The following is a 288,358-nucleotide window of genomic DNA, read 5'->3' as shown; positions in this document are numbered from 1 at the left end:
ATAAATAAAATAAATAAAAAAAATAAAAAAAAATAAAAAAAACACTGACAGAGTCAGAATACAACCTGATACCCTGTCAGTCAGGGTGCTGGTGCAGTTTTCCTCCTAAAGGTCCAGCAATGATGTGGAGGAAAAAAAAAGCCTGGTTCTTCCTCTGGAATCCAGTGGAAAAAGGCTGCCTTTGGTGTTCTAAACCTCAGTTTTTATCTAGGTAGGAAAGGCTTGGCTCGTCCTCCTGGCTGGAGCATCTCCCAATGGGATGATGTAATCTTATCAGTTATACAATAGGACTCAATGGCCCATTAACAGAAGATACTTCCCACAGAGATAAGGATGATCACCCTTCTCAGATGCTAATAGAATATGTATCTTGTATTGTAAACCAGGACACAGCTGCAGGAGGGTTCCCAGCTGCAGGAGGGTTCCATCTGCAAGATGGTTCCATCTGCAGGAGGATTCCAGCTGCAGGAGGGTCCCAGCTGCAGAACCCTGAGCCCACGAGGGAGGCCCTCACAACAAACCCAGACAAAATCTCTGCCAGTGTTCCAGGTCTGACACATTCTACTCATGAGAAGCAGCATTTTGTGTCTAGATTGCTTATCAGCAATAAATTTTGACCATTTCTCAGGTTGGAACGCTCTTATTGTATACATATCCTAGTTAGAAATATTATTACACATATGTATTGTCAAACATCTATAAAATACAACAAAACAATAATTACCTTCCCTGTCCTTACCTCTTGTTTGGACTGGTGCATAATTATGTGTTGTGGTTTACAGACATTGACTCTAATTTCAGAACTGAAATGAAATGTGAATTCATGCCAAATGGAAGCCAAAGAAAGGTCAAATGTACTTTATTAAAAAGCATGTATTTCCAAAAGGCCTGGCAAAAGTGAATGCACATCTAGCTGCTCACTACCTCTGCAATTGAGTACCCTACCCTGATGGCTTCACTAATTCCCATTAAGAACTCCACAAGATTTCAGGCAAACAAATATGGAATGTCATTATTATTAAAACTGGAATTTTCAGGTACATAGCTGAACATCAACTTCCAGAAATTTTTAAACAACTGACAGAAGTTTTAACACTATTACCTTTTTCAGCAACCTCTGCCTGTGGTAGCCAGGCCCTAAGGAATCTGCTTTCCCAACACCTCAGGACTCAAATGTTTACAGCCCTTGCTCTTGCAAATATCCAGCTAAACAGAACTGGCAGAACCAACATGTTCCTACCTTATTAAAATATGGAAGTTACCACATTTTGCTGTAATATTCTAAGAACTCTAGAAGAGAAGAATCAAATATTGATGAAAGATGCCACAGACAGCACACATTTGGAAGGGTGTGAGGGTTTGGATCCTGCTGAGGAGACAAGTAAAAGGATGAAGGATGTTGACACCTTTGTCACCATAACAGACCATTATGACTTTTTCTCATTCAGAAGACATCTCTAAAATCTTTCAGGAGGATGAAGAGATGCTTCTCTCTGTGAATGTCTCATTGTCAGAAGCCCTAAGTTCAATTTTCCAATATACATTTTTTTTGTAACTGAAGAAAGAGTACCTTGAATATATCCTGTGCATACTGGTGTTGTACTTTAAAGCCCCTGCTGCTGTCACAAGAGATTGTTAAATTCCCCAAGCTGAAATCCAGTGTGTCCTTTGATCTCTTAAAATGAAGGTACCATAAATCCTTTCACTATAGCTCCCAAACTTTCGAATGTGTACTTTTCCTCTCTGTGTTTGGAGAGCTTATATCACATTGAACAGCTGACATGTGCTGATGCAGTTTTCCTTCTCTGCCTCTGTCCAGCACAAACCCAAGGAGTGCAGAGCCATGACCGTGCTCTCCCCATGCCAGCACCTCTCCCCCAGAGCTGTAAATCCACTCTGGAGCTCAAAGGGACAGTGCAGTTCCTGTATTTTTAATGCTTAAAACTAAAATAAGACCTATGCGGAACACAAAAAGTATATGATTCATGAAATAAGGAAACAGTAACTCGATCATAACAAATATATTTGACCTTTAAAGCAGTAACAACAAACATTAAAAACACTCAAGCTTTCCTTTGCTGCCAAGTTTATTTTCCTCATAAGTTGTGCCCCATTATGCTACAATAATCCTTCATTACTCCAGCCCAATAATGCACAGTCTATCGTCTACCTATAGTTGTCTGGTGTCTATTTAGTTTTATAGCAAGCAAGCAATTTGAGGATATGGTAATAAAGCCTCAATCACAATAATGATGTATGATGGGCTGTAATTTCTGTGTGCTAATGGTTTACAAACAGTATCCCAATGATGACGGGAATCTCATTGATTCATTACATGAGTGCAATAATACCAAAATAACTTAGTATAGATCACTGTTCACTCATGCACACACTGATAACAACCTCTATATATTTCTATATACAGATACACAGAAATAAAATTAGTATTAGTCTTTCCACATAAAAGTTCACACAGCACAAAACATTTTGTGTTGAGTTCCCTAAATCAATGTTTAAAGTTGAAATTACTGCATTGAACAGGTTCTTTGAAAAGCAACCCATTGATTTTAATCTGTTTGAAGCAATCAATTACTCCCTGTCCTCTTTATTCCAAACTGTAATGAAAACTAAACTGTGTTGTCTTGAAAACTAAATGTGAAGATGATCATAAACAGAATTTAAACTCCATGGATTATTCATATCTACCCATTTAGATTTGCCATTTCCATTATGAGTACATTTGCCATGAGCATTTAATGGACATCTAAAAGGGAATTCATTAAAGCAGGAGCTGTTGGCAGCACTTATGGGCTTCAGACTGCTTTATGTTTGCCTTTAATAGCTCACTATTATAAAAGTGATATATTGTGTTCATCCCATTAGTAGTTTGCAGAAAGGTCTGTAAGACATAACAAATCCTTTTGAGTATTCTCAGAACCAAAACTAAATCACAGGGTATTTTTTTTCAAGCTGCATATTATGACCCCCAACAAGGTACCATTTTAGGTCATCTAAATTTTGATGATCTTAGCTTAGTAGGAATTTAACAGCCCTATAGTCAGTCCAGTTCTTTTTCTCAATGAAACATGTGAATTATTAATGCCATCTCAAATGCATGTATTTTAAAAATTTTTCATAACTGTTAAGGTTAAGCATGCTTAAAAATTAAACATGTATTTCTCAAAAATATAATTTCCCTTGCTTTGGGCCAAGTAGTGCCAAGGCAAGCAGGAAGCTTAGTGCCACCAAGGTATGTGTGGAAACTGCAGCACAAGCAGCCTGCACCCTCCTGCTCCCCCTTCCCCAGCCCTCCAGAGGTGAGCACGAGGGATGCACTTGCACTAGTATTCACTTAGAGAGAAAAAGGAAAACTAAGCCAAACTGCCCGATCCTACTTAATTAAAAAAAAGCCACAAAAACCAGGAGTATTTGTAATATACTCCTGTATAATTTGTAATTCCCATTGCAATATTTGTAATTGATATCAGAATAAAAGGTAAAAGGAGGAACAGTATGTCCTTTGCAGTTCTGGATTAACCCAGAGTTTACAACCATAACAAAATGCTCCAAATGATGGAACTTTCCCATGCTGTGTTGAACACTCACTTTTTTTGTAATGTCAAAACCAACTGACCTTGAGGTCACAAAGGGTGGAAATCTGCACTTTATCTACTCAATTTCACCTTTGTTTCACATGTAAGAATAGAAATCATCAGTCCATAAAGGTACCTGGGAAGGCTGCTACTTGGGTTAAGTATTTTCTCAGAGAAAAAAAATTCAGTGCACTGAAGTTAGTGCTGTGGGACAAATCCTGTTTTGGAGCACAGCCAGACAAATACAGATTCCCATTTGTAAACCTAAGCCAACAGTACTGCTCTAAAGGAAAATCTAGAAGATCATCCAGAGGGCTATTTTTGTAATACACTTATTGCTGGTAACTAAATTAAATTAATAAGTAATTCTGAAGGCGAGGTTAACAACTGCTCAGATAGAATCACACAGCCCCCCTTTCAGCAGTGCTGGACAGTGCACACACCATCCCAGGACTCAAACAGAATGGTGGATAACTCACCCAGTACCAACAAGATTTTTTTAACCTCCTGGGTTTTTACTGGATGGTTCTTTTTTTGACAGATATGTTTATGATGTGTCCTTTTGCATATTCTTTTCTTTTTGAATTACAAATATGCAGTAAGCAATTTCATAATTAAGTTTAACTTGAATCATAAACAATTGCTGTAGTTTAATATTAAAGAATTATTCACTCTGCTCTGAACTCTGATGGTTAATTTACTCACGGCAAGGTTTGTTTAATTAATTCATTTAGTTACTTAAATAATGGGGATACAAGGCCAACGTACAGCAACAGAACTGAGATATTTTAGGTAAGTAAGTCATAAGTTAGCCTGCATTGCTGGGTTGTTTTTTTCCCCAAGATGCCCTATTTGCTACTTATTCCTTCTTGCTAGGTTGGTTTGGGAAATGCAGCACAAGTGAAAAGGTCCAGCAGTTACAGGTTACTTAGAGAAGAGAATCTGCTTGAGGTGAAATACGTGCATTTTGAAGCAAAGGACATAGCCAACATAAAAATTACAATCAATCTCATAAATACAAAGTCCTATTTAGTGATGTGGGCAGCAAACATAAACAGTCTGGCCATCAAAGACAGAGAAGAGGCTGGAGACCCACAAAGCGGGCACACAGGAGACCTGAATCCAAACCAGGTGTTGTAAAGCAGAAAGACAAATGGTTAGGTATCTATTAGGTAAATCTGTCCCAGAAAAAAAAATCACTAAGCAATGTAATAGTTCTTCAGTCCTAGGAAAACCTGAAACAAACTTGCATTCAAAATAAGATGCAAAATGCTGAAAGACTGATTCTCTTAACATTTACTGCCAAGCAGTATTCCCTAACTATCCAATACTGAGACAGGTAATTAACCAAAGGGGTGGCTATCACTCACATGCCAAGGAAATGCAACAGGAAATAAATTTACACAAGTACTTAAAAGCCCATTACTACTATGTATATTTTTCATATACAACAAAATGTAGCGAAAAGTCACTTTGTTACAGATGCAAACATCTGCACATTACTGGCAGGTGACTTAGACTAGTTTTGCAAATGAACTATCCACTGATTTCACAGGCAGTTTTGCATTCTGCCAGCAGAAACACTAGGATTTTTCCAAAAGCCAATCAACACACAAACTCAGCCTCATTCCTCTTCAAAACGCAATTGTGATATTATTAGGAAAGTATTTTTCTTCTTGTCCTCTAAGCATGCAACAGGTTTTTATGTGGTTCAATTGCTGAACTAAATTGTCTGAAATATAACTCTGAGAAAAAGTCATCCTATTTGCAGCATTTTGTGACATACTGTACCACTATTTTATCAGCATTTTGTTGTCACCACAGCTTCTCTCTCTTCCAGCCACCAGCTCAGTTTGTTCTGGGCACTTCCTATTAGAAAAACAGTATTCTCTCTCACATCAAAAATTGTTCTCACATCCAAATAACTCAATGATATATTTGCCAAACACTTAAATAATCAATAATTTGGAGTGGAAGTAGGATTAGATTTTAAGTCGGCAAGTGATGGAATCAATTCTGAAATGTTTAGATATTATTTTACAAATATTGCTTATAGCTTAATAGCATCATAGACATAACTTCACACAGATATTGGCTCTAGACAGTAATTATATCCTCAGCCTAATGTTGCAGTTAATGGACATACACATTTCAGTTATAATTGCAATCCCTGAACATGATAATATGCCTTTATTAGCAGCTACAAAATAAAGCTCAGCTACAGCCAAGTGAAGAACTGAACTGTGCTTATTATTTATTTTTAGTATTGCCTGATTGGCATTATAAAATTCTAAAATAAAATAGCATGGGACTTAAACCAGTGCTGTAATTGCAAGCATTTGAGTAAGGAATATCTGTGTGTCTCTGTCCTGATGGGGTGTTTGCTGTACAGAATTCCCAGGTAATGGAGAAACTCAATAAAGAAATTTCCAAAAGCAGTTAAAGCACAGACATAATGATTTAAAGTTTGCCAAGGTTTCATTCCTAAGAACTACTTATTTTGACTTCTGTACTAGCACTTCCCTTGTATTTAATTCAGCATGGGTTGTTAAGTGCATTTGGATTTTTCATCACCAGCCCTAGTGAGTGCTCCCCTGCCATCGTGTAGCTGGGAAAGCACAAAGCTCTGTGTCTGCTGAAGCACAGCAGCTGTGCTGCGCTGTTCCTCCCTGCACACACCCACGGGAGCCTCGGGGTTCCCACAGGAGGGGAATTGTGCAGCAGCCACTGGAGATTTCCACCAGCAATAGAGCGTCCCAGAGTCAGCAAAGCCAATCCCCAGTTACTTCTCCTATGCAGAAGAGAGTGGATGAGAACAGTGTGGGAGCTCTGAAACAGAGTAAAAAGGAGATTTGGCCCAGTGAAGGGAAAAACATCAGTGACAGTATTTTTCTTCTGAAACAACGTTTTTTTATTCTTCTTAGAGTATGCCACGGAAATAAGTTGTATCCAATTCTCACTGTGATATTTCCTTAACAAACTCTAAATGTTAAACTTAAATGAGAGGCATTTCATGCAATCTGAAATATATTCAGTTCAATTAAAAATAATTGATGCATAGTGAAATAATTCCTCCCAAAGCTGCTGTAAGGTCTTCAAAAAATAAAGCTACTTAATAATTTTCATCTCCTACAGGCTAGAGAGAAGCATTATTGCATATTAAAAATTGGAGTGTGGTTTCCCAGAGGTAAAAGAAACTTATTAAAACAACCTATTTATTGTTGATATAACTATCCATTTGTGCTACACAAAAAGTAACAATTTCAGTACATTAAAAGAAAAGCTAATTAAGGCATAATTAGTATTTTCTATGTTTTGATAATTAAGGGTTAGTTGGCTATTTCTTTTCAAATTTCTATTTGAGGTAGCCCCAACCATGTCTTTAATGAGCAGCTAACACTATTGAATCCCTGATGGCTGAGGAGTTTAGTGACCACTACTACATTACTTTCATTTATCACTGCCTCTTTACGTATAAATTAAAGTAGCCCTGTAGCTATGTTGATCTACTTTATATCAATTTCTTCATCCATATCAGCTGAATATGTATGGCATTAACCTCATTTGCTAGTTTGGAAAAGCTGAATTAAAATGAGATCTAATTTCTAGTGCACAGAACAATTTCAAAACTGCCTGCTAATTCCCAGCACCTGTCAGTGCTGGATTTTCACCTCGTGGTAATGAAATAAAACAGTGTATGTATTTTACAGCCAGGAGAGGATAATCATTCATAAGGCTTAAGATATCATTAATCGTGGAGATGCCAGGGCCCAGAGCTTTTGCTGAGCCACTTACAGCTTAAGCCCTGAACCCACAAGGATCCCTCTGAAGGCAGTGGGGCTGCTGCAGAGCTCTGCTCTCTATTGCACAGGGGACAAGTAGGTACACACTGCACAATAAATGCATTTCTCTTTTTTGCTAGGTCATGCTTTGTGTCTGCAGGCAATGTAATCAAAGAGATATACACATACTGAAGAAATCCCCAAATAACAAGTCAAGAGAACACTTCCAGGTGAGAGGACCAGCCTGTGTTCAGTGCTTAGGTGACACCTGGCTATACACACTCCTGGCTTTCAGCTTCTGCAAACACAGTCAGCAAGAAAAGTATTTTCTTCCTCCTCTCTAAATGTACTGCAGTCTAAATTCTAACCCTTTGAGATCCTTATTTAGGATAATGCAGATGTGCCAAGTGTAAAAGCCCAGGTTCCCAGCTGGTGTGACCGACACCCCTCTGGTGCCAGGGGGTGGCTGCATGTCTCTGTGTGTACATGAGGCTGTTCCCCAGAAACCTTGGGCCAGGATTTCCATCCCTGTTCTCCCACTGTGCTCCCCCATCACTGCTGTTTAAAGCTGGGGCAGAATAAAAGCACTACTTGCTGGAGCACCCCATTGCCAGGGATCTTCACTTTCAGGGGGTTCCCTCAAACTACAGCACCTGGGATGGATTAACCACCCCAGGACTTCTCTGAACTCATCCCGGGCTGCTGCTGGCTGAGGAACATCCAGCAGGGAACTGCTAATCCAGGAGAGAGCTTGTCTGAGTGCATTTTAATTAAAAAAACTCCTTGGAACAGGCAGAACAAACACAGCCCCTGCACATGCAGCTGTCTCATGGGATGGTGGTGACATGCACAGACGTGTACAGACAGACGTGTACAGATAGAGATGTACAAACATTTACAGACAGACATGTACAGACAGACATACAGACATGTACAGACAGACATTTACAGACATCCACAGACACACACAATCACAGATATGTACATACACTCACAGACATACATACATGTCCATACATGTCCATACACTCACAAACACGTACATACATGTCCATACATGTACATACACTCACATATAGTCCCAGACACATACATACATGTACATATATGTACATACATGTCCATACACTCACAGACATTCCCATCTCACCCCGCCCAGCTCCAGTCCAGCAGCGCCGCGCTCTGAGCTCAGCCCGGCAGCACCAGGCGCACAACGGGAGCATCACCGAGCCACCCCCTTGGAAACCACGGCAACCTCCTCGTGGGCTCCTTCCTCACTGGACTGCTCACCGAACGGTTCTGTTTTCAATCACAACAGATTTAAGGACTAAAAGCATTCCCCCAGAAAAATAAGGTGCAGAGGAACTAACAATTTCTGTCTCTACGTCTGTATTTTTCAAGAACACGCTTCCAGAATAACTCTTAATGCAAACTTGCAAGAAAAATCTTCAACCAAAGCAACCCCTTTTTTTACAATCACTGTGCCAGCGTACACGTGGAAACGGAGCTGTTACAAGTGTCAGAACTCCCGAGTATGAAGTCACCTTGAACTTGTTTCAAATTAACGATTCTAAGTGCACTGAAGAAATTTCAGTAGCTACCTCCACTCAGTTGCATTTCCCTTGATACATTAATCGGAGAGTTACCAGTTTTACTGACCCTTGGCAATGTCTTGTGGCCAGTTAGGGGCAGTCACAGCCAAGCACTGCCCATCCCACGGGCTGCTGATCCAGCCCGTGCCAGAAAAATGGGGAATAGCTGCGCAGTGAGCTGCTCCAGGGAAGGCTACAGACCTCTCCTGTTGCTGTTTCCCCATCCAAGGGCAAATGTCTGCATAACAGCACTGCTTTTCCAGACAGCTTTTCTCTTCCTTCTACCCTGCCAGCATCCAAACCAGGAACACACCGCAAAGCAGTGGAACTATGAAAACTAAGGCATGTGAGAATTAAAACAAAATATGTACTGATAGACCAGTATTAACAGTGTACAGCACCAGAGAGTTGCATGCAGTATTTAACAGAAATTTAATATGCCTATACTCACTCAAAGGTTTGTCTGTTCCAAAGACACTACCTTGGTGCATTATTTTTGTACTGGAATGGTTATGGCACTAAAAGTGTATTACAGCATCGTGGACGGAATCGCCAAGGTTTTGCTCTCCTTCCTCAGAGAGCAAGCCCCAGTGGGCTGGTTAATAAGAATGCATTCATTTACCTAGCCAGTTCTCTTTTTCTATAATGAGTTTGTTTTTATTACATGCACATCTTTAAGAATATGAATTAATTTATGAACAAAATTTGTATATTTATATAGAAGACTTGTTCTACATTTTCATTAGACTCTTTAACCATTTTCTGTTTGTATGCGAGCATATTAGCAAACAAAATCATTACAACATGGCTGAAGCATGCAAAATTTCCATTATCCATTCTGTAAATAAAACAGTCCAAGCAATCCTGAATATTTATATAAATGTGTATTAACTTAGTCAGTTGATGTATGTCTGACTTTCCTGCTTCCAAGTGTGAGCGTGTTTATTGCCAGTGTGCAGAGAGCTGCCAGCAGGACCTGTATGTGAGGATTTACAGCCGTGGGAGCAGCGTGCCATCTGCTGCTCTCCGAGCTGCTACAGCAGCAGAGGCACAGCAGCCACCCAGTGCTGCCTTCTGCTGCCTCTGAGCTGCAGAGAGCACAGCAGCAGCTCAGACTGCCCGGCTGGAAATGTTTACAAAGGCACCAAAACAGGGAGCTCACATGCCTTTGCACACAGCTTTTGTTAGAGGAGCTGACACATGCTGTGCTCCAGACCATGGGCATCTATCCACAAAGAGGAGGGGCTACTCTACCAGACCTGCTAGAACAAAACAAAAACTTGACTGCAAACTAAAGGATACTGGTAGATAATGTAATCAAACCTCTGGGAAAAAAAAAAAAAAAAAACACCCAACAAACAATAAAAAAAAAGAAAGTGCATTTGCAATGAACTCTAGGGGTCAAGAGTGGGGCTGGAATTCGGGAACATCCCTTGAGTGGTTACACACCAGGAGAGCCTTGGAGAACTCCTCCTGTCACAGCCTGGTTCCATAGGGCACATGCCATGGGCAAAGGCAGTGTATGAAATATGATTTATCACCAGTTTGACTCATGTCCACTGATGGAGTAGAGGAAAAACAGAAACAGTGAACCATCACAAAACTGTTTTCTTAAATTTATCCTACAGTTTTTCATCACATCCTTTCAGTGTATAGGTTATTTCTTTTCATTCAAAGTGCCCTCCAATAAATCATTTGGAAACATTAGCCAGCGTTTCCCTCATTAATTAACCATTTAACCCTCCCCATACAGCGCAGTGGCAGAACCAGGCTTGTGGTCACTCACAGCACATGGCTGAACTGGCGAAGCGTCAGCTTGGACAATTTTCCTACTGATGACAGAGCTCCAGGTGATTAAATATAAATAACACACTGCCCATTTTTGCCTGCTGCTCCACCCATACACAAATGCTTCCTCCGGCCCTCTGTAAGGATGGATAGAAAAATCTGGGGTACAATCTCCTACCCAAGCCCTGATAGCACACAGAGCATGGATAGGGCCTCTCCAGGCAGTTACAGCCCCAGCAGGCGGGATAGCAGGTGAAAGAGAAATCCTCAACATCAGACAAAGGGAGAAGAGTAATTATAGTGGTATAATAAAAATAACACTCGGAATAAAGGAATAAAAGTAAAAATAATATTATAATAATAAAGAAAAATTACAGATCAGAATGACACATTGACTTTGAAGTGCCATCAGCAGGAGTTCTGCTCATGAATAGACCTGGAGCACCAGTACACTTTTACTGGGTACCTCCTGTTCCTTAGCATTCGAGAAGTCCACCAGATTTCAAAATAACAAATCAGCTCCGACAACTGAAAGGAACACATTGCTTTAATGGAAAAGTAATTCAGTATAGTGTAGAACCTTCTTTTTAATAATAACTGAGAAAGTTGAAGTACATTTCAAATCTGAAGAGGTAAAAATATTGTGGAGATTGGGACTGTCCACCAGAAAGCAAGGAAGGAGTGTTACACAAGTGAAGCCAAACCTCAGTCACTTTCACAGTTCTTGCTAAAGATTTGCTTGAGGCTCCAACAGAATTCTTTCTCAAGATCAATTGATCTCATCTTACTGACATTCTCTTTATAACATCTACATTATGACTGTCCCCTACAGTTAAGGTGAATTAACTGCTGCTTCTTCAAAAATGCATCTTACTTTTCCCTCTTCAGCATTTAAAATGCAGAAAAGCCAAGTAATGTGAGAAATACAGTGGAAACCACATAAATGAATAACTGTCAAAAGAACAGAACTATTAAAAGAATAAATCTTGAGTACCCAGCTGTGAAATATAACACAATATAGCAGAACACGGCTAAATGTTTGAAATGAAAAATTGAAATGCAAAGTAACCTAAAATTGTTTAATGAACATAGCTGTTAAAATATTAACCCCTTGCATGCCAAAACTCCGAAGCATCTATAGCAGGAAGGCTGATCAGAAGAACATCACATTAAGTGGTTCCCTCCCTCTCCATCCAGTCATTTTCTCTCAGCTGCGCTCAAGAGCCTTTATGGTTGGGATGTATTGGCAGGTTCATTTCAGCACAGACTGTTGGAGTTCAAGTGTTGTGGTTTACAACAAATATTTACCTTTGGGCTGTGCTGTAGCTGGGCTCTCACACTCTGATCCAAGAACAGCAGAACTACCAGTTCTACTTCTTCATTTTTATCCTGGGGTAACCGGGCATCCATCAAAGGGGTCTTCAGGAATACTCCCGTCCTGGTTTACAATACAAGATATATATTCTATTACCATCTGAGAAGGGTGATCATCCTTATCTCTGTGGGAAATGTCTTCTGTTGATGGGCCATTGAGTCCTATTGTATAACGGAGAACGGTGATCATCCTTATCTCTGTGGGAAGTATCTTCTGTTAATGGGCCATTGAGTCCTACTGTATAACTGATAAGATTACATCATCCCATTGGGAGATGCTCCAGCCAGGAGGACGAGCCAAGCCTTTCCTACCTAGATAAAAACTGAGGTTTAGAACACCAAAGGCAGCCTTTTTCCACTGGATTCCAGAGGAAGAACCAGGCTTTTTTTCCCCCACATCACTGCTGGACCTTTAGGAGGAAAACTGTACCTTCTACAATACCACTGCTTCAACTGAACCACATCTGTAATCCAGGAGGACTACAGCCACCATTTAATCGCACTGCACCAACACCCTGACTGACAGGTTACCAGGTTGTATTCAGACTCTGTCATTGGTTTTATTTTTATTATTGCATGTATTTTGTTTTTCCTTTTTTCTCTTCCCTATTAAAAAAATGTATTACTGACTTGAAGTCTCACTGGTTTTGCTTTTCAAACCAATACAACTCCTAATGAAACAAAGAAACATTTTCAGGGAGAATTCTCAAATGAAAGTGTATTGTCACAGCCAATCTCCTTAGGAACCCATCAGCTATTTCTGTTTACCCAAGTTTAGGGTTCTTCTAAGATTTTGTTTTGTTTAGATGCCAATTATGTTAATTGACCATGATTAAACAGAAACACCAACATAATGTTTTCCTAATTACTTTGTCATTTGAAATTTCCTCAGATGTGTGTTACACAGTGGTGAATTTGTAAAAGTGTTCTGTTGTTTTTTTTTTCCTTAGAGCATCCCTTCCATATTGAAAGATAGAGAAATTTGGGAATTTTGGGGGGGTCTCATATTGCAAATGCAGAGGAGCAGTTTGGGTTCTCTGGACAATGAAGCTCCAGTACTTAGAAACCAATTTACATATGCACCATATAATGCAGCGTCAGCCTCACCCCCCCCTTCTGTCTGTCCTAAAACAGCTGAACCAATGCTTTTTCTGACCTAAATGCTTACCTGGTAAGTATCTCCGTATTATCAAGATAGAGTTCAAAGACACAATTTCAGTCTGTGTCAGCCAAGAAAGTTTAATTAATTTTATAAAAGGAAAATCCCTTTATTTAACCTCATGAGTTTTTCTGCTATCTCTTCATTGAAATCCAAATTCCCTAGCAGGTGAAAAAATTAATTCACACTTTTTGTCACGTCTGATATATACAGTCACTGGATTAGAAGTCAGTAGCTACTTCATCTGTAAACCTGTATATTAAAACCTTTCGCTTCTAATAAAAACATAGTGGAAGATTGGTAACACCACAGAGCCCTAGGGTAGATTAGGAAGGAAAGAAACAAAGGAGAAAATGTAAAGCTTTTTATCCACTTGTAAGTTGCATGTCCTTTTTCATGTGTTAGCTAGTGGATGGAAAAGAACGGGATCAAACATGCACAAGGATTAAGAAAGTTTTTGCAACAAGAAATTGGTAATTTACAATAATCCCCAGATCACTGCAAAAGGAGGACTTTAGTAAGCACGTTTTTAAATCTAGAGCCTTCTTTTTTATTCCAAGCTCTAGTCTAAATATAAGGCTAAATTTTCAGTTGCTGACCAGCAGCTCCTCTGCACTTCTGCACCCACAGTAATTAATGTAAAGAACTGCAGAAAACAGCAGCAGAACTCACAAGTAATGACATTTGCCCTTGTGGAGCACACAAATGAAAGCCCTTCACCCCCTCCTGCCAAGGCTCTGGAGAATTTACAGACTTAATTATCCCAAAATACAAGAGAGGATGAGGGAACTGCTCAAGGAGAAAACACCTGGGCCTGATTTGACAGTGCTCCCTTGCCATAAGAATTTGTCTTTCTTCTTGGTTGCTCCTAGTTCAATAAAATAATTCTTTTATCAAATACTGAAATGGTAAGGCCCAGCAAAACTGAGATACATTTAAATTAAGAAAACACAAAAAAAGGAGACAAGCTCAGACTCTAGACTGTCCAACCTTTATGGCAAGACACAGATGGCAGAGAGATGGAGAGACAGCAAGTAAGATGTGGAAGAGAGAAGACTGGAATTTTTGCCTTTGAAACTTTTTTGGTCATTGGAGATTAATTGGGTACCATGTAATCAATTCAAGCACAGAATTCATCAAGTCAGAAAAAATTAAGGGGCAAGTATGTGAGCAATTTAGGTTCAAAAATGAAAAGCCTCACCTCCTTCAAAAGAGCACACAAGCAGCAGAATGTCCTTCAGAGAAGTGTCACAAAATGAGGCAGCTCTTTTACAAGACTTTGCTGAAGGTCTTGAATAATCAACCTAAGAAAAGTAAGGACAGAATAAACAATGTTCCTTCCTTTCTAAAACTAGATGGATATTTGGCAGATTAATTATCTGACACCAGAAATTAAAATTATAGCCCAGCACTGAATGCAGGTCTCATCAAGTTCCTGACTTGCCTCATTTTTTTCCTTCAAGATTGTTCCTCTTTCTGGATGGAGAGCTCTGAGCACTTCCTCAGGTTAAGATGTAGGCAAAAGAAAGTCATGAGCAGAAATACAAGTGGTTTTTCACTTTGCTTTCTGAGTTCTGGTGACCATGATGAGAGAAATGTGTGTGATACTGGTGAGTCCCTCCACTAGGAGTTTCCAGTATCTATATGTATTTTTGTCAGAGAAGAAAGGAATTTCAATCCCTTCATGGCTAAGAAATATTTCTCATGAAAGGCTTTACCAGCATCCCTTGCAGAAAGGAGAAACAAGCCACGCTTACCAGCTCCATGTCCTGAGTCAGGTCTGAGAGAACCGTTCCTGCTACACAATGGTCCACAGTGCCCTAGGGGGGAAAAACAGGATTGCTGAAACATCAGGCCTTGTAGTTACCGTTTTCCAGCATTACTAGAATCAGATAGTAATATCAGTAATAATCAGTATTTAATATTTTCCAACGTTTCTAGAAGGAAGAGGAATTGTTAGGCTGAGACTTCCTGAGGTGTTTAGAAGGCTTTCATGCCAAATTCTATGAACATGGATGGAACTAGATCTTCAGCCTTCCTAATAATCTCTGAAAAAACCTCTCATCATGAATTTTAAGATTTGTCTGATAACAAAAACCCATCTGAAAACAGACTCCAAGGAACTGCATCCTAGAAATTCACTCCTACACTATTCTCGGAGGTCTCAGAAGTATTCTAGCACTTGACAGGCATGCTGCATGAAATTCAAACTGTAAGAAAAAATTGAGATGTGCATTGATGAAAAAGGTCAGAGGGTACTCTCAAAAATACATGCTATCTATCAAATAAATTCATTTTCTTCCCTCCACAGTAGTTTACAAAGCATTGGTTTGAACTGAGTGATACATTCCAGTGCTGAGAACTTAGGTCTAAAAAGTGATGCAGAGGTTGTTCAATATTCCATGTGAGGAGACAATCTCATCATCAGGGCTTAAGATCCAGATACAATGCAGAATTGTGCAATTAATTTTAAAAAAATTAACTGTCTTCATTCAGCCATGCTAAAGTTTTTATAGAACAATTAGATCTGCTCATTTTTGAAACAACTAAAATCAACTGCCTCAAAATCAATTATGCCTTGCCATTTAATCTGGGGAAGATCTCTGTGTACTTTTACTGTTGCAGTCTGCAGCCTCAGCTCCCTTGATGTCCAAAACACCAAGTCATCTTTGTCAATATTTCCCTGATATTTGTTGCAATTACTCTCCTTTTTACAATTTTGATGAGCGCCCAGAGTTCAACTAATAAAAGCTCTGGCTCTCTACCAAGGGCCTGACTTCTCCCTGTCCCCTATTCTGTCCCTAAAACCAAAGCAGGTGAGGAGGGACAGTTTAGGGGAGATCTCAGGCAAAGGTTACATTGCTGCCCTGTCTGCCTTCCACATTCCACATTCTGTGAACAGTCCATTGGAATATTCTTTAGATCACACAAAAATGCAGGAAAGGGAAATGCACCCTCCCCTTCCCCAGGTGTGAAATGCTGTGTGCTGAATTAAGAAGGAGCTTGGAAAAGAACTGCAGACCTGGCTGCTAATCCCTTTCCCAATATTAAATCACACTCAAATTCACACTGGATGATCCTCAATCTGGAATGCTAATATATATATATTTGAAACTATCATATACTAATTATTACCTATATTAGTTCTGTTTAAGGATTATTTCTTCAATTTTTATATAAAATTTAATTCACTAGATCTATGGTTTAATTTTCTTTTCTGCAGAAATTCTTAATTTAACTAAAGAAATCTCTTAAGAAACCATATTTTGTATTTAAATCACTGTTTTTAATGAACTGCAAGCTGAAGAGTCACACTGCAATCATTTTAATAATAAATGCAAACTCCAATTACAGTACATTCATAAAAATAACTGCAAAATTGGTGGAGAAGTGTACTTGAGTTTGTTTTTCATAAACAGGTTATTGCAACTTATCTTTTATTAGACATTCCCAAAGTAATTCAAAAAGTACATTAACTTCAACAGTATTACAAACAAAGTAAGACTGAAAAGCAAATGGCAAGAAGCAAGAACTGTTAACTTTGTACTTCCTTGCTGAGTTACCAGGATCACCAACACATACACAAAAAATAGATCATCCTGCAAGTAAATTGTCAAACAGCTTAAATTTTCCCACTGCTGTTTCTCATCAAAAGTTGAGAAAGGTTTTGCCTTCACACACACATGTGTCAGAAATGTGTTTCTATAGGAGCTGAAGAAAAATGAAGGCATTAGACAGAATGGTTTGACAACAAAAACTGCTATTTCACAACCACACTGTAAAGGAGTGCTCCAAAAAAAGAAAACCAAGAAAAAGCCATGCCAGCACTGTGAATTCTGTGAGGCACCAAACCCACCCTGGACCTTATCCATGGGACAATCTGTTTCAAACAATGCACTTCACACTTTTGCCACCTCAGTATCAAACCAAGGAACACAACATGCCAATAACTATAAATTAAGAGGTCCAAACAAAAAAATGGCACAAGTGAAGACTTGTTTCTTACCTCCAAAACTTTTTTATTTTACACCAGCAATAATACCTCTGAAGATGAGGTGCTTTTTCAATGCATCAAACCATCCTAATTTTGTAATTTTAGAAATGACACAAACAAGAGCTTGACAAAAAGAACCAGTTTGGGTCAAGAAACTGCATAGTTCAGAATGTAAATTCCTGTAATGAAGCATTTTAAGATTAGCAACAAAAGTTTTCTATAAAGAATATGAGCTAAACAGTTCCAATAGAAACTTCAGCCATGGAATTTTTTTTTTTTTTAAGAATTCTGATGGTTAGTATGATAATTAGCATTAAATCATTAGGGGTAAACATTTAGTAACACAAAGTGTATTTCATACACAGTCGTTATTCCAGGACATATGACAGCAGTTTTTGAATTCCCAGAACAGTGGCAGGTAAAAGAGTAATTAATTCTGGTCCCATACATTGGGTACTGATTATTTCATTATGGAACAGCAGCTCTGACATCCAACTATATTCAAATTTTTACAGGCAAGAGTCCCTATGAAAGTCCTCAGTTCAATCTTCATCATCCCACGGGGCAATGGACTTTGCTGTGATAGAAATTCTGCTCTATCTAGCTTCAGACACCGCCTTTGCTCAAACCCTTATTAACAGCTGAAAGGTGATTCCTAAGAAAACAATTGTATCAGCAGAGATGGTCCAGTAGTCAGACAGGTGCTGGCTGCTTTAACTGAATTGGGAGTAGAAACACACCTGAACAAGAAGTGGTGTTTTTGATCACAAAGAATGGGAACTTTTTCTAAGAAATAGATTTATGTCCTAATGGAAAATAATATATACTATTTTTGTTTTCCCCACGCTTGCCATGTTTTCATAACACTCAGGAATAAGGAGAACAAAATTCTGTGGGTAGTTCTAGTCCCACCTCTCCAGCTCCCTGAAGCCCCGGGCATCTCACCTAGCAGCCTGTCAAAGTACCAAGAACCAGAAATGCTGGAGCCCACCAGGCAGGCAGCCACGGAGCCAAGAAGGCAGGAAACCAGGGAGGTTGCTAGTCTAAGCTTTGCTGACACGGAAAAATTCCAATGCTTTGATTTTAATCAACACTTGCTGACGGAAAATATTCTATTAAGAAAACTCAACCAGCTCGACCCAAAAGCAACTTGATAGGCATAACTCCTGAATTGTCACAGTTGAAGGAAAAAAACCATAAAATTTAGTGGTCCTTTAATGTGCCATGCCTTGTACACAAGTATTTAAATAAATTCCAAAAATGGCCTCTCTCAGGCTGGCAGAGCCTTGCTGCCATCAGAGGAGCACAGCCACGAGGGATGCCGGGCACATGCCAATAGCTCGGTGGGTGTCTCCCGAAGCCCTTTCTACCCCTCCATTCCTTCCCCCTTTGTTCGAGGCCGTTCCAGGGACTCATGTTCCTCTCGAGCAGGTTCTGCAGCGCGGCTGCCTGTGCTTTTCAGGGAAGAAGTGCCGCAGCAGCCACTCAGAGAGCAGCGGCACGGAGGAGCAGCTGCAGCTGCTATCCCCCGACGTGGAGCGGCAGTGGTCCCAGAGAGGGTGCGGGGAGCAGAGAGATGGGAGCAAAGATGGGAGCACAGACATGGGAACCGAGAGATGGGAACAGAAAGATGGGAGCAGAGATGGGAACAGAGAGATGGGAACAGAAAGATGGGAGCGGGGCCGTGGGAGCACGGGAGTCCCGCCGGTCCCGGCTCCGCACAACATCTCCAGCCCCGCACAGCATCCCGGCCCCACGCGTGTCCCGCCCCGCAGCACAGCCGGGGCCTCCGCCGGGGCTCGGCTCCGCTGGCCCCGGCCCCACCGCAGCCCCTCGGCCAGGGCGGTTCCCGGGCATCTCCGGCCCCTCTGCCGGGCCGGCCCTGCCCATCCCTCGGCCCCCGCCCCGCAGCACCCGAGCACCGCGGAGCCAGCACCTCCCTCCCTCCTCCTCCTCCCGAGCTCCGGCCTGTCCCCACGGGCGGCCCCGCGGCGGCCACGTCCCCGCACCGCCCGGCGAGCCCAGCCACCTGTCGAGGTCCGGCCGGACGCACCCACCTGGACTCGCAGCGCTGCATCCTGCCGAGCGCTGCATCCTCCCGAGCGCTGCATCCTGCCGAGCGCTGCATCCTCCCGAGCGCTGCATCCTCCCGTGCGCTGCATCCTCCCGAGCGCTGCATCCTCCCGTGCGCTGCATCCTGCCGAGCGCTGCATCCTCCCGTGCGCTGCATCCTCCCGAGCGCTGCATCCTCCCGAACGCTGCATCCTCCCGTGCGCTGCATCCTCCCGAGCGCTGCATCCTCCCGAGCGCTGCATCCTCCCGTGCGCTGCATCCTCCCGAGCGCTGCATCCTCCCGTGCGCTGCATCCTCCCGAACGCTGCATCCTCCCGTGCGCTGCATCCTCCCGAGCGCTGCATCCTCCCGAGCGCTGCATCCTCCCCGGTGGGCCCTGCGGGGGCAGCGGCAGCGCCGGGACCGGCCGGGGGTGCGGGGGCTGCGGACGAGGCGGGTCGTGGCGAGCACGGGCGGGGGCAGTGCGGACACAGGAGGACACAGGAGGACACGGGCGGGGACGAGAGGACACTGGAGGACACGGCAGGACAGACACGGACGGGAGGACACGGCAGGACAGACACAGGAGGACACTGGAGGACAGACGGGAGGACACGGGCTGTGCCAGCTCCGCTTGGGCCAGCCCGGCGACCTCCTCACGATGATAAAAGGCCTGAGCAGTTGGTGTAAAATTATTAATGTTTCCCTGATGCTTTATTGCCCACATTGCAAAGATTCCCATTGCCGAAGGACTTTCTGCATTAAGCGGTGTAATTTCTTTAGCAACTTCTATGCAATTTCTTTACCATCGGTGATGACACAGTGAAGATGCTCGTGTGACAGGAGGAAACTGTGCCATGAAGTTCACACTTGCATGTAACAAAGTCTAACAGTCTTCAGTGGAAGCTCAATTAAAGAAGGGTCTAGGTCTGCTTGCAAAGTACAGTACCAGGACTAATACATCTTTTTCAGCTCAAGCCTGGCTCATTTCTCGCTGGGTGGAATAAATCTCACTTCTTGAACTTGCAATTCCTTTGGGTTACGTGAATAGATCTGCTGCTATAGGTAATGCATTCACAGTCTACTGCTTAGAGAGGACCAAACCTTCTTCATGCTTTTTCAAATTTAATAATAAATTACTTATTAAAGCACATAAATAAAACCAGCCATTTGTGTCCCCTACCACAAAAAAGGAAACTAAGAATTGTACAAGATATCGCTATTCCTTTTTTTTTGCATCATACTGATATTTTTCTTAAAATGCAATTTCCTTGCTGAAAGAAATGGCTGATAATTTACAAGAATGTATTCAATATAAATAATACATATAGAGAAAAATGCAACGTATTTAATTTATAATTCTTTGTTCTGGGACTGTTAGCTTTTCTTAAATGGGCATACTCCATCAGGCCAAGCACTTGCAGACCAGTATTTGCTAGAGTTCTGCTGCACATTTTCTCATTCAAAACTTCTTTTCTTTCTGTTATTTAATTTTCCATTAACAACATGGAAAACAGCAAAAGGCCCTGAAGAATTCTAATTTCTTTCTATGGCTAGTGATTTCAAGATTATTTTCTCTGCCATGTAGTATACTATACCAATATATATTGCTGCCATTTAGTGATTATTTTAGTACTCTAATTCATTAATTTGCAATGAAGATCACAATTGATCTTGAGTATGTCTCTGCATATTAAATAGTTCCATAAAAAGTAATCAGTAATTTCTATCACACAATTTTATGTTTAAGTTAACATATAGTGGATAAGCAAAAAAATAAAGTTATTAACATATCACTAAGAAGACCAGGAAGAGTCCATAAAGACAAAATCAGTATTAAATAAAAAGCCACTTCCTATACCTAATTAAAGCTAATTAATCTTTCACAATAACACAATGACACACTTTAATCTCATAAATTGACAATATCCCATGAAGACTGTAATGAAATAAATTACTTTTTCGTTGTTTGAGGGATAGAGGTCAATAACACCTCAGGGCAAACACAGTCTATAGCAAATTTCTCAAAGAATTTCAAATTGAAATTTGCTTTCTGATAGCAAAAATAGAGGCACAAATAGCACATTAGAAGAACAATTTGTGAGGCAGTGTATATGCATGAAAAATCCTACAGAGAGTGTGTGCACCGTGTCCTTAAAGCCTCCCTGACACATGGATCCAGCTGCTGGTGACCTCAGAGTGTGCAGAGACCCCTGCACAGGGCCCAAGGAGCCTGCAACCACCAAGGCTTTCCCGAGCTGCTGCTGCCTTGGACCTGACTGTTCAGTAATGTATATTGTGATCTGTAATTTACAATGTGATCAGTAATGTGCAGTGTGATCAGTAATGTACAATGTGATCAGTAATGTACAGTGTGATCAGTAATGTACAATGTGATCAGTAATTTACAGTGTGATCAGTAATGTACAATGTGATCAGTAATGTACAGTGTGATCAGTAATGCACATTGTGATCAGTAATTTACAGTGTGATCAGTAATGCACAATGTGATCAGTAATGTACAATGTGATCAGTAATGTACAGTGTGATCAGTAATGCACATTGTGATCAGTAATGTACAATGTGATCAGTAATGCACATTGTGATCAGTAATTTACAGTGTGATCAGTAATGCACAATGTGATCAGTAATGTACAGTGTGATCAGTAATGTACAATGTGATCAGTAATGTACAGTGTGATCAGTAATGCACATTGTGATCAGTAATGTACAATGTGATCAGTAATGCACATTGTGATCAGTAATGTACAATGTGATCAGTAATGTACAGTGTGATCAGTAATGTACAATGTGATCAGTAATGCACAATGTGATCAGTAATGTACAGTGTGATCAGTAATGCACATTGTGATCAGTAATGTACAATGTGATCAGTAATGTACAGTGTGATCAGTAATGCACAATGTGATCAGTAATTTACAGTGTGATCAGTAATTTACAGTGTGATCAGTAATGTACAATGTGTTCAGTAATTTACAGTGTAATCAGTAATGCACATTGTGATCAGGAATGCACATTGTGATCAGTAATGTACAATGTGATCAGTAATGTACAGTGTGATCAGTAATGCACAATGTGATCAGTAATGTACAATGTGATCAGTAATGTACAATGTGTTCAGTAATTTACAGTGTGATCAGTAATGCACATTGTGATCAGGAATGCACATTGTGATCAGTAATGTACAATGTGATCAGTAATGCACAATGTGATCAGTAATGTTCAATGTGATCAGTAATTTAGATTGTGATCAGTAATTTGAAGTGTGATCAGTAATTCACAGCTGTTCATCTGCCCTCTGCCAGTGGGAACCAGACGTGTAAGTGCAGGGTTGGTGTTTTCCATCAACCATTAACTCAGAGCCAGCATTTGTGTAATTAGTTAATAAAAGCAATTCGAGCAATTGCTCATGGTGCTCACTCAGCCCTTGGAAGTGCTGTGCTTTTGACTCCATGTCCTTTACTGTCTGGTTCATGGATCAGTGAGAACAATGTTCCTGTGCTCTGGATGTTTGCTGACCTTTCAGCAATGCTGATGGCTCAGGCAGAGGGACAACTTTTTCACAGTTGCAAAGGATGGAACCTGGCTCCAGAGTGCAATCCCTGGGTGCTTGAAGGGCATGCATGGAGTTACAGACCAGCTGGAATGCCCCCCAGCCAGCATCCTGTTCAGGGGAGGATCATGATTCCAAACCCTGAGCTGCTCCCAGGCTGCTCCCAGGAGGAGCAGCTGCTGTGGGGAGGAATGCAGGAGCTGTTCCAAGGAGGAGCCAAAGGGCGTGCTCAGAGGTTTGTATGCACGAGGAATCTTTTCTGGCTAGCTTTGAGTATTGACTGTAAAACAGCACTTACTGGCTTTAGGCTGTGATTGCTTCATGTATCTGACAGTAAGCAAAATCATCCCTCAAAAGACAGATAATTCCCCTTTGATGAGATATGGAAAATTTCAAATGAGAAGGAAAATCCTGCTGAAACTTATGAGAAAACATGAACTAAGGAGATTGAAGACTATTTTGCAAACTCCATACTTACTTAGGCTTGTTGCCATGTGAACCATCTCTTGATATTTCTTAGTACTTTACAGAAAAAAAGAAAATTGATACAAAATAAGATTTTTTTAAACTATTGGCATTTTTGCTAGGCAAATTAGAATGTGTGAAAGAAATTATAATTTTAAAATTAATATAAAATTGGTTCCCTTTGGCATACTTAGTAGAAAGGTGCATGTTGAAGGATTTTATTTAATAGTCTTAATACATAGTGTTACAAGTGTTCTTATTTCTGGTGAGTAGCATGGCACACTTCATCCAAATCTGTATTTCAGGAAGGTGGATACACAAGTGAGTACATGTGTTATCAGATGAGCCATTTACAGAACAGAGACTACTGCTAAATATAACATTGTGAAAAGGTTTGGACAATAGATGTATAAAAATTATTATCCAGAGTTGTTTTCATGATCGTAGTCCCCGGATTCATATTCTTCATCATCTTCCGCATCAGAATTGTCATAATACTCCTCGTATTCAATGCTGTAGCTCGTGCTTCTACTGCCAGCAGTAAATGCAAATGCAGGAGATGGGTCTGCAAGATGGAATTGAATCCAGATTAAATTAGTTGAAGATAGGAGCACAGAGAAAGGTACGGTTTTGGATTTGTACAGTGAGCTCAGAGTTTTTGAACCCTTGTTATCTATGAGAAGGACAGGGCTTTTAGGGTTTTAGCTGATGGCTTGACCTCATACCACTGCAGGTCATGAGCAAATTCTTACGTAGAATCATGGAATCCCCGAACTGGTTTGAAATGGATCTTAAAGCTCATCTTCTTCCACCCCTGCCATGGGCAGGGACACTTCCACTATCCCAGGTTGCTCCAAGCCCCATCCAACCTGGCCTCAGACACTTAAAGGATGGGGCAGCCACAGCTTATTTGAAAAACTCATGTCAGTGCTTCACCACACTCTGAGTAAAGAATTTCTTCCTAACATCTAATCTAAATCTCTCCTATTTTAATTTAAAACGATTCTCCCTTGTGCAACCACTATCTGTCTGTATAAAAAGTCTTTCTCCCTCCTTCTAGGACTCCCCCTTTAGGGATTGGAAGGGCTCTAGGGTCTCCTCAGACCCTTCTCTTTCCCAGGCTTGGGGTAGCCTGTCTCTTCACCAGCAGCTTGCTCAGCCTGTCTGCAGGCTTTTTTCTCTGTGCATTTTCTCTGTGCTGAGAAAATGTTGAAAATGCATTTAATTCCTAATGCTAGTAAACTATGATATCAGTCCTCTGCAGCTCCTGTGCATCTGTGAATATCCCCAGGGAAAATAAAGCTTTGAAAGCCACTTGTAGAAACTGCATAAGTGACAAACTCCCCTAGACCAGGAGGTAAATATGACAACACATCTTTATCCTTAACTTGCCAGGAAAAACAGTTCTCCATGGAGGAAGAAGATTATTATTCTGCAGGGCTGGGCCCAAAGCAAATCAATAGCAAAACTATTTCTTACATCTTTGGAACCCCTCTCATTAAGGAACAGCAACTGTTTCCTTCTGAATTTTATGAAAAATAAACAGCTAAGCAGACCTGCCATGATTCCAAAACTCCCTCAGTTACACCATCTGTTGTTCTGGGTTCTGCTAACATCAAAGGACTTCTCTGGGACAAAGACAGTGGAATAATGTGTCTCAGCTGTATGGCTCCAATCCACAACTTTCTATTTTCTGGAAGGCGGTATAATTTGCAGCAAAATATTACTATATAAACCCATTAGGGGATAAAGTAAAATAAAAGTACACAGAAGAGTGAAAATATGGGCAACTTTGGGTAATTTCTCCTATGCTTCATTTGCACTCCATCAACCCCATCCTTTGCATTCTGTTTTTTATGGTTTTTACATTAAAAAAAAAATATATAAAATTACCCTCAATGACTTTCAGTCTTGCAGAGGCGTACATTACACCATGTTTATTCTTGGTGTGGCAGATATAAATGCCTTCATCTGATTTTTTGAGGCCTTGAATCTGCAGCCATCCTGTCACACCATACTTCTGAGGCCCACCTCTTGCCTTTGAGAAGGAAAGAAGTGGTTGAGATTAAGTAGCTAGGAGACACCATGATATTTCTTAAAATAATTGTGCAACTTTTCAATTTTTTTCTTTTTTTTTTAAATGCCAAAATGGTTTGATTCTGCTTATTCTTGCTGCCCTGTGTTTTGCCTTCTTGCTGCTCTGCACCTCTGAGTTTGTGCCTGCACAGTGCTCACAGTCCTGCTCCTCTTCCTGCCACTCCTCCCATGCTCCTCCTGCACCTCTTGCTGCTTCTCCAAAGTGTTCCAGCTGTGCTCAGGCTCAGAATGAGATAGGGAGTGAGTCTGGGGGAGCTGTCAGGGCCAAGGGAGCCTGACCAAGCTGACACTCAGCAGCCAGGTTTTATGGATTGCCATGACATTCCATGGGAACTTTCACACTTCCTCACAGTTTCTACTGCTTGGACTGAAGCATTCTAAAGAGGCAAAAGTAGCCTGGCTGTTGTTCCTTCTGCTGGGACTGCTGAAGCACTGACAGAAATCATCATTCTTTGCATAGTCACAGGGCCCCTACTGGGAATCTGTTTATTACAACAGCATTGTGTTCTGTAGGAGGAACTCACAGATTAACCACCCCGCTCCTATTCCCAAACTGTATGCAAAGGCAAATTCAAGTTTTACCTGAACTGAGATGTGGGTGTCATCTCCTGGCAGAAACATTTTATTCCCCTTTTTTTTCCATTCAAGCTGTGGCATAGGATAGGCTGACACCTCACAGCCAAAAATTACATCATTGCCAGTGTAATTCTGGGCATCTTGAGGTGGCAGAGAAATCACAGGAGCTGCAAAGAGCCAACAGGGTGCTTTAGGACACAGTGCACAAAGAACACAAACACAAAAGTGTTGTTAACCTTAATCCCTGCTCCACAGAATACCATCAGGCTGTGTTTGCCTTTTGGCTGTCACACCCTGTAAAGAGCCATGTGTTTCTAAGAACCTTTCAAAGCTTTCAAGCTTGTGTCTGTGCTTTCTAAAAATCACTCACTCAGGTCTGTTGCTGCCCTTGCAGACGATCATGGAACCCGAGCTGACACTGAGGTTTAATTTTGCCCCATGAGCTGTCCCCCAGCAGAACCACCAGCACCAGACCTGGGCTTCAGAGGAAAGGAGGGTAAGTTCTGCACTCCCTGAGTGATTTGATTGTGTCATAGCTCTGAATGTGTCGCATTTTGGTAAACTAAAAGCCAAATTGCTGGCTTTTTCCGAGTGCATCATTGCCTTGAAGTTGCTAAACATTGTTGAGCACTGTTACCTGTGGAAATCACAAGTTACATTATTAATGCATTCTACATTTATCCTCAATTGTTATCGATGTCATCCAATATTCATGTTAGGCATGAAAGGGATTCAAATTCAGTTATTTCTGTCAGGTTTCATATTATGCTTATTATACCTGTTACATTTCCACTTACTTGTTTCCTCGTTCTCTCGTACTGTCGCCCCCTCCAGTGGTTATTGATTGCCTCGGAATTCTGTTTTTTCCCTTTTCCCGAAGCAAAAGCTGCCGGCAGCCACGAGAGGGAGCCAGGCGGGGGGCTCGGAGGCGCCGGAGCCTCCTTCCCTGTTCGGGGCACATCCCTCGCTGCCTCCCTGCGCGTCTGCTCCTGCCCCTGCCCGCAGGGATGAGCATGACAAAACAGCGGATTTACTGGAGCACACATTTCCTGTCTTGGAGATCTCTGGGATTTTTTTTGTTTGATTTTGGGTTTTTCTGTTTGTTTTTTTTTTTTTTTTCCCGAGCTACTTGTCAACAACAATAAATGTTTTGCCTTCTAAAACCTGTTTTCTATCTATTTCCAGACCAGAGCTCAAAAAGGAATGCATTTTCTGGGTGATTTGGCTTATACTGAATTTTTTTCACATGCCAGATGCTTGGAAATAGAAACTTAAAATAAATACTTAGTATATATTTTACTTTCAATATTTGAATCAATACCTAGGTGCAGCATTTATTCTTTGGCATTTGAAACTGTAACAGCCTGATCCATGTTTTCAAGCAACAATTTATAACACATTTTTCAGTTTTTCAGGATCGGTGTCTGTGCAGAAAATATTAAATGCGTACTGATTAAAATTAATTGCAAACAAATTATACAGAAAACTATCAATTTTCCCATTTATAAATGCCTTGTTAAGCAATCTTGCTACACTTAAAAAGCAAGGATTTTCAAACTAGGTAACTGAAATTCTTAAATACTTAAATACTTGCTCTTTCATGAGAACTATGCATTCAGAATCTGTCTATTATTTTAAAAATCTTCATTCAAATCAGCATCAACTGAATAATTTGAATGAGAATATTTTTGTCTATGAACTGATCACAGAGGGTCTGATAGTAAAGCATACATTTAAATCTTAAAATTAATTAAAACCACACTTCATTTAATGATACATCCACCGCAGTTAAGTCTAAAATGTACAAAAGAAACCTAAAGTCTAAATTGACTCACAGGAGTTCTTTAAATTGTTCCCACACAGAGACAGTGGCAGATGTTGCCTGGTGAGTATTTTCCTTGTGCTGTTAACTCAGGTGTCCTGTGGATGCCTTGCCAGCACTGGCCAAGGACTGGCTCCTGCCCATGTCCCTGTCCCCAGCCACCCACAGGAACACACCTGGAGTCTGAAGGACATAAAGGTCTCAATGACAAATCCACACTACAGCTGGCCAGTGCTGCCCACCCTGCACCAGGATTGTTCTGTTAGTTCATCAAATTATCAACAAGAAATGTTTGAATGTGAATGGGGATGGTTTAAGTGTGGCGAATCTGTGTCTAATCAATGTACTTAGTAACCTTGGTAAATGATGAGATAAACTGACTAAAACTAGACTTCAGGAAAAGAAAGAATTTTTCCGTGTTTCTTTAGTGATCTAGGCCTTTTTCTTCTCCTTTTTCTGGCAAAAGAAGAAAGATGAAAGGCTGTACTCCTCTGATGAAAGGAGTTTATTGTTATTTATTTATTCATTGTTGCTGTATACAATTAGTCCATTTGGCATCAAGAAGAAACAGCAGATGCTTTGAAGGAGAGAAAAACAAAACAAAGCACTTTGAGCTGAGTGAAGGTTATATTTATAGCTTGGTACCAGAACCCCACAGTGCTCGGTGTTTTTGTTTCTCATGCAAATTGCGGTCAGGACAGTCCGTGCTGCAGCGTTTGGGCTCTCAGAGCCAGCTTCCAGCTGCCTTTTGTGTCCAGCTGCCCTCGGAACTGGGCTGAGCTGGGCTGGGTTGGGGGCAGAGCTGGGCTGGGGGCTCCCGGGACAGGACAAGGACATTTGTGACTCCTGCCCCAGCTCCAGGGCTCTGTCCAGCCCGGGGACAGGACATTTGTGACTCCTGCCCCAGCTCCAGGGCTCTGTCCAGCCCGGGGACAGGACATTTGTGACTCCTGCCCCAGCTCCAGGGCTCTGTCCAGCCCGGGGACAGGACATTTGTGACTCCTGCCCCAGCTCCAGGGCTCTGTCCAGCCCGGGGACAGGACATTTGTGACTCCTGCCCCAGCTCCAGGGCTCTGTCCAGCCCGGGGACAGGACATTTGTGACTCCTGCCCCAGCTCCAGGGCTCTGTCCAGCCCGGGGACAGGACATTTGTGACTCCTGCCCCAGCTCCAGGGCTCTGTCCAGCCCGGGGACAGGACATTTGCGACTCCTGCCCCAGCTCCAGGGCTCTGTCCAGTCCCCGCACGCTCCAGCTGGGCGCTTTCCTCCGCCACAGCCTGTTTCTTAACTAAACACTGCGCAGCAGTGACACGGCTGTGAACTTCCCGCAGGCAATTCAGTAAGCTGAGCGGTGACGATAATTCTCCGTTCCTGGAATTCTCCATTTTCAGAGAAGCAGTGGGAAGAGCTGGGGTGATGCCGCATGCAGAGCAGAGCAGCCAAGATCCCTCTCCTGCTGGAGGAGCAGCGCGATGCGCCTCGGGGGTGACTGGAACACGGCAATTAAAAACGGTAGTATCTCCAAATTAAAAAGCCTCTTGTACGCGGTCAGTTCCGTTAAATTAATTCGAGGGAGCACTGCTTAAGCCTGTGTGCCTGAGCAGCTGCAATTAGCGGCACTCGCTAAGGGAGCGTCGCTTCTGGCCGAAACCTTGCGGAGGGGTTTTGCCACAAGAACTGCGCTGTTTAATCCCGAACAAGCGCTCCTTCCCAAGGTAACAGCTTGCAGTTACTGCAGGCTGGCGTGCACGTCCCTTTCCTGACCTAGCCTCGCTTCCCAGCTTAATACCCTGGTAATAATTAAAGGATTCTCCAATGGACCCCTCTCCTGCAGCTAGAGAAAGAGGAAAGAAGCCTGATATTAGCTGTTCATCACTTTTTCTACGTGTTCAATATCCCTTATTCATTCAATATAAAACCACAGCATACAGTGTAAGACTGCTAGAGAGGAGTGGGTGAAATAGACCCGAGTTACTCCTGTATGTAGTCCTTTGTCAGAGCTGCAATTTCAGATTCCCCCATTGTTACCCACAGACCTCTTCTACTTACCTCATTTGAGAAAATATTTGATTAATTTAAAAACCACAGCAATTTCTCATTTAGAAACAAACAAAAGCCTCTTCACATTTGCATTTTAGAGTCGTGTCTTAAGTGGAAGATGCCCAGGAGAAATGACTTGTAGTAATACAAAGAATGGGAACAGCATATGAGCAGGGAGCAGGAGTCCCCTGTACGCCCACCTAAGTATCCTTCCACTAACAATCATCAGAGACAACTGTGCACTTTAAGAGTCCTTTAGGGAAATTGTTTCAGCTTGATTCTGTTCCACTATTCAGACTTCTCTTTCATGGGTTAGCTAGATTTTATGATTATTCTGAATTGGATTATTTTGGACCTTTTTGGTAAAAAGAACCGAGCTGTTAATTAAACCCTGTCTTCTTCTATTGCTCCTGCTTCACTGCTTACCACGTATCCTCATAGGAGGATACATACATGCACACATATATACACACATGCACACATGTACCGGTGTGTGTGGATGAGTACGCAGGAGATATATATATATATACACATATCTGCTTTTTTATCAGCACTTCAAAATTAGGTCAGTCCTGTAACAATAACAATCATTTGCCCATTCCTCCCAGACTATCCTACCCGTTTACTGATTCCTTATGACACATTCCCAACTACAACTCCTGTAGAAAAAAAATCATACTCTGATTATAGTAATCATATTCTGATTATTTAGAACAAACCCAGGTTGTAGATTGATGCCTTATTAGTCACCATGAGATTTATTCCACTAGTCAGATATAGCGGTTTACAACAGATAAGATTATGTACCAGATGCTGAAAAACATTTAACACAAAGTAGTATTATAACAGAATAATGATAATTGTAACAAAACCACAGTATTAGTTTAATGAAGTTAGGCACTGAAGATAAGAATCAGATCTTTTTTCAGTTTGGAAGTGCCTCTGTACACATTACCTGATTCACATGGCCCTTTATGCTTCATGCTGATGTTTCTTTTCACAGCGTAAGCCTTGTTGAACTGACAGATGTTTTCGTAGGTTTTCCCGTCAGGTCCACAGATGCTCTCTTGAGATTTGCACACGCACTGGGGTTCAGGGACTTCCCCAAAGCTTGCTTCATCAGCATCCAACCTGCACTCGAGGTGATCCCCGCAGTGCCCATAGAAATGATTGCCCTGGTCCAAGTCGCAGATCTGCCCTTCCACGTTCCCACATTCCAGGCAGCAGCTGCAGCGATCCAGCACAGTCCCTGCTGGACAGTCCTTGGGCTCAGAGCAGAGTGTCAAATCACATTTTCCACAACTATCTCCTTCCCTCAGCAGCCTCCACCAGCCTCGGTGGTACAAGGCAGGAAAACTCTGTGAAACCTGAACCAGTGCCACCAGCACTGCTGTAACCATCCGGTGCTTCATCTCGAGAGAGTAACACAAAGCAGAAAAGGTCCTTGGAGTAAAGCCAGGGAGAGGAAAAAAAAGTAAACCAAAAAAAAGAGCAAGCTAGTGAGAGAAAAATCGCTATTCTGGTTTTGCTTTAGAATATAAGATGTACTCCAAACACACGCTTTGAGAAAAAATTAGTAGCAGATTTCTGATCTGGAACTGATAATAAAAATGCATAAAACCCCAGCAGCTTTTCTCTAATGCAGTTTGAAATGAGAGTGCTGCTTGCACAGAGACCAAACTGCCCCTTCTGACAGCTGAGTTGAAGCTCTCTGAAAAGCTGTTTGCTCTGTGTCTCATTGAGCCAAGTTTGCAAAGCCTTGCTCTACTGAAACATTACATTGTAGCTATTGTGGACAGAGGACCAGGGTAAAGGAGCATAAAATGGACAAAGTCACTGCTATGAGTGCCCCTCCCCTCCATCAGACAAAATAGATGGTCCCAAAAAGACAAACCTGTGTACAAAGTAGCACCCAAAATCCCAGTGCCCTGGGGCTTAGCCAGTACTCCAGAGACTACCGCTTGGCTCAACACCAAATGTGACCCATTCCTGATCACAGCTAGGGGCTCTGAATTAACACTTTATTTACAGGCACTATACAAGCAAGAGGCAATCCAAGACAGCTGGAACTGACTTTCAGGTTTAAGATGAAAGATGCCTGTAACCATTAAGGGACCCGTTGTTGACTCTCCATATATTTTCTTTTCAGCGTTTATGGGTGTCCATGCTTTGCAACACAAAATAATTAATCCATGTTTGGCTCTAAGAAAAACGTGCAAAGGTTTAGAGCACAGGCACACATGAGCCAACTGCTACAGCTTCAGGAGGAGATTCTGCTGAAGTCTTGGATGCTGTGCTCATCTTTTCAAAGCACTTCTCTGCCTTAGTTTAAGGTGGGCTTACACTGCAGGTTATGAAGGAAGATGAAAGAGGTAGCTTGTATTTCCTTCTGTGCTTTTTCTGTGTGTATATGGCTGCCAGTTCAGGGACATGGCTTTGATGTGTTGTTCCTCACCAGGTGTTGTACTCTTCTTTCTCCATCTCAGTATTTAGACATGCTCCCTGTCTCCTGGCAGAAATCTCCCTTCCCTGCAGGTGAGATTTTGTCTGTAGCCCACAGGCTGCTGTTACCATTGTTCAAACCAAGTGCAGCTCACCAATTCCTCTTCCTGACTGTGGAGGTGGAAGTGAAGCACCATGGACCTGCAGCCCTGCAAGCATGGCTCAGTGCCATGGATCAAGGATCTCCACTGCCTGCAAAAGCTGCACTCTCTGGGCGTTATCTTGAAATAACCCTATGTGCATCACAGTTTGAAGATAAACACATGAAACTAAGACACTATTAACAAGCTGAAGCAATAGAGAAGTCATGTTCGTGCCTATTTTCCTAAAATCTTCCACAAACAGCTAAGCAACTTTTTTTTTTCTTTTTTTTGTTCATGGTATGCAGCTGCTTGCATAAACTCAGTGAAGGATGCATTTTGTTGTACCAGCCTTGCATCCTCTGGTTGCATTCCCAAAGGCAAATCTTTTGAGGTCATATATTTACTTTTCATCCCAAACATTTCCATGGCTTTTCCCAAATTCAGCTCCATATCTTCTGCACCATTTGAGATTGCCTCTTCCATTGAGTTAAGTAGCAGACTGCTTCAAAACCACTCCCTTCTCCCAAACAGCAGAAAATACAATTTCCCCCAGCCTACACTGGCAACACTTCTCAAAGCCAGCCTGGAGACACCTGAAGGGCAATGGGTTTTTCCTCTGATCACTGGGATAATTCATACTCTGTGTGTGCAAGTTTTTTGATTTCAACTCTGAATCAGACTGCAAACAAGTAAATCATGTGTGCAATTGATGCTTTTGAGTGTCAGGAAAAAAAGTAACCACATAATTTAACAGGAAATTGATTATTTTTCCCTGTTTGATGTATTTTATTTCACTTTTCCTTTTCAAGTCTGTTGGAGGTTAGTCCTTTCCCTTTTCCCTCTGTGGAATTTTCCCCATTGCCATGCTAAGATACCTGTTGACTGGGCCCAGGTGGCAAGGGGGAGAGGAGAGAGGAGGGAACCCCGCGAGATTCAAACAGCCAGAAGAGGAGAAGGAAGGCTCTGGCTCAGCCCATTTCCCCCATGGAGTTCGGACGAGAAGGACGATCGCCACCGGTGTCTCATCCCTGCCATCCCAGCGTCGGAAAACCACTATCAGACCCTGCCCTGCTGCCTTCTCACTGTAACCTGCCACCATCCAGCACTCTGCTGAGCATCAGGACCCACACCGTGAGCGGAGAGCTCTCTCTCTATCTCTCTCTCCCCCTGAGACAGCGCTGCCATCACCCCCAGCCCTCCTGCAGCTCTGCGGGACCTGCCCGCCCCCAGCACCGGGAACTGCAGCTCAGGGAAAAGGTGCCTGCAGCCAAAAAACACTGGGACTGAGTTACTGTTCTGTTTGTGGGTAATTTCATAGCTGTTGTTGTTCTTGTTTGTCTTGTTAGATGTACGAGTAAAGAACTGTTATTGCTATCCCCATATCTTTGCCTGAGAGCTCCCTTAATTTCAAAATCATAATAATCTGTAGGAAGGAAGGATCACATTTTTCAGTTCAAAGGGAGGCTTCTGCTTTCCTTAGCAAACACCTGTCTTTCAAACTAGGACAAAGTCCTAAATGGACATTTAGTTTTGCATTATAGGGTCTACTCATCACAGTCTATTTCATTATCTCTCTGTACAGCTGTAGGGGATGAGTACTTATAGGACAAGGATCTGTAAGGCTCATATGAAGTAAAAGGATTTTTATAGGGGTTAAGCTGTATGTGCAAGTTGGAGTCAAAGCAGGAAGGGACTGCAGGCCAACACCGACCCCGGTGAGGGTAAGCTTTGGCATGTGTCAGGAAACCTGGGATGTAAAACAACAAGTGTATTCCAAGGTAGTACCTGCTGTGAGCTGGCACAGAGGAAGCCCATCACAGATATCCTAGAAAGCATTTTTGGCATTTACCAGCCTCATGTAATTCAAATAGTTGGTGGATTCAGCCTCTAAATTAAGAGCTGGAAGTGCCTGAAGTCTTGTTTAAACAGCTGGCAGATGATCTGCAGTTGAGGGTTATTTGGTCACAGATTCCTGAGATCACCTGGAACCAATTGAGGTCAAAGCACTATGGCATGACATGAAGAAATGGCCTGGTCACTCTCTGAATGTCTTACATTATCATGCCAGCTCTGACAAGCTGAGGAGAAGTCCCCACACTGGATGGATGTGTGACAGTCAGAGCAGAGGAGGGGAGGGAGGGCAGGATGCACAGCTGACTTTGAAGAGGCATATTAAAGGCATAGTCCCATCTGCTTCAGGAGTAAAATATGCATTATTAGGATGTCTCCAATCCCCAAAGTTTGCTTTGGTAGGGAAAAGTGTTGGTTTTCTGCACAAACCCTGAATTAACCCTGAATATCTCCTAGGAGACACAAGCAGCAGTGGATGAGTGTCAGTGCTGCAGCTGCAGGACAAACAGCGTCGTGCCCTGTACATGCAGCCAGTAGCCCCTGGGGACACAGGAGTTGCAGGGGTGGGGACCCACCATCTGGGAAGTGGCACATTGGAGAACCATGTCCTGAACAGGAGCAGCATTCACGTGCCCTGGTCTCAGCAGGAAGGCTGTGCTGGCTGTGCAGCATTTTTTTATGGCTTCCCCCCCAGTATTTCCATATAGTGCAAGGAGTTCTGGCACCTTCTTGTGGAAACATGGTTGGATGATGAGCAGGGAGGGGACATGGCAAAGCAGCGCAGGGCTGCCACACCCAGCTTCTGACTTGTATCACATGGTTCTGCTTCGTGTCATCATAGGTAAGGTACATGGCTGATGCAATTTAAAATCCTGTTGCTGGTGATTTTTGAGGTAACTGCTCCTTCAGACAAAATATAGTTTGAGTCTTTATTCTGTTTTTATTTGTCTCCATGTGAGTTTCAATTAAGTGAAGGTTTCTCAATTTGGCTCCTGCCAGACTTGCAGACCTGGTTCTTGCTTAGGCATGCCCAGGAGTCCTGTGAGGAAAAACAACAGAATACAAAAATCTCCCACAAGTTCCTTCTACCTTCTCTGCCCTGCAGTGGTTCCTCTCCTTGAACACCCGGAGTCAAGTTTAGGAGCTAGAGTGCTCAGTCTCTTAGGCTGTACCAACTACCTGTACTTGAGGTTCCTTAGAAACAGGAAATCTCGTCTCAGTGTGTTTCTAGCCATGGAATGTCATATTGTATTATATGCCCAAAAGAAGCATTGAAGAATGTTCAGCCTGTTGTCCTGGGTTTTAGCAGGTTACAGGTGGCTCTGCCAACTGGGTATGTGCTTTCCCTGCTACTGTATCCATCTCCTAGGAAGACTTTTCCCCCCACAGTATCCTGAACTGAGCTTCAGCCGAGGTGCCTGGCTCAGCTGAGAGCAGTATTGAATTTTGTTGAAGTGGCAAATGGGGGAGACTGATGCCATGTGCTGGTTCCTCCCAGAAGTGCTGGGATCCCCAGAGAGGGCTGGTCTGGGGCCAGTCGTGTGTGCAGACACTGCTTTTATGAATGTCATCATTAGTGCTGGAAGCACATGAACTATAAGTTAATCCTACTGTAACATGTTTATTAAATCCATTAATCAAAAGCAGGAGATCTATAATTAACTTATTCTCCAGCATCAAGTAAATGATTGTGCTGTGAACTTTAAGAAATAAATTGTTCACTAATATGCAAAATACAGTGGGGCTATTAGACTATAAGACTGTATATTGTATAATTAAATTATAAATTTTGCATATTTTAATATAATTTTAATTATTTTCTTTGTAGGTTAAAAATGGAGGTTCATTTTTTAAGGTTTCTCATATAATTAAAAAAAATCAAAATTAATATCTGTCCCCTACCTGTAAGCTGACCTTTCCATGAAAGGCTTTGACCAGACTTTTGGTGACTCACCTTGCACCTGTCTCCAACAGTGGCTGACTGTAGATTTATTTCTCCTGTTATGTATTTCAACGTATTCATTGTTGGTCACTGCAGACATTCAAATTTTATCCTGAAAAGACAAAAGAAGTGCCTGATAGCACAGTGTTGGTACCAAATGCTGGCTTACTGATTCCTTTTCCCACTAGTTATTTCTTTCCAAAGGGCCAGATATATTAAGGTTTCTTTTCAAGCCTGTTCTGTATCTCTGCTGTCCTTCAAGTGGACTAAATTTCTGAAAATTCTGCAGTCTTATCCAGAAACACCTGAGCCTCTCATCCCAGAGCAGAAAGGTGGTGCTGTACATCAGTAGTTGCTCATCAAGCACTTCCCTGAAGTCATTCTCTTGAGAGGTGAGAGTTGCAGTAAGGACACTTTCACAGAAAATACCAAGAAGGCATTTCACCCATATGCCCTGCTCACATTTCCAGCCTGCTCCTCTTGACCCTTTTTCTGTACCCTTCCACCAAGTATTGCAGTTCAGAAGCAGGAGCCATCATCGTTCCTCTTCCTGTTCCTGGTGTTTTTATCGGACAGTCAGAGCAGCAGTGTCAGCTCTGGCTGCTGTGGGTGCCTGTCCATCCCTCCCCTGCACAGGCAGGGAGGAGGAACACGAGGAGGTTGAAGCCCAAAGCTGACACTGGTGCTGCTACCAGCAAAGTGCTACAGAGTGGCAACCACAGTGTTTTCTTGGAAAGTCTAATGGAAAGGGAGAGCTCCAAAACCTGCAGACAATGCATATAGAGTAATTTTTCTTGGCAACCTTAATGCTGATGGATAGGACAGTTTGCCTTGTCCAGTTTATGTAAGACAAACTGAATTACTTCATAGCTAGATATTTATGAGAAGTTTTGTTTCAAATAATACAGTTTTTGCCTCCGGCAGTGCTGTGGTTTAGTCCTATTATTACTGGGAACTAAATCTTTAGGATATCCCAGCTATAATTGTAGCCTGTCTGTCTATGGAGCAAAGTTAATATTTTCCAAAACAATGGGGACTTTATAATGGAAAGTCACATTAGCAAAAACTACCTGTCCCTAAAACCAGCCAGGAAATCAGGCACAGAGAGGAAATCTGGGGATGTTCTTTTAGCTTCTCCTGCTTTCTGTCACAGCAATACTGAGTGTTCTCCATGACAGTGAATGCATACATATTCTATCTTAGTCCTCCTCCGGGAAAGCAACCAGAAACCAAGCTGTGATATAAGCAACATGCTCTCACCTCGTCTCTGCTGCATGTGGATCTTGCATAAACTACTCCTGTCTCTTGAAGAAAGAGGATTCACCCCTGGTGCCAGACCTGAGCCAGGCCAGAGCAGAGAGACTGTAACAAAAGCTGTGGCTAATGAAAGCAAGCGATGAGAGCAGCCACCTGCTGAAATCAGGGAATTCTTCAGGTGGGAAAGGGCCCTTCTGGAAAGGGCCTGTAGCACAAGTCATGAGGAGCAGCTGAGGGAGCTGGAAAGAGGCTGGAAAATCCCAAGGGAGCTGGAAAGGGGCTGAGCCTGGAGAAAAGGAGGCTCAGGGGGGACCTTGTGGCTCTGCACAACTCCCTGACAGGAGGGGACAGCCAGGGGGGATTTGGGATCTGCTCCAGGGAACAGGGACAGGAGGAGAGGGAACAGCCTCAGGCTGGGCCAGGGGAGCTCAGGGTAGATATTATGGAAAATTTCCTCGCTGGAAGGGTGGTGCCAGCAGTGGAGTGCCCATCCCTGGAGGGATTTAAAAGCCGTGTGGATGTGGCACTTGGGCACAGGGGCTAGTGGTGGCCTTGGCAGGGCTGGGGGAACAGCTGGACTCGATCGTCTTGGAGGGCTTTGTACAAAGAAATTGCTTTTGTTAACATTAATATTTGGAGGCTAGTGTAAAACATTTTAGTTGGGTTTTAAAGAAAGAAACCAATACAGAAAAGAGAATTATCTTTTTTGTGGTAGAGAATCTCTCTGAGGGGTTGTGTTCATATCACAAACATTCACTTTATTACATTTAATGGAATGGACTTCAAATGCCAGTATATACAAGCCAACACTTCATTATTGGAGTTTATCCACTTGCCATCAGCCTGTTCCCCTCTGTCTTCCTGCGCTGCTCTTAGTAAAAGTGATGATTTATGAATATGTGGGTTAGACCCCTCACAGTACAGCATAGTGAAGTGGTTCAATAAAAAGTTATTAAAATAAAAAATCTATAGTTTCATGTGATCTGCTCACCTTCTCTAGGAGCCCCCAGGAAGAGATCCTTAAGCTAACACTGTAACATAAGCTATAAAGTGAGAGGCCTCCCCCAGCCAGAACTCTGCTGAATGGAGCCACTGCAGGTAATTCCAGCTCTGCCCATGGAACCCCAGGATTACCCCCTCACAGTGCTGAAAGCAGTACAGACCAAAAAAAGGGTGCTGGGGTGGGGGAATCTGCCATAAAACGTTCATTTCACAATCAGCAAATAAAGACTTACAGTACTCTTAAGCTACACAGTACAAAATGTCATTTGGTTCTTTAATGTAACTGTAATGTAGCATTTCATTTATCTTTAACTCTGGCTCCTGCTGATTGCAGGATAAACAAAGCTGACTTTGGGCAGTTTCCAGAGCCCACGTAGAATATGATTTTTCTCAAAAAATAACAGTGTTTCAGCCTGAAACAGAGAGTGACAGGGTGATTTAGACTAGCCTACCCCAACCCACACATGTTTTTCACCCAGCAGCACCGCTGACTTGCCACAGCTGCGCAGCCACAAAACGGAGGGGATAACAAATGGGCCACTTGTGCCTGTGGCTGGCAAGAAGAGAGAGCTGCTTGTAGCTGTGAAGGCTGAAGGAAACAGTCTCCAGCACAAATACAAACTTTGATGAAGACATGGAAAGTGGTAGAAACTGTTGAACAGCACTACAGCAGGGAGAGAATAAGAGATGGGTTAAAAATTTATTTTGCTACTTCTATTCCATATTCCCAAATCTCTGAGAAAATGCAGCTCTACAAGCAACAACCCTCCATCTGTCTTGGGCATGGAGAACTTCAGCAGGTGAGGGTTTCCTCTGTGGATGAGAGATGTTAAAAGCAGTGAGGCACTACTGCAACACCAAATCACTGTCCTGGCACTGCAGCACCCGGGACAAAGCAGCACCATGCACGGGAGCATCCCCCTGTGCTGCACTGCACTGATCTCCTGCTGCTGCCTCCGGGCTCTCACTGCAACAGAGCAGCTATTGAGGCAGCAGTCACTGTCCCTCTGTTCTCTCTGGTAAAGAAAAAATAACAGGCATGATCCTGTACACCCTCTGGGGCATCTCAGCTGGAAGGTTCCAACCTGCTCCAAGCCACCAAAATAATTCTGTCACCTGTAGTGCTCTGTAGCTGCCAGTACAGTCCTGCACACCCATCTCCAGCCAGGTGAGGTGTGGAATGAAATACAGGTAGGAGCAGGAGAGCCCAGCACAGCCACTGAGCTGAACAACTGCTGCCAGAGTCAATGCTGCTAATGCAGGCACACCTCACATACTTCTGCTGGGTACCTCAGGAAACACAAGGAAGCTTTTTATCCACATTGAATTCACTGAAGTTATATACCTAGATGCCCACTGGCATAATTCCTCTCCTGCTGAAGTGGAAGAATGAAGCAACTATTTTCTATTAAAAATATAGATAATAAGCCCAATAAAACACATTGATCACCATGAAAAACAAAGGGAAAAGCAATTTGGAGTAGTGGTCCACATTGCCAGGGTTCTGAATTGTGAAATAACCAATAATCCTGTGCATTTTGTTTCTCAAGACACATTTGATTTTCTCATGACTTTTCATGGTCAAGTCACTGCAGTTAACATTATCACTGGAAATCTCAATGCTTGTGAAGCTAATTTTCTGTTTATAGCTGGTGATAGAATTGTTGAGGATGTTGGTGATGTTAACCTCTTCCATTTCTTCAGTCAGTTCATTTGCAGGCCCCTAGGAAACAAGTGTGGACAGTTTTAGGGTTTGTCTTCTGCAGAGGAAGGAGACCATAAGGACAAAGACGTAAGAGCACAGCTTTATATTTGGTCATCCCAACCCTCAAACACACCTTCCAGCTGCTGCCTAGTGCTAGGAGGGCCTGAGGTCCCAGAGATGCCTGTTTCGACCACGGTATCTCTAGAGATCTTTATAGAGCAAGATCCTTGAGCAAGTCCCACTGTGGGTAATCCAACATCCACCTCCTACAGGATATCCATCTCTTCCTGTCTATATGATAACTAAATGGCTGGGAACTCAGTATTGAGGTGGGAAACCTCCTTTTCCCAACAGGATTTGGGCTCTTGATGACCACTACACTGCAGCCATACCTGATTATTTAATTTCTCACACAAAAGCAGAGCCCTTGAACAACTCAATCTCACAATCCCCACAGAATACTGTGGGACAGATATTTGGAAGCACAAAAGGGAAGATGTTTGGAAGGAAGAAGGATACAGCTTTCCTCAGGTAGAAGGAAGGACCTCCCTTATTGGAGGTGTTTGCTAGAAGAGTGAAGAGCTGTGTTCTACTGGCTTTTCTCTGGTGCATTTGAAAGGAGCAGAAGTGCTTCCTGCTCACATGAGCTCACCTCAGGGGTGTGGACCCAGTCAGTGCTAGGCCCAAGTGTCTTTCTGGATATGGTGCTGTGAACCCAACAGGACTGCCAGGTAAGGCTGTTGCTCAGAAATCTGACAGAGACACAGCACCCCTGTACTATTCACATGTTTGTTACACAAAAAAGGTTTAGATTTAGTGCCAATTAGGAGAAGCATTAATGATGTATCCATAGCAGGAAGACCATTTGTCTTGTTCAGTTAATGGAGAACTAATTGCTGTCAGTCCAAGACCACTCATTAAGGTACCTTGGACCTTACCTCTTTTTGTACTTTAGCTGCACACTTCTGTGATGAGCTGTAGTGAGCCACTGCATATTCCACAAGGGCACCAAAGATGAAACTGAAGCAGATGCCAAGATACACATCAATGGCCTTAATGAAACAGTTGGTTTTTGAAAGGGAACTTCGTGAGCCGATCATCAGAGTTGTCATAGAAAGCACTGTTGTAACTCCTTGGAAAATAGAGAGATCTTTTCTTGTGGACACTTTGGAGAAGTCTTGGCCTATCTTCCTGCTCATGTCATTGCTCTCTATTGCTGGCCAGATAAAGCACATCACTTCTTACCAAACCCAAATCATCCATCACAGCAACTGAAATGCTTTTGTAGCATTCAGTAGTTTCACACAGCTCTCCCTGCCTTTGGCAGCTTGGCTCCAACAGGCAGCTGGCTCTCTTCTTTCTCAATTAAAAGACCCCCCCATCCTGCTCCCTCCAAAGCACTCCACAAAGATCGTGTGCCCTGTCCTCTGCTCTCTGCAGTGGGTCTCCTGGACCCTCAGCCACATACAGCCCTGCAGGTGGGCACGTGTCCCTGCCACAGCATCTGCTCCTCACCAGCCCAGCTCTGCCTGAAAGAGCAGCAGGTGAGCAGACCGTTCATCCCTGAGCAGGTAGCTCAGGAAAAGTACCATCCACCCAGCCTTCAAAGGCTCTTCTGACTGCTGAAATCTTCTCTATTCTTCAGGCAAGGACTCACCAATGCAGGTTCTTGCAGGCACTGAGTCCAGGGTGATCCAGAAAGAAACCCAGGACAACATGACAAGCAGAGTGGAGGGCACATAGGTCTCCAAAATGAAGTAAAGGACATTTCGTCTCAGTTCAAACTGTAATATCAGTCGTGGGTATCTGCCTGTTCATGAAAGGAAGAGACTTGGTGAATGTGAGATTCCCAAGGACACCTGAAGTAAAACTGGGACAGCCCAGCACCAGCCCTTCAGCTGGGGAAGCCTAGCAGAGCTTTTGCAGGTAACACACCTGAGACAGGAGGACACACACAGCATTGACAGGCAAGGAGGCACCTGCACAGAACTACCTGAACAACACCACCTGAACAGAACCATCTGAACAGCACCACCTGAACAGCACCACCTGAACAGAACCACCTGAATAGCACCACCTGAACAGCACCACCTGAACAGCATCACCTGAACAACACCGCCTGAACAGTACCAGCAGCACAGCACACACCCTGCAGAGGGGCTCCTGCCCCTGAGCACAGCAGGAATGTGTCAGCAGGGCCTCAGGTCTGAGCAGAGCAGGGCTGATGCTCTCACCTGTTCTCTCACACTCAGCACAGCACACCTTTCCCAATACTTGCTCTGAAAGCACTGCCTGGTTCAGCCTTACCCGATGGCTGAAAAACAACAAAACATTTGTCTCTTGATGTCAGCAGGCTCTGGCTCACATCCCAAAGCATCCCTGTGCCTTATCATCACAGAGAATCAGGCTCCCGTTTTCATTAGTGATTTGTGATCTTTGATAATTTTATCTTTCTGTGCTTAAAAAAACTCAGTCATCTTTTAAAAACCAATTTGTTGTAAATACTGACATAAGGGTTCTGAGACTGTATCACTAGTGTTTTCAGGAGGTAGTTCTGCTCTATAAACAACAATTCCCTTTGAAGTGTAGAAACAAAGTCCATGTTGTTCATGGGCTGTGTATGCAACAAAACAACAAAACATTGTTATTTTTAAAACCTTGTCATTCTAAGGAAGTTGTGCCCCCTTTCATAGCACCTGCAATTGGAGAAAAGAGTATCTTACACTGATAATGCAAAAGGCATTGAATTCTGATCTACAAAAATATGTTATTCCATCATGATAGAATTGTATTTTACAAACAAATGTATATTTAAAAAATTAATTGTACTCCTAGTTACTGTAAACATTGCTCTCGACAATACCGATAGACTGCACACCTGGGTAGAAGGGATAGAGTTTCTTCAGGTATATGTGGAGGAAAACAAGGAGAACAAAAAAAAGTTAAAAATCCATCAAAAGGATGCAGTATATTTTACACCTCCATCTTTCCATGGATTTCCATCTTACAGAATATCCTGACTGCAACTAATAGGATATCACCACCTTTCTGTTAATCTCTTTTTGTGAGATTAAGATCTGCTAAAGGCTTTAGTGATTCCGGACGAAGTCAAAAGATCCTGGCCCACAGGAGGAGAGGTGATAGAATGGGAAATACCCAAGAGCTTTCCCTGCTTTTTCCTCTTGCAAGTTTACCTGTCTCCTGCTGGGACCTGGAGACCAGGGTATGGTAACGCTCCACCCTGTACTGGGACAGCTGCAGCCTCTCCAAGCCGTGCACAGAGTCGTTCCCCCGGAGCCAGGTGAAGGTGACATCGCTCTCATCATAGCCCCCTGAGGAGAACACAGACTGTGTGACCAGTGTGACCAGGGAGAGCCCAGATGTGACCAGTGTGACCAGGGAGAGCTCAGCTGTGCCCAGCTATGCCCAGCTGTGACCAGGGAGAGCCCTGTTGTGCCCTGCCCCACCCTGCCCTGCCGTGCCCTGCCCTGTCTCCTGCAGGGACCATGACCTGACCCCAGCCCTGCAGACTGCACTGAGGCCCCTGAGCTGTGTCTGAGCAGGAGGGACGTGGGCTGTGCTTCCTCCACTGCCCTTGGTCTGCTGCTCCAGGTGTGTACAGGAGCACACACCTCTGGGAATGATACACAACGTGCGAGGCTGCTGAGAACCTACTGTAGTTCTTTCCAGAGGGTATTTATGTTTTCAAAGATAATTCACTGCTGTCATACACAGCTTGATTACATACAATGGGATATTAGTTCTGCCATGGTTATCCCTCAAACACAGTCTCTCTGTTCAGTCTGAAAGGAGAGCAGGAGAAACACAGTGGTTAAAAAAGAGAATTCAGATCCTACTGAGCCCCTTACCACCCAGGAAAAGCACATTTCACTCAGCCTTTCATGTGCTTCAAAACATCAGAAATGGCATTTTCAGTTAGTCAGGAGCTTACAGCTGAGACTGCTATGTGGTTATGAACCAGGCTCCTCTGACTTGGTACACATTGTCCAGAAAACCTCATAAAAACAACCTTTTCTATGCATCATTCCTCCTATCCTCAAAGGCATTAAGTTTCTGAAGACAAATAAATACACACAACATTTAGGTAACACCAAATTCCTGCCTCAAAGCAGCAGTACTCCATAATGCCATCTGAGTCTGTGCCTCCAGGCATGGAAGTGATGACATGACCTGGGGTTAGACTGAGGGATATCTCAGTCTGCAGGATAAACATTGTACTGAGTTGCCAGCTTGCCATTCCCTTCCAAAAATTGACTTAATTTAGGAAACAAGTCCATCAGTTTCACTGATTTAATTCTTTTATTAAGAGCCCTTCTTTGAGGCCATGAGTAGGGACACTGTGATTCTGATAATAACCCATTTGTCCCAGCAGAAGGAATCAGATGCAGTTGTAGCTCTATTTACATCTAATTGTGTTTTCTTATTAGACACAAATTACCAGAGCTTGGGAATGATGAACTCCTAAATTAGGTGTCCAGAGCATGAATCCCTGAGTAGAATCCTAAGCATGTGACTTTTCAAAGTTCTTAAGTGGTTTTATAAATTGTGGTTACTCAGGAAAATTTTATAATAAGTGATAGATTGTTGTTAATTCATCTGGCATATATTTAAATAGCATTATTTCTGGGCACTTATCCTAATGAAATCTCCAGTGGGCAATATGTATGTAATTTCATTGGAATTATACAGCAATTGAGCATGATGTAGGACCCAATCAGTTTTAAACCAGGCCTAAACATGCTCTGCTTTAGCAGAAGAGGCCAATTGTTATTATTTCAGAAGCTACTCTTTGTAATAAAGTTAACCATGGTGAACTAATATGATTTTAATGTGAAAATAATATGTGCTTCCCTAGGTGCTTCATGTTGCAAGCCCAGAAGTTAAAGATCTGGTCCTTCTGGTGCTGAGATGGTGGAAGTTGGGTTTAGTCCCACGCAGCAGGAGCTGGCACAGCTCATCACAGGGCCAGAGCAGCTGGCTGAGCCTTGGAGTAACAACCCTGCAGTGGCCCACGCTGCCCTGGAGCCTTTCTCAGCCATCATTGCCACAGGGGAGCTTTTAAGCTGAGAGCAGAACTCACTGATAATTCCTCTTCTTGAGACTTCCCAGTCTGAGACTCCTCTGTTGACGAGGGTCCCACCCTCTGAACCCCTGCCTATTGGCGGGGGGCAGGTACCACAAACCTGTCTTTGGCCCCAGTTTGAGCTCATGAGTTTGAGAGCCATCTTCAACTCCAATTCTAGTGAGAACTACCCTTCCCAATGTCCTTTTACAAGTGGGGATTTGGGGGTGCAAGGGCTAGTAGGTACCTAAAGATGTGAGAATTGTTCTTTGTGGTACTCTATCACATGCACTTACCCCACAAGTTAGTTTAGAAGAAGCTGTGTGTTCAAAAGGATCTAAATTTTGAAAACCATCCAATATTACTTCATCCTTTCTGTGCAAGATTGAATTATCTACACTTTAATAAAATATTCTTTATTACCACTTTTTTGCATAAATTGCACAGGGACAGGAATTCTCTGGACTGTGGATTACAACACGAATATTTGAATAATGATGATGCAGAAATTGCTTTCTTTTGGACATTAGAACTTGCATGAATGAAAATATATTCCAGAAAACTGTGCTTAATCCTAATATTCAATATACAGTTACTTATGAATAAACAAATTTAGAGTTTTCTAGCATGTTATACTTACAGCTTTCTAGCTGCAGTTGGCATGTTTGTGTGTCCATAGGGTATTTTGACAGGTCCATGTTACAGGCAACAGTAGTAGTGATTCTGTAGGAACAGAAAGAACTCTGAAAATTGCAATAAAAGCATGTTTTACAAATCAAACTGGATCACAAAGCTCTGCTCTGCCAGTTAGATTATTTGGACTGATGGTATGAATTAACTGAGAACCCTCAAGAACAAGCACTCTCTGCAGCCACCCCAATGAAAACATAGCCCAAGGAGGAATTCTGCTTTGATCTGCTGAGATATAGAGTGTAGATTCACTTTTCCCCCCGCCCCCCCCCATTGCTACAATTTTCATATCTTAAGGAGTCACCACTTGTGACACAGTGACTAACTGCACAAGTCCTTTGGCTTGCTCTGACGTGGAGGCAGGCGAGTTTTACTGTGCAGCTGAGGTAGCTGGGTAAGGAGCACTGTAGGAATTGCTAACTCAGATGCTGTGCACTCCATGGACAAATACACTTCTTGGTAAAAAAAAAACAGAAGTCATCACTATATGGCAATGGATAAACAAATGGTTTCCCACAATCAGTTAAATTTTCTCTGTTGTAATGTCCTCCTTCCACTCCTCCCCTGCCCCCATCTGACTGGGCTTTTCCTCAGTTTTCCTAAACTCATGAGTTTTCTGAGCAGCCTCAGGACACAGCATCTCTGATGGGAGATCCTGATCCCTGACTGGCATTTCCAGAGGCCAGAACAGGGGGAAATGCATCATCAGAGAATGGTCACCGCTGGCTTGTTGACCCCAAAGTCATGACCAGTGGCAGCTGGTCCCTGCTTCTGTGCAGGGTAACCTGGAAATCTGTTCTGAGCCAGCAGCAGCAAAGCCAGAGGCTCTGTACCTTAAGGCATACAAGACGGTGCCATTAGAGAACAGCCTGACCAGGCGGTTGCCCATGGTGACGTCGTGCAGGAAGGACCTTTTGGACTCCACGATGTAGGTGTCTGGCACCCAGAGCAGCTCCAGCAGGCGAGCATCCAGCGTGAAGCTCCTGTTGCCATGGAAGACCAGGCGAGGGTCTGTCCAGCGCTGCCGCAGGGAGATGGTGGCTGTGTAATCCTGGGAGACACAGCAGAGCCTGGATCCAGAGCCTGGATGTGTGTCCAGGCACCTGCAGGGCACAGCTGGGGCACCCCGCTTGTGTGACAAGGGACAGAACACATCCTTGTTCAACCTGCCAGAGCCAAGCTCCAAGCTTCACTTTCATCACTGTTATATTCACTGTGTAATATTTCTAATACACTTCCACTCTGAGGTGTGGAGTTTGAGGACTAAAGATTATACTTACTGTACTTACCGAGCAGTTATTGTGACTGATGTTTTTGTGCCCATTTTACAGGTAAGAGAACAGATGGGAAGCACACACTTCAGTCATTAGCTAGAGCTGGGAAATTCCACACGTACTATAAATCAGGTTATCAAAGAGGCATTGGCACTTTGGAGAAAAAAGGCAAATGAACCCAACCTGTTATGTCAGGGATGTCTTTAAAAAACCCAAACAAGTAAAAAAAGAGAACTTGTGCTTTCTATTTTAATAGGAGTTTTGAATCTAAGAACACTGAGATTAACCTGAGTTTGGCCTGACAAATCAGCTGGAGCATTCTCATTGTGCCCCAGCAGAAAAGAATAAGCAGCACCCACTGAGCTCTGAAGCTGGTGCTGAGTCTTCTGGACACCTCAGGCACTGCTGGACTATGCAACTTCCTTCCTTACAAAGGATGCCACACAGGATTGATTTTTTGTATTTCCACAGGGTCTGATTTCCAGAAGCTGCTGAGTTTTTGACCAGTAGGGCTTTTGGAACCACTTCTATTTACTTGCAAGCCCACATTACTATGGCTTCTACACAGTCTGCAGCCATAAATGAGCTCTGTTTCCATTCCACTGCTGAAAGTGGTCAATAAGAGAATAAAACAGTTTCAAAATGACCATTTTTGTGCTGGACACAGGAATGCATGTGAAGTCTCTCAGGCATATCCCAATCTTATATTGCAAAATAAAAGTTATTTCACTTACCATGTCACTCTCAGATACACTAGAAATACTTGCAATGTCCAGACTCATTGCAATTTGTACAGGTTCTCCTGCAGAGGGAAAGAAATGCTTCAGCAGAGAGAAGGGAAGTGTGAAGGGCACAGCAAAGACACTCAGGAGGCAGTGCAGGTGGGCACTGTCCTCAGCCTCACTCGCTGTCACTAAAACTGCAGAGGCCAAGAGGGTCAGACACAGTTCCAGAGCATCAGGATCACAAATGACATGATCCAAAATGTACTCATCACTGTTAGGAAGCTGGAGGTCAGTGTTTGGTGACAGCAGCAGGAGTAAACGCCCAGCAGTGGGGGCTGTGAAGCTCAGGAGTTCAGACCAGCAGCATTTCAGTGGCATTTGCCATTGGACACGCAGCCAGGGCCACTTTGTCCCTTGATGCCAGCCCACAGCAGGCACAGGGTGTCCAGGCCAGGAACCTGAGCACAGAGCACTTCCCACAGATCGGGGGGCCCAGGGCAGCCCCTGCTCCTGGCCAGAGGAGACATGAGTCCTGATTCCCTGATTCCCCGAATCCCTAATTCCTGAAAGGCACTCCTGGTATGCAGAGCAGCAGCACCTCTGTCCCAGTCCAGCTCCAGGTCCAGCTGGGAGAGACTCACAAGGGAGAGGGAGAGGGAGAGGGAGAGGGAGAGGGAGAGGGAGAGGGAGAGGGAGAGGGAGAGGGAGAGGGAGAGGGAGAGGGAGAGGGAGAGGGAGAGGGAGAGGGAGAGGGAGAGGGAGAGGGAGAGACCCGGGGGGCACCGCGAGAGGGCAGCACCGACCGGGCAGGGCTAGGGCTAGGGCTAGGGATGGGGATAGGGATAGGGATAGGGATAGGGATAGGGATAGGGATAGGGATAGGGATAGGGATAGGGATAGGGATAGGGATAGGGATAGGGATAGGGATAGGGATAGGGATAGGGATAGGGATAGGGATAGGGATAGGGATAGGGATAGGGATAGGGATAGGGATAGGGATAGGGATAGGGATAGGGATAGGGATAGGGCTGGGGATGGGGATAGGGATAGGGATAGGGATAGGGATAGGGATAGGGATAGGGATAGGGATAGGGCTGGGGATGGGGATAGGGATAGGGATAGGGATGGGGATGGGGATGGGGATGGGGATGGGGATGGGGATAGGGATAGGGATAGGGATAGGGATAGGGATAGGGATAGGGATAGGGATAGGGATAGGGATAGGGATGGGGATGGGGATGGGGATGGGGATGGGGATGGGGATGGGGATGGGGATGGGGATAGGGATAGGGATAGGGATAGGGATAGGGATAGGGATAGGGATAGGGATAGGGATAGGGATGGGGATGGGGATGGGGATGGGGATGGGGATGGGGATGGGGATGGGGATGGGGCTAGGGCTAGGGATAGGGATAGGGGGACACAGGCACAGGGACAATTCTAGGCATAACAAGATGGTAAGTTCTGCATTGTCTCAGACATTTCTTATCATGGCCAAAAAAAGGAAGCAGATCAGGGCTGCTAGTAGCAGCCTACAGTGTGAAGTATCCATGGCTTTGTGAAAGTTGATGGAAAATTTTTCTGTCAAGCAGGGTTTCATTAATGGTTCAGGCACCCAAAATTAAAAAATTAATACCCAAAATTAAAACCCAAAATTAATAGAAATAAAAAATGGTCATTGCTGTTTCTTAAACTTTCAATGATACTTTTCATGTTGTGAACGCCATTTTGAGAAACCCTTTCCTTGGTGTGATGACAGCACTCACCTTGAAGGTGGGAGACCTGACACCCAAATTGCTCAACAGGCTCCGATAAATTCCTAAATTCCTGCCTGCTTCTGACTCCCTAGAATCTCCCCAGGGTTTGAAACGGGTTTGTGTCTCAGTGGGAGGTGAAAGCATGTGTCAAAAGTCTATATTCTTGGGAAGAAGAATTGCTTTTTTCCTCTATAGCTGCATAAACAGCTATAATAGCTGTACATGACCAAAAGTAAAGTAGAAAAATCACAAGTGTCAGGCTCTAAACAAAAGCTTGTAGAGTTAGAGCAGAACTTAGTTATTTAGTCAGGTCTTTCATAGATATGTTAGTTTTTAAATTCCCTGCTCTTCACCTCACAGCTGGACATATTCCCAAGCCCCACACATATGTGCAGCAACTATTCAAGACAAGAGTGGGTGGATGCACAGAAAGGAGAGCAGCCTGGGACACCAACTAATTTCAAAGAAAGACAACCTTTGAAACTGCAGCATCCTAAAGCAAACTTAAAGCCTGCTCTCCCCTCCTCAAGAGCCTTACAGACTGATTTTAGATGCTTTCTCGTGTGGAGCCAACATACCACCAAAGTAGGGCCGGAGGTATTTGTTGTACCCCGTGGTGAGGTTTTCAAAGCCAGGAAGGGATGTTGTGTCCCTGCTGTGCAGGCTGGATCCGTGGCCCAGACTGCTCCTGGGGACCCAAACACAAACTGTTACATACATGCTGGGCTGAGCACATCTGGTCTGCAGCTGCAGCTGCTGCGAGCTTATGCTCAAACAAATAAATAAACAAACAAACTCTATAAAATAGTTATTTAAACCAAGTAGATAATTGAAATCACAAGCATTTGCTCACAATGCTGTCTTGGCTGAATAATTAGAACCTTCATAGGTGGGCAAATGGCAAATTGCCTGGCTGATAGTTGCAGGTTAGACACACAGTATCTTAAGAATGTTCTTAAAATATCACAGAAAAAAACAAGCAAGGTAAGTAGATTGCAAGCCTGAAGAATAAACCCCAATATCCCCTTCCCACTCCTTCTTGTACAGTCCATATTAGGAATATCCTTTTTTCCTCCCATTTATGACAGCCTGAGACAAATCTTTCAGCCCAACAGCTCCTCCTCTCTAATCTCTTGTCCCCTAAATAAATTTCATCCTGATAGCATGTGAGTGTCAGCTCCCAGAGCTGCTGTCAGCAGTAACAGTGCAGGGGAAAGGTGGAGGGCTGTCCACAGACACCCCCTCAGCCCTGTGGGCAGGGCTGCTCCAGCTAAAGGGGTCCAACTGGTCCAACTGAGGGTCCAACTCTAAATTACAACACCAGAATTTCCATTTTGTGACTGGCCATTGAAGGCAGGAGCTGTGCTGTGATGTTGACAGATCTGCACCCTCACACAGGCGGTGAGAGGGACAGGGTTTGGACTGGGAAAGGGGAGTGTGATGGGGCAGGGTGGCACATCCTCACCTGAGAAAATGTGACCCAGTGAAGGCTCAGGAGTTTGTTTCTGCTTAGGGTTTGGGAGGGAGGCAGAGCCTTTGCTGCTCCCAGTGCCAGGACCCTGCTCTGGGCAGGAAGCAGCCATGGAATTACTCACAGCTCTCACCAAGGGTTTTTTTTCTGTTTCCTTCACAGATGGGCTAATAGAGCCTTGGAGCTGAAGGATTTACACTAAACAGGACCTTACAGCAGAACCAGATTTTGCACAGTATAGATGTAAATACTTCAACAAATTTGGTACTTGTAGGTGCAAGGATGGTGACAACAGAGCTGGGAGCCTTGTGGGAGGCATTTCTGGTAAAAAAACTACAACCTGTGCTGGTTCTGAAGAGGAAATCAGGGGTTGCACTGTTAATGGACGTACTGTGGTTTAGGGACCAATGTAGATTGCTCTCTCCTTTACCACATCCCTGACTGCAGGCTGCCTCCTTTGGATGGGCTGGATAATGGGAAGCACAGTTTTCTTTTTATCCACATTATTTATGTGAAACACTATTCAAATATTCCCTTTAAAACAAAACAAACACTCCACTTACCTTTGTGTTGGAAGGAAAAGACACAGACCGAAGAAGGGAAAATATCTGCAGAACATGTCTGGAGATTGTTTCTGTATTTGCTCTGCTTGTCTGCAACAAAGAAAAGAAAGACAAACTTTTGTGGCTTAGAAAAAAATATTTCAAAGGAAAGAGGCAGGGAAAAGAAATGCTGCACAGTCAGAGCCATCACAGAGTGATGTGTAACATAGCCAATATGCAGTGGCTCCTGCCCTTTTTCCTGGCTAATATAATTTTCCAGCATGTTCTATCACTTACCACATAAAAGACCCTGGTGACAACTCAGGTCTTGAAGTCCTAGATAAATTCTAGCTCCTCTCCTATCAGTATGGGATGGCAATTAGCTGATATTGAGAATGGCACCACAGGAAGGGATTGATGAAATAATAAAATGTGTAGGTAGTTCCCAGAGCAGTCAGACTCGGAAGCCAAGAGAGATCCTGCCCACAGATGGCAGGATCATAATTTCAGCCTCTCTTAGTGTTAGGCTCCCCTTCCCAGCCTCATAGAAGTGTTGTAATTCTGTGCTCCATTGATTGTACCTGGGATAAGCCCTTGCATGCAACATGAGGTCATTGCACTTCAAAGGGGTTTCGGTGACTTTTCTAGGAGTGGAACCAAGTTTGGCTGCTGGCCCAAGACTCCTCGGGCTCATGCTGGCCTTGGAGCAGGTGCCAGGTGCCACAGTGGCAGCTCTGAGCTGTGTTCTGCTCCACTCTGATCTCCAGCTCCCTGCTGGAAGTGCTGCTCCAGACACACACCTTTTTTCAGACCCAGCACCTCTCTCATCACACATGGCATTTAGGGCCTCAGTCTGCCATCCCAAACTTCACGAGTTTTCTGCTTGGGTTAGATCCTGCCTGCAGTAGCTCCCCACAGACCAGAGGACACTTTGCCTCCTCAGCCAGAGGCAGAGCTCTGGTGCTGTGCCATGGGACAAGCAGAGCACCAGGAAATAACTTTTCCCACACAGAGCAAGTTCAATACCTGAATATTCAAGTACTATGAATGCAGGACATCCCACTGGAGAAAGGATGGGGTTTTTTCCAAAACACAATATACTCTAATATTGGTCCTACATCTGAATTTCCAACAAGGCTTTATTCTTCTAACCCATTCTCTGAAATGGCACTCAGATGTTTCTAGGTGCTCTCAAGGGCTCCTCACTATAACATGAGGATGCAGGACCAGAAAGAGAATCATTTACCCACTCACAGCAATGTTAGACAACAATTTTGATTGAAAAGAATGAAGATTGGTCCAGCTTGTTTAAAAAACTTGTAGAAAGAAGCTAATTTTACAAATTAGACTTCAGTTAAAGTATGAAATTTTATGAACTTAGCTGAGAAGACTCTCATGAGCATCCCTGATGCACAGTCCATATTTTGCACAGGATGACTGTAAAGACAATAAATAGATACATAAATAAAGACTGGAAGGCAGTGAAATGGAAATTTGTGAGTAGTCCTGGGCAAGAAAAAGGGGACACCAGTGCCCATAGCTGAATATAACCACAGCATTTCTTCACTGCTCAGTGTGTCAGTTAACACAATGGCAATTCTGCTGTTATAGGGCAGGAGCTTTCATCAGAGATTACCAGTTCTGGGAAGAAATTATAATAAAGTTGTGCATTTACATTTCTCTGAGCAGCAAAGGGTATAATTTTAACAGAAAAATGTAGTCTTAAACACTGTTTAGTGACCAAGGGCATAGTCAATACACCAAGAGGCCACAGCAAACACATGGCCACAAAATCCTCAGTGAACATGTGGGAATTTTTCTTCCAAGCTTCCAGGTAACAAGTAAATGTCAAATAAACTGTGCAGCTCCCCTGGCAACTGGGGATTGCTTTCGTTGGTCATCTCTGCTGGCTGTTACAAAGGGAACTGGTTCCACCTGCAGCCCTTGTGGGGAGTCCAGCACTCAATCACTTAATCAGTGCCCTGAGCAGGCACTGAGTGCCACAGGCCACCCCTGCAGGGACTCACTGACCTCTGCTAGCAGGAGAGGAGCAGTGGACAGGATCAATTATTGGTGGACACGATCAATTATTCATGGACGCAATCAATTATTGATGGACAGGATCGGTTATTGGTGGACAGGAATCCATTATTGATGGACAGGAACAATTATTGATGGATAGGATTGGTTATTGGTAGACAGGAATCCATTATTGATGGACAGGATCGATTATTGGTGGACAGGATCAATTATTGATGGACAGGATCAGTTATTGGTGGACAGGAATCCATTTTTGGTGGACAGGATCAATTATTGGTGGACAGGATCGGTTATTGGTGGACAGGAATCCATTATTGATGGACAGGATCAATTTTTGATGGACAGGATTGATTATTGGTGGACAGGATTGGTTGCTGATGGACATGATTGATTATTGATGGACAGGATCGGTTATTGGTGGACATGATTGATTACTGATGAACAGGATCGAATATTGGTAGACAGGATCGATTATTGATGGGGATGATTGATTATTGTGTCTCCACTTTGGCTGAGCCCCTGCCCAGGACGGGGAAGGAGCTGGCAGGGCTGAAGCGAGAGAGCGAGGGTGGAAGGAGTTGCCAGTGTCACATTAACTGAAGGTTTGACAATACCCTGACAGATGAGCATGTCAAGAAAAAACAGGAGATGGGGCCTCAAGGAGCACAGCTCAGACACAATCATTCATCTTTCACATCTATTAGTCTGCGTTTCTGCAGGGCAGTGGAACACTCCTCACTGCAGGAAGTTGTGGGGAAAAACCAGCCACATACTGTCCTCAGCACCTCCACATTTACCCAACACATTTATTTTGCTCTTGCAGGCAGCACAGTTAAAGTTGTGCTGCAGCTGCATGTTCTTCCATGCCAATGTTCAGTTTTCCTCAATAAATACTCAATATCTACAATAAGCACAAAGGAATTTCATCTGGATTGGTTTCCATATTACCTTGTTTTTAAAGGCCATTCAGCACTATGCTTCTTAGTGCAGTGTGGAATTTAATACAGTAGTAAACCAAGCAAGATTTATTTTTTAAATTCAGAACTGTCCTCATTTAAATCACACGATAAATAGGATAAGTGTTCCCCACTTCACTCAGAGGTTAAGTGCTTTGTCTGGAGTGCCATCAGCAGCAGACTATCTGTCAAGATGAACAAGCCTCGTGCAGAACTCGTTCCAGCAGCTCACACCAGGCTCACACTGGTCCCAGGAGTGCTGGCAGCCACACAAGGCACTGCAACATTCCCTGCAGCTGGCTGAGCTGCACCTCCAGATGTGCACTGCCTTGTTCCCCTCCGCATTCTCCACATTCCATCCTGATCCACTGCCCCGACCCAGTCCCTCCCTGGTCTGCCGAGTACCAGCTTGTTGGGGGTTGGTTCTTTCCTTTTACCCTCTGTGGAATTTTCCCCATTGTCATGCTAAGATACCTGTTGACTGGGCCCTGGTGACAAGGGGGAGGGAAGAGAGGAGGGAAACCCCGTGAGATTCAAACAGCCAGAAGAGGAGAAGGAAGGCTCTGGCTCAGCCCATTTCCCCCGTGGAGTTCGGACAAGAAGGACGATCGCCGCCTCAGACCCATCCCTGCCATCCCAGCTCCAGGAGCCATCCTCACTGCTGTCAGACCCTGCCCTGCTGCCTTCTCACTGTAACCTGCCACCATCCAGCACTCTGCTGAGCACCAGGACCCACACCGTGAGCAGAGGGCTCTCTCCATCTCTCTCTCTCTCCCCCTGGGACAGCTCTGCCATCACCCCCAGCCCTCCTGCAGCTCTGCGGGACCTGCCCGCCCCCAGCACCGGGAACTGCAGCTCAGGGAAAAGGTGCCTGCAGCCAAAAAACACTGGGACTGAGTTACTGTTCTGTTTGTGGGTAATTTCATAGCTGTTGTTGTTCTTGTTTGTCGTGTTAGATATACAGTAAAGAACTGTTATTCCTATCCCCATATATCTTTGCCTGAGAGCTCCCTTAATTCCAAAATCATAATAATGTGTAGGGAGGAGGGATCACATTTTTCAGTTCAAAGGAAAGTTTCTGCTTGCCTTAGCAAACACCTGTCTTTCAAACTAAGACACAGCTTTATTTAAGCTAATCTTTCACACAGCTGACCATCAATAACTGCTAACCTACTTCCTAAAAGACACAGATCAATTGACAGAGTATTATAACCCCTTTAGATATTTATGCCCTATCAGGAAGACAATTGTGCTGGGCCTAGGGACTTCTCCACTATTAGAAATTATGCCCTAGCCTTAAATAAATTAACTCAATAAGTGTCTTACCATGAATACAAATTCCTGCTTTGGGCTTGCAAATAAAATGATTTAGAGCTTTTCTTTGAGGAAAGATGAGGCGTTTAAACTTGCAAAAGAGCAAGGGCTGCCATATTCATTAGGTTTTTGTTTTAAATGGACTACTTTATTTTAAACTCAAGGCATCCCTTTTGGAAGGGAGTGGGAAGAATCTGGAAAATAGTCACCTCTTAATCTGGGCTGCCCAGTTTTGGTTCTGCAAAGATGCAGATGTGTGCTCCAAACTCCAAAGGCAGCTCATGGACAGGCCAGCTCTGCCCAGGGGTGCCCAGTGCCGTGGGCAGCACGGGGCACCTGCAGGACACACCTGAGGACCAGCAGGTTGCTGGCATTGGCCATGATGCTCTGGAAAAGGGACTTTGATGCAGCAGGTTCTTACCGCAGCTATGGCAGATGACATTAGTGGGGCTGTATTCTGTCCTGTTATTTACATTGTAGATCCAACACTGTAATTTTTTCTCCCCACAACTGAAAGGGCAGAGCAGGGCCAGGCTGGGGGTGCCCTCAGCTGCTGTGTCTGAGCAGCAGCCCTGGGCAGCCCTGAGCCCCTGGGTGAGCCCCTCAGATCCCCTGGGTGCCAGTATTCTGCAGCACCCCCAACACTGGCCACTACCCCTGGGGAGGCAGCTCCTCCTGGGAAATGCCCTGCTATTCCAGCTGCTCTTGGAGAAGCACAGAGTGCTCACAGGAAATCCTCTGCCACCAAACCTGCTGTGCTCTGCACAGGGCCAGTGATGCTCATACCAGAACTACATTTCATGTAAGAGCAAAAGTTCTGGACTGATACCAGGCTTTTTTTTCCAATCTGTAACCCCATTTAATTATTTCCGTTATGACACTGCCTATTACAACCTGAAAACATTTTATCTGTGAGCACATCAGGACACAGTGTTCATGCTTTTAAACTCCACTTTAAAGACAAAGAATACAACTTAAATGTGAAAGAAGGTTGGTGTAACCTCTTGTCAGATCCAGGAATGAGTTTGGGAACTGACAATTAATTGCACACTCAGTTTTAAGTGCACAACATTCTGTTATTATCTCAGACAAATGCACAATTGTGGTTTTATCTTTGGCCAAAGTCTTACCTGATATGTCATTCCTTTTTGCTCCCTAACTTGTTAAATAAATATTTCCTCCATACAAGTGACTTTGGCTGCCAAAACTGGGCAGATATTTTAGCTACACCAGATTAGGATTTATTGGAAATACTAGTGTACTTTTATGTTAATAGGATGAAATGCACTCAGAGACAGCAAATCAGATCAAGATGTACTCATTAAATGAGCTGCAGTAAGTACTAGTTTCTAATTTTCATCTTCAAGAGACTGAAGGTTATCTCTGCTGATAGTGCCTGGTATTTGGAACGGTTCTGAACACCATAAACACCAAAGAAGCTTAATTAAAAGGCTTTCTTTTAGTTTAACTTTTCCCCTAAAGGATCTAGGCCTATATTGTTCTGTTAATAGAGAAGTGAGGAATATTTTCAAGGAAAAACATCCCCCAAAAATTTAAATTAATCCATGATTGCTTTATGCTTCTCTGCAAATGAGCTGGCACTGACCAGTGGGATCCATCCTGGGGGCACAGCAGTATCTGCAGTATCAGTCACAGTGCCCCTGGGGTGAAGATGCAGCAGGGACCCCCACAGCTCTCAGCATCTCTCCAAGCACTGCAGCAACATACGGAGTGCAGGATCTTTGGGGTTCTCATTTTGTCCTGAACAGTCCCAGAGAGCTGACACAGACCCATCCCAGTGTTTTGCTGCTGAGATAACTGGATTATGATTGTAGGACAACACTTCCCATTACTATTATTATTATTATTATTATTATTATTATTATTATTATTATTATTATTTTCACTACTTGAGAATAATAATTCCTGCTGAGGTGCTCCAGCCAGTGGAAGACTGTGGCCGCATGTTATTCATGTGGGCTATGTGTGCTCCCAGCAGAGGAGTGGAAGAGCAGATCAATGTCTCACCTGAAGTTCTTGCCTTCTGCTGTTACAGGTGAGCACCGGTCCCAGGTGCTTCCCCAGGAGCTCCTGGGAGCTTTGCCAGCAGGAAGACAGCTCTCATCCCTTAGCATGGGTTGAGGCTTGGTAGCCTTAAAAATGCCTAAGTACAAGGCAATGCAGTAGAGAAACATATTTTGTGTTTAAAAATAGTCTCAACCGTTGTTAAAAGGGATTAAGCAGTGTTTTTATCCTGTATCAGCAAACAGAGCAGTGCAAAGTAAATTTACTGCAGCCTGAGGTGAAACATTAACTCAGCTCTGAGCTCTGATGGGGTGTAAATAGCCTGAAAAATGCAGTGCTGCACTTGCTTTTGAGGGCATGAACTCAGATGTCTTCAAAGCTGTGAATGGTATCACAAAACACACCTTTCATTTTACTGAAGCACTCACTGAAACGTTTACCTTTGGAGTAGATTGTTTTGAACGCTGTGGAAATAAGGAAAAGGAGAGAATTTTATGACAGAAGTTTCTCAAAAAACTGTGAAAATATTTTAAAGGGATAAAACCAAATTACTGCAAAATTGCATCCAGGTTTGCATCTCAAAGAACAGAAAAAGTCTTTGCATCATTTCCCCACATTTCAGCATGCTACCTGCAGGGATCCCTCCCTGCCCTCTGTGTGTGAGGAGTTGGATCAGCTCCCCACAGGCTCTGGGCTGGAGCCAGGGTGATGCTCCTTGGGCAGATTTTAGGCAACTCCTTCTCAGGGTCATCCTTGATCTTGATCGGTGTCAGAGACACAAACCTCTCTGCTGGGAATGCACACACCAAACCAAAAGTGAATCCATAAAAATGGAGGAAAAGATCTGACATTTTCTTCCCTCATGATTATTTAATGTTTGTTACAGTATAAAGCACCTCCAGACCCGACACAAATAAAAAACCCAAAAATCATGGAGACACTTGTGAGCTGATGGAGAACATGCCCTTGGATATGAGACTGATGATTACCTGGCAGGAGAAAATATTTGGTGTCCTTAAAGGCCCTGTAGCCTATTCCTTGCTACATCCCACATCCCTGAGGAAGATTTGTAGCATCTGGAAAAATACTGACCAGTGTGTGTCCACCATGGGGACCAGCAGTGCCCTGGCAGAGCCTTGGGGTATTACCAGGAATACCCCAGGGAATTTGTGTATGCCAGGGCCATATCTCTGCCTGCAGTGAACGGGGAGGTTGGCATGAGAAGGAATGAAGTGATGTGCAGTTCTGGCCTTGTTAGCAGAGGGCAGAACAGCTCATGCAGGTATTTATTCCCTCTGTGCCACATGCAGGCAGTCAGTGCTCATACAGCAATGGCTGAGAAGTTGCAGACCCCCAAAACTGCTGTGAGGTTTGGTCCCAGCCTGGCAACCCTGGCGATCTGGGCTGGCATCCAGAGCTGATGGGCTGTGTCATGTGGTGGAATGACAAGTGACGGCAGTGTCCTCAGCTGTCCCCATGGCTCAGATGCCACCCTGGCTGGGGACAACTGGGTTTCTGCAAGGCTTATCCACTGAACATGCTTTGGGGAAATTGAGGCCCCCTTTGGGAACACTGCAGTCCTCCCTGTGATGACCTGAAAAGCACAGTTTTGAGACACACACCTGATGTCATGTCACATTTACAAGGGAAAATGTAAGTCTAACAAAGATTAATTCAATAGGAATTCCACCACATATTTTTCTAGTTGCATTTCATTAAATTTTGAGCAGTTCTGAGCAAACCCACAGCCATTTGTTTTCTTTTTTCAGGCAAAGACTGTCCAGGGCATGACCAGAACCTGCTCTGCAGCAGCAAACCACGTCCACTGGAGAACATTTGCTCATTCCCATGTCAGTATTCCAACACCTGAGTGCCAGCTGTCCACTGGGTTAATTCACAACTCTGCATGTGTGGTGGGTGGAAGCTGAGGGCTTGAGAGCTGCAGTGCTGTCCCTCATTGGGAACAAGAAAGGAACTTGAAGAGCCAGGGACCAGGTGCCCACAGAGCAGGACACGGAACACCTGGAAAGCACAAGAGACCAGCCAAAAACAACTATGCCCCTTCTCTGCCAAGTGCTAAAAAACTCCACAAGTCCCAGCACAGGGAACAGGTTTGACCAGTTTTGTCACACTTCTGTGCTCTCTCTGAGAACTGACACAGACCCAGGCAGGGTTTTGTCCATCCCCTCCAGACTGTGTCAGCATCATGAGATACATCTGGCTCTTCCCCCAGGGCAGCTCCAGCCCACTGCTGTTGACTTTCTCCAAGCCCCTACAACAAGGCTCTCCTCACTCCATGGACTCGTCCTTGGAGGAAAGGAACAGCTGATGCACAGGGGCTCATCCAGCCTGCGAAACACTCCTTAGATCCCAGATGTCAGGATTTCCTCCCCAGTCCTCTGGCTCCATCCAGCTCCTCCAGGTCTTGCTGGGTCTCTGGGGACACAGGAGTTGGCCAGGTGCTCCCAGTGCCAGCACAGAGCTCCCCCAGGTCCTGCACATCCCTACCAAACCCAGAGCAAAGCTGCAGTACAGGAACGGGACGCCTTTGAATGTGACTTTCATTGTATCTAAAATGACCTGCAGGTCTCTGCAGTGTCACACCCGTTTCTGCAGTGATCTCTTTGGACCCTGCTGAGCAGGGCTGCTCAGGTCCTGGAATAGCCTCTTTGCAGGCTGGAATGTGATTTCTGTTCCAAATAGGGGTTAAATGTGTTCTCAGAAAGGGGGATTTTTAAGTTCTGAAATTCTGCTTTTGGACACTTCAAGCCTGCTGAAATCTATACCATATATTCCATACCATATATTTATGACAAGCACTAAATAGTCACTGCTAGAGTAGGACAGAAACAAAAGCTTTCAATATTCTGCTAATTTTATTTCATTGGTAAAATCACTACAAAATATTACTGAGATAGAAATCTCTTACCTGCATTTCAGAGCAGCTCATTTATTTGTGCACAGCTTTGTCATTTGAATACCAAAGGAACCAAAAGCAATTCAGTAACTTGTTTGTAGCAGATGTTCTTCAAGATTTAAGCATTACCATATCTCAGCTTAGTGCAGAATAAAATAAGGCAAATAAAGTGAGGTCAATTTTAAAAAATCTGAAACAAAAATTGAGAACAATTCAGAAGTATTCTTGCAACTCAGTTTGTCATACACACAGATGGGTTTTTCCCAAAAGTTTTCCTTATTATCAGTTACAGCACAGACACGAGGTGGTGCTTCCCACCAGTGTAATTCTCACCCACCACAATGGGTATTATTCTTCTTACTTGTAATTGCTTGGTGACAAATCCTTTTCAGTAACAGCTTGTGCTGCGGGAAGGAAACAAGGCTTTGGTACTTCTTTGTGTTCTGAATTCTCTAACATTTAGAAGATTTGTTCAGACAGAAAACATTGCACTGACATTTATCTTCATGTATATTTATGCTGTTATGTATTTTCAATTTATATTGATTTATAAGTAAATCAATAAGATAATTAGAACACAAAGGTTGGATCAGTTTCTGTGAAAATGTCAACAAACTCAATTTCACGCTGAGACTGTAAAATCAATCTCAGATTATTTTTTTTTTAAATCAACATTTTTCAATAACTTATTCTGGAAAATCCTGGATCAGCACTAACTTTTCACAGACATGTTAACAATGACATGACTGGACATTACTAAGAGTGGGCCCTTCCCCTGCATCCTTCATGACATTAATGAATTCACTCCTTGGTTCTGTGCAATACAAAGAGCAAACACAGACTCTAAAGTGCTGGGCAGTGCATCCCTGGTGTGCATGGAGGCAGGGGTAACTGGGCTGGGTTTGGAGATGTCCTGAGACAAGCTGTGCTGCAGGGAAGGTTCAGACTCACCCTCGTGCTTTGTTACCTGGGTGAGGGCAGTGATCATCCAGGCCCATCTTCCGCAGCCTGACTTCAGAGCAGAGCAGGCTCCTACGAGGGGAACCCTGCACCGGTGCTGGTCCCCTTTTCCATCCCATGGTTGCTGGCTGTGGATGCAAATCCCAACAAGTAACTTTGGAAGTGTCCCAGGTTCTAAAGGAAACATCCCCCTCTCCCCACCACCAGGAGCCCTGTCCAAGCCTTGCAGAAGCCCTTGTCCTGAACAAGGAGCGTGGAGCACCCCATGCCCCCCAGGCTCCCCACAGGCTACTGTGCACAGGGACAGGACAGCAGCTGAGTCCCCAGGAGAACACCCCAGACAATGTGAAGACTCACCCTGTGCTCAGGAGGTACTTTCCTGGCTTCCAGCCAGAGCCACACAGCAATTCCCAGTCTCTACAAGAAGAGATGGAGAAATGCAGACTTTTCCTATGCAAGACAAGGCAAGTTTTAACAGAACCGGCCAGGAATAACCACACCCACTGAGGCTCTGGAGATCTTCATTCAGTTCGTTTCCCACCTTCTGGAGGGTGATGGGGACAGGGGTGCTGTTTGTAGAGAACCAGCCTCTCCTGGCCAAGCAGCAGAGCTGGGTCCATCATCAGCTCTCCATCACACAGAATTTCTGCTCCTGCAGCTCCCATGCCTGCTCCCACACAGAGCAGATCTGATGTCATGAAAGCACTTCATATGCCAGCGTGTCCAGGCCTCCTCCCTTTGCAGTTTGCTGCACCTGCATGGTTAAGCAAAGGTTATGGAATTAATCTCTCAGTTAAAAAAAATAAGGCTATTATTGGATTCAAAGGTAACCTTACATATGCTGAGTTGTGCCACATGCCTGAGGTTCCCCCCCTGTGCTCCAAAGTGAGAAACAGCCCCTGGACCAGCGAAGAGCTGTTCCCTCCCCACTGCCCCTCCATCTATCGGGTGCAATGCCCTGGACCCCTGAAGCAGCAGGACGAGATGTTCAGACTGCAATAGGGCTCTGAATAAAACCAGAGCTGTCCAATACCACACAGCAGTAACTCAGGCTTCACCTGTCACTCAAACCTCAGTCAAAAAATGAACCAAAAGCTCCGCACGTGCTGTGAGCCCAAGCCTGCTCTGCCTGCCAGCAGCTGGGACATCCCAGGGTGTGAGTGGTGTTCAATGTTGAACAGGCAGCCAGCACACCTTCTTTTGGCAGAGGGAGCAAGAATTCCAGAGGGCACTGTCCAGAGGGCCCTGCTGTCCTTGGGAGCAGGAGGTGCCTGCGGGAGCTGTGGAAGGCACTGGGAAGGCACTGCAGTGACACCAAGACCACGTTTCACACAGACACCTTTATTTTCATATTTCTGCATGGATGAATGCTCTTTTTCCTGGGATGTACTGGTAGACAGATAATACCCTACAAAATGGAGTTTAGTAAACATATATATATATATATGTACACACATATATATAGTCTGGCAAAATTGTTTCTGCATTCCTCCATGTGTCAGAATGGATGCTTACAATAAACCAAAGCTAAAGGGACACTGTGAGGTTTGGGTTATTCTTCTTATCTGTAACATTAAATAGTGTTTGCATTTTTTTCCAACATGATTGTCTGCTTTCCTGCTTATACTTAAGCAGAACTGTGGAAGAGAAGAAACATGCCTGAAATGTTCAGTTTTCAGTACCTTAAGTTACTATCAGTGGTGCAGGTAGAAGAACATTCCTGAACTTTACACAAGAGGCGAACTATCTGTTCAGTGTATGTCACATCAAATGTGAGAGCACCCCTGAATCAGCAATGCAAATAAATCACTGGCATGTAAGTGTTATTTCACAGCACAGTTCACTTTCACAGCCCCCATGCACACAGACACGTGCTTGAGTCCCACTTTTAAAAGTTTTGTTGCAAATTTTTAACCTGACAGTGTCCCTTGAGAAAAAATACACATTGGGTTGAAGAAAGGACACCCTTCTACAAATATTTCTTTTTGTTATTAAAACAAACATTTTTAAAATTATTCAACAAAATTGAATACAAATTGCCATTGAAGAACAGCATTTGTAACAGTGAAGCTATACATGGCTAATCCATTAACATGGCTTTAGTTATCACAATTTACATTATTTGCACTTTTCCCTAGGTCTTTCATTACACTTCCATAAAGAAGAAAAGTTTGACATGCTGCTGCTACCCTCTCATCAGAGGTGACCCACAGACAGAAGGGTATTTCTTCTCAACACATATTGCAGTCAGGAAATGCCACTGCCCACAAGGCCTGAACCTCAGGGTATTTGTGTCTCGAGCTTTTAGCTTGGCTCACAGTTATTCACAATATTGCATTGCATTCAGAGGAACAGGAGAACAAACAACCACAGAACAGGCACAGGTTTTTTGAGTTTTTTTTTTTTTGTTTGTTTGTTTTTTTCAGTATAATTTATCACATTCCTATTTGTCAACACATTGTTACCTAAAATGCATGTTAGAAAGGCTTTCTTTATAAAATGCTGGCATGAAGATGCAGGCTAATGTCTGTAACTTGTGAAACAGTCATAGTTCTGATTCAGACATTATTTAAATGTTCATAACTTGGAGAAAATGTGCACAGTTGATAGCACTGACAGAGAATCTGACTATAACAGGAATTGCCTTCTGCTTACTGGCAGGAGGATTGATGAGGGTGGCAGACTGGAGTAGCATAGTGTGTTTTATTTAGAAATCTGTACTAGTGTTTGTCATAAATATTGCAAGCCCCGTTTATGAGCAAGCGGAGCCTTGGTAAGTTTACAGTAGAGTAACATTCACAGAAGACATGAAAAACAAACCCGAAGCCACTTCCATGCAGAGAGCAGCTCTCACAGTCATTGATGTCTCACCTGCTGGCTGGAGCACACCTGCCATGGAGAGATGCTGCTGATGGAAAACCCAGAGGTCTCCTATGCACTGGTGCATCCCAGCCTCCAGCTGTAACCTCCAGTGGGAGCAGGGAAAGAACTGGCTTTGCAATGGCAAGGACTCTGCCACAGATAGATTCTGCAATCTGAGCTTTGGGAAAACGCAGCTGTGGGTGACATTTTGCAAGTGCTCCTCTCTCAGCTACTGTGGGCTTCAGGTGGAGCACAGAGCTCAACCAAGGCTGAACGTGAGGGGTGTGTGGGAGGACTCTGACCCCGGTGAGATCCAAATCAAAGCTCCTTATCCTCTATGGGCAGACTCAGTGTGGCTGTCAGCATCTCCTCCTCATAGCTACTGGCAGTGAAAAGCAGGCACAGTGGAGCAGCAAAGGAGATGGCAGAAGTGCAGGGCCAGTACTAGTACCCTGATTTCAGCAATGCAATAAGCATGCACTGACAGTGACACCAGCTGCTCGCTGCTGAGCTGGAGCCACGCTCAGGAAAAAGCAGTGACAGACCTGGTGACAAAGGCAGCCCCCACAGAACTGCTGCCAGAGGGGCCAGGAAACACAGCTGAAGCCAAATTCATCACAGCAACTCCAGAAATTAATTTAGCTTCAGGGACTATGGCATCATACAACTACTAATATTTTCTTTTGAAAAGGGCACATTCCGAACATTTCTGTCTGTATGTGCCATCTCATTAGCAACCTTGAAGCAAGAATATTAGAGGAAAAAGGCACTGTGCTCGCCAAATTCAAATGTTTGATTTCCATTGCACTGACCACTTCTGCCTCTGCTGTGCTCTTCTAGTGCTTAGAATAACAGACCAAGCAGTTTTGGTGGGAGGGAAAACCTGGTAATTATATTAAATTCTGTCATTTGCTGAAGTGATTGCAAGAAGAATCAAGAAGGAATGGTGTAAATTGTGCTGTTATTTCAGCTACAATGTCTTTACCAAGTGCCTATTAAATAAAGCCTATGACAATACCCAACAATTGGAGGAAAGGTACTCCCACAGCATGACATCCCTCCTACAAATCCCAGCCCTTCACCAGAGCTGCTGGATCGCTGCTGGGAGTTCATTAATGGCATTTGTATGAAAGGTAATAAACAAGATGGACTAAGGTGTAATTCCTGCAGACATGTGACTTCCCTTGAGCAGCTGACAAGGGGACAACTTAAAGAAATAAAGTTAAGACTACACAGAAGTGTATGGGGGAGCACAGTAAAAGGGGAAAATGCCCCATCTTGGGGAACTGGCATTATCATTATACATTCCTACATCTATAATCAGGAATACTTCAGTAGATTAAATTTTTATAAAATTAGGGCTACAGAACTGAAGCATTCTAAATATTATTCATTATATAAACCTTCCACTTACATAACTTTTTAAATATATCTTCAGTACAAAGAGTTTGTCTGTAATACAGTTTGTGATACAATGAAAACAGATGCTTACTGCATGGGAGTGATGCAGCACTATGGCAGGGACTGCCCCATCTGCGTGGTTTGAGCAGCTGGAAAAGTTGGCTCTTCCTCCTTCCCTTTGCTTCTCAGCCATTGTCTGCCTGGAGATGGCAATGGCACTCTGCTGGCTCAGTTTTCTAAGAGGCTTCTTCACAGAAAGATCTGACGCTCCCCAGCTGACCTTGGTGTTCATCCAACCTTGGTGTAAATTCACTGCATGAGCTTTTCTGTATTATTAATTAAAAAACGAAACTCCTAAGCCAATACTCTACTTGGCATTAGCAAAGAAATGGGGCTTGTACAAGGCATGCTACTGCCATGTAGGAAAAAATGTGAGCCTGGCAGCTGATTCTGAGGTTGAAAACAATTCAAGAGCTCCCAATCAAATGTGCTGGGCACTTTGTGGGTGCCAAGGTCTGTATGTTGAAACACAGATGCATCTTTGTCATTCACTAAGTCAAACAAGAAAGCTTAGATAAATCCATAAAGGGGCAAGACCTTACTGCAACATCCAGTGATGAACCTAGGAAGTGTGTGCCAAACTATAACAGCAGGACCAGAGCACATGGCCATGGTGCTGTTGAGATGCACAGTGGAGCATCACCTGGTGCTCCTGGGTCTCAGCAGGTGGCTGGGACCAGAGCAGGTGCTCATCTTTCTGTATCAGCCCTTACACACCTGCTTGCTCTCTTGGGAACTTCCCATCCCTGAACAAGATTTGTTCTGTACTTTTATATTAATATGTGCTACACATTCTGCTCCTTTCTGGCTCACCCCTGCATGAAGATCACCTGGTTAATATGTTCAGGAAGAACTTAACTGAACTCAATGTCGTGGCACCAGTGCATGTGAGAGGATAAGCAGGATCTCTGCAGAAATGGGGATACTGGCTACACGGGCTGTCTGTTTAATGTCCCAGGTACATTGTTGTTCATTTTTTTCACAGACTGCCCTGGCAGATTGGGGTTTTATCAAAGCAGATTAACAGCAAGGCATCCACAGAACACTGTGCTGAACAGAGGTATGGTCTGAGCTGTCACTTGCAAAATAGCTATCAATGTGTGCTATCATAAGGAATTAAGCTTGCTAGATGAAAAGCAGGACTTGTGCCTAGCAAACAGTGCTCTGTATTACTTATTAAACTTTGAGCAGCAGTTCTGTCTTGTCAGGATTTATTAAAATATTCACATGCTTCCAAAATGAAACAAAGGTCCACCAGCATCTTCTGGGGAGAAGAGGTGGGATCGGTTGCATTCAGTTGCCATTTGGTTGGGCACGTCATACAAAATTCTCACACACTGGACATGGCTCAATTGTAAAATCTTTCACCCAGAAAGGAGATCTTTGTTACACAGAAGTCTCAGACTCCTCCAGTGCTCATCTGGTTACATGACATTCTCAAAGAGCTGTAAGGATTGCATGATATTGTCGTCCTGAAAGCAAGGAGAAGATATTCCCATGAAACCAGCACGGACAAGCACAATTCATAACTCTGCCTCGGTACCAGGGAGCTCTGCAGCTGCTCCTGCAAGCAGCAGCCTTGCTCTGGGAATGATTTCCCCCTCTGGGACCTGGGGCTGCTTCAATGGCCAGGCCTGGTTCAGCACAGCAGCTGGCCAGTGCTCCAGCCCTGGGCTGGTCTGAGGCACACCAAGCACAGGATTTTCTCCTGAGCCTGATGTCCAGCACAGCCTGTGCCAGGCAGGGCACTGGGCTGGTGCCTGTGTGGACATCTGCTCAGCCCTCAGATGTCCCTGACCCTGGGAGTGCAAACATGCTCTTGGCTAACGTGCTCCACAAGTCCAAATGGAATGCCAGGTTTTGAACCAACAAGCAAACCGCCTTGAGGGAGCACTTCCTGCCAGAAATTCCAGCTCAAACCCAAAACACATGCAATTTGTGCAACCTACAGACAGACACAAGGGAAATCCTGGACTATTTCTCCTGAAGTCTTGGAATTTTACTTTGAGATAGGAACCAGATTAGTATTCAAAAAACATAACAATGGTTTTTCCCCCCGGGAATTCAGTTATTCCAAAAGTTAGAACAGCTGTTTGCCAGCAAAATGAAAATAATTTTCCACATTGAGCAGCTTAAGAGACTTATTGCACTGCATTCCTCAGTCATTTTGTGAGGCTGCATCATGCCTGTCACTGGTCACTCAGTGGGCATCACTGGTCACTCAGTGGGTGTCACTGGTCACTCGGTGGCGTGGGAAGCCAATCACCCTCTCCAGGGTCATGCCAGGGCTTCACTGTCCACAAACCAGAGCGGCTGCAATGGCACAGGTGAGCACTGCTGTGCACTTTGGTTTGTTTCTCATAAAGATAAATAAAATAAATCTTGGTGTTGCAGGTAGGTTCTTGCTCCTGCCTGCTAGGAAACAGCAGCATCAGCCTGCCCAGCTCCCAGTGCCTGGATGCCAGCATAAGGAGCCAAACCCAAATGGGGACAGAGAATTAAAACTCTAACAGCTACAGGTAAAGCTGCTTCAATTCTGAGACTACTGATCCTACACAGGCAAGTTAAGAATGTGAAGAATAATACACAATACAAATGATCAAATAAAGATTATGCCAAAAATAAGCCAACAATCAGGAGGGACCAAGAATGAAGTAAGTGAAACACATTAGCCTTCTATTATGCATCTGCTAAACAAGGATTTTGCTGCCTGAAGCCCTTGACTGAGACTGGATGTGGCCAGAGCCAGGTTTGACACCAAAACAGCAGAAGCCAGCCCAGCCCTCCACAGTGAGCATCCTCCCCTTGCTCATGGACAGAAGAGATCTCTGATTGCAGAACTGGAAAGGATTTTTCAGGCAAAATGCACAAAATGCAATTCTGTGCACCAATGTAAACATTCTAAAAAGGCAGAGGTTTCCTTTTACACCATTATTTTACTGGTCAAATATTGGAGAGATTTCTGAGTGAATATTCACACAATCAAGGTCAAAGACAACAGATGTTAGGAAAATTGCATGGCAATGCAACTGCATCTTTGTGCCAGTGCTAAAAATACCAACAAAAACTTATCACAGCCAACCTCATAGATGGAATTTGCAAGAGAGAGCTTATTTTCAAAACAGAGGGAAAATTAAAATTATTACTATGATGACAGCATTTGCTTTTAATTTTTGACCATGAAAGCATCAACTGGTTTTACAACTCAGTGTTGTAATTGCAAGAATTTGAGACACCTTTGACTCTGGCCAGTTCCAGCAATATGGTACCTGAGAATGACATCTGGGGCAGCACACAGAGACAGCAGCAGACTCTCAAAAAGAAGGAAAAAACCCCAAAAACAAACCAACAAAAAACCCAAAACAACCTAAGACAGTTAAGAGCTTTCTCTACAGTTGTCTGTAGAACAAGGCACTGCAGTCCACTCAGTTAAATAAAAGCACTGGTCCCAGCCTACACATGAAGACATCATCTCCCACATTCTGCCTGACTCTACCCCACTATTGAGTCACGGGCTTCACAGGGCATCACAAACTCAGGCTTGAAGCTGTTCTGTTTTTTTGTTTGTTTGTTTTTACTTGTTTTTTTGGGGTTGCTTTGTTTGTTTGTTTGATTTTTCACAGAGCAAAGAGGACCCAGCATCCTGAGTAGCATCTTGTTTCAAATAGAGCTTATCCAAAGGGAGGCCAATGATGTGACATGAGATTGAGTTTTCCTTCCAGTTATAATTTAGTCCTTACCTCCTGACACGATTCAATAAACTCATCTAGAGTTACAACTCCATCTTTGTTTTTATCCATTTTCTGCAAAATGAAATAATGTAAAAATTAGTTTACAATGGTAACACTACTGTTACAGTTCAGCCTCTTAGTTGATGCAACCTGAATAAAGCTGGGTACTTAACAAGCCTAGCTCACAGACCCAGTGCTGGATTGGCTGACTGCTAAGGACTTGTTTCCTCTGGGGTTTGGAGCACTTTTGAGGTCATCTCTAGCTGCTTTCCTGACACCCACCAGGACCTCTGTGCTTATTCCATCGTTTATTTATTCAGTGCCTGCCCGACCCCCACCCACACACCTGTCAGTCCTTAGGGCAGCTGAGAGAAGCAGCACAGAAGGGCTGCAACACAGGCACAGGCTTCAGACTTACTGGGCATGGCACATTCCAAGGCAAAGGGTCAGGCTAAGGAGACACCTTTGGAGCCAGGAAATCAGCAGGCATTGCAATGCCAGGCTAAGTGGCTGCTAGGGTTTATTTTGGAATATATAATGAGGTATAGACTCAACTTGACAGGGAAGTCTATCAATGCATAGCTCAAGCGTTAAGAAAAACCCATCAAAACCCAGGTACCTGGAAAAACACTTCTACATGCTGCCTTGGTGCATCTTCCTTGAGTACTGGATATGTGTATTTTCCCATCATATCATAAATTGCCTTTACAATATCCATCATTTCCTGCCATGGCAGCATGCCAGCACATGGAACAACACAAAAAGGAAATGAAGATAAACGAGAGCCCATTTCTGTCTTGTACTGCCCTACTGCTCACCCTCCTTCTCCTATGACAAACCAGCACCTGGAATGCCTGTGCATGTGCATGGAGACAGATGTACCAGACACTCAGACATCCTACAGAAAGAATTGCTTCCCTCTGTCCCTACTGTGCCACATGCTCCCAGAGCTCCCTCCCCTGCCCTGTCCTGGCTCTGACACAGCAGGGGCTGTGTCAAGGGCTGTGCTCAGCCCTGTCCTGTAGCATCAGCCCTATCCCAAGGGCCTCCTTCAGGGCCAGGGACTCTCACAGCTCCAACTGGGAATCTTCTCCCTCCCCACACCTTGCACTAATTGCCCCTCAGCTCCACGACCAGTGGCAGTAACTGCAAACCCCCAGGCATGTACAATAGGTTCAAGTGGACCAAGATGTATTTGACACGTACTGAAGGTCACCATGCTCAAAACCAAGGCTTCCCATAATGGGAATAAGCAATACCAGGTAAGAAGATAAAAACAGATGACAATGAAGGATTTGGGAGTGGTGCTGGAGGCTCGTACTGCTTCAGATGACCCCCACAGTATCTCCCTGTGCAGAAAGCAAGCCTTTGAGCCTCAGTCACCAAGTACTGCCACCATCACCCTCCCCTTCACAAAAGTTATGTGGCTCAGAGCTGTAACCAGCATTTTGCTCCTGGCCAACATAATTTATTAAAGGTACCATAATACAGGGAAATATGCCTAGAAAATAATGCAGTAAGATCACTGTGCACTTTGCTTAGACATAGACAAATGCTTGAGTCCACTCTGATTTGCATTTAATTAGCTGCATGAAGAATTAACTGTGTTCTGCAACAAAATCCAATAAACTCTTCCTTCCAAAATCAACCACATTTGTCAGGAACAGCCTTACCTCCTTGTTTATATAGCCATCCTTATTTATGTCGTACAGATTAAATGTCCATCTCAGCTTTTCGTGAACAGTTCCCCGTAGAAGAATGGACAATGCCATCACAAAATCCTGGTTTGGGGCAGAGAGAGAAGTGTGAATTCTCGTAACATCCTTTTCTAAGTCACCCTTTTTATACAATGCCAGTCAAAAGATTTATCTTTATAGAATGGAGCATATGCTTATCAACTTCTTCTGGCTTCCTTTTCCAAAAATGTGTCCTCTCTGACTGAACTCAATGGTTGAAGCATTCGCTGAGATGTTTGGTTTTAAGAGCACTGCCAGATGCTCCAGTGGCCTTTCTCCTCCCTGCTGCAAAGAGCTGTCACTCAGATTACCATGACCTGGTTGAACACAGCTGGACTGTGCCTGTGCAAGTAGGACCTGATGCTTTCTTACCTCCAGATCGAGGTGCTGGCAAAGGCAGAAAATCCTATCTGAGAGATAAACTCCTCTGACACAGGGAGCCCTAGATTTTGTTATCTGGCAAAATCTGCCAGACTTGACCAGATATGATTGCCACTAATTACTGTGTGGAACATATAATTTTAACTGATTTTCTTTGCTTACAGTAAAGTTACTGCTTCTGATAACTGTGATTTATTTATTAATTATACTACACAGTTGCTTGGACACTGAGAGGAGCATATCTACAGGGGATTTTTAGCATAGGCAGAGCTTCAGGCTAACAGAGCTGTACAGCTCCTGATAACTAATTTAATGTCTTTAGTCACCTCCATGAGCTCTGCATGGGGCAGTGCAGCACTGCTTAGAAACCTCTGCTCCTTTCTGCCAAGGCTCTGAGGAATTTGGATTTGTTGAACAATACAAAAAAGGGGACAAAATTCTCATGTCTGACAACCAGTTAAGAGATACATTGGCCAGGAATGAAAGTTCAGCACTTTCTAGGTTTGTTTTTGTTTGTTTGTTATTTTAACAGCATTTTCCTGTTCTCAGTCTGTTTAGGTTTCTGAACACCTTTAATTACTGAGGAGCTGCCCCCTGTAAACCTTCCACTCCAGCCCTTGCCACAGACACACAGGGAAACACCCCCACTTTACCTTTAATGAATGAACACATTTCCCAGTCTTACCTGGAAATTACCAGAGGTTTTGGCCACTTGACAGCAAAGGCAAGACTGCCTAAGATTTGTTGTTTTATAGGAGTTTCACAGTCTTCAAAACTATGAAGATCATCCTCCATAAGTCTGTGATAATATATCCCTATGCTGCACTCCAACATGCAATGGGCTCAGCATGAAGAGCTTGTTTGTAGCCACTGCAACAGGCCTCTTAGTTAAAAAAAAATGTGCATTTCATTTCCAAGTACCTGAGATGCTTGTTCAACACATCATGCAGTGCATGATGACTGCAGAACGTACAAGACCAAGTTCTCTGTGTTCCTCATCTCATTTCACATGGGACTCTCCTCAGCCACTCCTCTCTGCTGCATAAACCTCTGCACTTTCTCCCTCTGATCCTGATTAGCACAACCTAGTTCTTTCTTTACTGACATGGAACTGCATCTGCATAAACTAAAATGAACCAGATTTGAAAACATCAACTAACTTTAGACTGAAACTTCCAACCTTTAATCCAACGAGTCCTAATACTTTGCAATAAAGACCAGACAGAAAAGGTTCAAAACACAAAACTGAGAAAATGTCATGGAAGGAAGAGGCAAAGCAATCACCTCGAACTTCACGGAGCCATTCTGGGCAGTGTCGAAGGCGTTGAAGAGGTAATGTGCATACATGCTGGCATCTGAAAGGCACAAGGGCAGGGACAGCAGCTCACCATGCACTCATGCCTCTTAACAAGTCATGCATTTATTTTCCTCCTGTACATAACTCAACCCTGAAGCATTGCCAGATAGTCTATGAACCAGTACATGTTATCATGGACTTGCAAAATCCTGGCAACCTCCCTTAAAGTAGCCTTGAGATGAAAAAGCTTTTATTACAGTAGAAACTATTTGGATTTTGGGGCACTACCTGAAAGAACAATCAGAAAACCCCCAACCATCCCAGAGTGTCTCTGTTTCAAATGGTGGAAAACACAGCAAAAACACCAAAAAGTGACTGCAATCTGCAGTATCCTTTCTCTGCCTTTTATTTTGTGGGAGACACAGCAAAGACCCCCCCCCCCCCCCCCCACCCAGGGAATGCTCAGCTTCAGAAGGGTCTTGCTCAAGTTACCTGAGTGTGACCCATGGCTGCTGGAGAGCAATCTCACCTACAGGCATATTTTTGTCTTTTTGAATCTTAAACTGCTGAGTTTAGAAAATTACAACAGGAAATCATCAAGTTCATACTGAAAGTTAATGTAGTTTTTACAGGTGTATATCTTTGAGGTCACATGAGTTGTAAAACATAAGCATAATGTGTTTTATTTTGACCTTTAGTTGAAAAAACCCTTGTTAATTACCTTATTTAAGTAAACGCACATGCACACAAACACCCTTGCAGAAAGGTCAGCCATCACTCCCCAAAAAGTGTGTTCTGCAGCTACTACAGAGTGGGATATTTTGGAAAGCCTCAAATACTTAATCCTTTGCTGAAAAGACACTTAAACGACCCATTTATTTCAATGTGAGAACAGCATCTCCACAGAACATATCCAGTTAGAATATATAGATTCTTGATATTTTAAAAAGGCAAGAACATATATTATTTGGGAGATTCAATACAATACCTTAACATGCCCATTCATGACATGGCCCTGTCTTAGTCACATAAACACCAAAAATGATCATTTCAGGTAGCCAGGAGCTTACTTATCAATTAAAAACTGCTTTAATAATTTTAAGGAGGTGAGATAATTGATAAAATATTCATGTTAATCATAAAAGTATTGGGGTTTGTATAAACCAGAGTACTTAGGTCTGAAATGAAGCATGGACATTGGACAGAAAAAAAATCTATATGATTAAATAATTCTGTTTAAATCCCCCTGTTAGGAATATTGTGTTTTTTAGGAAATTGTATTCAATACCAGTTTGCAAAACGAGGTTTTCCCACAGCATGAAAGATTTTGCCAAATCAGATTTCCTGCCTTTGTGTAATCAATTGAAACCTATCTGCTAAGACCAGACTTCCCACTTCTGCTGTTCTTTATCTACCAAAACCAGATGGTTACTTGACAAATTGGAGATTTCACACAAGCGGTCCCACGAATGTTTATTTTGACCACCACTGCTTGCATGGTAGAATTATGACAACAAAAAAATTAACAGTTATTGATTACTACAAGGAAAACCATCCTATAAAAAGGAGCTGCAAACCAAGGTTCGACGGAGCGTGGAGTGGGCGCTGACCCCTCACGTTCCCCAGCGCTGCTTGCTCCGTCTATACCAAATAAAGCAATCTAAATTTTGCTAAATATCGAGACTTTGTTTCTCATTTATAACTGAGGTTTTGAGTAATTTTCAGGCCAAAAAGAATTCTGGGACCCTCCTGTGCTAGACACTGTATGCCCAGCAGCCCATTATCAGGGAAGCAAAGACACACTGAGGGAAAGCAATTCCACTTTCTGCCAACAGAAAGAACAGAACAAAGCATCAACCCCCAGTTTCTCTTTTAGACCTGGGGAATAAAGAGCTGCCATTGAAGGGCAATCTTTATTGGGATTTTTCTATGTGGAATAACTGTTCAAAGGGCCTAAAATTTTATTACTTTGATATTTGTATTTCTGTCTAAAACCGCTCAAAGCTTCAGCTCAATTCCCATTTCTCACATAGATGATCTGCAGCAGTTTAGCAGCCAGCTGGCAGTAGGCAATGTTAGGGCTTCAAGAACCCTGGCACAAAGCACTCCACTTACCTCCATGAGGAAAAAACTGTGCATAGATCTGTTTGAAAGTTTCTTCATTAACAACCCCACTAGGACATTCCTGTAGGGAAAAGGAAAAGGGGAAGGGGAAGGGGAAGGGGAAGGGGAAGGGGAAGAGAAGAGAAGAGAAGAGAAGAGAAGAGAAGAGAAGAGAAGAGAAGAGAAGAGAAGAGAAGAGAAGAGAAGAGAAGAGAAGAGAAGTTTGTAAAGGTTCATTTGCAAAACCCTACAAGCCCGAAGGGAGCAATGAAACAAATCACCTTCCTGTTCTTGCAGTGCTCTGCATGCACAGGCTGTGCAGCTGGAGAAATTAAAGTCATTCAGACTGCAGTTTCATCTTAAGCTCACAAAGTTGGCCCACCATTATTGATATTTCTAACTGTGTTTTCAGCAGTTTCATTACTGTCCTATAGAATGACCTAGAAAGCCAGCTCATGCCTTCTGCCATACGAAGCTTTCATCTAATAATTACAAATAATGTTGATGCCAGTTAATGCCTCCCTGTCTAATGCCTTCAGAGATATGAACCCATTAATCCTGAGCAGCAGGCTGTAGCCAGAAGCCTAACTCCAGATCCACAGAGGTGAGCAGTCCATAGCACACCAATAAGTCCGTACAAACAAACCTCAATAATATACACACTCCCACCAGCTCAGTGCTGCTGTAACACGCTACAGAGCCTTGGGCACTGCTATCTAACCAAGGGATGTTTTCACTTACAGAAAATACTTCCCAGCTGATGGCGCTGTTCCTCAAATTTGCACATCAACCAATTTTGAAAACAAAACCAGAGCAAACCAATAATATAACCACAACACTCAGCCTTTTTCACAGAACACAGAATTACAGACACAGAAAAGTCAGCGTCCTACCACACTCAGAGCCACTGATCCATAGAGACCCTTGGGTCTGTGTCCTGCAGCAGCACTGACCCCACTCAGCCACTTCATTCCCCAAGGTCCCAGCAGGGAGGGAGGAGGGAGCAGGAGCACTGTCCCTGCTGGGAGGAGTGCTGCAGATGGATTATCTGAGCAGGACAACTCTCACAAAACTCACAGAGCTGGCACGTACATCCTGGCTTGATGCTTATACTGAGCTGAAGGGCAGACAGGATCAAGTTCCTCTGTTCCTGGCACTATGTTCACTCCATGCATCCCTCTCTGTGTCATGCCTGTGATCCCTGCCTCACTTTAACACAGGTATCTTCAGCTGGGAACTTCACAAAATGTAACCCTTTGCACGAGGAACCACCAGCTTTCCATTCTTGGAACCTGACTCCTACTACCTTTCCTGACAGTCCTGAACTACTGTTTAGACAGAGCACACAGTCAGACAGCTTTTCTATGTGCTACTGGTGATTTTGTAGTTTGCAAGGTTCCTAGTTAGATGAGTATTCTCAAACTGTTCCAAAGCCTGGGTTCCTTATCACAAGGAAAGTGATAACTTTTTCATCTGTAAAGCAGAAATCATCCAAGGGAGATAATTAAATGGAAGCTAACAGCTACCATAAGACAATCTACCAAATATTTCCTAAACTTTCCTGTTTTCTGGAGCTTGTAAGCTAACATACATTGAACAAACAATCTGATATTTATTTATGGCATCTTTTAATCATCATTTTGATCAGACCTAGAACCACATCCACAGCCATTCTTGGGTTACAGTGCTCTTGGTCACTGAATTGCTGCTGCTACAAGACCACACAGGGCCCTTACCTAGCATTTCACCAAATTGTCATTCTTTTTAAAACCAAGCCTGGCACAACTGGCCCATCCTTTCCAGCACAGTGCTGTACCGAGATTTATTTCCTTCTCTCCTCTTGGGAACACAACTGTTATGTTCTCTGAGAACCACAGCTTCACCTGCTGGAAGTTGGTTTGTAGACGAGGGACTGGTCATTCTTTTCTCTATGCTTCCCACAGCTGCAGAGTCCCTGAGGTCCCTTCCCTCTGTTTATTACAAGATGGGCACATGGCTGCTGCTGCTGCTGCCTGTGCTCTCTCACAGAGGCAAGGGCTTTCCTGGCAGTTTTAGCCATTGGGCTTAGTTAATTTTCTGACTATCCACATGATCTTTATTGCTTCTGATGCTCCATCTGGAAGCCAAATGAAAGTTTGCATCACAGCTCTAGGAGTGATGGGGAGAGGCAGCACTGACATTGATCAGCCCACTTAGCTCTCTATAACAGGATTGCTTTCAGACACATATGCTACAACCAATTCATTTGCAATTAATTGATCACAATCTTTGTTTTATAAGACCCAAATAATGCTCAAGAGGCCTCATTAGTGCTATAGTACTACTTAATTCTGCTGACTCAAAACAAATCTCTCTTGTGAAACAGAGCAGGTGAGCTTAGTGTCAGTTTAAATTCCACTGAAGTTAATAAAGGTTCACTCAATCAAGAAAAAAATATTGTCAATAAGAAAAACACAGTCCTTCACTGTAGTATTCATAAGACTTTCCTTTGATAGCAGGGTTTTAGGTTAACACTTCTCATTCCTTAACCTATGAATTCTTTAAAAATGCCAAGCAGTGAACACTTTTTCTGTATTGTTGTCAAGCACAGAACAAACCCCTCATTTTCCCAGGGCTTACTATCAATCTCTGGCAGCACGAGCTGTGCATCTGAACTAATCCTCTTCTTTTAAATCACTAAACCAAAAAGGAGCTGAATCCACATAAAAACTAAACATACTAACCCAAAAAACCAAAAGGAAAATAAAGCAGCAGTTTCATTTTTCTTCTGCTGGAATCAGAAAAACTTCACTGATTGCTTTCAGAGATGTGCAAAGAAGAGGTGCAGGGACCACAGGAGAGCTGAGCATGACCTGCCTGTCAGACCCTCCTCAGTTCACCTGGCCAGAACATGAGGACAAGTACCCAGGGGCCACATTGTGCTAAATGAGAGGCAGTAAGTTAGCTGAGCACAGACAAACACAATCCAGATTTGCTTCTCATCAGGATAAGCACCTGCACATCCCACATAGTTTGTTGCTCTATTGCTCCCATTTTGCAGCTGTTTTGGGGATTACTAAAGTATCAGAACATTTCTCCCTTGCTTGTACTGCTCATTTTGATCTCCATAATCCTGCTTTGTTACAATTACATCTCATACTACACCTCATTACAGATTTGCTAAAATACTCACACTAAAGCAAGGTAAGGATGTCTCCAGCAGCCATTCAGTTACTTGGGTTGTCTGTTTCCTGATTTAGTATTAAGAAATTATCCCTTACATCTAACAAGTATCTCCCTTAACAGAACAAACCTCCCCACCAAACTAAGCAAAACTACCCACAAAACCCCCAGTTCTTTTAAATCCATGTACTAGATTCCAAAGAATGCAAACCTTTAGAAACATGGCCTAAGTGGAAGATCCTGAATTACCGAGCTCAGATCTCTACACTGTTGGTCACTTCATTAAACATCAATTTATCAATTTTAATAATAAAAATTCTTCCTTGCTCTCCCTGCAATTCCATAACTGCTCACCCAACTTCATTTCTTTGGGGGACAGAAACATTCTTCTAATTCCAGCCTGTGCCTATTCATGGCCATTCTGTTCCTGTGCCAATATTGCTGTTTAGCTCAAACAATTCTGGAGGTTTTGTAGACAGAAGGTATCACATTTTCTATTCTTAAGTTGTACCAAGGCAAGACCCACCAGAGGCTTTGCTGGGTTTGCATGTAACTTTGCTTTTGTAGAATCCCAGCGAAAGAGATGGGGCCAAACACCTCATGTTAGTCTAGCTCCAGTCTGACTGCAGCTACCAGGGAGGTTCAGATTCACATAATGCAAAATCCTGCAGGCAGAGGCACCTGCTAAGATAAATGTGAACTGTTGGTCCTGGAACCAAGAAAGGCTGGAGGATGGCAGCCTCTCCCAAATGGAAAAGCAAGCTGAAGAGAGGGGACATTTGGCAAGGCAGCAGTAATACAGACCTGGTTAAAGTGCTCAGATTCTCTGGAGATGAATTTATTGGCAGCCTCCATCAGTCTGGGGCAAAACCACTAGACCAGACTGGTGACACCCTGGGTAAAGACTGAGATGGTTTGGAGGGAGGGGATGAACAGAATTCAGAGACAAAGAAAGAACAGGTTTAAAGGTACTGAGAATTAGGACCCTTGTCAGACAGGCACTAGTCCAGAGGCCAGCCCAGGCTGTGCTGAGCTGCCTTTGGAGGAATACCATCCCTGCTCCTGCACACCAAATTCTCTGCAGCCAGGACCTCGATCCCTCTGTGCCCTGAAATAGTTCCTGTAAATTGCTCTGTGATTATCCAGGTGTTGCCTTGTGATTATCCAGGTTTTGCCTTGTGATTAAACAGGACTTGTGCAATCACTGAGAGCGGGCAGTAAGTACAAGCCAGGGAGGAATATGACTGTCTTCCCACAGGGATTTTGAATCTCCAGATGGCACTGTAACATCATCCCAAAGAACAGATGGTTTGGTACAATAGCAAATATGGTAACAGCTGAGCCAGTTTGTCTCCTGTACATAATTACTCATCCCATTGAAACCAGGATTTGCAGGTTACCAGTGTTAAAGCTACATTTTCATGTCAATTTAAACCCTAGATATGAAACTTTGTGCATACTGTGTGCAGATCAGCTGGATGAAAACAACCTGCTTTGTCCTAATATCCAGCTATAAACCAAGACTTTGCCATCACTGCCAATTAATACCAAGGCCTTCAGTGATGTCCTAGGTTTAGGTCACAAGTTAAATACCCTTGTCTGCCACTATTGCCCTGGGAAGTAATGCCTCTGTAGTGAAAAGTGCTAGCAGAACTGGGAAGGGCAGGAGGTTAATGTCCCGTGTGCTGGGAGTGCTCCAGGTGTGCCTCACTGGTTTGCATCTGCAGGTGCAGATCCCCCCAGCACGGAGCAGAGCTCTCCCACTCAGGATTCCCACCCAACAGTGATATTGAAGGCACTGCAGAGATCTTAGCAAAACTGGGTTTAACCTCCCTCTGTGGCAATCATGTCATATCGGGGTGTTACCCTGCCAAGCTCTGCCTCAAAAGCCATGAGATTTCCTGCTGGCTAGCAAAAGCATGAAGAGATATCAGTATTCAGTTAGGCAACTTCACAGGTGAAATGACCTCCTGTGTGCAGAAAAGGCTGCTCAAATATGCCACACACACCAAATAAAAATACAGAAAGCTGAGCTGTGCTTTGGCCCTCTTAGGTGAGCAGTGAAACAAAGCATGAAATCTGCAGATTCCTTGGAAAAGTCAAATATACACTGGAAATATGATTTGATAGAATTTTAAAATTTTTTCAAAAAGAAAGGCCCTTCTCAAAGTCCCACAGGTTCCTCAGAAATGCTTGTATTTAAGGTAGCTCAATTTTCTTTTGAAAAGTTTTTACCCAATAGACTTGATGGAGAAATGTCAGCATTTTGCTGTGATGGTCTCTGAATGCTGGAGCTGTCCTGCAAGACAATATAAAAACCATTCTGTGTTTATTGAGCCAGCTTGATTCTGACCTGTTAATCATCATTAAAACATCAGCTGGCACAATCCACCTGGGTGACTAAATCCTGACCCTCAGGCAAACACGTAATGAGTACTCATTCTTCAAGGTCCATGAAGCATCTGCTCCATGTAGCCTCAACACTCTCCATCCATTTCTCCTGGTTGTGAGGAGCCCCTGAGGGACAGCAGCAGAGCCAGGCTGGGCTCCCAGGGAGCCCTTGGCTCACAAGGCTGGGCACGGAGCTGCTCTGAACACCCAGTCATGCCAGCTGGATTTTCTGTCACTCATTGCTGCTGCCTGCCTGCCCAGGAATCTGCAGCCTCTCTCTGGTCTCCTCAGTCTTAACACACACTCACTCAACTTTTGATTTCGCTTTGGCTCCTGCCACTCCAGCCTTATTCCGTACTTATGCAGGACCTTAAAGTCCTAAAGTGCTCCATGAAGATCCTACTACAAGAGCAAGATTTCTGCAGCTAGAGAAGGGATGAAATCCCCATCCTGGGCAGTTAATCATCAGTGAACAGTACCACTTATATTTGAACACGAGGAGATTACAACAAGGCTTAAATAAGTAGCCATAAAAACATTTTCACATTACCTTCAAATACTGGCATGGCTGAGGAAATTGAAGTGTGCTTACTGACATTTGGGGAACAAGTTTAATGAGGTCATTATGTACTGAATATTCATCAAAACCCAGTTTTAGGCAGATTGCAGTGTCATAAATATTAGATGGAGAGGCAGATTGTGCTCATTTTGCTGTGGTAAGGGAAGTCTAATACAAAACTACTAATGCTTAGCAGGGGAATAATACAAAGTCTAGCTGAGCAGCTGAGCTGGTGGGGACACACATATTAGACTGTTCATTGCAATACTGTTCTTACATTTTTAAATCCTCTGTAAAGAACTTGAAGTTCTCTTTTAGTGAAATTGGTTTGTGCTTCAAGTTGTTCCAGTCCCTCGGGTCTATGGCACACTGTCGTCATTTCTAATTCATCTTCAATTTTATCTAAAAGAGAAGACAGGAAAACATTTATTTTGGTTATTAGCTTTGCTCTTTTAACATGATGGATAGGATAGACAGACTGGATTTCAACAGCAACAGATCAAAAAGAAACCACCAACAGAACTGATTTGTGTAACTGTTCTGAACCTCTTGAAAGCAAAATAAAGGCCACAGGAGTAAAGCAATAGCTCACATTTCTTCCTGGGCTGCCAATTAGCTGCCAATTCACAAAGCCAAATGGTATCGAGAGCAGCAGGGCAGCAGCAGACACAGTGCTCCAAAAGGCAACCACAGACATTTCATAACTAAATACTGAACCGGCGTAGAAGCATGGCACTTCCAAAGTACTGGCTTTAGAGAAAGCTGCACATACACCTGAGAGAGCAGACATGCTCAGGCACATCAGACATCGACCTTACACTGAGGGTAACAGTGAGGGAAACTCCTCTGAGTGCTGACCAAAAAGCTTTCTCTAGAGACATTGAAGGTCACTTTACACCTAGGAGAAATTCAAATTTTGCCCACTGTTGCAGAATCTGGAATGAATTCAGCCTGAATCTCCAAGGACTTTTTGGGGAAAGAAATAAAACATGAAAAGCACTTCTATGCATTTTATTCAAGAGAGTGTTCCTCTGCGAGGAAGAAAAATACTATCACATCCTGAATTACCATAACCTCACCTCATTTTTGATGCATGTTTTCCCCTGTCAAGCCCATCCTACAGCAGTGTATGCAATACCCAAATACATAGACACTTTATGTCTATCACTTTGAGATTCTCTAAACTTCAAGGACCAGATTTAGCCTTCAGCTGCCATGAAAATGCAACCCGCATCCAAAAGTTGCTTGGCATAAAAATAAACACCAACCTTATTGTCAAAATAATTGTGTCAAGGCACAATTCATGCCTTGTAACATTTTAGGTTTTTTGGCTCAAGCATAATACAGTAATTTCTGCTGTAAGTCAACAATTTAAATAGAAATTTGCAAGGAAATATAATCACTCTGAATAGAGGAAAGGCATAAATTCAGAGCAGACTGGGTCAGTGAAAGAACAGACCAGCCCAAAGGTGTATTTTCATAAGCTAATTAATTTTGCAGAGATATATGCACACACATATATCTACACATACACATACACATACACACACATATACACATACATACACATATACACATACATATACACTTACACATACATATACATATACATCTGAATGTTATTAAGGGAGGGTACATGTCAGTAAGTGCTAATGGTTAATTAACATTGGTCTATTTTGTCAATATTAAGAAATTGGTTTGAGATACTGGTGAATTCAGCCATCCTCTTAATCCACCACATCTGCATCATCACAGTCAGCATTTGTAGGCCTTGAACAGTTAAAATGTATTCCTAAATCCTGTTCTGAAGGTCCCTAGCACAGCAGGGGAACAGAGGTGAGAGGCTGGATCAGCATGGGACAGGAGCAGAGGATCAGCTCTTGATGGTGAAGGAAGAGGGGCTGGAGAAAGCCTGAAGGACATACCATCCCCACACAATGGGAAAAGGAAGAGTTTAGAAATTACAGCTCCTGTTAGAAGAAAGGAGGTGAAAAAGGATGTCTGCTACAGGAAAAAGTGATGTGAAATAAGGGAGAAAGGCCATTTTATTGTAGGGGAATTAATGCAACAAAACAAAGGAATGCAGAAGCTGTAAAGAGAGAAAAGTGTGGGGAAGAAATTCTTTAAAATGAGGAATGAGAAATGAATGGTTGAAAAAAGGAGAGAAAATCTACCTCAATAGCTCTCACCCTCCAAAAAGATTTGGGATTTTTTTGTTTTCTTTCCATGCTTGCTCTCAATTCAGGTTTTTCATCTTGTTTCTTCCATTCCCTGATACCTTACAAATTAACTCCAGAAACCTCACTGGAAAACCAGGAGACTGGCACTTCCTTCTCTGCCCTCGCTTTTCAGCATGGGCATTGAATTTCCTTTTATTTGCATTCCCATTATATGCTGGCTCAGTCCCTCCAGCTCTTCAGAGGTGTCACTGTATGAAATATGAGCTTTTGCATTTCCAACCACTACAGTTTTATTAAACTGAAGCTCACTGTAGGGTGGTGAGGGCAAGCAGAACTGTGTGTATATATATATATATATATATATATACATAAACACATGCAAATCTAAACTTTTGATAGGAATGATGTTAAGATATTTTATCTAATACCATGTTCTTCCTCAGTTTTGCCTTGTTTACAGTTTGCTCCTGAAAGATTTGAGTGTAGGAAACAACCTTGCTGCTGGTTGAAAGTCAATTTTCTTCTTCAATTCACAGATGCAGACCTTAGGACTGAGTGCACCCAGTGCGAGGGGTGAGCGTGATACCCTCCCCAGCTCAGTGCCAGGCTGTACCTGGTGCTCAGAGCATCCTCATCCTTTCCCTGCTGGCAGGACACGCCTGCCCTGCTGATGGAGACACACCCAGGGGCTGGGCTCCATCCAGCTGCTCACAGAGCACTTAAACCTTAGCAAGGCTGGTTTCTTTTGTTTTCGGTTGGGTTATCTGTGCTCGCTGTTCAGGTAGCAGTAACTAATGCAAAAGGTTTCTTCTGCTTACAGGTACCGATGCATGGTTATTTATTTATTCTTTTCCTGTTATTATTTCTAATACTTGTTGAAATCATCCTGGGATGAATCCCTTCCACACAGATGGCTGCAGTGAGCTGTGTCCTAGGCTGAAGATTGTTTTGCAAGTACAGAGCATTCTCTTAGCTGTTACATGTTTAAAAATGGAAGGATGGGATGTAGCATTTCCTGAGTTCAGATTCATTTCTGCCCATATTTTTGTGGCTACTTTAATAGCAGGGCAGGAGGTCTGGGTCTAGTAGACTTACCTGTGGTAATCTTAATCCAGTGTAGGCCCAGATTAACATAATCACTTATTTTTTTATTTTGTGCAAAATACCCATCTATATTTGTTTAGCCCATAGGATATGCACATTTCTTTTTATAATGAAAACCATGCATGTACATGCATATTTTAGATTGTTGCTAATGAAAGAGACTACATTTCACTGCTCCTTGCTCAAAAGCAGAGAGTGAATTTTCCTTAAGGCAAATCGATATTTTAAAGACTACACTTTAGAAGTTACTTAATCAGAAGCTTGCTTTATTCATCCTTTCATATTTGTTCCAATTTTACCTTTTGTTAACTTTACTATTTGGGAAGTTCCATACTCAGAGTGCCTGCAAATGGCTCTGAATTTCACACAACGTTTGGAAGGGACCTTAAAGATATCCAGTTCCAGTCCCCTGCACCGGCAGGGACAGCTCCCACCAATGCAAAGCCTATTTGCGCACCATAAAACAATTGTGTGTTATGGAGCAGCCACAATTCTCATCCTGCCCATCCTTGCTGGCACTGGCAGCTGCCCCTGCACCCATGGACCTTGCCTAGGGCTGGGTTTGATGGGGAAACAAGCATCAAACAGCATCCAACACCTTCCTCAGGTGCAAACCTGCAGCATTCCCAGCCCACGTGCCTACCAAAGGAACAACAGTGGAGCCTCATCCAGTGCTAGGGCTGGCCAAGGACAACCCAGAGTCTAAAACAGTCCAAAGGGTGTAAATAATGATTTTAATAAAGATGCAAATGACCCTGTCCCCTGCATCTGAAGGCTGCAAGGTGAAAATGCAGAACACCAGTCTGCATGGTTCATGGAGGACTTTGAAAAAGTTGCTTGTAATAAATTCACTTTTTGTTAAGGAAAAAAGTCAAGGCATAAAGTGCAGTTAATGGGCCCAGTGTTAATTGTAAAACTGACAGGCGTTAGATGAAATGGGTAATTTTACAAATACAGCTGAAGGGGATTAAATTACATGCAAGAATTATTAGACTGCATCTTGCTTTTATTAAAAAAAAAAAGCTAGCTGTGTTTTAGGAGCAAGGACCTGAAGAAAAAAATTAACTCTAGTTTACCCACAGTATACTTGAAATTAATCTCCAGACAGAACATGCTCTTGGGCAGGTCTCACTTGCTGTGGGAGACCAACTGATTAACTGTAAATATTTGGAAATGTTGTGAAGAGAAATGTCACGGCCTGAGTGCCGAAGTGCTCACTAGGGCAGGAGCAGGGCAGAGTTTTGGGGTGTCCCTGGGGCTCTGAGGGTGCCCATGGCAGCCCCTGTCCAGCTGCACATCCCTGAACTCTGCCCTGTGCTCACCCCTGGGCACTGCCCCAAACTTTAACCACCCTGCTTGGCACAGGGACAGCACTGGCAGCTCAGACTCAGCTGTGATCCCAAAAAAGGGGCAGGAAAAATTTGCTCAGGGCAAACATCTGTTAAAAAATGGCACAGAGGTTCCTACTGGTGTATCAAATATTAAACACAACTAAAGTTGAACACCTATTACTATTATCACTAAATATAATTATTAATATTATACAGCCTGGCTGGAGAGATCAGTTTCCAAAAGGGACCCTCTCCAGGCAATAAACCAAAAAGTTAGTGGTGTTTCCTTATGCACTTGCTTTTTTCTGATGACTTTTTGACTCTTTCAGGTCCATTTTGAGTTGTGGGTCCTTGAGACCTTGTGGGTCTCTTCCAACTCAGAACATTCTGTGATTTTCACCACTAAACCAGGAACATCAAATTAATTTCACAAACGGCCAAGCTTGGCAGGGTTGCTCTGCCTGTGTGAACCTGCATCACCACCACTTGCTTAGGGAAGATACCTGAAAAACCAACAGTGTATAAAATTCCAAGATAAAAATAGCTAAGGATAACAAATATAATTACTAAAAAATAGATTATTTTAGATTTCTTGTCTAATCCTTACAATGATCTAGTAACAATGTAAAAATTCTGCCCTCTACCTCTCCTTTACTTAGTTTCACAGTTGTACACAGGGATGTAAACCCAACATTATTCACAAAAAAGGAGGCACAGGAATTTTGAGGTACCTCCCAAATGTGTTTCTGGCACACAGATAAGATCAGGCACAATGGTTTGAACATGAAATATGCTATGTCATATCTGAATTCAGACGTTTCTGCAGACACTCTATGAAGTTCACCTATCATTAGAACTTTTTTCTGTGACCATTCCCAGAGGAGGAGACTGCAACATGTCCTTCTAGTGCACATAGAGGGTATGCAGGTAGCAGCCACTGGCCTTTAACTGCTTTCCCCAGGTGGGAAATGCAGGTTGGGATGGAACCAAGGCAAGATTGTGATTCCAAAGCAGCAAGGGAAAATAAAAACCATGAGAGTGTCAAGAAATCAAACATGATGCTTCTTTAGAAGAAATAGCAGAAACTCTTCAGAGGGTACATCATGAAATAGTTGTAAAAGATTTCTGAATAATGAATTAGATAAGTCAACTTTTTTTTTTCCTTTTATGGAATAAGTTATTTATCAAAAAAACCCTGGTAAGCCAAGACAATGCATCACAAATGCACTTACTGTGAATTATTACTGTCCATGCTTTTTTTGTCACTGAAAAGCAAATTGGACACTTCAAGTCCTTGATTTACAACTGCACCAATTTCCATTTAGACTGGTTTGCTCTTCATTGCAGTTGGGAAATGGTTTTTGGAAGAACAATAATCAATAAATAAATAATGGAGTGAAATCAAGCAATCAAAAGCAGTAATTAGTTCATTGCCTAACAGAAGGACATTTTATCCCTGATTTATTATGGGAAACCCAGAACTGTGTATTCGTACATTCAGGCAGGTTTTAACTGCAGTGTAAAACCTCAGGTCTTTGGCCCCTCAGAGGCACCTTTTTTTAATGGATTACACACACTTGGCAGTGGCTGAAGACTTGGCAGGAGCACTTATGAAACATGTAATGGCACATGGACAAACACAAGCTAAACCATCCAAACCCCCTGAAAGGGCCCTCTCAGTCATGTACAGTGTTTAAGGGCACAATTGCAGTGCATCACAAAGCTGGAGCCTCCCCTGAGATTTTAGTCTGGACTGGAGACAGAGAACTTGTGCCTCTAAATGTGTGTGTGCATTCTCTTTCCAAGGGGAGCCCTTCCCAAGGCTGTGCCCTCCCCAGGGCACCCTGAGCAGGGGGAGCACCAAACACAGATGTGGGGAGACGCAGGAGCAGCCCCAGGTGGGGACAGCCAGAGCACTCTTCCACATTTGATTCTTCAAAAATGTTCTCATGACTGTGATATAGCCAGAGGCCCTCTCTCCCCTGCACCACCTTTGTGGTCAGTTTGTCAAAATCTACTGACAGCACAGCAGCTCTTTGCAGCTTTTTCTCTCTGAAGTTACCCAGTTCCATAAAATTTTGCTTCTTCACTAGGGAACTATGCAGCAAATGAGCAGAGCTGTAGTACATCCATGCTCATAACCTACACTGGAATTCTGCACAACAGCAATTTCATGCTAAGGATCTTTAAAAAACAATTAGCTGTTTTTTCTACTTTGACTTAAATGCCAATTTATGATCAGTTTGTTTGGATTTTGCTTTTTTTTTAATGAAGTTTTGGTTAGGGTTTTTAAAACAGAAATATTTTTTTTCCCAAGCTGAAAGCACTTGTGGGTTTGCTCACCATTTATTAAGGAAATTCGTGTGTGTATAAGCATACACTTCCTTTCAGAAACAGCAGTGTATAAAACAGAACTAGCCACAGAAATATAAAGCAACACTGGCAGTGTGAATGTGGGACCAATTTTCCTCTTATAACAGGTGGACCACTGCATTATGGCAATACACCCATGCAAAGACTAGAAAAAAACCAAAACAAATTGGTTTGGTCCAGGCAGAATTGAGGAGAGAAACACCACTATAAATGAGCACCCTGCAGCTCCTATCCAAATGAGCCAGTGCTTCCCAGAAGATCACCTTTCCCACTTCACAGAACTGTTCAAGTTGAACAGATTGGTCCAAAATGTGAAGCATAATTAGGCAGAACACAAGTACTGATTAAGCTCGACTTGCACAGAGGAAACTGCTCAGAAAGTATTGCTCCAATACAGATGCAGATGTTTCAGTAAGAGGAGATGTCCTGGAATGCCTGTGGTGCTGTGAGCAAGCTCTCTGCTGCCAAAGGTGGGGTGCGGACAGCTGGGAACAGCTCAGGGCTGTGTTCTGGACATGGGCTTCTACACCCTCACTTTGGGCATGTCAGTGGATCCTGATCTTGGGCAACCAATAGTGCCTGGATTCCTCTTCATAAAAAGGTACATGTCCCAGTTTTTGGTTTGCCAAGAAGTGCAACCAGAAGGGAGGCTCCAGGATACTAAGACAAATGGACAGTGCCTGAACCACCCTGCTGCCACTGATGTTCCTTTAAGTACAGATTACATACTTCTTCCTGACTCACATAAAGCTGCTTTGGTACATGTATTCACTTAGATTCTTCTCCCACGGAGCGTTTGGAACCAGCTATAAATCAGGTACTGATTTTTACACATACACACTGCAGCCCAGGGTGTGAGCATTCACTCACTGAAACTTTTCATTCAAATTAATGTCAGCTCCTAATGGCAATTAAACTAGAAAACCCAATCCAATACAATAATTCTGTGGCATTAGTAAGAATCTGGTGTGAAAGCCGCAAGCTGTTTCAAGATTCCCAACAGTTTACTCCTTACAAGGAATTCCTTTGCCCTTTCCTCAGGGCCATACCTGGCTTGTGGTGATGCTCCTAAGAATATTTGTTTCAGCCAACTGTCTTGGCCACAAATCCTTCCCTATCCTTCACCCCTCAGTTTCCCCCGGTGTCCTGGTCCTGGCGATGAGAGGGTTAACTTTTGCAGCAGCCAGAAGGGTCACAACTGGTGTTATTCCCTCAGGAAGGAAGGGAGTGTTCTGAGGGTGTGAATTGTTCACCTCTCCTGTACACTCTGCTATCAGCATTGCTGTTGTTACTGTTTGTTTTCTTATTTCACTGCTGTTTCTAGTGAATTATTCTTACCTCGACCCCTGATCTTTATCTTTCCTCTCCATCCTAGTGAAGGGGGAGGAAGAAAGGGAATGAATGGCACATGGTCTGGGTTTCAGTGGCAGCACCAGAGCAGGGATGAAACTGAGACCACCCCGAACTCCCTTGCAAGAGCCAAAGCACCAGCAGCTCCACCAGGCAGCAAAGCAAAGAGGCAGCGAGCTGAAAGTCCAGCAGACAAGATAGGAAAGTTTCAGGAAACAGACAATAGTTTAACAATTTCCTAAACTTGGCCCAGTCAGTGGTGCTGGGGACCTTACAACTTAGTTCCTGTGGCAAAATGTTATTTGGGACAAGCAGAAAATTTCCTTCTGTTTTTCTGTGTCCTTATTCTGCCTTCTCCTGGAAGGCCAATAGGGACAACCACTGTAAGGCACTCTTCTAGGATGTAAATGCAACCAACTACACACCTGATGAGTTGCTGTGAAGCCAAATATTTAGTTATTTTAAACTTCACCATGCTCAGGGTTAGAAGATTTAGATTCCACTAATCTGTCTAAGGATCTTTCTGCTTCTGAAACTCAGTAATTCTATGACTAGGAGAGGAAGGCCATGAGGTTTAAATCTTCCCAGGCTGGGGTCCGGCTTTGATCAGTCCCTTAAAACCATTGGCAAATTTTGAGATCTGGTCTGTTTTCAAAATACCACCAACAGAGAGTGATTTGAGACTAATAAACACCAGTGCTTGTAAACACAGGAGCTGTTCTGGCAGACAATGTCTGAGGACTTCTGCAGGCAGAAAACAAATACACAATTAGGAACATGACCAATGCCAGAACGCAGCTTATTAAATTTTCATGCTGACTCTGATTGCTTTCATTTAGCAGCACAGATGTTAAACCAGGGTGAGGAGATGGAGTGCCCCTGAGCACTGGGAAATGGCTGACAGTACCAGCAAGACTCGGAGAAGAGTCATTAGAGCAAATGTTGCACACATGTGCTGATCGGTCTCACCAGTCAGTTGATTTTAAAGACACCACAAAAACATTTGAATATATTAGATTTCATAATGCTGATTATTTCATTCTGTTTTAACGAAGTCACCTAGCAGCTCTGATGCAATCCAGAGGAGGAAATCTGCCAAAGAGCAAGAGGCACAAGGAACAGGTTGAGATGAATGCACCATCATGGATAAGCATCCTAGAGCTAAACCTTGCAGAGAGGAGCCCTTTGGTTCTTTCCCTTTTGCTCTGGACATCAGGGTGGGGACCACCAAAGGGAAAAGGCAACCAAGACCCATAACCTCTGATCTGGTCTAGGATCAACCTAGGGAAGCCTGACCAGTCTGCAGGTGCACAGTCCTATTTATTTTAGGGAGGAAGAATAAAGAAGAAAAATTTCCCTTTCAGAATGCTTCAGATTTCATCTTGTAATGTCAATACTCCTTTTATTCATCTACAAGAAATTTAATTAAGTTTTGGCCTAATCCCAGAATAGCAGGACAATGGAGAGCTAGAGCACTGTACATGCAAAGACACAGGGAGTCTCTGTGAGCTGCCAGTCCTCTTCTGGCACCTGGGAGCCCTCAGCCCTGCCCTGGGGCAGCCAGAGCAGCCCCGAGCTGTGGGCACAGGGCACCACTGTCCCTCCAGCCCGAGGGACAGGTCTGGCAGCTTCACCTTCCCTCCAGGACCCAAGTCCAGCACTGTCAGGCACATGCAGCGTCAGCAGCCCCTGGCACGAGGTGCAGGGACAGACCCCAGCACTGGCACTGCCACAGCCACCCACGGGCACACAGCCACTGCAGGGAGCCAGGGACTGCCACAGCCCTGCTGTCAGGAAGGGGGATGCGCATAAAATGGACAAATTAAATGTTTTACTCTTTCAACTGTGTGAAACTGCCTTTTAAGAGAGGAAGAATTAACTTGAATTAGGACTTAATTAAGATACATTAAGATTAATTAGAACTTAATTAAGACACATTTGGATATGTATCCTCAATTCAAGGTTCCCATGTGTGGGTTTAAGAATCACAGAAGAGGGCTTAAACAAATGTTAATTATGTTCAATTTATATTGACTATTTATATAGCTATCCCTTTTCAATTATAAGCACCTATAACTCACTGTCTTCAAGAAAAGCAGCCTTACCCTGAAATTCTTGAGGATCCTCTTCAGTCAAAAGAAATCTCTCCCCCTACAACCATAAATTTATTAAGCCAAGTGAAATGATTCCAGATTTCAAAACATGACACTTTCAAACAGCCTTCTTGCATGGCTCTTGCATGGCTCTTGCATGTTTCTGAAAACAAGGGGACAACCACGAAAGCACAGGCAGGTCTGTATCCAGATGAGTGATGCTTCACATCAATGAGAAAGGGTTCAGCATCAACGGGGGAAGCTGGAGCACAACTCTTATTTTAGGACTTATCAATAACAGTGTGTGTCTATGATACTTTGGCAAACCAGTGAAAAAGGTGAGCAATTTTTAACATCTCACCAGAGCAAAGCCATCTCAGACACTGCCCTGGGACTGCTGGAAGGATGTGTCTTCAAAACCCTAATGGGATCTTCCAGAGTTTACTCTGTCAGCTTCAGGTCACACACTTCTCGTTCATTCCACCTCAGTGCCCCTTTCCCTCTTTCCCTTCCCAAGAGAGGAGAACCTCCTGCCCTGGCTGGACACGTTGCTTTGGGACTGCTCACCTGCTCATGGGAGCTCACTGCAGCAATGGGAACAGAAACCACAGCTGACTGAGCCTCACAGGACAGATGAAAAATTACTAAACACATCTGTCTGCAAGATTTCAAACACTTTTTGTGTAATTATGATCTAGGTTATCTTCAATGGTAGAAACCAAAAAACTATTTTTTGTCCCGGTGATGTCTCTTTAAAATGAATACTGTTCTCACACTATTTAACGTCTATAATTTAAACATGTACGGCAAGGGGGAAAAAACTTGCACTTATTTTCCTTTCTGCTACAATAGGAAACCACATTTATTTCATACAAAATTTACCACCATTATTTATTAGCAGGCAGAAAGCTTCTGGGTATAATAAAAATCTGGTACATAAAGCTGCAGCTTGCCTGAGGAAAGGGGGAATTAACTAATAAAACTCATCTAAAGAGCCTCGTATCACTTTAGAAATACTAAAAAGTGTGGAGAAGCAAGAAGAAAAAGGAGGATTTTTTTTTTGTAAATCACAAAATATTTTCTGTTCTTTCTGCTCAATTCTCATATGAAAACAAAAGACAAGTTTTCCTCTCATGGCAACATTTAAGCGTATACACAGAAGGAATATTTTCTTTTCCACACTTGCTAACATTTTACCTCTTGACAGACAGCAATTATGCCTGATGATTATTTCTTTCTGAGTGTAGATTATTACATTCCTATTTTATGACTTTTGATGACCACCACACACAGGAGGGGTCAGCTCTTAAAGCACACCCAACCTCGTGATTATCTGTTGAGCCCAGCTTGCACAGCCTCACCCAGGAAAATAATTCCAGTAACTCCTAGAAACACACTTGTAACACAAGGACAGGACTGAAGAGACAAAACACAGAACTGAGGAGACCTTCAGGACTTGTGCACTCCAGACAGGGGCAGCACACAAGGGACAGGACACAAGGGACAGGACCCTCGCCTGGCTGAGCAGGGCAGGCAGGGATACCAATTCCTTTAGTAAGGTATTATGTGCATTTTCTTTTAGATATTTGCTATATTTCCCACTACTGGAAAGAAAAAGAAATAATCTTCCTGTGAAAATTAAATCCCTTCAGATTACATTTCAGAATTCTGTTTCAGTCTTCAGGAGGCTGGGTTGCTTTTTTTATTACCTTGTTTTGGAAACACCCTCTCTGCTAAACAAAATAGCCTGCATGGGACTGATGTACAATTCTGCCTGAATCCCTCATCATTCAACAGCTCTCCTTTTCCAAAGTACCTCAGAGGAAAGTCTTGCAAGGGAAGAGACAATAAACAGAGAGAGAACAAAGCCAGGCTCATCAGGCACACAGAGTTTGGTCTGTAACAATCAATCACAGGCACTGGAGCATCTGTCAAGCAGCCTGACACTGGATCAAGAGCATCAGGGAATCTCTACCCTCCACAGCCAACACTTCCTTGATTATAAATGAAGAATAACTTTGACAGCTACAAGCTCTGTACAAGGACAAACTCAGCTTCAGTGATACTGCCATGTGCATGTATTTTTCTTGAACCACATTAGCTTTTCCTTAAAACCAACCCCTGCCTTGCAGACAGTGCAGGTTCCAAAGCTTGCACCCTTCTCCCCTCGGGCTGCAGCTGGATGGAATGTGGATGTCCATAGACAAGGGCAGCACCCAGCACCACATTCTGGCTCAGGGAGCTGCACTTCTGATATGCACAGCCACCTGGAGCCTGCAAGGCAGGTTGGAGGCAGCAGCTACAATCTGCAGTCTCTCCTGCAGCTCTAGAAAATGGGTAAGCATAAAGAAACAGGTAAGCATGCTCTTCAGAAATACATTAGACCAGCATTTTATCTTGGAAAAAAAACTGAAGCAAATTTCTTTGAAAAAACCAAAACAAAAATTCTTGAAACAAAACTGAGGATTTCCATCAAGATTTATACAGTTCTATTCATCTTTTTAAAATAGTCTACAGAATATTAAGTGCTTCTTACAGCCTTCTGCCCAGCAGATCAAGTGATGGATATAGGGAGGGAGTCTGGAGGGATAGAGGCAAGATGCAAGGGAGGAAATATATAGAGGTACAAAATCCATGTACTGTTGCATTTTTATATACATGGGAATTAACAGAAGTACAACAATCATGGAATATGGTGTGGGATATGTTAGAAGTTTTGCTGTGGTATATTGGTATATTCTTTATGCATGTCTACCATGTTCTTTTAAGAAAGGCTCATTTGAAGCTGTGTTTAGAAAAATACCTAATCAAGTTTGTTATCTAGCTGTTACATCACTATTACAAAAATTTGCACTTTTCAAACCATTAGCAAACTCCTAAGTCATCTCAGCACCCAAGTTCTTCAAACACTGATGCATAAAGTACAACATTAAAGATTTAGAAATACTTCCATTGCAATGTAAGCATCCACTTTGCCTTTTCCATTGCTGCCACCAGCACATCAAAGAAAACAATTTAATGTCACTTTTGAAGATTTGACTTATTGAAATCTGTATTCCACTACATTAACAACCACACAGATTATATTAATGTTCTAATTTCACACAAATAATTCTTAACACAGGAACAAAGTCAAAAGGGAAAAACACCAGCTCATATAATAAGTACCTAATAAATATATCTTGGTTTCCAAGTGAACTATTTTGCAGCCAGAATTCCAGTAGAAACAATCCCAATCTGATCAGGTTTCTAATACTGTGTTCCTGAATGTGATCAGTGCTCTGTGTACCAGTACAGAGGAGAATGTCCCCCCCTCCTGCACCTGCACGGATGGAGCAGCGCTATTCATGAACGCAGCATGGGCTGCGTGCCCACTGTCACTCATCTCATCTACACACAGACACCTTTTGCACCTTTCTCACACTTGACTTTGCTGGGGAAACACTGGGGAGACTCTCCTAGGAAAACTAATTGCTTCAGGAGCAACAGACACTGGAATTACAGTAATTAGGTCTGCAAAGGAGGTATAAAAACATTCTTGTAGTTAACGCAAGGCAAATGTAATAGCAATGCAAATGCTTCAACATCTGGCTTGGCAGCTTATTTTTAAGGTGAGCATTTCTGCTGCCATTATTTGAAATTAGTTGTCATTGTTGGAGAGCTTAATTTATTTGTAATTATGTAATTGCAATCCAGTGACATTCTGTGAGTAAACTAAAAGCTCCCACGATATTAATTTTGTAATAAGGAAATCAATCATGTAACATCAAATACATGCCAATTTACATATCTTAATATAAATAACTCTTAATTAAGCAAATTTTAATATTTTTTCCTAATTCTGCAGGAGGATTTCTAGGATTATATGACAGCACTGATTTTATTGTAGCAGGATTAAAGTTCCATCTGCTTTTCTTGATCCAGTAAAACAGATTTAATATATAAATTCTCTTTTTATTTTTTTTGGAATCTTTTGCCAACCTGTACTAACCTATATCTTGAAGAAATCTGAGTAAAGTAACATAGGTGTTTATGCTAGTATTTTATCCTCACTATTTCCTTTGCTAGATAAATTTGACACAGTTAGTGATCGAAGCAAGAATGCAATCAGTGACTTAGGGGTCCCTTTGTTTTAAAAAATACCTCATTTGCATCATCAAGAAGTTGTTTTCTTTTAAAATTCAGTGATAGCTACATCCCTTTATGAAAAGATGAAACCTAAAGCACACTTAGTTTTTAAAACCCGTATGCTTTACTAATCCAGGGAAAGCTTTAAGAGAAAAAAGTTCATTACATTCATTTGAGTTCATTACATTGATTCATTACAAGTCAAAGAGAGACCAAATCTTCCAGCTGGTGAAAACAGAAATATTTCTTCTTAGGTTATTTTGCTGAAGCATCTGGCACAGCAATTACAGCGAAGTTTTTTTGTGTTCACATTCAATCCATAATGTCTTTAATCTGCAAATTAAATGTCAAAACAAAACTCTTGTAGCCCCATGGAATCATACACCTAACCATCAGTTCTGGTTCTATTATCCCAATAAGGCCTTCCCTTTTTCAAGTTTGGTACTAATTTATTTTCAATAGAGAGCAATAATTAACAGTAAGAAAAAATAATTAGGAAAATTTAAAAAAATAATACACAAGGCAAAGACCATCACAGTTTCTGATTTTCTCTGGCTAAGGTAATATAGCAAAAGCAAACAGAAGTCCTCAATAAAGCACAAAGCAGGATTGCCTCTTTGCAGCCTGTATGATTGTTAATAAAGATGAAGCCCACACTGAGAACCCATGAGCTGACAGACACCACTTTCCTCCCACAGCCATCTGCTGCCTACACTCACATGCATTTAAACACAAGCAAACAGGAGCTGCAGAACTGCAGTTCTCTTACCATCTGACAAGTCAATTAGCCCGAGGTAGTGCAAAAGTTTCAGAGAGGAGCATACCACCACCACAATCCCTAAAGTCTGGAGTCCCTCTGACTCGCCTTCAGTCCACATCCTAGCAAGGCTCCACACGGACACTGCTGTACCTGCAAACAACTTGCCAGCACAAGCTGAGAAATCCTGTTTCAAGCTTTCCTTCCCGCTGCTCAGCCAAGTGCACAGCATATTCCCCTCTCCCCCTCTCTCACTCCCTCTCTTTCCCAACCTCTCCCCCTCCCCTCTCATTTGCTTTTTTGTTTTTTCATTTTGGAACATGCGAACAGCTTCTGCATTGAACCATAACCTATGGTGTTATCTTGTTCCACCTCAAGGTAATTCTCTCAGGAATTTGCTCTGCTCCAGAAAAACCGAGCACCGTGCTGCTAACCTCAGCAACATCTCACAATTTTATTTTTTTTTAAATACCTATGATACCAGTTGCGGTCGAGATTCTCAGTAATTTTGCCAATGTAGATGCTTTTTGCCAATGCCTCTTCTGTACTGCATAAGAGAATAAGGGACACTGCAGGGGAGGAAAGGGCTTTCTTTTTCTGAATGCCCCTCCTAGCCCACAACATGTTGGGATAAACCAAATCACACTTCCCACACCCATGTGTGCACCCGCACGCAGCCCAGGAGCTGCAGAGCAATTGTCAGCAGCTCCCCTGGGGTACAGCTGGACAGCCAGATGTGCACCCCAGCACTTCCAGTGCAGCCACACTGGTGGGGGCAGGCTGGCTGAACAAGCCCCCTCTTGAAGCACAAGAGGCAATTCCACCATTTCTCTCAGTGTTTCACCAGGCTGCTAGCACTGGGCAGCATTGTGGGGCGGCTCACCAGCCTGTTACGTACTTTTCCATTATCACCACAGCTGAGAGAGAAAACACTTGGCAGAGTGTTTTATCAGGATGCCAAACTGCAGCACCAGTAAAAGCTGGGTTGTTCCAGCATGCCTTTCAATGCCAGTATTCCCACGCAGGATGTTCGGGAGAACAGACCTCACCAGTGCCTTTTATTTTACAGCGCTCAGAGGCTGCTGCATCCCCACAGTCCAGGCAGTCAGTAGCTCCCTCTCCTGCAGCCCCGGTGGGCAGGGCAGGCTGCCTTTCACCCACCACACTGGTCCACAGCCTCTCCTGGCACTGCCTCTGCCTTCAACTGCTGGTGAACACCAACACTGAGTGCAGAATCCCAACTGGATTTTGTGCATCACAGTAACTAAATAGTGCACTTGATTGCTGGGAGATGCTCACAGCAAGGCCAGGTTGGAGGTGCACACTACTCACACACACCTGCGAGATCAGGTCAACAAACAATCAGCAGTTTAATTGAATTTGAGCTTTGTTGCTGCATGCAGGTGGCCAAGGAGGAGAATACACTAGCAAATGTGTTATGAGGGTTCTCTGCCATGGGCATCCACCTTTCCAGAGCTCAGTGGAATCATATCAAAGCCATTTCTCCTGATGAATACTTTAGACCAAATGACTTTTTAGTGCTCTGTAGCATCTGCCATTAGGCTTTCATTGCCCTGACTGTACAACTGGCTAAAATGCCACATCATGTTTCACACCTCTCAGATTAACACATCCAAATTTAAAACTGTCAAGGATCAGAAATCACTGTACTGTCAAATCTCTCCCAGATAAAGAGAGAAGAATTTGAAAGAGTAACATGATAAGCAGACCTCAAAACATTTAGATAACTCCTTCAGTTACCATGTCCTGTTCCCACTAAAAAAACCAAACAACTACTACAAAAAACCCCCAAATTAACAAGAAATCACGGCCCCCATCACATGAAGTTTGGACAGGTACAATGACCACAAAAATAGCCAGGCTCTTTCCTATCTATGGAAGGGATGTTTGTCAGATTTACTGGCTGTCTGGTGGCTTTGCACTGTTTTCTCAAACCCCTTGACAAATCCTGAAGAGCACACAGAGTGAGACCCCACTTAATTCACTGGTTCCCAGGCATTGTGTTTACTGACAGACACATTGAGTCACAAAGTTTCTTCCCAGCAATGTACAAACCTGCTGAATCCAATTATCACTAAAAAAAAAAAAAAAAAAAAAAAAAAAAAAAAGAAACTCAAAAAATGATGCTAAAATGAGCAATGAAACCCAAAGCACCTGGCTCCCCAAAGGTGTGTCTTACAATTCTATGGTTCTCTCACCATAATATTTTAGTTCTGCAGCTCTTAAAGCCCTGCAGCTACACCTCAGCAAGAGAAGGGGGAAAGACAAAGAAAAGTGTGAGTTCCATTGTTTGTGTTTCTGCAATTTATGCCAAGTCCAACATGTTTGATGCTTTAGGTGTTCCTGATACAAGCAGCTCCAAAACCACATGCAGTTTTGTTCCCTTGAGCACTCACTGCTTGAAGAATTCGTGCATGCCAGAAGCTCAGAATTCATTTGACATTATATTCAATGCTGTCAAGGCCAAATCATGATTTTTCTGAGGTTGAGTCAGTTTTCAAACAAGCTTGGAAGGAACGTTGAATGAGAATTTTCCCAATTTTCTTTCAAACCAGGACAAGAAGCTTCTCCATTGACCAAGCTATTTGGAAGAGATTTACACTTTTGAAAAGGAGGATTTGTCACCTCATTTTGCATAATACAAATGCAGCATGACATATTCTCAACACCCATACCTTTAAGAAAACCCCAGTGGTATTCTGTGATTTGCTTGATATAAAACTCTAAATTATAGATTTTTGTCATTTTGATGAACTATTCCTTTGCTGTTTTGTTATGATAAAGAATAAACAGGAACATCTGAATGATTCTTCTAATGTAGAATACATGATTTCATACATCCCCAGAACAGTTTTGTTTAGCAATCTTTTGACACTCAGCAGTCCTGAGCTGTCATCTCACATGGCTGCTGTCTATAAATCTATTTCCACTGCAGATTTCTGAAGCCCTTCCATTTCTCTTGTGTTTTAGAAGTGGCACAATGAGATCGTTCACAGCATAGCAGCATCAAGAGTATGAACTCACTATTCCATACCTATTTATCCAGTTGGGTTCTTTGATTGTACCTAAAGTTTGCAGGTTTTGTTGCTGTTTTGATTTAAAGGTATTCAAATCAAAATGAAAACTAGGCCTTTCTTGTGTCTGACTTTAACTCACCTAGAAACGAGCAATGACATTTACTGCGTAAGCTGGAGGATTTTTATCAGCTTGCCTTGGTCACCAGTCATTTCTCTGTCCTGGTCATGACAGGTAATTAAGTCCTTACCATATTTCTCAGATTTCTCTGGATCTCACTAGCCCCAAGGAATTTGTGTCATCTATAAATTGTGTGCTGGAAAAACTACTTATTCATAACTATTGACAACAATTTTTAGAAAAAGCTGTAAATTCTGAAGTTTGGTGTTTACTAAGTAATTGATAATTTAGAGCAAGTCCAAACAATCTCCAGCTGAACAGCCATTCAATGCCAAGGAGCTCAGGCCCCTGCCCATTTGCACCACTGCAATTCCAGCCTGACCCCTCTGCCTGCAAATTAATTGGATTTCATACCACACTGGTATTTCCCAGCAGTTATTCACCAGTTAGGATAATTTTTTAAAGCCCTAGCTAATTACTACTTACTACTTTTGTGAGTAAGGTACATTCAGCATAAGGATAGATGAACCACAGATATCTCCTTAGTTTGGATAACAGAGAAATTTGGATGCTGTTCTATTAGTGCTACCCAGCACTAATAAAGAGGAAATAAAGGACTCACCTCTTCAGCAGCCATTTCCTTACTGTGTGAGCACAGGGAAATAATTAGCAAAAGAACACTTGTCCTGACATAGTATCAATTTTTCTGCCGTAACAAAACCAGCTATAATTTCTTCAACATTCTGCCCTTAGTTCAGTTCTTCTGATTCATGTAAAGGTGCTACTCTCTTTGTGCTACCAGAATCTCCCTGCTTGCTGACAAGGGTAAGTGGTTGTGGGGTCAAGGGACCCCCACTCCTATGAGGAGAAGCAGGAGGACCCCCCTTTCAGAGGAAAGTCTCGAGCCAGTGATTCTCAGCCTTCCTTGAGCCTCTTGGCACAATTGACATAATCAACTTCACAACACACAGGAATAACTCTGAAAGGTTCCAGAAATCAAATCCATCATTCCTGACTTTTTCCAGAAGAGCTGGCAGCACACACAAGCACATCCCACCTCAAAGTGAGGATTTGGCTTTACCCTGGAGCTCATGATGGCAAAAGCTGGTGAGTGTTAGCAGTGCACACCCGGGCCATAAGAAGACCAGCAACCAACAAAGAAACCAGGGAACACTGAAGGACAAACCTGAACCACAGTTTACATGCACAGTCTGAAACTGTAATGAAGCCAATAAATAATTAATGAAAAATAAGAAATAAGAATGTCTCCCAAATGTTAAATATCCTTGACAAGCTCTATTTCACTTTTCCCTTCTGGTTTTCATCTATTTCTCTGCATTTTTATTTGTAAACCAACCCAGGCACACAAACTACACAGCAAACCCAGCAGCCTCTTCTGAGATCTGGTCATTCTCAGACTTGCAGAAATGCAGTGGCTACTGTCAGGAAGGATCCAAGGAAGTGCTGAGGCTGGATGAACTGCTAGGGATCACTTAATGACCTCAGCCTGGCTAGGAGAGGAGGCAGCAAAGGCTGCAGGATGTTTCTCATTGTCCTACTTTTAAACAGGTCATGAAAGTTGAGGAGGACACATACTGTGAGGAATAGAGAAGTAGAGCAGAGAAGGTGAAAAGCCAAAAGAAGAAAGAGGAAAAGAGGGTATTTCAAGGCTGAAATAAGGAACAATGCATAAGTGCATGCAATGGGAAGAACAGATCTGTGAGGGACTGGGATGCGACTATATACAACATGAAACTGCTCAAAAATAGAAAATGATGTTTCAATTATTCTGGCTGCTCATCCCTCAGAAAGGGAAAATGCCACTGTATGAGTCCATGCAGCCAAACCTTTGCTGAGCATCTCCCACACCCAGCTGAGCATTTCCCCAGAACCTGCACTCAGAGGTGAACACACCTCACCAGCAAATGTGCATTACTAATGAATAATGAGCAGCCAAAAGCAGCTGCCAAACCCCACAAGTAACCAGGAGACAGATGTGCTTTGCAGTGGCAGTTTCTTGTGACTGGATTTGTGGCACAAGCGAGAGGAGATGTGACCTGACCCCTCCCTTGCACTGGTGATCACTGTCAGGTTCTGGAAGCAGTTAAGAGGCACAAAGCTCAAAGCCTCTCTTATCAACTTGGGCTGCAGTGGACTCAACGCAGCTCTGATGGTCTCCAGTCAAGATATCCCCCTTATTTACCCAATTCTCTTTATTTTTAAGAGGCAAACTGAAGAATCACTCTGCTTAGTGCATTTTTAACTCACACTCTGGTGGCATGCTAAATTATGCCCTTCATTGTTTTGTAAGAATTATAAGAAATACTGTCCAGTAAAGGTCATGTCTTACATTTTTCTTACTAACAACAGGCCTAAGCACTGAAAAACACTCCACTTGAAGACCACTGTTTCTTTGTGTGTTACATTAAACTACTGCTTTTCATGCTGTTCTAGATTTCTAAGTGATCTCAAGCGATAAAAACATGCACACAATATTCTAAATAAGCCTGTATTTCTTTCACTTACTGAACTGTTGTATGAGGAATTACTTTTAAATATTCTTGTTTACTCTGCTGGCATTTCATTTTCATTTTACTATCTATGCAGTAGTTACACTTAAGTTTTTATCATCTACAATTTGTAATCCGGTTCTACATTCAGCTCAAAATATTTAATTTACTCAGCTATTTGCATAATTATACTAGATGGTGCCACAATTACTGGCAGATCAGAGTAATAAATTCATGAAAGAATTATGAAACTGTATAAAACTAACCATATTTTAGATACATCACAGTGAATTATGAAGTAGTAACACACTGTTTTAGATACATCATAGTCTCAAATTATACCATCCCAGTTTTTTGGAAATCTGTACCAAGCAGTAAAACTCTTAGCAAGCAAAAAGGCCAATTTATAAAACCAATGTCTGAAGTAAAACTTTCTAAAGTAGTTTGTTGAACAGGCAGCAAAAGCTGAAATGCCCATTGATGCTGTAGTTCTAAGCACACATAGAACAGAACTTTTGGAGGGCTGGCTTTGCTGTTGCCAGCAGTGCTCCCACTGTAAGGTCATGGCAGCAGCTCCGTGCAACCTGCACTCAGCAGAGGGGTCAGATCTCAGTTTTAACCAGACTGTCCCTGATTTACGAATTACAATTTAATTAATGCTCCTCTAGAGGCAGCACTACTGAAATTCTGCTCCTTGACAGTACACAGACAGGCTGATTTTCATGGAAATAAAACACATGAAGAGCACACAACAGAAACGATACTTAGGATGTTAAAGATAAGCAGCAGCATCAGATAATAAACCTCCTTCATGTATCTTCCCTGGTGTGTATCTAAAAATATTCCATGACCAAACATGTATCATGCACATTTGAGCAGGCAGAACACTCCCTACTGTTCCAGAGTCCTCTGGAATCACATTTCCATTTCCATGGCTAAGATGATATCAGAAGTATAGCTGGATGTGGAGGTGTTTGTGTGTGAATTTCTTCAAAGGCCTTCAACCTGAAAAACTGAAAGCCTAACATTTTTTCCCAAAAAACTGCAAGACGCTTGAGAGCCAGATCCTTGATAAGAGAAACATTCGTCTGCATGAAAAATGCTGGATCTTATTGCAGAGGCACTCACCCTCTGAAGGAATTATACACCTCTTAGGCTAATTCCAGCACTGAATGGGATAAAACCAGGTTCCAGAATTAGGGACAGAGTTCAGTGCATCTTAGAAGCACTGGAGCATAGGCTGAGGGTACTTCTGCCAATGTCTGCAGAATTCCAGCAGTTCCAAACTCCAAGGCCAGAGCTCTCCATGAGCAGCTGCTCTGAGCAGCACATGCCTCACACTGGCACCCTGAGCCAAGCGGTTCCCCCTGGGTGTCCCTATGTCAACGACCACATGAGGAGCTTTATCAGCTGTACCATGACATTTCTTGATAAAAACTAAATAAACAGCATGAAAAGTACAGAGGTGAAAGGCCAAACCCCACTGTGAATTGTGCTGGACCAGTTCCCTGTCAATTTAAATGTCAATCAGGTCAAGTACAGGAAGATCACTTCTCTCCAAGACCCTGCATAGGACTACCCTAAGAGCATTTTTAAAGAAAACTTGGTGAAATATGTCAGTCCAAATTAACTAGATATTTTTGCAATGGTCCATACTATTAATTAGAAATTTTAATAAATCTTTGTCTCTACTTAAACATTCCTGTCAATTTGCTGATTGGAACACATCCAAACTAATGGAAAAGAATATGACAGAGGTCACTACTTTCCCTGTCCTCCCTGCAATTTAATTAAACTACAGCTTATTAATTAATTGCAAGTTACATTCTCATTAAAAAAGTGCAATGCTTAATTGCCATCATTAAACTACATATCAGTTTGGATGCATCAGTGCCTGCTTTGCTGCTGCTCAAATACATCCTTGCTCAGGCCTGGAGGGCAGCACACTTTGATGAAATGAAAGGCTGTTTCACTTGTCAGTACTTTTTCTGTTCAGAGTGCTTTCAGGCAAAGAAAATACCCAAAATCCAGCAACGATGCCAAATTATGTCCAGAGGTATTGGAAATGATAGAACACTCTTCAGTACACTGAAGAATCCTTGGCTTGAGATTTCTCTATCCTTAAGCATTTTACATTCACAGCAAGTAGCTAATTACTATTAACTCTTGCTAGTCATCAGGAAAACATGCACTACAACACACTTGGGTTTCTATTAGGATAAACTTTCAGGTACATTTTGAACAAAAGTACTGATATGAATTCTAGAGATACATCTCCTGATATACCTCTGCTGTTTCTAGAGAAAAAAAGCAATGGCACACATCCAAACAACTCTCTACTCAATAACAAATTACTGAGCAGGATCCCATTTTCATTGGGCCTTTGCCATTGCTTCCCTGCAGAAAAAAAGCACGCAGGCTAACATTTGTGAAATGAAGGCTGGCAAAAATTCTTTCAATTTTGTGGCAAATCATGAAATCATTTAGCCAGTTTAGGCTTCTTAGAGAGAAGCACTTGGGTGATGCTAATGTAAGCATTTGAGCTATTATATAAAGATTTAGTTTGCTTAAGGGAAGCTGGATGAACTATGCTGAGAAAACAGAATATTTGTTCCCCTCCATTCCCACTGCTTGGTGCAATACCTGACTGTCAGATATTTTTTACACACTGGCTACTGCCTACAACCAAACTGGAACAGAGGCTCAACTGGCAGCGTTAGTGTCTTCCTGCCTACTTTGACCATTTCAGCTGCTTACAACAGGGATTGCTTTTAGATTAGAATAAAAATGCATCTGAATCTCAAGGCATCATGAAAATCTCATACATCACAATTATGGGGGGGAGGGGCAGGGTTTTGAAAAGGTATATAAAAATATCTGTGAATATATGAAGCTTTGTGAGCTTGAAAACTATTTACAAGCCTCTGAAATCATCCAGTTCCACAAAGTGCACTAATCCTGTTTCAGTTGCTAGCTCCAATATCATCAAAACAGGAAAGTGGAAAACCACTTGATTTCACACATGGGCACACTGGCCTGGATTCTGCTAAAATAACTGATCTAAACAGGAAAGAATTTTCCAGTTTGTTGCCAGGTTGCAAAGCTGTGATTTTCTGTGCTAACCCTTACAAAAATCCAATTCCTGTGTGTTTCTCCTGGATACCAAGTAGGCAGCCTGTTGCTGTTGGTATATAACCATCAGTAAGCATTAATTCTTAGGTTTCTTCAGACTTTCATATCAACTATTTTCCAATGGAAGATATGTACATATATTTCTTCCTGAACCACAAAAGTTTGCTATGAGAGGCAGTTAAGAATGAAATAGCATCTTCTCAATTAACATAATCTCAAATCTACTAAAATTTCACTGTTATAACTCTAGAAGGAGAAGGTGAAGTTGGCATAGTTATTCAATACATTCTGTTCAATTTAGACGGTAATCATGCTCGGAGGGGGCATTAGACAGCACATAGACTTGGAAATGCCATAAAACTGCCTTGAGCTTTTAGTGTCGGCTGAGCGTTCTGGTAATTATTTGTTTTCAGTGATGTTAACTGCACAGACACTCAACTGACTTTGCTTTGGTCTCTGCTATAACTCCAAAGTACTGCAACAGGGGAATTAACTGTGCCACAAAGCTGAGAAGGTTTTGTTTTGTGCTAACAAAAGCTAAACTGACAAATCTTAGACTGGGGCTGTACTTGAAAGTAAAGCTGCACCTTGGATCATGAAGAATTGCAGATGCTGAGCTGGAGCCTTCATGAGACCAATTTCTCCAACCCAGCTCTTGCTTAGTGTGCCAGAGGGAAAAGATGCAGAGTCCCACCTGTATATCCATGCAGCAGTGAGGCAAGACCAGCTCAGTACGCTCTGTATCACACACACAAAGGAATCACCAGGGCATCACAGGGCAGCACAGGAATCACCAGGGCAGCACAGGTGCACTGCCACTTGCTGGGGCTGGCTGGCTGCAGACACACAAAGCTGGCAATATATGACCTGGATGGGAGGTATGGAAAGTTCTTTTTTGCAAACCTTCTGCCTGACTATCCATAAAACACCAAATCTCTTGGGCATACGTAATACTGGAATTGTCTTTTTTGTTGTTCTTGCCTGGCTGATGTGTTTCTTTGTCACCACTATTAACGGTACTCCTCAGTTACTGCTGGGTGACCCACACAAATGCTGTTACTGGTGTGAAGCAATAACTAATGAGTGGTCAGTGTCACCCCTTTCTTGTTCCTAACAGGCTACAGGGAATCAGAAGAAGAGGAAAGACATATGTGAGCCCAAGCCTTCAGAAAGCTGGTTGCTGTGCTGGGGAGAAGTTACCACAACCAAGTCACAGACACAAAAATGCTGTGGGGTGTTCAGGTGTGTTCACCTGCCCTGACTTGAGCTGGGGCTTTGCTCCCCTCTCCCAAGCAGGTACCACTGGCTGCCTCAGAGGGCTCTCCCCAGCAGTGTGCTAAGTGCTGTGCAGCACTGGGGAGCCACAGAGCAAAGGTCAGTGTGGAACACAGACCACGGCAAACTGAAGCCATGAAACGAGCGTTGGAATCGGTGTGAACCTTAGCTCTAGAAAATAACTATATGTCACAAAATATTAACAGCCTCTTCATAGAAATTTCAGCCTCTCAGAGCTCAGCGACTCACTGCCAGTTTCCTCACATGCTGACAAGGACACTTATCCTCCAGGAAGTCATTTGGGATAAAATCAGATCACTTCCCCAGGTCTCATCAGCATCATTTTAAAACAAGTTCCTTGAAAGATAGTTCTGGTCTGCTCTACCAACAGACAGGAAATAAATAGATTTTAAGCTCATTGCATTCCAGAGAGGCCCCAGTCTGGGGTCCCTTTTATGAAATGGTGCTCAGTAACACATCAGCTGCTGGGCACATTACCTTGTGGGTTTGCTGGGACCTAGGAAAGGCACATACCAACATTTCCATTTTAATAAAGAAATCAGTTACCAAAAATGCCATCAGGGGAAGGTAGTTCCAGTAATGGGGAATTAACAAGTTTCTGTAATTAACCAATTGTCTTAGATATCATTCATTAAAAGTTGCATGCTTTCATTTAATTAACCTCTCCTCCCAGCCTCTGCTTTCCAGTTAATTGTAATTGCAGAAAAAGGTGGGAGAGGTAGGACCCAGCAAGACACATTTACTGCAACTGCTTCAGTCTCCAGCACATTCCAGAGCTGATCCACACTGCACAGTCAAGGAAAGCTGCAGGGACTCAGCTGCTAACAGGTTTGCCCAGAGCCAGCTGCCATTCCACACAAGATAGATAAGTTTAAATAGTAGTCTGAACATAATGTTAAACTAGTGATGAACTGGCTCAGATCAAGGCAAGGTCTGGCAGCCTAAATCTCTGTGCAGAGTAAGCCTTGTGTATCAAAACATTCAGGATTTGGAGGCATCTTAGAAAGTTCCTCCAAGACTCTGCTCTACCAGTAGAGTATGTGCTCAATACACAGCAAAACTCGGCAAAGGAAAGTTACAGGAACCCTTCAGTCACACTTTTTTATTTGCCTGTTGCTGGGTCTTAGCTCTAATATTAAAGTCTGATGTATTCAAGGAGTGTAAGAGTAGCAGCTCTTCAGTTCTGCCTGAAAACCACTTACAGAGAAAGAGTGCTAAATTCCCTTTCACAGCAAATTTTTTCTAAGTTATCAGTTCAGCTCTCTGCCTCCTTTCCTTCTTAGGATTAAAGAAGCAAAAAGACTCATAAGCTGGTTTTGTTTCAGCTTCTCCTTAAAAATCAAACCATAAAATCTGTTTTAACATCTATGTGATCAGCAGGAAATATTCACTAGCTGTTTTAGGAACTGGCACTGCAATTAGGACTTCTTACAGTATTGGATTATTTCTTGAGAAGCCAAGATCTCTATTTCCCAGCTATAACAAAAAGGAACTAAGTTCTGAGAACTGCACTTTTGTAGTACACCTGCAGATATTTTTTTTCCATGTTCTGGATGATATGGTTTGTACACTACATTGCTTAAATTAGGTTTAAATTGTACAGTATAATAAAATTTAGCAAATTATTAAGGAAGGGGAGAAAGTGTCACACAGCCAGTGTAATAAGCAAAGAGCAGCAAAAGGAACAAATGGGCAAATTGTTTCGGTAGAAATTTGTCTTAGGTAAATACCACACAGGATCTAATTACTGCTACTATTACAGAACTTTCATCTACAGTTTTGGAATATTTTCAAACAAAATTCTAGTAAGAAAAAAAAGAAAGAAAGCAAAAGAATGTTTCCCAGAGCCCTGAAGGAAAGCCATGGATAGAGGTTAGGTTTCCTGAGCTTTTGAAGCAGCTTAGTTTGGTATTCTGGCTTCTTTCTGAACCCCTAAGTTCAAATTATTCAGGCTCAGATTCATAAACACCTTTGCCTCCATTTTTTTTTCCTAATTACAATACTGTTTAATACTGTTTTCAATCCCTTATTCACTCAAGTCTATTTTCCTTCTGTTCAAAATAACTGATCTGAAAACCACACTATCCCTTGTTCATTATTGATTAATCTTAGCCTTTAGAAAAGCTCAGAAGACAAGACAGAAGAATACACAAAGGGAGAAAAAAAAAAGAAAAGAAAGAAGGAACCAGTGAAAACTGAGTGATAAATCAAGACTAAAAAGAAGATAAACATCAGATAAAAGCCAGTTTATCCATGCCACATGTGCCAGCCAAATCTATGTTGCTTATTGCCTAATCCTACCTAGAGATGCCTGCCTTTGTTTCAAGAAATGTGTCAATTTTCTGAGCCAATCTTGAGTGAAAATGCATTTCAAAGACAGAGAAAAAGTTTAAAATAGCCTTAATAAGCAACTCAAACCCCAGGATGGATCTCAAGCATTTATCTAAATCCAAAAACTTCCACACATATGAGGCGTAAAGCCTAACATCAGGTACATTTTGTCTAAATCTGCAGTTACCTATCACAAGCAGTTCTGTTCCCCCTGCAGATGACACTAGGCACACACAAAAACAGAGCACGGGCCAGCAGCAGGTTCTCCCAGCAGCATTTCACTTCAAGGAGTAAATTTCACAAAGCCATTTGAAATTCTGCTGAACAGTGATCATGCTTGGTGATGACACAACTTGATCAACACTGAGCAAGTCACAGCAGACTGCAGCTCAAACCTTACAAGCAGCTCTTTGAGACCCTTTGCTTTTACCTAAGCTAACATCCACAAAGCCATTCTGACTTTCCAGAAATTAACTGGGAGCATCCCAGAGCTGGTGCAATCTGGGCCAGGAGATTTCTAAAGAAACAATTTTATGGAACAGATCCTAAGGGAGCCGTCCTTGTCAACAGAGTGGATCTTGTGAGTGGAGTGGAGACTGGGGCTGGCTTGGCCATGGCAAGCACAGAGCCACCAAGTTTAAATCTCTGGTGAGAGGAGGAAAAGAAAACCCAGAAAAACCTCAGCTCTTGACATGAGGAGAGCAAACCTCAGGCTGCTCAGGGAATTAGTGAGTAAAGTCCCCATGGAAAATGCTTTGTGTGAGTAACTTGAAATGCATGATTTCTCACTGCTCAGGAAAAAGCAGTAATTTTAAAATGACACAAGGAAAGGCAATCTGTAACTGTAAGAAGGCATTTGCTTTTTGTGGTTTACCCAGAAAACCATTAAAGAGCAGGCACTTTGTAAGAATTTATTACAAATTACGTCCAGCATTAATACAAATGGACAATTAATTAGCATGTACTTGGAAAGTAATGCTTCTTTTGCGCAGATAATTTTTTAAAGTTCTACATAGAGAATGAAACATCTGTAGCTGAAAAGCTCAGTACAGCAGATTTAATAAGCTTCACTTAGACATATTATAAAGCTATTAAATGTCTGTCATTCGGGGAATTATTGGAGGTTTGCTGTTATATTTTACTGTCTTGAGGCCAAGACATGAGGAAAAAAAATAGAGGGGAAGGGGAGAGAGGGAGGAAAAACACCAAAAGAAGAGAGGAAGTTAATGGATCCAGCCAAGGAACTCTTCTCAGTAATTATGCCTGATTAGAAATTTGTCTGCTTCAAAGAACAGAAACCTAAAGCTTTACTAGTAATGAGAGACCTCAAGTTTCTAATTAACCGAAAACAAAACTACCACACATTTCATATTATACCTTCTTGCCACACACAGTCACTGTTTTCAAATTACTCTCTGAAGGACTAATTCGTGCATGAATGACAGACAGAAGGGCAGGGAATCTTAAAATAAAATAATTCCAGTGACTCGGGAAACACAGTTTTGCTTGTCTAGAAGTCAGGTAGTTTAACTGTTCCTCTACCTACCCTAAAGCTGCCCAGAGTTCAGTGCAGACTTTCTGTGCATACCTTCATATAAGAGGGAGCAAACCCAGACTCTGTGAGGCAAACCAGGAAAAACATTTGAATTTAGGCTTTTTTGCCCTCAAGTAGTAAGCTGGAGTGGTAGGCTGCATGGCTGAGGGCCGGCTCCTGTGCAAGGTATTTTCAACAGCACATTGACACTCTTTCCCCCCATACCTCTGGGAGGGCATAGGTATCACCTTCTTTAAGACCAGAATTGTGTCTTATGCTTTTACACTCTGCACACTGGGAATAAATGCTGGGAGTTTCCAACTGAAGCCAGCAGGGTCAGAAGTGAGAGACCTGCTGCAAACACCATCACAGAGGAGCCTCTGCACAAAGCCCAACTCTAAGGGGATCATAACCCACACCCACACTTCAGCTTATGTCTCACTCTACAGGTTTTACAGCAGTAAACATAAGTCTTCCATGCTGTTGAAGATAGCACTGGAAAGTTTTGCAAAGAACCTCACTACCTGGCAAAGTCTGAGCCAGGATATTTCTGTGCTTGATCTCTCTGATGGTATTATCAGCAAGAACATGCATTATATCCAGCTGTGAAAGCAGGAAGAGAAGAGCTCCCCCAGCCAGTGACAACTGAGTAAGACTATCTCATTTCACAGATAGTAAATCCAAGTTATTATCTGGTACTGAGAGAACCAACATTTAATCTATCATGAGGAAGGATAATTGAAACCAGGATGTCTATCTCTACTGTGTGTCCAGTGGAAATGAATCACACACAGAGAGGGCCAATCTCATTCCCCATTACAGGCAGTACACAGAATAACAGAAGTTTGCAAACTTCCTTTACCCCCTGATAGAAGAATCATGAAGTCATTCTTACACTTCTTATTTAATCAGACTGTATCAGAAAAGCCTGATTTATTCCAAGAAAAATATAACATTCACTTTAAGTTCTCTTTCTTCTGTTAAATACTTAATTTTGCAATTTCATGTCCTCATTCTTTTAGTGTATGATTGAGACATCAATATCTTCTTTTCTTACACAATATCAGAGACCAGCTGGCATTAGGAAGAGGATGGAAAGCACTGATCAGAACTGGGTTAACTACAGCAGGGTGGTTTAGAGTCAGGCTTGGGTTGTTTCTAGCACAGACTCCGCAACCCATCAGAACAGCCTGTTCTAGTGCTGGATCTAAAACATGCTCAAGTCAACAGGAAACCTTTTACTGATTTCAACACCTCGTGAATTTACCCTGCACAATGACACTCTTTGTTTAGGCTCATCAACACTCTGGAAAGACCATGAAGGTTTTTTGAAATCTAGTGGTTCTGCCTTCTATTTCATAAGACAATTTGATGCAGTGGTCTAAGAAGTGCACATAAATCATTCTAAACAAATTGGAGTCAAACAGCTTGATGTCTTCATATTTATCAATTTTCCATGTCTTGTTTAAAAATAAAAAACAATGCAAATCTCTCAAACACACTCTCATTACTCACAAGTTCAAAGAACTTGTTCACTATTTTATATCGAATTTACCTATATATACTTTGTTTTAAGGACTTGTCATAGTATTAAATAAAAAGGCCCTGGCTTAGACCAGATTAAGTGTCACTGTAGTAATTCAGTAAGGGAATGAAACTTTAAAAAATAGCAGAAAAGCCACACAGTTTATATAATCATGTAATGACAAAAGTGGTTTTTGTTGCTCCACCTTCCCTGCTCCCAGTGAGTCATAGCTCACATTGGTCCATGCATTTGTAGCATCAAGAAAAGCTAAAATTTGTGGGTAAATCCAGGCAGTTTGGATGGGGGAAGCGAACTATAAGGGCAAAAGTGGCTTTGTGTCCTTTTGCTTCTGTTGAGAGACTGAGGAGACAAGCACAGGCTTCTGGTAGCCCCAATTCTGCCTGAAGAGCCCACCAATCTAAAAGAATCTGTTCCAAGTTTCGGGTGATTCAATACAATAATTCTATTCTCTACCCCTTAAAAAGGGAATAACTTCTACTGTCTTACAAAGGGAGCTACTGTGGACACAATATACACTTAAAGTGTTCCAAAGTGAAAATCTCCGTTCTGCAAGGCAGCTCCTCCCTCCCCAGGCTCAGGACACTCAGTCCCAGGGACAGCAGAGGCAGCAGGGCCAGGACAGCCCTTGCATTCCTCAGGCTCTGCCAGGCAGGGTCACGCTTGAAAAAAGGACTTCTCCAGACCCCTACTCCATCCCCCAACCTCTCCAATCCATTCTATTCCTCCCAGCTCCTATTTTATAGGGGAATTGAGATGAAAATTTTGCTACTTATTTCATCCCAGAAGTGTTAATAGACATTATAGCCATGACAACTACAGCATAGCAAAACCCAAGTGTAGAAATGAGGTCTGGGGAAGGGGCTAATGAAGGAACACTCACAAGATCTGACATTCTGTTCGAACAGTTCTTTATTCTTCACTTGGTATCCTCTGAATGCTCAGCAATGCAAAGCACAGCTTTTTTCCCCTTAATTAAAAAACAAGTGGTACTTACCAGACAAATGATGATTCATAACTCTTCATAACTGAGATGAAGCCATAAGAAGCAATTACACAAACCTTCAGATATTCCTGAAAGTTGTGGTCAGTCCTTTTACAAAGGAAGCTCAATTTTGGAGTCCTTCAGCTAATTTTATTAGTCAGCTTGCGCTTTCTTACACAAGATCATCTGTTCCACTCATGGAGGACTACTACAAATAAGTCAACATTGAGCTCACCAGTTCTAGTCTGGATAGCTCACTCACCCTTTTTTCTTACCACATCTCATAATCAGCTAGTAAATACACAATACTTTGAAGAGTTTCTTTCTTTTTTAAGAAAAGTTTTCTGCCTCAGCATGTTCAAGTTAATTATCCTGTAACACTCAAGGCTCAGGAAAAACACTCTCACAGTAGCATGATTAAAAGTCAACATGATAATAGTGCTCTGCAAGCTGTAGCACTAATTTGACTTCTTAATAGGATCGGGTTGAAAAGGTTTAGTTTGGATTTTGCTGAAGGAAAAATAAATGAGAGACAAAATGAGAAAAGAAAGACTGATCTAGATATGTAGATATTAGATACAGGTTTTACTCCCAGTTTGCCTACTCGCCTCACAAGCAACATCAGACAAGTCACTTTTGTCCTCAAGCAGCTCAAACATCAATCACTGACAATCACTTATTCATGCAAAAAACTTCTTTACTCTTGGACTGATCTTCACATGGTACAGAACAATTGCTAAACCTTCACTAAATGAGAATGGACTTCAGTTTGCCACAAGAAAGGCACAAAACCCCAGATGAGACTAGATGCTATAATTGCCAGCAGGTGTGAAGACATGAGTATAATTAAAAGCTTTCATCTTCTAAGCACTAATTATATGGTCCCAACAGCTATAATGAAACACTGGAACCACAGTTTGAGTGATCTCTTTTCTGACCCTTCATCTCATCAAGCTGATCTACACTTGAGTTTTTAGAGGTAAAATTCCACAGCTCCAGCTTCCAAGTGATAGAACAAGAACTTGCAGTTTGTCTCTGCTGATCTCAGCTGTCAATTGCACATCTTGGACCTGCAGACCTGAACTTAGCTGCTTCTTTATTTTTAGATGTTTCAGTTCTTTATTAACTACATGATCCTTCCACAGTTCTTTGTTATTTGCATCATAAAAGAAAAACCAAGCAAGAACATTGGTCTGAGGACACAGGTATTGCACTTTTGCCATCAATGTATTGCTGTGTGTAACCTTCCCAGGCAGGCTAACTCCATATTAAAGAGCTGCTGAATCAGAATATAATAGAAATGAGCAGGCTTATTTGAACAGAAACCATGCTTTATTTAATGCATAATTATATTATCTATTTTCCTGAGGTCTATGATTAAGTTGAATGCTGAATTATTTGATGGCGTTGAAATGAGAAATTGGGTTGTTCAATACTTCTGATAACAGATGAATTGGGATTTTGGAACCTTTCCATTCATTACAGCAGGAGAATAAGCTTTGATTTGCCTTCTAATCAAGTTTGTATAAAAAGTGCATTAAACAAAGCAAGCTGCATCTTTTGAGGGAACTGCTAAGGAAAAAAAAAAAATAAGTAAAAGCTCTAGAGACTAAAAGTCATTTGTCCTCAGAGCAGGCACAAAGAGCACATCTGTGTTGCATCTCCAGCCAGAGCTGCTACCTACGCTCTCCTTGCTCCTACATTTCCCCTCTGAAATTTCTATACCTGCTGTCACTAAGCAATCTAGTACATCAGTACATGTAGAAGAGGTTTTGATACTTTCATTCAGATGAAGCCATTCCATAAAAAAACCTCCTTGTTTACCAAATCATTAAGGCAAAGACAGGACAGATTTTAAGGCAGCGGTCAAGTCACTGACATCAATCCCCGCCACCCTGCACAGAACACTGATGGGATTTGGGCATTTGCCTTCTCCCCTTCCTTCACTGACAACTGTGTTTTTCCTTTAAAGCTTTTCTGATAGCACGTTGCTGCATCACAGAGTCTTTTGGCTAATTGCTGTAGGAACAGAGACCAGCAGTTGCCATGGCTGAGCATCAGCTAACACCCAGCAGCAGTGAGCCAGGCCCCGTGCACACACATTGACCACAGCCCCCAGCAACAGCCGTGTACAGACAGGGATCCAGAAACTGGGGCTTGTGCTCCCAGGCTGGGCAATATGTAATGAGCACTGATGCATGCAGTGCATTGTCCAGCTTAGTTACAAGCCACACCAGAAAACGATAGGTGCTACTTTCCTGCATCATAAGTGTGCTCTGAGAGGTACTCCACATCACAAAAGTAAAAATGCTAAGTTTGGAATTGATCAAGCTGGTAGTTACCTGCTGTCATGGCTTAACTGCAGCGAGCAGCTCAGCACCATGAAGCTGCTCCCTTGCTCCCCTCAGTGGGATGTGGAGAGAATTGGAAGTATAAAAGTGAAAATACTCATTACTTGAGGTAAAAAGTTTAATAACCCTGGTCAGGGGTGAATAATGTTTCCATTTGCATCACTTGTCTTGGGGTTTATTTCTTTTTGTTGGTTTCCTTTTTCTTATGGCTTGCATTTTTAAAGTATTTGTGATAATACATATGGACTACAGTATACTCAGAGGAGTTATACTGCATGTTGGTGAAAGCTGAATTATTTCATTTTCTATTATACTTAAACAGCACTAGGCTGGTGAAAGGTATTAGACTTGACAGTTTACATTTTGTGACTTTCATTCATGATGGTCTGTTGAACTTTATCAGCCTCTCTCAGTGCTTCCAGAGAAGCATTTTTGGCTGTGCTCACATATAATTTATCAGAATTTAAATTAATTTCCTGATAAAAGTTTTTCACACACTTCCTAGAATAAATGCATTCCAGAGTCAGGCAAACACACATAGGCAGTAATCCATCTACCTGCAGTTTCTTCGTCATGTGCACCTTGGCTAGAAAAATGATGCTTTATTTATTTCTGGACAACAAAGGAGCACTTGTCACCCTCCGAGGAACCAAGAAGTAAGTTTGCTTGGTGACGACTCTGCTGTTTGCAACGCCATCTGCAGGAAAGCTTTTCTCAGCTCAGACCAACCATCTAGGAGCCAAAACCTTATATCACTCTGGAAAGGCATTTGGCCTAGAATATTCAACGGTCATTACATCTGCAGCAAGGAAAACTCAAGACTAGATTATTTTTCCCTACACAGCTGGAGGGGAGGGTTCAGATGTCAACTGTCATTAAAATATCTATAAAAAGATGTGTTCAGTACAGCCTTCTGAAATTGAAAAAATAAGACTTCTCTGCAGGAATACACATTCTGATATGTTTTAAAATGCAAGTTTGGGTGGATTTTTTATGTAAGTTTTCATCAAAATCTTCATTCTCTAATATATTTCACATTCATTCATGCTGAGAAGTACTTCTTATCTTATAAACCTGCAGACTGTTGGGCTGAACAAAACACATGCAATTTGGTTTTAACTGCTTCAGCACATTCCCAGAGGAATTTCCCTGATTCCTAAGCAGAGCCATTTAAGCTGGGAAACAAAGTTAAAGTGAAAATCCAAGTCATTCCACCTTCACTCTTATTTTAATCTAAATTAATCAGTTCTGTTTGATCATTGTTACTGAAGGCTCTCATTTCTGTCTTTCAGCTGCATTACCATGGCAGCTGTGGTTTAACCTGACAGGAGAGGAAATAAAGACAAGGTTTGGAGAATCTAGAGAAGTGGGACCATGAAGGATTTTGGGCAGAGACAGAAGTAGAGCAAGGACAAGGGCTTGTTCATTCTCCTCCAAATCCTCAGTCTTATAATATGTAGTTAACTCTACAAAAGCAAAGAATTCTAAGGATTGAAAAAATTTTAAAGAGAATATTTTTATCTCACAATTTTCCCCTAAACAAATTATTGTTTACTTTCACAAGAGACAACCATGCACCTAAGTTTATGACTCAATTTGTACTGCTTTGTTCCCATGCCTTAATCTCCTGCTATATTCTTTTGGAACAGAACAAGCTGACCTCTCACAATGCACTCAGAGCAGGCTGCTAATATTTAGTCTGAAATAATTTTGCCTAAAGTCAAAACCAAGCAATGCATTTAGTTCAGCTCCAGGGCACTACTACTCTCTGCAACCCTGATCTACCTGTGAAGGTACACAAATTCCTTGACAAGCAACACAAAACTTTGCTAGACTAAAACAATTAGAACGTCTATTTACAACTAAATAAACAATAAAGAAAAAACAATTTACAAAAAAAGTTTCAGAAGCACTCAGTATACTTCAAAGACAAAACAGTTTTGAAAGATAAAGTGAAAATCTTTAGTCTGAAGATATCTAGAGAAATGGACTGCTAAATAAATGGTCTTACTTGAGAATAAACAAGACAAGCATACCTGAAACACCTCTACTGCACCTGAGTGCTCCTCCATATGTTCACCTGGTATCCAGCCCCTATATCCAGGATCCTGTATCTACCCTGATATCCAGCACACAGCTCAGGGGCTCCCCCAGCAGCAAGTGCCTCACCTCACACGGGGCAACGCTTCACACAAATTCATTTTTTCAATCAGAAATACTGCACAGTGAATGAATCCTAAAAGTAAAACTTTGGTAACAGCATATTAGCAAATGCCTAGCAGACATTTACTAGCATTCAGTAAAGGCCTACACATACCCCCCTAGAACATGGTGATACACGGCAACTCTGGTACCCACTAACTTGGAATAAATATATCTACCAAGTTTAATGGAAGCAGCAGCAAATGAACTCCAAACAGGTGGGCTGAGTTATGGGAATTATTTCTGAGTCATTGCCCATCGGTGAGGAGGTCTCCACCTCCTCAAGGCTCTGCTGGCAGCAGCTGAAGCTGGAGGTGAGCGGTGCTGGGGCAGGTGCAGGAGCTGTCTCTGCCCCCGGGGGGATGCTGTCCCTGCCCCAGGGGGGATGCTGTCTCTATCCCGGGGGGATGCTGTCTCTATCCCGGGGGGATGCTGTCCCTGCCCCAGGGGGGATGCTGTCCCTGCCCCAGGGGGGATGCTGTCTCTATCCCGGGGGGATGCTGTCCCTGCCCCAGGGGGGATGCTGTCTCTATCCCGGGGGGATGCTGTCTCTATCCCGGGGGGATGCTGTCCCTGCCCCAGGGGGGATGCTGTCTCTATCCCGGGGGGATGCTGTCCCTGCCCCAGGGGGGATGCTGTCCCTGCCCCAGGGGGGATGCTGTCTCTATCCCGGGGGGATGCTGTCCCTGCCCCAGGGGGGATGCTGTCTCTATCCCGGGGGGATGCTGTCTCTATCCCGGGGGGATGCTGTCCCTGCCCCAGGGGGGATGCTGTCTCTATCCCGGGGGGATGCTGTCCCTGCCCCAGGGGGGATGCTGTCTCTATCCCGGGGGGATGCTGTCCCTGCCCCCGGGGGGATGCTGTCTCTATCCCGGGGGGATGCTGTCTCTATCCCGGGGGGATGCTGTCCCTGCCCCAGGGGGGATGCTGTCTCTATCCCGGGGGGATGCTGTCTCTATCCCGGGGGGATGCTGTCCCTGCCCCCGGGGGGATGCTGTCTCTATCCCGGGGGGATGCTGTCTCTATCCCGGGGGGATGCTGTCCCTGCCCCCGGGGGGATGCTGTCTCTATCCCGGGGGGATGCTGTCTCTATCCCGGGGGGATGCTGTCCCTGCCCCCGGGGGGATGCTGTCTCTATCCCGGGGGGATGCTGTCTCTATCCCGGGGGGATGCTGTCCCTGCCCCAGGGGGGATGCTGTCTCTATCCCGGGGGGATGCTGTCTCTATCCCGGGGGGATGCTGTCCCTGCCCCAGGGGGGATGCTGTCGGCCCCACCCTGCTCCCTGCAGGAGCTGCCGGCTGCCCAGCCCTACCCACCCCTACCCGATCCCCCGGCAGCAGGGCTGGGCTGGGCTCGGCTGGGTTGGGCAGGGCTCGTGCCACAGTTCTGGGAAAGGCTCTGCCTCTCTATCCAAGGCTTCCTGCAGCGCACAGAACAAAAGAAAAAGAAACAAAACGTTACATGAGGAAGGAACTGTTGTCCCTTATCTGAACACAGTTTTCTCTTTAAATTCACCTGCTATGCATGAACTGGGATAAAACACTGATAGGCTGGGAAACCAATGCCTACATGAACAGTTTTCACATTGAACAGATCCTCAGAAACCACCAAAAAGTTAAAAGGATCTGGTGCTGTCTGATGTTGAAAATTGGAGTTGTTTTTTTCAGTTTTGTTTGCTGGCTTTGAGGGGAACTTTTTTTACCTAATTAGATAGTAGATCAAACCCAGTTGTTTTAATGAAATAACTTGATTTTAAGAGGTACCAAAATCCATAAAATTTCTGAAAAGTCCAGAACTTCAGAAAAACAGGTTATTCCTTTCTAGGTCTAGCTGTTAAGATGTATACTTTTTAAAAATAATTTTGTTTGAATTTTGTCATCAGCTATTTTAGGTGTCATTTCATAGTCTGTCCTGACAGTTGATCAGTCCAAATCAGTGTTAAACTTATCACTTTCACCAACAGTACATTCACTCCAAAGAGGAGAGTGAGCCTCTTTTGTATTTATTTAATGAGCATAGTTCTTTCAAGGTGATACTTTGACTTGTGATACAGCACATGTGCTAGAGATTAACTGGAAACTCCTTTTAAATATTCAGTATTCTGTGTGATTGTATCAATGATCAAAGACACAGAGAAATTCTACTTATTAATTAATGAACCAAGCTTTAAACCACAAATATGGAGCAGCCAGAAATAGGGAGCTGTCATTCATGAAACATAAACCAGCATTTTCCATTTCTTTTTCCACCCAGCTAATTGCAAACAGTAATAAACCAGAGACAAAATCTCAATGGTTTTTGGGGAAAAATTCAATGCCAAAATGGCTTATTTAACCAATTGATAGTGATTGTGTAAAGAACATTATCTAAACTTCAGTTTGCTGAGCAATTATTGTAACAGGGAAAGCATGAATCTCGGGAAGAAGAGAGAATGAATTCAGGATACTTCTTTTATGACAAAACTTGAAAGGAAAATTAAAAACCCTTGTCTCACCTATATTGATGTTGATATTTACAGCAGATTCTCCAAGCTGTGTGAATTTTTGACACATATCACTCAGATACAAATATTTACTCTTAATGGACATTTTCCCTGGAAGGAAAGCTAAAATGTGTACCAAAACAAAAGGCTGTAAGTAAACTGCAATTGTAATTTCTACTCAACTACTGTCTACACAAGAACTGTCATGCAGTGAAGGCAAGAGAAACACCACCACTGATGGTGAATTTCCTGGCTTTTATCACTATGTCAAAACATTATAATTCTGTAATCACAGGCTTTCATGTAAAACAGCTCAAAAGGCAGCAAAATCCCAATGTAAAACATTTCTGAGTATCAGTTTAGTGATGGCAAGGAGCAGCATTAAGCACTGCCTAAATTTAGTGAGCAAGTACTTAGAGAAGTCCCACCCTGACCATGGGCCAGGCTCTCCCCAGCATGGGCCCCTCTGGAGGCTCTGGAAGATCTGCACTCTGTGCAGGGAGCAGGAGGGTGCTGGGACAGCCCTGGTGACCCATCCTGTAACATAGGCACTTCTCTCAAACAGGCATTCACTGCCACGAAGACTTTCCTGGAGTTCCTCTTCAACATTTGGCGACCAGGAATCTCATTGCTCATCAAGAACACACAAACCCAGGTTTAAACTGCTTTCCTGTGCCTCAGGTTTCCAAACAAAACTCCTTGGAGTCCTCTTGCCAAAGTTGTCTTTTGCTTTTTGCCCTAGTGAATATTACAGTTGTCCTTATTACATGTTAAACCAAACCAACAATGCTGAAAGAGACACAGACCTGAGTCTCACCTCTTGGGGTGAGACACATTCTCCTGGGAAAGGGGAACCCACACTCAAATCTTACTTCAAAAGAAGAAATTTTGCCCCCAAACCAGACTAGTGCTCTAGCGTCTTGGACTAGGAATTTCTTTAGCTCATGGTTTCCTCAGCACCTACTAAGACTCAACTCTTACTATTCTCTGAACTACCTTAACTTCTAAAATGAGCTCAAATTAAATTTGTTGTGTATATGTCACTTTAATAATTTATTTGTGGCTAAAACTAGTTATTTAAAGGTTTATAAAGGTTTATTAAAACCTTTAAATAAAGGTTAACCTTTAAGAAAGGTTATTTAAAATTTATAAATGAGCTTGACCATTCTGCTGCATAAATATTTTAACTGAAAAGATCCAACACAAATTGCACACTTTAAATCCCAGCACAATGCTTCCCTCTGGATCATAACTCATCCCTGGAACACATGAGGCATACAGGCAGTGTACAGCCCTCAGGTGAGAACCCACATCAGTGCTTGTAATGACAATAGGGGAGCATACACACACACCAAACCTCTGTTGAGATAATGAGGGACACAGGGACCCCAGGAAGGTGCAGAGGAGTGCTCTTTACCTGGCCTTTTGAAGCAGTTAGTTGGTAAACGGTTTATGTAGTTTTAAGGCACAGCAAGCCCAAGTTAACCAACGACCATGCTGCAGTCACACAGCACATCACTCTCAGGTCTCTCACATCTCTCTACTCTTTAGTTGGGTCACTCTCCCACAGCTCCCTTCTACTTAGCCTAAGTACCAGGCTGGAGTTGTGTTACATGACCTTTCCTTTATAAAGCCCTTCCTATGAGTAACGACACCTCTGCTCACGTGCAACCTTTACTCCACACAGGAGGCTTTGTTACCACTTGCACAACTCTGTGCATGTCCTGTTCAGATTTGTTTCCTGCAGAAAGAGCTCCCAGCAGAACTGCACCAAGACATGGGATCACTTTTAAGCAGCAGATCTGTAACAGCGGTATTTATATGCCTCAGCAGCTCCTTCCCCTCAAGTCACTCACACATGATTCTTTCCCTGGAAATTAAGCATGGAAGTGTGGGAAACTATTCACAGCTTGATGACTGCATTTCCTGCCAGCCAAAATACTAGGACTGCATGAATACACAAAACTTATTTACAAATCAGACTGTTGGAAAACTTGGATCCAAAAGGAAGCATCTGTGTGTTTTCTGTGCTACAAGCAGTCACAACAGGTTGCCTGAAATGGCTTGTTTCTTTAGCTAGTTTGCAACAGTAATTTATGAAAATTATTTATTAGGTACTTGTACCTAAAAAAGGGGTACATCAATTTACAAAATATAGATTTTTCTGCTTCTAAAATATTCAAGGAGTGTCTCTGGGTCAAACTACAAAACTTTTACCCAGCTCCCTGGGTGTGGAAAGCAGAACAGGGGAGATGAAGTGCTGTACAGTACCCAGGCTGGGTGCTGGAGCATGGCAATTTCTATTTCAAATGTCAGGATGAGCCTCCCCATCCCCAGCTAAAATATAACAGAGATAACAGAGGGTAACAGAGGTGACTCTGTGATAACAGAGGTGTGTGCCTGATATATCCCCCACTGGTCTTACAGGCAGCATTGCAATTTCCACAGTACCTGCTGTAGCACCAAAGAAAACCAAACCATACAAAACTAAAAAGAAGAATTCAGCCAAATGGCTCAAGTTTTGCATTAAATGCAGCTGAGGGGAAACCTTCCAATTAATTCATGATGCTTACAGCAAGCACTGCAGAATCCTTTGAGTACTCTATACACAGATATTGAACCCTGCCAAGATAACAGGAGTGAGGGTTATCATCTCATTAAAATGTATAGAACTGACATGGATGAATTCCCTCGTCTGCTTTTATAATCCCAGCTTTTATATTTATACTACACAAATTTTACACAACTAAACAATACTGCATGTACTATAGATCTTGGCCAGATGAGTAGCTGGAATCAATTTTATTGTAAGAACCACCTCTTTGAATTAATTCTTGGACTAATAAATAATTTACTTATTATTAGAAGGGATGACAGGCACCAGAGCTTGCAGCAAATTGTCATTAACACCAACAGATGCTGCAGTCACATTATTTATGAACATTTCAGCCGAATGCATCTGGGTGAAAGCCAGGCTTTCACTGGGAAAGCAGTAAAATGTATGTTTTAGCTGGGTCCCTGTAAATACAGGTCTATGCTGGCAGTATATACTTCTCCAAATCTGGGCTTGTCTCAGGAATAAAGAATAACTGAATGACATTGTCTGCATCTTATTTTTTAAAAGCAAAAATCTTGAATGGCGCATTTGTTTGTAAGTTAACATTACTAGAAGAGCAAATATTCTAATTTAGAAAAGGAGAGAAAGCCTGATAGTTTGCTATGGAATGCCAGCCTGATCTCATGTGTATTTAGTTTCTAAGTCAGTTTTAGGCTTTTCCCTACAAACTGGATCCCATCACCTCAAAACTCTCAATCTTCACATGCCTTCTGAAGCTAAAGGTTTGGGGGATTCTGTTCACATGGAATCACAGACTGTTCACTTGGAAATTATTCCCATCCAATGAATATCCCCCCACTCTTCAAGCACAACTCCTTTGGTTGCAGGTTTTTGAAGGAATCAGTGGCAAACTATTGATTAGGAAATTTGAGAATTAATTTGGAATAACTGAAACTGAATTTTCCTTCCAGCATTGTATCATGAATTTAACATTATTTTGTGTGATGTTTATGATGAACACTGTTGGGGGTTGGTTCTCTCCCTCTTCCCTCTGTGGAATTTTCCCCATTGCCATGCTAAGATACCTGTTGACTGGGCCCTGGTGACAAGGGGGAGGAGAGAGAAGAGGGAAACCCCCCGAGATTCAAACAGCCAGAAGAGGAAGCGGAAGGCTCTGGCTCAGCCCATTTCCCCCGCGGAGTTCGGACGAGAAGGACGATCGCTGCCTCTCCTCCATCTCTGCCATCCCAGCGTTGGGAAACCACTATCAGACCCTGCCCTGCTGTCTTCTCACTGTAACCTGCCACCATCCAGCACTCTGCTGAGCACCAGGACCCACACCGTGAGCGGAGAGCTCTCTCTCCATCTCTCTCTCCCCCTGGGACAGCTCTGCCATCACCCCCAGCCCTCCTGCAGCTCTGCGGGACCTGCCCGCCCCCAGCACCGGGAACTGCAGCTCAGGGAAAAGGTGCCTGCAGCCAAAAAACACTGGGACTGAGTTACTGGTCTGTTTGTGGCTAATTTCATAGCTGTTGTTGTTCTTGTTTGTCGTGTTAGATATACTAGTAAAGAACTGTTATTCCTACCCCCATATCTTTGCCTGAGAGCTCTCTTAATTCCAAAATTATAATAATTGGAAGAATCACATTTTCTTTCAGTCCAAGGGGAAGCTTCTGCTTTTCCTTGGCAAACACCTGTCTTTCAAACTAGGACAAACACCAACATACAAAAGCCTTTACATTATCTTTGAAGTAAGGAAAATCTGGTGTGTTTAAGATCAGCAAAGAAGAGGGGCAACTGTTTGGATTTGCTTGTGCACACAACTTCTGGTCTCCCTTTTAAACTGACTTTATCTCAACCCAGGAGTTTCCCAGCCTTTACCTTTCTGATTCTCTCCCTGATTCTCCTGGTGGAGGAGTGAGAGAGGCTGTATGGGCTTTACCTCTGGCGGGGGTTAGACCACAACCCAGCTGAAATGCAAAGCTTCTGAGTTAGGGGCAAATTTAAACACTTTGGCTTGAGTAAAAAAAACTCACCACTCTGCATAACTAAAGAAAAATGTGAAGACAACCATTATATTTGCTACAATACATTGCCGGAATTAAACCTGCTTTATGTTATTAACAAAAATACATGCTGCAGGGTCTGGAAATAACCTCCCAGAGAGAATAATGCACAGCTGTTGGGGGTTTTTGGTTTTTTTTTAACCCTACCATTTCTCTTCCACTGAGGTTTCCTGCTCCTGCCTCTGTGGCTGTCACTGTAAGAGTCATCAGGCACCAAGAGGAAAAGCCTGACTGCAGCTGTGCCATCAAGAAGAAGAGTGGGCACACAACAGGCTTGCAGCCAGGGCAGAGTGTTCTGCAGTTTGTATTTGCCAGCCTGGGTGGTGGCTCTGTGCTCAGCTATTCCTCCCACCTCTCTTTTCTATTTCCACTGCTTTTGTCCTGGTTTATAGAGGAGAGTGCTGTGATATCTCCTTTTCACTGAGAGGTTGCTCTCTAATTTGCATGCATGTGTATTTGCGCAATGGCACGGCATGCAGTTCAAAGCTGTTTTCTCACTTTCAAAGTAGTCCTTGTAAGTAAGTTGTCCCAAGTCTGATGTGCACCAGGCTTGTACTTCTGTTCTTGATTGAGCAGTGCTGTGCTATATTCTTTTAAAAACTCCAGCTATTTTGGGAGAGGCACATAATTTAATATGTTCAATAGTTTTCTTGTCAGGCATTCATGTACAACTTCCTTCATCTTGCACTCAGATGTTTGATATTCCACAGTAATTGGATTTGCTGCATCTGTGTTTACTTTTACGACCTACAGTAAATGCTGCTTTTTTAGCCAAGGAATGTTAAAAGTTTTTGCTGGAGCCTACAGTAGTCTACCTATCTGCAGGTTTTCTGTGGCTTGCAGTGTCTGTTTTTGAACAATTCAGAACTCTTTTCACAAGGGTAACTAATGTACAAAATAGTATAGCCTGAACACTGCATTAAGCAAAAGCTTTTCACATACAACAGCAGCTGTGGGCATGCAGTGTGACCCTGTTATCAGTGACCCTGCTCTTTGTCCAGATGCACAGCAATTCATTTTATTATTATCACTGGGCCAAATATCCAAGAAGAGACAAGGAAGAAAAGCTTTTCTCACTGGTACTGCTCTGAAGCCCATTCATAGGCAGAACTGGCCTCCCCACTGAAAACATAATGAGAAACATGATGATACAGTGCAGGAGAGATCTTCAAAAGCTTCTGCAGGGTCAACACCAATGTCCCACAGAACTTGAACCTACGAAACTGATCTAGGACTTCAGAAAACAAACTCTGTGAAGAGGAGAGCTGTAGGACATCTGAAGACTAGTCCCATCATCTCTGCCTGTAAAATCAAAATCCAGACAAAAAACTTCCTTTGCAAGCACAGTTAGACATCTATGGGCAAGTGGGAGACTGTCCCTGGCGGCATGGGGATGCCATCCCCTAGCTGGGAAAGCAGGCTCTGTGCTTCTGCCAGCTCTGATAGCTCACTACTCAGGTCTTTACTTTGGAACCAGTTTCTCTTCCCACTGAATAGATGTGGGAGAATCAAGATACAGGGATGAAGGCAGAAGAGGCCAGGAGTAATAACAACTTAAAAGAAAGGCCTTCAGGACATCATTAACAGGCCACACTTTTTAGTTTGTTTCTGATGTTTGCAGTGGTGGTTCTAAAGATTCTCCTTCAAGTCCCATCACATTTGTTTCCTTTCTTCTCAACAATATGTGCATGTCGTGTCAGGAGTTGTCTTTTCTGCTCAGGATCAATGGCAGCTCATTTCAACCTTTTCCTTTTGTATTTAAAAAGCCCACCTGGGAGTTCTAAGCAGCTGAGCTCAAAAAGTTGCTTTTAAAATCAAGAAGCATAAGTGCAAAGAGCTGCAGGGAGTGCTACTGAAAGCCTCAAAAGGTAGAAGGGAGCAGAAATGCTCCATTACAGCCAGCTGATTCCCAGTGCGTCCATGCAGCACGCAGGTGGCAGGGCCTGGGTGGCTTGTTTGAGCAAGACTGACCACAGGTTTTTCCCAAACATCTTTGCAGGGACAAGCAAGTGTTAGAAACTCATTGTTCTTCAAACCCTTTGGACTGCAGGGATCAACATAGGATCCTCAAGTTTTAAAAACTACAGAAAACAGAAGAAAGCAGGTGTTGGACAGTAGGTAAGGGACAGAAGATGGTGAGCAGATGGCCAGCAATAGTCAATGCTCCTCCTGACAAGGAGAAAAAAACTAGCACATAGTCCTGCTAGGAAACAAACTTAGGTCAACTGGAAGCAACAACACATTCATGTTGTTTGGAGAAAAACCCAGAGAAAGCAATTACTGGAGCTATTTTTACTTACAAAGGTGAAAAACATCTCAGGCTGTGGTAAAGGAAGTTGCTAATTGTTCACATGGCTGGGAGATTTGTGTCTCCTCCATTCCAGTACTGTGTAACGATTTGTTTTTATCATCCTAGTATGTTCTCAAGTAATACTAGACTGGTAGAGCAGCTCATGTGCTGTCCCAGAGCAGATGCCCCTTGAGTTGCAATGCATCCCACTCTGATGGAGGAAAGCCTCAGCCTGCCTTGTGCATGACCACTGGTCCCACACAGGGAGACCCTTGAGGAATAGCCATGGAAAACCAGGGATGCAGAAAGAGCCCCCTGGTCATACCTTCTCTTTGGTCCACTGAACCTTGACCTGTCCATTCACAAGGCTTTCTTTAACCTGTTGAGATGCTGTAGAAGTGCTTTTTATTCACACTATTTAACTCCTGGAGGCTTTCTTCTTTTTTTCTGATGTGGGAAGATACCAACTGAAGTGGGATCCTCAAGGCCCTCCTTGTGTTCTTTTCTGGGCTACCTCTTCATCCTGTACTTTTTGGTTCATATAAGGCAGTGATCTTCCACCCTCAAAAGACAACTCAGATTCTCCTATGGTAACATTGGCCTCTAACAAAACCACAGTATGTCCCCACTGATGTACAAGAACATTATTCCCCGACTTTTTCAATTAAATGCATCAATTCAGAGTATATTAACCAAGGCATTAAAAATTAGTGACTGTATGTGAGATGGTGTGTGCTCAAAGAATTAAAAAATGTGCTGTAGAAAGCACAATATTTTGAACTATATGATAAATTAAAATTAAGATGCATCACATTTTTATGGAGTGCCTTTTCTTTTTCCCCTCCTAAAACATGCATATTGTACAGTAGAATTTTCACAAGAGTGAACTAGGGAAAAAACCTACCTCTCAGAGCACATCAGAATTATGTCATATCAACATTGTTGGGATGTTTATTGAATTCATATTTTTCGACCACTTTTCAAATGACACTACAGAAGAAATTTTTAAGAAGAGTAACAATTCAGAGGTCAGGACAAAAGCCAAAAAAAGAGAGAGTTTCGACAACAGGTAAAATCCTTTGAATCCAAGACAATTGAACTAGGAAGCAATTTTAAGCACAGAAGCATTCCAGTGAGGACAAAAGTGGGTCATATGTTTAATGGAAAACCACACATTAAGGCAAAAAGTGTTTTTCCACTTCACAGTACAGCAAACTTGGATTAAATAACAAGCACAAAGCTTGGTGGTTTTGAGGTACAAAAACAAAATTGACATTCTGTCCATATGGACTTAGGATTAGTTAGTAAGTAGAGTCCAGGGTGTGCCCCAGAGAGGTTATGTCCACCACACGTGGGCTTGTGGGAATCACAGGGTCACAGAAGCTCCCCTAACCTTTCAAAAAGATCTGAGATGATGAAACTGTAGAGTGACTTTTCTATTGGGTCACTGTGTCTTGTATCCAATCCCTCAGCAGGAATTTTCAGTACCACCATTTGTGAATGGTGGTACACCCTGCCAGGGCACCATGACTGACACAGGAACAGCAGCTCCATCCAGCAACACACCAGCACTCAGGGCTCACTGTTGTTTGTGCTGATACAATTTCCCTGGGGACACAAACACTACCAGTTCCTACCTGAGAAAAGAAATCTCATAATGTTGTGGAGCCACCTAGAACAACCTGATCTAGTGGATGGGCAGGGGGCTTGGAACTGGATGATCTTTAAGGTCCCTTCCAATTCAAACCATTCTGCAATTCTATGATTCTACAGTTGGGGCATTCTCCTACCCATCTGCAAGAACAGGTACATTCTTCTGCCCTAACCTGCTTTTCTGCCTTTTTCATCTTGACGGCTTATTAGGAATTACACACTAAGACAGAATCTTACTTTGTCACTTTCCACATCTGAAGTAAGTGTGTGTGTCTGAGGAGTGCACTGAATGCAAGAGGAGTGCAGCACTATTTTCACCTGGAAAGCATCAAGCACTTCCAGTGGAAAAATTTTCAAGTGTACATGACAAGCAGAGATGTAAAATATCCAGCTGGTATTACAAACTAAGAGTCATGTATGATTAGTGGAAAAAATTAGTATTCTAATTCTGCATTACACCCACCAAGTCTCCTGTGATGATCTCTCATCCAGCTTCCAAGGTATGAATTAGATGATCACTATGATGAACCTGTCAGCAGTGGCAGAACGAAGACAGAAGTTTATTACATGCACAGCAGTACATAATAGCACATGCTGCTAGCAGATTCTTACAGTTTACAGCTTGCTGATTTAGAACCTTTCCATGTAAAAGTGCCAAATATTTTATGGTCAAGGTTAAGCTTGGAGGAAAATGGATCTAGTCATTATTTTTAACTCCATTTCACTTGTGCATAAATTGAGTATGTAGAGAAAAAGATATTCCATCTATCTGAGCACCATCCTGAAGAAGTGAGAGGAAAACCTCCTGCACATTCCTGTCACTGTTAGAATGTAGAAAACCATGCCAGATGATAGCAAACAAGTTTATTTCTGTTCAGAAGGTCCCTTCCCTTTGGTTATTATGTGAACACAAAAGTGACACGGTCCTAGTGGCTCACATGAGTGCACAGAAGTGATTTGTAGGCCAGAGCTCACCTGTATGTATAAATGCTTTCTATTGAGCTCATCAGCCACTCAAAAAAAGCCAAGAAAGTGCAAGAACATAAAAATTCCAAAGCTGGAACAGCAAACTGAGTACTTGCTCATCCTGAGTCCACACTGAAGCAGACACCCCAAAATATGTTCATCAATGACAGCTGAAACTGCCCAGTAACAGATGAATTGTGATAACTTGGTACAGCCCAAAGCAGAGGTGCTGACCACGAGCTGGAGGCTCTCCTGTTGTGGGCTGTGTTCTGCCCATGGTAATTTGAGTCCTCCTTCTCTGCTTAAAAATCTATAGATTTTATATTCTGTACTAGTATGTCACTTTGAAAGTGTGTAGAAAGTACTTACCAATTTGAATGACAATTACAATGGTTTCAACACACTGTTATCAGTTTATTTTTGTAAGCTGTTCAGTATAAATAAAGTCCACAACAGCCTGAGGAAACTGAAAGCACAGCTAGGACTTATCCAGGCCCAAAGCAAGGTCCAGCTGTCCCAGATATTGCTAGCTAGCAATATCCATATTTCATATCCAACTCCATATGCTGTGCTTGAGGTTCAGCACACACCTTTCTTACAGATCCACATTTAAATCAATACCTGTTTTCTCTTTGCTCAATGAAGTCTGGCAACAGAAATTTGTTTCTTCTAAAGATAGCACACACTTGTGGAATTTACATTGTACAGACAGTGTAGATTCTTATGGAGCATCTGCTCTGTAAATCCTACAGCATTATGCAGTACTATTAAAATAAGGGAAGGTAAAAGTAACTCAACGTTTTTCTCACTAGAATATTAAGTACAATTCCTTTGTATAACAACCAACATGTGAGTGTTAACAACTAACCTATTGTAACAAACAGTCAATAGTCCCTGCTGGAAATTATTAAGAGACAACCACATTTATCTCACCATTACAGCAAAGAAAGCAGCAGGTCTCACAAGGACCAGAGCTTCAAGAAATATGTGTATGCTGTATTTCTTACAAAGGGTGGACATGGCAGAAGCAGCTGTAATGAAGCCATAATTGTGTACAGGTTCAAACTACAGAGTCTGAACCCCAGCTTCACCTGAAATTCTAATATATTAAAGTGAAGTGAGCTTCATCCCTTTTTCAGCTTAATTCACAGTATTTTAATGCAAATTTCATCCAAAATACAACTAGACATTATGATAATTTCTTCTGAATCATTCAAATATTCCCAAAGTTTCCCTCTCCTTAGGAGTCATCAATGTGCCACTCCCCCCTCATGAAGTGAGTACAGCTCACAGGTACATTGGAGACTGAACACTGGGAAGGAGCAGCTACCCAAACCCATCAACCTCCCTCTCCTAAAGCTTACTTCTTCAGTGCTCTGTTTAACCAAGTTGTTAAATAGAATCTGCCCTTAGATGCATTCAGGCAGAAAGTAAAAGGATTAAAAAAATCCAGGTGTCCAGATGGACCAGTTCATAATGAACTTTGCTAGAGCTGGAGACAGGAAATTACCTGTACATCAGGTACCATCTAACCCCACTCTGTGACAGGAGTACAGACATCTGAAGACCCACAAGAACCAGAATAAGTGGATTTTTCTATTGTCACTCTGTCTTGTTTGCACAATTTGATCATTTCAACAGCCCTGGCAAAGTCAGAGCTGGTAGGTAAAGCACTTGCTACGCAATCTGCATTACTACCCCAGCTTCAAAATGCTTTGCATCAGTCATCACCAGGTACCTCTTAATTCATGCATACATAAAAGTTAAGAAAAATTCTTAAAGCAGCAGAAAGTAGGAAAAGTAAGCACATGCACGAGAACTAAAATAAAGCACACAATCAGCTAACCAAAAGTTTTATAACTTTTCCCCTCCATTTATAGTACTTGCTACTAATCTTCAAGATTCTTCAAACCTCGTACCTAATGTTGGCAGGTAATTAATTAGAGGCCAGCAAGCTCACCTCTTCCAGGCTGTCATGAGCTCTGAAGCAGAAAGGAATAATTGTTCTCTATCTGTGGTTGCTGAAGGTTATTTTAACAACTGTGTATTTCTTGCTTACCATGAAAAATTGCTCTCAAGTTTCTAAAAAAAACAGCTGTTCAATATTCAGGAATATTCAGGCACATTGTAAATCTACTCTTCCTATTAAACAATGAGACTCTCTGCACAGATACTCTTTGATTTATAGAGCTCACTGTCTAAAATTCATTCCTTCTACTTACATTTAATATTTGCATGTTTCTACATTAATTACATTGTTTATAAAAACAGAGAAGTAACAAGAATTAAGGTATATTTAGCAGTTAGCTCCTTCAAATTATATTCTACAAAGCATATTTACATTTCAGTCAGCAATGTTTTCATAAAATATACTTGAGAATAGGGAGCAAGACCAAGCAGATCTGTTAAATACTGTGAAAGAGGGATAAATTGATTATGACAGAAACATTCATCCAAATAAATTCAGTAAGGTTTTTGGATTTTCTGTTAATAATAGCCAATAGCTAAAAATAAGCCATGATATTTCTAGAAATTAGAACAAATTGAGAAGATATAATGATAAACTTACTAAAATGTAAGTTTAGAGCTTTGGGATGTGAGCTGCAGTTTACTAAAGCAGACAAATCTGTACTGAAATTGTTGAAATAATCTTAAACATAAATGAAGAATGGTTTAAGATTATGTCACATTTATTTTCAGAGTTGCAGTGAGAGCTACAATACTATATAGACATTTAAATACATTTCATTTGCTCAAAGAAAGCAGTTATTTCAGCTACCTTTCAGTTCTCCAGATACTCAAACACTGCACACAGACACATACAGATTAAAGTGAAAGCTTCTGCAACAACATGCTTTCAGAATAAAATATTTTCTATTTCATAATATCCTACCTTCAAAGTTGTCTTCTAGGAGACCCATATTCTCAAGCACCTTCACAAATCCAACTATTATTACCAGTACAACAATCATTTCAAGTCCCTCCAAGTTCATCTTGAAAAATTATTTATGTAAAAGCATCTTTTCTTAGGAACAGTCCTGACTTCAGAGTTAGACTTGAATTAAAAAGCCCTCCTAGTCCAAGTCATGCCACACAACCAGATAAATACAATGCTAAAGAAGCCCAGAATATTCGCATCATAAAACATTTCCATTGACAGCCAGATGAACACAGGAAAGTAAGGAGTCAAATCTTACCATGTCTGCATCACTTCCCTGCATGGATACAGATGTTTCAGTCTCTAAGGCAACAGAATATACAGTAACCACTTTGTTTAGCATTTCCTCTCTGTCACAGCCAAAATCCACCAGATCTGTTTGATACCTAGTAAAATTTTTCACACTGAATTACAGCTTTAGAGGGATTTTAAACATCACAGAGGAAAAAGTCCAAATACTTTCTTTTCCTGATAATAAGTTCAGAAAACTCGAAGCAAAATAATTTCATTAAAAAGATGCCCTATTTCTATATTTCACTATTGACTGGAATACAGTTACAAAAAGTTAGCTCTTTGTTCAAGTAGCTTGTTTCCCACCCTGCAAACACATTTACAGGAACCTAGTAAAACATGAAATATTCTAAGATTATATTGTTAGAGGGAAATCAGATTAAGTCCGAGGGGTCTATGGGAAGCAAAAGCCTTTCCCCCCTGCTGCACTACCCCAGGGGTTTGTGCAGATGTTGAACACCAGCCCTTGGTGCAGATCAGCTGCTGCTCCCATGGCTGTCCCAGACAAGGGACAAGGAGAGCCAACAAACTGCACCAAGGACACAGCATGCCCATGGCCAGCACTGCATGCAGCTGATCCCCCTGGCTCAGGAGGCACTTCCACAAGCACTCAGAAACACTGAAATTGCTTCCAAGTCCATGGACATAACAGTTCAGAACAGATTCTCTGAGGGACCTTATTTGGAGCCATGTAATAGCAGCTGTTAGCAAGGACTTGTCTGTCCCTCCTACTCACCTTCCCTTAGCTCTCCAGATTTGCACCCAGATGTGTACAGAATTACAAAAATTCCCCTGCATCCTTTGGAAAATAGGGCCACTTTGGTAAATTATGATAACTTGGTCTGTAATGAGCAAGAATTCTGTGCACAACAACAAGTACTACACTCATCATTCTTTTAACTCATTTTGGGACAATCAAACCTGGAAAGATAGAAGATGATAGATAGATAGATAGATAGATAGATAGATAGATAGATAGATAGATATAGATAGATAGATAGATAGATAGATAGATCTGTGTAAAACTAAGAACTTACATTACTATTGTAATTATTAAGTGACTGCATTAATAAAACTCCTCTGAAAGCCTGAAATCTAGCTTGATGTTTCAGTTACTGTTTTTTTTAACCATTTATGTACTTCTATCTTCAGCTGATGCTTTACGTTGCTGTGTCCCAGAACACTCTTGTTCAGCTACATTAAGCACTGAACTGTTGCTGTGAGTCCAAGGCTGTCTGTGTGAAGAGAGGGGACCTCCTGAGCTGCACAATGTTGCTGTTCACTGCAGGATTGGTCCCACAGATTCTTTTAAAAGCTGTAAATGGTTTTCTTAATGACTTCACTAAAGCTTTGCTGTGTAGCAAGGTGTCCCTAAAGGATTGAATGAAGCTGTTCTCTGTATGAGTATTCCAATATGTTAATATTTATTAATATTTTAGAAGTATCAATTCCTTATCAATATAATTAGCATCCACAACTTTTCTCAAGTACCCCCACCCAAAACTAAATCTTACACATTTCATTATTGAACTTCTTCATATTAAGCATCTCACAGCCCTTAGTGAAATTCTCATTGAGCCTAGACACTCCTGAGAGGAGGTTAAGAATTTACTGAAATATTCAAATGCAATAGCCATGGAAATCCATCCACCTTTGGGGCAGTCCAGACATAAATTGTTATAATTTAGAGCAATAAACAATAGTTGAGTACAGAAAACAAAAGAAAGAAGCACTACCTGGTGGAAATGGACTGGGACAGAGGGTAAAATAAGAAAGTAACTTATTAATCTTATTTTTGGTCAGGTTTAAAATCTCTGCTCCTACTAAAAATGAAATTAGCTGGATGATGCCAATAAGCATTGAAAATTAATTTTATTTCTGTTTGGGAAAGGGGATTTCTCACAGTCCATTTCTCTTGTACTTCTTTTCTGGTTTACTGCTGCTCTCAGTTGACCCACCAGCATAACCAATTAATATATATGTTTCTTTTTCTTGTTAAGAGATGTATTTTGTAGAAAATAAAATGTTCCACAGAAATAGATTTTTTTCTTTTTTTAAAGAAAGCTGCATTTCCAGAGCAGCCCAGCTCTTTGTCATGCCAAGACATCCTCCCTTCCTCACAGAGATGGAGCACTTTTCCTATGAGGAAAGGCTAAGAGAATTGGGATTGTCCATCCTAGAAAAGAGAAGGCTTCAGAGACCTAATTGTGGCATTCCAGTGCCTGAAGGGAACTTACACAAAAATGGGGCAAGACTTTCCAGGAACCCAGAGTTACAGGACAAAAAGGGAATAGGTTGAAATTGAGAGGAGGTTTAGATTAGATATTAGGAAAAATTCTTCCCTGGGAGGGTGGGCAGGACTGGCACAGGGTCCCCAGAGCAGCTGTGGCTGCTCCTGGATCCCTGGCAGTGCCCAAGGCCAGGTTGGACATTGGGGCTGGGAATAGCCTGGGACAGTGGAAGGTGTTCCTGTCCATAGCAGGGAGTCTGGAAAATTACATGGCCCTTAAAGTCCCCTTCCAACCCAAAACATTCTATAATTCTGTGACTCTCCCTGCCTGGATTCGGGAGACAAAGTCCAAGTTCTGCTTTACCCGACATGAAATGCCCCTACTCTGCACACAGGTCCAGTCAGGGGGCCTTTCCCACCCCGGGGAAGCAGACAAGGGACTTTGACACACTGTGCCTTCCCCTTACAACACTTCTGTTACTGAGTTATTGGTTGCTCTGCACACCAATTCCTGGAGGCTACATGAGGTTTCCTCTTTTTTTTTCCAGGCAAAAATAGAGCAATTTTTTAAACCTGGAGCACGTCCCAGCTGTTCTCTGACCAGCCCAATCCACCAGTAACAGTGTCTCTGAGGAGAGACAGGAGGAGAGACAGAGAAAAGAGAACCTACTCCAATAAACTCCAATCAAAACTTATTTAGCCTGGGTAAGCAGACAGAACAAAGCTGCAGGCTGTGTATTTCCTGCTGTAACCTTCTCACAGCAATAGATCATATTTGTAACAAACTCTAAATGTAATTTTCAGTTGTTCTTTTTTGAGCCTGAGCAATCTGTGCAGGAAAACACTCCTGCCAACAAAGAAACACAGGAGTGTTCTGGGAGGAGAATATCCACCTACCACTATCCAATTCAGCCATGCACATGCAGAGCAGTAGGGGCACTGCTGCCTGTATTCCTCCTCTCTGTCCAGGGAGGAGGGCTGGGTGCCTGGCATACTCTGACACTGGATAAAGTTTGAACTGCTGCAGAACTGGGTATCAAGATGCCTCTGGCAGGTAATGTGTTGGGCAAAACGCTGGGGAGCACACAGATAAATGGCTCGTGCCAGTGCCATCACCTCACCTGTGAGCAACACCTCCCTTCTGCTCCCAGCAAACAAGGAGAGATCTCAAAGTGGACTCACACGTGCATCAGAAAGTGAGAATCATAACAGCAACAGGAAAAGCACCATGCAGTATCTATTTGTTAGTTAAACTTTGCTATACAGCTACCCTTAAGGGCACATCTAAGATTTAGCCCCACAGTGTCATTCACAGTGCAGATGAACTGTTCCTCTCTTTTCTACCTGTCATTTTGCTCCTACAAAAATCTCCTGGGTTTTTATCTTTTTCTTTAAACCTTGAAAACTGTACCGAGCCTGAAGAGGAGAAGATAACCAGTTTGGTACCACAGCAGCACTCTGACAAGGGTGACAGCAAAGCCCCCCAGATTGCCCTGCTCTGATCAAACCCAACCGTTCCTGATGGCCTTAGAATCACCTTCAACAACAACTGGAAACAAGAAACCCCCCCTAACACTCACAGGGACCCACCAGGAATGGCAGAAGCACAGCAGGGATGCAGACCTTTCCTCTGCTCCCCAGCCCTTCGTTGCACACCAAAATGAAAAAGAGAGTGCCAGCTGCCATGGGAGACTTTTTGGAAGTCAGGGTATTACAAAAGTGGACAGCTAAATCAGAACAGGGATTCCCAAGTCAGCCCATATGATTCTGGTTTTCAGTTCTTACATTGCTTTGCCCCATCTAGACAGTAATCAGGCTCTCAGTTGAGTTTCATTGCAGCAGACACTGGCTGAGCCATCATTTTATTAATAGCATGATTACAGTATAAATATTTTATTCCATGGTGTGTGTAGGAGGCTTCATTATGCCTTGGATTCTTCATGTGCACATCCTTTTTAAATACAGCTCTGTTAAGGCAAATGTGTCAGTTCCATCTCTTTCAATATTTTCTTTAACGTTCTCAGTATTTTCTCAATTGCTGATGAAGATTAATTTTGGGCCAATTTATTCCATGAATAAAATTCACACAGAACAATACAATTTTTCTCTAATGGGGTTATACAAAAAGATGCATTAAGAATGTAATTAAAAATGAAATTCTAAAACCTCACGAAACCTTCCATGGTGCAGTGTTCTGAGACAGATACTGGGGCAGATGCTGCCTATTTATGGACAGAATTTTCAAAAGCATTCCCTTTTAATTTCTCTCCTGTATCCTCATCATCTTTTCTGCACCCAATGGAAGGACCATATGAACTGCATATCAATTTCAGCTTCAATGGATCTACAGGAAGTTATTTTTTGTATGTTTCTTTAAATTAGAGCTTCTTTCCATAATAGTACTTATAATTTTGGCTACATTAGATGTTTATTTTAGGGGCTTTATTTTTATTTGGCAGTATTCATACTTACTTTTGAAACCTTTGAAAGAGGCATTCATACATTTCAAACAGAAATGCTGAAATACAAGTTTGCTTTTCATGGCAATGAGATGTCATGGATGGTATTTTCACATTCAACCCCTCTGACACCAGTAGTTCCAGAGTTCCTTAAAATACACCACACAACCGTGTTGTTACACTACCACATATTTATTACAGTGCAGTGTGCCTGGTTCAGAGCGATGCTTACTGCCCTTGGAGGCAATTAATGAATAAATTGTTTAAGGAGTGTGGAAACTGGTCCTTGTGCAAAACTCTCCAAGCCAAGGCTGATGAGTGATCTAAGGAACGTGGAGGGGGAGCACAGCCAGATACCTAAGGCGTGAGCTCAGTACAGCACATTTACAAAGGCACAGAAGTTCATATGTCATGACAGAGCCAATGGTACACAGAAGTATTAGAGGCTGGTAACTGTTGCAGAGAAGAATCTGCTCAGCCAGGTTTTGGAAACCAAATTGATTTCAAAAGCCAAAAATGCATAGTTGGAATCAAAGGGCTCCAAATGAACAACCTTAAAGCAACGTAGTAAAACTTCTGTGGTGAATGTCATGGTCTGAAGCAAATGCAGGATGCGAGCTGAGTTATAAAACTGGTAGCCAGAAGCTGTTCAAAAGTGGATGTAAATGTGTATTGAGGTTGTTATGTCTAGGATGTCCAAACAGATGGGTGAGCATGACCAAAGCCATTGTCATCTTTCAGGAGAAAAATATAAGAGACAGAAATGTGGCATACATGAATCCAGTTATACATTTTGCTGATCTCCACTATCAGCTTCACCCACTTCAGAAGGGAGGTACTCACTAGCCTGGGAAAATAGTCCCTTGATATGTCATACTCAAAAGGATAGTGGTGGTACAGCTGCAGAGAACACATGACTTCTTTTCTCAGTTGATAAAAACCATCCTAACATCAGTCAACAGAAGGGGAAAGGGAAAGAGAAAAGGGAAAGTGAAAAGGAGAAAATGGGAAGGAAAAAAGGAAATGGGAAAAGCCAAGCATAAGAAGTTTCTCAGCATTCATATAACATTTTGCTGGCAGATCTGAATTGTAATTGAAACATAACCAAATGCACAAAATCTAGAGTAGTGCAGAATTAAACAATAATTTGAGGACAATAATTTTGCTATGTCTACTTGAAATATGAAAAATTGTATTTGGATAGTGAAGAGTTTGAAAATTCCCAAATGACTGCAAGATAACATGCCTTGTATACCATTTTCTGTGTATTCTGTATATCTGACCTTCAATATCTGTTCTTCAATTTGCATGATAATACCACTGATCTGAAGAGATACCACAACATGAGTACAGAAATATTGCTGAAAGTTTTTTTTGTTACCACTACATACACAGGAATTATAGATTAGGAAAAGAGAATCCTTCACAGTATGGATTTCAAAAGAAGCCACAGTTTGATTTACAGAGACAACAGCAGGATGTGAATGTAGTTGTTCCTGGAGATAATGGGAGGAGAAAAAAAGAGGAAGAAAATTTTAAAGGAAATAATTTTCAACCCTGATACAATAAACATGCCACTGTCTGAATGGAGCTCCTCTTTCCAGTGTTTGGAGCTTGCAAGGGAAGCTGCTCTGGCTGCTAGCAGCAGTTGCCACAGAGCATGGGTTAGATGGAAAGCATGGCATGCCAGTCCAGTAACAGCATTTTATTGAATTTCAGCAAGGTCCTGCTGCCAGGTGATTAATAAAAGATAATCAGCTCTGAATGATCCACAAAGTAAGCTTTTCAGAGTATGACCTGTTAACTTGGTCCTTTTCAAGTGAAGGTACTGTAAGTTTTAGATCTGGAAATTGTCAACTAGAGAACCCACCTAAATGATCAACAAAAAAATAGTATAAAAAGTTGTATTACACTCTAAAAATGTCAGTAACATAAATATTTTATATTGTCCCCACCCAGTCCTAGTTTAAGGATGGACCAGAGAAACAGCAGTGTGCATAATAGTCCTGAGTACACATATTTGTTCTATGACAGTCACAGCTGACATAAAGATCCCATTATGTCTCACAGCCATAGCAATCTGCAATTGTAGTATCCATTCGATTTTAATTTTAATTTACAATATTAGATCTTAAAAAAGAAGAATACTCTGACCTTGTTAACAGGCTGGGACAGCTTGAAGAAAGCTTACTTTGTTTACTTACATTCCCAGACTGCACAGTTCGAACAGAATGATCCAGACTTACCTGAAAGAAAGCAACATACACATCTGGGGTTACAACTTCAAACTTAAAACGTTCACTGAGGAGTGCAAATAAATAATGGTTCCCTGAAAAATGTTAGAGTACTTAGAATTAAAATAACTATTTGTAGCATGATGAACAATTTATTTAATTGTACTTTTCTCCTAGCCCTTGAATAATTAAAAAAGCTTTATTTTAACCTGATAATTTAATTACAAAAAGGTTGCACTGCCAAAGGGCAAAAAATAATATTGGTTGTCTTTTTTATTACAACATACTGTTTTGTCTGTTCATCGAGCCTTGTCCTCCAGTCCCAGCCTTCCCTTCCACAGCTGCTTTACAGTGCAAGAGATTTCAGCATTTTTTTAAAACAGCATGATGGAGTGCAAGGCTGAGCAGACTGGAAAAGATAAGGTTTGTACACTTTTCATGGACCTTTTAAGTAGAAGAAAGGTCAAAAGGCACCATCCACATAGTGAACTTCTGTTCCTGCCATGGAAGCAATTACCTGGATCCCAACTATCAGCTGGAGTCAGGTGAGCTTTTATAGCAAATTCCTCACATCAGCCTCCCAGCAGTTTTCTTTACAGAATGAGATTTGGGTGAAAAATGTTTGAGTGAAATATTTTTTCCATTTGCCGAAAGACAGTAAATTTATTTATGGTGGTTTGATAATCGTCACGAGAAGACCGTCTTCCATGCTGGGTGGCAGGCTGCCATTCCAACTGAAATATCCCACTTCTGGGAAATATCTGAGTTTCCCAGATTTCTAACCCTGCTGGCTGCCCAACGCACTGAGGTGAGTTAGACTCACCAGCACAGAAGGATCCTGCAATTCCCAGGGTGGGAACGTGACAAATGGTCGCACACATAGGCTCTCCTCTCTCCAGGGGACAGTCCCACAGTAGGCTCTACCCTCTCAACTCTGCAGGTGGCACAATAAGGTGGCCGCAGATTCCTGCCCCTGTTAGTGGCGCCGATCTCCCTTCAGCCCGAAGGCTCCTACCCCCACCTAGCGGCACCGGAGCCTTGCCAGGTGACACAAGCACAGAGCCGCATCTGGCTGAACCCGGCAGTGCCGGGGTTCCGAACTCCGCTCCCGGGCGCCGGGACATCGGCAGCGGGCGGAGCCCAGCGCTCCGGGCAGCCAGACTCAGCGGGAACACCGCACATTCCTGTCGGGAACACCGCATATTCCCAGCGGGAACACCGCACATTCCTGTCGGGAACACCGCATATTCCCAGCGGGAACACCGCACATTCCTGTCGGGAACACCGCATATTCCCAGCGGGAACACCGCACATTCCTGTCGGGAACACCGCATATTCCCAGCGGGAACACCGCACATTCCCATCGGGAGCACCGCATATTCCCAGCGGGAACACCGCACATTCCTGTCGGGAACACCGCATATTCCCAGCGGGAACACCGCACATTCCCGGTGTCCCCAGGCAAGGACGAGCTGTGCAGCACTGGCGACCCCGCAGCTCTCCCCGCGCCGCCCTCTCCTGTCCGCGCTGCCGGGGCTCCCGGCCCTTGCCCTGGGGAATGGGTCCATGCCGGGAGCCGGTGGGATCCTGCTGCCACCTGCTGTCACCGTGCCCCACACACAGGAGCCCACGCACCGTGCCCTGGCAGCCCACAGCTTCAGGGAATGAGGAACAGCGTGAGCAAAGAAAAGAATGGTGATCGCTGTACGAGTTTAGGTTAGATTATGAGGAATTCTTCTCCTTTCTTGCTGCATAAATGAACCAAATTTGTTCTTTACTGACTTTGCACATTAACACTCAGCATTTCAAAGGGATTATTTAGGCAATCCTACATTAACATTATTTTGCTGCACAAATAAACTTGTGTCTTTGTATGCACAGTCTGTGAAAAACCTTGCCTTTCTTCCTACTGAAACTTATGGCCCAATCCTCAACACACGCACACCAGTGTGCCTCAGTGGATGACAGCAGAGGGAAATGTGGGATGGGTTCAGCATAGTCACACCAGGCAGAAGCCAGAGAGAGGGACCGGGAGGCCAAAGCCAAGGAAGCAGCAGGAAAAGTATTCAAGGACACGCTCTTTTAGTTGTTGTTTTATTTCTTTTCCTAGTCCCCAGCCAATACAAGCTCAGATAATGGCAGGAAAGAGCTAAATGGCAGAGTTTAGCCCCACACAGTTCTGTGTGCCACCAAGCAGGAGCAGCCAAGGCTGGCTGACCTGTGGCTCAGGGAGATGCCAGCCAAGAGCATCCTTTAAGGCTTGTTTGACAGCACAGCCTTGGCAGGCTTAAAGTCTAAGCATTTGTAACTTTCATTTAAATGAAGTTAATTGTCTTGGTTTGAAAGACAGGTGTTTGCCAAGGAAAAGCAGAAGCTTCCCCTTGGACTGAAAGAAAATGTGATTCTTCCAATTATTATAATTTTGGAATTAAGAGAGCTCTCAGGCAAAGATATGGGGGTAGGAATAACAGTTCTTTACTAGTATATCTAACACGACAAACAAGAACAACAACAGCTATGAAATTACCCACAAACAGAACAGTGACTCAGTCCCAGTGTTTTCTGGCTGCAGGCACCTTTTCCCTGAGCTGCAGTTCCCGGTGCTGGGGGCGGGCAGGTCCCGCAGAGCCGCAGGAGGGCTGGGGATGATGGCAGCGCTGTCCCAGGGGGAGAGAGAGATGGAGAGAGAGCTCTCCGCTCACGGTGTGGGTCCTGGTGCTCAGCAGAGTGCTGGATGGTGGCAGGTTACAGTGAGAAGGCAGCCGGGCAGGGTCTGATAGTGGTTTCCCGACGCTGGGATGGCAGGGATGAGACACCAGTGACGATCGTCCTTCTCGTCCGAACTCCATGGGGAAATGGGCTGAGCCAGAGCCTTCCGCTTCCTCTTGTGGCTGTTTGAATCTCGCGGGGTTCCTTCTTCCCTCCCCTCCCCTCCCGTCCCCTCCCCCTTGTCACCAGGGCCCAGTCAACAGGTATCTTAGCATGGCAATGGGGAAAATTCCACAGAGGGAAAAAAAAGAAAGAACTAACCCTCAACATTAATGCATGTCAAAACATGCAAATATAGTCATAAGCATTCTATTTATTTGCATTATTAAATTTCTGCTCTTAAAAGAAACAACAGGCAATTGTCTGCTGAGGAATGATAAAAATGTCACAGTGCCTGCTACAGCCACAGGACTGCACCAGGAATAAATGGCTTTATGGAATGAGATATCTGAGACTCTGCCATGGGAAACCTGTTCCAAGAGCATGTGAGGGGTGTATAGGAGCAAGGCACCCATGGGCTCAGTGGAGCCACTGCTGTGAAGGGGCCTCACTACCAGCAGTAAAAGTCTTGGCATTGCAAGTGTGAGAGCCAGAGGGTCTCATTAGTCAGACTGGGAAATTTCCTTAACAGGCTTTTGTTCCCCCAGCACACACAGCCCACTAGTCCTGTCCTTGTCCAGCTCTGAAAGATCCTCACAAAGAAGAAAAACTGGAAAAACCTACCACTACAAAAGGTGTTATGGCTCCTATCCAAGCTGACGGGATTTTGCTCATCTAGATTGTCAGGTCAGAGTGTTTTATACTCCAACTGAGGTGTCCCTACAACCTTGGCCAACAGCCCTGTCTTATTCCAGGTGGTGAAAAGAACAGAGACTGCCTTTCCTCCTTCTCTAGGGCTAGAAGGACAGGTGGTAGTAGGTGCCCTGTTTCTCTCTTTTTGTGTCCCACAACATATCCAGCCATATCACAAGGCCTTGCAACCAGGAGACAGATTCCCTGACAGCCGTTCTTTGGGTGCTGATTTCCGTAAATTATGGCCATAAAGTACCTCGGACTCCCTTGGGTTTCACCTGCAGCTCTATCCATTTGTTTCCCCAAAGAAGGAGTGTGTTACAGTGATCAGTAACTTCCATGCAAATGGAAGTCCTTCCTTTTGCAGGGTCTGTGCAGACTGTTATAATATTAGCAAGCATCCCAGACACCCCCTGCATCCCAGCAACGTTAGAAGTGCTCCTCCTGTATCACAGACAAAAAACCAGCCCTGCTGCAAGGAAGATCACTGCATATGATCAAGAATGGGTGAGCACTCTTCAGCTAAACTGAGGTCACCGTGGCTCATGCGGGAGCAAGAAGTGAAGTGGTTTTGTCTGAGTTCATTGACCCTGAGGACTGGCTGGGCTGGATACAGGCTCTCGGAATTATCATCTCTAAAGGGCTATTTCCCTTGGAGGAGGGGAGAACCCTGTGCAGAAAATTCCCTCCCTTTCAGAAAGAAAAACATTAGTAGTACACTAAAAGCATGTTTTTCTTTATGGATAGTATGCATTATCTTAATCTGCTGGACTGAGTCACAGGTTGCTAAGTGTTCCTGGTATCCCTATCTGTGGGTATAGCTCCATGCTTGAATAACAGTGTCTTGCACTGGCTGGAATGGGGCATTAGTCACAGTGGGAAAATAGCACTCTGAGACGTGATCATCTCTTGCATTTTGTGGAATATTCATTGAACTTCATTGCTAATTTTCAGTGGGAGGCCTCCAAACCAAGCTGCCTTACAGTATGTAGAGCCTTTTGCATAAATCCAACCAAATTTGAAATGCAAATATCTGAAATAGGATTTATACAAAACAGTAGCATAGGTATTTGCAAGTGGAATATCTCTGAAACAGGAAGAGCTAAATATAGAGATCTAGACAGAGCTTTTAAACTTAAAACCCTGCTTCAGGAGCTGGGCAGAGATTAATACCCCTCCATATGGGTAACACATTTTATGCAAAGCCAGTGATTCAATAACACTCATTAAGCAGAACTGTCATTTCACAATAAGAACAAGGTAGTCAAAACAACCATTACATGCACTTCTCCTAAATTATTCTGCAAGATCTGTGGGACCAAGGCTAGGGCGATGGTGATTCCAGATCAATATTTGCATGGTAAGAAAAGAACTTGTGAGATCAGAGAAGAAACAGGATGACCCATTTTTGAAGCATTAGAGACATGCTTAGCTAAAGCAAATGCAGGAGAATCATTCCCAGTGGCAGTTGATGAAATTCAGGGCTAGTGCTCCCTACTTTGAGGACAGTGAACAGAAGTACACATAGAAATCTTCTCAAACCCAGTTTAAACGTAGTTTAAAGCCCTTTCAATCATCTGGCAAGTCCTAGACCAAAGATATTTATTTCCTGCTTTGTCAGATTGATCCTATCAGCCCCAAGCAGACCAGGCTTGGCAGAGTGAGTCCCATGGTCTGAGTACCAGCCCTGACTACAACATTACTCTAACCACTTGCTGACCTACCAGATTTGTCTGGCCACTTCACATTGGCTTTAGTCAGGTGTAGGCGATACTCATTTATGACTGTATTTCACACAGACATTGATCTGCTGAGACAGATAAAACCCTGCCATTACAGCTGATGCAGAAGGGCAACACCTGTCAGCATGCCTTTATGAAAGGCAGGTCCTGCTAGACCAACCTTATCTCCTCCTGTGACATGGGGACCCACTCAGTGAATGAGGGAAGAGCTGAGGATTTTGTCTGCCTGGACTCTTTCAGTCTCCTGTCTCAAGTAACAAGGGAACTAGACAAGGGGAAAAGGCCTCAAGTTGCACCAGAAAAGGTTTAGATTGGATATTGGGAAAAAATTCTCCGCTGAAAGGGTGGTCAGGCATTGGAACCAGCTGATCATGGCAGGGGTGGAGTCACAATCCCTGGAGGCATTTAAAAGAGGTGTGAATGTGGTACTTGGGGACTGGGTTCACTGTGGGCCTTGGCAGTGATGGCAGAATGGCTGGACTTGATGATCTTAAAGTTCTTTCACGACCTAAATGACTTGATGATTCTATCCAACCACACAGGATGAATTCTACCTGGGATTTTTCAAAGTACTCCATGTAGTGACAGTGAGTTTGTGATCCTCCTTTGTGAACTGCCCTGTGGAGAGCCAGGCTGGAATGCGAAGTGTTGCCAAAATAATTCTGTAATGCTGTGAATGGTTCTACAAGCTGCACACATACTGAGCTAAATTAATTTTTGCTATACCTGACCTGTAGCTGAGGAATGCTGGTTACTGGACTGGGAATAGCTTGTTTATTGGATCTATAAAATATTGTTACTTAAACAGTCCAGTGAGTTCCTCTGACTTGAGTTCTCTTTCCTCTAAAAGGTTTTCTAAGTGGAGTTATTGGTCACTTTGACTTTAGACAGGATATCATCGCTGTGTTAGCAATCACCAAAACTGTCTTCAGTCCCAAGACATTATTCCCTGACATTTCATGGACTTCAATTGTTTGAGCTAAGAATGTTGTTAAATTATTGTCTGATAAAAAGCACTGCAATGTGCAATGTATTTTACATTTGTCTTTTTGATCTGAAATTTCAAAATGAGTATGTGTATGTATCCAAAATGTTTCAAACACTTGCTACTACACTCTGCTTCAAGGCAGCTTTTCTTTTTAGAGGAACTCTCCTCTAAAAGAGGAGTGGATGGTCCTCCTCTAGAGGAAAAGACCATCAGGGCAAAGTAGCCATCTCCAGCTCCAACATGCTTGGTTCACTTTCTTAAACTTGCTACAGTAGAAAGGGTCATAGAAATTCCTGGGATGATGTTAGATTCCCATTAGTGTCTGCCCCTTTACATCCCACTTCAGCTGGCAGGTCTACCAAAAGGTCACAAGTAGCTGGTAATATCTGAAATTTTTCCCAGCAACACAGCAACATTGAATTTCTGTTCACCATGTAAATACAAAGCAATCTCTCTTGGAATTGTATCATGGTATTTCTACATTCACACCTTCTACCTAGAGTTGCATCCATAGCAGCCTGGTCTTGAAAGGAACATGTTATTTATTCTTCTTCAACCCTGATGTGGAGCAGTAGCTGCACTTAACAGTAACACAACCAGCCACTGCTAAACCCTGTGCTCTGTTTCCAAGCCTTTGAAGAAATAACTCCTAAGCATTATCTCTCAGTACAGCCAGAACCTCAGAACCACGAGATACATGGATTTGTTTGGTAAGAGTACCTGTAGCTCACATCTTGCCAAATGCTGCAATGCCTTGGTAATATAAGGGGTGAAAGTTATTGATGTCAGCACCATGTAGCACAGTGTCCAAGACTGTCTGTGGATGCCCTGGTGTGCTGCCAGGCTGCAGGACACAGCTGCTTGGATTTGATTCTGATGCTGTATGCAAAACCAGAACCAAACAAAAGAGTTGTGCAAATCTGCCTGTAGCATTAAAGCAGCTCTGAGGGTTTTTTGATGAGTGTCACAAATCTAAATCAAGAAGATATTTGAGGGTTTGACTTTTTTTTTTTTTTTTTGGTAGGAAATAACATCTCAAAAGTTTTAACACACCCTTACAAACTGTGATGTTATCTGTTCAAGGTGAATTTAACAGGTAGCTGAACATAAGGGATAATCAAATTGGTTGTTTCCCTGGCAATTAAAACCATACTGAGAACAGATTTCCTGATAGCTCATCAGAAGAGAGCAAGGGTTCTCAGTTTGAGGAACATTACCAGGATAGTACCAGGGCTGCAGAACATGGCTAGGAAGGGATGGAGCTCATGTATCCAACTTTATAGCTGTGCACACATGCACACACAAAACACCCCTTTGGGAAATTACTGTCTCAAAGGAGTGACATACTAGAACACCTCACACCTCTGAAAATGAAAACTGCTGGTGCTCATGACACAAGTTCTCTGTGGAAGCTACCAGCTTGATTCTGGGTAGAGCCTGGGAACCTGACAGCATCCAGTTCCTCACTGTGCCAGCACCGATAGGACAAAGGAGGGAAACACCTCTTGCACATGGAAAGCATAGAGCTTTCCAGCAGGCCCTGCCTGTTTTTAAGACTACATATTTTCAGCAATCTCACTGAAGAGTTTTGCTCTAACTTAACCAAACACAACTCTTTGAATCCCTGAAATTTGCACTGAAAACAAACCACTTGAAAAAATGTGTGATTGAGGCACTAATGAAGTGCCCTCTTGAGCGGCAGCCTAATTTATGGAGAACAAGAATCCATGAAGAATGTCTTAGCTTTCACAAAAACCTTCAAGACCTCAAGAGTAATTTCAAATTTGCAGAGCAATTTAAGAAAATGTTATTCGCAGGATTTGACTGCCTCAGCAAGACACCACAGTATCAACACTAAACTAACATAAGGGCTCAGAGGCTCATAAAGAGTCCAAGTTCAGTTTGTCTGGCTGGTGGATTCTCTTCCTGCCTTGATGGACCAGTATTGGCCAGGTCTGTGTAGTTCAAAGAGCAGCAATAATGATGATGTTTTAAAGAGCTTACAAGATTATTTACCAATTTACAGATTTTCTCAGAATCAGCAAATTGACAGTAGTTTTCCAATCTCCACATTACATCCACCAGATCTTCAGATGCTGATGTGTGAGAATTCTTCGTGATTTATCTTAAAGCAGAAGCTTTGTCTATGTGTAGTGTAATGAAATAAGTTATACATTAACAGCAAGTGCCCTGGAGTTAAAATTTCATCATGATACCTCTAATATGATGGTAATGTCTTGAGGCAAAACAAACCCAGTAGGGAAACACAGATAAAAGCAATTTCGCTTACTTTTTTGAAAAAGGAAGGATTTTAATGGGATGTTTTGTAGGCAGCAAAAATTTCATGAAAAGAAGAAAAATCTTTGTTTCATCTAAGTGCCACAAAACCTATTCCCACTACCCAACTGCTCTGACCAAATCTGCTGTAGTATTTTTTTAAATTATTATCCTCATTTCATTTTAGCATCTCAGGAAACAAATGGAAATTCAAGTCAGCAATTAAAAAAATGAAGTGTGTCATAATATACCACCTCCATTAGCAGACAGCAAAGTGCTGTATAATACAGGCTAAACTTTAGCATTCCTCCAAGAACAAAAAATGTCCATTGTAGCTTCAGACATGGATAGCACTAGATAGCACTCTTCATACTTATCTTTTTCTGTGTATGTATTATTTTAAGCCTACCTATTAGCAAACAGTTCCTTTCCATAAGGTCTGGATTTATAACCCTCAGCAGAGGCTGAATAAGCCAAAGTCAAAACCCATTAACCTCCTATTTCATGTTCCTCAGGTTTACACAGTAAAACTCAGTAGCCACAATTTGTTTTCATCTCTTAATCAGCTGATAAAAATTCAATTTCCACTTGTGCTGAGCTATGGAGTTGTAAACATTTATAGCAATGTGAAGAACTGGCCATCAAGAACACCAATGTGCAGATTTTTACATCTTACACCATTTCCCCCCTGTTGAAGCATCTCTGACACCTCCTTGGCAAAGCCAGGCTGGTGGAGTAGACAGGGTGGGTGGTTTGTTTGGAGCAGAATGTAAAACAAGTTCAAAACTAAACCACATGTTTTCAAAAATATCAAATGTAATTTCTTACACTGAAAAGGGCAGTAGGTTCCTCAGGAGCAAGGGACAGAGGCTAAGACCTAACCTGGGGTCCTCTCAGCTCAGTGTCTTCCAGGAGGTGTTTGCATCAAAAATAACCAGCATAAAATAATGAGGCTATGAGAGGCATCATGCAATTTCTTTATTTCCTCTTAATTATAATTTAAAATTTTAATGTCAGGAATTTGACAAGGGTTTGAGCAAGTGAAATTATTGCTTCAACAGCAATTAACGGCAGGCAGAGAAATGTGCTTAATCCCAAAGGAAAGCAATGAAGGTGCCCTATAAGAGCAAGGCAATTCTAATTGTTCTGCTGGTGGCTGACAGGAAATGGGCTGGTTCAGAAGCCCAACGCTCCTTCCCAAACATGTGTCCCCAGTCTCCATCCTACCACAGGGTCACTTTTAGCAAATGCCAGGCTTTTGGGACAGGACAGCAAGGTGCACCTGTAACAGAAGCTGATATTACCAAGTTGCGGGCATATTCCTGCAGCAGGACACAACAGTGGTCTTATCTTCCTGGGAAGGAAGAGGCAGGGAAGGTGCTCCCAGAGCTGGCACAGAGGGTTTCTCTCTGATTCCTGGTCTTGTGCAGCTGAAGCATGAGGTCAAATAGAGACCTTATCCCTGAAACATTAGACTGGAGCTGTCTCACTCCAGTGGCAGGGAGAACATGAGGCCCAGGCTGGGCAGTGAGAACAAAACTCATGGTTTGGATTATTCCCAGGACTTGACTCTCATCCCTGTGACTGCATGGGACCATCAAATCTGTGCGAAGCTGTGCTCCTTAAAACATGGGATATCCTCACAGCATGGCCTGACACCAGCACTGCTCCTTGGACACTTGGGTGGGCTGAGAGCCTGTGTCACACTGCCTCCTTTCCTCACTTCCAAGCAATGTACATGTCTTACAAAACCTCTTATTTTGACCTTACAGATTCCAGGCCACAGCTGTAACAAGACTACATCCATTCACTTGGCAGCCTCCACAATAATAAAAAAAATTCCTAAAGTACAGGGGTCAGATAACATAGAGTGTCAGACTTTCCAGAGAAAGGACTGGGCAGGATTGTTTGGCATCACATGAAGAATATAGAAAGCATGTACAAAAGCTAAGGTTAAGCTTCTCCCAATGCACTACAACTTACAGTGTATCGGAGTATTCCTTGTGGTTTATTCCCTTTGATCCTATTACGGCTCTCCTGTTATTTTAAAGTCATCACCCATGAAATACAATGCATATTTAAATGTGAAACTACAGCTCCCTTTTAGCAGAAATTTAAGAAAAATGAGGCTTGCAGGTTTGAATGAATTTGAGCTAATAAACAGTTACAGATTTACTGATGATGGACTAGCATGTACTTCCACTGAAGAAACAGAAATTTCAGTGAATCTTACTTGCTAAGAATGTGAGATAATGAATGACCTTTTTATTTAATTTTATTTTAACATATTTTATATCATTGTTTGCTTAAGTTCCAGCAGTGAGATTCCTTAAAGCGAAGCAGTAATTTTCTATGTGACAAATTACTTACATTGACTGTATTTTGAGTTTTGAAGTAGAAGACTTTAAAGAATGCAAGAAACTTATCACTGAACATCCGTCTTCCTATTCTCTGTTAGCTAACTGCAGCAAGAAATATACAAGGAGATTACTGACAGGTGGATAACTTGATGATAAACTTCAGTGCAGAATCACCTGCAGACACTGGTAACCAAAGAGTGTGAGAATAAAGCCAAGTGATCTGGCCTCTTCCACAGGGGCAGATTCCTCTCTGCATCCTGAGAACTCACTCCTGCAGAATAGTGGTTTTGTCCAAATCACCATCATTCTAAATTTAGAGACAGGAAAAAACTGCAGCCAAGACAGAACATTCCCAAAAAGATAAAACAACATGTTCAACAGGAAGCCTCATGTCTTTCCATGGGGATTATTCTTTCATGGGATAGAAAACCTGGATGGTAGGTTTTCTTGCCTTGGGAGCTGTATGGATATGAACTTTAGCACAATAGGTAACATAAAGTCAACCCAAACTGGGCATGGACTAGGAGAACCACAGTTTCCTCATTTTCAAGGCTAGAAGTTGAGTTATGGAGCAAGGAAGGGCTCAGAGTGGTTCATAAGTGACCTTTATCACATTAAAAAATATGCATGCAATTAACATATAAACATCTTTTTCACACAGAAGGGAAGCAAAGAAAATCGAAAGGTATAAGAATGCTTAGGCACACATACTATTTCATGAAGCTGTTCTGGTAATTTAGCCTTTCACTTTTGTGTAAGTTGCATGCATGAAATGAAATCCTGATATTTAATTTAAAATTACATGAAAACCAAGAATAGCCTAATTCATGTGTGGAAAACCCTTACCCCTTTTAAAACATTTCCATTCCTGGAGAAGGCAGGGCACCCTCTCAGCACCAGGAGCTCAGTTTGCCCACAGGTCTGGGAATCTCAGATTCTTTATCAGTTTTATCAGTGTTAACTCCCACAGTGAGACAAACCTAGCCTCCCTCCTGTAGCCAGACCTTCCCTCGCTGTCTGCTGTGTTTTGCCAGAGGAGGTCAGCAGCACCCAGCGCCGCTTAAGATTCCCACTGCATCCATGAGGAGCACCACAAAAGCATCTACACAACGGGAACTCCCTTTTGCCAGCTCATCCGAAATATTTTAATCCATTGCTATATTATCCAGACTCATCAACATCAGTGCTGCAGGAAGCACAACTCTGCAGCTCGTGGCACAGACCATGTGGGAGGGCAGTAATTCTCAAACACTTAAACACCCTTAAAATGCTTCATTTTATTCCAATTCTCTGTGATTTTGATCCTGTCAGAGCATGGTGCTGTTGGTGAGGGGAAACACAGATTTTGCTGTTGTTTAAGGGGAAGAGCGGGTTAGAGCTGCTGTACATTTTTCCAATGTGTATTTCCATTTCACCAGCTGAGTGCAGTTAAAGAGCTGTTTGTGTTGGGCTTTACAAACCTGTTTATTTTACATGATCAGGTGTAGTCTTAAAAGCCTTTTCCATTCACCACCTACCGTTCCTCCTGTTAGCAAATGTAACAGAGACTGAGAATTATGAACCACACAAGAACATGTTGTCTCAGATTTTATACAGCTCCAGCCCACCCAATGTCTGTCTTCTCCAAAAGCAGACTGAATTTCCCACGGGCAAGCCAAATCCACCTAGCCAAAAACCTCTCAGTGTCCCTGTGTGTGCCAGCACAGCCACTGCCTTGGGCTGCTCAGAGCACTGCTGCACATGCTGAAAGATGTTTTTAGCAGTGTCAGCTTTTACATGGGGCTGCAGACAGAGATGGCACAAGACTGACTGCAAAGACTGAGTAACATCCGCCATGATAATTTAGGCTCCTGACACCTTCTAATGCTTTTCAAAATGTTTACTAAAATCTTGACTGTAAAGCATCATCTCAGAGCTGAGATTGACTCCATGGAGAAATAATTTGCCCCATGAGGCAGAAACCTTTCCATCTTGCCTGTCTAGCATAACAAAACATATCCTGCTCTTGTGTCACACAGACTCAAGAGGGACAAAGTGAATCTCTCCACCTTCCCCTACTATGTTCACCATGATAATGCCCATCCTTTGCTGAGTCCCATGATGCTGCTGAACACAAATGTTTAGTTATTAGCCCACAGTGCCTCTCTGTTCCCTGAAGCTCACTCTTGTTTATGCCCCTGACAATAATAAAAAGTATTTTTGCTGTACACTATTCTTCCACAGCACAAAGCCATAGATGTACCCTTGTTAGAGGCAAGCAGCTGCTTTTGAAGGATACTGCTTTCTGCTGTTCAGACCAAGTGACATGTGGCATATCAAAAGTATTATCACCAAGCACAGGATGCAAAACTGCACAGTCGTGAGGATTTTCTTTTGAAGCATTAACCGAAGAACTAAGCAGGAAAATGCAGAGTGGATTATTCAAAAGTCAGTGGAAAACCAAAATATCTGGTGGGCAGGTTCTGGACTACCACTGGAACAGTAAAACACAAAGGGTTTGACAGTTGCCTGCTGACAATATGGCTGGCACTTCAGGAGGGAGAAGAGGGTGCTCTGCCTCCCTGCATTTACCGAATAAAGAGTGCAAAAAAAACCCTGTCAGAGAAGACACCCACACAGCAGGAGATCTCAGAGCTAGATGTAAATCACATTCCTTGTAAATTGGAAAGGAAACGACATGATGTATGCAGATTAGTATTTGTCAGCTTCACAAGAAATGGGTTTTCAGAAGGGATTTGACTAATGAGTAAGTGAAACTTCTCTTAGCAAAAGGAGCTAACACCTAAAAAGTAAGACTTTAGTACTTTTTAAAGCACAGAATTCCTTCTATTTATTTCCTTGTAGAGCTTTTGCCATTTTTGGTGTCTGAAGTTAAGAGCAAAGGCCAGTTGGCCCCTGTGGAGGGATGGCTGGAAGGTGCAGTGGGCACTCTCCACGTTGGCTGCACTCAGGCAGCTGAAGCTGAGGCAGTGCAGCACTGGGGCCACGGGGCAAGCCTGGCAGAGGAAGGGGGATCACACACTGCAGGAGGCCAGCAGTAGGCTCTGGGGCTGCTGCAGCTGCAGGCACAGGCCAGGGTTCAGCCTGCCCTATGGACAGGAGGTGCAGAGCTTGCCTTGTAGCTGCACTGCACAGCATCTCCCCAAACTAAAGATAATAAAGCACTAAATATAAAACTATCTGATTTACGAGACAGCATCATTTGTAAAGCATAATGGAGTTGTAAACAAGGAATGTGTTAACCATGTGGCAGTAGAGCATTATGGTCGCACAGCTCAGTTTAGTTCATCCCATTTCTCATTTTCTTTTTTTTTTCTTTCAATATCCAACTTTCCCTGCATACAGCAAGGCTAATAGCATGACAGGCTTTTCTACTGATCTTTGATCACAACAAATAATTATGTCTAAATGTCACCTCCTAGAACAGAGAAGAGGTTCTGCCCATTTACAAGTGGGCTTATGGGCTTTGTTATTGTCCTGGTTTGAAAGACAGGTGTTTGCTAAGGAAAGCAGAAGCCTCCCTTTGAACTGAAAAATGTGATCCTTCCTTCCTACAGATTATTATGATTTTGGAATTAAGGGAGCTCTCAGGCAAAGATATGGGGGTAGGAATAACAGTTCTTTACTGGTATATTTAACAAGACAAACAAGAACAACAGCAGCTATGAAATTACCCACAAACAGAACAGTAACTTAGTCCCAGTCCCTTTCTGGCTGCAGGCACCTTTTCCCTGAGCTGCAGTTCCCGGTGCTGGGGGCGGGCAGGTCCTGCAGAGCCGCAGGAGGGCTGGGGGTGGTGGCAGCGCTGTCCCAGGGGGAGAGAGAGATGGAGAGAGCTCTCCGCTCACGGTGTGGGTCCTGGTGCTCAGCAGAGTGCTGGATGGTGGCAGGTTACAGTGAGAAGGCAGCAGGGCAGGGTCCGACAGCAGTGAAGATGGCTCCCGGCACTGAGATGGCAGGGGTGGGTCTGAGGCGGCGATCGTCCTTCTCATCCGAACTCCACGGGGGAAATGGGGAGAGCCAGAGCCTTCTGCTTCCTCTTCTGGCTGTTTGAATCTCGTGGGGTTTCCCTCTTCTCTCCCCTCCCCCTTGCCACCAGGGCCCAGTCAACAGGTATCTTAGCATGACAATGGAGAAAATTCCACAGAGGAAAAAAGGGAAAGAACCAACCCCCAACATTATCCACCCTGAATTTTCCCCTACCATCAAGCTACATCAAATTAAAATCTTCAAATTATAGACATCCATACAGTTACAGATACAGGCACAGTATTGTAGGTAGTTCACCCTAAAACAAGGTCTCCTTGTGGTATGCATCGGGTCTTTCCATCCCTTTGCATCACCCACCAGGTACAACCTGGCCCTTGAGCAAAGACCACCCCACGAATTGGATTGTCTTTGCTGGAGGCAGGGTTCACCCAAACAGTTTTTCCTAGCATACCTCTCATATGCACCACTGGAACCTTGTCCCCATCTGGTGTTCTCAAGGGCTCAGACTGGGCAGGGCCTGCTCGATTAGTGCAACCTCGGGTGTTCACTAACCATGTGGCCTTTGGTAGATTAATCTCCCAGTTTTTGAAAGTCCCCCCACCCAGTGCCTTCAAGGTGGTTTTAAGCAGCCCATTGCACCGTTCCACTTTCCCAGCCGCTGGTGCGTGATAAGGAATGTGGTACACCCACTCGATGCCGTGTTCTCTGGCCCAGGTGTTTATGAGGCTGTTCTTGAAATGAGTCCCATTGTCTGACTCAATTCTCTCAGGGGTACCATGTCTCCAAAGGACTTGCTTTTCCAGGCCCAGGATGGTGTTGCGGGCAGTGGCATGAGGCACAGGGTAGGTCTCCAACCATCCAGTGGTGGCTTCCTCCATGGTCAGCACGTAGCGCTTGCCTTGGCGTGTCTGAGGCAGTGTGATGTAGTCAATCTGCCAGGCCTCCCCATACTTATATTTGGACCACCGCCCCCCATACCAGAGGGGCTTCACTCGCTTGGCTTGCTTGATGGCAGCACATGTCTCACAGTCATGGATAACCTGGGAAATACTGTCCATGGTGAGATCCACCCCTCGGTCTCGTGCCCACTTATAGGTAGCATCTCTGCCTTGGTGACCTGAGGCATCGTGGGCCCATCGAGCCAGGAACAACTCTCCCTTGTGTTGCCAGTCTAAGTCTATCTGTGACACCTCTATCCTTGCAGCCTGATCTACTTGCTCATTGTGTTGGTGCTCCTCATTAGCCCGACTCTTGGGGACATGGGCATCTACATGACGGACCTTTATGGGTAGCTTCTCTACCCAACTGGTAATGTCTTTCCACTCATCATCAGCTCAGATTGGTTTTCCCCTATGTTGACAGTTAGCTTTTTTCCATCTTTCCAGCCAACCCCACAGAGCATTGGCTACCATCCATGAATCAGTATAAAGGTAAAGCTTTGGCCACTTCTCTCTTTCAGCAATGTCCAGGGCCAGCTGAACGGCTTTGAGTTCAGCAAGTTGACTTGATCCACCTTCTCCTTCAGTAGCTTGTGCAACCTGTCGTGTGGGGCTCCATACGGCTGCTTTCCACTTCTGGTTCATCCCCACGATGCGACAGGAACCGTCAGTGAAAAGAGCGTAGCGAGTTTCATCTGCTGGCAGTTGGTTGTATGGTGGGGCTTCATCAGCCTGGGTCACTTGTTCTTGCTCCTCTTCATCGGCAAGACCAAAATTTTCACCTTCTGGCCAGTTTGTAATTATTTCCAAAATCCCAGGGCGATTTGGGTTTCCGATACGGGCGCGCTGTGTGATGAGGGCGATCCACTTGCTCCATGTGGCATCGGTGGTGTGGAGGGTAGAGGGGACCTTCCCTTTAAACATCTACCCCAGCACTGGTAGTCGGGGTGCCAGGAGGAGCTGTGCTTCTGTGCCAATCACCTCTGAGGCAGCTTGAACTCCTTCAGAAGCAGCCAAGATCTCCTTCTCTGTCGGGGTGTAATTGGCTTCAGACCTTCTGTAACTTCGGCTCCAGAATCCCAGAGGTCGGCCTCGGGTCTCACCAGGTACCTTCTGCCAAAGGCTCCAGGACAAGCCCTTGTTCCTGGCTGCAGAGTAGAGCACATTCTTCACCTCCGGTCCCGTCCTGACTGGGCCGAGGGCTACAGCATGAGCGATCTCCTGCTTGATCTGGGCAAAGCTTGCTGCTGCTCAGGGCCCCAGTAGAATTTGTTCTTCTTCTGGGTGACCAGGTAGAGAGGGCTGACGATCTGGCTGTACTCAGGAATGTGCATTCTCCAAAAGCCTGTGGCACCTAGGAAAGCTTGTGTTTCCTTCTTGTTGGTTGGTGGAGACATCGTGGTGATCTTATTGATGACCTCAGTGGGGATTTGGCGCCGCCCGTCTTGCCACTTTACTCCCAGGAACTGGATCTCTTGGGCAGGACCTTTGACTTTGCTCCTCTTGATGGCCAAACCGGCTCCCAGCAGAATCTGGATGATCTTCTCTCCTTTCTCAAATACTTCCATTGCCGTGTTCCCCCACACAATGATGTCATCAATGTATTGCAGATGTTCTGGAGCTTCACCCTTTTCCAGTGCAGCCTGCATCAGTCCATGGCAGATGGTGGGGCTGTGTTACCACCCCTGGGGCAGTCGGTTCCAGGTGTACTGCACGCCCCTCCAGGTGAAAGCAAACTGAGGCCTGCACTCTGCTGCCAGAGGAATGGAGAAAAATGCATTGGCAATGTCAATGGTGGCGTACCACTTTGCTGCCTTGGACTCCAGCTCGTACTGGAGTTCCAGCATGTCCGGCACGGCAGCGCTCAGCGGTGGAGTCACTTCATTCAATGCACGATAGTCCACAGTCAATCTCCATTCTCCGTCAGACTTGCGCACAGGCCAGATGGGGCTGTTGAAGGGTGAGTGGGTTTTACTGACCACCCCTTGGCCCTCCAGCTCACGGATCATCTTGTGGATGGGGATCACGGCATCTCGATTTGTCCTGTACTGCTGGTGGTGCACTGTCAAGGTGGCAATTGGCACTTGCTGCTCCTTCACCTTCAGGAGTCCCACTGCAGATGGGCTCTCTGACAGTCCAAGCAAGGTGTTCAATTGCTTAATGCCTTCTGCCTCTACAGCAGCTATTCCAAAAGCCCACCTGAGTCCCTTTGGGTCTTTGTAATAGCCATTCCTGAGGAAGTCTATGCCTAGAATACACGGTGCCTCTGGGCCAGTCACAATTGGATGCTTCTGCCACTCTTTCCCAGTCAGGCTCACCTCAGCCTCCAGCAAAGTCAATTCCTGTGATCCCCCTGTCACCCCAGCAATAGAAACAGGCTCTTCCCCCACATGTTCTGATGGTATTAGGGTGACCTGTGAACCAGTATCAACTAATGCCCTATGTTTTTGTGGCTCTGATGTGCCAGGCCATCGGATCCACACCGTCCAAAAGACCCCATTTTCCCGTGTCTCTCCCTGGCTGGAGGCAGGGCCCCTCTAGCACTGGTTATTATTTCCTTCCTGGGCATACATGTTGGAGGTTCCCTCAAGGGGATCTGACAAATCATCCTCCCTTTTGTAATACCCTGCATCTTAGTTATTGGAAGTTGAGGCTACCTTCACTTTAGTGGAGCTCCTTTGGTTAGTGTTTCCCTCCTTGAGTTGACGCACCCGCGCTGCCAGGGCAGAAGTGGGTTTCCCATCCCACTTCCTCATGTCTTCCCCATGGTCACGCAGAAAGAACCACAGGTCAGCTCGTGGGGTGTATCCTCTCTCCCTAGCTGGGGGACATTGGGCTCCAACTCTGGCATCTGTGACTCGCACTGGTGCTGCATTGACCTTCCTCATCTCATCCCTCACCCCTCTCATCTCCTCCTTGAACTCCTCTCTGAGTTCCCTAATCATGGCAGAGACCTGAGCCTGCATTGGGCCATTCATTATATTCTCAAAGTTTCTGAGCTTATTGGCAACAGAACCCACTGTCTCATGGTTGGTGTCAGCATTAATGGCTGCAATGAATGTGGTGTATTGAGATGGCCCCAGGTGTGCCAGATTCCACAACATCTGCCCTGTGCACCTGACCTTGTTGGGGTCATTGTCATGTTGTCCACCCCTCCCAAAGAGTACTTCCAGTATTGCTACTTCTCTCAGCTGTTGCATCCCCTCCTCAGCGGTCTTCCAGCGCATTCTATGGTGGTGCTCCTGCATTCTCTATGGACAAACCTCTCTCTTACACTCATTAAAAGCCGCTCCCAGAGGGAAAGGGGGCCTGGTTCCCTTACAAATACCTGATCCACACCTGAGTCCTGGGTCAGGGGTCCCAAATTCCTTGCCTCAGTACCATCCAGCTGCACACCTGTACCCATAAGGTCCCAGACCTGCAGTAACCACGTTGTAAAAGCCTCACGGCCCCTTCGTACAACATCTTTACGCAGATTACGGAGACTCTCGTATGACAGGGACTCTGTGACGATCTCAAACTCTGGCTCCCCTGCTGGTTGTGAGGGCCCTGCTTTCTGATCCTTATTATCTAGGTGCTTTGTTTTCACCCTAGACTTTCTAGTTTCCACGGGGGCAACTGCTGCTGGCTGTGAGTGCCCTTGCAGTTCAGCTGGAGCCTGGAGAGATGTAACATTTGTGGGTTCCACTGCTGCACCATCAGGTTCTCCCTCTTTAAGGCAGGGGGAGAGTTTCTCAAGAGCTGGGGAAAGGTACTCCTTCAGCATCTGGCCCATCTCCTTCACTAGAAACCCCACCTACTCTGGATGGTTCCTCTCTGAGGTGGGCTCTGGGGCAGAGTCAGGCTCAGGGGCAACATCCTTAACCTCTGGGGCAGGGTCAGGCTCTGGGGCAGAATCTTTAGTCTCTGGGGCAGAGCCAGGCTCTGGGGCAGAATCCCTACTTCTTGGGAGACGTATCAGGGTTGTCATCGAAGTCAATCTCCCCTCATCTCAGAATGTTAAATAGAACAGGTTTACAAGGCCTATTAGCAATGTCAGCCACTGTATGATATCATTACTACTTAGAAGAGATTTGAACCCTTGAAAAACTGGTGGAGCAGACCCAAAAAGCTGTGTAAGGGGTTGGGACAAAATTTTTCCTGGTGTCATATCCTCACAGTATGTGCCATTATTAAAGTAGTCCCAAAAACATACAGTTAGAGTGTGATAGCCCTGAATCCATGTGCCCACCTTCCAGAGGAAGTTAAAAATCCATGAATTTTTCATGTTATCAGCCCACAAAAGGAACTGGATAATAGTTACAGCAGCCTGAGTTATAGGACCCATGTTCAAGTAAGGGATTGCAAATGCGAGAGATAAAGCTATGGCCACATGGAGCCCAAACCATGGGAAGCTGGACAACATGATGCCACCTAACACAAAACTGAGGTTACTCAAGAACCGTTATTCCTTTTTCACCCTTTCGTCTCAATGCCCTCGGGCTCCACGTTGGGCACCAAACTCTGTCCTGGTTTGAAAGACAGGTGTTTGCTAAGGAAAGCAGAAGCCTCCCTTTGGACTGAAAAATGTGATCCTTCCTTCCTTCCTACAAATTATTATAATTTTGGAATTAAGGGAGCTCTCAGGCAAAGATATGGGGGTAGGAATAACAGTTCTTTACTAGTATATTTAACAAGACAAACAAGAACAACAGCAGCTATGAAATTACCCACAAACAGAACAGTAACTCAGTCCCAGTGTTTTTTGGCTGCAGGCACCTTTTCCCTGAGCTGCAGTTCCCGGTGCTGGGGGCGGGCAGGTCCCGCAGAGCTGCAGGAGGGCTGGGGGTGATGGCAGCACTGTCCTAGGGGGAGAGAGAGAGATGGAGAGAGCCCTCCCCTCACGGTGTGGGTCCTGGTGCTCAGCAGAGTGCTGGATGATGGCAGGTTAAAGCGAGAAGGCAGCAGGGCAGGGTCCGACAGCAGTGAGGATGGCTCCCGGCACTGGATGGCAGGGGTGGGTTTGAGGCGGCGATCGTCCTTCTCGTCCAAACTCCGCGGGGGAAATGGCCGATGCCCAGCCTTCCACTTCCTCTTCTGGCTGTTTGAATCTTGCGGGGTTTCCCTCTTTTCTCTCCTCCCCCTTGCCACCAGGGCCCAGTCAACAGGTATCTTAGCATGACAATGGAGAAAATTCCACAGAGGGAAAAGGGAAAAAACCAACCCCCAACAGATTCGTTAGTCTGTTTTCTTTTGGAAAGGGCATAGTTGAAGAGAATTTCGAGGCAGGTGGAGCCCAATTTAGCCTAACATAAAGGATCTGATTTCTGCCCTACATGTGGGTATTTACCCAATGAGAAGATGCTTGCCTGGAGAACTTTCTTTCCCTTCACACCAACAGAAATCCACTCACATATGTCTGGACACCTGATGGTTGTGTTTGCTGCACCAATCAGTAACAAATACTAAATCACAACAGGGTGTCACTGTGGCTGGACTATCCTGCTGGATATTGCATGAAGCACAGTTACCTCAGTGCCAGACTAGGTGGGCTTCCTAATCTGCAGGAGGTGGACCAGGCCATGCCAACACCACCTTCAGAGTCTACAAGAGTTCAGAGAAGCTGAGCTAAGGTCCGTTGAGAAAACATGGCCAGGTTTCACCTGGGCAGGGGAATTCTGCAGCCGCCCAGACTTGGTAAGTTTTATCAGTGTGAGGCAGCACACAAGAGCTGTTCCACCAGAGACAGGAGCTTCCCCTATCACCTACCTGATCCCCTGTGGTCAACTCTGTTATGCCCAGAGCAGCAGCAGGCAGGTTACCAGAGTTTTATGGCAGGTACCTTTGTCCATATTTCACAGTCATTAAAAGGTTGGCTGGCTGCAAATCCTGTGTCTCAGAAAGTCTGGACATGGACTCAACTCTCGCAGGCCTGAGGTGGGAAAAAAAAACTAGAATAACAAAATGTGCAGAGAAGGGAGTTCCAGCCCATTTCCTCCATCTTTTGGGACAAGAAAACTATGCTCTGCAGCATGCGTAAACCTTGCATTCAAGCACTAAAACTCTGTGACACTCAACTTCTCTTACTCCATTGCATATTGCTTTTGCTCCCCCTCCTCCACCTGGGGATGGGAAAGCAAAGGGACAAGTAGATGAGGAAGGAGCATCAGTTGCTGGATGTAGTAAACAGTGGAGTTTTTATCAGCTAAAGGAGTGCAATGGCAACTAGTCAGCAGCATACAGGGGCCCATGGTGCTTTAAATGCAAACCATGAAGTGCACATGGATATTTCAGGAAGAAGTTTTTGAAAGTTCGTCTGTGAAGCTTAAGTGGTGGTTTGAGATGGGTCCCTCAGGAAGCAGCACTTGGATTTTTCAAATACAAGATCAGCATAAGGTTTTCTCTTTCACCACATGAAATTAAATCTCCTTCTATATTTAAATCTTGCATAGATAAGTATCATTTTCAGTCACAGCAGTGGAAAGAGTCACACCACATGAAAGATCAGGAAAAATCAAGGAACTGGGGCTCCAAAAGAGACACTTCTTCAAATAAACCTCCTTTGGCAAAAAACTTGTTAAGTTCAGGAATGAACTGAATGACAATTTAGTACCTTAAACTGTAGAGTGTATTATCTAGTTTTCTAAAAAATAAATGCTGTGCTACTGAAATCCGGTCAGCTAATTGCCCTCAAGCATGTTCCTGCAGTCCAATGTACCAACCTCATGCTCCCCTGGTGGCTGTGAAGGCCATAACTGGGAGGAGATGAATTTTCTCTCTTCTGTCATTACTGCCTCTGCTAAGAAGGATGCCAAGCATGAGTGCAACATCCATTTTCCAACACATATTGGATTTACACCACCAGCTTATTTTTCATAACTCACTAATGAATAATGAGAGGGAAGGACAGGCAGAGAGCACATGGCATCAAACACTCATGTAGGTGACTGCAAGTATCGACTTTTCTCAAAGTGCACACCATATGCAACTGTATGCAGAGCATCAGCTTGCAGCCAGAAGTAGGGCTGGTAGCTCTTTGGCCACAATAAATGCAGCCCTGGGCATGGGGAGACTTCTGCAACTCTCACTCAAACTCATGTTGATGACAAGAGTGCCCAGAGGCTTACAGGCTTGTGAAAATCTGGGTTTAGTGTGTCTCAACTAAAATCAATCAACAACTCCACACCAAAATCTAAGAGAGTTTGCTTTAAACCTGCTTAGTAACAATTGCTACCCGTAGTTATCAGCAACCAACGGATGATACAATCAGTATGAAACCCACTGTGAAAACAGATGAAAAATTCAGAAAACTCAAAACCTGGTAATCTGAATTATTTACTGAAATCTGTTTCTGTTTCACTGATCTTTAGCACCCAGAGAAGAGTGGGAGAAAGGACCACTGGAGCAAGGCTGTTCCATGTCTGCAGCACATGGAGCACATGCTAAAGGATCACTCCATGCCCACAGTGAGTGCACAGTAATTAGGGGAAGGCAGCATGTGCCTGTGCTAATTGTGGCAGCCAGCTGGGCCACAGTGTTTCCCTGCTGTTCCTGGAGCCACAGGCACTGGCAGCCCAGGGAAGCCTCGTCATGTACAAAATGAAGCTCTTGATACAGGTTGCTGTTTTCAAAGACATTTAAAAATTAAGTCATCAGAGTAAATAGAATTTATTTTCTCCCTTAATGTGGGTAAACCTTTTTCATTAAGACATGGGCATTGATGCCATCTTGAAAGCATGGCTCAGAATCCAAATTGGGCTCTTAATTGTTTCAGGAAGCCTGGAAGAAATGGAATTATATTAAAAATATTTATTGGATGTAGCAGCACAGTTGTCTCTTGAAGTCTAACAGTGAGGGGATGCATCTTTGTTCCTTTTGTAGAATTAAAAAAAAACAGAGCTCCTTAAAAAAAAGCCTGTATTCCTAGGTAAACAGCTGCAGAATTAAATCAAACTGTAATAGCAAATGTGAAAGAAATAACAAGGATTGACCTTGTTTTTGCATTTTTTCCATTCTTGATTTGCAGATGAGGACTTTTTTGCTTGATAATGATATTTCACATTTTGGGTCTTTTTGTCTTAACTAAGTGACTAAAAGCCAGCAAGAGAAGTCCTGTCCTGCAGAACTGAGCTGTCCCTGTCCTATGTCCCCCTGTCCCTGTCTGTGTCCCTGTCCCCATCACTGTCCCTGTCCCCTTCCCTGTCTATGTCCCTGTCCCTGTCCCTGTCCCCGTCCCCATCCCTGTCCCCATCCCGCAGAGCAGAGCTTGGGCACAGCGCTGTCTCCCTCAGGCTCTACACAGGGCATCTGCTCCAGGGGCACAGCTGAACCCTGCCATGGCACAGAGGGTTTCATTTCCACGGCTTTCTGCCAGAAGAAGCCTCAGCCTGCCAGAGAGCTCCCTGAAGGAGCTGCTCCCTCCAGATCTCCCTAAGGCCTCACCACTGAACACACCCAGCACCTTAAAGAAGACCTAGCTTGTGAACTAGCTGCTGAAGTTTCACTTGCAATTACAATTTGTGCAGAAGGGGTGGAGGACCCTGTGATTTTCATTCCTGGCATGTTTTAGAAGCAGCCAAATTAAACTCCTTATCATTAAGGAGCTGAGAGCTCCTGTAATTGCAAGCATCTTTCAGTGTTAGCTGGAGGGAGTGGTGTGAAACGCTGGCAAAAAGAAGCAGATCTGTTCATAAAATAGGAAAACATCTAACCCAAGAGATTTTCCTTTAAAGAAAGTACCAATTTAAAACAAATTGCTAATATAATTTGTGCTGTCAATACAAGAACATTCTTCTGAGTTGAGTCTTTTTGCCATGTACTTCTCTCACTTACCTTCCTGCCTGACCTACAGTGCATCTATTCCTGACTGAAAAGAAAAATTTTATCCCTGTGGGATTAGTCACACCTCTCTACCATCCTTCAGGCTAAACCGAGTTTCCCTTTACTTTCCATAGAGTACATATTTTAAGAGCTGATGAGCTAAACAATTTATATGTAAATCCATTTGACAAGAATAATTGAAAAACAAATATGAAAGTATTCTCATCTCAGGAACCTGTCCCCTGTGTGGTGACCACCTCTGTGAAACGATGATCTGTCACTTGAGGGAGAAAATCTAGCAGGGTACAGAGCTAAACAGGATTGTTTTGAGGTCAGAAAAATAAAATGGAAATGTAAGAGATAATTGCATTATACACTAAGGGATTGACAAGTTTTGCAGAGCTCATTTTGTGAGTGCAGTGCTAAAATGGGGTGTTTTTTCTCTAGGAAGAGTCTGTCTAGTGCACACAGCCAGCCAGGGAACGCATTTACCCTGAGCAGTGACAGCCTGGAGCCCATAGTGTCCCCCAACCACCTGGTGCAGCTCCACACAGAGCTCCATTACCCACAGACCTTGTGCAGTTTGGAGTGTTCAGCTCAAGACTACAACCAGTAAGTGGTGTGACTGGATTAGGTGACTCTTAGGACTGCTCAGACCAAGGTTTAATACCAACCTCAGATCTCTCATTCAAGATATTTATTCTAATATGGGGACAGTTAATGTGGCTGTGAGCTAAAACACCCAGCCCAGCAGCCACTGCCAGAATTTGAAAACCTGCTCTTGCTTCCCACAGGGATTCATAGTAAAGAAAGTAAATTCTTAATGCCCTGGAGTCTTTATACTCTTTATGTGAACTCACAGCAGTGCCTGGGAAGTTACACAGCCCAAACAAGAGCAAGAAGGAGAAATGCCCCAGGTCTGCAACAGGGCAGGAGCAGGACAAGGCCTCAGGAGTGGGATGGGGAGGGCATCTGGGAAGCCCCTCACCAACTCAGCATCCTCAGCAGCACCCAATGCTGGAACTCATGGAGAAAAATTAGTTATTGGAGCAGTTCTGGTGATGGAGTTCAACCTGGGAAAACACCTGAGGCAGAAGACAAATGCAAGCTCTGCCAAAATGACCAGGAGCAGCCTGCACCCAGGAGCAGCAGGATGGCAGCTGATGGCATGTGTGACAAGAGAGAGAGCAAGCATCTCTCACTGCAGCCCTCCTGCCATCAGCCCACTGTCAAACACTGATAGATTAAAACACTGAAGTCATTTGATAGATGGTCACCAGGTTTTTCTTTTACAATGTGTTGCTGATTAGAATTTAATATGAAATGGAGCAAAAAACCTCCTGAACTGCTGTACAAGAATGGTTTACTTAACAAAGGGAAAACTAAAAATGGATTGGGAAAACTGTTCTTTACAGTAAGCTAAGATCTGTTACAAGAGTGAAGAAGAAAAAGCAGTCTGCATGGAACATAAAGAATTGTACACAAATGGAAAAGTCGTGGAAGTACAGAACAAGTGAGAGCACAGAATAACAAGCAAACAAAACTACAGCCCTGTTTGTTACACACAAATCTGAATGACAGAGGTCACATTTTTCTGAACAATTTGACCCATTGGAGTATTGGTAACTGGAGCAATGAGAAAGATGGCATTTCAGCTGTGTCCAGCTGTGCCTTGCCGGGACTATAGTCCCTGTGTGTTCATTTCAGACATTATTTTTTACTTTACATGAGTTTTTCCACCTTTTCCAGGAGGGACTTCCATCCTGGTCCAGAACAGGAGCAGTAACTCAGGTCTCTTGCTCCTGCAGCTGGTGCCTTGCTGCCAGCAATGCTGCCAGAAGTCCTATTTCCTTGATCAGTTTTCCTTAAAGACAGAACAGCTTTATAAAAGATGTTCATCATACAGGATATAAAAGGGGCAATTGGCTTGTGTGGTTTAGGCTCACTGAGTCACATCAACCCTGAATGTCAGGCTTATTTCAAGACAATCAGCATCACTGGAAGATAAATGCCTGGCTAATCTGAAGAACCACAACTTGTGGAGAGCTTCCATGGAAACTCACAGACATCTGAAGAAATTGAATAATTGAAAGATTTGGTGATAAGGTACAAATTAGCCCAGGCTTTAGCTGGGCTTCCCTGATGAGAGAGTCTGATTCTGGCAGCTACCACTGCAAACTCAGTTGCTTGACATCTTTACAGAAAAAAACGCAAAATAGAGAGTGAGAAAAGGGAGTAGAGACTTGGTAGAGAGTATCACCATTCTCGAAAAAAATGATCTAGTTTGGTATTTTAGGAATGGAAATAAAAGAACACATAATATTTTTATACCATTACATGTTTGATCTCTGTGATTTCCATATAATGTGCAGATAACACAACTTAAGAAAACTTCATTGATGTGAAATAATCTTGATTAAAATTTACGATAATGGTAACAAAAGGCATAGAAAACTATAATTAGTAATTTTAGATTACTATCATGCTGTTGTGTTGTGGGTAGAACCATTTGGTGAAGCCTACACTTTAAAAACAAAAGCTGAATACAACACCTACAGCTGTGTGTCCTCAGGTAAGGTAAGACTCACAGCTTTATATTGTGTATTCTGTTTCCAGAAGCCACACCTGAGCTAAAAATTCTCTCCTGCTGCCACTTCACATCAGGTTGCTTTTTTTAAATGTCCCTGCAGAAGGGACGCACTAAAGATTTGCAAACAGCAACCCAAAGCCTCCCTGCTGCCTGGGATGCTGGGTAACTGTCTGCCATGCAGGATTTTCTTGGGTTTCTGACTTTCTCTTTGGGATCCCCAGTCTCAGGACTTTCAGTTTAGCCCTCCCACAGCAGGAGTGGAGTTGCACACTTTCTCTCAGTGTGGGTCAGTACATTTTTGTTCCCATCTGCTTTGTTGGAGTTGTTGTTCCTTGTGCTGGTAATGTGCAGTGGGGACCAGCTGCCTGTGCTGTCACACAGTGCTAGCTCTGAAGTACTTTGCCAAGTTTTATAACAGAGTTCAAAACAGCATATTATCTCCTGGGCTGTCTGTGCTCTCCACAAAGGCATGGCAGCCATGCATGCCCTCAGGACAAACCGTCTGGACCAGCCACCTTCTCCAGGCTGGCAAGGAGTATGGGATCTGTAGGATCTCCAGGACCTGGAATGAGGGGAGTACCAGGAAACATCAATGAATTTGGTGCTGCAAAAAATGATGTAGCTCAAAGTGAAATTAGAAAATTATCTTAAAGGCCCATAGATGTTAATACTATATTTTTCATTGAACTCTGTTTGATAAACTTCTCTATAAATATTCCAGGTATGATTTTTATTACAACCGTACTTCCGCACTCAACTGTTAGATTTCATTTCACCATGAATAAATAACTATCCAGGGATTTTTGGCAGCTTAGTGTTGTTCTAACCAACTGGTCTTGCAATTTGTTCCTAATGTTGTTTTTGTGAAGCCATATTCTTCTTTGTAAGTCCTGAAGTCCCCAGCTATCTTCTATTATATTAAGGTTAGGGCACATTCATATCCAAATAGCATTAAACTGCATAAAACTGCTGTCTAGGTGTTTCCCACACACATCTTGGGAAAAGTTTTGTTTAGAGTATCTTAAATCTGTTATCCCAGAGGCATTACCACTATTTCTAATTGGCCCAGCCTTGGCCAGCAGCACGTCCATCTTTAGAGCTGCCAGAGATTGGCTCTGCTAGACTGGAGACAGCATCCAGCAGCTTCTCACAGAAGCCCTGTAGCATCTCTGCTCCAAAGCTCGGCCATGCAAACCCAATACAGGCAGGAGTAAGGAAAAGAAAATGTCAGTTCAATATGGTTTACAGCTTCATTTGGGTCTTTCCTTAAAAACAGACAGTAATAAATGTGCATGAATGGATTCACTTCATAGGAAAAACAACACCAGCATCCCCTGGGGTAGTTGCTGGACAAGCCCACTGAGTCAGCAGCAAGACTGGCACAGTCACTGCTGTTTGTCATGCTATCTAGCTGCTCTCCATGCCTTTGGGTCTTGCCTAGAATCACTGGAAAGTTGTTAGACCACTTTAATTTGTAAACCTATTGATGAGCATTTAATGTTAATGAAATGTTAGTGATGAGTAATTCTGGCAGATGAAACACAGTTATTTCATTGTGAATCTAATTTATTTGGTGCTGTTTGCCCCCATTTCCTCTACACATGGAAAAGTCAGATTTAGACAAAAACTTTGCATATCAAATCGGACAATTCTTTGAAAATCAGTCAAATTTCTATGTAAAATGCTTGTATTTGAGTTTCCCATAAAAGTCTGTTTTCAGGCATATATCCAGCCATGATGAAAGTGGAAGGTACAATGCTCCTGGCACCCACTTACCCATAAAATCCACAATGAAGGAGGTGGGAACTAGCTCTACCAAGCCATCTTAACAATGCAGTGCCAGTGAACTACTGAAAGAGATCCCACACAACACCACAGGTATGGGAAAGTCCTGGATGTGCCAGGAGATCAGGAGTAGCCCGGTTTTATTATCTCTGAGTAATAAATTCAGAGCATCTGTGATATTAGGCAGTGTGACTGCCAGCATATCCTATCTGCCCAGCAACTTATTACATTGCACAAAGTGTATTAATTGTGGTAGCCACTGGAAAAAAATAGACAACCTCTGTGCCAACAGGGAGACAGATAATGTCCTGTGCAGCAGTGCCATGCCTGTGCATGGGCCAATGCTGCCAGACCTGCCCTGCTCACCCACCATTCCTGAGAATGGCTCCTGACACACAACAGATTAGGGAAAACAGTCTGATACAACATCTGCCAGCTGCCTTTCTCAAAGAAATTTGACAGCATTAGTATTTACTCTCTGCCCAAGAAAAACACAGCCATAGCACTATACCATAATCCTGTGTTGCCCAATACTGTCCCTCCCTTCTACTGGCAAGTGTAATCCTGAGCTCAAGAGACTTTGCAATTGCATTAGCTTCTGAGCAACTGAGTAAATCCAGAGAAACAGATGGTGGAGAGCCTGCCCTAGCACGGATCCCCACCTAACTGCCTAGGAAGTGTTTTCTGATTTGTTGTACCTCTACCTGAGCATGCTAAGCCCCGTGGGGCAGACATTGGTAAGGAAGCAGCAGGTTGCAGCCAGCACCTGAGCTCCTCTAGTACCTTGGTGCTGCTCAGAGGCTTTTACAATGCTCTTAGGACATGGCTCCGTGGTGAGGCTTGGGCACGTGTCCCTTAGGAGCTTCACCTGGTTAAAGCAGAAAGCTGTGCTCTGAGGAGCAGGAAGGCAGTCCAATTGCTGTGACTGTTGGCAATTTGTTTGCCAACAAGTCCCTAAAGGGCAATCTACTAATACAGAACGTGCCAGCCAGGAGCTCAACTCATCCTGTGTAACACAGGGCAATATAAAGCACTGAGACATCCATCAGAGAAGCTGGTTTGGAGGGCTCAGCACCTCTAACCAGTAAGCTCAGCACAGAACAAGCTAGTGAGTCCAGCTTCTGCCCCAACCCTATGGAGCTCCTGACAGCCCCAGTAGGGCAAACAGTGTGGTACCTGGAATACCAGGGCTTGCACCAGTATCAGCACTACAGCTTCTCAGGGAACAAAGCATAAGGAAGACAATATGGAAGATTTTTTTAGCACTATGGGGATAGGATTTGGCTACACCAAATACCCCCCCCATCAGCACATCATCCCCCCCCCAATCAGCAGTGGGTTTTTTTCCCCCTCCTGTTTTTAAGGGGAGCATTAAGGGGAGTAATTATAAGGGGAGTATTTAATGTACTCAGAAGAGCTGGAATAGTTATAGGAGAGATAGAAAGCAGGACAAAATATCTGTTCACCATTAAAAGTGGGGAATAAAAATAACATAGAGCAAAACAATCTCTTTTTTTCTTTTTACTCATGTTGGCCTCATGGCAGGCAAAGGCTCAGAGGTCCATGCTGCCCCAGCCACTGCAGGGATGGAGCAAGCACCCAGGAATGTGGCTGATTTCCAGAAGTGTTTTTGAATTGTTAGTGAAATTTTAGGCTCAAACAGCTGCTAAAATGAAAACAAGGCAATAAGCTATAATCACTCTGCCAAAAGAGATGCCAATGTTAGGTGAGACTGAGCAGAATTCCCTGTGCTGGGCTTGAGGGCTGGAGGGGAATCTTTTATTATTTCACTATTTCTCTTGTTGAATAGATGTACAGAAAACAGCAACAGCATGCAGAAATTTGATCTGCTCATCTCTGAGTTTCCTTTCATATTCTTCTAAATGCAAATATCTGAGTTATCACCTTTTCTATATGTCTTGTCCGTGAAATGAAAACAAGGCATTCTGCAGGTTTTCCCTGTCGATTCTTTTGCTTTCTCTTTTGTTGGGAATGTTTTTCAATGGAAGGTAACAAGATAAGGTGCTGCAGAGAAAGTAGTTAACAGCCATTAATTCTGCACAGGCAAATAAACACAGAGCATAAGCAAAGAGAAGGAAAGAAAATAAGGACAGAGGACCCACTGTACCTGCATTCCTCTCATGTTTAACCCCCCAGTGAACTACAATGGACATCTGGTACCACTGTGCCAATACTTCGCTTTTATGGTTGACTGATAAATTATCAGATTTATCTAATGCCTAGCAACTATCAATTAAGACTTTGAAATTAGATTTAATTGATAATGCCTTAATGTCTCTGTTGTTTTCTTCCAGACATGCCTCCAGAGATCTGAAACTCCTCCCAGTTAGAACAAATAATATTCTTCATCTCTTATCTTGCTATACCACATGTGTGTGGGGATGGATGGATGTTTTGGCAACATGTTTGTGTTCAGATTGTCACAAATACACCCTGTGCTTGGGACAGCCTGAAGTACATGATTGATGGCCCTGTTTTTTAAAACACGATGAACTTTGTGAAATCAATCAATGGAAGCTACTGTGGCAGAGAAAACAAGGGAGGCTTTTCTTAAAGTGGGTTGTGCACTGCCACTTCATTCTGAAATGTTTTACTGCTGGTGGAACAGAGTGCCTGTGACAGCTCATCCCTGTGCCAAGGTAACTTCAGTCACGCTCAGAGAATTATCAATAGAGCTCTAAGGACAAGCCCAGAAGATACAAGATGACATATATCATGAAAATATAAATCACAGACACTCAACTACATAACGGATTAAATATTTGAAATTAACTTATTTAGGAAGTATATGTGAGGGCAGGAGCAGTCTGTTAGCATTGCTGGCTGGCACTGCCTGCTGCAACATCCTCTCCTCACTATTCTAAGCTAAAACTTTACAGAATGGGAAAATTTTTTCAGCCTAATTTTTTATTATTTTATTTTTTGAAATTTGGCCATAGCAACTCAGTTGGTTTAGTAGGTTAAACTACAAAAAAATCACCTGTTTTTTTGTTTTATTACAATAACTGGAAAATCTCTTTGGTTGCTGAACTTGGGCTTTCCTTTCCCTTGGCTACTGATATGTTTCTCACCTCTAGACCTGCATTCTCAGGATTTACAGCCAGGATGCAGGTTATTTTGAACAGAAACCTTCCACCCTAGCACCTCTGTGTTTCAAGTGCTTAACTTGGCCTCATTTGTACTCTGCTGATGGGAAGGACCTGCCTGCATAGGGTGGAAGATCAAGAAAGTCACTGCCTTTGCTAGAACCAGGGACAGGTAAGGGGAAGTGTAAACTACACTCCTAATTTAGGTAATACCACAGGAGCACAGCTCACAATGATAAAGTAAGAGCACTTTCTCAATAAAACCAAGGATAAGGGAAGGCTGAAAGATTGCTGAGTCAGGCCTTTAGAGCACAAACATAGACTGTTCCTTACTTCATATAAACTGCATCCAGTCTGTCAAGACCAAGCATCATACGCTGCAGACCAACAGAGTAGAAATGCCACAGGAATCTATAGATACTGTTAGCCTTAAAGAAGGACTGCTTAAGAAAACTGCTGTGAATGCTTCACTTCAGCATTCGGGTTTTTACATTTGTAAGCCCAGCTGCTCTGCTTCCCTGTTTGCTGGACCCTGTCATTGACACAAGGAACCATCACAGCATGGGGGACATATAAACATGCATCACTTCATCCCTAGGAAGCTAAACCAACAGCTATATGGTGCCAGAGGAAAGATAGAAATTTCATCTCCCTTGTTCTCATTGCCTTTTTATGACAGATGCCAGTGGATTTCCTTGAAGCAGTTCCTATGAGCTCAAGCCCAAGGAGCGACCTGGGAGACACACTGTGAGGACAGGCTTGGAGAAATAGCTGAAATCAAAACCCACCTCTGCAAAGGGCCCCCTAAAAAAGGCATTCAGTTTTGCACACTGGGAAATGCTCTTCTGAACCTGTGTTGGCAAGCAGCCATGGGATGTAGCCACTTCCCTTGGGCTGCCTGGGGTGAGGAGGAGGAGGAGCCAGCTGAACATCACACTGGGAACCAGGGTAAAGCAAAGTGTACACAAACCAAGCCACAAGGTATATGACATAAATAACCTTTCTAAACATCCATGTTCACCAACAGGCACAACCTAGTTAATCCTTACATTTGGAAAAACAAACTACAATAAAAAATAATTTCAAAATATTTTCAAAATATTCTTCTTTCCTACAACACCACCTAAATGCCATCCATCCAGCAGCACACAAGTTCCTGGCAAGTTGAAGTCATGCCTGAGGGAGAAAAGGGTCTGCTGGGGGTGAACATCTCCTTCAGCCCAAGACACAATGCAGTGAAAGTAGCATTTCACACCTAGGAGCCAGAGTTTGCCCTGTGTCTCTGCTAAGGCCGGTAACAGCTTAGCACTGATCAAGGGCTGCACCACAGCCCTCAGTCTCTCCTGGTCCAGAGAAAGGCTCTGTGCTTCCCCAATATTGTTAAAGCAGTTTGCAAACACAACTAACAAGAGGCAGTGAAAGAACTGAACTACATTGCTGAACTACAGATTGCAGAGCTGTGAATGAGATTTATGGCTGTGTTACACAGCCATCTCACTCTGTCTTCAATATTTTATTTCAATATCATAAACGCAATTTTATTCATTGTAAAAAACATTGGGGGAAATGCTGAATTATTTATTGTTTGAAGCAGCCAAACAAACTGGTTGTCAAAACAGATTTTAAAACTTAACACAGAGTCTCATGTAATGAAGTGTGGTTTAGAAGGTGCAGGGTGTACCACCTACAGCTTGATCTCCTCTCCAAAAAACTGGTCAAAGAAGCTGCCTTTCAATGTTTAACTCACGGGTGCTGGGTTGTTTTTTTTTTTTTTCCTCAGACAAGGCATATACCTGCACAATGCAGTGCTCCTAATTGCTCCCATCCCATCCCATCCCATCCCATCCCATCCCATCCCATCCCATCCCATCCCATCCCCAGCCCCTGACTTTGCAGAAGCAGTGGGGTATCTTAAACCCAGATTGACTGAGTCTGTGGGATCTGATTTTGAAGAACTGCCTGAGTCTTTTTCAGTATATTAGATTCAAGCATCAATTTGCTGGGCTGGGAAGCCCAGCACCTGGTGGACAAGCAGCTGTCTCCAGAGAACTCCAGTACTAGTGCAGCCCCAGTCAATCCCTCACCCACATGTACCACAGCACTGGTATGCCTGTGATTCACTGAAAATTGCTTTAACCATCTCCAATCTTGTTATAGATGCTAATGTAAACCACAGCTAATTCTTATTGCTCACTGTGGCCTTCCACCAACTGACTGGAACAAAGAAGAGTATAAGATGAAGGTAAAAAACTGAAGGAGAACGATAATGGAATTTTGCATAAACCATGCCAGAACATACTGGCAAACTTCTCAATTTCACCAAATTTGATAACACGCATGTGTTGCTTGTGTGCAACACAGGTTGGACAGGCCTCAAAGGACCAACGGGTTCATGCGAGCAGCAGGTGTTTCTCTGGTTCCTTCTCCGAGGAAACACCAGAGCAGAAATGTTGGTCACACCCAGTGCTTTAGACAACCTCTTGAGTGCCTTAAGTCACTCAGTGTCCATACCTGAATGACCAACCTCAGCCACAGCACACTGAGATGAGGAACACAGCAACTGCATGGGGCAATACCTGACACAACCTGTCTCAGCCACAGGGCCCATCTTTTTTATTATTTGTTTGGGACTGTCTAGCTGCTGTATGTTACATTAAAGTACCACTCTGCTTAATGCTCATATCTGTTTGTGCTATATTATTCTCACATAATGTTTGTGCTATATTATTCTTACACATTATGTCTTTGGATGCTGAGGTTTCAAAGATTTGAGAGAATGGACAAGACCCCCTGGCAGAGTATCTGCCCAGGAGCGGGACAAATGGTGGCAGCCTTTTCCACAGGATTCACTCTGGGGGAAACACTCCAGGGAAATCTTCCCTGGAGCATGAAATCAATAAAAAGCCCACCAGCTGCTGCACTGAGAGTGTTTGCAGAAAAGGTGAGGACAGAAAGTCTGAAGCTCTGCCACATCCACTTCTTGTGGCTTTTGGCCCATGTGTGAGTCCACAGCATTCCCAGCTGAGGGGCCACGACCTGCACCCAACTGCAGCACCCTAGCTCTGCACGAGGCCAAGGCACCTCTGAGCAGTAGTGAAATCCTTTCTTGTTAAACATTTGCCGCATACTGCTCTTTTCAAAGCACATTTCAATGTCTAGGAGTACATCTAAAATTGCAGAAAACATAGGTATAGGATATCAGTCACGCTTGCAAAACTGTCCCCAGAAAAATCACAGGATCAGCATCAAATCCATTACCAGATTTTTACCCTTACAGCAATTATTCTTCAGGCTTTCTCATCTGTCATTTTAAATTGCATTTACAGTTAAGATTGACAGAGCCATAAAAGAAACAGGAAGGCTTTAGCATGAAACTGATTCCTGTTTTGAAGACAGGTCAGGTATCAGAGTTGATTAAAAAACAGATCTTATGCATTTTCCCATTTCCCTCTTGTTATCTTGTTTAAACAGTTTTAAACATTGTTTAAAAAAAAAAGGAAAAGGTATTTCCCTGAATTTCATTATCAAAGAATTTTTGAATTGATTTCTTGCAATGAAATGATAATGCTGAGTTTTTCTTTGTAGCACAAAGAAATAAAAAATACAGCAAAAAAAACTTCAAAGGATTTAAGAACAAAAAATAATGCAACAAAACCATGTGCTATGCATGTAGATACAAAATCACAATGCTCTGCATCAGGTTTGCACACCTAAGAAAAGATTAAGAGGTGAAGTTCTCCAAGAGATACACAAAAATGAAATAAATTAGTGCAGAAAAAAGTCAGGACCTTGCAAAATCTGTGTTTAGGATGTAATGTCTCCTCTCTGCAAATACAGGTTTTGCCTTTAGGACTTTTTGGTCCATCTGGCATGAAAATAGCAGCTGTGATTAAATATCATTTTGTGACATGAAGGAAACTGCTTGTCAGTGTGTCTTAACATCTCAGCTGTACACCTGTATGGCCACTCATTGTAAGATATGGCAACAACAAACACACATTACCCCTTGGAGTCATTCTGATTTCAAATGCATTTTCCTTCACTTTGTTTCAGTCTATTTTCTATTATATGCCAAGTCTTGGAATACAATTGGTTCCAATTATTGTCCAAAAAAGAACTGAAACTGGAGGTGACAGAAGAATGCGTTGGAGACTGTGCAATAACAGAGGAATGTTTTGTTTGAACTCTAAAAAGGAATTTTTTTTCTAGGTATGAATGTCAGAAATTGTGGGCTCTTCAGCAGTGGCAGGGAGTAGTAACATGAAGAGCAGTCTCAGGTACATGGTCTAGGAACATTTTAGAAACTTTGAGGAGAAAAATAAGTACATTCTGCACCTGGATGAAAAATTGCTCATTGCCAGCCCAGTTTGGAATGAGGAATCAGATGAAGCTCTCCAAGAGAAGTCTGGGCAAGCTGTATGTCTGGTCATGCAAGCTAGATGTGTCAAGAGGAGGAAATAAATACCCGAGAGCCAGCAGTGACGACATGCTGGTGTTGCAGAGATGAGGTGGTATCAGGCTCTCCCACTCTGCCAAGCATTCTAATCACTTGCCTAATGGCCTTCTGCCACCACATGGTAATAAAGCACCTGCCTCTCTACTACACCACACTTATATAGGCTTGAAAATTAAACAGTGTTTACACGGAAAATTAACAATATCAGCATTTCCAGTAAACTAACTGACATCAACCATTCCCCCTTCTCTGCCCATCCTCTGCCTCCCATCTTTCAGGCACTTTTCCTGCTTGTTCTCTGCACACATGGCCTTTGCTGCATCTAGAGCTCCCATAAAGTACAATTCCTTAAGCTCACTCTAGTTTGAACACCTAGCATCAACCAAGTATTTAGTCTATAGACTATGATTTTGCCCTATAGCACCCAGTGAGGAAAAAAATCAGTTTATGAAAGGCCTCGTAATCCTCCTCAAAATATTTCCTGATCTTTGTTACTTGTTACTCATCCTGCTGACTGTGTAGCTGATGAATTTTAAAGCAAATCCCAGCCTATTTTGCATGGAGAGAGGATGTTGGAATATCATCAGACAATGACACTGGGGGAAAAAAAAATCCATTAGCATTAAATTATCTGCTCCCAGATAATTTCCCAGATGAATCACCATAAAAGGCTCTGAAATGGTCTCTCACTCTTCTCTTGCATAACATTTCACTGTACTCCACACTTGAGGAGCTATAATTTATCAGCCTTTATCTGCAATCAGGGCATTGTTTTTGTCAGAGTCCCTGATCATGGGGGAAATGTTAGGCTAAGTTTGCAAGGCTGAAGAATTAACCTGTAAGCAGCAGAGGTCAAGCCATGGATCCCCTGTAAGAGCAGGGGGCTCTAATAGAAAGCAGAGCATTGCTGGATATTAGTAACTCCCGAATCATCTCACCTGGGCAGCACTCAAGGCTTTTTCCCTTTGTGGGTGATTACTCATGAGAAAAGCCTATAGCAAGGAACAGCTTGACCAGCCCAGGCACTGGACAATTGCAGAACTGTCCACCAAGCTCAGAGAGACCACCGCTGGCTCTCTCACATCAACAAACATAAGCCATCAGTGATTGACATAATGGGACTTTTTTCTGAGTCAGACTTCATTCTGCTGTGCCCTCCTCCCCTATCCTGAAGCCTGTGCCAGCTCCCTGCCAACCCTGCTCCAGCCCTGACCTCTGCACAGCCCCCAGACCCCTCCCTGCTCTTCTGTGGCTCTGTTGAAGGCTCAAGGACTGGGGGGAGAAGGACATCAGCTGTGCCCAGGACACCTCAACCTGCACAGAAATGTCCAAGACCCTGGAGGAAGGCACCCCAAGCTGCTGCCCCCCCCCCCAGTGCCTGCCCCCCCAGCAGGGGACATTCAGTGCCCCGATTCTCTCTGCAAGCCCACAGCAGCCACAGGCTGGGTGAGAGGGGACATGCAAGCACCTGGAGGTGACATTCATTGCCTTGCAGTGAATCTGTCCCAGGTCCTCAAGGCCACACTGGGCTGCCACTTCCTCTGGAGACACTTGTCCTCTCACCTCTCTTGGGGACCCCCCAAAACCGACCTTGTTCCAAAACAGCTCTACAGGAATTAAGAACACAGTCATACACCCACAAACAGATGTGAGGATTTTGAAAGAGAATCACTGCTGTGAGAGCAGGCTGTACATCCTGCAGGAAGAATGTCCCTAATTACAACCTCCCAGGTTGATGCTAAGTAGCTGCTGCTGAACACACCATGTGAAACTCCAGCTCATTCCCCAGCAAATATAGACACAGCACATCCTTGGCTCCTGCTCTATGCCTGTGGTTGTTTTTTTTTTTTTATTATTATTCAGGGTAACAAGACTGCTACAAAATTTTCATTTTGGTGCTTACCAAAACATTTGCTCAAATCAATAGCTTGTGACAAAAGAAAGTAACAAAACCTGTAATAAACCCAAGTGATAAATAGTTATGTGTTCAAGAAAAAAAAAAAAAAAAGGATTTGTACAATTCATAATTTCTAAGTGATTTTGGGTGGGGAGAAGTGACATAGTGATAACCATTAATAGCGGGCTTCTCAGATGTGCTTTTCTGTGTCCAAACTGCACATCTGGCTTCCATTACAGACAGACAGATGCAGTGCAGGGTGGCTCAGCCTTAGTCAGCACACCTTCAGGAGCCAGAAGAAAGAATTCAGGTGTCTGCCAATGGCTCTCAACCCTACATCGGCAGCCAACCAGCACTGGGGGATTCACTGGACATAATTGAATTTTGCCATTTCATGCCCATGCAGTACCAGTGCCATCCGGCAGCAGCTCCTGAACTTCAGTTTCAGTGTTGTAATAAATAGACAATGGACCTGTGCTGGTTTGTGAAGGCATTTACCTAAAGCCACAGTCAGGTGACCCCATAACCCTGCCAGAGATTTCTATCCAGCCCTGGGAACAAGGCTATCCTCTCCTGGGTATAATTTTTCAAGTGCATTTTCAGTCTTGACTCTCTCCATTTTCACAGTGAAACACAAGAATTAGTAGCTCAGAATTAGTAACTCAGAAACCTCACCAATTGTTTCCTGCTATCCAGATGGGAGTGTGACTAGAAGAACATTAACACCTGAGAGATGTGGAAGCATTTTGAAGTGGCAGGAGCTTTTTCAAGCAATTCAGGGTATCTTTTCTCTGAGGTGTGCCTTCTCCATCCCTGCTACCAGCTGCGCTGAGTCCAGGAAAGACTGTAGAGCTCTGTAGAACAGGGAGCAGTAAAGGATAACTCCTCACTTTACAACTCCTTGCACACGGGACACAGCTTCTCCAAGACAGCATCCTTTGAGGGTGACTCTCACTCCCCTGGGAGTTGCTGCCCCCATGAAGCCATGGGGAGATGAGTTTGGCTCCCATGTGCTATATCTGCTCATTCATAGCAACACATGCAGTGTCTGGGTGTGTGTTTCAATTACCAGGAATAATAATGAAGCACCTTTAATGGAAACAGAGAAATATCGATGGTAACAGTAAAATTATTTTATCCACAGAAGTCAGAGACAGCATATACTGTCTATCAGAAGCATTTAGCCTGCCACAGAGATTAAATATTTTTATTAAAAATAGCATATAGAGCATTATGCATTTGGGTACAACTTGAATTGATCTGCCATGATAAGAAAAATGCTTTCTTCTTCATGTTTGCCTTTTTAAACTCTGATTCAGTGGAAACAGAGTTTCCCAGGGAGTTCTGAAGTCACTCTTTGTGCTTTGCATGGTATCAGGCTCTAGAGCAGAGAGAGGGAAGCACTGTTCCTCCCAGAGATGTGTCAATGTGCAGCATGCTCTTCATTCAGAGAGGCAGCAAGCACGCTTTGCACCACAGTCACAGCCCCAAGATAAATTCCAATAAAGAAAAAGTCACAACAGCAGAAGAGAACTGCCTCCCTGGTCACAACGGACATAAACTGGACAAGAGCAGAGGTATAAATCAGATCAATTGGTTTGACAGAGAGATTACAGACAGCAAATGCTAACTTGCAGTGCAAAGGCACACAGATTGCAGTGATCAGGATAAAATAACCAAAGCAGCTTGGGAATTGAATCTTTTATTTTTCTACAAGCTGAAATGAATTTACTTCATTTTCCTGAGGGAATGCAGATTGCTAACCTGTGTCTTTTGTTTCCCCCTCCAGAGAGGACTTCCTTTCTCAAGCCTGCTCTCTGTTGAAACGATGCCTCTAATTTGGTGCAACAGATTTTCTGCTGCAGTGAATACATCCTCTAAAGGTATTGTTCTGAGCAAAAGAAAGTACTAGTAATCTGACTCATTGGAAAAGTTTAAATAACTGACTAGACTACCTTTGAGCCTAATTCTGTTGATTTCCACATGAGAGTGCAATCTCTAACCGCACCTCTTCAACACACAGGAGTGCAGTTCAAGACAGTGTGGAAACCTTCAGGGCCCTGCTGTTCCTGCCCTCCTTTGGGTCCCAGACCTGCCATGGGTCCCTCTCCAGAACAAGTGATAGATGGTGGCCAGAAACCAACTTAGAGCTGAGGGATATAGATCAGCCCTCAAGCAGGTAAACACGGAGAGTCCTGAGCTGTGGTTCCATGGACTGATGCACAGCAATAAGGGAATCCCAGCTAATACCAACACAGTATTAAATGCCTCAGACTATTTTGACAGAAGAGATAATATACAGATCAAAATGACCATGAAATATGTAATTTTTATTGTTCATAACAGAAATGAGCTTCTGGGAAATTGTTTTATTTTCTGGGAATTGTATCCTCACTTTAGAATATTGCTGATGGGAAAATCTCAGCCAGCTCTCTCTCCCAAAGAGTTGTTACTTAGTAACACCTCAGTGAGACTCTGTGCACAGTTGCCAGGGGACCATCACACAGTAAAATGCAAGTAATTTCCTAAATGCATCTGTTATATTTTAAATTCACTTCCAACAACCCCCTTCTAGACATAGACTGCTATGTTTCCATTAGAAACAGTTTGCCAACTTTTCCATCATCTGGGAGCTAATCAAGTAGAATGACAGCTATTCCAATGCCAAATGGAGAAAAAGTAATGATGAGTGTGATGTAGACAAGCACAGACTGTACAGCCTTCCATGCCAAATATTGATCTGCTTATTAAGCTGCACAGCTATTTGGAAATACAGCAGTTCATCTGTGATGAAAGTCTGTGTCAGGCCCAAGAAGAAACTGAGGATCTTGGCTCCAAGCCCTTCTCAGTGAGCAGACCCTGCACAGGGGGGCTCAGGTATTGCTTGGCAGCAGTACTCTTGGATAGTCCTGTTGCTTTGGATGTGGAAATCCTTGTTCAGAGCTCCAAACTAATTTTTTTTAGGTAAGCGTGGGTTGTAAAAGGAGCAATTATCTTAACTGTATTTGTAAGAGAAAGGAATTTATTGTTATGGGGAGAAATGCTGTAAAAATCATATGAGGAACAGGAAGATTTAGCAGAATATACCCACTCCTAAAAGGACATAAGCAATAACAACAGCTGCATCTGGGAGATTTGGAGAAATTCAGCAAGTTTAAGATACCCAAGACAAAAACACAATGAGGAAAACACAACTTGGGAATAGAGCCAACGTTTTGCAGCTTGCAGACTGTGCCATCCCAGAGGCATGTGTAAATCTTCCTTAGGAAGGAGTTTTTCTTCCTTAGAGAGGGGTTTTTTTCAGCTGCTCAGATGGTGGTTGACTGAACAGTTCCATATTGAGGCATGAGGCCGCTGTAACCCAGGACTTACAGCTTGTGCTGTGGTGCACAACCATAATGTACTGCACAGCTGAGGGCCAGACCAGTGATGCACTGACACTGCAGCCAGAAATCACCCTCTGTTCCACCCTAGTTCACCTCCAAAATAAGGCAGTTGAGCTGGTCTCTGAAAACACCAGCTTCTGAAGGAGTTCTCAGGGATGAGCTTAGTCATGATATCTAACATTTATGCACTTTGCTAGTGTGTATGATTCATCCAGGTTCTTTCTACTCAAAGGAGTGGAAAAGTAGTGATTCATCTCCTACAGAAAGATGTGCTCAAGGGAAGTGGGATGGAAACTCACATGCAGCTATTTGTCTTCCAGGGAGCTCCAAGAGCTCTTCCCTCACTGGCCTAGGCACAGCTCTGAACTTCTACATTTCTAATTTATGTAAGACTATTTATGCAGAATTAATACAGTTAATCCTAGCCTTTTCAAATTGTTATTGAAGAGTATGGGAAACCAGGAATGAAATGAACTAACAAAGAACAAGGCAACTAAAAATCCACCTGTGTTCTAGAATGGAACTATAAAAAGTTTAGAAGACCCCCCCCACCCCACCCCACCCCGACCCCTGCACCTGCAAGCATGGGTTGAGCCAGAAGGCAGGGAGGCAAAAGTCTTGGCTTTGGCATAATCTACTTTGGAAGCACCTGGTATTTTGACTGCTTTTGAGCTAGATTGGGTGGAAGAGATCCTACCTCAAGTTTCAGTAGAGCTATCTGAGGAGGAGTAATGGGTTCAGAGCAAAGGTTAATTCAGTCATGGTCCAGAGGTGCAAATTCTGTGCATCACTCTGGCATTCACTAATACTGCAGAGTATTTGCAGGAAAAAGCTTTCTTTCTCCTTAGTTTACTCCCATGAATTGGAATACAGATGGATTAGCTCCCAGATTGGCATTTCTAGGCCTGCTCCTGAATTACATCTTTAAAATATTCCTTGCCAGCTCGATGGCTGCCCTGCGCCCTTAGCAAGGGTCTAGGTGACAACAGCACAAAAATTCTGGGACAGAGCCAGATTCAAACGCATCTTCCTTGGTGCAGCTGCTGGCCTTGCTCACAAGGCTGCTCTGCATTAAATGCATAAATCCAACCCTTGCACAGAATTTTTCAATTCCATCCCAACTCAAAATTAACTTGAATGTTAAAACCACTTTTCTCTCTTTTCATACAGTTGTTCCTCTTTTTCTAAATGATGCACCCTGACCCTTTCCCTCACAACAGCAGGTATTAGTAAATTAGAATGAAATACAGTTGTTGCTAACAATACTAATTATTGTTGCCAATTGTAACAAGAAGATGACTAAAAGTATGCAGTACTCAGAGTTCCTTTGAATTGCATGAGACTGATTTGCCTATCTGCTTAGCATACATGGCACCAGAGTGAAGAGCTGTATTTTAACAGTGCTGAAGCAAAATATGGGAAAAGAAGGGTGCATAGGACTTATTCACACTGGCAGTGAGAACGTGCTTCAACAACTGTGACAAATGTTAAAAACAACGGTGGCAAATGTTAAAAACAACTGCATGGGTGAATAACAAGGAATAAATAAAACAAAATTAGAAATTCAAGCTTTTAATTTCCAGTTTTAAGCTGAAACATTCAGCTGGCTCCCCACTGTCCTTTCCTTTCCTCTTGCCAACAGATTATCTCTTATCTCTATCCAGTGAATTTTATTCACTGGATATTGATTTAACATTGAGTTAGTACTGTCTCACACAAGGAAGGATTTGCAAATGGAAGGAGAGATCCCCTTCACCTTCTTAGAACCCAACTATGACATAGGATCCAATATAAAGCATCAAATTCTGTTTGTACATGACACTGAAAAAGCTTGAGGGAAAGAAAAAACAACAAACTCCTCCAAAACCCCAAACAATAAAACACTGTGGATTCTTTCCTCGATTAACAGAGGAAAATTAATCACTGGCATAGCTTGAAAAGGACCCATCTGTTTCATCCTTTGCTGTCACATCCTTGTCATGCTAACTCAGTTGAACAGGTAAAAACAAGCCAGAATAGCAGCAGTAGTGGGGCAAGGTATGTACTTTGCAATCTCAAATGGTTGTGGTCTCAAATAGATCACTGTTAATTCCTAATTACTTTGATTTGTTCGGTACCTATCTGTAAGCAGGGAGTGTAGTGCAGTGCAATGTAAAAATGTGTGCTGTAAAAATGACAGGAAGATCTCCTCAGACCAATGCCTCTAATTTGACAGCATGTGCCAATGATGTGGCACAGATTTCTCTATAACAGGTTTTAAACAAGAACAGATATCTGCCTCTGGGAGGCACAAATAAATTTGTGTGTTTTTAATAGGTATTGTATAATCAGGGTGAAGAGGATTCCTAGCTATGTGCTAGCAGGCATTTAGGGCTGGGCATTTAGGGCTACTCTCTATTTTCTGAGGAAAATTCTTTAAGCCAGCAGAAACACTCACCCATTAGAAATGTACTCTTAACATTAATTAATTCAGTGAAGTCAGTTTACCATGGTGCTCCAGTAAAAAGTGATCCCTGCCCAGCTGACTGTAAACCTCAATGCACAAGAATGGCCCAGCAGCACTGTTTTCCCAACATAGTAACAAGGGTGCAGCGTCTTCCTAAGGGAACAGCTGGACCAGCTGACATTATCAAAGTAATTCCCTCAGTGAACTTCAATCAAAGTAGGTTTGGGAAGTCCTGTGTTAGCTTCCTGGACTTGCCTGCTTTAGTTTGCATTTCGTATCAGGTTTCTTCTCAACGTAACCCAAGTGCTCTCCTATGAAACGGGGACCCAAGATCCCCTTGAGAGAAAACAATTTTTAGAAACAGGAGTTCACACCTATGTTCAATTTTTGCTTTCTAAATTTGATTCCAAATCTCAATCAGTGAAATTTGCAATTACACTATTACTTTATTAGCTCAGAAAAGAACAGCTTTGATCTAGTTCATCCTATTCTTTTTAGACAAAGCAATTCAATTCATTTATAAAGGATTTCAAACTGTCAGTACTTCATCTCACATCATAGTCGCACACTCGAAGATAGATGACACCACTTACCCCCCACCAAATGTGCACACATTATTGACTTTTCCAAGGCCTCATGAATAGGATAGTTAGTAATTATTAAAAACTAAAGAGAATGCTGCTGGCTGGCAAAGAAGAATGGCAAATTTTGCTCTTGGCTGTATTGCCATTCCCCTGCAGCAGAGCTGGGACCTTTTTATTGCAAAAGAGGTAGGAAAATAAGGAGCACTGCCTCTCAGTAGAGCAGAAAAGTGCCTGTGGATTAGGTACGGCTCCAAGGGAAGGCACAGGGGTAAAGGAAGTGCCTATGGCAGTGCAACTTCCTGTGCTTGAGCTCCAGGGCTTAGAACAGCTCTGCAAGCTGCTCCCTGTTACTATTCTCTAGCATTTTCACTCTGCACTGTGTCAGCCTCAGGAATAACCTTTTACACCCACCAACATACAGGACATTCATTAAGAAGGTTCATCCTAAGGTCACACCATAAACTGCTTTGGTCCTTTATTATTTCCAAGCAGATTTTTGCTCAGAAGCAACTAAAATGTTTGGAAAATATGTAATTTTCGAAAATATTCCTGGCAATATTTCATAAGAGCATTGGGTTCCCCAGCACAGTCAGTCAAATCTTCCTCATGCCTGTCCCCACCTGCTTGCTCACAGTGGCTGTTCCACCAGTCACTACCAACTCTGTAAGTTATGTAGGTCCTGGGAATAATTAATCTTAAATTCTCTCTTTGTAGAACAAAACTCTGGCAAGGACCTGGAATCACAGTCATATTATCAAGTTATTTGTGAGGCCATTCCAATAATGAAACACACATCCCTCTGGAAATTTTATCAGCTCAAGAAAAGATTTTTAACTGGCATTTAAATGTCAAGCTACTGTGTTAAATGTTATGGGCATTCCATTACTCAGCCAGTTAAGTATGAACATATAAAATGCTCCATAACAATCAGCCACAATAAAAGTTGATGGTCTTGGGTACCTCAAAAGACAACTACAGAAGGCATGTTTAAGTGGGCTGATGAACATCTACCTGATTGTGTTGCATGATGCAAACCCAAATACATTTTCAGTGGGCCACTGGGAGTCTATCAGAATAATTACTTTAAGGATAATACCCTCATTCTTTCTGAAAAAGTCCTACTCCCAGAGTAGTACTGATTCTTTTTGCTTTACTTACTGTAAGCCTGCCTTTATCCTACTGGTGTCCTGCCCAGTCCTCTCCTCTCCTTATCCTACTGGTATCCTACCCTACCAAGTGAAAACTTGCTCTGTTCATCTTAAAAGAGAGCAGTAAATCATCATCCAAAGCTGTGGGTTTGCCCAGAAGACTGTCAGAAGTACTACCCCATTTACAGCCTATATTTGAAACGATCCCTTAGACCTGTACATGTCAGGTTTCCAATTTCACAATTCAGAAAGGGGACTAAGCATTAATCTCTCTGAATTAAAGCAATATACTGCATTCCAATAAATTATTTTAAAATACATTAAAATTAATTGGTCACACTTGGCAAAACCCAGAAGACATCCTTTATAGCTGCAAAAATAGTCTAAATAAAGTTAAGAGCAGATAATAGACATAAAGTATCAAAGCCACCTAGGGAGTAATGCAAGATTCAGATCAATATTTGATGTTCCTAAGCCCATCTCCAGACAGCCTGCCTTGACTGTTAGAGATCAGATCACAGTAAAAGTCATAGCCATGATATCTGATAATATTTGTTAATTATTAATATTGCACAGTTATTTCTGGCAGCACATGTAGTGTGTCAAATTGAAATTTTCATTAGTCAGATTTGCATTACTGTAACTGTTGGCCAAAACCCCAAATTTCTTGAGCTCCCCTAGAACTCCAGCTCTCCATGCTGCCTACAGCAGGCTTTCACTGCACAGCCACCAGTGAGGGGATGGGGAAATCAGCTCTGGACAGGACTGACCTGTGCAGCACTGATCCCTGTGGTCTCCCCCTTTGGAGAGGAGAGAGGGACAACCACAGCAAGAGTGCACACCTCTCATTAACCTCTGACACCATTTGTGGAGGGGGTTAGCATTCAAGAAACAATCCTGCTTCTTCATCTACACGCCTTTGGCCTGGCAGCTGGAGTGACTGATGATATGGAACGACAGCAAGCACCCTGTTCCCAGAGGGCAGTGACTGTGACACCGAACACCTCTGCTGCTTCCCCAACTCTGACACTTGCAGTCTTTCACTAAAAAACATATAGGCTATAATTAAGTCATTTAATCTTCCTAATCTTCCCTGCAATGTAAACATAACTCAAATAGGCATATATGCCTGCATTATTGGGTGAAAGCCTCTGAGAAAATTATAAAGTGATTAAAAAAGCAAGTCAGACTTGTTTGAAAAAAGGCTGAACTGATATTATGAATTATAAAAAGATGTAACAAATGACTTGGTATCAAGCAGCTGACAGTTCTCCTGGCAATGCTCTTCTCAGAAATGGCAGAGGTGCTGAATTTAAACACTGCTTCCAGTATTGTCACTGATAAATAAACATACCATGATGAGCACTGAACCATGTTTCACTGGGGAGGTGAATTCTACACATTTTCTACCCTTTCAAGAACTAAATGACTAATTACTGTGCATTGTATAAAGACTGAAAAACTGTGGAGTAGTCTTTATGGTAAACAATATTTGGCTTCTAGGATGTATGTTATGTTACGTTACATTAATTATATTACATCTAAGGAGTGTATTATAACACAGCTGAGGAGCAGCACAAGCCAAGGAATTTAGCAAATTTACCATGGAGCTCCTGTCAATAGCAGGACTCTGCAGCTGTCATACTCATGAAATTCATGGTTGGGGCAGAGATGATCACACAGCTGCCATCAGCCATCATCTCAGTTTTGACAAGCAAAACAGGATTATTATTTTCTACCTGTGCCAAAGCAGATAATTAAGCTGTAATTTTCATGATTACATCTGATATTATGGAGTAGAAATGCCCAGAACATTTATGTAATCTATGCATACACATCACTAGTTTCCTATGTTCTGGCTTTCTTTTAAAAATACCCTGTGTGGAAAGCTATATGTGGTTATTTGAGTCTCTGCCATGAACTTACCCTACAAAGACCCCACATTACACTCTTGCATACTTGCCTTAAGATTTGGCTGGTGTCCTGGCTTGTTTTAACCTGGGCAGTAGAATAAATTGGTCCTGGACAACCACATCCCTGGTCGTCAGATCCAGGGATGCTCATGGTCCCTCCTCTGTCCATAAAACATGAAGGGACAGGGTGATGCACTGCCCTTGGGCAGCTCTGCACCAGCATCACTCCCACTAGAAGCTGGCAGACGACAGGCATTTCTCCAGGCAGAAACAGGAAGGACGAGAGGAGGATGTACTGGTGCATTTTGCATGTACCACAGAACATCATCCTGGAGATGCATTTGCTGCTTTCTGGATTCAAGGTTTACAGGAAAAATAGCCTGTGCAGGATGGCATGACTCTCAGCCCTAAGAGCTACCACAGATGGAATAAGAGGAGCAGAACCTTTTTGTCCCCAAGCTCTAGGGGATTCCTTTTTTTTATAGATTAGCACCAATGTGGCATGTAAGCCCCTGATACTGTGACTGCTACTTTCTTACTCATAGTTGGCTTTCTATTAAAAGGCCAACATTACATTTCAAATCTCTGCTCAGTGTAGCACAGAAATAACTAACACAGTGGGAGTAAAGGATTCCCTGTCTGCAGGATGCCTTTCTATATGTGCTGTAATTCATGCTCCTTCCTCTAAAATCTCAGTGGAGAAAAGTATTTAAAAGAAGGCTACACAAACTTCTTGTCCTGATGCTGCCTGCAAACCCCAGCATCTTTGCATGGGCACTCTGAATATATGTAGAGCTGCTTGGGGCAGAAATGTACTGCATCCCTTCTCCAAGCACCTTCCTGACAAGATAAACCAGATGGCAAATGGTCATTTGCCATAATGGATAAATAAATTCAGTAAAGCTCAGAGATACTCCCATTAATAGTATCTTTTTCCTTTGATCAGTTTAATTGTCATCACACAAACTTTCTTAATGCTTATAACACTCTTACTTCTTTTTACAGGAACAGCTTTGCTCTTAAATGGCAACTTGGGACTCCAGTTTCCCCAAAATGTCTACTATGGCTATGCTGATGTCTCATACATGGACTACCATTCCTTATTTTATTCCACAAAAAAAAAAATGACACTACAGACATGCTTTGGTGCTGGCTACTGTATTTATGATGATTCTGTTGTTATACACAACTGTGTTGCTGAATAATTGCTGGCTATTGGAAACTTCTCATCCTTCAGAAAGGAATGCCTTTGAATGGCATCAGTAAGTACTGTTCAAAAGACAAAAAAGAAGCCCAGCCTTTTCAAGAATGGACAACCAGTATTTTTCCTTTCTTTATCTATTCAGGCACACATCAGGACTAATTAATTTAGGACTAGCATGACTTGATAGAGTTTAAAAGGATCTAAAATGATATAAAATTAAAAGAAACCTAGTTAGCTTAACATTAGCATATATGCTCAAAAAAATAAAGATACAAACTAGGGTCAGTCTTGACTGTCATTAATTTTTAGAAACAATCTACCTTTGATTATTGAAACGCAGTGGCTGGCACTAATAGTTAATCATGTAACTAGGTTACAGAGAAATGGATTTCATAATAACCTTCTGTATCCAAGTAATAAGGCTGTGAGGCAGAGATGTAACAATAAGCTAGTAATAATATTTTTTAATCTCACAAAGCCAAAATTTCACTTAGATAGATGTGATAATTAATTATACCAACTGCAGAATATCTATTATGATTTCAGCATCCCAACAGAGCACTTTAATTAATGGTTAAAGAGCAACTCTAGCACTTTAGGCCCTCAGACTTCAATGCAGGGAGCACTTAGTTTCCACTGAATCCAACAATGCCTGAGGACTATCATCAGAAATTAGAACCATTAAAATTTGACCCTAAGTAACTTAAATTTTATAGTCTCCTCAAATATAGTTTCTGATTTTTTGCCTTCTAACCTTACTAAAATATGGTGATTTAAACCATATTTTAAATATTTTAAAAATTCTGTCCAATGCATACAGTAAAGGTAACCAATGCAAGCATTGAGAAGGAATCAAATTGCATCTGTAATCAGAGCAGAAAGCATATAAGGTGTCTTAGTAAGTCCAGCACCAGTTTTGTAGCTGCAGTATCTTGTCCCTTGTTGACTTTTGCTTATTTCTATCTCTAGACATGGGAAGGAAAAGTATTGCTTGCACAATGTGCTGTCTCTGTTAATCTAGTTGTGCTCCATATTCTGCACAATCAGCAGTTTTCTAGTAACATGAGCCCAAAGCACATAGGCAGAAAGGGACACACTCACTGCATGGGCACCATGTCATTGGCTCAGACATCTTTAAGTCCCTTGGGAAAGATCAGCCTGCCAGTGGTGGACATGACTGCACTCTGCCTGAGGTCCACGAGGTGTATGTATAACACTGCTGAAAAAGAGGAAGAACTGAATTTTAAACTCCATCACCAGTGCCACCACTACCCATGTGGTGCTGTTCAACTGTGGTTTTCCTGCAACATAACAAGTGGGATGGGCAACATTAGTCCACTGAGGCTTAGCCTGCTCTTTGGCTGTATGTCCCCCCTTGGAAAAATCCACCTTTTCATTCTTTAGATATTGTAAAAGATGGGGGGGGGGGGCGGGAAGGGGGGAAGGGAAATGGGCCAGATTTCCTCCGGAAACAAGTCTTCCAGGAGATACTGCTCTCTACATGCCTCCCCATCCTTCCTGCACCGCAAGAACTTCTGCATCTTCCAGGCTTAGTCTAACCAATTTAATCTTCTGGCGGAGAAAACAAAAGAGCACTCCTTGAGGAAAGTTAGAACTCACATAGGTGCCATAAAAATAGGTACTATATGAGTAGTAGCCAGAGGAGAAACTTGCTGCAAGTACCTCCATGGAAGGAAGAGCTCCATTCTCAGAAACCATTAGAGATTCTGCATGAGCAACACAGTGCAGTGTTACAGCTGAAGGAAAAGCTCTGTTCACACCAGCCCTGGCAGGGAGAGCCCAAGCAGCTTTTTGACCTGCCACAGGCTGGTGTGGCCATCACACAAAGTGCAATCCCACCTCTCCTCAGTGCCAGCTCTGGCCACCATCAGCAACTCCTTGATGCTGACCTCACCTGTGTCCAGGTGGATCCTGTCTTTCTTCAGGGCAATGCAGACACATAGCCAAGATAAATTTTAACATAGAAGACTAGTTTCCAGAGGAGGTGGAGAAAATTACTGCTGCTGCTTAGCTCCAGAATAAACATTATAGGGAGAATTTGAGGTAAATAACACTCATCTGTACTTAAGTTTTAGGTTTCAGTCAATTCCATTTAAATCTTTAAATCTAAATGAGCTGCTCTGCAGAGTTAATTGATTTGGCAGATAACAATACTGACATGAAAAGCTAAACTCAAAGCACACAGCTCTGCTTCTTCCTATCAATGGTAATTGCATTCTGCAGGAGGGAGAGACTTTTGCATGTGCACACCTCCCACTGCACCCAGTGCCAGAACGCTGCAGGCCCAGCCTCCAGCTCAGGAGAGGAAGGCACAGAGAGCCAGCAGGACCGGCTGGGCTGCTGGCACAGACAGATGAGCTGAAACACTGAGTGTCTGGGGACCAAAGACAACCCAAGCAGCAAGAGCCACTGTGTTGCTCACTGGAGACCAGAACTCTCTCAGGGGCCAGGGACATCCTTGTTTCTCTGGGTGCATCACAAAGGTGGGAGTTGGCTGGCACATCCCCACTACCTTATGGAGTGGACACTGCTAAACTGACTTTCTGCACATCCCCACATTACCATATCTGTACATTACCCCATTTGAAGCTCACTAGAAAGTTACTATTTTCTGACATCAGTATCTTTAAAGCTTTCAGAAATAAAATTAAAATCCACCTTGAGCTCACTGTGCTAGTGGCTTAAGGAGTTCCTTTGTGTACCACTTAAGTGGTGGAAACTGTCCCAGTTCCATGGGACTGTGCTCTTCCTAATGAAGTCTAACAATTGCCAGCAGTTCAGTATTTCTGCCCTTGAATCCAAAATCCAAAGTCACAGAAGGAATTAAACTCTCTGGAAATTCTGCCCAAAGAACAAGTGGGCACAGGTTACACAATTTCAAGGTTTCTTTTCCAGTCACTCTCAGGGTCCCTGGCCAGCCACTGTGTCAGGCAGCACTGGTTCTGCCTCTTAACAATTTAGGTTTCTTTTCACCTGAGGTTGAAAATGATGCAAGGTTCCTGCAGGCAGACCTGGTAACTGAGGCTTTAGCTCACCTCTTGGGAAATGCAGATTCAACAAAAGCTTGCTCACCATGGCAGCATATAGAAGATGGTGTATTATGTCTTATCATACCAAAGTCTTTTCCATCTGAAATCCACTAGATTTCCCAGCCCATATAACAATATATTCAAAGCACCTCTCCCCATCCAGTACCTCATCTCTCTGTGCACACAGTCACTAAGGAAACTGCCAAAACCACTGGGAATGTTGTTCATATCTACTGCCTGAGACCGGTGTGAGTCAAATTCTCTATAGGTGGATTTAGCAGATCAGGAATGAGAAGCAGAGCTTCACAGCATCTTCCACCGTGCTCTTGGGCCAGGCAAGCATAGCCAAGCTGTACTCACCTTCCTGCTCCACAATAGACATGCTTCACGTGATATGGCCTCTCCCTACTAATCTCACAGCAGATTTCTGGCAAAGCCAGCTTGCATTTCGGTGAGGAACTCGAGGTGGGTAAGCAAGATGGTAGGTTTGAACCATAACATAACTGTGAACCATATTTATCATAATAAATATTCATCATCATTAACAAACTGTGCAACACAGTCAGGAAAAAAATTGTTATTTTGAATTCTTAGAAAAATTCAGCCCTATATTTCTAACTGCAGGTGTAAATAGTCTCAGATTAGTGCAAGGAAGATGTGACATACCTGGCTATCATCAGAATGAAAGATTAAATTCTCTCCTGGAACAGAGATTACAGACAATCACACAAGTTTCATTGATAAATTCTGAGCTACCATACAAAGCTGCCACCAATGTGTCCGAACTTGGAATCAAACCCTCCATCATACAGAGTACTCAGATTTAAACAACTCTCGTTGTAAATCATCAGTTCCTCACATTTCCCTGTTAATTGCAGAGAAGAATCCAGAGAAAAGAGATGGCTGTAGAAAGATGCTGCATCAGGCTGTTGTACTCCACGACACAAAGAGAGAGAACTATTCCTGACACAGTGCATGCCTCTGCTCTTTCAGCATTTGTGTAATTATAGCTGAGTCTTTTGAACATTCAATGCATCTCACATAAAATGAGACAACCACATATTGTGGCTTAATGAAAAGAACTGAAGGAAATGTACCAAATTATTGGTTAACGGGCAGCTGCTTCATAAATGCTTTCTCCCATCTGTTTTCTCCTTATATCAGCTTATTCAGCCCAATGCCTATAAAATGCTGAGCCAAATGTTTCAGGACATCTCTAAACTCCCCAGCCAGTGCTCATGAGTGGCTTCAGCCACCTTGCCCTGGACTTGTGAGCTCCCATGGCTACATGGCCAGGAAATACAAGCTCTTGTGTAAACATACCCCACAGCAGACAGCCTGATGAGAGCAGGGACAGCTGACACTGCAGTTAGTACCAAACATTAACAATTTACAATATATATATTGCTAATTCAGCCCCTAATAATAAAATACCTGTCAGTACAGGGTTGAGTTCTCCTACCTCAAGGTCTCTCATTTCCATGGAGTCACTGAGTGATTAAAGCCACATTCATGAATGCCTCTCCCAAGTCTGCTCCCAGACAGTCATCAGACTCAGTCCTTGGTTTTGCAGACAGATCATGTATAGAAGATTTCCAGCTGGAGCAGGTCCTTCTGCTCTCATGTGAGACCTCAGGCATTAGCCACAGCAAAGGATTGCTGCTGGACATAGAGGACTGATGCACAATGCAGTAAGACTTACTCATCTGCAGCTTTTGCAGCAGCATGAGTAGCAGCAAATAGATGTGGCACGTGCTGTGATTCAACCTATCCAAAAGATCTGCCATGGAAGCAGATCTCATCCAGGAGCAGCTTGGTGGTGACAGGTCTGGGTTGGGGCTGTCTGAAACAGGCCTGCTCTGTGCCCCCTCCTCTCTCAGATCGTTGTCTCTCCTCTCACACCAGCTGCCAGAAGCAGTATTAAGATCAACAGACATCGCCAGGGCTGCTCTGACACAGGGGTATCAAAGGGATCAGTAGATAGTGGCTACACTGACTAAAATCCGTTCTTGAAAATCACACTTAGACAGGCAGCACGTTACCTGAGGAGAGGAAGACACTTTGCTTTGCCAGCCATGCTCTACCTCTCACACGCAGGGCTATATCTCATCCTGCTGGTCTGGATTAACTAATGGAAGAGCAGACAATGGGAATCAAGACCCCCAGCTCCCTGAAGAGACCTGCTCCAGGAGAGCAGGTGTCTATAGGAGTGCAAGCAGTGAGAGCCACCAGCCATCTCTGCACTCCCTGACATGCAGCTCAGCCAGTGACCCACCTGGGTCACTCCACACTAATTCTGTCCTAATTAACCAAGCTAGCTGTCCTAGTTTGAAAGACAGGTATTTGCTAATAAAGGAAGAAGTCGCCATTTGAACGGAAAAATGTGATCCCTCCTCCCTACAAATTATTATAATTTTGGAATTAAGGGAGCTCTCAGGCAAAGATATGGGGGTAGGAATAACAGTTCTTTACTCGTACATCTAACAAGACAAACAAGAACAACAACAGCTATGAAATTACCCACAAACAGAACAGTAACTCAGTCCCAGTGTTTTTTGGCTGCAGGCACCTTTTCCCTGAGCTGCAGTTCCCGGTGCTGGGGGCGGGCAGGTCCCGCAGAGCTGCAGGAGGGCTGGGGGTGATGGCAGCGCTGTCCCAGGGGGAGAGAGAGAGAGAGATGGAGAGAGCCCTCCGCTCATGGTGTCGGTCCTGGTGCTCAGCAGAGTGCTGGATGGTGGCAGGTTACAGTGAGAAGGCAGCAGGGCAGGGTCTGACAGCAGTGAGGATGGCTCCTGGAGCTGGGATGGCAGGGATGGGTTTGAGGCGGCGATCGTCCTTCTTGTCCGAACTCCACGGGGGAAATGGGGAGAGCCAGAGCCTTCCTTCTCCTCTTCTGGCTGTTTGAATCTCGTGGGGTTTCCCTCTTTTCTCTCCTCCCCCTTGTCACCAGGGCCAGTCAACAGGTATCTTAGCATGACAATGGGGAAAATTCCACAGAGGGAAAAAGGGAAAGAACTAACCCCCAACACTAGCAAACTTGCAGAAGGAAGCAGGTGTATATGCTTGTTTAATTTGTCTTTTCCCCTCAGCAAAAAGAGAGACTATATTTCTCTTCATTCCCACTAGAGTTATCATAAAATATAGCCATCCAGTTCCACTTTATAATTACCTGCCAAAAATTGCTAGTGGATATTCTTTTGCCATCAACATGAAGCTGGCTAATCCTCTGGGAACCACTTTTTAATTAAACACCTAATACAGTGTGATAAATACTGGAAATATGCACCTCTCCCCTATTAAGGATGTGGCTTGATTTCCAAAGTGTGCCTAATCAATTCAAAGGTGGCTGCAAATTTACAGTGGCAGGAAATACTCAGAGCTTAGTATTTCAGGTAAAGGTTGTTTTAGTGATTCTATTAAAAGAAGGAATAAATGAGCACAAACACAACACAAAACTTTGGGTTTTCCTTCTCAGCTGCTAGCACTGACCAAGCACATAAGTTTGGTGTACTCAGTTCTTGTGAGTACTTCTCCTTTTCCCTCATGGTTTGCATTGGCAGTTTCAGGTAGTAACATTCTCCTGATCTATAAATGCATCTTCCACCCCCCACACAACATGACGAGGTCTGTGACTAGCTCATGTAAAGCAAATAAACATTCACAAAGCTCTGGCTCTATAGCATTCCCATCTCTTGCCTACATTATCAGTCACATAAGAACTATAAAAAAACTTGCAGAATCCTGTTTCTGCATTAACCATGACAGCAGTGGCTCCAGTTCCACGGCAAGCCACTCCTGATGATTGCAGCTCTGACACTGTGGGAGTGTATGCTGAACCACAGCAATTTGTAATAATCATGTGTTGACTGAGAGCAGTGATAAAATCCCTCCAAAATCCAGTAATAATTCAAAGGTGGGTTTCTTACTAATATCTCTACTTTCAGTGCTTTGGCAAATCTTTAACAGAAGCAGATTTTTGTGGCAGAAAACACAAGGAAAGCTAATACTTGATATCACCTGGGCCCTTCTCTGCAATTTATGTGTCTTAAGTAAGGAGAATGGCCAGTGCATGTGTGGGGATCAGGCCCACAGGAATAATGTATAAATTTTGTACAAATTTGAGACTTCAGTTTTGCCTTTCTTGGGTAAAACAATTCTAACTTCTCCACATTCAAACAATAATCAAGTTCTTAATCCTCTACGAAAAGAAAGTATCAGCAAAACAAACAAACTAACAAAAACCAAGACAAAACAAAAAAAAAAACAAAAAAAAAAACCAAAAAAACAAAGGAGGCAAAAAATAATACAATTTTTTTCACTTAGGTCAACATCTCCAAAAAACTAAAGCTGCCCCAAAGGACTCTGTGTCACTGCATTCATCTCCTCCTGCTGCAAGGACTCACGAAAATCAAACAAATGGTGTGAGAGCCGTGCCAACACCAGTTAGTCATCCCTGGTCATGTTGTAAGAACAAGTCTTGAAATCAAATTTTCATCAAATTAATGGGTACTCTACAACTGGGATGAGGGGTTGTACCAGCTTGAATCTCAGCAGCAGCAGTAAAGACAAAACAGCTGAAATTTTCTAGGGAAGCAGCACAGATTTCACTCTTGGGTTCTGTAACTTATGACCCAACTCAGCACCTTCACACATGGAGATGGTGGGGAAACACACAGACATGGGAAAAATGCAAGCACAATAAAACAAGCTCTGAATTCTGAAGCCAGTCACACAAACATTGAAGCTGCTGCCACACCTGCGAACCATAGAGGAAGTTAATGTTCCCTTGTTCAAGTACAGTGCCCTGCTATCCCTGCCTTCCTTCAGCTGCTTTGGACATTTCATAGCAGTTCCATCAAACACTCTAGTTCCCAATAGATTTAGGAGAGATGGTTTAACTCAAGACAGTGGCTGCAGAGGGATGTCTTCCCACCCATACAGAGTAGTTCTTCCAGACACCAAGGCCCAAGAGATTGCAATAAGGTCGGTCCTGACATTGCATCATAGCATGGCATGAATATCACGTGACAGCTGACCCTGTGCAGAACATTCTTTAAGGGTTTTTTTTTGCTTGTGGCTTCTCATTAAGCACTTTGAAGTTCTCAGTATATGCCTTTCATCAAAATAGCTTTTGAGGATGAGACTTTCTTGCAACTTGGGCTGTTGTTCAACAAAACTTTGCCCTGAATCAACTTCAGAAAAGGAAAAACTGTCCCTTACTTCTCTCTGCCAAACCAAGCAAGGAAAAAACAAAATCAAGAAAACCTCAAGCTCTACCACCATCAAGCACCATATATGAAATATTATGGAAATAAAATTATGGAATCACCTTTTTGCTGACCTCCAGTAGTTAGGCACTGTTGGAATACACATTTACAAATAAGGCTTTGGTTTCTAAGTTGAAAGAAAAATTGCAATTTCTCCCTGCCTCTGATTTCCACACAATTAGCTGACGTTGTAACTCCTAACCAGTGCAACTTAATCAGTTCTTCCCAGGGCAATCATCACACAGACCTGAATGCCAATGTCCCACTTTCAGCCCAAGCCTGATTATTTGTTTCTTGGAAGGGGTTGAAAATACGGCACACTGTACAGGTTTTAAGCACTACTCTTCAGTGAAGTGAAATATTAATGCCAAAACTAATTTGGTGGCAGGCAGTAAGCATTGGGGGACCCTGTCCTATCTAATTTGCTGTCATCTGCAGTAATCACTGCTATTAATATTACTGTGAAGAACATTTCAGCATGTCATTCAGGGAACGTGTGCCAGCGGGAATGATTGCTCTTTCCTCTTCAGCCTCCTCAGTGCAGCAACCAACATGAAAATAACACCCAAGTGGTTGTGCCAGGTGTAGGGGCCATTAGAGGTTAGCGATAAGTATTCAACAGAGCTCAAACTGTACACAGAGGTCTAGTCCTTCCAGGAACACCTGCCCATTATTAAATGAGAGATATGGAGCATCTGTGGTTCAGTAGTACAGATCCAAAGTACAGAGACAGATCAGTCACTGCTCTTCACCTGATGCATACATTTCCCTTTTTGGTTTTTAATAACAGGAACAATTAGAAGAGAAAGGGAGCAGACGGTTGTAAAATTCACACGATGTAGGAATTGCTGCTTCCCTGAGGACACATTCTCCACTGGAGTCACTTGATATGACAAAGGTCACACCACTGGGGAACAACAAAGAACAGAGAAGGCCCAGCCAGGTGAGAGGTGACAAAGTGCCACAGAAAGTGCTGGTTTAGAAGTCTCACAGGCCACAAACTCATGAGACCTAATCCAAGCCTCACATCAGCTTGGCTGGCAGGGTCTCCCTTGGCACACGTGCACTAAACTTGCTGGTTTAGGAGGAGAAGAGGAGAGGTGCATGGAGGGCACCACAGGGACAGCAGCATATCAGGCAAGTGTTCACTGCCTAGGGACCCACTCCTGCCCTGGCTTTTGTCTGGCAGCACAGAGGGTAACAGCAATGGTGTCAGGACTGCAAAACCTGTTCCAAAACCTGTTCCAAAACCCTCCAGGGGCTCCCCCCCCCCCTTTTCTGTCTGCTCCTGCAGGAGTCGTGTTAACAAGACTGTGCCTGCACACACCACAACAACCTCTGTGTACTCTGCAGACATGTTGATAAAATAAGACACTTAAACCTTTTCTCACACCTAGGTGTTAAACTCTTCTGTATGTTCTGACACCTGCTTGCAGTTAGAACTTCCTCCAAAATACACTTTTCATTTGTTCTAATTTAGTTTTTCTATTCCTGATTGAATTCATTGACCTAATAACACAACAGTACCTTAATAAACAGAGAACAACAGCTAAATAATGTTGCTGTTCATTCAAGGAGAACAAACGTGAAGAACTCAAAGACAATGAAGAGACTCTATCTAAAGCTATCTTTGCAGAGAGTACCATATCATACATCAAACGTCCTGGGCACCATGCTCTGTGCTGGGGGGCAGAGGGAGGACATTCCCCTGCACCAGCTGCAATCAGAAGCATCTCCTGCCAACTTGGGCAACAGTGCTGACAGATGAAACGTGATGCTTGTCGGTACCAATATAGCTGGCACAGGGTTTCAGTGAGGGATAGGAAATCCACTTCTGCCATTATTCAGTGCTTTTGAATATAATCGAAGAGATATAAACCATCTCTTTCTTCTCTCTGCTTCCAACACTGTGAAGTGTCTTTATAACAGAAAGAAAACAGCAAGAAAACTCCCAGCAGAACCTCAGACAGGTCAGACCAGAGAGGCTGTTGCCTGTGAGGATGGCTTGGCTCTCCCTGTAAGCAGTGTGGGTGCTACAGGGGAAAATGGACATGGAAAAAACAATCTGGGAAAATATACCTGAGAATAACTGAGATCTTTGTCCTGAAGAATTTGAGAGACTGATATTGCATACTAAGAGATTAATGTGCATTCCAGTTGGTATCCCCCAGTATAGACTTTTTGGTACCTGAATATTTGCCATATATTTTAATTTTTTTTCTTATTTTATCCAATTCTTTCTGTGATACACAATGCACTTATCTTGCTGTTGTCTTGGTGGCTCAGGGCTGCCATTCTGTATTGCATTCTGTAGGGTTCTCTTTCACCTGTCCAGGGTTTTGGCAGACAGAGAGGTGCTGGCAGGTAGGCTGCAGACCAAAGTAAGCTGGACACATGCCTGGGGGAGGGGCAGTGTTTGACCCTCTTACTATTATTTCGTATTCTCTTCTGCAGACAGTATCAAACAGCAATTCACTGGGGGAAGGACAGTCATTTTTCAGATACCATATGAAAGAAATATACCAGTCTGGCCTGAACTAGATTATGTGGGACAATATTTTATTAAATATTACATTACATTGCTGGCAAGTTAAGACATTGATTCATTCCTTGTATTGAATTTGTTCACAGTAATGAATGTATTGCTAAATCCCCAAAGGCCTCAGCATTTTATCTCGTATTTATTGATCAATGGTTTATAACTTTGAAACTATTTGAAATCAATTTTTAGTGATTAATGCAACTTATTTTCTAGTCTTAAAATCAATGTAGACAATTAGCATCTCTAGAGCAAGGCCCTGCCTAGTCAGCTGCTATACTGTTGGAACTGCTACCATTATCTTTTACATTAATCTATATTTCAGCACAGAAATCAGTAAAAGGGTGCATCAACACTAACCAAAGCACATTCATCTCTTAGAAGTCACTCTGTAAAACATGGAGGACTGCCTAAGAAGAATTAATGGCTATTGCAAAATCTCTTTATAATCTTTAGAAGAAGAGTATGGAAATAACAGGGAAAGTGTTATTCTTAAGCAAAAGCAACAGGCATAATTCTTGTCTCATGCAAGACAAACAATTAATAAAAACTTAGTGGGGTGGGAAAATCATTAAGGAGAAAATCCATCCCCAAAACAGATGGAGTACAAAACTTCTGTAGCAAACACAAAACACACAGCCCCTCAGTGAGATTTATGTGCTCCACTGGAGCACCCAGCTGTCTCCCTTCTGAATCTTCCAGTGCCAAAACCTTAAGCAGTGCAGAAAATTTTCAGGAGGTCATCACACTGGGGGCTTTCAGGAGGAATAAGCCTCAATATTGGCACACAGAGGTAACCTCAGAGGGTTACCCTAACCAGGGTCAGAAAGACTTTGCATCATTTTTGATGATTGCTGGGCCTTGAGGAAAACTGAAATGCCAAAACCAGGAGGGCAGTGGTAGCTGAGGAGTGGGAGCCTAGGGCTCACTTCTCTCAGGTGTAATCCCTCCAACTTCCCTTCAAACCACCCACCTGTGAAAGAAATCCCTACTCTCTTGAGAAGCTGCAATGGGAACGAGTCACAAGTTACCTTCCCACAGGAGGAACACAGAAGTGCAAGGAGGTAAAAAAGAAAGAGCAAAACATTCAGAGAAAGAAGAGAGGATCAGGAATACAAAAAGAAAGAAAACAAGGAGAATCACATAGCAGGAAAAGCAGATCTTTTGGAAGAAAAAGAAAAGGTTTAGAAAACAGCAGGATGTTGAAATCAAGAAGCAATTAGAACAGTGCTGAAACACCTGGAGACCAGCCCAGAAGTTTTGGCAGCAGAACAACACCCCATCAGAATCTGCATCAGGAATAGCTTCTTCACCAGGGCCCTTTTATTATTCAAAATACATCAGTTTTAAAGCTGGATGAGCAGAACAGTGTTTGAGAGCTTCATTAAAGGCCTCCAGAGATGTCCTATGCAGATACAAGCCCACTAATCCTAAATAAAAATTTCAAAGCCTACTAATCCTACAGGAAAACTTGAAAGCCTCATGTGAAGGGTGACACAGAGCATATGCCACACACAGAGAAACATTCTGGAACTCAACATCCTGTTTTAGCAGCGCACATCTACATGGACAGTGGCATAACACTGTCATCCTCCACAACATCCAGAGATGTTTACTTTGGTTATTTATTGCTCTGTCAGAAAATGTGTAAGCTTTGACAGCTGAAGTATTTCTCTCACTTTTAGCTGTCACCAAGGTTTCCTCAGCTCCCTGTGCTTTGCTGGATTTTCAGCTGGGCAAAGGGATGGTGCTGCACGCACTGCACATCAAGCTAAGCAAGGCACAACGTTTAGGCATACATCTCTGAAGCCTCATTGTTGACAAACACCTGTGCTCATCCCGAGCATGGTGCACAGGAAGGGAACAAACTACAAGCACAGGAGAGGAGGGAGCTCTGCCCCACTGCCCCAGCAAGTCCTCATAGACTCTAGTCACCTCTGAGACTCCAGACAAAGAGGAAAATGAGATTAAAAGACTTGTATTTGAAGGACACATGGAGGTGGTTAAACTGAGGAGGAAGAGTGTTCACACTTTTGTTTTCCAGTCACACAGTATCCAAGAACTGTTCTCCTGCATATGCTTGCACATGGATGAGATGGAAAGCATCAATCCTTAAAGCTCCCACCTAACCCATTCCATCCTGGCTACAGTGGAAACTCTGACGTCTGCCACTTCTTGAGCTGTTTCAGCCAAGCTGCACAAGGCCTTCAGTAACACTGAGTGCAAAGCTTATCCCCCCATCCTCTTCCTGCCTTCATAGACCATCTCCTGCCATCCTCAGGTGCTAATTATGGTAAAGGTAAGACTCAGCAGTTTGTTGATGCAATTTAACTATTGAAAATAAGATACAGGAGCCATGCTGCACAGTTTAGTAGCAGTCCAAAGCTGAAGGAGTTGGATGGCAGTGAATTTTTTTAGTATCCTAACAACAGGCTGTGTAGTATTCCCTATGTATTATAGCCACACTTAACTATCAAGCCATGGAAAACAAGAGTAGCAGGGAGGAGGAGCACAGATAATTTCTGTGTCCAGACAGCTGATGCTATGGAGATCCTGCTGCGATCAGTCACTGCCCCCACTTGTCCTGTATCACAAGGCTTGTGACAATAACAGACCTCAAGTTCTCCAAGACCCAAACTCTCTCTTTATACAGGGACAATACCATAGCCCAGGCTTCATCAGGCACTGACACCCCAGAGAGTTCCTCACCTCTGGTTCATGAGGCAGAGCACTAAGAATAAGGCAGCATCAGTAATGAGAAAAGCAAAAGGCTTACCAAAGGGGTCACTTTCTCCTCCAAGTCAAAACAAAACCTCAGAGCAGTAGCACAATACTTTATTGATTTTAATATTTTATTAGGGATGATCCAAAAGCTCACACTGACTGCTCTGGCACCTGTCATACCTGCTTGCATGCTCTTGCAGCCTCCTTTGACAGAAGCAAATTGTTCCCCCAGCTTTTCTTGACCACGCTGATGAACCTTTGGATTCCCTTCACCATCTTGATAACACTATCTGCTTTCCATTATTTTTTATTTTTGTTTATGCATTTTCTTTTAATATATTGATACCAAATAACTCTTCCCTTGACTAAGATTGAGGAACATGCAGAAACAAGCAGAAACATGTTGATACTAGAAATTAATGCCATTTTTAACAGAAAAAAGTTTTGCTTCTTCCATGGAGTAATTTTGCACATATCCACAGAAAAATACTAAACTGGCTTGCGAGGCACTTTTTTGTTATACCGTGTTTAAACTTACAAACACATATCAACCCCAGTGAGGCAATCTTGAGTGTCCTAGGAAGAAATTAATATCATACCTAAGAAAACATACATGTGGGCTCCTGACACTGGCTTCTATACCCATATTCAGAGAGGTGAAGTTCTTCTGTCATGAATGTTCATGACCTGTTCCTCAATCTGTCCTAACCTCTCATTGTATTCCTTAAGATTATACCAGTCCACTCTGAGGACATACAGGGCTGTAATTTATGCTGGAACTTCCTGGCCAGCTTCTCAGTCATCTCAGTCCTAGTCCCCACCAGTGGCTTCCTGAAACAGGTTTGTGCTGGGCATGACAGTGAGGGAGTGAAAAAAAAGCATTTTTCCAAGGGAAAAACCCTCATTCACTTTTATCTTCTTTTTTTTTAGCTTGTCCCTTAGGGTTCAGAAGTGGTTGTCCTAGTTTAAAAGACAGGTGTTTGCTAAGGCAAGTAGAAGCCTCCCTTTGAACTGAAAAATGTGATCCTTCCTTCCTACAGATTATTATGATTTTGAAATTAAGGGAGCTCTCAGGCAAAGATATGGGGGTAGGAATAACAGTTCCTTACTAGTATATCTAGCAAGACAAACAAGAACAACAACAGCTATGAAATTACCCACAAACAGACCAGTAACTCAGTCCCAGTCCCTTTCTGGCTGCAGGCACCTTTTCCCTGAGCTGCAGTTCCCGGTGCTGGGGGCGGGCAGGTCCTGCAGAGCCGCAGGAGGGCTGGGGGTGATGGCAGCGCTGTCCCAGGGGGAGAGAGAGATGGAGAGAGCCCTCCCCTCACGGTGTGGGTCCTGGTGTTCAGCAGAGTGCTGGATGGTGGCAGGTTACAGTGAGAAGGCAGCAGGGCAGGGTCTGACAGCAGTGAGGATGGCTCCTGGAGCTGGGATGGCAGGGATGGGTCTGAGGCAGCCATCGTCCTTCTTGTCCGAACTCCGTGGGGGAAATGGGCTGAGCCAGAGCCTTCTGTCTCCTCTTCTGGCTGTTTGAATCTCTCGGGGTTTCCCTCTTTTCTCTCCTCCCCCTTACCTGTTGACTGGGCCCTGGTGGCATCTTAGCATGACAATGGGGAAAATTCCACAGAGGGGAAAAAGCGAAAGAACCAACCCCCAACAGTGGTGAAACAGCGGGAATAGACCATGATACAAAGTGAAGTAAGACTGGGACTAGACTTGGGGCTTTTTCTTGAGAGACCTTTAAAAAGAAAACGTTCATCTTTTGAAGGCTTAGTGTCTTGAGTTCGGGCAAAATCTAATCTTCTTATTTGAAAAGATGAAAAGAGAAAGTGTAATACTCCAAGACAGGATGAGTACTTCTGAGCCTGGGTCGCTGTAAACTTCTCAGTATTAATCATTCCTATTTCTGCCATGGTTGACTAAAGGGAAAGGAAAAAGCTACAAACTGGGACAAATATTAAAACCATTTGTCACCACAAAGGGTATATTACAGACAGACAACATCCCTGGATGAAGGCAATAAAGATTTTTGAAACAAACAAAAAACTTCCTGTTCACTTTATAATTTTATGACGTTAATTCAATAATCCTTCTCGATAAACTAAGTGGCGCAGGTTCCAAGCAGCACAGGAATGGTTTTCTGAACCAGATGTGCAATGACTTCACCAAATTCACAGTGGTACCAGGGCACTCAGTTCACCCCAGGATCCCAAGGCCATTAGGAGTAGGTATGCCTCAGGCAATGCTGTTGCTTTGCTTAAGATGAAACTATGTATGCATTCGTAGTTTGGCAAGGAACAAGAGAGGATGTGTGCCCATACATCCTGTCCTTTGGGATGTCTACAGCACACTGCTCACAGCGCTGCTATGGACCCGTGTACAGGAGAATTGAGTTAGAATCTAGGACACAGTCTGCAGTGTATACCAGAACTATTACTTAACCATTGGCAATGATTGTATTTGGCACAAACCACACATGAACACAACACAACAGCTGCAGGTACAACACCTCCACACAGGCCCAAAAGCAGCAGGAAATCCCAACGGTTTTTGGCATGTCTGCCCATAGAGCAAACTGCATCCCAGCTGTGCCCATGCCTGCAACAATGAGATGAGGAGCACACCTGGCAACACAGGAGCCCAGAGCATGTGGAGGGCAAGGAGAACACAGCAGGACTGAGAGCTCTGCAAGGAGATGTGAATGAGTTCAAAGAGGCCGGGCAGGAGCCCTGTCAGTGTCCTCTTGCAGAAGATGGTTAGATACTGAGCAAGTTCCAAAGAGATTTTGTTTGGTGATTTAATGGCTTCTCTTTAACACAATTTTCCCAGGCAAAACTGCTACAGGCTTATGCAGGGAATCTACTAAACACTCACCCTCTGGAAGCACTTACCAGACACTTTGGAAAAGCAGCAGCACCAAACTCCTCTGGCTTCTACAGGACCTGGTGAATGCAAGAGGTGCAGTTGGAAAGTTCCTCCAAGGAACACCAACCTGCACTTCACACATGCCTGCATCACAGCTGCCTTTAGCAGCCACAATCTCACTGCTGAACTTCACTCTGAATATCTACTGCTGCTGGATTTAATTGCTCCAATCCAACAGTTGACTGAATTATTTGCTTCTTACTTGTCAAAACAGTGGTTCCCTCCCACTTTTCTAGGACAAAACAATCCAAACTGTTGCTGCTGATAATAAAGCTAATATTTACAGGTAATTACCAAAAATATTTTAAGTTGTGTAAATACCTTAGTAAAAGATGACATTTACAGATAAATTTACAACACAAGATGTGAGTCACAACAGACAAAATTCCTCAGAGAGCTGATATCTACAGATATTTAAATCACTGTGTAAGTTATATAGACACTGCATATGCAGAATCTCTTTTAGCTGATGTGATGATTTTCATGTGGGAGCAAATGGATACACACAGAGTAATGCTGTATTCCTCTTCAACCCTGTACAGGTGCCAAGGCTGATGTTGGGTGACTTATTATCCCACACAATTGCTAGAAATCTTTCAGAAGACAGTACCAGTTTGTGGTGGCCACACTATTTTTTCTTCTGGAAATGAAATGTGTCTTTCTGACCACTACCTTTCATGGAAAAACACATTTAGGATTCAAAAGGTTTCAGTCAAGAGTAAATTTGGATTCTCCTTTTAGTTCTATTTTCCACCAGGGAAAGGATAGATCAAAACATGTTTTGTGTTTCACACAAAGTACAATATCAGCTGTAATAAAAAATACATTATCTCCAAATTTTCATCATATTTGTTAAAGTTTCTATATCTTGTCACACTTTTTTTTGTGATCTGTGTTAATACTTCAAAAGTACAAACCCCTGTCCTACTTCTGCCTGCCACCCTTGCACAGAAAGACATGTCCTATCTGGCTTTAAAGGAACCTGTGGAGGCTGCTCAAGAGGAAGCTCTTAAAGTACATTTCTACTCAGAGTCCAAAGAGCACACCACCCATTGTTATACAAGCCTCTCCCTTGCTTCCAATGCCTATATATTCCAACAACTCAGAAAAAACAGGTATGTGGAGGTTTTCCACAGTTCGGAACATCAATCTCTGCCCAAGCTGCTCTGGCACTGGTGGGTGAGACAACCTTGGCCAGCCCACCCTGAACCCGCACTGCCACTCCTGGCATGGGTTGCTCCCACCAAGGGGAGCAAGAGCCTGAGAATTTACCTTATGGTCATCTGCTCACTGCCCTCCTGCATTACCCAAGTGTGCAACTCCAGAATAAATAGGAAGGGGCTCCATGGAGAGCCATGTTGGCAACAAAGCCAGCCCAAAACTTTCCAGGCTGAATTAAACTCAACAAGATTTGTTAAATTCCTGCATAATTAGTTCATGGCTTCAGACTTTCCTCCCGGAGTCAGAGGATGCTGTAGGGTAATGCTTTTCTAATAGCCCTCATGCCCTAATGTAGCTTTGTCTCCACTTGTCTGCAACCTGTCTAATTCTGTATGCACAAGAGTGCAAATGAGTCCTTCTGTCAGCTCCTATGTTAAAATACTGGTTAAAACAAATTGCATCTTACAGGCATTCAGCTCCAGACAAGGACATGCCTTAAGTACCTGGGGTGCTAGTATCACAGTTTGGGGTCATATTTGACACTCAAAGTGAAGCATGTAAACCAGTGTGCCAATTCAATTACACTGGCTTATTAGGATTAGTAGGCAACAATCCTCTCTGCACTGACACAAAAGTTTCCTGCTTACCAGTTTTAATTTTCATGCATTGCTCCCAGTTCAAATGGCAACATGGTCAACAAGTCCTTTGAACTGCATGGATTAGGAATGCAAAGGGGTGCTGATGCTCCCCACTGCACCACAAGACTCACCTGCATGGGATAAAAGAGTTTCCCTAAGGGAAATTGTCCTTTTCCACAGATGTTTGCTCCCAATATTTTGGAGCTGGAGAGCTAACAGCATCATCCTTTACATGGCTGTGTGAACCCCACAGGGAGGAACCTTCAGCTCATATACTTTGAGGTGCTAAATCAGAGGCCTTGCTGAGGTTTCAGCTGGTTATCAAAAAAATCCATGGGGCCGATGTGCAAGATCAGTCACTGGAATAGAGCAACAGCAGCCTGGAAAAAAATACATCCGAGCTTGGCCCTGAGCTGTAGGCAGCAAAGTTAGAACAGTTGTCAAAACATTTGAGCTGTGCTTCTGAAACCATGCTCTAACTAGGTAAATCTTGTGAATGTAACTTGTTTCATCCATATTTTCCTGCATCTAAATTTGACAGGCAGAAACATTTATTTTGTCAGAGCACTAAAAGCCCCTGATGTTCAGCACTGATCTCTGGCAGGCTGTAATTCAGCTCCCCCCTTCCAGTGACACTCTCCTGTTCCACTAAGGAGCCTTCCTTACAATGCCGTGGTCTCACAGGTTTCCTAGAAACCTGCCTCCAGCAGCACACACATCCTCACAGCCTTGTTCTCCATTAGCTGTTCTCAGCCACAATACAAAATGTGCTGTGCCTGCTGGCTTTTACAGACTGTAGCACTGGACATCTACAGAAATTTTGGGCACTTCCCAACCAGCCACCTACATAACAAGTTTGGGAGACAAGGGTTTTTGTGTAGCAAGAGAAAAGCAAACACTGGTGTGTGTGAAGAGCTATGGTTGTTGAATATGTCAAGAAAGTAATGTTTGGATTGAGGAAACCCAAACAGAGGCAGCAGAGCTATACCAGGAAAGAATGGCTCTATTATCCTTTTCATGTCTTCCTTAAAACACCCTGGTACCAGAGCCAGGCCAGCTCCCCTCCTACCTGCAAGTACCATCTTAACCCCCCGGGCAACTCTGCTGCCCTATGCCTGCCTGCTAGCACACAGCCCTCCTTTGCCTCCTGCAGACCCACTAACCATGAACCTCTAATCAATCATACTGTGCTTTTTTCAAACTCTTCAAAGTCACTCTGCCCTGAACAGTGCTGGCAGAAGTAAGGTAGAGATGAACCAGCCACTATCTGTATCCTTTTCAGTCTGGACAAACATCACCTGACAGTGACAGCCACAAACACAGACTGCCGATATTTGGACACAGCTGCCTTCACTTTTGACTTGCCTATTTTGAAAACATGCAATGCAGTTACCACTTTTAATATTTTTTTTTATTTCTTAAGTACAATCCATCTTATAATAACAGTTACTCCTCTTTTCTCTAGCATCTCAAAAAAATAAAAGGAGAAAAATTAAATACCATGCTTGAAATACTAAATATAGTTTGGAAAAAAATGCTGCTGTGCTACCATACAGCTGTTACCTGCATTTCCTAGTTGGTACCCAAGGCCATTGGGCCCCTTTCTGCAGGGATGGTATGAGGTGCCTAGAGCATTCTTCACCTGCTGGAAAATGCCTCTCCAAGAAATGCAGAAGGTTCTTACCTTATAGTCATGGTGTGAGCAGCAACAGGATACAGACACCCTGAGCAGATACTCAAACTTTCCCCATCTCTGTGCCATGACATTCTATAGGTAATGCTTTTGAATAAGAAATGCAACACTTGACATAATCACCCAGTTCTGTCACCCACTGCAAGGAAGTCACACACATTCACATCTAAAACTACAAAAAACCACTATCCAATTCATTTAGCTTGGAAAGTTTCAGGGAATAATTACAATAATGATTTTGAATACTAAAACATTTCAGTTAGAAAAAAATCCACGTTCAAAAAAATTTGTAAATCTTCAGTCTTTTAAACAAAGCTTAAATAAATATGAAAATAAACTATTTGACCAGGGGTTCGTAAGCAAATATATAAAAGACCTTTATTTTCCTCTCATATTTGACTAAAATCAGAATGACTTAATAATTTGCCTTGGTTTACCTTACCCTGTTTTTTACTTCAACATTTTCTTAAAAAATGTACAACCCTTACTGACTCTCATTTATATATTCGGTGACATTAGTAACTGCAAACCTAGGAATTGCCAAAAACTTCTGCAGTGTATTAAGTTCTAAGCTATTCACATCTACTGCATCAAATATTTTCAGTTGCAAAAAATCCAACTGCACCCCAGTTCAAACATCATTCCAAAGCCCATTCCAAACATCAAATATCCAGTAATTCACACTGGAAGAGGTAGTGATGACAAACACTGGAATATCACCAAGGCTGAAAGTTAAAAGTTAGAAAGTATTTTCTGATTTACTCCTTTGAATTATTGGGGAAAAAAATGAAACTTCAAAGCGCTGGCCTGCAGAGCTGAAGTTTCTGATCTCCTCTTTTCCTTGTGGTAGGATTTCATGGCTCTGTGTGAACATGCTGCATGCACAGAGGCACACAATACCTGTACCCACGGCCAGGAAATCTGCTAACATGTAGGCTAATGCAACATAGAACACTCTGTAGCGTACTTTCCTCCATCCATTTTATTTTATGCCAAACCTCCAAGCCGTGTCTGACTGCAGCGTTTTAGGCAGGAGCTGCATGCCTGTGGGAAGCAATCGGGGACATACATAGCTTATTTTAGTTTTATCATTGCAATCCAATCTTAAGACCAGCTATTTGAGATCACCCTGCCTCACTGCCAGGAGTCACTTGAAGGCAAAGCAAGAAATTTAGAGCTAGCAACTGTATGGGAGCTAAAGAAATTTTGGCTGAAAGATGGAGAAGTGAGGAATGGAAGCAGTCATGAGTCTGTAAGACCTGGCTGGAAGTTGGTCACTTCTAACTTCATACTCAGGTGAACTCTGGTTGGCGGGGCACAGGGAAGCCAGGGGCAACCAGCTCCCTCACCTCTGAGCCACTCAGCACAGATGCATCAGCCACATGGCCAGGGTCTTTGGCTGCTGTGACACCAAGCAGCCTCCCGCACACCTCTCTGCACCTTTAGAGAAACCAAAATGCTTCATGCAAAGAGGCATGTTCTGGCAAGCACTTATTGGTCACCACAATTTTTCCAATTATCTTCTGATTTGAGTGCTTAGATCAAACAGTTTTGTTGCCAAGTACTGTTCTGTACACTGTCTACAAAGGTAATTCCCTTGAAAAACCTGCCTGTGAAATCCTCAGTTTTCAGTGCAGGCAGGTAACCATGGACTTGACCTGCTGGGCTGTATTAGATAATGATCAGACAAGACTAGGGAGAGAAAGTGAAGTGTCAGTGCCAAATATCGGCTCTTGGGCACAGCCAGGAGAAACCAAGTAAGCCATTTCTTCCATCCTCTCAAGCACCTGCTCAGGTGGAACAACAGCAAGAACAACACTGTCCTTGTTCTAGAAAGAAAACAGGTAAGTACTAATCTTCTCTCTGTTAAGAAAACACCCAGAGCACAGTCTGAGTCTTTAGAACACATGCATTTTTTCACAATAGTGGCAAGCTATCAAGTTTCTTTGAGGAGCAGAAAGAAACAAGAAGAAGGAGAGCTTTCCAAGTTGTTGGTTTTTTGCTACAGCATGTACTGGGCAAAGTACATAACGAGGCAGCTTCCCTGCTCAAATATATCTCCATTCCATGGCTGTACTAAAGCTGAAAAGGGCCTGTCCCTTGAAACTACTGAATCACTTTTTCCCCTTATGAGCAGAGAAGCAGGTTTTTCTAGCACAGGGAACTGAAAGGGCAGAGTCATGACCCAGCAACCTTAAGAGCTCAGGGAAATCTGATGTTCTTATGAAGCCTGTGAAGTCAAGCAGAGTTGGTTTCCTGGTAAGTAAACTATTTTTTGTTTTCATACAGCTGGTCAAGCACAAAATCTGATAATTTTGGACAATAAGCCATTTCAAAAGAAAGCCTAGAAATTACTTGCTATAAAAATCACACAACTGACATTTTAAGCAAAGTTAATTTCTGACATTAGCTTGTTGGGGATTGGTTCTTTTCCTTTTCCCTCTGTGGAATTTTCCCCATTGCCATGCTAAGATACCTGTTGACTGGCCCTGGTGACAAGGGTGAGGAGAGAAAAGAGGGAAACCCCGTGAGATTCAAACAGACAGAAGGGGAGAAGGAAGGCTCAGGCTCAGCCCATTTCCCCCGTGGAGTTCGGACAAGAAGGACGATCGCTGCCTCAGACCCATCCCTGCCATCCCAGCTCCAGGAGCCATCCTCACTGCTGTCAGACCCTGCCCTGCTGCCTTCTCACTGTAACCTGCCACCATCCAGCACTCTGCTGAGCACCAGGACCCACACCGTGAGCGGAGAGCTCTCTCTATCTCTCTCTCTCTCTCCCCGGGACAGCTCTGCCATCACCCCCAGCCCTCCTGCAGCTCTGCGGGACCTGCCCGCCCCCAGCACCGGGAACTGCAGCTCAGGGAAAAGGTGCCTGCAGCCAGAAAGGGACTGGGACTGAGTTACTGTTCTGTTTGTGGCTAATTTCATAGCTGTTGTTCTTGTTTGTCTTGCTAGATATACTAGTAAAGAACTGCTATTCCTACCCCCATATCTTTGCCTGAGAGCTCCCTTAATTTCAAAATTATAATAATTTGTAGGAAGGAAGGATCACATTTTTCAGTTCAAATGGAGACTTCTTCCTTTCTTAGCAAATACCTGTCTTTCAAACTAGAACATAGCTCTAGCAAAATTAAACAACTCAACCAGACTCCTCTCACTAGTTTAGGTTTGGGTGGTCTTTGATCAAAACATGGTTACTCATATTTAAGAAACTCAAATTACCAACTGAGAATGGTGCTGCTTGCTGTTGCTTTCAGGGTCAGAGCCTGTAGGTCAAATCCAAACAAGATTCAGGTATTGAGAAATATTCAAGTTATATTTCACTTTCACTGAGGGAGGTAGGGGTGAGGGCACATTTAGAGAACAAAAGAACTTGGGGTAGAGAAAGCAGTACTAGAAATTCATAACTAGAAATTCCTTCTGCTTTAGCAATCTGCTAATCCAAATGTTTCCATGGCAAATACGGAAACGGCTGATTCTAGCCACAAATTTGGTCATGATTGGATGCAGTCTGTAAAAACATTAAAAAAAATATCTGCATCTAGTTGAAATCAGAAGCATTTGTGTATGCATCATATGCTGTTCTGGCCCTCTGCTTTTTAGTGCTGTGGTTTTGATAGGGTTTTCCCCCCTCATTTATTGATTTATTGCTTATGTTTGCAGGAGACTATGCAAGCAGCTTGATAGTCTCAAGCCCCTCTCTACCATCTGTCCAAGCACCAACAACTAATGCACTAAAGAGAGGACCAAACAGTCAGCTTTGTTGGCGTTTGGTTCATAATGAGCTTTGAATATTACTTCCTGATGCCAATACTTCAAGTCCTTGTATCTTTAGGATTTTAAAAGTGACAGTAATCCCAGAACCAGAGGGTAGATAAGGTTGGATGGGACCTCCAGTTCCCTCTTCAAGGCAGGGTTAACTGCAGCTCAAGACAGTATTCACTTGGGTTTTGAGTACCTCCAAACTTGCAGACTCCACAGCCTCTCTGTGGAGTCTCTTCCAGTGTTCAGTCACCCTAATAGTAATTTTTTTTTCCTTATGCTCAAGTGAAATTTCTTTTATTTCAGTTTGTGCCCCTTGCCACTTGGCCAGCCCCTGGGCACCAGAAGGATGAGCCTGTTTCCATCACCTCTGCTCCCCCCTACCTCAGGTATTTCTACACCCTGATTAAGATTTTCCTGAGCCTCCTCTGCTGCAGGCTGGACAATCCCAGCTCTCTCAACTTCTGTATGTCAAATGCTCCAATTGTTTCATATTTGTCAGGGTCCCTCATCTGACTCAGCTTAGTAGGTCCTCATCTCTTCCATCCTGGGGAGTCTAGCATCAGACACAGCACTGTGGATGTCTCACCACAGAAGAGGAGCTGTCTCTCAGTCTCCTAGAGAAGTTCTGCCAAGCACAGCCCAGCAGACCACCAGGCACCTTTGCTGCTGGTTCACTGTCAGCTTGTCCCCAGGACCTTAGCCAGTTTCCACCAGCATCCCAGGAGTGCTGGTCTGACATACAAGCGGAGTGAACAATAGTGGAAAGAGGTATTAGCTTTCAGTAGGTCAACTCAGAATGCTGGAAAAGGCAGACAAGAATCTCAACAGGAAACAATTCTTAATGAAATGTACAAATAGTCAGTGGAACTGTCCCAAGCCACTCCAAAAGCAAACAGCACAAAACTCACCGACTGTCTGGGGACACTTCAGTGAACAGGGAAAGCTTCTGCAACTTTACTGATAAGATTGCAAGCCTAAGAAGCAAAAATCTTTATCCTACAAGACAGAGCACATGAGTCCTAACCTACCAACACAAAATGCCCAATTATATTGGATTAAGCTTTCACATTTGAGGAAAGGAAATTATGTCCTCCTGTACAAATGCACAGTGCTGTCCTCTCTCAGAGACAAGGGCTCATACTTGATAGACCACTGCTCTCCACTTGACAATTTCTGTCACTCCCGCCTTTAATGATTCAGGATCCCCATTTTCATTAGAACAAGGAATTTAATCTTGTGTTCTTGAACAGTGCTAATATGTCCTCTCCAGCCTTGCTGCTCACAGCTGGAATAACCAAACCAGCCCCCAGTTCCACTGCCAAGACCTCAGCCACAAGCAGGACACGAGGGCGAGCGGCACAGGCAGAGCTACGTTGTGCTGAAGCTGGAAGGGTTCACCATAGGCCACAAACACCCAGTCTGCCCTGACCCACCATGCACTTCCTGGTATTAACTCATCTCTGGAACCTTCTCACTTTAGACATGACCAGTTTATTTTACCTTTTATTGAAACAAGGCCTGTTTTTTGCTTTTACTTTATTACACCAGAGAATCAGAGCTTCAGACACTGGTGTGAGCTTGCTCTACTTGCAGAAGCACATACCAGCATGAGAGAGCATCTGCAGAGGTGTGTATCTACCCCTGTTACAACTATTTCTCCAGGCCCCTGTATTACCCCTGTGGCACCCAGGCACCACTAGCCAGCTGCTCTCTGGCAGAGAAGCCCCCACATCGAGCTGCACCAACAGCCACACAGCAAACACTGGGACAAATGACCCTTTCTCTCTGCTCAACACTTGGGCAGGCACAGCCAGAGTCCTGGGGCCAATTTTGGACTCTCCAGACTAAGACAGACTTGAATATGCTAGAGCATGGTCTGGCAGAGGCCATCAAGACAGTTGAGGACTGGAGGAGATGCTGAGGGAACATGTGGGCAGCACCAAGGAGTCAGTCCATTATGTAGTGGTGATTGACTATTTAACTCACAGACAAAGAGCAATTTCAGATTGTATTCAAGCTCAGTACACACCAGTGTTTCATTGCTCACAAGGTGAAGGGCTAGCAGTTAGTGTAAAACACACCAGCACACCACACAGATAACACATCAGAGCCAAGAGGACATAACTCTGGAAACACAGGTTTTGATAAATACAGCTGAACCACCACTGCCAGCACACATCAGCAAGATCAAATTCCATTGTAAAGGTAAAAATGTGTGTGTGACCATATCCTGGATTTTTACTGTAGGTGACCTCCAACAAAAAGTAATGGCTTGCATCCATTAGAGTGCAGAGCAAATCACAAGACAACAAAGTCACAGAAAATGGATATGTTCAGCCACAAATTATCTACATTTAGTGGAAATCAGTTCCTAGGTTCCTGGCAGGTGGAAAAGACACCCCTTGGTGTCACAGCAGCAACCATGTCCAGCACATCCTGTTCAGTTCTTATGTACTGCAGTGCCTAAACACAAGACTCCCAGCTTCAGGTGTCACTCAGTACTTAGACAGTTACACAGTTATTCTTATATTTCAAGTAATAACATACATGTCCCAAACAACTGCAGTCATGAGGGCATTGCAATAACACAGAAAGGTGAACTGTAAACCATGTACAACATTCTAACATAAAACATCACCCCATAAGTATCAGGACCACAGACTTTTGCTCACAAACTTGCCACAAACAAATCTCCTCACAGCCCTTGCCCACTTGTCTTTTGCATGATTAATTGGTGTTTGATATTTCCTAGGATGGTTTTCAACTTAAATTTCAAGAAAATCCATACCACCTTGCAGTTCAAAAGCATATATCTGAACTGAGCAACAGATCCAGTGGAAATGGAGACCTCGCTAGAAATACCAAGGGACTGTAAAATGCAGAGGTTCTGGCAGGGAATATCTCTAAATAGCACAAACATTGCTGAAGTTACAGTTTTTCCTTTTGTTTTCTAAACAGTATTCATTCTGTAAGGTATGGATGTGCCCCTGACAGTGCTTTCAACTTTCTGCTCAGCAACACCCTGGAATTTTTGAATTAACCCTAAAGAAAACTGAGCAAAGCTCAAACAAATATTACACAAACCAGACCTCCTGAAAAACCAGCATTTATAGGCAATATTTATGGATTTAAGGATTAAAATACCTGGAATTGCTGCCTACTTTCTAATTTTTCATGATCTTCTGCTTCTCTCCTTCTTTACAAAAACATCCTATTTTTTCCCCTCTTGCTAATCTTTATAAAGCACACATCATTAGTACTGCACGCTTGGTGCTTGATTACTGAATATGCAACACTGACTCTAACAATTCTTCCTAAGACAGAATCACAAAGGTATTGGGAAGAATTTGCTGTATATCTACATTTTATTCCCTCTTGAAAGGGTTTTTACAGCATGGGATCTGGAAATAAACAAGTCTCTTCTGCAAGTGCTATGCATATGAAGCCACTGATTTTCTCCTCCACATGCATGCCTGCATGAAGGATTACAGTATTTCAGATTCTTTTCAACCCCCAAGCCCCTCCATGGCAATTTCCTCATGCCCACATTTTCTCCACCACCTAGCATTCCACTCTCCTCTGCAAATTACCCCTCACAAAAACATTGCCAGGTTACTTGCAAGTGGCACATGTTCATTTTCTCCTCCCTTCCCCATGCAAATATCTCCCACAGTGAATAAACCAAAGAAACAGGAAAAGCATAACTGGAGGTCTTACCTTTTGATGGTCTTCTTTGTTTCGTTTGTAGAGAAGAGAATGTACCCATGACAGCACCCATTGCAAAAGCTACCCCTGAGTTTTTGGGGAGGATTTATTTTGCCCAGGATTTTTTTTTATCCTTCTTACCCCACCCCTCCACTGGCAGTGAACAAAATCTATGTGAAATACCCCCAAGAAAAAAGCAAAACAGAGGAAGTCCAGACCAGAAAGAAAAGAACGAAGGAGGAGGGAAAAAGCAAAGCACTGCAGCTCAGCATTCAGCAAGCATTAAGCTTTGAGGGCTTTTTTTTTAAGTCAACACACATGCACTGACTCACAGCCGGCTGCACTGTTATTATTCAGAACAGCTCCCCATCAAAATTTAAATGCTAGGTAGATTCCCTCAGACCAGAGCTGGCAGCAGATGCATCAAAATATTTACTGGAGCAAAGCCACATAAACACACAGGCTAATTCTTCCTCCCATTCCCTTATGGATCCAACCAGCAGCCTGTAGGTCTAGCGAGGGAGCATCAGTGCAGCTCTTCCAGTGAATACTGAACTGGAGTCCCGTAGACACGCTAAGGGTCTCAGGGGGAAGCCAGGGCTTTGGGCTGGATACCAACTCAGAATGAATGGAAGTCTTCTGAGTGGGAAGCAATAGTGAGCAAAGCATCTAAGCCCCAGCTGCATGGGCTGTGTGCTCCTGCTAATTAAGAGTCTGGCAGAAAGGTAGGAAGCAGCAATCTCCAACAGTCTTCTCGAGCAGAAAAGAGTCAGAGGAAAATTACTAAGTGCAAAGGGGGGAAACAGAAAATTTCACCACAATCCTTTTCCTGCATATCTTTTCTCAAATACCAGAAAAACATGCAAGACAATTAACTTATTTTTCTGCCAAGTCTGTATGTGCACATCCTTTTCAAGGATATTAAAACAGGAATCTGTTGAAGCAAACCTCTACTAATATAGAGTGACTAGGAAGAGGTAGAGCAAGTCCCAGCACTTTTCTCAGTTCTGCCATATTTTAAAAAAATCAGCTAGACATCTGGTTATGTTTCCTCAGAAGGTGAAATAGCAAGTGCTTAGGTACAGAAGGAGTTAAATACACTGAGGCAGGTTTCAGAACCCAAAATAATTTGCTTCTTGCACATGGTGACTGAGATTAGAGCAGCATCTGTACAAATACTGCATTTTTTTCAGAAGAAATTCACCACAAAACAAACCACTCTGTCTCAACAAGTTTCCTCAGCTTTCCTCACCTTTTGCAGAAGGTTCCCTCAGATGCAGATCCCAGCTCCCCAGGTGCTGGTGTCCCTGCCTTACTTACTGGTTACCTGCTGCCAGCATCTGTCTTTGCATGCAGAGCTACATTTACATCCTTCATGTATACCAACAAAGAGCTTCCCCTTAATTTCTAGCTGCAGAAGGCATTGCACAAAATAATTTATTTTTTCTTTTTTTATGGTTCAGAACACAATTTGAACTTTTTGTGAGAAATGCCTGGGGGAAGGTACCATTACCAATACCCAAGCCCTGAAATGAAACACATCAGTTTGCAGGGAATTGCCCAAGACTGGAGGCACACAGGGGCCTTTGTCATAGTGGAAGGAGCCTGCCCTGGTTCATGCAGCATTCCCTGTCTTCCATCCAGCCCCACATATGAGGTCCCACTGTCCCTGCTTCTCCATCCATTCAGTTCCAGACAGGGATGCCTCAGACTATGTTGATCTGTACCAGGCATTGAATAGCTGTATAAGACTCTTAAGCTTTCTTAAAATTCAAATATTTATATTTATTTTATTAATGTTTTATTTACATTTACAGAACAAAATATTACAGACATGTGGAAAAATCACTGTTTTTGGGACTTGTGCATTCAACAAAAGCTGGAGGGTGACACTGGCTGTAGCCAGTCTCCAAGATATCAAAACTGGAATCTTCAACCTAGGCAAATTGTCGCTAGCAGAAATCAAGTGTTGCCAAGGTGTAATGCCCCAAACAACTGGCTTGATGAGGTTTTTAAAGGGTCATTCATACGCACTGAGTTAGACACAGAAGTGCTGACAAGATACTCTCAAGAAACCAAAACAAGAGAAAGATCTTCGCTGGCAACTTCAGAAAATTGAGTAACTTTGGCAAAAGGCTTATTGCAACATTCAGTTAACACAAAACACTTCTCAAAGAATTAACTGGACCCATTCAACATAGCAAACTTTAAGCCTGTTTGATTCTAAATTACTCAAATTCCAGGAAGAGGGAATTAGGAGAAAGAGAAGAAGACAGAAGAGGTACAGAAAAAGACATGTATAGCTACCAACTTCTGGGTTCCAGTGGTGTTCCAATAGAAATTCCAAGAGGAGGTAGGGTCAAAACATATCAGTGCCTCATGCCCTGTGGCCTTAAGATACCCCTGGGCCCTTCCTCCAAGTGGGGCATCTGATCATTTGGTCCCCCACGAGCTGTGCCAGGGGCTCCAGGGGTTGGGTGTTGGGCATTGTGTCCTGTGTGCCACTGACTGACAGCCACGGCCAGGGTGGCGTGCACGGGGCACTGCCTGACCTGCCCCTGCACCCACTCACGTGTATCCCAAAACGTCTGGAGACATCACTCTTCCCAGTCTCTCACAAGGCCACCAGTCACCCTTTTCCTCAAGTGCCCCATCTACACATCTTTTAAACATCTCCAGGCATGGTGACTCTCCCACTACCCTGGGTAGCCCATGCCAGTACTTGACCATCCTTTTGGTGAAGGGATTTTCCTTAATACCCAACCTACAGCTCCCCTTGAGGCCGGTTCCTCATGTTCTAGCTCTGGTTACTTGGAAGAGGAGACAAACCCCAGCAGCCTACAAATGCCTTACATCAAAAAGTATCTTGAAAGTAGCTGGCTTCAGGATTCCTTTTGACATCAGCTGGATCTCAGCCATGCAAAAGGACCTCAGTCTGGCAGTGACATATATCAGGCTGTCCATATGGTGAGATAGCCAAGAAGGAAGTAATTTGGGAAGACAAAATTGCACCCCTGATACTGCACTGTTGCTTACTTGAAGCAGCATGGCATATGAAGGCAGAGAGCAAATGTAAAAATTCTGTTTTCTCTGAAACTTGAAAAAAATAAAAGATCTGTCTTGGCTGAAAATCAGTATTTACAGGTCCCTAAGAAATCGTGTAAGCAATCACACATTTTTATTTGTATGACTCAAATATATAAGAATGCGGACAAGAGGAGGGACCATGCCTATGCCTAGGCAGATGAGCACAGAACTGCAAATCCCCAGCTCAAAAAGCAAACAATTTCTTTCACAGCTGAAAACCAAGACCTCAGAAGAACAGCAGCATTGTAAGCACTAAAAAACTGGAGTACTTGCCACAGCAGGCAGGAATTCTCTTTTCTCAAAAGATGATCATTCAAATGTATCTACCTAGGAGAGAACACTAAGACGTAACAAGTACTGGTGGACATTCTTTATCTGAGGAGGTGAATATTTTTCAGAGTATTTCCTTTAGAGATAAGAAGCTTCCTAAGCTCTGGCTGTGATGGTGAAAATGCACAGCTGTAGCTATGTGGGTACCCAAGTCAACATCCTGGGTAAGAGATGCTAAAAGAGGTCCAAAAGTACATCAGGGATGTACTGATGCTCTGGCTGTAAACCTGCCTGCAGTAAACTCAGAGCTTTGTTTCAACACAAAAGTGCACCTCAATACATTAGCATCAGCATAGCAGATGGCCTGAGACTATTCTGATTTGTTGTTATGGTAAATTGAACTACACTACATCTGTGCAGGATGGAGTAGACTTCGCTGCAGAGTGGACATAAACAAGTTCAGATACTCAGGCACCTGCCCTGAATATCCAACCAAAACCAGATTGTACCTGATACCTCGCTATAGCTACAGCAATTCCACACAAAAGCAAGCTTTGGAAGGGCAGTTGTTTATCAGTATCTAAGCAAACAACCATGGGTAATTCCACCATCCCTATGGAAACCACAAGGTCTGTGACACTTCTGCCAGCAGCCAGTACACTAAAATCATTCATCAAGATAAAACAGACTAAATTTCAGCATAAATCTCACCATTATAGCATGCATATACAAGTGAGGTAAATTAAGTGGGACTGGGGATGACTGAAAAGGTAGCACAGTGGTGTGATCTACAAACTGAACATCCTTCCCATAAGAACGGCAGAACAAAATCAGGTTTGTTCTACACCATGTTTCACAAAAAGAAATAATTTCAGGCAGCTCCCAAGCTGTTAAAATCACTGACATTTCCAATAAATGTTTTCAGGACTTATGAAATCCTGAAATCTTAATGGCAGCCAAATCCAACCTTCCTCCAACTCAAGGAAAACAGCACTATTTTTGGTAAAAAAAATAAATACATAATTAGAAAAAAACCCTGTTTCTTATGCCAATTTTGATCTAGATTCAACTGCATTCCTACATGGCAGAACTATGTAGAGCTACAATGAGATGATGTGAAAAATGCAGTGTTAAGACACTCAAAAACCTTGACAAATATGGAGACTTCTGCATTTTGCAGAGAATCACCTCTTTTGGGGAATAACTGCAGCATCTCTGTAATATGAGTCTCTAAGCAGTAACAGGGAGTATTTCCATCTGTAACTCCATTTTTGTTTGAGAATCCACATTAAAGTCATAGCAGATGAAGAATGCTTTCAATAAAAGGGATATATGCTATTCCTCTTGTGCTAGCTGTCAGATTACTGAATTACTACTGCTACAATTATATAACAACTTTTATCTTGCTGCTGAAGTGCTCCCCATATCACATTGTGGCAGATATTTTCAAATTCTGTTCAATACACCAAAAAATGAGCATATTCTCTACTTTTTGGGCACAATTTTTTAAACTTTACTTAAATATACATTACTGGGAACAAAGTTATTTCCTGATCCTCCTGATTATTTTTGTCCTTGCTGCCATTTACCTGAAGATTCAGATTCCAAGTTGAAATCTAGATTATGTTTTACCACACTTAAGATGCACCTAAACACACGTATTGCCATTACTCTAGGAAGTGGATAGAGATAAACACAGGTATACGTTCAGCTGCAGGCTCACCCCTCATAGGCAGAGCTCTGGTTCACAGCTCCACACAGTGAAGACAGGTGAGCTGTGACACACAGCTGTGTCTTCCCAGCACCCATGCAGGTGAAGTCAGCTCCTAGCCCAAAAGGCCAGAAGGAACTGCCTCCAGGTTCAAGTCAAAGTTTAGCCTGGCTAGCCAGTGGTCTAAACAATTAACAGATCCTAGAGGGACATCTTTCAGCCCTGAGCTGATACCAAAGAAGGGCTTGTGCCAGGGCTAAGCCTGACCTATGCTGGAATTCTCCACTTGAAATAAAAGCCAAGTTGAAAGGGGCTTTGCCACTCATCTCTGATTCACAAGTCAGCTTCATGGGATAGATGCTATAAAGCTACAACTTGATTCATTTTGCAGCAGTAGGAAAAAATAAAATGAAAAGCATTGCCAATAATTTCATTTATTTTTACCTTGGAAAATACACAGATCTTTCTGTCAGTAAATCCATGCTGCTTAGAGAACTGATCCACTCTTAATCAACAACACCAGGACTTTTGTTTTGGTTGTTACAGACCCATTCAAAAGCGATTTTGTTGTTTCTTTTTTGCCTGTGACAGGAAGGTACGCAAAATAATTGTAATAAATATTTGTAATAAAGCTGTGCCTAGCATTTTAACTACAGCATTCAACAACCTTGTTTATGCAAATTGATACTTAATATATTAACAAGGCATGGATTAACACAAGCATGAAAATAGTGGTCCAGACAGCAGCAAAGGAGAACACTGGCAGCATATACATTTGAAATTGTTGCATCAGTATACCCAATCCAACATTAGTAACATTCTTAAAGAAATGTGATATATAAAATATGTCATGCCACAGATAAACCTGAGAAGTCACTTGCTGCTTTGGTGACAAGCAACAGATCTCTCCACTGGATGACTAAATGAAGTTACAGAGATTATCATGGCCTACAAGAATAGAGGACTAACTACTGCTGAGAAAAGCTGTTTTCCACAAAGAGCTTGCATGCCCTGACTCCGCAAGATGCTCAACACAGTTCAGAAGCTGGGAATGGAAGAGATCCAGCTCTAGAAAACAAACTCCATAAGCAAGCAAAATATTACAAGCAGCAAACTTGAAACAATTTTAGATAAATTCTATTTGTGGATAAATACTCTGTATTTCACATGCACCAATACCAAATCTTTCCTCCTTCACTTAATCAGCATCCAAATGTCTGACGCTAGCTTTATTTTAGGCTTAATCTAGAGGAGGAGGTCTAATGCTGCCTCAAGTCTATATTGCCAATGTTCACTGTGACTCAGTTGCACCCTGTGTCCAAGCTCAGACAGCAGTGAAAACTGGAATTCCACAGGTCCCAAAGCAGTTGAAGGAAGGAACACTGGGCTGAGCTGTAGAGCATCACATGGGATGACGAGCAAGATAAATAATACAACGGAGAGATTTTACTACAGCCAGGCTTTGCCTTAAGTCTCACTATCAGCTCTGCCTACAAATGCAAAAACACATGAAGCACTGAACTAGGGTACAGAGGGTGAGCACATACACAAAGAAAAATATCTTACTTTTTTCCTGAATTATTTGTTCCTTGGCCCACTTAAAGTTAATAAAGCATCACTTCACCACAGTTGTCTTCCTGGAGCACTGGGAGGCATCACAGACTCATTACATTTTGACTGCTCTTGAGTGTGCAAAATTTCATTCAGCATTTCCTCTCTTCCTTATGGCAGGTTTCTCTCAAGGTGGTATCTGACCTCCACCTTGCTAGGTGAACAAGAGCACTGAGGCTGAGAACTCATCAAATCTGAGAAATGTCTGCTGCTTTCGTCAATAAATTGCTTCTTGAAGTCCTGCTGAATTTTTCAGTGACCTCTTGTTCCGTCGGTGCCTGAAAAAACTCAAGCTTTTAAACTTTTTCTTCAGTATTTTATCCCTTCAACTTTGCTTTGCAGCTTTCTCCTAACACTGCACTCAGCCTTGCTTTTTGATCTTCTGATTCTTTTTGTAATTGCATCTGATAAGCCTTCACTCACCCAAACCTTCCCAAAGGTCTTTTGGGAGGCTGAATTTGAAGGATTTCCAGCAGAAATATCACTTTCCATTGAATAAGGTCTTGACCAACAGTAAAGCTGCAACAGCCCATATTTTCCAGCCTGACTGCGTATGCAATTAAACGTTCACTCTCACTTTCTGTTTAATGATGGTGACTCCAAAGAATTCAAAGACATATTTTGGTTCTAATATCTTCTAATTGATTCCCTTGGGAGGTAGAAAGACTTGAACTAGATGTTCTATCACAGCCTCACCACTATTTTAAGGTAGATAATATGCAGCTTCAGATGTACCACAGTTGTTCACTCACTATAATTAATACTGCTTTTTCATTTTTTATGCCATTAATATAAAACTTTCTCACAGCCTAGTTAAGTGTTGTGGCCTTTATTTAGGTTATCACTGATGAGTTATTAAAAAAAAAAACACTTCTACAGCAGACCAACATAACTTGTCTTTCTTATAGCATTAGAACTTACTGCTGAATTCCAAAGTACCTGTATATTATGATTGAAAGGCCTTTCCAGGTCCAGGATTGCTGGGATTAGCACATCCAATAGAACAATGTTGCTACTGCACAAGGGCTGTTAACACATCTTATATGCTTTTAAAGTTGTAACTTGCTTTCTCTCCAACTTGCTTTTCAGTAAAGCAGCCCTCTCTTGGGTTACTACTCATATCACTTACCCAGCCCTAGCTGAAAGCCTGAACCAGCAAATCACAGACATGACCTTGCTTTCTTTGCTGCACAAATGACAACAACAAATCCAGCCACGTTTACAGAAACCAAGCTCACATTTATCACTTTGCTAATCTGTCAAAGTAAGAAATACTTCATCTAACCTCACAATACTGTTCTGGTGGACTAAACGGGTTGTCTCTTCTATGCTTTTGTCTTTATGGCATCAACTTTCGGCCAGGTAACAACCCCTCCAGCTTATGAAATATTAACAGATGTAAAAAAATAGTTCAGCTTCCTGGAGACCCAGCTCTACCAGAATTTCAGGTGAGGGGGATGGAGCAGCAATCATCAGAAGCACACAGCCAGCAGGACCTTGACTTTATCTGACCTACGAATCATGCTCTACTTCAGCTCCTATTGAGGTGGGATAGTTGGGACTCTGGACAACAGTTTGCTTTTAACCTTTTAATCTATTTTCAGAGGGTAAAGACAGGCCCAAGATCTACCACTTCCATAGTAAAATGCCTACTACAAGGGAGACAGGAGCAGCCACTGCATATGTTGAATGCTGATAGAAACCCTTGTACTGGTTAAGGACACAACACAAACACGCACACTAGGACTGTATCGGCCAGCCTTCCCAGGGTTGTTGGATCCCACTGGCATCTTCTCAGGCATAATTAGGCAGCTAGCGGCCTAGACCTGCATTTTCAACTGATCCATCATGAACCCAATATTCACCAAGAGTCTTGGTTCTAGAATCCAGTTGAAAGTTCCTGAAGAACAAATCTGAAGGCATTCACTCATATGAAACAGTATTTCAGCCTAGCAGAAGCCGAGGCATAACAAAACCTAATACTGGTGCAATACAGCTCTGGCACATTATCAACCTCCAAAATAAAGAAAGTTGCATATCCATCCATCACTGAATTATCCCTTAATAAAAACACCCAAAGCATCAGAACTATGGAAAATTCTCTCTCCTCAAGTAACTGCTAACAGATCATCTTCAGGGCTTGCAAAACAAGGTAGAAGCAAACCACAAAGCCAACAGAGTAAAACTAACTAATCACACCTCAGAGCAAAGCCTAAGCAAAAAAATCTGGAAATTCAGCAGTTCTGAGAATGCCAGTAGCCAAAAAAAAAATAAATAAAAAAGCAGGCAATGCAAATTTTATCCTGTATTTACATTAGAAACTTTGGACAATACAATTAGCTTGAGTGTAAGGTATACTTTTGTAGGTGAGATATCAACAGAAACCATCTCACAGTCTTAGATGAGGACTCTAAAATGTGCTATGTTCTTCCTTGCTGGAGTTACTGGTTCTCATTCTCCTCAGAAGAGCAGAATTCATCAGCAAAACATACCAATTTGTCCCAGCTAACAGTGTGGCATTTCTCAAAGTCAGTCATATTTGCAAACAGTTTGTGAATTTAGCTAGCATTAAAAAAAATTTCACCTGAGATACCACAAAATATTGCTAATGTCCTGTTAACAAATATCCTGACACAGTTGCTTTATTTCTTAAATTTAGTCCATGCTGGTACAAGGTTAAGTGCTGTGCATGTACAGAAACAGTGGAACAGCACAGGATATTGCTGATATATTTATCACAGAATAACTCCCGATAGAAATCAAAACACTTTGGAACCAGAATGACAATGTCAGAAGCTACAGCATTTTTGATATGGTAACCCAGCATAAAATTCAGGAGAACTCACACTGCTTAGACTCCAGCCTAGCTGCAAACTGTAGCCACAGCTCTGCTAAAGGTATTTCTGTCCATCCCTTCACCCCAGATTCCCCTCTCCTTTCTGGCCGTGGGCATTCCTGCAGCAAGGCTCTGCACAGCACTGCCCAGCTGCAGTTGTCTAACATGAGTGAACTGCATGAGGACGGCCTTGGGCCCCAGTACAGCTGGAATATAATTTTTGTGCACTTACTTCTGTGTAATTACCAAAACATCAGCTCAAAATTGCGTGGCAGAATTTTAATTCATTTTTAGTTCTGTGGAAGATGACTGTGGCTTTTTAAAAGTTCGCTTGATATCAAAACAGCCTAGAAAGATCAAATGCAATTAAAATCTTCTTGTGGTTATTAGAAGTTTAATCACCAGCAGCCAGTGAAGGAAGCTGCAAATAACACCTTCACTGCCAGCAGAAAAACAACTCAGCTGCTTCTGGCATATAGAGCTGGCAGCTGGCCCCAGGTTTGATAATGTTTGTACTTTAACAAGTACTTTACAAGTTAATTGTTATGTCTATAAGCACGTGGAGGTATCACCAGCTGCCCAGAAGTAGACCATAAAGCACAAGAAACAAAGTACGTTTAACTTCTAACATTTATTTGTGTATTTCCGGAGAATTCTTCAGGTGTTTGTGCTCAAAACAAAGTTTTCAACTTGCATAGAAAGTACCATTCCAGACAGGGGTTTGCAACGAGCCAGCAACAGACTTACACGTTACACGAGCATGACATCTCTCTCTAGTTCCTCTTTCATAATAAAGATTGAAGGGTGACTGCATGGGCCTCATTATTGTTTTCAAATTATGTAGGAACATCTCCAGTAAAGTAGTAACTCAAAGACAGAAATCAAACATTTGTTATGCTTTACCCATTCGTAAAAAGAAAGGAAAACACAACCAGTCACTGCACCACGTAATCTTCAGTAGACAAAAAACAAGCTCCAGAGGCAGTACATGAATGAAGCACATCAGGCTGCATTACCCAACCACTGTAAAATAGAGGTTTCATTTCCCCCTCCAGCCATGATTTTTAAGTGAGCTTGCAGAGCTAAGTACTGCCTTGCTGTGTCAGATAATGACCTGTTAAGAAAAGTGTATTTTCAGGAACAGCTCCCAGAATTAGTGGCTTTATCATGGTTGTAACACATAGAAATAGAGAACTTAAACTGCAGTGAGACACCCAGTGACAGCATTCCTATCTCCAAGCTTTCTTTTCTCTCTTCAGTGTTACATGTGATAACCTTCCTTCAGAAATTCTTTTTTCCTAGAATGAAACAGTTAGTAGATATTCCTCTTGTTTTTTTCTCAGGGTCACTGATAACTTAAATTTCTCTCTCTTCAGTAGAGTTCCAATGCCTTCCAATCCAATACTGCCTGCAAATTTCATTAATGTCCTGTATAACACATCTTCCCAACCAGCAATCAGAAATCTTGCAATTGATTCTGGCAGGTCTCCCTCTGCCACCTCATCTTCCCATGTCACTGAGCTCCCTTTTTGTCCTATCTTTCAGCCAGCCAGTCACACTGCCATGGTCCTGCTCTAGGCCAACTGTGACTTGGGATGGAAATCCAAATGAGGAAATATCATCTGAATTATTACAATCTAAATCTATCACATTAGATGCATTCTCTTAATTCACAGAAGCATTCACAATAATAATTGAGTAAAAGTAAATTGGTCAAGATTAGTTATAGATAAAACCTTGAGACAGAGCACTGGAGAGACTGTTAAAGTTGTGTCTGAAGAAAGGAATTTTTTTTTATATGCAGTGCAATCCAGCGAAACTACTTCAACAGCAACTGCATTATCAGCTATGCCAGTCTAATTATCATTTAAGAATAAAGAAATAAGAGGGAGACAAATGTTGTTAGTCAGACCACTATGTGGAAATTCAGGGTGGATCTGGGGAAATTATTCCTCTGGTTCAAGCAGTGAGCAAGCTCCCAATTCATTACTAGCACATAAATCTTGAAACCCATTACTGTACATAAACCTTCATTATCTAGAAAAATCGCTGTTTGATCCTGAGCACCCCATTTAACTTCTGCAGGGCTCACTTGCATCCCAGCTGTTTTGCATGTCACAGATGGTGATGATGGAGCACCAAGCACCATTTCTGCTGGCAACATGCAGCCACAGGTGTGTGACCTGAATTGCACTGGTGGCAGAGCACAGCCCAGAGGTGATGGCCAGCAGCCAGGTGGCCCCAGGGAGCCTGTCAGCTCCCACAGTCTCCTTCAAGAGTGGGCTTCACCTATTCTCGTGATGCTGCAGTTGATTTCCAACAAATGCACCATGGCCACAAGTGTTAAGATACTTACAGCAGTTCCTTATTTCACAAACAACCTAAATTGGTTAACAGAAAATCTCCAGAACATGGGAATTCCCATATGATCTCAAATCACCAAAGCAGCACTATTGTGAGGCTCCAAGCTCAAAGACACTGCAAAGGGAAACTAACTTTTGGTCCATACAGAAACCCTTACTAACGCTGAGCGCCTTCAAATCCTGAATTGCCCTATTGCACAACAAACATTTAATGAATGTTATTTTACAATTCCCTGCTTATTTTGAGCTCTTTAAAAAGCACATCTTGATCTAATATGTTCTGTTTTCACTTAGAGCTAGCACTTTAGGGAAATGTTGGACATGCTGAATAGCAAACATCAAGTGATATCTAAAGATAAGCAGTATCCACACTGTCAAAATATACTTAAAAATACCTTTGCATCAATTTCCACAAAAGCTTGACTTAGGTTTTGAATTGCATCAGAATGCATCCTACACTGGAATAAGCAAAGTCTTAAAATCATCAGAATTCAGGGAAGACATAAGCCAGCTGCTCATATTAATCAGTTATGACCTAACTTGGATGTAATCCAGGGTTCTATTATTTACTACTGACATATGCTTAATTTTTCTTAATGTTTCTGCCTGATTTGTAAGTACTCTATCAAGTATATTGAACACAAGCCATTACATTTATTTTTACTGAATTACACTGTCTTATTTAAGAATCCTATTTGGATTAATACAAGGAAATCTACTGCCTTGCAGCTCTGAAAAGTTTATGGGAAATAACTAGATATAAAAACAACTTCTTTGAAGTGCAGTATTTGCATAGAGATAGCTTGAGCAGTGCCTGTTGGGCAAGCTTCACATTTCACTGCCATAAGATACCAGAGGTGATTATTAATAGCCCCTCAAAGACCCTTAGTTACTAGAACTTCACGAACAATTGCTTGCAAAAGAAGGTAAGCTGGACTGAGAAAGAAAGAAAAGGGATTTGGTTCTGCTTTGCACCTGTCACTGTTACTACAGGAATGAAGAACTGATATAAAAGTTACCTTTTGGAAATGTGTAACACAATTTATTCTGCCACTCAAAGAAAGATATCTGTCCTAGAGCTCATGTTATTTACTCACTCTATGAGTGTTACAAGAACCAGCTGTTCAAAGGCATGTCATCTCATTCACCTCAATTTCACCTTAACAACTGACCAGCTCCTTCTCAGAAGGTAATTTTCAAGATCAGAATTTTCTGAGATCAAAACTTCCTTACAGGCAAAACAGGCACATGATTTTTGTGTTTACCAAGTATAAAATAAGTTAGCAGGAATTAAAGTTGGAATATGAAGAACTTCATGTAATCTGAAAGTTTGCCATTCTGTTACTGAGAAAACTTCAGAAAAATCTAGAAAGAAGACTAAGAGGAAAACAGGCAGTGAACAGCAGGCTAACAGGATACAAAGCATGCTTGAACACAAAGCTGTTCAATGCACAGCTATACTTTTTTCATCAAACTGATGCCTTATCATCCCTAAAATGACAAGTCAAACAAGATTAAAATGATAAAATGATAAAAAATATAAAAATCAGTTACCACTTACTGAATGTCCTCCAGGTGCTCTTGTGGCCAAATGCACACACGATACGAGGTTTCAACACTTTTATAAGTTCAGAAAATTAGAATAATTGACAAGAACCCCCAATTAAAAGTACAGCTAATGAAATAATTCCCTTTCTTGATTCAGCCCCCTACTGAAGCCTCCCTCTTTCTTGTTGCCCCACACTGTTTATGTCTAAATACATGGGAAACTGAAATGGCCTTGGTTCACTGAAGAAGCAAGATTAGAACAGGATTCTAGCAAGGTGTTTGTCTAACAGGGTAGGAGAAGTATTGGAACCTAAGAAATTATACAGTAATAGTCTACAGAGCTACGCATACCTGAAAAATACAAAACAAGCAAAAATCTTTGGCATCAAGACTAAGCCAAATGATTACTGTCAAATGAAAAGTTTCAAGCATTGCAGTACAAGTGTACACATACTGTAGTGCAGCATATTTTCTCTTGTTTCTCCCCTTGCAATTCCCACAGCAGCAATGAAGCAGAAAAAAAATTATAAATTCTGACTTCACGTGCACAAACGTATGCCCACACCTCCACTTCAGCCAGGACAGATGAGCAGCATATTTTGTTTGATAGACCAAGTCACATTACACAAAGAATGGTAAGACAGATTTATCTGAGTCTGATATTTGGCAAATGAGACAGACAACTAAAAGGAAACAAACAAAAAAAAGAAATCAGCTTGAGTTACAGAAAAGCTTCAAATGGGCTGCTTTGAGAGCACAGAAGTAGATAACCCCCGCCACAAAGGCAGGCACATGCCTTGCCATGTCCATGCTGGCCTGGCTGCATGCAAGAGAATTCATGAATCTTGCCTTACCTACAAACCATCAACCTGTTTCCCGCCTAGAAGAGCAATATGATGATAAAGAATATGGTAGTTTATCTTCTCACAACTGCACTGGCTCGCAGGAAGCCAGAACTCCTTCTCCAATGTGCCTTCACTGAGTTTTTAATCAAAACCTCTCCCTGCCCCAAACTAGCTAGCTGCCAAAGAGCAAGGAAAAAGGTTCATGAAACATAAAAGGAGCTCTTCAAAAACTTTTTTAGAAGGAAAAACTACTGAAGCAAATTCAGAAGGCTCTTCTCCAAAACAGTGACCATCAGAGGCACAGTTAATTATTCGTTGATAAAAATCTCATCTCCAGATGGATGCTGACCATTTAACACAGCTCCTAGCATGCTGTTCATCAAGCATATGGCTCCTCTGACCTCAATTACTATGGCTCTCATTTTTGAAAAACTATTCCAAAGTTCTGATGGAGCTGTGAAAAAAGGGTTGGAGTAATGCAAGTTCAGATTTATATAATCCTTTGAAAAGCCAAAGTGACCTTACAAAGTCCGGAAAAATAAATTTCGTAACATACCAAAACGTTAACACAAAGTTTTGAGTATCTTTGTAATTCTTGCATTGACATAAGCAGTTCTGCTATTTGTTCCAGGCAGTAAAATGTGAAAGAGCTAGACAAAAATACTTGATGTGCTTTGTGATGCAAATAAACTTTATAGGACTTGTCTTCAGAAAAATCTGATCCACTATGGCCAGATCTTTTGTCTGGAGTATGAGATTTTAAATAAATTAATACTAAAATCCATAAATAGATAATCTGCTGAAACACCTCTTAAAAAAACCCCTTTTTTCTTCACTTGATTTACAAAACCAAAAGAGAACTGTATATACACAGGTACTTATATTTGAATGGTCACACAACACTAACAGTTTTACTAAAACTTCACCTAAGTTGCACAAATAGACTGAGAAACAGTTTGGCCACGTGACATAATACCAGAAATACTGCCATATCTTCAACTCAATTACATGTTTCTGGGTCTCCTCCCTGCACTTACTGACTAGGGCAGATTCTTTGCAAAGTGCCTAGCACACTGCAGCAAGACATGCAGGATCAAATCAACATTTTTAAGGCAAGCCAGAAAGCGTCCCTTTTTTCATTAATCCCTGCTGTGTAGATTGCTGGCATATGAAACTCAGCCCCCATGTCCTACGGAGGGATTCAGCCCCTTGTCCTGCCATTGTTTCATTTAAGGGTCCTTCTGTCCCTCTGGCCATTTTTCATAGAGGTCTTTACATTCAGTGCACAAAGTGGCTCAAACTTTTTGGCAGCTGGGGACAAAACCTGCTTCTAATTCCCTACACCCTTCCCTCAAGCTTCCACGGGCCAGCCCCACAGCCCAGGCCCCTGCCCAGTCAGGGCCAGTTTTCACTATTCATCCATCCCTAACCAAGCAAGCCTGGTTCTCTCTGCTCTTAGCACATCTCCCTTTCTTTTATTTATTTTTTTCAGGAATACACAGTGGGCTAGATCTCTGAGAGTCAGAAAAACTTAAACCAGCAATAGCAGTGATGTGAAATGGTGCAACTTCACTTTTGTGAGATCCAGGTGTTTGAATCAAAGCTTCAAAAAATACCACAGCTACAGAAGAGAACAGCACACAATCCCTTCAAATACATGCCTCAACAAGTGGAGAGATGAGTGAACACTACTGCTTACAAACGCCACTGCTTATATATCCACAGAGAGACATCAGTCCTCCAAACCTGAACGCTGTGACAAATGCCTCAGTCAGGAAGAACATTTGGGGGGAAAATGAAAACGCAGAAAAAATAAAACAACTAAGACCACTTAGGTTGCTGAGATACTCTGAATGAAAAACAGGATGTAAAGATAGCTTCTGTGTATTCTAGTTAAATAGCCACACTTTTCTCCCTGGAACTGTTGTTCCCATATTTCCTTGTATTTTAACTTTTAATAGGAAAAACATATTTAGAGCACTAGAACTTCAAAGAAAACAGAACCAACCCAGGACTGTATGCCTCACTATTTCCATGGGCATAGAGTATGACCATGTCAGTTACTGTACTAAACACCAGTAATGTTACAGTAAAAAAAAATTAAATGCCCAGATGACTTTTTTTCAGAGCTGGTATTTAAACAGTTTTACTCTCTTTTCAAAACATAATTAAAAAATAATTTTGGGCTTTTTCTTGCTAATTTGGAACTTCAAAAAGAATATAATAGCAGCAGTGAAATAAACATACTGATATCAGTAAGAGCTTTGTCTTCATGGATTTATAATTTAAATTGTCAGACTTCTGTAACATTTATGATATAAAGCAGTCAATAAATTGTGCACCTCAAATCTAAAAATTTGTTTTCTTGTCTTTTGATTTTTGTCTCACTTCATTTTCTGCAATATAATCATAATACAGTGACTTCATCTGCAAGGGACAGAAAAAGCTTTTGCTGTAATGATGTACAACAAACAAGTCTCAGTTCCTTAATCATCCTGTTTCCTTATTGGTGCCTCATTTGAATACATGGATTATCAAAAATATAAATCATATTTATAATTTCTTCACAAAAATTACATAAAGAACTGAAAGCAGCATAGTCCCTTCACTTTCTGAAAAAGAAAAAAAAAAATTTTATAAGTAACCATATAAAAAGAGAGGATGTTTGCAGACAAAGCTCTGTGTCCTCAGAGGAAAGGAGAAATACCCCGGAAGAGCTACATGGGCTTTTTTGCCACATGATGCTACACTGCGCACAAAAGCAAACCTCCCAACTGGAGTAAGGCCAAAGAAGTAATTATGAAAGACTCTCCAGATTGGATGAGATTGGAATTATGGCAGGGTGTTGTGATCGTGGCTAACAAAATCTGCAGTGAGAGGAATCCAATCCCTGCACAAAGACCTGCTGCACAAACCAGCTGATACATGAGCCAGATACACATAGCTGCAGAATCCATATATATCTTAGCGTCTGAAGGTATGTTAGAATCTGTATGGAAGGAAAACATTTGTATAGGCTTTTTTTTCTTCTTGAGATGAGAACAGTAATGAATTTCCCCTTTACTGCACCTCAGAAACTACCCTTTGTCTTGAATTCCAGCTTGATACCTTTGATCTTCCTTTCTGAACCTTTGTGGTTCAAAGTATGTCCCACAGCTGGTATACCAAGATAAAAGTCCACCTTCTACCACACACTTGAGAAGACTCTCTGCAAGCCACAGTTTTTAAGCATTTCTAGTATTCCAGGAACTTTCAAGAGTGAGAGTGATCCAGCCCCCTAAGCCCATCCTAAAGCAAATCTCTCAAAAGAGGGACTGAACAGACACAACACAACCTGTAAAGCCTGTCAAAGGTTTGAGGAGCAAGAGACTGGTTCTGGAGCACAAGCCAATGCCATAGCAAACTCCCTCAATTGTCTCATTTAATCTTTTTGAGACAAACTGGTATATACCCGTTATTGCTTTGAGATAATTTTCAATTTCTATCCGTCCATATTCATAATTTGGGTGTCCAGTCTACATCCCCAAACTTTGCATATAAAAACTGGGCAAACATTCCATGCCATCATGGCACACAAACACAGTTTGTGCATGTTGATTACATTTTCCTAGTTTCAGAAAACTGACACACTAAAGGGAAAATTATACATCTTCAGGCAAGTAAAGAGGCACCAGGAATAAATATTTTATAATGCAACTAGCTTTAAGAACAAGTGGATCTCGCAAAGACTATTACATTAAAAAGAATCCCTTTCTGAACTATGACCACTGTATTCAGTTGAATGCTAATCAATTCCTACATTGGCCCTACTTGAAAATTTGGCCATGTCTTAATCTTAAGACTGCCCTCCTAAATCCACTGACACCCAAAGATTTAGCCTGGATTTTCACCCAAGGGAGAGTAATTTTGACCCATACTTACATCACTTTTGCTGCAAGACATGCCTTGTAGAGGTCTCTCTCTCACTTATTTCTCTTTTAGAGAAACAGTGCAAAATCCCACCAGTCTAAATTTCAAAGAATTTTCCTCCTATGAGAGGAAGAGACCTTACACATGTTGATATAATTATTTCCCATAGTGTCTATAAAAATCCAACAATTTAATTTATGAAAGGTGAGGTAGGTTCCTCTTGCAAAGCCAGCACCCCAAATTTAATTTTACACAAGTAGCTGAAGTCAAGAACAACTGAATTTAATTCTTCTCCTAAGAGACAGTGGCACTCTTAAATATATGCACAGGCATTTGGATATTATATTTGGATATTACAGTGGATAGCAACAATACTTAATGAATACTAATGTATAGTTTGCTTTCATTTTTCCTGTGGCTTTGGAATTCAGCCCTGTAGGGTCTGACTGCACCACTAATGCTGGGGGAAAGCACTAGACACTGCCCTGTGCTAAATCCATGAATCCTGTCCCATTTCTCATCCCACAAACTCATCTATACCCTCAGTTTGCGCAGCACTACACTGAACAAACATTCAAACCTATAAACCAAATCTTAGGAGACTTTTGCACAAAATTGTTAGATTTATAAGTAAGCCTTTTCAACATTCCAGTTCCTGCCAAAAGACAGATAATCATACACAAACTTCCAAGCAAAATTCAAGCTGGCAAAACTTAAAGAGGAGCAGGAAAGATCTGGGAGAGCGAGACTCACTGCCTAAGGGGCTTCACACTGATGGCAAAGGTAGCTTAAAATTTTCTGAAATACAGTTGGAGCTACACGGCAGCAGTGACTTCAGGTTTGGCATGATCACTCCCACCTTCAAAACTTGCATGGGGACTGCCAGCCCAGTAGCTTAACCCCTGGGCAAAGTTAAATGACTTGCCATTACATCTTCAACAAAAACATCACTGCTCCATTCAAATACATTTCACTAATTCCGGGGTTATTTTCAGCTTTCTATAAGTGCAGCTGTTTCTGAAAGTGCTGGATCCCCGTGGTCCTTAATGCCTGTGGCAGCAGCTCAGACCTCTGTATTTCCAGCACTGCTGAAGATCACCAGTGCCCACTGCAAGCAAGCTCACAAGGAAGGACAAGAAATAAGGAACAGTGACTCTAATCCCAAAGCATACTAACACAATAATTAGTTGGATATGAGGAAGGGCACCCCAAAGCCAGAAAGAATACATATGCACATGTCAAAGGAAAAAACCCTAATGTCTGCTTATGCATGTGGGAGTTATGAAATGGCATTTTGTCCAAGATTAATTTGCCTAATTAAAATTTGATTTCTCATCACCCTCTTCCCATTCCTTTCCCCTGTGTCAATGCTACATCCTGACTCCATCTTGGTGCTGAGCCTGATTTGATTGGAAGAGAAATCTTCTCATTAAATCAGACAACAACTGCCTATCTTTCTTTCTCACTGAATAAGCATTCAGAAGAGGTCAGATGACAGGAACAACTTAAATATTACCTGCTCACTGAGATATCTCGCCAGCAGACTCCCAGATATGTAAAGATGTATTTTGAGAGTATGATCGCATAAATCTGTTTCCAAATACAATACTAAATCTGATATTAAGGTACCAAAATCAGGATTCAAACACAAAACTAGCTTTTTTCACATGCAGAAGTATCCAGTCAGGTATTATCCTAAAGTGTCCTTATATTTAAAAATAGTAGACATTCTACACCTGATAGCAAGTACAAAAACATAACTCATTGACTTCTTGGTCTGAAACATCAGTATAAATGTCTAATATAGAAGGTAGTTTTCAAAACTGAATTGATCATACAAGAACCTGCAAAAAGAGCAGCTGTTCTCTTATGTGTAAAGGTGAAAAATGCCTTTTTTTGCCCAACTATAAATTAAAGAAGTTTCACTGGAAGACCGTACACTTGCCATAATAGGCTGAATTGGTGTGAACTTTTGCAGCAGCAGCATCTCATGTGCAAGACTTTGTACACAAAAGTGCATGTACAGACATGCAGAAAGCCTGTAAAGGCCTGTGAAGTACAGAAAACAATACATTTAAAACCCCCTTGAGTTCCCTGATTCAGTGCATCTGCTTCAGGGGGCTAAATAAAAACAATTAATAGCAGAGTCAAGCCATTCTACTGTGATTTCTGTAGTCCCACACAGATTTCAAAGTTATTCTTCAGAATTACCAATTTATCATTGAAGCCCCAAGTACTGCTAATAGCAGATTGTACATTAAATTGCTCTAACAGGTCTAACTCCCACACAGTGAACAATGCAACACAGAATGGGAACCCTGGGGAAATTTGATTCCCTAGCAAGAAAGTTTAGGCTATGAAGCTGCACAAAGAAAGAGAATAACCAATCACCTGAACATGGAATAACATTTTCTCCCAAGAAAAGTCTGCTTAGAAAGTCACTTACCAGAATGAGGTAGGAGATTAACCTATATCCCCTCAATTCCTACTTTGGCATGGCTCATGTTTCCTTAATTCACTGTCAGCATGAAAATTCAGGGCACCAATAAGCAGAACCAATAAAATCCCATTGTCTTAGGGATTTGCTACTGTGCTCACTCTGAATCGTTCACAATTTTTTTTGTCTTCAACCTTGCTTTCACAACATACAGTTAAAGCTATTTACCTTCCTGTTTTTGTTACCGTGCCTCATGAATAAGCATATGCCTTCATATATTCCATGTCTGATTCTGTAATAGTTATGTCAAGACAGACTGGACTGACACAATCATCAGTCCTTTGTTAAAAACTTGACATGGCTTTTCTCAGTGACTCCTTTTCTCCCAGGCAGCTCCACACAGCACTGACTCCATCCCTCCTTCTCTCTGCAAGTTTCCTTCTTCTTCATGACTGGCTAACCCAGCCCATTCCTTACCCAGCCACCTAACCCTGTCTGTCCCTCACACAGCATCTTCTTACTTTGTCTGTCCCTTCCTCCTCACAACCCAACCCAGCAGCACACTCTAGAACCCCTACGCCACCTTACTCTGAACCAGCTGTTCCACTCTTTTATAACCCCCATTCTCATTGGGCAGGCAAAGCTGTCTCCACTTCTCAGCAATCAGTACAGCTGTAATTCATTGAGGAAAATTGCCTTCTGCACTATCCTTACAAACTATCTTCCCACTGTTTTTTACTGCCTTCTGTTCTAATTCCCTGTTCTCTACCACTCCTGTGCCACTGTACAATCTTAAAAATATTTTTTAGTAAATCAGAATTATATAGGTGAATTATACTACTCATAAAATCTTAGCATGGAAACCTGGTTGTAAAAAGCCACCCTGGACAATTCTACTTAAGACTGTTTTCCTCTGTGCAAAACTATTCCCTGAAAAGTTATGTCTGTCAATCTGTTTTTCTACCCCAGAAAAATGTAATTTCTAAAAATATTATGAGAATGACTGCAAAACTATTCACAGTCATTACATACTATAACATATGGAAAAAGGAATATCTACACTTGAAACCTACAGTTATCTATAGCAGCACCTGAGTCATTACAGCCTTTCCCTCCATGCACCACAATTGCCATAGCTCAAACTTATATTAAAGTACCTAGAAAATAGTAATAAGGCAAGAGAACATTTGAAATAAGACTTTGGGCATATCCGTTTTCCCCATATGAAAGAGAGGATGAACAATTTTGTGTTAAAAACATTTGCAGAAGTTTAAGGAGCGAATGTTACTGTGCCTCCCCAGCCTCTTCACTGGACTCTTCCCAGAGTACTTTCTACCGGAAATTTGTAATAATATATTATTTTATTTAGGTCAAAAGCTCTGAGAAGACTTATGCCCCAGGTTTGCATAAGCTGCTTCCCTTAACAACATGCTCTAGTCTTTGAAAAATCCCAACATGTCTCCACTTTTGGTGTGTTCCACTTGGGAGGCAAAAATAAATTATTTCAGAGCAGATAGTTCTGCTAGTGGAACTGCACTTGCTCTATGGGCCCCTGCCTTAAATTGTGCCATACAAATGCCCACCACAAACTGCTGCAGTAAAATTCTTAAACTCCATTTTGGGTTGCAAGCAGAGCCCTTACCAATAAATCTAACATTTTTCAGCAATCACCTTCCTTTGCTGAGTGGTCAAAGGACTCAAACAACTATTCATCTCAAAACAAGAAGTTTGGAAGATTTTGAATTTTAGTTTGCTAAATATGCCCAGTATAATGAATACTTGGGCATACAAACAATGTTGTGAGCTATCAAGAGCCCCTGCAGTACAAAAGGAGAAAAGATACAATCCAGAAGCATCTCCAGAATTGTCTTCAGATGTCTACCACAGCCTTTTAGCTATCTCTTTTCTTTACAATGATGACATCTGTGTTAGTGAGAGGAAACAGAAGATCTTTGGAGTAATTAGCTGCATTCAAGAAGAGATGGCATGACCTCATGGAGAATAAAAGCCTCAGAGAAATCCCAGCAGGTAAATATGCTCCACAACACAGACAAAAGTCCATTCTCAGGCTCCTCAGTTACCAAATGCCAATGATGGTTTACACTGTATTGTCTCAGATAAAGACCTTGCTCTTGCCACAATGGCAATTTATGGTGCATTTCATGGAAGATGGAACATCACTACAAACTGCAGAAATACCCCAGTGATAATTCCAAACAGAGATCATTCCAAAGGCAAAGATTTCCCATTTCTGTCAGGAGGACAAAATAAAAGCAAGGATATGCTATTAGTCACCCACAGACCTTTTCATTACAATAAAATTCATTACAAAATTGTACAATTAATTAATTACAATTAATTGTACAATTAATTAATCATCTAGTTCATCAATGCTTTAATCTTGGTTGAGTTAGACTGTAACAAGGCACATGTTCAAGCAGGCTGAGCTGCCATATATCTAGACCCCCTCTTCAAATGTTAAGTCCCCCAAAGTCTCCCAGTTTGGGGTGAAACCACTCCAAATAATCCAGGAGGATATTGCCTTTCTTAACTGTCCCACTCTTAAATTCAAATCAATCCATTTGTTAGCTTTTAGAAATGGTGAAGCAGGTACACCTAGTCAACATGAACTGATCGATAACCAGATCAGTCAATATCTGTTGTTATGGAGGGCAGAAAGCAGCTCCCACCTGTTCAGGGTTGAGCTTGACAGTTCTTTTCACTTCATTTCTACCATGAATGATGAAGCTCCCTGTACTCCAGGTCCAGAGAACCCAGCACTTTAAAGCACGCAGTAGTAGTCATGCACATAACAACCCAAGCCCAGGGTGGAAGAGCTGCTCCATAATTACACGGCTACAAATGAAAACCCTAATAAAACTTCTGGGAAGAAAGGCAACAAATCTTAGGTTGTCAATAGCAGCAAGCATCTTGAGAACCCAAACTATTGCTTTGATGACAGCTTTGTGTGAATTGCAGTAAGGAAGCATCTTCCACAACCATTTTGTCAGTGACAAAGCCCAGTTTGCAACACCACATTTGTTCTCTAATCAAAGGCAAGGAAGAGTTTATTTCCAAAACTGAACTAAGCAAGCCTGTTTACAAATGAAAAGAAAAAATAAATAAGATTGCTAAAATCCTTTTGCTAAAATATTTTTGCTCTTACTTACTGAAGATTTCAAACACAAAGGGAATTTTGCCTTCACATTTTGCCCAGCACTTTGCTGAGATTTACAACACCTAGTCTCTTTCCTGGTACACGACTAAAAGGAAAGACAGAGTTCACAAGGAGACAACAATTTATGATGTTTTTATCTCTGTGCCATTATGCCCTAGTGCCTCTTTGTGCCTCTAATATTTGATATTTCCTGATTTTACCACAGAACACCTGGCTTCACCTGAGGTATTGCACTACATGCTGTAGTGTTTCTGTAGATAGGTACTGTGCTGTTGAAACACTCTAAGATGGAAATGGAAATGAAACCTAAAATCTTGAAAAGAGACATGCAAACATTGCTACACTTAGAAACATCTGCTTATTAAGTCAGCAAGTGTCTCTGTACCAAATATGATCAGAGAATGTAATGCATATGACAGATTTCAATACTGAAGGCTTTTACTGCTGCCCACATTACTGATGTGTATTAACAAAGGGGAGGTAAAGAAGAATTCTTAACACTTCCTTTAAAAATTGAGAAAAAGACTAAATTTGATGTATAAATGACTAGGCTAGAAGACATCTATCCTCATGCAGATAATTTTTTGGCAATCACTAAGAAAACCACTCAGGCTGAACTGCATCCTGGGGCAGCGCAGACTGCACCATCAACAGCATTAAGAACTCTATGCATCTACTCCGCTGAGGCATCCTCACAACTCTGCTCTGTTAAAGGGAATTACAAGTTTGCAACCAGGTAGTTTTCATCCAAGTTATAAACGATAAAAAAAATAAATCTCATCTCGTACACCCTCAGTAGAGACTAGTTACGATTAATTAATTCCTGTGATTATGTGTTCTTACACACCAGATGGTTTGGTGAGATATTCAAGCACTCCCCAACATGACATTTTCTGGCAAGTTCCTTACAGAGACTAGACACCACTGGCAGTTTGGCAGCAGCTTCGCTATGAACAATGAACAAATATCACTGACAGGCTCAACAGTTCCTCTGTCCCAGGAAATGTGCTTCTGCCTCGGTAAACCAATTCAGTGAGCATAATAAAAATGCAGATCCAAGTTGGCTTGGACCCAATATTTATCCATAACTTCAAAATCTGCCTGGAGCTTAACTCCAGAGAAGTTATTTCAATGGAAATTCCAGCAAGACTACATTACAAATGAAGAATCTGACTTTAGCTCCAACTACAACTCAAAGTGAGGAACCACTTTGGCATCTGTATCTCCTGTATGTTCCACAGGAAAAATGAGGCATCCATTTCACAGATGAAATGGCCCATACTACGATTTAAATGTAAAACATTCTTGATAAAGGTGACTAACAGCTAAATTCGGAGAGCCCATAAAGGTAAAACAGGGCGGAAGACTGAATGGTCAAAAAGTCAGTGTTCTGTAATTTTCTGCAGGAAAGTCAAATCTATGTTGAGGAAAAAAGGACTATTTATGCAAATAGATGTTGAGAATAGTCAGGAATAATTAAAGAGAGAAGACTTAGGTTCAACAAAGGCATTTGATTTGCAGCTCCCTTGTGTGCCTCTACTGGCAGTCTCCTCCCAGATTTTCTTTTTTTTTTCTTTTCATCTTTTAAGATTCTTTTTCATCTTTTAACTCAGAACATCTACTTACTTCCAGTCCTCTGCCACAGTTCTATACATTGCTTTACATTCAGCAGAGGCCACAAGGAATCTATAAATGATCTTCCCAGTTTATTTGCACATCAGGAGTAGGAAGAGGAGTTAAAAAACAAGTTAGATTGATCTCCCCATTAAATGTAAGCTAAATTAGATATGGCCTTCATTGAACACAAGTATAAGTCTATTCCAGCTGTTTTCTAAACATCTGTGAAAGGGGCTTCAATGCTGAAACCCATTCCTTCAAATAAGAACACTTCCAACAACAGCCCCCTGCAGTAAACAAAACAGGCTAAACTTGTTGAGGAGAACTGGTGACTCACACAGCAATAAAAACTCAACATTGTTACAGCCAGAGTTGATTGAATATTTACTGCCTGTATTTTTTTTTACTTGCTTACATGCCAATGGATCTCTTATTCACTAAGAGATCATCATAATACAAATATTTTCATAGCTTATTTTTTTCAACTATGTATGTATGTATTTGAGGTCTTCAAAAGCTGAAAAATCTCACATCCATCCATACTTATTGTTACTACTTAGACTAGTTTAATATGTTTTATATGTAATGACTGCCAAGACTCATCATTGAGTAGGAGATAGAGTTGGGAGGGTGCCCAAATCATCCCATATGGAAAATGTGTGACTGCTGCTGCAGGGTCAACCTCAGTCAATACCCTACTGCTCATGACTGTAAACTCCACTTTTCTTAATGGTTAACAAATTGCTTTTTCAGAACTAATTTTTGGGATATAGCACAACATGTTCGAGAAACAGCAGAAGATAAAGCAGGAACAACAAATGACAGAACATACAAACCTTAACTATTTTTGATATTTACCATTAATTGTTTGCAGGATGTGTCTATAATCTCCAAACTAAAAAATACATCAGTCAGGAGGACACTGTGCTCACAGCTAGGAATCTGCTAAAAAGAGCAATGACACTTCAGCTCTTGCTGTAATATTCAAAGGAGAGAGGAGAGCTCCTGCTGTGCTGCTGAAACCCTGCAGAACTGGTAAGTATGCGGTTATTCCATAAGGATCACCTAGACTGTGCTCTTCCCTGTGAGAAAGGGGGAGGCTCAAACTTTCTTTATGCTGTGCAGCTGGTGGTGACGCCTTCAGAGGTGCCTGGGGTGTGAACAAGGATGTCTCAGACCAGCAGTGCTCATGAAGAGCAGAGCAGAGGAATGGCTGGCATCTACAGAGGGCTTGGGTGAGCAGGACAGAAGTAACTGGTTTGCTAGGGCTGAGAAAGGCAGTTCTGCACTAGGAGAACAAGGACACCTAAATAAGGACACTGTCCTAATAAGGCACAAACATACACACAGAGCCAGAAAAGCATTTCACCTTTGCAGAGAACAGCTGAACTCTGTTCTAAGCTGAATTCTGAAGCAAATAGTATTTCCCTGGTGAAGAGCAATTGACAGCCCTTGCAGCCTCAATGAACTATCATCTGACTAAATTTAGGAAAACTATAATCCTGCATAACAACTTTTAGTCCCCAGCCTTCCAGCTTCACCACAAAAATAATTTGAGCTTTGTGGCAGATAATAACCACACTTCTTTTAAAAGGAGTTACACCCTTCTGCTAAGGAAGAAGCATTGATAGGTTCACTTCTTTTTGTAACATCTCCTTCATATACGTCTGTCTTGACATATGACAACTTAATTATGCATGACTGAGATGCTTACAATTAGTAAACTTAGTTAAAAGGATATGAGACCCCAGGAACACAGGCACCTTCATGCACTGAGGTATCACCTCACGCCTCTGTTACTGTCTGAAATTAGAAGAGACTCTGTGTTAAGAAAAAATGGGACCTCACAACAAAACTTTGAAAAGTTAAGATCAGAAGTGGGGTAAAAAAAGGCATAGCAGTTAACTCTGAATAAAAAGAAACAACACATAGAGCAATTAAGGCTCCTAAATAAGTTAAAATCACTGGTGAAATTTCCTGGAAAAAAATCCTAGAACATTGAAATAAAACCCTGTTATCCACAAGAAAGCAGATGGATGGACTCAAGCACAATAGAAAGACAGAGAAAACAGTGATATTTCTTAAATGTTGCCCTGGAGCCCTGAAGATAATTGATCTCCTAAACATCATTCAAGTACACCAGAATGAGAGGGCAAGCTATTAGCCCAGAGTTTGCAAGTCTTAAGAACACTGCAATACAGAATATCCTTGTGGAGAGACTGGAATATTAAAGACTCCTGCAGGAGGAGGGAGAGCCTGCTGAAGCATTTTTGGCTGCTGTTAAATTAACAAGACGAAAGAAAATGGTTATACTTTGGCAGCTTTTCTTATAAGACAGTTACTGTGCTCAGAGAAGAGACTACCAAATACAGATCTACAGACAAGGCTGGTTTTGCTTCTAGAAAAATCATTGTGTTGAATGAAATGATGTAGTGAAAGTAAGGTGAAACTGGGTTAGTCTCACCATTTTAAGAGGAAACTGAAAGCCAGAAGATCATAACTGCAAGAATTCAGAAGGGATTTCACGGGTCAAGATGCAAAAGAAATTCAAAAGGAAGTATTGCAAAAGACATAGCAGAAGTAAACCCCCAAATAATTTCCAGCATTTCAAAAACTCTGTACCAAAGCTGAGGAAATAACCATTAAAAAAAATTGAGTCCACCAGTAGCAGATGCAGAGGAGACTGGCTCACAGGTGCACAGGGACAGCCAGGAGGTTTGGCTGTCAACAGTCTGAGAAAACAAGACCTGAGATGATGCCTTGGTATACTCTCAGCAGACAAAATGCAACATTTATTGACAGAACTCTATAAATTAAATATCAGCGTTTGCAACTCAACTTGAAAATTTTGTTGACATCTGAATAAAAAGCGTGATGAACAGGTGAAATCAAAAATAAAACATAAGGACAGTTCCTACTGAAAGACTGATTCAAATACAAGCTACAGTGGGAAGGTATAGATGTGCAGCTAGGCTTGTTAGAAAGAGTAGGAATATTAAGACTGAAACCATTTGGCTTGGTTCACTGAAGAGATACTATGAGAGAAAAAAACTATTACTCAGTCCCCCAAATCAGCGTAGGACAAAATTACAAAGCCTCAAGAAAACAAAAAAGCCCACAGAAGGCCCTGAAGGTCAGTAAGATTACAACAGCAGGACAAGGCCAGCCCACATTTACTCCATCTGGAGCTATGCGCATGGCCATAGGGCAGTGCTGCTGGTGTCACTGCTGCGTATGTGCTTATATAGAGTTTCTTAAAGTTAAGAGAGTTTATACTATTTATTTTAAAAGGAATGTGGCTTCAAAACCCTTCAAGAAGTTCTAAACATTTCCTCAGAATATTTCAAATTTAGCAAGCAGACACCACAGCACACACTCTCCAGCTCTCCTGGGGTCATGGGAGTAATGTGTCATTTCACTGTCTTGTTTGTAATTTGAAGATTACATTTGTACACATGAGTTTTGGGAAACTCAGGTCACATATTTAGGTTCAAATGAACACAAAGCAGAAACTTGGATATGAATAATCAAATTTACACAAAGAGGGCATTGATGTAACCACTTCAAAAACAGCTGTATCAGTACAGCAAGAGCAGACATTTCTCCTTGCTGCCAGGACACAGCCTGCCAAAGGACGTCACCATACACAGTTACACAGAAAGAGACTTTCAGTGGTTTTAATCGGTATCAATTTTGTACTTTCTGCTTCCTATTAAGGATGTGAATGAATACAAAACTTCAAAACAAAATTTCACTGAAATTAATGAGTTCTTCATGACAAAAAAAAATTTGTTGACCCAACATAAAATCCAACTGATATTGGTGGAACTGTGAAGTTCAGTTGAAAAGTCAATGAATTTCAGTGAACCCAATTATTAACACAGACTCTGAGTTTCATCAGTATCCTGGCCAAACAGAACCACAAGCAGAACCTTATACAAAGAAAGAGGGAACCTGAATTTCAAGGATTGCAAGACTGGAGAAAGCTGTTGAAATGATGTATAGATGATGGCACAACTGTGCCCACTTACGGTGCAATGCATGACTCCTCTTCCCCATCCTTGAGTTAATTTGTTTATCCTTCATGATGAAAGGAGCACAACTCTGGGCAGCAGAACCATAGAGGATAACTGCTGGAGCCAAATGGAAGAAATTATATATTCATGAAGTGCAAAGTGAGAAATTAATTAGAAAAAGATATCCTGCTTGGCAGCTACATGCCAGAACACAGGCAGGTGCACTTAAGAAGAGATGAAAGTCATCTAGGACAGCAGACAGGGATATCACGGGGAAGAAGCATGTTTTTCTAGGACCTCCTTTGAACAGCTGGGTTGTTTAGCCTCCCAGAGGAAATTCTTGGCCTCTCCTGGCAGTAATTACCAACTTTGCTCAAAATTTTTTGTAGATGAGAATTCTGTTTTCTCACTTTTCAGTCAACAAATTCCTTTTTTTGTGCCATGCCTAAACTGTTCAGAGGTGAGTGAAAAAAAATACAGATGCAGAAAGTGCTAAGCAAATCATCCAAGCAGCAAAGCGCAGGCACAAACCAACAGAAATCTGAATCCAGCTGGGCATGTTGCTGCTTTCTTGCACAAGTAGGACAATCTTCTCCCTGCTGCTTTGGCAGAAGGGAACCTTGAAGATTATCCACCAGCAATCTTACACAGACTCTGTTGTTCAGACAATTTTTTACGCTCCAGAAACACACAGAGAGGCTGTGGTTGCAATACTGCCCTGGACGCCTGCCCTTACCAAGGGGCCTGGAGGTGCCACTGACTCCAGCTGCAAGAGCAGCTCATTGCCTGAGGAGCTGAGGTTTGTGTAGAGCAGGCTCAACAGCTCCCCATGGTAAAATTTCAATACTACAGGGCTGTCTGTAGTATTTTGCTTTAGGAAAATATACATTTAGCTCTGCAAGACTGCTTGATAGGTATAGATAGGTATTATTCGCATGGTCATGAGTATTTCCAAGTGCTCTCCAGAAAACAAAACCAAACTCTGCAGAACTGGCTGCAGAATCAGCAACAATATTTTGGCATAAAGGCATCATTATAGTGAAGTAGAACAGGACAAGACAGCAAGGCAGAGATGTACATCAGCACACCAGGACAGATTATTTGCAGCCCCAGGAGCTTACAGCCACATGACAACAGCATCATACAAACCCATCTGTGCCTTTACTCGTTGTCAGGGCTGACTGACACTGTGTATGTAGAGTTCAAGCACCTCCCTAGCAAAGCAGAAATTACTTAAACCAGGTTTAGAAGTTCATCTGCATTTTGGTTTTGTTTTTATTCATTTTAATTTCTCTTCCTCTTTGAGCAGCAGTGTTTAAATTTGGCTTTTAAACTGAAAAAATCACATCATCATAGAGAAAAATATGGAACTGTATAATTAAATTTGATAAACAATATATTTTAAAAAGTTGTTCAGAACATGATTCTCACCAAAGCTGGCATCAAGCTAGTTTCAGCAAGCAGCCAATTTTTAAATTTTAAAAAAATCAAAATCTAAAATAAGACATAGAGCAAAAGAGGGGCATAATCAAGATAAAAATATCCGAAGCAAATATCAAGACTGCATGCAAAAAATTGTTTTAAAAGTGATGTTGCAATTTCAAAACTAACAACATGGGAAGGAAAGAAAGAGTTAAAATATCTTTCAAATTTTAAACACTAGATAATGGCACAAACAAATGAAACCATATGTAAGCATTTCCTCAGTCCTGCCCTTTGACATACAATTTTAAAATCTTACTCTTGCAACTTGTATGAAGAGAAAAACCCCAAATGACCTTCAGCACTACAAGTGTTTGCTGTGTGTGGAAACTTTGGTGAAGGATCAAGAAGTTGCCAACAGAATGTGTTTTTTTAACCTGAAACTTCTTATTAGGTACTTGATTTCTGAATACAAAAATCACTGCCATCTCTAAACTGGACAATGTAAATGTGTACAAAATGGTGCTTAAACAACTTCGAAGCCACCTGCAGGTGAGAGTGGGAGATGCTCTCAGTTTATATTCCACCCTTTTTATCTGATGCCTGCCTTGTGGCATTAAAACATCCCACAGAAGTCATTAGTGGGTTTGTAGCATCTCTTTTCTTCCCTCAGCCCTCAGACAATATTGCTTCCAAGCACACTGTGGGATGCAGAAAAATCACATCTAGGGAAGACTTAGAATTTTCAAAATAAATTACAAATCAAGGTAAATAAATGCCAAACAATGGTTTGCCACACTCAGTCAGATCAAGAACTCAGTCTGTCATCTTCACAGCATCATAGAATAGTTTCAGATGGAAAATACCTTCAAGGTCTTTGAGTCCATCCGTTCCCAAGGTAACTGCCACTATGTGATATTTGGACACCAAAAGCAGGGAAAAGAACTGTGGTCATGTCCCATGTTTGCATGTCCTTCAGCACAGGCCAAGTCACAACATCTGCTCAAAATCACAGAACAGGACATAACAGATCCAGCTTTCAAAAAGGGTCTATCTAAATAGACCCTTAAAAATTTAGGCAATTTCAACGTGCAGAACTACATATCTCAAAGCTACCTATGAAGTTGGCTTCACTTTCCTTTTGCATTACTTTGAAACAGCTGGCTTTCAGTTTTACTATTTCTTCCTGCCTTGACAATGCCATGTTTCCTTGTGTATTGTTTTTCCATGGCTTTTATTCCTTTTGAAAAGGGGAGATGGGGGGCCCACAGAGGTGGCTTCTGTGAGAAGTTATTAGAAGCTTCCAGCATGTCTGGTAAAGCCAATCTCTGGCAGCTCTAAAGATGGATGTGCCACTGGCCGAGGCTGAGCCAATTAGAGATGGTGGCAACACCTCTGTGATAACAGATTTCAGAAGAAAGAAAAACTGAGTTTGTGGTGCAGCTGTAATTTTCCAGTCAGAGGAGAGTGCAGTGAGAATATGTGAGAGGAGAACATGGAGACACTAAGGTCAGTGCAGAAGGAGGGGGAGCAGGTACTCCAGGCTCCAGAGCCAGGATTCCTCTGCAGACTGTGGTGAGGACCATGGTAAAGCAGCTGTGCCCTGGCAGCCCATGGGGATCCACAAGGGATGCAGGGATCCATGGGGGATGCAGGGATCCACAGGGGATGCAGAGATCTATGGGGAATGCAGGGTTCCACAGGGGATGCAGGGATCCATGGGGGATGCAGGGATCCACAGGGGACACAGAGATCTATGGGGAATTCAGAGTTCCACAGGGGATGCAGAGATCCACCTACAGCCCATGGGGATCCACAGAGGATGCAGAGATCCACAGGAGGTACAGGGATCCACCCACAGCCTGTGGGGATCCACAGGGGATGCAGAGATCCACGGGGATGCAGAGATCCACCTGCAGCCCATGGGGAAGGTGCCTATGCTGGAGCAGGGAGATGCCTGAGGGGATGCTCTGATCCAGTGGGTGGCCAATGAAAAGAGGGCTCCTGCTCCCAGGCTGGAGCAGCCCGTCCTTGAAGGACTGCACCCTGTGGAAGAGTTACCCACGCCACAGTAGTTTAAGAGAGAACTGTCTCCCATGGGAGGGACTCTACCATGCAGCAGGGGAATGACTCCTGTCCCTGAGCAGTGGGAAAAGCTATGGGTGATGGACTGACCATAACCCCCATTCCCTGCCTCCTTCTACTGCCGGGGTAGGAGATACAGCTGGGAAGAAGAGAGGGGTGGGAAGAAGGTGTTTTCAAGGGCTTGTTTTGCTTGTCATTATCCTGTTCTGATTTTGTTAGCAATTTATTTTATATCTCTAAATTGAGACTGTTTTGCTCTTGATGATTTTTAGTGGGCAATCTCTCCCAGTTTTTATCTCAACTCATGAACCTGCAATCATATTTTCTCCCCTCTGTCCAGCTGCAGAGGAGGGTGAGCAAGGGGCCTTTGTGGGTGCCTGGCATCTGGCCAGAGTCAAACCACAACACCCTGTTAGCCCAATAAGGACATGGCTAATGCTAGAGGCATATAGGAGGCCCAAGGGATGTGGCACACATCCTGGCTCAAGGACTTCAGCCTTTAGGTGGCTGAGAGTCATCACTGTTTCCTCAGAAACAAACTACGAGCACAGGTTCTTCTGCCAAGTCAGACAACACATCATCTGGGGCACCACAGCATCAGCTGGCCTCTGTGTGTGGCACTGCCCAGAGCCAGCAGGACCAGGGGCACATGTGGGGTGGGGGGCTACTGCCCACAGCTGCCTGCCAGGATGGAGATTCCCAGAATCACCTACGAGGGCTGCTGAGCAGCTGGGAACAGTAGTTACACAGTCATCTTTAATTAGGTTATACTGCAAATTTGTTCTCATGCACATGGGAGGCAGTTATCAGAGGAAATGTATTTCTGTAAAAGGTATGACATTTGAAAAAATAAAATAAAACCCAAAATAAAGCAGTAAGACAAAATGCTACCGGAGGAAGCTACTATACAGGAATGCTCTCAGAAAATAGCAGCCTGTGAAGCTTTACAAGCTAAATATCAGCACTGTGTAAAAGAGTCAAAGAACTAATGGGTTGTGTATTTCCTTCACAGAAAAAAAAAAAATCAGTAAAGCAGTAAAGATGCATACATACATCTGCCATAAATGTTTAACAACTCAACATCAGATTGAAGTAAGCAGGCTGAATAGAGCCATCATTTTGAAGCAGTCTCTATTTCCAGACACAGGTAACACTACCCTCTGCTGTAAGAAACCACAAAGTGCCTGGCCAGCTGGTGTTGCACTCAGCACAGCCAACAGCTCCAGGGAAGCTTCTGGACACCATGTCCTTCTCAACCCCACTGGCAAATCACTGCTTTCCCAGATGAGCCACCCTTGGCCTCTCCCAGCTGCTGCCTGGAAGGTGCTATGCAGGGTGCCAGGGAAACAGGGAGTTCCAGAGTCCCCGTGCCTCTGGCACCTCAATGCAAAATGCATTGACTTGCATAGCTTAAAGTGTGTCTGTACTGAATCACACTCAGGCCTTTGCAGTGGTTTCTATTAACTTACAATTTATGCTACATACAAAGGATTTCAAAGCGAGGTTCAGTCTTTTATTACCTTTTCCTCATGCCTCATTCTGTTAAAATGGCAAAGTGATCTGAACCAAATGTTTACTCCCTAGAAGGCTGAATAAGAAATATAGATGCTCTGCTGCAACCAAGAGCCTAAAATCCAAGTCTAAGATCAGGCTGTGCCCTATAGAACAAAGGCTAGGGCTGCTGAAGCTTAGCCTCCTCCAGGGTACCCCAGCTGGTGCTGAGACTCTAACCCCTCAGGCAGCCTCCTCTTTCCACCAGGATGGCTTACAGCATGCAGACAGCAGAGAGCACGGCCTTCTGCCTCCCGAGCATCTTGGAATTCCTGATTCCCAGCCTGAGGACGTGCAAGAGGGACTAGCTGAAGCAGTGTATGTATGTGTTCATGGAGTAAGCAAGGAGAAATTCAAATGAAAAGGGCAGTCATACTCCCAGTACCTGGAGCTTCTCTGCTAGGAAATATTGCGTTATCTAACAGTCTGTTTCTCTGGCAGCTCTTGCACTTGAAGGCATGTGAAACCACACAACTTTACATGGGTCAGGGCAAGAGGAGATGGCACCAAATCTGTCTGAGTGTGAAGGAGATTGAAAAACGCATTCAGCCTAGCAATCCTTTCATGAAAATCACATTTGCTCATTTACTGATCTTCTGAAACCCTCTCAATACTGAAGTATCCATCACTGCTCTGCTTTCAAATTGATACTGAAGCCTGCAATGACTGTCTTACAGACAGCTCAATCCAGCTGCCATCCAGGAGTGGCTTGTCCCTTTTTTCACAACCCCAGGAGACAGCTTTGAGTCTCTTCTGTTCAGTGCAGACAAGAAAGCCTTATACTACAAAAATTACCCAAATATTTAAAGCTGGAATAGGCCATCAAAGAAACCTACTGAGACAGAAGATTGAGCACAGGGAAGGTATCTCACTAGGTAATACATAGTTAAGCTGGGAAGATCCTTCCCACAGCTCTTGCAGGTAATAAATACACACTGGGTCAAAAAGTGACCAAAAAATACTCTTAGAAAAAGAAGCAGTGTATGAAATCCTATTAAATTAAAGAAACAACATTTTAGGGATTGCACAGTTAAAAGGAGCTGAAGAAAATTACACAGCTGCAAAGCTTTTGCAAAGATAGGAAAGGGTTTCTGTGAGTTCCAGCCTCAAGTTTATCTATAAAGAACAGTTAGTAAATGACATTTGAATTGCTTTAGTTATTATGCATCACACCCATTTGTTCCTAATGCTGGTGGTCTTCAGTCACAATTGAAGCACCCTTTGTTGAATTCAGTTTATCTTATTTAGAAATGGAAGTAAAAGGAAAATTATGGCTATTTGAATCCTGAGAAAGAGTATCAGAAGCTCTAGGATTTAAGGCCCTGTAAAAAATACAGCTGACTTTACACAGTAGGTCAGTGTGCCATAAATAGAGTTAACCTAAGATAGAAGGATCAGGTGCTTCAGAGCCTGGACAACAGACCTATGGTCACAGGAAAAGAGAATTTCCCAGGGCACAGAACAAAGGCCCCACAACTTGGGAGGACCAAAGCTCCCATCCTCAGGAATACAAATCCTGTGTGATGATTTTTATTTTTCAACCATAATGCAGAAATAGCAGCATTTTTTTTTTGTCACAACACCCACACGCAGATGAGCTTGCTCAAGACTGAGATGCTCAAAAACTATGGCTACAAGTATCAAAAACAGCTGAGGGAGATCTACTGAATTTCAGCAGGGAATTTCTGCAACTATTTTAGCAACCAGATGAATAATAGCCTATCTGAAAGTCTCTGAAGGATATAACTTAGATTTAATCGAGAGCTCTTCAGACAGGCAGCTCTAGCACCAGGATGGAACAAGCAATTCTGTTCATAATAACCAATACTGGAGCATGTCTTTTACACCAACTCCCACTTCCTAGGCTGCTCTAGTCCTTTAGCAGGAAACTAAACTCCCAAAATGCCCAGGCCAGACTGTACATGGATCAATTGTTTCTGAAGACCCTTAAGACAACACCACTGAGTAAATGATAAATGATATAGGCAGCTTAATTTGGAACAGGTCACCTGCAAACACTGAATAAGTTTAATTCATGTGACATTAGAAGAACAAACTGTTCAGTAGCATGTGGGATCAAACCAGACTCCCCTGAAGTTTCAGCGTACCAGCAAAGTCAGATGGATTCCTTGGTAGGGTCAGGAACTCTCTGGGATTCTGAGTGTCCCTGCAATGGCTGGATGTGAGGACCAGTAGGGGCAGGAACAAAGCACTCTACAATCCAGATGGTGCCCAAAGGACAGCAGCAAGTACTCATAGCAGAGCAGTACAGCAAGTGAACACCAGAAGCTCTTGTTCCCTGCCATTGCTGAAATGTTTACAGTCCCTCATACTTTTATTTACAAAGCAAAACCTACAATCCTTGTATGCTTGCATTTACACAATGTCACTTTCAGAACCACACATTTTCTCTCATGATTTTTCTTCCGTTATCACTCTACAGGGAAAATAAATCCTCAGAAATATGTATTAATTCCCTTTAATTTGTCAGAAAGCTACTTGCAGTTCTGGAGGCTGGTAATTTGAAGTGCACTAGTGTACTTCACTAATTTACAGATATGGCAAGATATTCCAAGTTGAAGCATTGCTCATTTTTAAAAGAATTATGGGAAATTATCACTCAAATGACATCTATTTAGTTATCTAAATCTAGGTTAGCTTTGTGTGCTTGCTTCTGGATCTGTAATAGTCCAAAAGGGTCCTACTGAAGGAGATTCATAAGTTGTCTTTAGACAGCATGAATATTTTGAGCTTGTCAACTACAAATCTTTTACCAAAAGCAAGTTTAGAAGAACTGCTTAAACTGAAACAGCTAATTATGAGATACTTAAATCAGGGAGGGAGGTGCAAATATCCTACCCTGGTTTGCAATTCTCTCCTTATGATTCTACTGGATTAACTAATTTAAATTCCTTTAGGCTCCCAATAATAGAGTTTCCTCCTCCAAAAAATATTAAAAATACTTTTAATTAGCTCTTTTCTGAAGGTCTGTGCTTGGAGTTATCTGTTTATAAGTCTCAGAAGCAGGCTTGGCTTTTTGGCTAGAGGAACATGCTAGACACTAATGCACCTGTAACATGATAGGTGCTCTTATCTATGAGGCTCTGGTGTACAGTCTGAATTTTAGCACCTGTTGCATCCAAACTCACTGAAAACAGTGGCAAAAAAGCATTCCCACACAGCTGGTAATGGCTCAGGTTATTAAGAATCAATACCACTGGTCATCAATACAGTTCAATTGCTTAAATCTTACCCAAAAGATCTGTCAGATTTCTAAATTAAAAGAGCTGTACAAGCAGAGTAGGCCCATAGTTTAACACAAATCCACTAGACTGTGTCGTAAAGGGACTCTAGTGTATGAGAAAGCTCAGTCTAACCATTGTGGCTTCCTGGTTTCCAGCAATTAATTTCCAAAAGGACAGTGCTCTTTCATACCTTACCATTTATGGTTACAAAAGGCTTTGTAATAGGGGAACTGAGTTTGGAGTTCAGCCACAGCAAAGCAAACCCAGAGAAGTACAGGAAAGGAACAAAGAAAAGTAATAAAAGTCACTTTCAGCTCTGAGCTCCACTACTCTCCCAAGTCTGTCATGTAACATACTTTTTTCATCAGAGAAAGCAGCGTTTCATCAAAAACTGTGAGTATATTTCTAAAAAACTGTTTTCCCTTAGGAGCACGTGAAGCTTTGTGGTTTTAAAAGTAGAGTGTTTTGGGAAGCAAAAGGCTTTTTGTTCTCTATCTGCAGCACAGTGGAGGAGAGTGCAGGTAACTTTTCTGTAGTATGCAGACTGAGTTGTCTCTTTTGTAACTGGATGCAATCTAGTCATTCTTCACAACTGCAGCAAAGGTAACAGTAATATTTTTACAAATTAAGAGCCTGTAGCTCATGTAAGAACATAGTTGTTATTCACTGTAATGGTAAATGCACCTCTGCTCTTAGAAGTTTGGTGGCTTTGAGTGTTCAGCATTACTCTAGAGGCTGTTCTCACCTACCCCTAAGTTAGAGAAGAATCAGGCACACAAACTCCTGAAGGCTTCCAAAAAATCTGCTCTTAAACTGATTCCTTCTGTGCAGCTCTCTCCAGCACTGAATCAAAACAAAAGAGTACTCCAGAAAGATTTCAAAATAGCTGAACTGAGCAAGGATCTTCTTTTTTTCCTCCATTTTTATTCTTTTTTTAAGAACCACCATGTTTAAAAGCTAACAGAATTAGTCTTAAGCAACTGCATATGGTTTTAGACAATTAAAAAAGCTAACCTCTTTAATTCACTCTAGTGTCACATCCAGTAAACAGTTCAGTAATAAAGCAAAATTATGCAGCATATTTCATAAAATATACAGTTGTATAATGTTATAGAGTCAAAATATTGCTGTCCTGGGTTTCCAAGACAACTACATGAGAAATTTTTCAGTGCACTCAGCATCACTTCATTCTGTCACATATATTATTTGTGGCCCCAGACATGCAGAAAGCTTACTAAGTAATGAAAAAAAATAGTGGTGTTCCCTGGCCTCAGCACTCCCTTAGTTCCAGCAAGAAACGGAGGGTGTGGAAAGGGAAAGAAAGTGCTAACAGAAATGCAGTTTTGACTATAGCCTGTTTTAAGTGGTGGGGCAGCAGAGGACAAAACAATGATCATGGGATTGAAACAGAAAGGAAGAATCTAAGCAGTGTTGAAGTACTGATGGAAACACAGATAAGCAAGTGTGAATGATCCAACTAACTCTACCTAGAGAGAGTCCTAAGTGTGTAAAGATGAGCTCTGCTCCAGTAACATAACCAGTACAGAGCTCAAATTTATAAATCTAAAACTTTTGGCTACTGATTCGCACAAAAAGCATTTGGCCAATTAATTGTCACCAAGTACTGTGCTCCTCTTACAAATCCAGCATGGCTGGCAATTTTTATTTTGTCTGTACAAGGTGTTCTGAGCATATAACAAAGTGTCTTAAGTTGGCATTTGTCAGGAGAAAACAAATGGCTGTTTAGAATGCAGAAGCAGTGGAGACCAAAGGGTACAGGTCTGTTTAAAAAGTCCTCATCACTTTAGAGATGTGGATGACTTTCATCATGCTGTTTGGTATGACATTGTATTGAAACATAATATCCATCTGAGAGCAATACATAAGTGTTCACTGGAGATTCACCAGCTCGAAGAAAAAACAAACCAAAAAAAACCACACCACTACCTCACTGCTAATATTTATTCCCAGCCTTTTAAACCAAAATTCAAGAGGGGGATTTAGCAGCCTTTCTTTTGCAAGCAGGAGAAATTCATCATTGCTATTCTTACCTTACCCAAATTAAGAGCAGTCTGGAATAGCTTGAGAGAGGTTCCATCTGAACTCACTGAGGTCACATCACTGGAAATTCCTCCAAAGATGGGAGAGTAGAAGGAGGTAGAGATTTCCTGCCAAGCATCAAATATCTCTCTAATTAAAACAGGGGACTGTTTGAAACCTGAGCGGATGGCATCCCTGAGATTATCACTAGCAGCTATGAATGCAATTATTATACATCAAAATTGCACAGCCAATGTACTGTATAATTCAACTGGACTGAAAAAGATTAGGCAGAGGGAACATTATCAAAATATTTGCAGTTTATACATTCTTAATAGGTATGGAACCACGTCATCTGCAGTACAAAAATACATTTACATATTCTCTTGAAGGCTGGACTAAGCCTTGCTTTGTACACTTCAACATCTTCCAATTCAATTTTACCCATTCCTGGGCCAACCAAGCCTTCTGCAATGTTTAATTTTAAAAGATTTAATGGTTTTGTCAGAGGAAACAATAATTCAGCTATTTCAACACTCCTAATATACATAAAACAAAGAGACAGAAGATTCTTTTAATCTCAAAAAATTAACTTTTTAAACAGTAAAGAAATTTCAAGTAAACATGTTTCTCTATATGTATGCAACTTTGTTTTGTCTTGAGAGCCAGAAAATTAGGGATTTTCAGCACCGGTACATACGAATATTTATGTAAGAAAGAAAGAAAAAAAAAAGCACACGTGTTTCAATTTACAGCTAATTTGCTACAGCAACACAACAATGATGTAAATGCCCTTGTTTTACATTGCCTGAAGACCTAATTGTTTACTTTTTCTATCTATAGAGACACTTGTGGTGAAATTTTTAGATGAACCTTTCTTGTTAACATTCTCTGCATAATTTACATGTCCTCATTCCCTTCATGGGAGGAGCAATTCTCTGAACTGGGGAGCAAAGGCAGGCAGCATCACTTAGCAGCCCTTGCAGAGAGCCAGGGTCCAGAAGTCAGTCTGGTGTCAGGATGGGGAACAACACTTCATTTAACCTCTGGGCCACTTGAGAAAAATTTCCAGTTTACATATACAAGTTCCTTTTGTGTCTTAAAGAGATAGTCCGCTAGTTTTAGATTGTTAGGAGGATCAGTTTGGTGCTACATCCACCGCATGTGTGGCTGACGTTCAAGCAGACTTTTGGGGCAATTAGATTTCTTATTAATCCTTTGATTAATAGTCCCACAGTTCTTGTTTTCCATGTAATGAGGGGCTTGATTAACCCAGTATTTCTCAGCTTAAATGGGACAATTCTGTGTTCATCAAAATTCAATATTGTAAACAGCTCTAGGACGCTAGATATTTTCCACAAGTCACAGTGGCAATACCAGTGTCATTTTTTCAGTTTCTCAGAGAAAATTGAAGATTAGTCATTGTTACTGTATGTAAGAATTTCTTGCTAATAACACAGGATTTCACTCATCCATCATTTTCTCCCCAGTGTGGTACAGGGACCTGCTACTCCAGTACCATTTGTTCTCAGGGCCTGTGCTACAGGGCTGATAATGTTCCTTTATTCCACTTCCCCCTCTGATCAAGATGCACAATAGGTAAAGGAGACCCAGCTCATTAACAGTTGGTATTTAGGTACTGTATTGCACAGTGTTCCAATTTTCTAAGTACTTCGGATTTCTTCAGATTTTTTAAGTGTTATTTCCCATTTTCAAAACTAAAAGAAATGACAGAAGGTTCCAAGGATCAGTTGCTGACACTTGTTGTACTAGTTTCCTTGCTGCATGTCCCTCTCTATGTAGTTACACGTGAGTGTGCAGGTGTAGCATGAACACGCTGGGATCATTTGATGCCTATATTTGATAACTCATGTTCTACCTGCAACTCCATTGATCGAGCAAAATACAGTACAGCCTCACTTAAGGGCATTAGCTCACATTCCCTGTTAAACTCCAATGGCAGCAAACACTGAAAGTTAATCCAGGGCAATTTTCAAATTGAGATGCTTCTTACAATGCCAATGAGTTATATGTGATCATCAGAAAAACAATTACTCTCAAAATGCTTTATGAAAAATTGCCAGTGGATGTGGATGCTTCATATAAAGTAGACTTAAATATGAAAGTGGACAAAACTCAGTTTTCTAAAAATAACTTGTTTAGTTTCCAGGGACACCTAAAGACCGGCTTCCACTTCGATGATATCGCATACTACCAACTTCAAAATATAAACTTAAAATCTGCAACTAACCACAAGTTCTGCTAAATGACTAAAGCTGTTTTACTGTCCACAGACATCTATATTTTTATTGCTAACAGAACTACCATTCTGATGTTTTAGCAGTCTAAAAGCAGCAGGATGTTAATTTTCAAATACCTTTTTCCTCTGATCATTAAACAGTCAAAGTGAGGCATTTTTACCAGTGAAAACCAGAAGCAGCAGGAAAGGAAACAACATTCCGAATATATTTCCCTTCATTCCTTGAAGAGCTGATGCTCATAGCTTTGAGGTGTATCTCATCTTTCACCAAATTTAGCACAGTCCCCTACCTGCACTCACACCACCGTTCTGCCAGCCTGCAGCAGCTGGAGACCATCTACTCACAAGTAACCTGAAGAGCCTGTTTGCCAACTTTGGTTTCTGCTTGTCTTACACTGTATATAAATTTAAGTCTGAACACAGGCAGATTTAGGCAGGAACTATGCCATCCTGAAGGCCAGCCAGTAAGGATAAACACTAACAAGTTGCACACACCTGAAACTGAAATCCTGAAAATGCACTGTCTAAAGCTGTGCACTACTCACTGCCTTGTGCAGAGCAGAAAGGAAAACTGATTTGGCATGAATTTAACATTTCCTTTCTCTCCTTCTGCTCGGCTCTCATCTCCAGAAAGCCCATACAAACCTTGCCAGTCTTGTAGTTTCCACAAAAACGGCTTTTGCCATGTTTTAATGAAAAAATAAAGCCCCACAAACCTGCAATCACAGCTGTCAGTGCAGCAGATACTGGTGGTGGGTTGAACTCGTAGTGAAAGCTCTGAATTATTTCTATAGAAACCTTTATGTCACTTGTAACGATTTAATGGCATATGGACTCTTGGCAATAATTTTCAGATTCTCTTCAACAGAACATTATGGATCATTTGTGGTAGATAATTTAAAATGCTCCTTTTCAAGGGAGTGGAGGGGCTGATGCCAGTCAGTTCTGAGCTCAGCTTCAAACAGCTCTGCCCAAGAGCTCATTCCCCAGAGTTGTTCCAACACTCCTTGGACAGCAGGTTTGGAGCACCTCTGAATGGGCAAGGCCAAGCAAACATTCAGAGGTCAGTAATCTCAAATACTAAATTTTTAATTATTTCAGTTCTTTTGATATATGACAACCCTATTTCAAACTACTCCAGAAGAAAAGGCATAATGTAAAAAATGTTTCTACTCTGGGAACGTTTTCCCTACATGCAGCCTTTACCAATACACAGCAAAACAACTCTAACTTCAGAGAGGCAGTAACATAAAAGAGACTGAATTAAGGCTGAGGACAACTGGACTGTTAACAGAATCTAACCTCCTGGATTACACACACACATGTGCAGTTCTTAAGGTACTACACGATAAATTAAAAAAGTAAAAGAGGAGTCTAAAGATTACAAAAAAACACAGCAAGTTTGATTGGGCTTTTTTTTAGTTCTAGTTTTTTGCAAAAATGGGGCTGTTTCTCCATTGATTATATTTCAGAAACTTGTTACATTAACTACAATAACTGTCATATTTTCCCTTTCTTTTCCATATTGTATTTTACACCAAAAAGAGGTCATTCAAGTTTCACAAGTTTAAATCATGATGGGAAAGAAGTTGGTGACTGCACAAAAGCGAGGGGAGACGAGAGCCCTCTGCCTGGGACTGGGAATGGTTGCATGCTCCATGATGATGTACTTTTTTATTGGGATCACCATTGTGCCATTTTACACTAAGAGGTAATAAAAGTCATTTGTTTATGAAACAAAGCTATTCTTTTTCCTGTTAGCATTATATACTATAATTAAAAGTGGTATCATATACGTAAGTATATTGTACAATAAACAAAGTGTTCTAAAAGAGCTCATACGGATTTAAGACAGAAGAGAAAAAAGTAAAGTGTGCCAAGAATTCATCAGGCACAAGTGAGCACAGAAAAAAAGAGGAAATTATTCTCCTCAGAGCTAAATAAATCAGAATATTTACTCTAGAATCAAAAAGCCAATCATGCTTATCAAAGCTTGACAATTAAAAGCCAAGTCTTGAATAAAATAAAAACAGCTCAACAAAGCTCTTTCATGGGCAGGACAGTGTCGAGTTTAATAAAACCTGAGCAATAGAAGTAATGGTAAAATTGTTCACTCAACAATTTGAATCTTACTTCCAAATTAACCATCATAAGAAACTAGCACCTTCAATAACCCGGTGTGCCACACCAAATATTACAGAACATAATGAATGCTGAAGGAGCTACTAATGTCCACCCTTTTATTTAATTTTGCAAGTTCTGCCTACACATACAAAATCAATTTGCAAAATATCAAAGTAATAAGACAAAGAGTACAGCTCGCTTGTTCATATTTCAAGACTTATGACAGAGAAAGCAAGAACATCCACCTCATTCTTCTTGCTAGAGCACCTTTGATCTCAAAACTATTTGAAATACATACTCTTTAAAACACAGTAATTCACTTACTTATTTTCCTGCCTCCAGAGTACATTACAAAAGATGTATACATGTATCAAGAGTAGTTTCAGAAGAACTGGAGGGAGGCTGTCTCTTGACTTTCTTTGCCACCAAAGTGTACTACTGTGAGCAAAATTTAATGTGTAATCAATTACAGAAACGTAACCCTTAGGAAAAACAGATAAACAATGGCAGAAATTAATCTTTTCCAGAAAAAATCCTGCTACTTATTTACGCAAGAGACCCATGCAATAAAGAAAAAGGGAGATGGGGAAAAACACAGATAATGATCTAAGTTCTGAGGCTTATTGAATGAAACCTGTTAAAATATTTCTGAGACTGGAATGAAGTATACTGCATTCCAGGTATTTACTACCAAAGTTTAAAATCCATAGCAATTTTTCTTTCTCGAATAACATGAAGCCAGTTACAGATGGGGAGTTCAGAATGTAATCGAAAACCACAGAATGCATAAAAAACAACAGCAAAAACAGCAAAAAACAACAAAAATGCTTTCCCAAGCTCATTGACTGCGGCAGCCCTTCTCCAGGTGCAGCCACACGTTCCGCGTGGGCACAGTTCATCAAAACAGGGTGGAGCAGCTATCCTGCTTGAACACAAGACAAGCCACCACACACAGATATATTTCCACATGCAGCTTGCAACAGATGCTTCTGAAGAGTTTCAGAGGAATACCTTTTGTTTTGTTTTGTTTTTGCAGTGTTTGGACAACAGAAACTGTGTGCAAGGTACTCAAAGCCAACATCAAGGACAAAGTTTTCTGCCCAAACAGTGAAGGCTCAGAGAATGAGGAGATCTTTCCTTATCCCTGTCTACAGGTGTGGGTTAATCTGACAGCCTCAGGACAGGAAGTCATGCTCTACCAGACTGAAGATACGCTGGAAAGAAATCCTAAGGTACTTGCAACACAGATTGCATACTCATTCTGTGCTGTTATCTAACACTGTTGAGGAGAGGAGCTGACAGCTTTTAAACCAAGAAGCACAGTAACAGCAGGAGTTACTCATCTTTTACATGTTAGTGTCTGGGCTTAGACCAAGGCAATTTTAAAACATTCCAGAAATTACACAGTTTTGTAGTTTATTTTAAACATTACATTAAATACTAAGTTAATACTTTTTAAGGAATTACACCAACATGAATATACAACACTTATGAACATTTTGAAGCATGTAAGCCTCCCAGTTGAAGACCCATTTTAACAAATTGTTTATAAGCTGTGGCTTGCTCAGTTCCTTGTTGAATAAGCACAAGAGACATCAAATTTAAAATCATCCAAAGAGCACAAATCCCAATCTTAATTGGTTTTCAGGTGTATATTATGAAGCAGGGAATAAAGGAGGAGAAAATGGCAACATGATGCACACTTTAGACAGAAAGAAGAAACAAATCAGTGAAAATTCTTCAGATCTTAGATGCCCAAGACTGAAGTACTTTCAGAATCCAAAACAAACACCCTCAGATTCCAAGTGCAAAGCATTTATATAGGTTAGAGCTTCCCACAGAACAAACCTAGGAGCATAGAACGCTTCAGCTGAAGAGGTTTTTTCTAGCTAATGCCTATCTTTATGACTGTCTCAGGGAGAACTATATGCAGTGAAGGACCAAACAGAAATTACCAACCATAGATGGAAACAAGAGTTTTGTTCACTGCAGAAGGAGGCAAACTTATTGATGCCCTCCCTAATTGCATTAAAGCAAGTAAAATTTTCAGGTCAGGAACCATCCCTGCTTTTGCCTTGGCCAGGTTCCAGTTTAGTACCTTCAAGCGTTATTATATACACAAAATAATACTGCAGGGGAAAAAAAGTTTATGTACAACCACAACAAAATAATTACTGCTTCAAAGTCTATTTCCACTGAAAACTAAAAAACTCAGCATTATTACTACAGGTCAAAATAGCTCTGTTTTACATGAACAAGTAGGAAGCCTCCAACATTGTGTGTTGTATTTTCCTACTATTTACAACTAGAGGCATGCAGCGAAACAACTTCATTCTTGTGCACACGGACAAGCCAGTGTGAATTTCTGCACGAGGAACAGTTCCACCTGTGGCAGTGCCTAGAAGCTCTGTTAGGAACTGAAGCTTGGCACTATAATAATGAAACAACAGTGTCAAAGACTGCAGGGGTTTTTTGAGCATGCATGTTATTGGTTTCCAACAACATAACTCCAATCTGTAAATCTGCACACTAGACATGCTGATGGAAACAGGGAAGTGTGACATGGCAAATGGACAATGAAACCAGGACAATCCCCAGGGATGCCAAGCCACAGAAGATTTTGCCAGTACTAGAATGATTTTTTCACTCAATCTGACTTAACTAAAAACTTTGGAGTATTTGTTTTAATGAATCACCTTGATTTCTTATTTCAGTGCTCATACGTCCCAGACAAGGTGGAGAACTCTAAAGAAGTTAAAGCACGAATTGAAACAATTGCAAGCAATTTCAAAAAATACCAGATTTTCCCGTGTTACTATGACCCAGGAGGAACACAGACCAACGTCATTTTAAGCAGACTTTATCCTTCAAAAGGCCTCCTCTTTGCTTTCCTCTGGCCCACACTCATGTTTACTGGTGGATGTCTGATTATTGTTCTGGTAAAAATTAGTCAGTATGTTTCTGTTCTTTCTGCTTGGCAGTAAAAAAATACAAATCTAGAACAGACTGTTGCGATTGTTGGAAGATATCAAGATGCATTTGTTCTGCCTGTCTTATTGGCATTTTGTGACTCTTAATATGCCAGGTGTCGATTCAAGGGCACGCATTCAAAAAATTGAATAGCAACCACTACAGATGCTAATCCATTACACAAGAACAAAATGTGAAACTGATTCCCAGGAATGCCTGAAAACACCTCATAAACACACAGACTTATTTACTCCCCATTGTTTCCTTGTGCTTTAGGAGGTAGAGCTGCTTTACAAAGCTGCAATCCACATTTACTACTAAACTCTTCTTCCTCGTTTTAGATAGGGTGCTAATTTTCTGTCTGGTTGAGATCAGTTGGTGCCATATCATCACTGGCAGACACACACTTCATACCTTTGTACACCAATACAAAGTACTGTACTCATGGCATATTCATCTGTTGAGAAAAGCAGTTTTGTTATGGTGCAAAAAGGTACAGTTTTTATCGTGGACCTCTCTGCTCTTGGGAGAGGGAAGGGACAAAGCCCCTCAAAACAAAAATACACATACACACACTTTACAAAATTTGCACTCTAATCACCTGACACAAATTGCATATAAAGAAATATGTGCATAAAATACAGGGTGTGGTAATACTAAATTATAGTGGCTTATTCCAAAAGTTTGGTTTTTTATTTGACTCAAATCTTAGCCTTGCCTTATTTAAGACAAGTGTGCCACTCAAGGAAGGCTACCTGGGTGCCATTTGCATAGATTTTAAAACTGATCTAAAAAGGAAGTTATGATATAAAGAATGCAGTGTCTTGGTTCTAGCCAAGAAAGGGTTAATTTCTACAGTAGCCAGGACGGGCCATGGCCAGGACCCAGAGGTTATTCTGCAGCATCTCACCTCATTTTCCGGGAAAGTGAAAGGGCTGCCTGCCAGCTCGGGTAGCATGGCAGAGGGAACTGTTGTGTACTGTCAGGGGTGAGAACTCGGGTGCAAATCATTTCTTGCACATTCTTTTCTTAGTATTGTTGCTGTAACTGTTAGTTTTCATTTATGTTTCCAGTAAATTTTTCTTATCTCAACCCATGATCTTTGTTTGCCTTTTGTGCCTCCAGTTGTCCTCTCCAGATCATCAAAATGGGGAAGAGAAGAGGGGAGTGAGCAAGGAAGTCATGGTTTGGATTGTTTCTGTAGGAACACTAAATTGAGGAATACCATTCTTAAACCACAACAAGTAAAATACATCTGTGATGTCTTAATAAATACAGCAAGCCAAAATAACCACAGAAGTTTACATGCCTAGCACCAAGGTATTTCACAGAAGAGACACATTTATTTCCAGAGCCCAGACTTCTAAGAATGCTCTGATGCACGTACAGAGACTTTCCTCTGTTCTCTGAAAATTACTGTTTCTCTCAGCTAGATTTCAAATTGCACTTGGACACAGGTGGAACATGAGATACTTTCTGCATACCGTATTTGACTGTCATATGGGACAAAACTGGTACAAGCTTTTTCACTACACAATTGATGATCCACTAGGAGCTATCATTCACAGGGAAGTTTCAGGGCTTAGGTAGAAATTCAAATTAATTACATTGCAGTTTAAGTATTCTCATTAATGTGGTACAATTCTGTATTGTTTATTGTAAGAAAGGCTGCAATATTAACCCAGTACATGCATTTTCCAACATTACTAACAAAACTATGTCAGTTTGTTTTTCACTATGATTGGCAAATGAAAGGAAGTGGTTGCTGAAATAAAAAGGAAAAAAATAAACAAACAAAAAAAGGAAAAACAAACAAAAAACCAACTAACTCCCAAAAATGTACACAGGAGTACTATGTCCAAAAGGAGGAAAGCACATGCTCGCACATTTGTGAGGTGCACCACAAGTTGTGTGTATTTACAACTCAAACCTCTCTCATTCCAGGAAAGTGAAAGTTCAGCTGGCACAGGTACAGATGGCTCAAGTGACCAAATGGGATGGGAAGGGGAAGGGATCCTGTTTTGTTAGTTCATAAAAAGCTGAGGCAGAAGTGTGGTAACAGCTGGAAAAGTAAGCTTACAGATAGGATAGTTGTTGAAGCTAATGCACTGTACTGGTAACAAAGGGGGTGAACAAGCTAGATGTGAACAGGCTCTTTGAAAACTTCATTTCATTTTTAAGTAGTTTTAAAAAGTCTCCAGCTTGAACAGTGGAACTTGGTCATGACTACTTCACACTCAGTCCAACAAATTGTTAACCTAGCACTTTGACTCTGCTCCTCTCCCAGCTCAGCAGAGCTCAGTGAAGGTTGAATATTGCTGACAGACCCAGTGGCTCCACTCACTGAGCAGTCAGTGACATGAGTTTGAAGAGCAGAAATTCATGATCTTGCTGAGCTCAGAACTCAGCATGAAACATGAAGACCGGGAGTAACTGTTCTCAAATCTGCTCTTGGCTTCCCAAGACTACCCCCTAAAGCCACATCCTCCTCACCTCCCTAATCACAGTTATCCCTCTTAGTAGCAGATGAAAATTTATTCAGAGTGCAAGCTGTGACTCCAGACTTATCACCCCCAAAAATCAAGTGAGTGAATTGTTGTATAAAAATGGTTATTTCCCTCCAACTCATGCCCATTGCAAGTACCTGAAGAAAAACCTTACACAAATTCTTTCCTCTAGCAAAGTAAAATTTCTTATTTGGACAAGAAATATTACAATTTAAAATGGTTGTGCAGAGGGAAAATCACACAAAAATTGGGAAACTCCATTCTTCTGGTTTCTTACCTAACACAGCTTCCTCTTTTGCCTGAAAGAAAAGGCATGTTAATGTGAAAAGCCAAATATTCTACTGCAGAAAACGAAATGTAACAACACCACAGAAGACTATTCTTATTTTTAAATAAGGCTTTGCTCATGTGTACAGTCAGTGCTGGTTATTTTCTACATCTTTGAGATCTTAAAGTCAGATATTCTTTTTTCTTCACACTTTCACTTAACTTTAAAACTCTTTTTCCAGTGCACGGGGTTGATGAATTACACTTTTGAGCCTCTCCGTTTTTCTATTTTTTTTAATCTACAAAAGTTATAATTCACTAGATTGAAGTTTTAATAACACACTCCATGCTTCTTACAGCAGCATGCAAGAAGCAATATAGCCTTTGGAGGTTTCTGTTTGGTTGGGTTTTTTTGGTTTTTTTTTTAATTATTGGATTATACCATAAAGTCTACAATAAATCTGATTACAAGCGCTATTTTTCTGAGATCCAGTAAAACACACAACTTCTTATGAGAATTGCTTCCATACAAGCACTGACCATTGAAGTTACATAACTCACTTTCTCAAGGCAGAGTAGATAATTAAGGTACATATTAAGCATTAAAACTACTGCCAGCAGAAAGGAAGTAGCAGCACAAGCAGCTGGAAATTAAAGTCATCATTGAAATCTGTTTGACTATACATAATTTTCACCAGCATTGGTCCTGAGGCCACAGGAATAGCACTTGAGCTGACTTGAAGCTGTAAGGAACACAGGAAGAATGTGGATAGATTTTTATACCCTGGTGAATACTTTAGCTGTACAGGCCCTTTATATATCCATATGAATAATAGTGTTTTCCTGAAATTATTAAAAATCCCATTATTCAAGTGCTGTGCACTCTCGCAAACAGTTTTTCTTCTTGATGCCAAATAAGACTTGATCATGGTGATTCTGTTGGAAGATGAAAAAGAACAAAAGTTACAGCTCTGTTATTGAGGGAACTAGTACTCCTCCTAGGCCAAACAAAACCCCAAACTGCACCACCAAGAAAACAATTGCAAAAATTTTTAGAGAGAAGCAGTTTTTCTGGATTAGCACGATTCAGATTACATCACCTTGCAAGAAAATAATGTTTCTCCAACTTTGATGAGGCAGCACCAACAGGAGCTGAAGAGGGATCTATGCTGACTTGCTGACAAGCCACTTGTGAGCCACCAGCATGGCCTTGCAGTACCTAAGCAGTAGCAGGTGCCTTCTGACCATTTTGAGCTCAGTATCCTGCTGACTTGTGCTATTTTATTTCCTGATTTCCTGAAAGCAGCAGCAGGGCAGATATCACTGAGAAGATGCTGATCCTCAGAGATTCCTCGCTCATTGGATAAACCCATGGCACTGGACAACAAAATGCCTCCCAACTGAGTAACTGGGACTTTGTGCTTATTTTTTGGTTTAGGGGATTTGAAGGGGGAAAACGGATAATTTGTTTAGTTTATTAATTTGATTTAGGTTTTTTTTACTTCTTTGGGGTTTGTTTTGTTTTTGTTTGGGTTTTTTTGTACGTTTGTATTGGGTTGGTTTTTTTTTCGGGGGGGGCTTTTTCAATAAGGAAATGAGGAAAAACTTTAACAATTTAGGGTCTCTAAACTAAACACTATTCAGAAGCCACACAAAATAATTCCGATAGATTACTTTTGGTAATTTTGATAATAGAAAGAAAATAGTATTTAGTGTTAACTGTGTTAACTCCAAATGTAAATGCTAGCTAGAAGTTACAAAAATACACTAATACAGGAAAAATAACTCTAAGGATTGATTGGAGGCAGTTACCCTTTGTCAGACAGTGGAGGTTGTTCAGCCACGAGAAGAGGAAGCTTTAGAGGGGAGAACTTGGATCCCCTTTCAGCTCCTAAAGGGGCTCCCAGAGGGCTGGATAAGACCGGGTTGGAAAAATGCCTGAAGTGACAGGATAAGGGGGAATGGCTTCCCCCTACCAGAGGGCATGGTTAGATGAGATATTGCGAAGAAATTCCTCCCTCTAAGGGTGGGGAGGCCCTGGGACAGGTTGTCCAGAGCAGCTGTGCCTGGCCCATGCTTGGAAGTGTCCATGGCCAGGTTGGATGGGCTTGGAACAACCTGGGATAGTGGAAGGTGTCCCAGGCCAAGGCAGAGGGGTTGGAATGACATGATCGTGAAGGTACTTCTAACCCAAACTGCTCTGTGATTCTACTTCTTACCTCTTCTATCTCCAGGCAGATTTTCAAAGTCTCAGCATGCTAAATAGGTTAATCTGCAGGTGAGGATTCTTGCAGTATACTTCAGGGCAGATTAGCTGGCCTGAGAACAAGACAACATTGCCCAAGTCACTGTAATGTTCCTGGCAGTTTCTGCTCTGGCCTCTTGACATGCCACACTCAGGAGCCTTTGCCAGAATTCCCTGCCAGTATCCCTCAAGTAAATGCCCAGCGCAAGCTTAGGAACCAATTTATTACATGAGGTGGCTTTATTCCTCCCAGAATGGCCAACCCAGGGTCACCTCTGCATTTTCCAAATGAACGCATTTCTTTTAAGAATGCCCTATTGACTGTGCTTTGCGTACACAATTTCTACCCTTCAGTCTTAGTGTAGCAGAGTGTATTTGAAGACTGGGTCTGTCTCTGGAGGAGATGAAAAAAGTGAAGTAAAATTTGGGCTCAGATGTGAGCTGCTTATGTAAGCTGCTCAGTGCTGTGGCTCAGCCTGCAGCATTCCCAGCACCAGCTGAGGAAAAGCCATCCCTTTTACAACACAGCGAGGAGAAATAATGGTGTCAACTGTGGTGTTGCTGCTGACTTCAGCAGAAGCCTCAAGTATTTAACTGATCACAGCTGACTTCCTAACTCGGCTACATCTCCAGGCCAGGGCTGTTGAGTGACACCTCATTCTGAGCAGAGGTCAGGGAGGCATTGAATGCACGTGATTAAATCCCAGTCTTTGGCACATCTACCTCCAAGAAGTCACATGATAAAGTGGTTTCATAAAAGCACAAAACTGTTTGGTGGTTTTAACAGCTAAAGCATCAGTTACTTTTCCAGGGCATTTAAATGTGCACTATTATATTTAAATATATAACATATATAACTGAAACAAGAGAAAAATTGGAAAAAAGAAGGAAGATTACACTGAACTGCTGAGGCAAAGTTGAGAACAGGATTTGAGGCAAAGGACTCCATAAACTGCAGGGATAATATCACACTATTAATCTCATAAGTGAGGCTTAATATGAGAAGATAAAAAAAAAGATGCTTCACCAGTAGATAGTAATACAAATAGACATAAAAAGTCTTAGTAACATGCTTGAATTACAGACTGTTGATGAAGCCAAACCATTATACATGCTCCAAAATTATGATATCAAGTTCGCTTAAAGATATTAGAAAATCCTAAATACTTCAGGGAGTAGTGAAGAATAGCTAGAAATGCATTTTATGCCAGAAAACATCTGCATGACAAACCTGTTATATTGGTGGGCTTTTTTCCCCCCAAAACATTCTCTTTCAACATTGTGCTCAAGAGCTGCTTTTCAAAGCACTGGACTAAAAAGCACATGAACACTATAGAGGTCCTGGAAATCTTCAAGAGCAATACAAGAACCAGAGCCTTTACCACAAAGGTCACATCACACCCTCACTTATGTACTCCAATCTCATAGATGTGTTCTTTTATGAATGCAAAAAGGACTTCATAAGTCTTTCAAAAAAAAAGGTGTCTCAAATGCAAATAACAGCTGAAACAGTCTTTAAAAAGACCAAAAAACCTCACAAACTAAACAAACCAAAATAAAAAAACCCCACAGATTCCTACTCTTGGTAATTGTAGGTGAGCAGCTTGGGTGAATTTAAAGCAAGTTGTGTTTTTATGGTGGTTGTTGTTTTGTCACTTTTTCAAAGAAAAGAGAACCTTTCAGTCAAGGTCAGTCATAAAATATGTATCTTTTGTCACATAACAGACATCTGAATAGGCCATAGAACTATTCTATGATTCTATTTCAGGTCACAGGCTGTGAAATAATTCAGCAGGCCACTGCAATGGCTGGCACAGCCACAACATGCCCCTTGAGCAAGCTGCAGCTAGTGGCAGGCTACAGGCTGGGTATGCTGCACAGAAGAGGACTCCAGATTCAGTTTGCATTATGAAAATGTGTTTGTCAGCATGGGACACCTAATAAATTAAGCTCTCATGTCCCCAGCCAACTAAAAAGGAAAAAAAAAAAACAAAACCCAATTAATAAATGAGGAGCTCCTGTAGTCTCACATCTTCTTCAAAAAGTTCAATGAATGGCACATTACAAGGAGTCTGATGCCCAGATGGTTCTTGACTGGAAAGCAGGGGTTTTTCTAACAGTTATGAATAAACACCTGCAGTAGCTCTTTTGGAACAAGATTAGCAGCATGCGTGTTCCATCACTTTATATTCTGAAAGTTAACACTCTTTACGTCCGTGGTTGCACAGAATTTATCTACGTGGAAATGCAGCAGATCACCCATTCAGTGACATTTAAAGTCTCTCAGATGGTGTTAAGAGGAAGTATTTCATGTGGCTTTAAAATATCAAGACTTTACAGGAAGGCAGTATAAAAAAAAAGAAATTTAATGACTCAGTGAAAATACTTCATGACCTCAAATCACAGCACTGTACAGCAGTATACTTAAGCCTATTAAGATTAGAAAACAGTTTCCAATTACAGACGTTAATTAAAAAGAAGGATCAACAACTAACGTGTAATTTTGCTTTTTCCCCATCTTTTCAACCCAACCCAGTTCCATGTCAAAACCAGACATGGACATCTGATTGCAGGAGTCAGAGATATGAGAGCAGAAATTAGGAGTTTACCTGACTGTGAAAAATGAAGGTACAACTTCTAAAGATTAATATAGGCCTTTTTTCATTGTTCAAGAGCGGAGTGACTAAAAGACACAAAATTATTTCCATGAGACCATCACCATGTGTCTCACTGTAGCTGAGAGAAACAATTCTGTAGAGAAGAGCAATAGCATTTATCAGTCTGTGTCAGCTTTGTGTTTTCTAGTGGCTGGAGACACAAACCAGCCTAGTGCCCAACTGTGCAGTTAATGACAGCACTCTTGGAAAGGGTGCTTCCCAAGTTCTACCCAGGGGAACTGTATCTTAACACTTTCAAGAGGTAAAATTTGCCACAGAGTAACAGCAGTAGATTTATTTTGATGGAAGCAACACAGTTTAGGGGGAAAAAACCCACAATATCACAAAAACAAAAAAGGCCAAAATGGAACAAGAAAACAAAGTACTCCTATCAACCCAAGCAAACGCAAGAACCCCCCAAAATACCAAAACCAAAAAAACCATGAGATGCCTCACCGGATGCTCCACAACTGACAAGCTGGGGACAATCAAAGGCTACACAAAATCAAATTTCTACACAATCAAAAGTGTAGAAAAATATCAGAGCAAAATTATCACTAGTAAACTAATAAGATAAATGCACCTTTAATAGTTATAAGAGCTCAGACATCACCAAGAGAAGGAAAAGCAATCTCTAACCTTCCTAATTGAGCAGTACTAATTTCTGTATGACAGTGAATAGTAACATTTATTCTATAAAGTCGTACAGAGTTGTCATGATCCTAACCTCAATTTCAGTCAATTTACCTCAGCAACTGTAAAAAAACTTGAGGGCCCGAGCTACAAACATCTAACCAGAGCAATACAACATCAGACTAAGCTGGTAGAAGACCTGGCTAGCATAAAGTACATTTTTAAACAGGCTTTTAACAGCTATTTCAATTGCTTCCTTCCTTTGATTATAAAATGTCAGATACCTTGATTTCAAAACAAACCTCATAAAGCAATGTCACATCTTCTGTTTTCAATATTTCTACTCTGAATGTTCTGCTAATGAAAGCACAAGTGGAATTCTTTTCTTTGGTTTGTTGTGGATTTTTTCGCATCTGATTATTGCCAAATAAAACTGACTAACTGGGGAGTGGTATAATGTTTCTTAGGTGGGCAGGGAATGGTGTAATGGAAGAATTTGAAAAGTTGGCTCATCTCTCTAATATTTGGGTGTTTTTCTCCTAATTTATTCTATTAACTATCTTTTCAGGGATGTTAGGTTAGTTGGCCTAGAAATTTGATTTTCCCCACACCATGTTACAGATACAGTAGGCTTTGCTGCTCTTTCCCTATGGCAACTGTGTGTAGCAACAGGCCACATAAACTGTTTTTTGAAGACTAAGGGAAGAATTAGCCTTGAGCCTCTCAGAATTCATGGGCCTTGGCTGTTGTCTTTATTTTCAGTGTATTTTCATTATCTTTTATTGTCATCTCTTAAATCCCCTTTCCAGTTCACGGTAGTTCCTGATCCTTTCTGCTCTTACCCTAACATGTTCTCACTCTTTCATCTGTGTCAGTCTCGTTGAGTGCTTATCTTATCATAAAAGGAGGACCAAACTCCCACAAACAGCAGCCAGCTTTCTTAATATTATCTTCACAGAAAATTATCAGCTTCTCAATCCTGCCCAAGTCTCCTTTGCAAAGGCCTGTTCTCATCTTGTTACTGCTCTCCTTTCTTTCACACAAGACAGTGAACCTTCTCATTTACAAACACCATCACCTAACAGCCAAGTGTCCTGGTTTACAATACAAGATATATATTCTATTACCATCTGAGAAGGGTGATCATCCTTATCTCTGTGGGAAATGTCTTCTGTTGATGGGCCATTGAGTCCTATTGTATAACGCAGAACGGTGATCATCCTTATCTCTGTGGGAAGTATCTTCTGTTAATGGGCCATTGAGTCCTACTGTATAACTGATAAGATTACATCATCCCATTGGGAGATGCTCCAGCCAGGAGGATGAGCCAAGCCTTTCCTACCTAGATAAAAACTGAGGTTTAGAACACCAAAGGCAGCCTTTTTCCACTGGATTCCAGAGGAAGAACCAGGCTTTTTTTTCCCCACATCACTGCTGGACCTTTAGGAGGAAAACTGTACCTTCTACAATACCACTGCTTCAACTGAACCACATCTGTAATCCAGGAGGACTACAGCCACCATTTAATCGCACTGCACCAACACCCTGACTGACAGGTTACCAGGTTGTATTCAGACTCTGTCAGTGGTTTTATTTTTTATTATTGCATGTATTTTGTTTTTCCTTTTTCTCTTCCCTATTAAAAATTGTATTACTGACGTGAAGTCTCACTGGTTTTGCTTTTCAAACCAGTACACCAAGCTCTTTCAGTCCCTCCTAAAATCATGCACTTCTGGAAAAAGATGATAAAGTTTAGTTTATAGGAAAATTCTTTAACTTTACAAACATTTAGTATTATCTCTTGCACTGTAATATCAAGATCAATTCCTGATTGATATAATAATGAACAGCAATTTCTTACCCTGGATATGTTTATGATCAGTAAAAATATGGACATTTGAGGAAGACAACCCAGAACAATTTGAAGAAATACCAAAACAAAGCACATATATCAAAGTGGTTAAAGGGATTTGTATATACTGCACTCTAGCAAAATAAAATTTAAAAGCTAAACAACAAAACTTAATGTTTAGCAAACTTTTCTGTTTCATAATGAAAATAAAATTAATAACAGCTTATTGAACAAATGGTGCAGGACTACTCTGCTAACTGGTCCGAGAGACTCAAGACTCAGCAAATATGCAACTAAGACTGAAACTTGTCACCCCCTTATCTGTATCTGTACTACTAAATGGAGAGTTTCATGTTTGGTGACTGTCAGTAGCAATCCTTCACTGTAGTAACATATTTACACAAATTACAATCCCCACATACCCACCTCCCCAGCCTCTTTGCATATCTCATTATGCAACTGCAAATAATACGAAAACAGATCATCTTTGACAGAAGTTACGAGTGGGCTGTATGATACATTTTCTTTAAGTAATATTAATTTTCTCTTCAGTTTCATTAAAACTATGGATGTGATTGAAGATATTAAGCAGAACTAATGCTGAGTTTTCATTGGAGATTAAAGAGCATAGCCCCTATTTCAGTACTTCTTTTAAATCATGAAAACAGTGGGGTTTTTTTCTTTTCTATTTATATGCAGTTTTGGCAGAAATGAACAGGAATCTCGCCTTCCCTAGACAGTTGGGATCAGAACTGTCTTATTTTCTTCTTTCTGCTCCAATTCATCTCTTCTGCAGAATTAGATTTCGCAGTAATTTCTTGTTCTCTGTATTTTCTCACATCAGTGACTTCCCCACTGCACAATCATTTCAGAAAGGCATTCAGGCTGTAAGTTGCAAGGGAAAATATCTGCAATGCCATTCAACTACATGCAAAAAGAGCAGATGAACAAAAGGTATACGAAAAAGAAAACTGCAATGGCAGAAGTTTGCATTTCACATGACTACTCTTTGGGGAACTAGTAGAAATTTACACTTTAACAGTTATATATTACACCCAATATAGTCCAGTTTTGCCTCTCTGATCTTTTATTCTTCATTAAGAAAAGAATTACTGAAATAGCAGTCCACAAGTCTGACTGGAACAAAGTGTTAGCAAATTCAAATTGAACTTGAAAAAACCCTATTGCATTGATTTCATGAAAGAAATAATAGCTTACATTTTAACTGCTTTTAACCACATCTTAGTACTTCAACAAGACCTACCTCACTTCAATTCACTTCTGGATATAGCACTAACGAGTGACCAGTGAAACCCTCTGCTAAAAACTTACTTTTAGGAAGAGAAGACAACCATGTACATCAGAAACCTGTCATGCAGCCTCCTGTTATGTGACCAGCATTATTTCACCTTGTAATTTGCATCATTTCCCTTGCTCTCCCTCAAAAGAGAAGACTAGCAACTCTGGTACCTGTTCCATGTATGATGAGGCTAATCAAGCAATAAAAATGCACTTCTCACTGAATCAAACCTTGATGCCTGTCATTATTCATAATTTCTCTTTCCACACATTATTCTATTCCACTCCCATTTCTAATATTTTTTTGCATTACTACAGTGCCATTTGTAACAAGATATTTCTGTAATTGTAGTGTAACACATCCTCTGATAGGCATTTATAGAATAAAAATTGAAACAAAGAAAATACTGTGCAATACCATAAAGTATTGGTAAAGAGCCAATAAGTGACATAAAAACCCCTACACTCCAACTTTACTTTTCCAAGCAAACACTTGATATGAATTATGTCTGGGAAGAAAAGTTACAATAAACCTCATCACTCAAAATACCTGCCACAATTTTCTAGTTTTACATCCTGTAAAACTTTCAGATACACTGCATCCTACTGGTCCTCTGCTCAAGAAATAAGAGCTACTCTGAACAAGCTGCTGCTTTAACACTGTGTAACTTGTATTTTTTAAACACTGTCAGACAACTATTACTCAATCATATGGTGCTCTTTAGAACTGAGAGATTCTGGCCTCAGAGGCAACTACCAAATCCTGAGAGAGCAGTCAGTAAGGGCATGAATTATCAGACCTACCTGAATCAGCCCCAGTTTGGAAACAGCTCCCTTGTTTTCTAAGTAGCATTATATACTTTCCTTTCAGGGCTACACCATTGCAAACAATTTTCTAATAAACTTCCAGCAGCCACATCCAGCTGTATGCTTGCACAGACATTAGTTTAGAGGCAGAGGTTTGTAGAGAGTTTTAAAAGGGAGATTAGAACATTATCACTTCCTCTCACTCTCAGTTCTTACAATTAATTTTGCTCTTGACAACAGAAGTGCAATGTACATATATTCAGATTCCTTAAGCAGCACAGCCTTTGTAGAAGAGATAGTTTTTTCTTTTCAGTTCATTTTTCATAGGCATGCAAAGGTTTAACATGCCAAACAGAGGTGTACTTTGCTCAGTGGCTCAGAGGCTGATCATTATGTAGAAAATGTAATTAGATAAGCTGGCATTCTTGAAGAGTGAAACAGAAATTGCAGTCACACACATCATGTGATTAAACGGAAGAGTTTCATAGGGTAAAGTTAAGATACTGAATGGTACTGAACGGTGAAGCTCCAGTAGGTCCAGACTCTTTTCTAAGTGGGCAGTTACTCTGCACCTCAGAGCAGCAGCCACTCCTCTAACAGCAGTGTACGTACAAAAACTCTCACCTTTCAGGGCCATTTGGTAAACACTGAGAAGCTCTAACTCCACTTTATAGAAGCACATTACTATGGGTTCTGTAACCACTTTCCTTATTAAATAACATTTAAAACACTTAGAAAAGTGTAATAAAGAGAGAACTGGTGCATCAGTTCCTTTGGAACTAGAGCTTCCCTCAACTGGAAGGCAGTAGCCCTTATCCAAGGACCGAAGAGGGGCCATTTTGCCACAGGAGGATCAAAATATCTTTTTATATGTTACACAGGTACAGAAGCTCTGGCATGACTTGAACAATTGTAATGAACCTTCCTGAGTCTTTAGGGCATCTAGCAACCTTTACCCTACCCCTGCATTTTCAGAGGCTAGAGTCATGAGGACAAACCTAATGCAGTGTTAGAATGCTCCAAAGGCACAGGATTAATTTCCCCTAAGAGCAGACAGAGCCTGAGTATAACTATGAGGGACCATGGGCTTTCCTTACCATCTCACATAACATGTTAGAGCAGTAGTTGTGATTTAAATTCACAAAGCATCAGAACAGACCACACAGCTGTAAAACACTCAGAATACTTTCTTTCTTGCTGGGAGAGGCTCGGGGGAGAGCAAGATGTTTGAAGACTTTATCACTGCAGCGGAGCAGATAATTAGGCAATTAAAACTATGAAAAGCAGACAAATTACCAGTTCCAGATGAATTACACTGTGAAACAGAATTGGGAGAAGCAAGAAATTAGAAATTAGTGCCTTTGGCAAGCATCTTTAGAGCACAACTGTAAGAGTGGAAGTTCTGAACCAAAGGTGAAAGGGTAGTTAATTTGCAGAAAGTTATCTGGTTTTACAAAGGAATACTTTGAAGGCACTGATTCCTAAAATAATCTTTGTTTCCTTGTGTCAATAATTAGAACACATTCATAAAAATCCAAGAGGTCTCATTCCAGCTTAATTTTTGGTAACCCAGCAAGGCCCTTCCCTCCTAGGTTTTTAATGGCATTAGCAATATCTTCACTCTTACAGGCTTCTTGTTTAATCATTCTGCTCAATAGGAAACCCTCTACAAACTCATTCTTGCCATTTATACTTGCTTCCAGGCCATGGAGATTGTACCACCATTTTACACAGCAGAGTACTGTGAAAGAGCACCTTAACTTCACACAAAATCTTCAAAAAGGCAACCTGGGTGAAGGTGCTCTGCTCATCTGCTGTCCATCACATGTGGTAATATTTCCAGAAGCCTCTTCTACAATCTTCTCTGAAGGTATTGAACATCCATCCCAGCCAAGGAAAATAAGGGAGTTATCCTGCTTACGCCAGCTGCAACAAGGCATGCTTCTCCAGGCATGCTTTCTTCCATGTATACATCTCACTCCACAAAGCTTTCTATCACACAGATGCAAAATCTTCTGCTCTGGTACTAAGAATTTCCAAACGAGAAAATACTAAGAAAGAAACTGGCAAAATTTGCTAGTTCATCTTTCAGAAGTACCAGCTATGTAATTCTTGGCTTACAGCCTCGTAGACTTCCGGCAGATGTAAATCAGGACATCCCAGCCAGGCTGGAGGTTGCGCAGTGGGATCAGGCGTGCCTCTTCCCTTGCAGCCCACTGCAGCGAGAGGCCGCAGTCTTCTCACACCTTGCTGCAGGAAGGACTTCACAGGTGCAGTCCATTTCATTTTACTATTGGAAATAACCATTGCTATTATTAAAACAAGAAGAAGCCATAGAGCACGGCCTATTGAACTGTGGAGTCTCTCCAACTGCAATAACCCCTCAGAATGGCTCAAGCATAAGAAGAGAGTGAAACTTGTGCCTAGTAGAGGATTCTCCTTTTAAAAGGTATTTAGAGTAAAATTAAAATCTCACATTCAACAGTATGAAAGAAATGAGGCGGGAGTGGGATGAAAAACATAGTTGATAATGCTTGAATATACAAAAGCATGTATATGGTATAAATTTACCAAAAAAATAGAGGTATACAACAGTTTCTATTTCTTGGCTTTACATGAAGAAATTTTACTAAAAGAAATACTGAACAATAAGATCTGGGATGAACATACAAATAAACATCATCACTTTTCCCAAAATTTAACAATCTTGAGCAATGTTTTTCTAATCGCTATCTTTCTAGTTACGATTTTCATAGGTAACTATATGGAAGCATTTGTTGTAATTATAGCAGGCCTTTGATGTCTGTGCAACAAACTAATTCATGTGATTTATTCCTTCTTGGATAAGGTTCTCTCAGTTCAAAACACAAGCTGAATGGGAAAAAAAGGAAGTTTATCAGAGTTTTAATTCTTTGAAACCTAGGAATACACTCTTATCTCATCCAAACAGCTTGAACTGGGACACTGGCATGGGAAACAGATGGGTAAACTGTACAACACCATTGCATTGGCTGCAATCACTATGGTAGTGCAGGGCTGGCACATTTCTAAAGGCAGCAGGGGGCAGGGGAAACAGATCTTGGACATTTTACGCTTTAATTTCTAGCTCTCCATACAGTGCTATACTGTTGTCAGACTTAAATGTTCATCTATCCCATTGCCAAAGTGAAGGCAACTGAGGCAGTCTCATTTTATTATTGTATTTGTTATGTCAAGAAACATAAGGGCTGCTTGAAAGCACTGCATTAGACAAACTGCTCTAGATGTATATATGGGAAAATATGACCAGAACACAAATTTCCTCTTGCCTTCAGTGGAGCTCAAACAGATGGCACAAAACATACCATTGATCACTTGTGACTATAATAGCATGCACACCATATACCATTATCTCATGAGCAAAAGCACAAATAAAGTCCACCAAATTCACCATACTGACATGCTGTAGAAAGCAAGATCTTGCAGACATCAATACTACCTTTTCTTCTGAGCATGACAAGTAATTTGTTTTTCTCACTTGTTTTTTACAGTAAGGAAGGCATCTCGGCAATAACCATGAATTATAACCAAAATCTGCAGTTCTTTTGTATGACGTACTTTTATGATTCTTCATTCTTTCCTCTGCTGGTGTTTGGCAAGATATGGATGACGAAGAGGAAGGTGGAAGAAGAAGAATTAAGTACAGACAGATGCCATTTTAAACCAACCTTGATTTTAAAAGCAAACAACCCGTCCAGCATTCTTAATGTGAAGCAGACATTTTTTGGTGCAGATTTCTTTTGCCAGCCAGTAATGTTAATATGAAAAAGCTGTCCAAGAACTACATTTCTTTTCTACTGAGACAGACTGTAAAAATGTTCCCAGTTTCTGCAAAAGTAAACTGCTCTTAACAGTTCTTGGCACTTTTATATTTTCTTTATTTTTTTTTAAAGTTACCTAAGACAGCTTTAGTTAATCCTAAGAAACCACTTAAATTAATCCTTAAGAAACCATACTAGAGCATATGCATGCACTCCAGAGCCAACATAGCCACACACTTCCAAGAATTTTAAACTTATATGAAAAATAAGCATTTCTTTTTTTACTCTTTGACTATGATCACATTAAAAAGAGCTTGACTTTGTATTTTAAAAATGTGCATCATAAGAGAGACTCTTCAGCCTTCTACAAATATCTCTGCTAATAATTTAGTTTCAACCCTATTATCAATTCCCAAAACCATCTCTGCCTCCAACCAAACACACAAAACTTGGAGATGTCTGACTTTCACCTAATCTGACCACATTTCAGCAGACAGGCAGTATTCAAGTATAATATTATTTACAGTTATCAGGATTGTCCACAGAGATCAGTAATACTCACATAATTAGCTGCCAGAGGTGTACTGAGAAATGTCATGAGAGGAATGGCCAACAAAAATAACTTACCTGCGGGCACCAACAGAGGAACTACTAGACTACAAAGAAGAAGAGAGAGTTTATTTTGTTTGTTGATTTCAGTAAAGAGGACAGCATAAATAAGTTTGGTACTCTTTCATTTTTACATGAGTGTAAGTGACAAGCAAAACTTAGATAAGCAAAAGGTATTTCAAATGTATGCAGGAAGCAATGATCTAGATTTTGAAGCAAGGTACACACACATGCTTCAAACTAGCAGAGACAGTAGAACATAAAATGACACAGAGAAATACTTGTTACTGACAGTTAGGAAGTCTTTAAATTTTTTAGGTTTCACATCAATTGTTTTCACAAACACATCTCTGAACACATTGAAGTAACACACTACAGTTGCCAGCCAGGGCAGATTGATTACACAGTCTCATATTAACATTACACAGGTTACAAACTACACAAGTTAGAAACAATTACATAAAGCTTTCCAGCACAACTCCAATCTTCCCTGCACACAGCAACTTCCATCAGAACAGCCAATTCCTAGAATTAAACCAGAACACCTCTGAAGATACAAATAATAAACCCTATCAGAAACCTCCCTCAAGCCTACAAAACTCACCCCACAAACAGAACAAAGGAACGGTATGAAATAAAGTGTTTTCCCTACCTTTTCTAAGAGTGCCTGTGATGAGTTTAAGAACAGCCTGGGCAAATTTGACAATTCCGTGCTTGCACCTCTTTGAACAGCCACTCATGGTTCAGATGGATAGAAAGCCTCTTCTCTCCTTCAAAATTCAGGAATAACAATAAAATTAAAAAGCGAGTCCTTTCCGAAGTTGATGTGACTGTGCAGCGCACAGAACTCTGCTCTGTGCACCGAGCCCCAGACTCTGCACTGAGGCTTGCTGCTCTGAAGCTGCAGGGAGGATTGCGGTGGAGCAATGCACAACTCTTTTTACTTAAAGATACAGTTCTCCCCGTCATCCTCTTGGCCGGGACCGTACACACCTGCCGCGATGCCCTGACAGAAGCTGCTAACACAGCAGCACCTCAGACAGACAGGCGGGGAGAGAGGGTTTGCCTCTGCAAGCTGCGCGGGCTGCCACGCTGGGCACGGGGAATGCAGTAAGAGACGCCTGGCGTCACCGGCTGCTGCAAATAAAAGCTGCTGAGTAAAGACCCTTTTCTTGGCGCTATTTTCCTGCGGATTTCAACAGAATTGTCAGTTTTGCTCTCGTCAGGCTGAGAAAACCGAGACAGAATATAACTTTTTTTTTATTTATTTTTTTTTTTACCACCACCGTAGTTACACGGTCACACGTAGAAGGCTGCAATAGCAAAAACCTGCCAGAAGTAGGAAAACAAAGCTGCACCCAGCGGTGGAAAAAAAAAATCAAACTTTTAATTCTACCATCTTAGACGCTGCTCCGACAGTGATCTGCCCAGCACGGATGTGCCAGCCGCCTTCTGGAGTCGTAGGGGCTCGGACTCACCCCGTCTGTGCAATCCCCACTGGAACTTTCCGCCCACTGCTTCACGTCGTGCCGGTGCGGTGCTCACTCCCCGTTCTGTACTGGGAGTTATGCCCTAGCAACAGCCGCAGCTCTGCCTTCTCCGGTTCAATCAGTTACTGCTGCGTGCCTGGAATGCTCTGAATAAAAGGACTTGATGTGTCCAGGAGCAAAGTGAAGGCATCTCAAACCCCATCTGAGTAATGGGCAGAGTAGAGCATCTCTAGGTTTAATTCATGCTTGCCTCGTCTCAGATGCTTTTAAACAACACCCCAGATGCACTCTTTGCTTGTCCCGTTCACAAGACTTACCTCAGGCTTCTGCTCACACCCAGCTGCTCCCCGTTAAATTACTTGGTCAGCCTTGTCTCTGACAAAGCGACCTGGAGCCAACAACATGGCCTAACACAATATCTAATCCTGCAGTGAGTGGGCTAAAAACTACCTGAGGTGACTTCTGACACAAATAATTGTATTCTGACAAAGTATTGAGATAGAACTATTCTTAGTAAGAATCTACCAGCATTTCTGTTTGAAGGTTCACCATCACTTACTTCCTTAGACAAAATACCCTCTAATGGTATCTGATAATTTACAAGCAAGCTTGCATTTGAAACAAAACTTTGTTGGAACTAAGTTAGATTGTGATACCATCAAGTGTTGAGAGCCTGAAGAATGATTCAGCAAGAATGATTCACATTAAAAATAAGAAAACAGAATGAAAAGTGTAGAAAACTATAGCTGGACATCAAGCATGTTTTTCATATACATTTTACATTAAATATACTATGCAAGTGACAAAGATCTAATTTTTGATGAACCATCAAGTGTATCTTTACACTGGAAGCAAGAACTTCAATAGGCAAATATCCTGCTCCTGCCTCCTAATCATTTTGGCATTCCTCATGGACTGAATGCAGTGCATTGAGGGCTTCCACTGTCACTATGAGCTTTCCAATTACTGCACTGGCATCTTGTCAATCAAAAACTAGAAAGGAAACATCAGAAACAAGCATTAGCTGTTTAACTTAAGATTCCACTTTTGTTCTGATAATTTTCCTTAGTGTTTGGACAGATTAAAGGGCAACTAGTATATGAAAAAAAAAAAAAAGGAGAAATAAAGAAAGAAATAATCTTGCAGTTCAGGTCCTTAAGCTACTGGAAATTAACCACTATTAGAACTAGAATATACACCAATAAAAGTATTTGTAATGAAATTAATTTAAAAAGGAAATTGTCTATACAATAATTGTATATATAAAATAATTATTTTTTCAGAATGTCAATAAAGATGTTCCAAATTCTATTATAGATCTATCTACATACACAGGAATAGTTTTAAATAAAAATATATCAATTAATGTTTTCTACGCTGTGTATGATGGATGGGTCCAAACCAGCCTCAACAGATCACTCAGTGAACTGTCAACTTCAAGAGCAGACTTCAAGGGACTGTATCCTTTTTACTTAAAAGAAGACCAGGGTAGTTGTAGTTAATAATATCAGAAGATAACACTAATTATATTTTCTCATTTTTTATACTATCCTATTGTCTCTGAGACATACTGTTAGATGTTTTGACTATAGTATTTTTCATCCATCTTCTTGCTTAGCCATTCACCTAATTGCTTCAAATTTCACATAAACCACTTTAACACAATCAGCAATCAAAGGAAGAGAATATGAAAAATATATGATTGCAATCCTCAGAAAGAATAAAGGAATTTTAGTATCTAAATAAAGAATGACTTTGTCTTCATGTGGTAGTGTCCTATGAGTTTCCCTGTGTCTAGGTTTATTATTTTTCCTTAAACCAATATCCAACTCAGAGAACGTGTACAATACTACTTAGGAATTCGATTTACTGTGCCCTTATATTTTTTTTACATCTGTGCCAGATCTGAAGAACTGATCCTTTTACGACTTAATCCAAGAAAATATACAGATATATTCTTCTGCCATGATCTGACATACATTAACATAAAATTAATCAAAATTCTCTGAAACTTCTTAATTTTCAGAAAATATGCAAGTTTATGGATGCAATAAAAATCCCCCAAAAAACTGTACAGCATATGCAGGAAAGGGGAGAAGTGTGGAAAAAAAAAAAGTATTTCTAGCCATTATTATAATTTTCATAGGTATAATTAACATAAAGTAAAAATTAATTCAAATGCCTGATGATTAGGGGAAGAAATGCTCCTCACAATACTGAAGTAGTTGTCACTACATGGTAATTATTAGCTTACAGTATCTAGTAATAAAATCCAGTCCTTCTGGTTCTAATTCTCTCAGATGATGAATAGGAATTTTAAGAGTTTTGTGAAAAGTGAATTTCAAAAATTATGCTTACATAACTAATCAATCTTACTAAATGGGAATTATGACATAATGGGAATTATGGGAGATATGGTCATAAATTCCAGAACAAAAATCAATCTTCCAGTGAGAGACTACAAAATACATTTTTGGAGGAGCTTTTGTACTTGGAGAGAAATTACTGATGGAGAAAAGCTTAAGTTGCACAGCCACAGCAGGAAATGCGTCAAATCTGTATATTATTTTTCCCAAGTATGGAAATTTGATTCTTAGGATCTTCCTTATCACGTTCCTGTAACTGAGTATTTTAGCAACAGCATGATTATGGGCATGGATAAGAAAGCCTATTTCTTTCCCTCATTATTCAGCTCCCCATTGCTCAAGGTACAGGAATTAGACACAGCAGTAGAAGTAGTAAACTTACATTTGTCCAGCATTCTGCTGGGGCTCACTAGAACTCCTCCCATTGCAAAAGGCACCTTGTGAACCTGGATGCTCTGCATCAAATCATCAAACTAGTGCGTTTACTTGTTAGTAATACCAAAATCTTAATACAAAACAAATTTTTATACAAAATGCATATTTATTGTCCAACCACAATGAAGTATGTTGTAGAAAAGAGAATTATAGCAGTGGACATGGCTTGAAAGTTCTTAGGTTTTATAAACTAATTTCTCTGAGGTGAGAATGCTTGTTCCGTTTGGGGTTTCATAAAACAGACTTTAAGGAATAACACTAATAGATCATTTTTGCAGATTTTTGCAAATGTAGAAGTTATTAGTTAGTATTAAAGAATTTATTATTGGAACAAGGTCAAACAATTACTTGCACAGTAACACCTGCAAAGCAAAATAGAAATTCAATGAATTTTAGGCTACAGAATTTTACAAGAAAGCAATGTTTAAAACTTACCATCAATTTCTTGCTCAATTATATCTATTTGTTTCTGGAATATCTCTTTTAAACTGACATAAGCAAACCCAATATCCTCACATTCAAGATCCTGTTCATCTTCTGGGGGATCACTGACCACTGCAAATTTTAGGCTAAACACGCACGCACACACACAAAAAGGTATTTTGCTTTCAAAAAGGGTCAAAAATCAAATTTAAAACCATTAAAAAAGAAAAACCTCACTGTTTTATAAGTTTAAAATGCACAGAAGTTGAAATACTTGGTGTATGGGCAGAATCTTTCAATAAATTTTGTTTCTTGGTGGTTTCCTTGCTACGACAAAATAGGAAACTAGACTACTGATGAACTTCTGCCTTCCTATTTATTCAATACAGAACTAAAATGTCAGCACAAGCCAAACCAGACATTCTGATAACTGAAGAAAACCACCTACTTAGTAACACAGGGGACAGTAGGGACATGATGGCATTCATGGAAGAGATGAATGCTTCTGTTCTGAAAAAAGCTCGCTGCTGTTATTTTACCTTATTTTTACCTCAGGTTTGTAAAATATTTAGTATAGTTATCTAAGTATTTATAGGGGAAATTGCAGCACACAGACCAGGAATTGTTCCACTGTGTTAAAGAATCCATCCAGTGCAGGTGGCTCAGGAGCAGCTGCAGGTTGGGCACTGGTGGAGCCCAGCCCAAGGCAAGAGGCTATGACCTCCCACCCTCAGCACAGCAAAGGGCACAGAGCCCTGTGTTCCAGTCAGGCAGGGACACAGCAGGAGCCAGCAATGCCCAGGCAGTGACACACCTGGCTGTAACTTTGGGTACAGCCAGGTGAGGGATGCTCGGGTACGTGGCAGGAGTTGATGACCCCCAGACTGTCCTGTGGGGGTACAAAAGCCCAGGGGTTGCTTTGTTCAAGGTCCCTCCTCTGAGGCTCCAACTTGAAATGTTATTGTCTTATTTAATTACTGCACCAAAAATTAAATTAATTTAAAGACTGGGACCTCTAAGACTGAGTGATTGGATACCTGGGCTGGAGGAAATGTGAGGAGAAAAGGGTGTAAAATGTAACCCTCCAGAAGCTCCCTGGGGGCTCCCAAAAAACACCTAGGACCCCTCAAAACCGCCCAGGATCCCCCTGGTTCGTTATAGACACCTCCAATGGCTCCACAGTTTGGCCCAGTTCAGCCTCACGCTGCTCCAGCTACAATCCCAGTACGATCCAGTAGAGGTTCAGTATAACCCCAGCATGGTTTCACTGTCCGTCCTGCACAAGTCCAATATGATCCCCTGGGACCCCCCAAACCCCGCCAGGACTCACCTGGGGACCCGCAGGACTCACCTGGGCCCTCTCCCCCACCTCTGGCACAGGTCTGGGACCCCTCCCCCACACCAGCATTGCCTCTGGGACCTCTCCCCCCTCCTTTTTTAGGGGGGGTTGGGTGAAAATTGTGATTTCTTCTGGAACTGCCCAGATCTGGGGGAATTAATGGAAAATCCCCTGACCCCTACCCCCACCCCTCCAAATTTTTGTGAATCTCCCCGTGTTCCTCCCCCAGTTCATCCCTCTTCCCTCAATTGCTCCTCCTCCTTTGTTCCATCATTCCGTGCTCTATTGCTCTTCCCTGGTTCAATGATTCTGTGATTGACTGCTCTTCCCTTGACCCGTCATTCCACGCTCAGTTGCTCCTCCCTGGATCGATGATTCAGCGATCAATTGCTCTTTGGGCAGGCATTTTGGGGGGAAATTTGTGTGTAATTTTTTTTCTCAAGTCCCTCCCCCTCTCCCTTCGCCTTCCCCCCCAGATCCTTGGCTCGGTGTGTTTGGGGCCCCTCCCCCACCAGCCCCACCGGGGCCCCTCCCCCACCAGCCCCACCCCTGCCAAGCCCTTCTGGATCCTTGGGAGGGTGGGGGAGGGACGGCCCTGGGGGGTCCTGGCAGCAAATTTGGGGGAGTTGCAGGAAGAGGTGGGGACCCCACCCCCCCCAATTAATGCTAATTAACAACCATGGACTAATTAATCCCTATTAAACCCTGATTAATTGATGCTAATTAATGGCATTCAACTCCTTCTATCGCCCCAGATTAACCCCGGAAGCGACAAAACTATAATTTCCCCAAAATCCTCCCAGAAATTATCCCAAAATTCCTCCCAAATCCAGCTCAAAATCTGCCCCAAAAATCCACCCCAAAATCTGCACAAAATCATCCCAAAATCTTCTCCAAAATTATCCGAAAATCTACTCCAAAATTTGCCCAAAAATCCACCCCAAAATCATCACAAAATCATCACAAAATCTTCTCAAAAATCATCCCAAAACCTGCTCAAAATTGTGCCCAAAATCCACCCCAAAATCTCCCCAGAAATATCCCCAAATCATCCAAAAATCTGCTCCAAAATCTTCCCAAAATGTCCACAAATCTCCCCAAATTCTACCCAAAATTCACACCTAAATCCACATTTAATTCCTCGCAAATTCCCTCAAATTGCTCCACAAATTTCCAAAATTCCCCCAAATCCCCCTAAAATTCAAAATTCCTCCCCAAATCTCCCAAATCATCCCCAAAATCTCCCAAGTTTTCCCCAAATCCCCTCAAAATTCTCACAAATTTCCTCCTAAATCCCCCCAAATCCCCAAATCTGTCCCAAACTCCCCCTAAAAGTCCTGAAATTCCCCTCGAATCACCTCAAAGTTCCCCATTATCCCTCAAATTCCCCCCAAATCCCACAAAAAATCCCCCAAATTTTTCCAAAATCCCCACAAAATCTTCCGAGTCCCCCAAAATCGTCTCAAAATTCCTCAAAATCGTCTCAAAATTCCCAAAGAATCCCCTCAAAATTTCCCCAATTTCTCCCCCAAATCGCCACAATTCCCCCCAAATCCCACAAAATGTTCAAAAATCTCCTATTTCCCCTAAAATCTCCACATTCCTTCCCAAATTCCCCAAATCACCCACCAAATCCCCCCAAATCTCCCAAAA

At 42.3% G+C, this 288,358-nt stretch overlaps 4 protein-coding genes across 10 annotated transcripts; 1 reads left to right on the top strand and 3 right to left on the bottom strand.

Moving 5' to 3' along the window:
• Positions 1 to 23,792: 23,792 nt before the first annotated feature.
• LOC134049759 (kazal-type serine protease inhibitor domain-containing protein 1-like) lies at positions 23,793 to 31,320 on the bottom strand. Its single transcript, XM_062502426.1, has 4 exons — positions 30,864 to 31,320; positions 26,053 to 26,213; positions 25,267 to 25,411; positions 23,793 to 23,938 (listed from the first exon to the last, which is right to left on the bottom strand). The coding sequence occupies exons 1-4, from the start codon at positions 31,318 to 31,320 to the stop codon at positions 23,793 to 23,795; spliced, it is 909 nt and encodes a 302-aa protein (XP_062358410.1).
• An 8,633-nt stretch (positions 31,321 to 39,953) lies between these two features.
• On the bottom strand, positions 39,954 to 51,869 carry GABRP (gamma-aminobutyric acid type A receptor subunit pi). Its single transcript, XM_062502192.1, is given in 9 exon segments — positions 39,954 to 40,268; positions 41,189 to 41,382; positions 41,908 to 42,060; positions 43,445 to 43,582; positions 45,974 to 46,056; positions 46,857 to 47,074; positions 48,032 to 48,099; positions 50,358 to 50,461; positions 51,799 to 51,869. Coding segments are annotated over 9 exon segments (1,344 nt in total).
• Positions 51,870 to 67,751: 15,882 nt separating this feature from the next.
• KCNIP1 (potassium voltage-gated channel interacting protein 1) lies at positions 67,752 to 281,392 on the bottom strand. Of its 7 annotated transcripts, none has more exons than XM_062501900.1 (10): positions 281,305 to 281,392; positions 214,576 to 214,589; positions 89,365 to 89,383; positions 81,965 to 82,089; positions 75,588 to 75,657; positions 73,460 to 73,530; positions 71,732 to 71,839; positions 70,678 to 70,782; positions 70,068 to 70,130; positions 67,752 to 67,799 (listed from the first exon to the last, which is right to left on the bottom strand). In XM_062501900.1, the coding sequence occupies exons 1-10, from the start codon at positions 281,390 to 281,392 to the stop codon at positions 67,752 to 67,754; spliced, it is 711 nt and encodes a 236-aa protein (XP_062357884.1). The 7 variants fall into 7 exon arrangements, with proteins under 7 accessions (XP_062357884.1, XP_062357887.1, XP_062357885.1 ...); XM_062501903.1 differs by lacking the exon at positions 281,305 to 281,392 and adding an exon at positions 216,864 to 216,924; XM_062501901.1 differs by lacking the exons at positions 89,365 to 89,383; positions 214,576 to 214,589; positions 281,305 to 281,392 and adding exons at positions 139,955 to 139,982; positions 145,046 to 145,062; positions 216,864 to 216,924.
• Positions 260,457 to 263,990, top strand: KCNMB1 (potassium calcium-activated channel subfamily M regulatory beta subunit 1). The gene is made up of 3 exons (XM_062501895.1): positions 260,457 to 260,593; positions 262,043 to 262,238; positions 263,721 to 263,990. Exons 1-3 carry the CDS (start codon positions 260,457 to 260,459, stop codon positions 263,988 to 263,990), a joined length of 603 nt encoding a protein of 200 aa, XP_062357879.1.
• Positions 281,393 to 288,358: the final 6,966 nt, after the last annotated feature.

This window comes from Cinclus cinclus, chromosome 14, assembly GCF_963662255.1.
Source record: "Cinclus cinclus chromosome 14, bCinCin1.1, whole genome shotgun sequence".
Taxonomy (NCBI): Eukaryota; Metazoa; Chordata; class Aves; order Passeriformes; family Cinclidae; genus Cinclus; species Cinclus cinclus.
The sequence above is the reverse complement of the archived record's forward strand: the minus strand, read 5'-3'. Positions and strand labels throughout refer to the sequence as shown.

Excerpts from the sequence above, each read along its gene's own strand:
- LOC134049759 (XM_062502426.1), bottom strand. The coding sequence starts at position 31,320 with ATGAAGCACCGGATGGTTACAGCAGTGCTGGTGGCACTGGTTCAGGTT. Across the intron at positions 25,412-26,052 it reads ACACCCACATCTCAGTTCAG|GCAAGAGGTGGGCCTCAGAA; the intron begins GTAAAACTTGAA and ends TCCTTCTCAAAG. Across the intron at positions 23,939-25,266 it reads AAGACTGAAAGTCATTGAGG|ACCCATCTCCTGCATTTGCA; the intron begins GTAATTTTATAT and ends TCCATCTTGCAG.
- KCNMB1 (XM_062501895.1), top strand. The coding sequence starts at position 260,457 with ATGATGGGAAAGAAGTTGGTGACTGCACAAAAGCGAGGGGAGACGAGA. Across the intron at positions 260,594-262,042 it reads GTGCCATTTTACACTAAGAG|TGTTTGGACAACAGAAACTG; the intron begins GTAATAAAAGTC and ends TTGTTTTTGCAG. Across the intron at positions 262,239-263,720 it reads CGCTGGAAAGAAATCCTAAG|TGCTCATACGTCCCAGACAA; the intron begins GTACTTGCAACA and ends TTCTTATTTCAG.
- KCNIP1 (XM_062501900.1), bottom strand. The coding sequence starts at position 281,392 with ATGAGTGGCTGTTCAAAGAGGTGCAAGCACGGAATTGTCAAATTTGCC. Across the intron at positions 75,658-81,964 it reads TTTACAGAGGATTTAAAAAT|GAATGTCCTAGTGGGGTTGT; the intron begins GTAAGAACAGTA and ends TTTTCCCTACAG. Across the intron at positions 67,800-70,067 it reads TTATTGAATCGTGTCAGGAG|GACGACAATATCATGCAATC; the intron begins GTAAGGACTAAA and ends CCTTGCTTTCAG.